We start from the raw sequence: 239,234 nt of genomic DNA on the forward strand, positions 1-239,234 counted from the left end.
ATTTCAATACTATCCTCAAATTAAACTTTCCAAGATTATTATTAAATTTAGTTTAAATTGTGAAAGTCTGCACCTGTCAGAATTTGTCTGAAGAGTGGTCACTCTGAACTTCTTAGCAAAAAGAAATATGTTATGCAGTTGGTTTGTCGTCTGCCTTCTGAGCCTAAGTCTGCGGGTTCGATCCCCGGCCCAGACACCGGATTTTGGGATGCAGAAAATCCTCAGCGGCCATGTCGTATAATTATGCGGCATGTAAAAGATCCCTGGAGTGCCTTATTGGCTCTTGGCATTTCCGCAAAATTAAATTCCTAGTGCACTTTAGCATCCAAATAGAGTCTCGGTGCTGCCATTTAGTGTGGCAGAAACTAGACGTCCAAATTAACATGACCAACGGTATCTTACCCATTGTGGTGGTCCTGAAAGAGTGGATACCACCTCTGGAGAACACACTAGGTCTGCTCATCAGCAAGACCGATTGTGCAGCTCATTGGAAATAAAAAAAAAAAAATGTCATGAATGAAAATCAGGCTCATTGTGGTGAAAATCTCACCCATTGTGGTGGTCCTGAAAGGGTGGATACCACCTCTGGAGAACACACTAGGTCTGCTCATCGGCAAGACCGATTGTGCAGCTCATTGGAAATAAAAAAAAAATGTCATGAATGAAAATCAGGCTAAGTGAGTTTTATAGCTTTATTTATATAAAATTTAAGCAGTGGAAAACAGTTTCTATTACAAAAATACGTATTAAACATTCAAAAGTTTTGTATAAAAGTATAAATTGGCAAGCATCATAATTCCAAAATGAATATTGCCATTGTTTAAATAAGTAAATACATACACACAAGTAAAATAAAGGCTACATATTGAAAAATGAACTGGGTACATTTCACCAATACAAATAAGAGTAATAATTTTTAAATTAAGTTTTATCTTGACTAGGAAATAAATTTTCATAGAAATTTATAAGTATCATAAATTAATATTTGAGAATTAAAATAAATAGGCATAAAAATGTGCAATCATCGCAGTTTCATACATTGAAACGTACATGCATGTGCAAACATGGTAATTGATTTTTTTAGTATTTGGTACTGATTAAAAACAAAATTTAATCTAATAAAAAGTGTTTTTTAAAAATCATTATTGAAGAAAAAAATATGCTATTCAAAATATCTGGAAATATCACATACAAAATATTTGTAATTTTTTAATCTTTTATAAATTTAAAATTTTTGAAAGAATCAAAGAAATACAAAATATAGCTAGTTCAAGAAATTTTACGAAAAGTTGTGAAATATAACCAAATTTGAAAAAATTTTGTATTAGGCTGAATAAAAAGCAAATCTTGAATAATATTAACACATAAAAAGACAAATTCAAAAAAAAAAATTAAAACCACAATGGAGAGGGGGCGAGATATTAATTAAAAGAGCAAGTTAAGCAAAATCTAGCTGCCTATAAAATTTAATAATAAAAATTGTCCTTTGAAACAATACTTTCCATAAACTGTGTGAAATTATGAGATTTCTAAACGTGGTCAGGGTGATGCAATTAAAATGAAATGAATTCAGCTGAACTATTACTTGAACTGCCTTTGCTTCTTATATCTTAATATATTCAATAAACGAATAATTCTAAATTGTAATGTTTTATTGAAGAAATAAAGTAACACTCATTATTTTTTTTAACAAACATTTCCAATCCTTAGTTTTATATTTTTAATAGTATAAAAAGATTATTACTGTATATAAAGTAATCTAATCAACAAATTTGGTGGTATCAGTGTTGAAATAAATAACACTTGAAGTAGTTAATAATTATCACTATAAATATCATACAAAAAAAAATAATTCAATATTAAAACGGCCTGACAAATAACATAAATAAATAAATGCATTTTATTTAATTCACACATTCCTTTTGATATAGAAACTATACTTCAAATAAAATGAAAACAAGATATGGGTCGTTCAAAAAGTATGTATACACAAAAATAGAGAAATTTTAACCCCTCCCCCTTTCGTACATAAGTTCTCCCCCCCACGTACATTTTATTAGTCTACCCCCTTTTTTCATAAAAATTAAAATAATCATGTTTTATATAAAATTAAATATTTATTTAAAATAATTTATTCATTTAAATTATTTAAACAATAACATCCAACGGGGAAATATCACCAATCTGGGAAAGTTTGGTGTTTGCAATTTTTTTATTTTGCGAGAAAACTTTTTTTGAGAACTGATTTACTCATTCTAACAAGTGGTTGCCGTGTGAAAAAAAATACAGGAACAAACGTATGTATAATACATGTGTAGGAAAAAGTCAAATTTAAATTTGGTGTACGCTTATAATGTACATACTTTGTATAATACCTCCCCCTCATCGTGCAAAATAGCAAATCCCCCCCTCCTTCGGGATGTACGTACTTTTTGAACGGCCCCATAGGATCATAGATATACTTTTGAGCTGTGAATACTTTACTTCTAGTCATAATCTCATTTAATAGATAGTTAAAATAAAATTAACAGTAAGTTAAAGTCAACTTAAGTAGCAGTTGTGTTATTGTTAAGTTATATTAACATTTTAATTCTCTAAACATAGAGTTAAATTATAAAATATTTTAAAATTGTAAAGGAGGGTAAAATTTTTAACCGTAGTAACTATTTAATTTTTCAATACATGTTGATAAATTTTATAATCTAGTTTATTTTTCATCCGTTTACTTTTTATTTCCAGGTAACTAATTACTTAATTAAAGAGTCAAAAATGTTGATAATTGCTATTAAAAGATAAATTAACAAATTAGATAGCACTTTATTCAGAAAATTTTAACATAAACTAGGAATTAAATTATAGTATTTTTATTTTAATATACATATATATTGAGACAATTTTTCATTATCTTTCATATATCTGCACGGCCAGCACTATTCTCCAATTATTAATAAGAGAAGTATATAAAATTTTAACACACGCTTAGATTTTAATTATAACTTTAATCACAGTTTTATAAATGAGGCAAAATTAAACTAAAGTTTAACTTATTTCACAGATTATAATCAAGTTCATATTGAAAGCAAATAAAATATAAAAAGGGGGATATTTTATTAAGCTCCATTGGATTATCAACATTAACAACATCACAAATATTCATACTGCTATGATAAATACTTTGACTTGAGACATTTTAGTGGCCAAATAGATTAAAATTCATCATGGCGGTTTAAAGCTCCGCCAAAATCTGTCGCTTGACTTCCGACAAACAGATCATAACTGTTCAGTATTTCTTCTTTTGATAACTTTCCATCCTAAAAGAATAATAGTAAAAGTAAGTTAATTGCAGTAGCACTTGGTGTTTTTATTGACTAAAGGCATTAGTGATGTTAACAAAAACCTAGGAATAAACTATAAAAATAATCAGGATTTAGTCTTTTAGGGATAAAGAGATAATTTTTTTTTTGCGCTGTCTGAATATATTTCTAAAGTTTGATAACACTGAAAACAAATGACTAAGCTTCTATACAAGCCCACAGTATTACTTTTAATACTTTAAGCATGCCCCCCCCCCCCAAATACAATTTCTAATCATATACCCCTAGTTTCTTACTTTTTTTTTTTATAAAAAGTTTGTTTTGGATGCAGTTATTTATAACTTCAACATAAAGTTGATTTTAATATCTCTCTTTGATTGTTCTAATTTAAAAAAAATAAGTTTTAAAATAGAGTGCAAAATTATCTCAAGTGAGTACTATAAAAATATTCTTGCAGGGAAAAGAAACATTTTACTTTTAGATGATGCATGCATCCAGGAAAGAACATTTAACTGCCAATTGTTTCATGAAAATGATAATGCTTCACACACTCTAAAATATCTATAAATAATGTATCCAATAAAAATAATATTTTCTTTAATAAATAATGGTTTTAACCATAAAAACATAAAATAAACCCATGGTGAGAAGACAGGAGGAGAAATTGTGGCATAAATAAAAGTAAGCAATGCATTAAAAGAGGTTTCTGGCAGTGAGAATATGAGAGCTAAGTGACAACCTTGCATTGAAGTGAACACTCCAAATGTCTTTTAAGGGTGGATGAACTATACACAACTGTAGGTCTCGTTAAAAAACATAATTTAATAAAACATTTCTCCCCCAGTTGATGGATGGGGAACTGCAGAATGAATTACATACTTTGTTTTCATCAGATTCATAAATCAAGTGTTTTGCTTCAGCTTCACTATCATTGTAATCACTTGGCAGTATCCATTCTTGAACCTCTTCTTTATCCATGACACCATCCTTGTTTTTATCCCTATAAGTGGAGAACTGTTCTCTCTCATTTTTAACCCAGTCTGGCTCATCTTCTTCACTTCCACTGTACATATCTCCTGAAATGGAAAAACAAACATTAAACTTTCAACCTTGACTACAACACACAGTTTATCTTATGATAAGTTTACAATACAAGCGAATTTGACAAAATAATAAAAAGAAACACAATTGACATACATAATGAAATTTAAGGCTTTGGTTCCAATTATGATATGAAATTTGTTCCAAAATCTAACAATAATTGATGCATCCTTGTAACAAACACCTTAGTTAATTTCTAAATAGCAGTGACATCATCTCTTGAAGTTGGCAAAATGTCTTATCGGGAGGAAGGCTAGAGGAGGATTTTTAGTATCAAAATTCTGAACAATTTCTAAATTTGGGGGTAGGAGATAACCCTCCTTCCTCTTAATAACACCTTTGATAGTTAGATCTTAGTCTGGTCTTACACTAAAATATTTCAGAAAACTCCATGAGCAAAAAAAAAGTTCATAAAAAAAACAGATAAGAGGACAGTAAACCTGAATGGAAACAAACTAGCTATACAAACCCTGTTAAGTACATATTTGCAACCATTCAATTAAATTAAAATGGATAAAAATAAACCTATGTATTCTTTCAAAGAAATTTTTCCATCATTATCTTTGTCAATGTCTTCCAGAGTTTCCACAATGACTACATCATGCATGTGAGCAGATTCTTCAGGATGGAGAAAATCAGTAAATTCTTCCTTGGACAACTGATTATCTTTATTTTTGTCAGCAGTTTCCCATCGACGCTTGTCACGCTGCATCATTTCTTTATATGTTTTCATGTCACTATCATCACCATCATCTTTGTCTTCTACAGAAGAAATTAAGAACAGAAATTATGCATGGACAAATAACATGAGCTTGAATTATTTTGCAATTTGCTTTTTGACAAAATAAATTTCAGAATTGAAAAAAAATATATAGAATACTTTTTGCTTATTTAAAAATCACTATGAATGCAGTAAAAAGCTTTGTAAAATGATATTTTGAATAATTAAAAAATGATTTGCTTTTTGGCTAAATAAATTTTAGAATTGAATTTTTTTTAATATAAAATACTTAACTTTTTGCTTATTTAATTAAAAATCATTATGTATGCAGTAAAAAGCTTTGCAAAATGATATTTAGAATAATAAAAAAATCTCTAAGAAACTAATATAATTTATTGTTAAAGAAATATGTCACAAAACACTAATAACTAATAAAGAGAAATTTACAGAATACAATTACAGGTTACTAGGTATGTATATATATAATAGCGTTAAAATGAGGAAATTCGAAGTTAATATTATGTACTACAACGTGGCCCTATATATTGACCCATAATATTCAAATTGGACCACATATTATATTACCGGTTCCAGAGGAAATAATTATAGGCTTATTACAGAAATAATGATACAGTGAGGCTACTTAGGCAGAGTGTTATTTGAATTTAAAAATACTTACCATCTATGAAACTGTAAGTAACCTTTTTATAAGTTTCCCAATTAAGGTTTTGGTTCTGATCTGAATTATATTGATCCCACTGCCTATCAACGTCTTCCATGATGTATTTCATTTGAGTATATTTGATCCATTCTTTCAATTCACTTTCTGACACAAAACTGTCCTAAAAGGAAATTTTTTTTTTACAATTAATAATAAAAGACAGAGAAAGTAATGATGTGACAAATCGCAAGTATTATAAAACATCCAAAAAGAAGAGAGAGAATCGCAAAAACATAAAATTTTTAATATTGCATTATTGAGTTGGATGTGAGCCCTAATGGCTGAGTGGTTAAGGTACAGGATTGTTGTAAGGAATAACTAAGGTTTGATCTCTGGTGGTGGCTTGAAGCCCATTCAACTTCAAAGATCAATAGTTAATAGCATGTCTGGGAAGTAAAGGCGGCTGGTGTGTAATGCTGACCACATTGTCACCATCATGCTGTTAGAATCTAAAATTAATTAGAAATGTAACTATATTTAAGATTATAATAAATAACATAAAATTTAATTTTCTTTCTCAATTAAACAATCCACTAGAAAACATTAGCTAAGACAGACACACAAGTTGTGTTAAACCCCAAATTTTAACTTCCTTCCTTAAAAGCTCCAACCCAGTCTCATTTCAATATATACTTTGAAGGTCAATAACATCTGAAAATTAAGAAATTGAAATTGGAGAGGAATTTTTGTTTCCACAAATTAGGAACATTAAAATTTTTAGTAGAGATGGGATTTAATGCACAGTTATAATATTCTATGTCAGTGAGGAAAATTAATATAACACAACAATATCACAAATTGAAGCTTGAAAAACTGTCATTGATTAAAAAAAAAAAAATAAATAAATACCGAATTTTTAAAATTTATGCACACATTTGAAAAAAAGAATTTTAAATTATTTAAAATAATTTTCAGTAAGATAAAAGAACATCCTTGTGCAAACAAGTTGTTATATTTTGTATGAGTAATATTTAAATAAAAAAAATCTTAAAATAATTATTGAGATAAAGTTTACAAACATATGTTTGCAAAATAAATTAAAATAGGACAAAAAATTCATTGACAGTTAATAGAAGAAAAAGTTTAAAAACAATTCCTAGCATAAAGTCTATCCTAAGAATTGATAATTTTATTTTTATTCTGTTCTTCTAGCTGAATTTGCAGTGCATAAAATATGCTTATAATTTTCTAAAATATTAGTTTACGTAATTACAGTACACCCTTCTTATTTCAAACTTGTCATGAGAAAATTCATATTTCCAATTAATTTTCTATTGTAGAAGTTAAGAAGTTTTACTAACTAAAAATTTTTCTTTTTTTTTAAATTTCCTATTTGAAGCTGATAATGACATGACATTTTGACATCTTAAGTCTCACTTTTTAAGAAATAACTCAAAAAAGCTAAATTATCAGTAAGAAAAGAATAAAAAGAAAGAAAAAGATAATATGAATTGAAGGAGTTGTGAGAGTGCTGTAAAGTAATCTGGCATTATTCACTCTTATCAACACCCAACAGGTTTAATATTATAACTGCTACTCTATTCCAAAGAAAAATAACTTTTCAAGTAAGAGTTTTTTTTTTTTTTCATTTCAGCTCATGGAACTTTAATAATAATAAAAAAATTCAACCCATATTAGAAAGGTTGAATTTTTTCTTCTTTAGTTTTCGGGGACAGCAATGTTAAAGAGTTATAAAAAGTAAAAGACAAAATTATAAATAATATTTACCAAGTAAAAGCATTATCTTTTTGAATTAATTATTTCTTTCAAATTTTGCACACATTGTCATTTTTAGAGAAATTAAATTATAGCAGAATTTAACTTTATTTGTTTAATTATCAATTTTATTGCTTTCTTTATTATATTTAATATTTAAACAAATATCTGAACTATATTTGTTTTAAGTATATCTCAGTTGAACGTTTTTTAAAAAAAAATTTTTTAAACAAAAATCAAAATTTAATTAGTTTCCCTATATTTCAGAATTTTAATGTTTAAAATTTTTTTTTTCTCACTTTGAATAGCAGCTATTACATTTCTCACAATAATTACGTTTTCAAGTGGAAGGTAATGGGCTATACATTTACCTTTTAAATGCCACTAATTACGCATCCCTAAATTATAAAAAATTATTCAATAAAAACATAGCACATACAAGTACTTTAAAATAACCCCCTGTATAAGACACAGATGAATGAAGTATATTATGAATTAATGCTGACAAACTAACTTTAATATAGTTAAGAAATAAAGCCTATGTAAAGGAATAAAAAAAAAAAGGAAAGAAATATCTTTTAGAAATATTTCTTAGACAATTTTACCACAAATATAAATACATTACTAATTATTTCATGCCTGCCAAGTGTTTTAATTTAATCAATATTTTTGCTGTTTCAAGCGTTAATTAAGAGCAATAAAGGTGAAAAAAAACAACAACTTTTTTTTCAATTTAACTAATATTTAATCCCTTTTAGCATATATACCAAGTCATCTTATAAGTTTTCAAGTATTTATATGTTGTGGCCACATGTTGTTTAATTCAGTTTAAAAAATACTAAGATAAATTATAGACTCTGTCAATTTCATTTAATTGAATTAGAGATACAGTTAATAAAGATATGACAGACTTAAACCCTTAATAAAATTTAGTCCTAAAGTGTATCAACTACTGTCTTGTAATTAAGAGATTCAGAGCAAGAAAAAATTTAATATTTAAAAATATTTCTAGCACAATTTTACTACAAGTGTGACGTCACTTAGTGAAGTGTCCTTTTTTGAAGTTTGTATTTTTCAAAACTTAAAAATCAAAAATACTTGTTACACAAATTTTTCACAGCAAAACTCACTTTGTCTTTGTCAATTTTATCAACTATTTTTCCAAGCCTTTCTTTACTTTCTTCAGGGGTGAGTTGCTCAAATTTTCTTGCTTCTTCTTCTCCAAGAAAAGCCTCGTGATCATATTCCTTATTGTGTACTTCATTATCACCATAATGCTCTTGATTACTCAATGGCTAAAATATATCAATAAATGCTAATTTTAAGGAATCATCAATTGAAATAAAATTATTTAACAGCAGTCTTCGTTCGTTTTATTTATATCAAATAATTTCTTAAAACACCAATACACAAGAACATATATGCAACTGGAAAACATAACATTTACTTCAATATGTTATACTTACTAATCTACTGGTTACAAAAATTCTTAACTCACAGGATCAACTCACAATGGAGGTTAGGTTAGCTTTTAATTTTATTACCCTTAATCAGAGAAATTTCAGTTTATAACATAATAGCAATGGAAATTTTCAGAATTTTCATCTATCTCAGTCAATTCACAAAGAGTTTAGAATAGCATTCAATAATATTTCTAGACAAATTCAACTTAAGTCAGTGGTCAACATATAAGAGAGACAGATGGTTAGATTATAACAGTTTCAATCTATTTTATTTTATCGGATAATTCTGATTCTTGATAATAGAGGTCATTTTACAAGAGTAGTCAACTTGACAGGTTTCACAGTACCACAAAATTAAACAAGATTAACTGATGAAAATAGATAATAGAGTAGGAAATCATATATATTATTGTCTATTCACAAAGAGTTTTAATTAAACAAATTCCTGAGAAAAAAATGCTTTATTAAAAAATACCATGATTATTGATAACTTATACATAATAATTAATTGGTAAACATGTAATATAATAAACAATTAATGGTTTAAAGAGTCAAGTACAAAGAATATATTTTACCTTGTCTACTACTCGTTTTCCACTTTCTGGATGAGGTACTGCAGTACAAAAACTTAAAACAACGGTAAAAATAAGGAAGAGCATCTTTCTAGCTTTCATTTCTTAAAACTGTATTATACAAAACAAATATATATTATTCACATGTTTTTAATTTACAAAAATTTGAACCAAATTTTTGATGAAGTTTTAAGTAGATATAAAAATTAAAATTTTTCATTAAATTAAAATAGAGTACAAAGGAATTTTTTCTCTCCATATTTAACTAAGCAAAAATAATTGTTTTTTAGTTCACAAAAATGTTAATATCATCAAAGTAGTAGAAAGGAAAGGCTACTGAAAAAATAAATTCAATCTTATTCAAATGCATAAAAAAGTAAAGAATTTGAATAATTCAATCCTTTTTTATCCAAATAGTTTGGCTTGATGTCATAAATGCTGAATTTTGTTTACTCTTTCGCTTGACTTTTCCCCTACTCTCCTTTTGCAATAGTGTAGGCAAGTGGTAAAACATGCCAAAATTTTGATGTAAGAGGAAAAACCTTTATGGCAAATTGAAATTTTTTTAAATTTAAACTATCATCAATATTATTAGCATTACAAATCTATATAGTAACATAAGAATAACATCTATTTAGTCATGATATGAGATTCTTCAGTTACATCACTGGATTAATGAGTTAAGGCTCTATAAGATTATGAAAAAGATTTTTTTTACTTAAAAGGTGACTTCATTATAACAATATAATACAAGTTTAATAATCAGAAAAAATATCCAAGTATTCAAATTTTACATTTTTGTTAAAACTCTTACAATCCCAGAAAACTTCAAAATCATTTTTCTCAAAAAAATATGCCATTTACCAGAGATAGTAGCTAAAATTGTTAAGTGAAGTCTTAAAATGAATAAAAGCAATAGCAACTATCTTCAAAAGTAATAAAAGAAACTATCTTTGAAAAATGCTAATATGGAGAGAAAATAGATCAAGAAAATAAAAAGTAGAACATGAAATGTTTTATCCATCCCATAATCTCAATTTTTTTTTCTCCTACAGAGCTACCAACCTCAGAAATTTAAAAAGTCTGAGACTTTTCTGACCACAACATAGCATAATAAACAAAACAATAATAAATATTTACTCCTTTATTTTGAATCATGATTTCATAAGATTTTGAGTTTAACAAGGAGATCTTTAATAAATAATTTGTTTAAAGATAAAAAGCCTATATAAACTCAGTCGTTAAGAGCAGAGCTCTAATTTTTTGAATTAATAATATTTAGTCATAAATAAAAAGCTGGGTGTGGGAGACATAACACAACAATATGTAATGTTTGTAATAGATCATTTTTAGTTTTTTTTTTAAACATTGGAGTCATTGTAAATTACACCATGCTTTATTTATTTTTCAACAAAATTTATCAGAAATATTTGTTACATGTTTTGAATGTCTGCAAATATGAAATTCATAAATGATTGCCTAGAAGCTAACAAAAAAATTATTGCAAAATTCAGAAAACAACTTTTAAAAATGAGAATAAGAATTAAGAAGCTTAAGTAAAATGGTTTCATACTTAAAACAGAGTTCACTATCAGTGAGCAAATTTTTAAAATTCAAGCAAAAAACGACAAGATATTCTACCTAGTCTAAGCTTATGAGTTTAAACATTTGCTATCTTGTTTTAAAAATAGACATTGCACCAATTTGAGCAAATTCAGAGTATTTGCAGTACATTCTTCAGCATAATGCCTAATTCATTAGAGTGTTATATTTCTATTAAATTTTTGAGTATGATTTTTGCAGACTCCGGATTTACAAACAAATTGTCTCAATCTCTAGGTTTTTGTATCAAAGGAGTTCAAGTGTATTTTATTTTAAATGTAGCGCTGCAATTCTTTTTCTGTTCTTTGCAAGTTTTTGAAATTTACATGTTATACTCTAAGTTGATACCCATCTGTGATGTTTTTTAAAAAATATTCCAATCCCCTCACTGCCCAGAAATCGTCAAAACTCGTTGATTACTTTGGTGTAGGTACCAACATTGAAATCTTCTCTGTTTTTACAAATTAAAACCTGATAACAACCGAGATCTGCTTACTCCAGGGATATTTTCAGATTACTACCTATTAGCACTCATTGAAATAGCCAAATTATTGTGATGGAATAAATATTTAAAAACATATAGTGACTTGACCAAGAAAGGGGACTTGAGTTTCTGACTTTATCCCACTCTATGTAGTTTTATTTAGCACTCATGCTTTCTGTTTCCAATACTTAGTGGTTAAAATAGAATCTTATGACCAGATTCGACAATTTCTTTCTAGTTTCTCACTTGTCTAGCTGTGGCCAAGACTTGAAGACCATTTGAAAAGATTTCTGTATCAGTGTCTACACATAAATAATTGCACATGAGAAACTTAAAAAAACTATAAAAAAATCATTGAACGGAGTAACTTAAAAGGTATAATTCATAGTCACATTGGGCATTGGGAATAAAACACATTTTTTTTTTCAACTTTAACATCATTCTATGAAATAGTATTTTGGTAATAATTAGTAATTAATTTTTCATGATTTAATAATTATTAAACAGTTACACGTACACATTTTGTCTTGTTTTTAATAACAACTTTGTAATTATTCTTTAACAATGTTTTTAATAACAACTTTGTAATTATTCTTTAACAAGATGTTTAGGTAAAAAGAAAATAATTAAATATGAATATTGTTTATAAAAGAAGATAATACTCAGAATAAATGCTAAATTTTACAAAATAACACTCAATTCAGATTTTAAGATCTAATAGTTGAAACACTTTTTATCATACAAAATAAAAATATTATATCAAACAGATATTTATTCATTAATAGATTATGTCAAGAAACCATCGTATGATCATAAAAGATAGATGATAAAGAATAAATAAATAAATATATAACAAGGAAAATATTCGTTTAAAAGATCGGTTTCTTTGGAGAGGTAAAAGCCGGTTTTACTATTAACCTTACTTGTAAGGATCAACTTGAGAGCTGTATTTGATCACTCATAAACTGATGGTCTGTCAAAATTTAAAACAAGAACAAAACAAAAAACACGCATGCAAAAGCCACGTAATTATAACCGCGGGGCGGAAAAAAAAATTATTTCTCCCCCTATTTATTAATGCATTTTTAAAAACAATTTAACAGTTCAGTTATATTTTCTTAATATTTTTCTTCTCCTTATAAAGTTTAATTTCCAAAAGTTATCAGGATTTCCCAATTATACAAAAGATAATTCTTGCTGCTTCACATTCGCCAATCGCATGGGTTCCGCGCTTGCGCATGTTTGTAAATTTTTACTTGTGAAATGAATAATGACATTGGATGCTAGAATAATGAATCAGATTGTTAGCAAAAAAATAAGTGACCAAATAAAAGGAACATAATTTTTCGTGCCATGGTATGTTTTCTTCGATGTCACCAGGGGCCCCCATCAGGGGGGGGGGGAAGGTGGGCGCACGATGCGCCCACTTAAGGCTTGGGGGGGGGGGATTTTTACACTAAGTAAAACGAATAGTTTGGGGGGGGATTTAGACGAGAGAATTTTTTTTTAAGTACATAAATAAAAGAAGCAACTGGCCATTTTCAGGCATACATAACTTTACTACAGGTGCAAAGCAAAATACATAAGGAAATTCTAGAAATCTACCTCACCCTATTTCCTGTCCACAGAGAATAGGGGTGCCACTAGTAATTGCTGACATTCTCACATTCTTCTCATCTAGCAAGAATTTCTACTTTCTTGGAAAAAGGGGTGTCATGATTGTCGTCACTCAAATGTTCGGTCAAGATCAATCGTGGTTCTTTCACAATCTTTGGAAATAGTGGTTTATTTCATAAAGAGCATAATTTATGGTATGGGACTGAGGCGCACGTAAGCAACAACAATACGATGACAGGCTTTAAGAAACAATCAATTTTAAGGAAAGGCATTTTTAGCGCTCCTCTTTTGATTTTTAAGATGTTCTTAAAAAATATCATCAATATCTCACTTCAAAGAGAAAGCTAAAGCTTCACAGGTGTTGACAGAAAACTAGGTTGGTTAGAATGGCCGGGGAAAGAACTAACTGTGAGAAAAATAAAAGTACACAATGAATATTTTTAAAGTTTTTCTTAGTTTCACAAAAGCGTTATGAATAATTTTGCCTTTGACTTTTTAGCGACGGCGGTTTGGAGTTCAGTCAAAAAGCATATCACTCAATGCAGCAGAAGAACCCAAACGGAAAGAATCGTCATCTTCAAAACCTTTAAAAAGAATATTTGCTCCTAGATCGCCTTGTTCAAACAGTGAAGACGAAAGTACGATTGGGACTGAAAATATCTGGGCAGAAAATGACCCAATACGCTTTTCTGGAAAGCGTTTGAACTCATATTCAATAGCGCATTTGTTGGAAATTGGTGCATGTCAACCAACAGAGTTACATTTAGACTCCGGAGTAAGTGGCTGACAATCTTCAACTACCTGGTATAGAGCAAAACTACCAGATGGAACCGAAAAATGCAGAAAGTGGCTATCCTATAGCCCCGCTACACATAAGACATACTGCATATATTGCATAATGTTTGGTGGCCCCAAAGCATCCAACGTATGGACTGAAAGAGGACTTTGCGATATGGAGCATGGGCTGCGAGATATCATGAGGCATGAAAAAAACATTGAACATGCTGATGCTGAAAAGGCAGTTATCCGCTGGTTACGAGGGGAGCGCATAGATAGAAGGAATGCAACAATTCAAAACGCTATAGTTGAGCAAAATCGCCGTGGTGTGAGTTTCATGATTGATTGCGCGAAATATCCTGCAACAGAAATGATGGCATTTCAAGGACACGATTCAAAATCAGGTAAATTTTTGAACTTGTTCAGAGTTACAGCGAAGCATAATCCTTATGCACAAAGTTATTTGGATAAACTAGACGCTGATCGCGAAAAAAAAAACGCATTGCGTCAAACCTCCTGAGTTGGCGCAATCAAAACAGACTTATCCAGGCAATGGAGTTATGCATCATCAATGAAATTGTTCCGAGTCTTAAACTACACAAGGTATGGTCACTCATTATTGATTGCACTCAAGACGTCAGCAAAAAAGATGGCTATCATTGTTCGCTACCTAGAGAATTCATCGAATCAAAATGAACCACCAAAAGTAGTTGAGCGTCTACTGAAAGTATTAACACTCAAATCGTCCACAGGAGCGGCTATGAAAGAAATAGTTCTTCAGACTCTCAAAGAATCCAAAATTCCGTTAGAAGCCCTCGTTGGGCAGAGCTACGATTGCTTCAATATGCGTGGCGATTTCAAAGGTTTGAAAACACTGATCCAGGAAGTTGCACCAAAGGCTGAATATATTTGGTGCAGTAATCACCGTTTTAATTTAGCGATAAACACAGTCGGTAAATCGCCGATTGAAATGAAAAGAGCCATTGATATGCTAGAAGACTTATACGTCTTTATGTCTGGCTTCAAACGGAATGCAGTTTTCGTGGAAGAGCAAGGAAATTGACAATATCGGTCGTTAAAGCGAGTCCAGACAACGAGATTTAGCAGACTAAAGACGCTGTAACTACTATTCTAAAGACTTTTACTACTGTAATTTCTATATTGAAGAGAATAATTGGAGATCCGCACATGGAACATGAAACCATCACTAAAGCGACTGGTTTGCTGCACAGAGTACAAGATATCAACTTTGTTGTGTCTCTCCATATACTGGATAAAATTTTTACCATTACATCCCCTGCGACAATATTAATGCAGGGAGTTGCAATCGACCTGGCCCAAGCAGCCCAGTTGCTTGAAATTTGCAAGATTGGCATCAGGAAATTAAGAGAAAATGTGGACACATCGTGGAAAAAAATATGGGAGTTGTCATGCACATTTTCCGAAACTCATGGCATTGATACCGAGCAGGGGCGGATCTACCTAAGGGCTTTTTGGGCTGCAGCCCAGGGCCCCGTGGATACAAAGGGCCCCGAGTCCCCACTGAAAACAATAGGTGATATTTTGAATTTTAAAAAAAATATCTAATATTAAAAAAATCTCTTATAAGGTTGGCAACCCCGAGATCAATCAACCCATGCATGTGCACGTCTATCGAACGGAACGGGAAATTCCCCATCGCTTGTTTTTGGCCAGTGTATTTTTTCGTGTCTATTACGGGGGACTTCCCGCCGAGCCGCTAAACGCCTACGTAATTTTTTTTCCGCACTTCTGTTCTCGTCGTCAAAGTGACAAACTTGTTTAGTTTACTAACTTGTTTAAAAAATCATGAAGATTCTAATGAACATAAGAAACCAATGTTAGTGTGGTTGGCACGAAAAGAAAATAGATCTGTTTTAGACAAGCAGCTTCAGAAACAATTAAGAAAAGAAACAGAATATTATCACAATGTCCTAAAACAGGTTATTGCTGTGGTCAAATTTTAAGTATAAGGGACTGTAAAGTTTAAAAATATTAAAGAATTTATAAAAGCAGACGATTGTAAAGTCTAAAAATATTAAAGAAATAATGGGTTTGCAAAATCATAATTAAAATAAAGTAAACGCATAAAGAGATAAACTTAAAATAAAAGCAGACGATTAAATTAGAAGTCAATATTTAGAACGACAGAGTTGTTGATTCTTTTTAGATTAGTTTTATTGTGGAATTTGAGTTTCCTTATATCCCGTTACGGGTTTTCTAGTTGTTTATGATGTTTTCACTATCCCGTTACGGGTATTGCATATTTCTTAATGTTTGTGTTTGTTAATAAAAGTTTTTATTTAAAAGAAAAACTGAATAGTTCTTGATATAGCTTATGATACGTTACAGCTATATTTAATTGGTGGCAGCGTCGGGATCGATTTACCATTTGATTTAAAGGAATTGTGTTCCAAATATTATTCCTTATGGCTTTCTTGGGACGAGCAAAAAAGTGTGATTTGGTAGAATTATGCAAGGAATTGGGCGAAACTATTATTGAAAATGTTACAGTATGTGAGTTGATAAATCTTATAAAAAAATCTGAAAATTACGAAGTGAATCTAGTTAAAGAAATATTAGAAGCAATTAAAGAAAATCGTATCGAAAAAGAAGAAAAAGAAGAAAGAAAACGCCAAGAAGAAGAGGAAGAAAAACTACGCCAAGAACGGCAAAAACAAGAAGAACGCCAATTTGAACTCGAGAAATTAAGGCTTAGTGCCCAATTAAGTGGCCCTTCAAATCAAAATATTGGCACTACTCTGCGGAATAAGTTAGATATTCATAAGTTAATGCAGAATTTTGATCCTAAGGAAGATGAAATCAGTCTTTATTTAGTAATTTTTGAGCGTCAAGCAAAACGAGCAGAAATACCAAAAGAAGAGTGGGTTACTCATTTATTATCTTTTCTTTCACCTGACATAACAAAATTAATAGCAAGAGAATCTGAAGAACAAACGTACAACTAAGATCATGTTAAGGAAATTTTAATGAAGAGGTTTAAGCTAAGTCCAGAAAAATTTAGGATCAAATTTATTCAGCACCAAAAGAAGTTCGATAATAGTTGGAAAGATTTCGTTTTTGAATTAAGGAACTATTTAAACGAATGGGTTCAAGGATTGGAAGTAAAAGATTTTGAAACCTTGCTGGATCTAATGGTTACTGATCAAACTAAACGAAGAGTTCCCAATGAAGTGCGTGATCATTTTATAGACACTTGGTCAAAAATAACTTCATCTACAAAGCTGGCAGAAATACTTGACGAGTACGAGAATGTACGTGGAAGTCGCAAACGAATTGACTTGCAGGTAAATTTTGAAAATCGGAGATTTAATTGGCGAGAAGAAAATGCCACACGGAAAAATTCACAGGGAGCTACTTCAAAGAATAGCCGAAATGAAGAAAATAAAAGAAAATATGAGTACAAGCAAGCAATTTATGATCAATTTGATAGACGTACGCCTTTAAAATGTTACGAATGTAGATCTACTAATCACTTACGACCTCAGTGCCCGAAGCTTAAGTGCCAAAAGCCACCCGCTCAAGTTAATCGAATCGGAGCAGGACACGAAGAAGACAAATTACTAACTCCGTACACTCTTATGGCGAAAGTAAATGGAATTAGGATGCCAGTTCTTCGAGATTCAGGTGCAACTATTGATATCATATGCAGAAAATATGTGACTCCAGATATGTTTACTGGCGAAACTGTGTGGGTACAACAACCATTAGATGAAGGCCCAACTTGTTTACCATTAGCAAAAGTTTCGTTATCTGGTCAGTTTGGCAACATTGTAACCAAAGCGGCTGTGGTTAGAAGTGAGTTGGATAAAGGTCGATATCTCCTTGGGAATAGAACAGCGGCTAGATTGCCAAATCTGCAAATGACGCCAATGCAAATTTCAGAGTTAAACGCAGTTAGTACCAGATCACAAGCTCGTTTAAAAGCAGAAAATGAAGAATATGAGCAACAAAATTCGAACGATACCGAAAACTCTTCCGAACAAGATAATAAGAATCAAGAAATTATTTTAGATGAAAAAGATGACGAACCAGTTTTAGAAACGGATGCCGTCAGTTCAGAAATGGAAGAGATATTACCAACTCTAAATGCCAACTCTGATGAACTTTCTTTAATACAGGTAGATCACGATGAATTCGTTAAAGCTCAACAGGAAAGTGCCGAGTTAAAATCAGTTTTTAAAACTGTGGAAGAAGTTATTCAGAATCAAAACAGTAAGCATCGCTATCTGGTTGAAAGAAAACTTCTTTTTAAATGCCAAGAAGGACGATTAGGAGAAGAAAAAAAACTTTTAGTTATACCTGAGAAATTTAGAAGCCGAATTTTAAAGTTATGTCATGAAAGTACTTCCGGACACCTTGGTGTAACCAAATCCAAAGATAGATTGGCGCGATATTATTTTTGGCCAAAATGCTATAAAGAGATGGAAGAATTCGTACGAACCTGCGATAGTTGTCAAAAAGCGGGGAAACCAAATGATAAAAAAAAGGCTCCTTTAAAAATTGTACCGGTCATACAGGAAATATTCTCAAAACTAAACTTTGAGGCAGTTGGTCCTCTTCCCACCACGCCAAGTGGAAAAAGATACTTGATTACGGCCATTTGTATGTCGTCAAAATATCCAGAAGCAATCCCAGTGAATGATATAGGATCTGTGTCGGTGACTGATGCCCTACTTAATATTTTTTGTAGAACTGGTTTCCCACGAGAAGTCCAATGTGATCAAGGAACTTCTTTTATGAGCATGCTAACAACTGAGTTTTTTGATCGATTTGGCATAAAGGTTCGGCATAGTTCCGTTCATCACCCACAGTCGAATCCCGTAGAAAGATTTCATAGAACTATCAAGCGGATTTTACGGGTACTTTGTTTGGAGTCTAGTTCTGACTGGGAGAAGTTTTTACCATTTGCCCTTTTGGCTTTGAGAACTATAACACATGAAAGTACAGGATTTTCGCCAGCAGAGTTAGTACACGGAAAAAATTTGCGTACTCCTGAAACTTTGTTGTATGAACAGTGGACCAAAAGAGAAATAGACGAATCTCCTGCGACGGAATACGTTTTTCACCTAATAAACCGTTTAAAAAGATGCCAAGAAATTGCAGTTAACAAGATGGAAGATGCAGCGTTAAAAAGGAAATCGTATTACGATAAAAATAGTATTAGGAGAGAGTTTAGTGCCGGAGATTTGGTTCTTGTTTTGGCTACATCTAGAGCTAATAAATTGCCTGCTCAATGGATTGGCCCGGGGAAGATAGAAAGCAAAATGTCTGAAACTAATTATTTAGTGAATATTCCAGGAAAAAGAGAGAGTTCACAGATTTATCACGTAAATATGCTTAAACCATATTATAAACGGCCTGCAATAATTAATTTTCTATCATGTGCAGAAAACGATTCTTCATCTTTAGAACAAGATATTGACTTTCCACAAGTGTATATTTCACCAGATGAATTTGATGTGTCTGAATTGATTAAAGACAGTCACCTAGATAATCGCCTTAACGGACATGAAATCAACCAATTGAGGAATATTTTAAGAAGATATTCGAAAAGTTTTTCAAATAACCCAGGAAAAACTACCTTAATTGAGCATGACATTCAACTTAGTACAAATAAGCCAATTATTTCCAAGCCTTACCGAACTTCACCCAGACAAACCGAAATTTTAAAAACTGAAGTACAGAAAATGTTGGACTTAAAAATTATTGATTTAGGTGAGAGTGATTATACTTCTCCTATGATCCTAGTAGAAGCACCAAATAAGGATCCAAGGCCCTGCATTGATTACCGTCGTCTCAACGAAATAACGGTAACACAATATTTCCCACTTCCAAACATAGAAGACCGAGTTGAAGAGGTAGCCAAGGCAAAATTTATCAGTCTTTTAGATTTCGCCAAGGGATATTGGCAAATTAAGCTTAGTCCAAACGCTCAAAGATTAGCTACTTTTGTTACCAGTTTCGGAACTTATAGCCCGTTACGACTTCCATTTGGGTTGAAGAATGCCCCTTATTTTTTTAGCAAATTAATGGCACGACTACTAAAGGATTTAGAAGAATTTGCAGTGCCATACCTTGATGATATAGCAATTTTCTCAGATACCTGGGATCTTCATTTAGAACATCTTAATTGTGTATTGCAGCGTATCAAAGAAGCAGAACTTACAATGAAACCTTCAAAATGCCGTTTTGCGCAAGATCATGTTCTTTATCTAGGACATATTGTAGGACAAGGCTATAGAAAACCCTCTGATATAAAAACACGAGCAGTTGCCGAATTTCCTGTACCTAAGACCAAAACTGAGATCAGAGCATTTTTGGGACTAGCGGGCTATTACAGTCGATATATACCAATGTTCTCTGTTCTGGTTGCACCATTAACAGACTCTTTAAAAGGCAAAACAAAAAAGGGAGAAATTACCTGGACGATCGAATGCGAAGAAGCCTTTAAGAAACTAAAACAAAAATTAACGAGCCAACCTATACTCTTCTCTCCCAACTATGAAAAGGAATTTATCTTGCAAACAGATGCTTCGGAAATTGGTATGGGTGTGGTATTAACACAACTAGATAATGAAGGCCATGAACACCCCATAATATATCTGAGTAAAAAGTTTAATGAGTCCGAAAAAAAATATTGTACTACGGAAAAATAATGCGCCAGTATAATTTTTGCCATCAAAAAATTACGACACTATTTAGATGGACAAAAGTTTACTATCCAGACTGATCATCACCCGCTAACCTGGCTTAAAACAAATGCTAGTTCAAATGCCAGACTTATGCGTTGGGCTTTAGCATTACAACCGTTTAATTTTAAAATTGTGCATAGAGCTGGTACTAAGAACAAGAATGCAGATTGTCTCAGTAGAGTATCTTTAAGTTCTTGATTTGAATTAGACAAAAGTTAATTGAGGGGGAGGAATATGTAAATAATGTTTGTTTTTCTTATTGATATTGATACAGATTAGTCTTATTTCCTTATTCATATGTATGATTTATTTATTTTAAAAAACTAACTCGTAAAGAAAGTAGTTGCTATTAAAGTTTGAATTAAAGCTCTAATTAAGGTGAAATTATAAAATAAAAATGCATTGATGTTTTTGAAATTGAACCAGTTAAATTTAATTTAAGAAAGTGTTTAAAAATGATTATATTGAAAATGAAACATAGGTGTTAAGCGAATTTGTTTGTAGAGAAAAGTGCTAGTGTTCTTAAATATGTTATTTTTTTATGCATATAAATATTAACAAGATTGAGTAGAATCTAATTATGTGAAGCTTAAAAATCTTAAGTATATTGTTTGGATTAAAAAAAATAAATAGTTATACCAAGATAAAAAAAAAATAAGCACTTTGAAAAAAAATCTGGTTAGCTTCAGTTTTTAGATATTGTTGTATATATGTAAATAGTTATGTTAATTTGTATTTATTTTGTGTGAAGTTAAATTATAATATTTATTTACAGTCTAATTTTATTTCGAATATTTTACTTTGATATCAAAATTGAGTTACAAGTGAATTGTCTATTAATGTTTACTGCAAGAGTCTAAAAATAATTTAGAAATTTTAAGTTTTAAAGTTAATTATTGTACATCACTTCTAATGTAAAAATTGTATCTTGCATTTAATTTGACAATTAGAAAATTTAAATTTAAAAGTGAAATGTTTTGATTATAACATAATGCATTGGTTTCAACCTAAAGTTTTAGAGGACACAAAAAAGTTCATAATAAACTTTTCCCCTGTTTTCTATGGAAAAGTTCTTCCAAGGGGAGAGGAGTTGTAAAGTTTAAAAATATTAAAGAATTTATAAAAGCAGACGATTGTAAAGTCTAAAAATATTAAAGAAATAATGGGTTTGCAAAATCATAATTAAAATAAAGTAAACGCATAAAGAGATAAACTTAAAATAAAAGCAGACGATTAAATTAGAAGTCAATATTTAGAACGACAGAGTTGTTGATTCTTTTTAGATTAGTTTTATTGTGGAATTTGAGTTTCCTTATATCCCGTTACGGGTTTTCTAGTTGTTTATGATGTTTTCACTATCCCGTTACGGGTATTGCATATTTCTTAATGTTTGTGTTTGTTAATAAAAGTTTTTATTTAAAAGAAAAACTGAATAGTTCTTGATATAGCTTATGATACGTTACAGGACTTAGCATTTAGAGGTTCCGAGGAAGTATTTGGCTCTCGATCCACATAATGGTAATTTTATGGGTGCTCTGGAGCTATTGGCAGAGTTCGATCCATTCATTCGTTAACACATTGAACAGCGAGAGCTGCGACCAAAATCGATAATATCGTACTTATCAAAAACAGTATATGAGGAATGAGTAATGAGGAATAATTGAGATTATGGGCCAACAGATAATTAAACAAATTATAACTCAAATAAATAACGACGACACAAAGTATTATTCTATTGTGGTGGATTTTACTCCAGATCTATCGCACAATGATCAACTTGCTATTGTATTACGATACTATTTTCGGGTAAAAGTGTATGAAAGATGTGTATCCTTCATTAAAATTTGTAGTCATACTGGCTTACATTTATTTAATATTCTACAAGACGTTTTAGAAACAAATGGACTACTACTGGATGATTGTAGGGGACAATCTTATGACAACGCTGCTAATATTGCGGGTCACTACAATGGTGTACAAGCACTACTAAAAGAAATAAATCCGCGGATTGTGTGCCATGTGATGCTCATTCCCTTAAGTTGGTGAAGAATCTGTTAAGGTTGCAACCAAAATTGTGAACTTTTTTGGAGTAGTGCAAAAAATATACTTTTTCTTTTCTTCTTCGACCCATAGGTGGGAACTGTTAAATCGTGAAACAAAACTCAAATTTACGTTAAAAAGTTTAAGACAGACTAGATGGTCTTGTCACTATGATGCTGTCAAAGCTTTGAAAAATAATTATGATGACATTATGAAAATTTTCGAAAGTTTCAGCGAAAATGAGGATGAGAAAGTTGATTTTCGGAAAGAGGCACGAAATTTATTCAATAAAATGGCGAAATTCTATACTGCAATTTTGATTATTTTTTTGGGAAGAAATTTTGGGGAGATTTAATTTAGTTAATAGAAAAATACAGAGCCCTGGATATATATATATGTAGATATTTGATATAATTGTGATATTTGTGAAGGCGACAAATTAATTGTGTCATTAAAAGATTTCGTGAACAACATAAGGCACCAATCAAATCAGAAGCTAAAGGAATACGAAGAGAAAGCTAAAAAATTAAGTACTAGTGTGGGAATTGACAACAATGACATAAATAAGAGACGCATTACTCCAAAATTTTCGGATAAGTCTACAGATAAATTCTCAGTATACGGCGCAGAAAAATTTAAAAGAGACACTCTAAACGTTGTGTTGGATAAGCTGATTATGGATTTAAATAAAAGGAGCCAAGTCTATGAGATATATAGCAAGAAATTCAAATTTTTAATGGATTTGTAAGACGAAAATATGGAAAACATAGATCGTGTACGTAATATTTTTTATTATTATCCAGAACACGTAGACGAGCATTTAATGAATGAGTGCATTCAGTTAAAATCTTATTTACTTCAGCCAAAGCCAGTCTTACACCTCTTGCAGTGAAATTTTTATGCTAATTTAAGAAAAGAAAGTTGTTGATGTTTTCCAAATTGCTATACTATCTTAAAGATTTTTTTAACTTTGCCAATCACTAGCTGTGAAGCGGAGCGCTCTTTCTCCAGGATGTCATATATAGAAAACAAATATAGGACAACAATGTCAAAACATCGACTAAATCATTTATCAACTCTTTCCATAAATTCTGATTTAACGAAGGACTTACAATGTGATGAGCAAATAAAGGAATTTGCAGCAGGAAAATGCAGAAAGGTTGCCTTACAATTTATACAACATAACTGCACATAACCTGTCAATTTCTTTTGCAATAATGTTGTACAGTTGCTGTTTGTATACACAAATAAATAAAAAAAATTATTTTATTGTCTTATTTTTTTCTATATGCTTATCTACATCAGTACAGAAAACAGTTTTTTTTGTTGACAAAATGGCTATTAGGGCCCCTAAGTAGTTTCAGCCCAGGGCCCCACAAATTCACGATCCGTCCATGATACCGAGATCAATCGGAGACAAAGGAGAGTTCCCCACATGCCTGGTGAAAATTGCCGGGATGAAAGACTTCATGGAGAAGAATAACTAAAATGGTTTGAGCATTCAACTTGAAGATCTTTTTCCGGAAAAAAATTTGACTTTGTATCGTCAAATGAGTCTTTTTAGCAAAAAAAAGTTTAAGATCTTCGACATTCAATGCTACAAAAGATGACATAGGCTTTCTATGCAATAAGTACGGTCTCGATGCTGACAAAGCCGTTAATGAACTAGAGAATTTTAGAGATCTTTATCTTGAATTGGGAGAAGATGACAGTGAAATTCATAAGGAATATCAAAATGCAGCATCACTAGACACAGAGGAAGAAAGCTCAGAGTCTGAAATTGACGAAGCAGATATGGCGGTTTCTTATAAGGATTGGAGGAAGTGTGGATTTTTTTCCCCACTGAAAGTAGCTTTCGAAATTTCCTACAATAACATGCATTTATAAGATCTTGGCCATTCTACCAGTCACAAGTTGTTCCGCCGAAAGAGCGTTCAGCAGGCTTAAAATCATCAAAGATAGATTGCGGTCCACCACTGGCACGAAGCTTCTTAACAGCTTGCTGATAATTGCTGCAGAAAAGAATATATTGCAGAAAGTGTCGACAGATCATATTGGTGATACTTTTGCCATGAGCTCGGAAGTTTTAAAGAAATTATTATTACCAGCCAGTTCTCTTGACTAAAGCATCAATAATATGATTTGCTGAGACTTTTTTTTAGATGTATCGTGTACGTTTTAACCCTTACAGTCACTATCTTTATTCAGCGATCAAAGACAAATAGTTTTGTGTGTTCTGTGCTACTTTTTACCAAATTAAGGGGAAAATGTAAAAAAAAAAATTATACTTATCTATATAATGAAACAATTTTGTAAAATATAATGTGCATGTTTATTTATTAATTAACAAATATTTGCAACAAATGCATTATTTGCTTTGGTTACTTTTGTACATTGTTTATGAATGAGACTTACATATGCCTAAAAATTTTTTTACAGTTTGAAAAAAAACAATTAATTTCAACTTTTTTGTTTATTAAAAATGTCGTTTGCAGTGAATCAATAAATCTTGAATTTTTTTATTCTTAAAAAATTTTTTTTTTTAACATGGGTAATGAAAATTTGTTTTAAAAAATATGTTTACATTCTTAACGGTATAAAGAACCATTTGCATAATTTTTTTGTTAGAAAACGGGGATTGACAGGGCTAAAAAAAATCTGGAAATCATGTCCATTATAATGGACATTTGCCTGAAAGGGTTAATTGTGCTAAAATTCCCAACTCTTGTGACGATTGCTGCTTGCCATTTGCTGCATTGTTTCGTAACTTCAATAGACTTATTTTTTTTTAATTATTAGTTTAAGACTTCTGAGCTCATTAGTCTACAGGTGCCATCAGTAACTTATCATTTATTGTAATAGTTTTAGTCAACCCATTTTCAATTATTTTTTGTGCCGTCTCTTTTAATTTATTTACTTTTGCTTTAAACATATTTTCAGCATTCACAATCAGGATCAAGGTCTGCATTTGTCATATTATGAGTAGAATGCAAGCAAAGTAGCACTATTTCGCAGTGGCCCTCATCCCCCCAAGCTCTTGGGCGCATTCACCCCCCCCCCCAAAAAAAATCTGCTAACTTCCCCATTCTATGTTAGCTTGTTCGAAATAGTGCTACTTTGCTTGCATTCTACTCATAATATGACAATGCTCCTTTTATTTATGTACTTAAAAAAATTCTCTCGTCTAAATTCACCCCCAAACTATTCGTTTTATTTAGTGTAAAAACTCCCCCCCAAACTTCAAGTGGGCGCATCGTGCGCCCACCTTCCCCCCTGATGGGGGCCCCTGCTATTTCGAACAAGCTAACATGGAAGGGGGAAGTTAGCAAATTTTTTTTGGGGGGGGGATGAATGCGGTCAAGAGCTTGTGGGGGATGGGGGCCACTGCCCCCCAAAAAAGGGGGGAAAAGACTAGGCTTGTTTGTGCCATAGAGTTGAAATACTGGGTAGAGAGAGTAGAATAACCCCCGACCCGTGGACAAGATAAAGTCACGTGACTGTAGCCCAAACTTGCCGTTCACTGAGACCGCTTCGATTCCCGTCCATTCGTTTAGCATTGCGATCGTCTGATGCAATTAACTGTCTATCTTTTTAATTCAGAAATAAGAATGGTACGAAAGTCCTGAGCATTTTGCTGCACGGAGAAGTTTTCTAGAGACTGTCCGATAACTTTTTACAAGAAAGGGCGACATTTTTTTTCACTTTTTTTATTTTAAAATTGATTTTAAAAATTTTCCGATACTCAGTCATGCTCTGATAATCATGTTTTATTTGCTTTAATAATCAATTACGCTCGATTTTGCTCACTTTTTTTGCATTTAACATAAGTTTTTATTGTTTCTTAAACTTTAAACTTATAATGTTTAAGTATATTTCAATTTATACTCTATTTTTAGCTGAAATAGCTGCAAAGCTTTGTCGGCTTCCTTGGCGAGATACTTTAGCGCCAAGGAACAGTTGAGTATACTTTCGGTTTTGTTTTAGTTCATTTTAAATGTCGATATCATTTCTGTATATTCTGAAGATTTTGTATATCTTTCCCTCTTGATTACTAAAACCCAATATTTATCTTGTTCTGAAATGTTTCCTTTAAATATATATTTAAATAAAAAATATGGTACATAAGAAGTTGTGTTTTTTAAATTACATAGAAATGCTTAAAAAACAAATTATTTGTATATTATTATATGTTTGATGAATAATTAAATTCTATGAAATATTTTTAGTATTTAAATATAAAATAGTGTATAGTAGTCTTAGTGTTAATTTTTAATAAAATTGTATAATTCTGCTACTATACATAAAATGAATACAAATTATGTACTATTTAGAAAATAAATTAAGGTATATTTAATACAATCATTAAGTACTTGTTTATCTTCTTTTTGTTTAAAAATAGTTGCTATATTGGAAATACTTCATTTTACTAGTATATTAAAGTGTAGAATTAGTTTGATTTAGTGCAACAAATTTAGAAAACATAACATAGAAGTGGCTAAGTTGTATAGGAGTAAATTAGTGCAATAAATTAGCGCATGTGATGGATTGGTATGGAATAAACTGTTCAGACGGCCAAGGCTAACAGCTAGCTGTGGTGAAAAGATTTAACATCGTGAACCTTTAAATTTCAACTGTTTTTACCTTTGTATAGATTGTATATATTTTATTTGCTAGCTGGCTAAAAGATATAGTTTTAAATGCGCCTACTATTTTTAAGAAAATTACATTTTTTATGGAGGGGCATTGTAATTTTCTTAAGGTCCATAAAATGATTATGGTTTTTTTATTTGTAAAATAAAATATTTTTAACTGTTACTTTTTAAGTTACTGGTTTTCTGCATAAAAATTATTAAATATATAATCCTCAATAAAAAAATTATTAAATATAAATTGACCCATAATAGTTGCATAAATTTACCTCATAAAAAGTTGCATAAATTGCAATTTCTATCACAATAAAAGTAAGGTATTTACTACTAGTCACTTTATGTGTACAATTCAATTTTCCTTGTAACTTATGGAATAAGATTGTACATGAAATACAAAGTAAAATTTCTAATTAAACTCTTTTATTATTTTCTTTTATTAGTTTAATGCTTTTAATCTTATATTTTTCTCTATTCGGCGCTGAAAACTTTTATATTAGAATAAATATTTTATTTCATATTTAGACAAATTGTTGAGTATTAAGTTAAAATCCAACAGTAGTTTAGTTTTGAAAATATCTATTTTAAGTGTCAGGAAAAAAAGAAGTCAAAATTCTAAATTAATAATGTAAATAATCTTTATTGTATAAATAATTTAATGTATTCAATATATAAATAAAATTCTAAGCGTAATTAAATTTAATCAAAAATATGTTTTCTAACTAATCTATTCTACTAAAAACGGGTTTTATTTTCCTTTGAAGCTATTTTTCCCGAAATTTAATATTACCTCTCGAGCAGTCTCTTGGTGAGCATAAATAAAAATGATAAAAGTGTTGCAACATTAACGTTATTTCTAAGCATCGAACTTTCTTCAGACAATCTGTTTAATTTTACAATTTGTTTTATCTAACAGTGATAAAATTTTTAAAACGTAAAGATTACATTTATTTTTTAAACGAACTTATGTTTTATTAAAAAAGAAAGGCATTATTTTCAAATTCACATTTTAAGCCCTGGTAGGTGTAAAAAAAAATCGTATTTTTTGTACCGAAGTCATTATTTTTTTTAAAAAAAAATAACAATAGCTAAATGTAATAATAGTTATTACAATATATATTGTTAACTTTATTTTTAAAATAGGTCTGTGCAAAAAAAACATTTAAAAATTTTTTTTTCTGAATATAGTAATAAATATAAGTGATGCAGAATATCGTTTTTTATTTTTATATAATGAATAAATTTTAAGGAATAGTGTTAGGGGAAAGACGAGAACTACTTATATTTTTTTAATTAAGGCAGCACTTTAATTAAAAATTATTTGTTAAGAAAAAAAAACACCTTATGTTTTAAGAATCCATTTAATAATATAAAGAAATGCGATTAACGAAATTTTTTTTTCTCTCTTTCAAATGCTGCGATTATTTGCGCATCGGTAATATCGAAATAAAGCTGTTTAAAAAAAATTTGTGCGCCAACATTTGTGATACTGCGCCAAGTATTGCACTCTTTTCATCACGTGATTGTAACTCTTTGCTTGCTATCTGCGGCGTGTCTTTTCGGAAGGAATAAAGCGAACTTGGTTCCTCTACCTACTATTTCAACTCTATGGTTTGTGCCCTTATATTTTAAACTTTGATAAAATTTACTGCCAATGCTTAGATAAATTTTTTTACGTAAATTTTCCAATCTAACTCCAAATTTTATAAATTGACGTTACTTTCTGCTGTATCAAAGGAATGCTATATTGTAATTAATACTACTTATGTTCGGGTCTGGTTAATTTCATCGACAATTACTTCATCGACAGGCCATTTCATCGACAAGGTTATTTCGTCGACAGACCGTTTCCTCGACAGGGTCGTTTCGTCGACAGGCCATTTCGTCGACAGGCCATTTCGTCGACAGGGTCATTTCATAGACAGGCCATTACGTCGACAGGGTCATTTCGTCGACAAGTTAATTCGTCGACAGGATCATTTCGTCGACAGGGTCATTTCGTCGACAGGGTCATTTCGTCGACAGGGTCATTTCGTCGACAGGGTCATTTCATCGACAAGTAATTTCGTTGACAGGGTCATTTTTTCGACAGGATCATTTCATCGTCAGGGCCATTTAGTCGACAGGGTCATTTCATCGACAAGTCATTTCGTCGACAGTCACTTCGTCGACGGAGTCACTTCGTCGACAGGGTCGTTTTGTCGACAGGCCTTTTCGTCGACAGGGTCATTTCATCGACAGGGTCATTTCGTCGACAGTTTCATTTCGTCGACAGGATCATTTAATCGAGAGGGTCATTTCGTCGACAGGGTCATTTCGTTGATAGTGTCATGCCTAATTCTGAAACTATTTTAGAGATTTAATCTATGTATTTTTATTATTAATCAGAAAAATGCTATTATTTAATTTTATACTTAACTAAAATTCTCTATTGCTGTGTATTGTTCCAATTGCACTAAAAGAAGTTCGCTTTTTAAATTAATTGATAGGTAGTTGAGAAGCGTTTAATCGAGAACGGTTGATGTATCAAAATCTACTTCTCTATATCTAAATCGTAATAGCTCGACGATTATCTTCAGGATAGGTAAGGATTGTCTTCAGAACATTACCAAGCATGATATCCGGACCGTGGTCAACAGTTAATATAGTGTGACGTTACCAATCAAATTATTTCTAATATCAAATTAATAAAATTAGATATTCTTAGAATTAAAAGTAATAAAAATATATTATAATGAAAATTTAGACATTATTTCAAGGAGGGAAAAGCTAAATTTATTGCTGTAAACATTTTCAACATTTTTACATACATTTTAACAAAAACATAGATTTCAGTCAAATTCTCACAGAAATGAAAATAATCATAGACCTAATAATTATATCTGCATAAGTATAAGACATTTTTTTTCTAGGTTTTTTTCATGGCGGAAAAGTAATTTCTTAATGTTCACTTTAATTGCAATTTTAAACTTTTTATTCAACATCTTTAACATTAGGACAGGATGAATGAGTATGCTTATTTGAACATTCGAACTAAATCGAAATCGAACTTAGTCTTAGTTTCGTTACCACTATTAGAGTTTTCGAAGAACTATAGGAACGCAAACATGTTTAGGTATTTACCGAGGCGGTTGTAGACTCCTACAATATTTAAAGTGCTACTCACCGGACCAAAAATGTTTAGAAACACAGGCGTAACGTTGCAAGCGTGTTAGTGTTTGCTCTTCACAAAATATATTTTTTCTATTGTTAGTGAATTTAATAATGGTATTATTTATTAAATTATAATCTAATCTTATTAAATTATACTATTATTAAATCATACTATTATTATTATAATTAAATAATAATAGTCTAATTTAATAAGAGTAATAATAGTAGTAAATAAATAGTGAATTAATTCCTTTTTATTTGCAGGATTTAAATTAGACACATTTTGCTTAAAAGAAAATGAACAAAAAATAAAACTTGGAATCTAAACGTAAGAATAAATAATTCTTACTCTACAAAAAAGAAAAGAAAAATCTTGCAATTAAATTTTGACCATTTTTTGACTAGCTTAATTGCTCAAATTTTTAACTGATTTTCTGTACAGGATGAAAACACAATTTTCAAACGCTTTCTGACCACAATTTAGCAGAACTTATCGCCAAACAAAATTTTGATTATCTTCGGCCTGAACAAGACAGGAGACTCAAAACTAAAATGTAGAAAAAAATGAAAATAAAAAATGCCTATATATTTAAAATATCAAGTTTCTTCAGTAGACTAAAAACATTTCTTTTTCTTTCTCAGTACACTTATCAAGCATGATGTTCAAAAACATTTCCATTTCCGAAAACACTTTTTAAAGGGCTTTCCTTAGTGCTCGCCTTTAAAATATATACTCTCATTGCAAATTTTATTAATTTAAATAAATTTTTATTCTCTGGCAAATCGAAAAGAAAAACATTTTAATATTTGATTAAAAAAATAAGTTAGCTAAACTTATTTTAATTAAACATTAATGAGAATAAAATCAGATGCATATGGAAGATTCTCCTTAATTATAAACTCAAAAGTCAATTTCTTTGTTATATCGTAATAAGTTGATTTTTTTGCAAATGTTTTAAATCATAAAAACCAATTAGACAGGTTTCCTCCCCTCCTCTGATTTGGAATCATTTTTTACACTATCATTTCGATTGCATCGCATACCGAGGATGTGGAGTCATTTCGAGTTTTTTCTTTTTACATTAACGAAGTTTATTTTATAAGGTAAAGGAACTTATAAATGTTTGGGGAACACATAGGATAAAATACATATTAAACTATTAAACATTGAAACGTTATAAATAAATAATTAATTAAGAAATAAAATAAACTGGAAAAGCGAGAACAAGATTTTTGTTGAAAATAACATTTCATTTAAATTTCACCCGAATTGTCAGAAACTTCCTTCTTCAGCAGTATAGCTGACAAAGACATGAGGAAGAGGGTTAGAACAAAATTTTTTATCAACAATATTTTCCAAGTTGGATTTTAATTTTATTTTTCTCCACGTGAAATTTTTAAGATTTTTATAATACTAGGACTGTATTAATGCGTCATTGTGGGGAGACATATGTAAGTATAATTTTCCTTTTATCGACAGAGAATTTTTGCAGCTGAAATGACCTGTTAACGAAAAGACCTTGTCATTGAAATTACCTATCGATCACGTGGTTTCATTATTTCACAGATTCATTGCATACTGTCTTTTTTTTTCTTGCTAATTTCACCCTTCATTCACTCCCTACATCAAGAATCATTCACAATAGTTGTTGCAATTGCTTTTGCGATAATAATCTATAATAATGTACACTAAAAATTAATTTTAAAAATAAATGTGTTAAATATGACTAGAAAAAAATTGTGTAATATACAACTTAAATGTGTAAAATACAAATAATGTTTCGTTTTTGAAACGTGATGTGAATAGAGGAGTAGGCTATTTTTAAATAAAATGGTTCTTTTCTGGCAACTTCAACATACTATTCAGATTTTGCATCAGGCTAGGTTCAAAAAATGTCATCACAAATATACTAAATTACAAAAAAGTGCAAGGGGCATAACGTTTAATGTAAAAAATCATAAAACTAGTTTCAAAATTACGCATGACTTCGCATATGAAATAACCTTTTCTACATATTGTTGACGAAATGACCTCGTCGACGAAATGACCCTGTCGACGAAATGACCCTGTCGACGAAATGACTTGTCGATGAAATGACCCTGTTGATCAAATGGCCTGTCGACGAATTGACCCTGTCGAGGAAACGGCTTGTCGTCGAAATGACCTAGTCGAGGAAATGACCTGTCGATGAAGTGGTGTCGATGAAATGGCTTGTCGATGAAGTGATTGTCGATGAAATGAATGCGGACCCATGTTCGCTGTCGATTTCTCAAAAGTATGTGATAAATTTCATATTCTCGTGTAGCATCTCCACGCTCTCGTACCTGTCATTATAATACTTATTTTGTGAAGTAAGTTTTATTATGAAGTTATAGAAAGTTCTAATGACTATTAATTTAACTTTGTAAGATTCTTATCTGAAATCCATAGAATTTTTCTAAAATACTATATTACGTTTGGAATGTTTAAACTGAAAGTGTAATGGTCGTTCTTCGAAGTTTTTCCTGTAGAGGAAAAAAGTTTGTGGATTGCCTCATACTATAAAAAAGTTATAAACTAAACTGGGTTTCAAAATTAAGAAACTGCTTATTTCTTAGATAGCATCCGTACTAGTTTGCCGATTTAAATGAAATTTGGTATGATAAGCAAGTTTACAGTCTAGTGCGCAACATTTATCGGAAGTGGAAAATTTGAAATATAAAATTCAACAGCTTATTGAGGTATTTGATTTTTTAGTTTGCTTTTAATGATACAGGTCTTGTATTGTTATGCAGGAAATAAAATTTTTAAACATTCTCCAAACAGTCGGTTCTACTTTTTCACAAGCAGTTTCCGGGCCCGCATTTGCCCTCAAATCATTCCAGACATGCTTTATAGCTTTGAGACCTAGCTGGTCATTCCGTGCGCCGATTTTCATTCCCTTCCGGAAAATTGCTGACTAAATAAGCACTTTGGCACGTGCTATTTTCAATTAAAATGAAATAGTATATGCACCCTTGAAGGTGAACAGCTCCTAGACATGATCTCTAAATCTTTTTTTCAGTATGTGATTTTCAGATATGAACTACCTAATCTATCCACCAGTTTCCAAAAATAGTGTCCTACAGCAGTGACTGTTTACTCAGTCTTTCCTTATAAAAATATTAGTTTTAATTACCGTAAAGGGCACTATATTCTGTAAGTTAAGAAAAAACAACTATCTCTACGCGGAGAGAGCCTGTTTGCATCAAGGTGAAATGGATGGATAGCTCCCAGCGCGAACTAAAATCAACATCGCCAACTCTTGAAATTACGTTGCGCAGCCTTTTAACTTGCTTTCTTAAATCTTGTGAAATGTTGAAATCAAAATTTATTGAACAATCAATTAACAAGTTATAAAAATGGATATCTGAAAATCTTATCATAAAAGCAGTTATTTGAAGAAACTGATGAAAGAATAATTTGTAACTTAGAAAGTAACAATTCTTTTTCCAGCATTTTTTGAAGGACTTATCAGCATAAGACGAGGCATTTTTAGTGGTTCAATCAAATTCAATAGTCTTGTAACGTCATATAGTTTCTTTTTCAAGAACGAATGTTTTTATTTATCGGAGAATGTCTCCAAGTTTAGGATTCCAGTAAGGCTGCAAAACTAAACTTTTTTATTAATATTTTTGATATATATCGTAAAGGATAGCAAGAATAAAAATTTTTCCTAACCGTGTTGAACTTTCAAAAGCTTTAATATTATTTCGAAGCATATTTGTATAATTTGATAACGAAATAAAACTAAACTATATGCAGTCGCGGAAATTGTATACCGCAATGGTCTTTTCTTTACTTGCAACAGAGTTATTTCACAAGACTAAAATTCCTTCTAAGAACGATCTTAAGATGATTGTTCAGCTTGCTTTGAAACTTAAGTTCAGTTCGATTCTTAATTTTAATTGTTACGAACTCTTAATTTTATTTAAAGAATAAATTATGTTTTTCCTTTTTAGAACCCCAAAAGACCATATTTATTAGCGATGAAAGCAGTTTCTACTGATCTGTAGAACGGCTCACAAACCTGCACTGAATGAAAAGACTCGGTTTCTGGTTGGAAACAAGTATTCAACGGATACTAATTAGTTTACCTGAATTAACTACTATAATTTAAATAGTATTGTGTAAAAGAAAAGCTGAAATTATGTTGCAAGTGTGAAGATTTTAGCTTTGGCATTTAGCCATTTTTTTATGAAAAGATTTCATAAGTCACAAAGCTAATTTAAAATGTGAAGTGCATCATAATAACATTATTTTATCGTATAAATCCCACATGTATTTAAATATTTCGAATGATTTGATAACTTGAGCGTTGAACTGCAAGATATGCCTAATTCTGTAGATTGTCAATTTTGTCATTAATTTTGTAGTTAGTAACTAGCTTGGATACAATTTTGGATTTAAAAAAATTTATAACAGCTGTATTTTCGACCAGCTTAGCCTCGTGGCAGTGAAACTACTTGGTTTATAGCCTTTTAGTACGAATTTAATTCTATAATTTATTAAAGTACTTAAAGTGGAACTGTAATAGACTGTTTAAACTCGTGATAGTAAATATGCATCTCTAAAGTTATGAGAAATTAAAAGGCATTAGATGGAGTTTAGTCTCACAAAAATTAAAATAAATATATTCTGTAGGAGGCCGAATGCTCTGAATATTTTTAAAATCAAAGTATAAAAGTCGTAACATTCTTTAAGCAAATTTTAAGCCTACAGCAAAGTGATTTTTTATAAAACTAACTTCCGATATTTATATAAATTTAGCGCAATGCTACTGAAATTTAATATTTTACAAAATCGAAATTTTCTTTTTTTCGCAAGCATAAAATCGTTTTCCGTGATATTTCCGATATATTTTTATTCTACTGATTTGACTTTGAAAATATCTCATGATAAAAACGTGACTTTAATTTTTTTTCTTCTTAAAGTGAATGAATAAGGAATCTTACTTTTGAAGTAGGTGAGGGTTTCTCTGTATGCGGTGCAATTCAGCAATTCATCGCATTACGCAATTGAAAAGTTGTCAACTAAGAGAAAGTCCTGCGTATTCGGTCCAAATTAAAGCTAATGCATAGATTATATACTAGACATTACATTTTGGACATTAGAACTCTAAATACAAACTAAATTTCATTTCAAGACTGTGAAAACCATTTTTATGAAACTATTGCCAAATGAAATAGGATGCACAATTCATATGAAACTAATCTGTATATATTACTATACTAGTATTGTTAATTTCGAAGTGCATTGTAAGTTTTAAGGTATATTGAATAATTATAGCTACGAACAATCGCCAGCTTAACATACTTATTACACTATTAGAGTATTTATTGAGTGAAATTAATATTGGAAATGTAAGCAGATTTGGACTATATATTCATCGCATCAAAGGAATTTTTAATTAAACTTAAATTCTTAGTTTTGAATTAGTATTTTATATGCTTAGGGCTAAAATGACTAGTGCAGCACAAAATAGGAGAAAATAACTAAAACAGTGCTTTACAATCACCCACCCCAGAAAATTTAAAATTAGCAGGTCTGTGTAAAATGTTTTTAGAGTAAACAAATATTGAGATGGACGGATATTATAGTAAAACTGTTTTTCCAATTCTGATAAGCGATACCTATTGCTCATCTGTTTTTTTCTACTTTAGAAATTATCTTTAAACGTATTTTTGATAAAGTAAACATAGTTCTGATTTACTGGTTAATTGAATATTTAAATTAAGAAATTTGAAACTTTATTACTTACAGGAAATACTAGTTTTGGGAATGACTAAGAAATTTTTTTTGAATAGCATGGAAATTTTACTTTACAGTTTTTACGAACTTCTTAACCTAAAGCCTGTCTCTAAATACCCAAAGCTTATGAACAAGTCCTTTTTTTGTTTGTTGCGCGGTAGGTTAATGTATCGTAAATATATTAGTTCAGTATTTAATTTGATGGTTAATGGCTTTCTCCTCGCACTTGGCCATAAACATTTTGTTACATCGTATGAGTTAATCGAGAATAAAAAAACTTTTGCAACATGCAGAATTTTAAAAGTATCTATTTTTTTAAATTTTCATAGGTACTACATTGTAGTTAACTGAGTCTGCTACTAAGATTTAATTCAAATGTTTTCTGGTAAAATTCAATATTTGACCATTTATTTTAAAAACAAATTAAAGATTAACTAAATATGCCCCGATTTTAATAAGGAGGAAATTTTATAATAAATATATATATTGTATTGACGTAAAGAAAAATGTTTAACTGTCTTATAAAATTTATAGTTTTCCAGAAAATTTCTATTTAGAATACGAGCTAGGATAGTAATTAGTCTAGTTATATGAAATATTGTTCGCTGTATAACTTTGAAAAATAGTAAAATCTCTAATTTCATGCAATTGAAGACTTAAACACTTATATTTCAGTTTGCTTATTTTGGAAATTCGTTACTAGGGCTAATAATTACTAATGAACTTCGAACAATGTAACACACTTTGACGCTAACATTCCAGAGTAATGAATTTTCAGTTTAAATAAAGTGTTACTAAGTCTCAATATTGATAAAAATGGGGAAAACTTTACAGTTATTGCATATTTTGTTTTTTAAAAATTTAACACACGTTTTAAGATATTATAATATTTAGCAATCGCTGGATAAACAATTTTAATTCTTGCGTTAGAATTCTTTTAAGTACAGCTCAGAGTTAAAATGAGAATTTAAATTTAGAGTTTAAATAGCTATTTCAAAGATTTCGACGCTTGAAAATTTTTAAATTTCTTTTAAAAAAATGTTTAAAAGTCTTCGGAAATTCTTAATCTAACACTATAAGAAATTATTTTTTCGTTAGATTTTATATTTAATTTGTAGTTAAATGGGAAGTTTTCTTGGTTATCGATAACTGATACAAAAGCTTTAATCTTTTTCGTACTTATGTTTACCGAAGTAAAATATTTAAGTCTATTTTTTTTCTTCATGCAAAACTGTTTAAAACGTAACATTCTAAAATTCTCCATCCATAATATAAAGTTTCGGCTATCAAGTTCGGTTTTATATTAATAAAGTTTAGAAATTGTCTTAATTCAGGAAGATTTTACCAGGTAGTTTTACCCTGAATTCCACCAGCTTAATTCAACAATTTTAATTTGATAAATAAATTTTTTTTTCTTTTCCTAATGGCAGGCGCTGAACTATTACGGTCTTATTCACGGAAGTGCTGCTCATTTTAAGTTTCCCAGGGGGGTATCTGTGAACCAGAGTCACAAAGGCTAGTAACATTACCCACACTCCACTGTCACAGAGATCCGTTCGTAGGGTGGGTCATATTCATAAATCTTACAACAGGGTACACATATTCATGTCCAGAGCGGGATTCGAAACCGTGACCATTGACTTTGCAACCAGGTAAACGCTCTGACACGAGTCAGAGGTAAAGAAAATTATAAAAACTTCTAAGGTGTGTGTAGAAAAAGGGTAAGTCATAATTTATATTATGAACAAGATTCACTTAAATACAAAAGATTATAAGAACACTTTAGTACTTCTCTCGATAGAAAAATTAGGTCTGCTAGTACAGGTTTATATTTCCTGTAAATGTTCACACCTCAAAGCCTTTGTTACATAAACTTAATTATGGACTTCTTTAAATTAAGTTCTAGAAATAAGGGATTCCCGTCAGCAAGTATTAGTGACACTTTTTTTTTAATTGAACTCTAAAATTTTAATTTTGAGTAAGTATCTAGAAGTTTATGCTACTTCAGGTTACTGCAGAACTTTGGCTCTTAAGAAATAAAGGTAAATGCGCTTATTTTAATTAAAAAACAAAGGTTTTAATTGTAGTCATTGTCCTTTGTTTCTCTAAAGGGAAAACAAAGCAGAGCTCAATGGTTTAAGAGAAGGACTATTTGTATCCCATCTATTTTTAAAAGGTGGAAGTTTCTGAAATCTATTCATCAGGTACAATATGACTTATACTAGAACATTTCCTCACAATTGAGAAGTTTGTATGTCTGAAAGGTGAAGTTCCGTAACTTCTGGGCAAATGTGTAGTGCGACGTGGTAGCGGTAGACGGCCGTTCTGCTGCTTCGTCGTGCGCACGTAGCACCTAATAGCGCTTTTCATTCGTCCAGCCGTTTCGAAACCTTTAATTGTATTCGCGCACTTTTATGGACAAGTGACCTCGCATAGAATATATTGCTGCGATTAATATAAGGATGAGCTAAATTTTTAGATTTAAAACAAACTACTCGTCGCTCCTGTAGTGATTTATTGTTTGAACTTTCTTTTAAGAACAATGCGTCAAGAGTATTCGCTTCAAATTCAGCGGCAGAATTTTAAACTTTCAAACTTTTAAACCGTGATACTCGACAGATACAAAATGTAGACACCTGGTGAAGACATTTAAAGCCTCCATTGGGTTGAGTTTCATTGAAAATTTTAACTTTTATGGCCCTATTTTTAGATTCGGGACTGTTCTTTTCTGGTTTGTTCTAAACTTCCTTTTTTATGGATTTTTTTTTAACTTAAGAGAGTAGTATTAAGATTTTCAATTGCTTAAACTTGTCTCAGTGAGTTGCATTTACATTAGTGTTGCGCTGTAAAATTTCAACTTCGTTCCAGGGATCAATTTTTCAAAATCTTAACTCGTCAAAATCGCAGGATTTGTTTAGGAAAGAATATCTTGGGATGGCAGTAATTCCAGGATCAGTTCTAGTGTTCCTCTTAGTATTGTCAAATCTCCCGTTTGCTTTTCCTCTTAAAATTCGTATCTATGACAATTCTAGTATTCATAGGTTACACTTGTTCGGGTAATTGTTGTAAAGTTTCAAAGAATGACCTTCGTGCGCAATTTTTTTTCTGAATAAGAATTTAAAACATACTCTCATTACATCGTTCCGACTCAGATTTCCAAGATTCGTATATTCTATATTAGGTCTTTTATAAATGGTAATCTTGCTGCTTTTTCGGGCGAGTACGGGACTGCAGAAATTCTGTTTTTGCTAAACTGACGGCGTTTTTATAATAAAATTTTATGTGACGAAATTGTGCCAAATTTTCTTTGTTAAATTTTAGCTACTATATTTTAAACTTGTAAAATTTCATTTTCAATCAAATAGAATACGCGTTAAGAGAAATATGTTTGCGAAGATGGATCTAAAATTTCTCCGAATTTGTATCCAAGTAGTTTCTTGCTAATTTATAGTTGCCAACTTTTACGCTTTTTTATTGAAGATAGAGAAATAAGAGTTCTGAACAGTATGTATAATTTAAGAAACTTTTACTACCATTGAAAAAAGTCTAAATGTGATAAGTCTTTCATACATTTTTTAAAATGTTATTGACTAAATTAAGATTTCTTAAATAAAATTGAATAGCACCCGACTATTACCAAGATTACGAAATTCGAATTCAAAGCATGAAAATTAAAATTTCTGCTAGTGTCAAAGGTTTTAATGCTATAGAACCAGATTGTATGTCAGCAGAAGGGGAAATTGTGAATCTTTTTTTTTTCTTTCCATTTCAAATGTAATGCTCTTCATTTAATTGGCTGTAAATGTTTCCGCAGTTTTAAATATATTTCATGTTATCTTTCAAGCATGACACATTTCACAACCCTCCTGGCGTCAAGGCCGGCATATCTCGGGCATAATTTCTATACTAAAAGCGGCTTGCCCGAGCATTTTCGGGTTCACGTTCTGCCCCTAGAGCGACAAGCCCGAGTTTTTCTCAAGCAGAATATTTCCTTCCCCTTCTACCTCCTACTGCTCACAAATTGAGAGGCGTATAAGCTGCCATCGTAAATCACTCACTGTGCTAGAGTACGGTGATACCTGATTGTGCTAATGGTTTTCTGAAACATGGTGGGCTGCGCTGCTAACATCTTATCCCCCTTTAATAAAGGCTGGTGGACTGCGCTTAAGGCAAACCCTTATGACCATCCCTCCTACTTCATTCATGCAGTAAAACAATTTCTGATAAAAGCCAATATTGTTCGCCAATATTGAGCGCCAGAAGCTAGTGTGCTGAGGGGGGGGATTTATCAATAAGTTTTTCTCCATTTTTTAGTAATTTTAATTTAAAAGGAATTTTTTGGTAGATTTGTAAATTTTAATACTTCTGTAATTTTAAAATACAAACTATATTTAAACTATGAAAAAAAATTTCTAGTTCATTTTAAGGTGACATATGGCTCTCAAAGTTTCGAAAATCGGTCAGAATTTTAATTAGACCTATGCAATTGTTTCAAGAATATTGGTTAAAAAGTTTAAAAAAAAATATGCATTTATTGCCCATTTGCCTTAAGTTGGTTAAAGAATAAAAATTCAGGGTGCAGTATCATGTTTTAATTAAGTTGAAAAAACCTTACTTTAATATTTAATAATTTGAATTTATTTAATATATTTAATAATTTAAAATTTAAATAATTTTTTGCATGCAATTTTTGAACATATTTAGTAATTTGAATTTTAAACCAGTTTTAACCAATCTATCGTAACCAAACTTCTGCATAACATTTAAAAAAAATATATGAACATAAAATGTTTGAATTTTTACAGTTCATGCACTAAAAAGTTTATGACTACAACTCTGACCAGAAGCCATGGACGGCAATCATTATTTTTTTTTACTCCAAAATCTTACATATTTGGTTTAAATTGGATTTTTTTATTTGAATAAAATTAATTGGATTTTTTCAAAATGTACCATCTAGAGCATCTGATACAATATTTTAATAATACTATTGTTTAAAAATAGAAGTAAAATATATATATATATATATATATATTTCGCTTACACGGTGACAAAAAAAAGCCTCATTAAAACTCCCCGAATGGCAACGCTAGAAAATCGACCAATGATTGCCGTAAAAATGTTACATGCCAAATCTAGCTGAGGTGGCTCAACACATAGCGCTTTTAAAAACGGAAACTGAAATAACAATTCAGCTGCGGCAATCTCATACTATTAAGCTAGGCAGAAGTGAGTAGTCTTTGTCGATAGATCTCTATTTTAGTATTTTGTCGAAAGCGCTTTTTTTCATGAATTTATTTGAAGATTTTTGATTTATATCACGAATTTATCTGTTTTATTATTGTTTATAGTTATTCATTGAAAAATGAGTCTCAGTCGTGCTCTTACGCTTTTGAAGTATAATCAAAAGAAGCATGCTAGCCAAAATTTTAACCTTTTTAAGGAGATATCAGTTTTAGAAATTTTATCTTAAGATTTTATACTATAGCACATTTCTAATAGGTTTAACGAATTACATGTCATTTATTTGAATTCAAATTTAGTTTAATGACTTAGTATTTACTAAAAAGATGTATTTTTTTCTAAAAAAAAAGTTGTTATATGGATTTGAATGATTGTTTTGAATTCTTAGAATTTTGTGCATTTGCAATGCACCTAAGTTAGCAGCGAGCGTTGCGAGCTTGGTTTACGAAGCAAACCATTCAAGATTGCGTAACAATTTTCGGGGGTTGGCGAGCGTTAGCAAACAGGGGGCACAGCCCACTAGTAGTTATTATTTTTTTACCAAAAATTAATAAAATTATTATTATATTATTACATACTAATCACTGCGTTAAGAAAAAAGAATCATAGTTATATTTCTTAGATTCAACTTGGTGATTGTTCGATACTAATTGATTTGATTTCTATGCTGGTTCGTTTGATAACAAATGAATAAAATAGATATGGACTGTATTTAAGATTTTATTATGATTGGTGCTACGAGCACGCTGATGCTATAATAGCAACAACTAATTTTCAACTAATTAGGGTTACAACAAACGGTGGCGAGGATGCTGAGACAAAGATGCCAAGTTGGCGCTATATTTCTGAGATATTGAACATCCACCCGCCGTTGAATTATATTCAATAAACATATAAATTAGCAGAAAAATAGTACATAAGCATATTCCAATATAAAATTTGCAAAGATTGAATAAATGCTGTAGGTACACATAATGAGAAAATCAACATAAATTTTTCTTAATTGTCCAATGGCAAAATACACAATTTACTAATGCTGCGTTTAACAATTCCCTTGCTCGTTTTAATTTCCGCTACTCTGACCTTTCCATCCGTTCCAAGAAATAGCTTTAAAATTCGTCCTAAGCTCCACTGATTTACAGGAATATTATCCTCCTTTATTAAAACCATTGCATTTAAATTTATGTTTGTTTTCTCTACCTTCCATTTTGTTCTTTGTTGCAAATTGTTCAAGTAGTCGCGAGACCATTTAGACCAAATGTATTGAACAATTTTTGTCAACCTTTGCCATCGAGAAAGTCGGGTTTCCAATTTATCCAACAAACTTGGTTCAGCTATGGCAGTTATAGATCTTCCAACCAAAAAATGCCCTGGTGTAAGAACATCCAGGTCATCAATATCATCTGACAAAGGTGTTAATGGCCGAGAATTTAGGATTCCTTCGACTTGTGTTGTTATTGTAAGGAATTCCTCAAATGTTAATTTCAGATTTCCTGTAGCACCTTTTAAGTAAAACTTAAAGGATTTGACCCCTGCCTCCCAGAGGCCCCCGAAATTTGGAGCTCTGGGAGGAATAAAATTCCAAACTATCCCTTCAGATGCCAAATACGATGCTAGTTTTTCGTCTGGAAATCTCGTTAAATTCTGCAATCGCGGCAATTCCCTACTAGCCCCAACAAAGTTTTTTGCATTATCCTGTGATATTGTAGCACATTTGCCACGCCTAGCCACAAAACGCTTTAAGGTAGCAAGAAAAGCATCGGTTGTTAAATCGGAAACAACTTCTAAATGAATCGCCTTCGAGGCTAAACACACAAATATTGTAACATAAATTCGTTGGAAATTCCCCTTTCTCTGGCGTTTATATTTAATTTGGAAAGGGCCGCAATAATCAACACCAGAGTGCAAAAAAGGATAATTAGGGTTTACTCTTTCTCGAGGCAAGGTTCCCATAAGTTGATTTGTAACAAGGGGTTTATGTTTAAAACAAACTATGCATTTATGAACAATTTTCCTAGCTATCGATCGACCACGAAGTGGCCAAAACCTTTCTCTAGTGCAATATAATAATGTTTGAGGTCCTAAATGGAGATTTTTTATATGCAAATGAGTCATTAACAATTCGGTGAAAGGATGGTCTGCAGGGTGCTTTTGAGAATAATCCAGAGCAGCATTATGCAAACGACCACCGACTCGGACAATTTGATGACCATCAAGAAAAGGTTTTAAAGAGTTAAGTTTACTCTTACCTGAAAAAGCCCTGCCCTTGGAAATAGACTCTATTTCTTCCTTAAAAGCGGATGCTTGTACATTTCTAACTAAAAAGGATTCCGTCTCCTTTAGTTCATTAGAGGATAACTTACCAATCTTTTGTTACTTGGATTTCTACAGTTGAATATGAATCTGAAAGCATAACTTAAAACATTCAAAATTTTAGTATAATTATTGCTACGATTTAAAATATTGTCAATTAAGTCAAGTTTTATAAGAAATTAGAAGTATTTTGGCAGGGGGTTTGAGTTCCTGTAAAAATTCACTGTCTGAGGAGATTTTTTTCAAAATCTATTGTAACAATATTCAGTTCTTGTTTCAAAAAATCTGGTCCGAACCACCAGAGTTCATGGGAGGAAATTTCCGAAGCATTCAGACCACGAGAGAGGACATCTGCAGGATTTTTATCAGATGCAACGTGATTCCAATGACAGTTCTTAGTTAGTTCTTGTATTACTTTAACTCGATTGCTGATAAAAGTCTTGAGTTGATCAGGTGACTGTTGAAGCCATGCCAACACAATTGTAGAATCTGTCCACAACATTATTTGTTGAATGGGCAAGGTTAGAGACTTCAGAACCTTGTTCAAATGCTGTGCCAATAAAACACTGGCACACAATTCTAAGCGAGGGATCGTGATAGGCTTTACTGGTGAAACGCGGGACCTGCTGCACAAAAGTCTCGTATATGATGTTTCTTCCGAAATTGATTGCATGTACAGAACTGCTCCATACGCAACGGCTGATGCATCGGAGAAGCCGTGAATCACGATTCCACTCTTCTCCCCCACATGACGAGGAATTTGCATGTCTTCAAAGGCAGGTAGAGTAGAAACAAAACACTGCCAGTCCTTAGCCATTGAATCTGGAAGCGATTCATCCCATTCCAATCTGAGTATCCAGAGTTTCTGGAGAAACAATTTAGCCTTGGTTAGAATGGGACCAAGAAATCCAAGGGGGTCGAACAAGCGTGAGATGGTGGATAAGACCTTTGGTCGTTTGGTGTATGAGTCATGTATATTTACACCAACCTTGAAAGTTAAATAATCTAAATTTGGATTCCAGGTAACCCCACGGGATTTAACGGTATTAGGGGGCTCACAAGAGAAATCATAGGCTTGGTCTTCTAATGGTATGGAATTAAGAAAATTTGGAGTTAGTGCATTACTTGTGTAAGCTCATACCCGCCTTTTTAAACAGGTCTACTAACTGTTCTTGTAGTAATTGAAATTCTTGAAAGTCTGAACTACCTGACAAAATGTCATCCATATAAGTGTCTCTAATTATTACAGCAGCGGCTAAGGGAAAACTATCACCCTCATCAATGGCTAGTTGTTTAATAGTTCTGGTTGCTAAGTAGGGTGCACAAGAAGTTCCGTATGTAACAGTGTTCAGTTTGAAGGTTTGCACTGGGTCATTCACGCTGTTCTTCCATAATATCAACTGTAAATTCCGATGATCAGGGTGAATCAAAATTTGCCTAAACATTTTAGAAATGTCAGTAGTGAACACATACACATGTTGCCTGAATCGCGAAAGTATTGAAAATAAATCTTGTTGTATAGTACCGCCCTTGTACAAAATATCATTTAAAGAAAGACCCGATGTCGTTTTGGAGGAAGCGTTAAATACTACTCTCAACTTAGTGGTTTTACTATCTGGGCGAAATACACCATGATGCGGTAAAAAATATGAAGCGGTTTTATCAGGTGGTTCTACAACTAATTGCATATGCTCCAAGTCAGCATATTCCATTAAGAATGATTTATAAAGTGATTGCAACTCCTCATCTTTCGAGAGTTTTTTCCATAACTGATTTAAACGCATTTCGGCAACGGCTTTAGAATCACCGAGCGAAGCGGGATCCTCTTTCAAAGGCAACTGTACTATGTAACGCCCTTCATGATTTCGATAATGAGTATTTTTATATTGAGTTTCGCATAACTCAAATTCGACACTATGTTCAACAGAGGGCTCCTCAACAGTTTCTATATTCCAAAATGCTTGTAGCTGTTTATCAAGGCTTTCCGAATTTATATCTGAACTAAGCGTTAATCGACAATATGCTCTATTTGTACTATTATCGGAGCTCCCTACGACTATGTAACCGAAAACAGTTTCTTGAAACAACCAATTACTACATGCCGATCGAAGCTGATTTGGCTTTAAAATTTCAAAAAAGAGCTCGCAACCTATAATTAATTCTACTTCTTTTTGTGTGTTAAACTCTGGATCAGCCAAATTAATGTCCGATGGAATCTTTATATTTGATATTTCAACCAGATTAATTATCGTTAAATTTGTGATCGAAGGAACAATTAAAAATTCTAAAGATGTTGAGAAACTCCCACTATTGTTTTTAATTACAGTGGTTATCTTTTGTTTGATATTAACCGAAATATCGCTCAATCCAGAAACAGAAGCATTTATTTTTTCCTTTTTCAACATTAAGTTGTTAGCTACTTTTTGTTTACAGAAAGAAAGGTGAGAAGCGGAATCCAGAATCGCTCTGCATGGATAATAGTCTCCCAATTCATTTCTAATATAAACAACTGCAGTAGGCAAGAGAATATTTTTTTTTTTTTTTGATACTAAATAATTTGAAAAAGTGTTCGAATGTTCTTGTGGGAATGAATCATGCACTTGCGAAACAGATGCTTGATCGGCGCGTGGCATCGTAGAAACTGAGGAGGTGGGAGGCGGGGAAGAAATCTCATAAATATGCAGTAAAGTGTTATGGCGTTTTTTACAAACGAAGCAAGAATTTTTCGATTTACAGTCTTTAACTTTGTGATTATTCTTTAAGCAATTAATACACAAATCTAAACGTTTTATTTCATTAAATCTATCCGAAACCTTCATATTTTGAAAGGTATTGCACTTATAAATCATGTGCGGTAATTTACAGATTACACAAGAGTTAGGATTATTATTCGAATTCAGGAAAGATTTACTCTTATTAACAGCTTGCTTATGTTTATAAATTGAAGAAGAAGCTGTTCGACTAATACTATCAAGAATTTGGCTTCTTTTTTCTAAAAATTCTAAAAAGTTATCCAGTTCTGGTATTTCATTTGATGCGATCGTTTGTTCATATTGTTTTCTAGTTTCTCGATCTACCTTTTTCAAAATGATGTTAAGCAAAAGTTTGTCAGATAAATTATTACGATCAAAATTTAGAAGCTTCAAAGCTCTGATATTTTTCTTTAAAATATCTACCATGTTTCTAATATCTCCAGCTGATTCATTTGTAAGTTTTTCAATTTCCAAAATTTGATTTATGTAAGTCTCAGTTAGGAGACGTTTATTCTCAAATCTATTTTCTAATGCTTTTAAAAGTGACTCAAAAGAATCGTCAACAGTTTCCAGACGTTTAGCGTCGCCCAACAATGACGCTTTCAAATAATGCAATTTTTGAGAGTCATTTAAATCATTGTTTTTAGTTATAATGTTATCAAATTGCAATTTAAAATTGGGCCATTCATCAAATTTACCGTGAAATACCGGTAGTGGTATCTCAGGTAGTTTAATTTCTAGTTTTGTTTTCGAATCAGCCTGAGATATTTCATTTTTACAAGTAGTTTTTGAAGGTTTAATTATCGAAGAGTTAAGAATATCTTTAATTCTTACCTCCAAAGCTTCGAGTCTGTCTACTGTTCCTTCCAAATCAGTTTCTATTTCAGTTATCTCAGAGTCACTGATATCTTTTAGACCATAATATTGATCCTTCAATTCATCTACTTTTTGATATAATTGTTCAACACGCTTAAGCTTGACTTCTAATTCAGTTGGATTATGTTCCTTCGTTTGATCAATGAAAGTTTCTAATTTCGTTATGGTACCTTTGACGGCAAGCTTCGATCTATTTAGTTTCTCTTTTTCCATCTCTGGCTCGACGGACCACTAATGTTCGATACTAATTGATTTGATTTCTATGCTGGTTCGTTTGATAACAAATGAATAAAATAGATATGGACTGTATTTAAGATTTTATTATGATTGGTGCTACGAGCACGCTGATGCTATAATAGCAACAACTAATTTTCAACTAATTAGGGTTACAACAAACGGTGGCGAGGATGCTGAGACAAAGATGCCAAGTTGGCGCTATATTTCTGAGATATTGAACAGTGATAATTGTTAAACATCGGGTGACAATTGGTGACTAATGGAAAGTACATTAGTTTAGACAAAAAAACATTACTGAAAAAAAAATTACGTCATTCTGGTTTGAAGAAGTCTTGATACACTCTAACTCCATATTCAATAAGATATAAAATCATTGCATTTTAATTAGCAAAAAACTTAATGGATATAATTGAAAAATGTTTTTTGAAAATTATTTTAAACATATTAAATGGAAAATTACTATTTAAAGGTTTCATATCACTCCTATTTAAGTGTAGTCTATTTTGAAACATAATAATTTGCATGAATATCCCTTTCGATATTTCTTAGTAAAAAAAATTTTCAATTCAAATCAAATTTCTTAGTAAAAAAATATTTAAATTATATTTTTTTCAATTAATATTTTTTAATCGTTTTGTTGAAATTATTGATTTATTTTTTCAAAAAAAAATAATAACTTTTGATTTACATCAATGCATTTTATAATGAAAGGGATAACATAGTGATTTCAATGCATATGCCTTTTATTATTCCGTAGTAAAAAAAATCGCGTCCTTAATAAACATACATTATCAATTAAATCAGACTTTTAAAAATTCACACATTTAAGAATGTATTTATTAATTATACTGTATGGAAATATTTAAAACTTAAATGAATAATTTCCTAAAAAATTAATTCATAATTAATGTTCTAAAAATTATGTTTGTTTAAGTTAATGTTTTTTAAAAAATTAAACAGATTTAAATTAGTGATTTCTTTTTAAAAAATTGAAATTATTTAATCAGGATTTAATTCATAACTAAAGTGAAGAGATTTATGCCAACCCTGACAGAAGCAATCAGAAACTTAGAAATCTAGTAGGGGAGAGTCGGGTAGCCCCGCCTAGCGGGTACCCCCGCCCACTGTCAATTTCATATGTATAGAATATCTTTTCAAGTCAATATCTTTTCAATCTTTTCAAGTCTTTACAAGTCAAGTCATTAATTGTTAAATTAAAAAAAAATATTATTTTCAAAGTTTCAAGTATTTATGTAGCTGGTAACATGGAAAACAATAGTTTTGAAAATATGTTGAATACAGTAGTCATGAAATTAAGAAAAATTGGTTGAATGTTTCGATTAAACTTCATTTTAATTCAAAAAAAATAATTTTTTCTATACATACAGCATTAAAGTATGTAGTCTTAAGTTTAATTTGCACGAAGAAAGAAGTTTGTATGTAAAAAATTGTTCGAGTAATTACAAATTTACAAAAAAGGATTTCGGGTAGCCCCGCTCACATGAATGTCGGGTATCACCGCCCAATTTTATTTCGTCGATAAATGTACGGTTGCAAAGATTATTATTTTATTGCTTCAAATTTGAATGTTATATGCATTTTTAGCAACAAATATATGTTTTAATATTATATGAAACATAAATTTATATATTTAAAAATGAAAAATTAAATATTTTTAAAATGTAATTGATGTATCCAAATTAAATTTAATATCAAGAAATCATAAATATTATGATAAGCTATTTGCTTACTTATTTATTTTCACTTATTTGTGAACGAATCAATCTACAAAATCATTTGAATGCAATCAAAATACAAAGTGAATTTGTAATTTTATAAGAAGTATTTTATATTAAGTTTATAAGAAGAGATCAACCAAATAAGTTTATATTGAAAAACAACTATTGTTATTAATTATTGTTACTTAAATTAAATTATTTTCGTTAAATATTTAATATAAATGTATATTAATATTATAATATATTAATATACATTAATAATGATAAAAAGTATGACATTTGTTGTTATTAAATGATAGAATTCACTAAAAGTATATAAATATGTAATAAATAAAATAATTTTGGGATAAAAATGATAAATGAGGTTTATCTATTGTCAATACATTGGTCATTCTCATTTACACCTGAAAAAATAGCCAAAAAACACAATTTTTGTAACTGGGCGGGGCTACCCGACACATTTTGAAAAGAGCTGAAAAACATGTTTTTTTAAATTTCTATTTTTTTAAGTTAAACTATTTTTTTTTGGTTTATTCTTTTTGTATTATTTAATTAGATGATAAAACAATAGAAACATACAAAAATGTTGATTATTACTCAGTATTATACAGAAATATAAGCAATACTCCTTAAGTGAGCGGGGATATATATATATATATATATATATATATATATATATATATATATATATATATATATATATATATATATATATATATATATATATATATATATATATATATATATATATATATATATATATATATATATATATATATATATATATATATATATATATATATATATATATATATATATATATATATATATATATATATATATATATATATATATATATATATATATATATATATATATATATATATATATATATATATATATATATATATATATATATATATATATATTGAAAATCAAATTCTTTTTATCTAAGTTGATAATTGAGTCAATCAGCAGATTAATATAAGCTTTATTTTTTATTTATTTATTTTTTTGAATATAACTTTTATAATAAAAGGCGTTGCAAGAATTTCTTATAAATTATTTTGAAAAAAATGAAAGTTGACTTATTTGATATTTTTTTTATATTATTCGACTTTTTATCTTTATTTTTAGAGTTAATAAGAACATCCTACAACAAATTTTAAGATAAAATTTAATAAAATGTCATAATATCAGAAAAATTAACTGAAACTATATCAACATGATTTTCCCAAAATTAGAAAGTTACACTCAATATGAAAATTAGTACTTCATCGAATAAAACTACAAAAGAGTTGTTATGCAAAATTTTTAAAAATTATTTCATTGTTACTCTTAAGATATCTCGTGACTGAAACTGTTTCTTAAATTTAACAACAAAACACTGAGTACTATATTTAAACAAAATAATGCGTTTAAATGTGTCCTAATCAAATTTTTTATTCACAATAAATCAAAAGTTGAAAAGGGAATAACTCAACGTTCTCAATTGCATAAGTTCACCCGTTCTATAATTACACTTGTAAATTCACTTACCCATAAAGATAATAAAATTGTAATGATAAATGCAATACTATCAGTAAATGCATTATATTCTAATTGTAAATCTAATCCTGTTTACAATATCTCAAAGTTAGCAACTTGGCCTAATATATTTTGATATATTTCTTGGCCAAGTAGAAGCTTATCGCCTAGTTAGTGCTTGATTTTTATAAATTGCACCCCTCACACCTCAATGAGGAGAGACATACGCAATCAACATACTGTTAGGGGTGGGGGTTATAACTGAGCGCAGTCCACCATTGTCAGCTATAGTATTTCTGTTTGAATAGATGTGAATAATTTGCGTTCTTTTTGATGTTTGAACCCCCACTCAAACCGAAAGTTTACCTTTAATAAACAGATTATTTTTATTTTCTCCACCATTTTCGATATATTGAATTTTTTCAAAATATTTATTGCTTAATTTATTATACTAAATCTTTCCATAATTTAAGTCGTTTCGTACTTTTAAATTTCAAATAATTTTCGAAAAAGCAATTTCATTTGAGTATAAATTGCTGCAAATTATTTCTCGCCCAAATGCTAATGTAATATTTAATGAACAAATTTACAAATTTTTAATATTACCAATTTTCGGTAATATTTAGCTAATTTATTAAATTAGTCAATTGTTTTTTTTTTAAATATTATTTGGCTTACAAGAAAATTTGAAATTTTTTTATCTGGCAATTGCAGTTATTTTTAAAAACACTCTCTCCTCTTTCTGTAATGTTATCGACTTTCTCGGCGTTTATCTAAAAATCCCATCACTCAAAACACTAGTTTTATTTGTACTTTAGTTTAATGATATTAAAACATTTTCACGGATTGATAGTGAATAACTAAGTGAGTTTTAGTAAACCAAAAATTTTTTTCCAACTAAGCAAATAATCAAATGAATTGTAAATTTTTTTATGTCATTCAAATTACGATATACATTTCAAAGAAAACGATTTATTTAAAGTATGATTATATTTAAAATAAATATTCGTTATAAAATAAATATTCGTAGTGAAAATTCCAGTTCTAACTCCAATAAAATGTTAAAAAGATTACACATTTTATGTTTTATATATTTTTTTCTTGGAACACTTGCAAACAAGATTTTTTGTGTACGAAAAAGTTTTATTTTGATTAAAATTCAACATTAATTTGTTTGTAAAATCTTCACTGCTATCACATCATTCGATGCCCTGATAGAAAACTATGTAAACTCGAGTTATATTTTAATTATAATGTCAGTAAATATTTAGTAAAACTCGAAAGTACCGACGTTTCGGTGCATTCAATACTCATTACCCTTAAAAACCAACTCTTTTTTTTCCCTTTTTTTTTGGCGACCCGGAATTGGAGGGTTGTTGATAACGAGGGAGAATACAGTTTTGATAAAAAAATAAAATCTTAGTTACAAATATCAAGTGCACCGAAATGTCATTACTTTCCGGCCCCCTAATATTCCATGAATTTAAAAATTGTTCTATCCAAATGAGCTGAAACAACTTAAGTACCATCATTTATACTAGAATATTCATCTATTGACGGTACTTCTGATTACGTGATGATCCTGTTAAGTTATTAAAATTGTTTTTAGAAGTTTCATGAGGATACGCCAAGAGCCATATTGTGATGTAAATGTAATCTAGACTCATCTTATAAGTGTCCGGATGTTTCGCCTAAGGGGAGGATTTTCTTTTCTATTTATGATCAAAAATACTATGAAAGATGATCAAAAAGAAGTGGGCGTGCAGTAGTAAACAAAACGTATTGCATAAGTTAGAAAAGTGCAGAAAAGATTTCTGCGATTCTTTTCGAGTAATTCTCGACTACAAAAAAATAATAAAACTTAAAATAAAAGCTTAAATAAAAAAAGCTGGTATTAAAAATGAAACATAAATGATCTTAAATGAAATGCACGATAGCTTCTCAAAATTAACTAGTAAAATAATCCAAGAATTGGATAAAATTTAAAATTAAAGGTCACGGAAAATACGATTCAATATCACTATGCAACCTGTCGATTCATTTTGTATGCAGAATTTACTTATAAAAATTAACCCGCTAGTCAAATAAAAAGTTCTAAAAATATTTGATAATAAATAGGAAAGACATGATGTTATTTTGATACTTTGGAATCATATATCTTTGAATTTATAAATGACGCTATATTTAAATTTATAAAACATAATCGAACATTTCATATGTTTAAAAAAAGTGATAACGTGTTTTTGCGCCTCACCATAATCTCAATTTTATCCAATTACAATAATTACAAGTTAACTTTGAACTTTTTTTGCTGTTTATTAATTGTTAGTTTGTTTTTATAGTTATTAATTGTTAGTTTGTTTTTACAATAATTGTTATTTGTTGTGATTTCTTGCTAACTTGTTTTTTTGGTAAATTATTAATTGTTAGCTTTTTTTGTTTACTTTGTTACTTACTTTGTTAATTTGTTTTTATAACTATTAATTGCAAAGCTCATTTTAATTGTTAGCTTTTTCCCCGTTTGTAAGGTAATATTTAGCTTGTTTTTTTGCTTGTTTGTTAATACATAAATTTATTAGTCATTTTTAAGATAAATTTATGCTCTGTTTTTAGATCTGAGCTAATTGCCATCGAAGAGGCACTCAACGCTATTGGGTCTATAACATCATCCGCTAATATCTAAATCTTATCCGATAGTCGTAGTGCCATACAGCACTTAAGTAACTGGAATAAGGCTGGCGACAAGACATCTGTGTCTATACTTAATTAAATTAAATAACTCTCTCATCGACGTAAAATCTTCATTCAGTGAATTCCCTTTCACATAGGCCTCTTTGGTAATGAAAATGCTGATCTTTTGGCCAAGCAGGGAGCTTCTGATAGCACAATTTCAAGTCGACCTTTGACCTTCCCTGAGATTTGCTCCAAGATCAGAACCACTAACCAACAACTATGGAGCATCCCTCCGGCCCACTCTTGGTATAACGGACAGACTCCTGGTGGGACACTTACCATAGGGGCTGACAGAGCCATACAGTCCACTATAAGTAGGCTCATAAGTGGACACATCAGGTGTCTCTCTTTTGAGCTTGGGCGGAAAGACCTATTCAACGTGCACGAGGTGTAAGGCTTCTCCCGATCACATTTTGCACTGTCCTGGTCTTTAAAAGAAAGATCTCTACTCTGGTCCCTTACTTGTATTTGATTTCCTGAAGACTTTCGAGCTCATTGACTTGGTCTAGCCTGCGGCTGACCAAGAGGAATAAGTCAACAACAACAACAGAAGATAAATTTATTAGTCATTTTAATAACATTTTAAGACTGTCAGAGACAAAGATGCCGTTAAAGCATCTAAAAATTATAAAAAGTATATATATAAACCATTTTTCTTCAATTTAAACTTTATTCGTAATGAAAAAAAACATTATAATTTTTACTATATCATTTCCAAATTTGACCAAAATTTAATCACGCAAAAGTGATTAAATTTAGCGGCACAGTGGTTGAGAATCACTGGCTTAGAGTTTTTCTCAACAGCGAAAAAATAATAAAACTTTAAAAAAGAACTTTAATAAACTTAAAATGGCAAATATTAATAATAAAAGTAAGCAAGAATTAGAAATGAAACAGAGATGAATTTCAATAAAGTACACGATAACTCTGCGATATTAACAAGAAAAGTAATGGATGAGACTTGCAATTAAAGGTCACGGAAAAAATGATTCATTGACACTGAACAACAAAATATCTCTTTTACCCCATCAGTAATCTTTCAATGTATTTTGTATGCAGAATTTACTTATGTAATTAAAATTAATCTGCTCGCACTTATCGAATAAAAAGTTCTGAAAATATTTGAGAACAAATATGCAAGACATGATGTTTTTTTCACTCTTTGGAATCGTATATCTTTGGATTCATAAATGACGGTATAATTTATTTTATAAGGCATAATGTAACCTCTCATTTTATTTATCTTTTTAAGCGATAACAAGCTTTTGCACCCTACCATAATCTCAAGTGTATCCATAACCCACAAGACCCTTAAATATATTGCTAATTATAATAAATATAATAATCTTAAAATGTTACTCTCATAAATGGTAAATATAGGGGACAGAGAGGCACGTTTTAATATTCTAAATATTTATTAGCAGATATAATTTGAAATCGCAGCGTAACATAATGCTTTTTTCTTTATAAAATGTATTTTTTTTGTAAAAGAAAGGCTGTTGCAGCTTTTAATTAGTTGATATGTGACGAAAGTAGTGAAATTTTTTTTATTTCCTTGCACATTTGAAGTTAAATATCCCGAAAACTGTATTCTTAAATTTGATTTAAACTTGATCTGCTTAGATGTAATAGTAATAATTTAAAAATAAGAATGAAAAAAACAGATAAAAAGATAAAATTATACTGATGACCGAGATAGAAATACAAAATATAGCAACTTCATTAAAATTGATTTATAAATAGCTTAGTTTATTCATTTAAATAGCATTTATAAAATACAAACAAAATTATGCAAGAAAATATTTATTTAAATGAGAAAATGTTAAACATGTGTAAAAATTAAAAATTTTCAACAGTATGGTATGTTTCAAAGCATGGAACAAAACACAAAGTGACATTGCACTGTTTGTATTGAAATCGAGATTCTTTCCTAACTCGCTGTCCTTTTGAGTCAAAATTTTTACTGCACATAAAGCACACCCTTGTCGGGTTTTTTGTCGACTCTAAGGCAGCTATCCAGGCAGTTGCCATAAACCATGATTCAGATACTCAGACTATTTCAGATATTAGAGATAATTTGATTTTTCTCGAGAATGCCAACAAAATTATTATGTTCCTGTGGATCCCTTCGCATGTGGGAATCAATGGCAATGAAAAGGCAGACCAACTAGCCAAGAAAGGGACACTCGAACCACAATGTAATAAACCGATTCCACCAGACTTCCTTAAAAAACAATTTTCCGAAAAACTTATGACCGACCTAAAGCTCAACCAAGCAGTAAAATCCACTGGAAAACCCTGGGCTAATATCCAAAACAGTTGGAAGAAATTTTGTCACAGTCCTCGTAAGAAGGCTGTGGCAAACTTCAGACTCTCAACAGGCCATGACTGCTTGGCAGAGCACCTCAACAGAATAGGTATCCTTCTATCTAGCGAGTGCCAAATCTGCAATTCGGGAACCATGAACTCAGACCACTTGCTTGTATGCCCTTTACTGGACAAACAATCCCAAGAGCGGGGTGATCTGTGTAAACTTTACTGGGATGCCAGAGATCACATGAACTCTCTGTAAAGACTACTCCTCATTCTTCACTGTATATATATATATATTTTTCTTCTTACTTTAATTTTTTTCTATGTGTTCTTTTTGTATTAATATGTGTTTGTCATGTGTTTTCTTTGTTTGTTATTGTAATTTTGTCCCTTTTTACTCCTTGTTTACGTCCATTTAAAGTTGAACATTGTATATGGATTAATATTTCCAATAAAGCCATATGTAACAACAGCTTCAAACTCTTGAGGTATTCCAATACGGTTTATCCTCATCGTTCCATATATATCAGTTTTCTTTGTCAGAAGGTACTCAGCAAGTTCAATAGAAGTGTAATAATTGTCTAGTGTTACGCAATATCCTTTATTTAAGAGATCTTGTATCAATATTAAAACAATATTAGTAGTTGACTCGAAGTTTGAGTTGAAATCGAGAGGGATATTCTTGCCGGTGTAATTAACACTATTGCAGATGTAGCCACTGCTCGACTGACATAACTGGTAGAATTTTATACCAAATCTAGCCCTTTTCTTTGGAAGATACATCTTAAAATAGAGTCTTCCTTTATACAACAGTAAGGATTCGTCAACTGAAATATCCCTTTCAGGCACATATACAGTTTTAAATTTCTCATTTATATAATTATAGACTTCGTATATTTTCCACAATCCCGGTTGTGGATGTTCGGCAGGATCATATGAAGAATTGTTCGCAAAATGCAGAAATTTCATCAGAAGAGAATATCTCTTTTCTGACATTACCTGTCCTATATATGGTGTTGATATCAGTAACTTTGTGGACCAGTACCATTTTTGCACTGACTTTTTATCACTCCCATCAAAAGAATTAGGGCAAACAAAACTCGAATTTCATTCGAGTTTGTGTCCTTCGAGTCCTTCACTCGAGAACTTGGTGTTAAATCATTAGTCGCAACGAAACTCTCCGCATATCGATTTGTTTCTGTAGCAATGTAACTCACTATGTCAGGGGTGGCGAACTTTTATACACCAACGTGCCATTTTTTTTAAAAAATTGTTTAATGAGGTCATAGACGTGCCGTCAAATAATTTTCACTTCGTGATTATTGGGAAAACAATAATACTAAATACTATCAATTCAAAACTCTTTATTTACATTGAAAAAAAATATATTGTATTTTGCCATGTCTTAAAACAATTTAAGGTAACATCAGTGTGACTTCTGTTGCTGCAGATTCTATGACAAATAACTTATATTAGGTTGTAAGATGTTAGTTTAAGCGGGACTGTTAATTTTTTTTGTTGCTAGTTATTTATTGTTAGCTTGCTTTTTATGGTTATTAATTTGTTTTTTTTAGCATTAATTGTTAATTTTTTATTAATAATTGTTTATTATTTTGTGTGTGTTTTTGTGAACTTTAATTTAATTGTTACATATGCTTCATAGTGTAATACCATTTGTGTAATAACAAATGTGATCGGTGGCGTGCCCGAAATATTGTGTCGGGTGCCATAAATGGCAAGCGTGCCATTGGTTCGCCATCATCCCTGCACTATGTCGTCATCGAAGAAAATACTGAAATACTCTAAAGGAGTATGAGTATAAATAGGCGTCATTACACCAGGTTTTCCAGTAAATTGATATCTCGAAGCTGGTGGCGTAGGATCGCTTTCATCTAGTTTACACCATATTCGTTCATCAAGTTTTGGTTGAGTATCATCGTCTTCTGAATCCGAAGAAAAGTCCGAACAACTTTTGATTTATTGCTTCTGTCAGTGTTGGCATAATTTAAATCACTTGATTTTAGTCATGAATTAAATCCTGATTAACTCCGCCACATGGATAGCTTCGGCTATTCCGTGCGCCAGTCCCAAGCCTGGATAAAGGAGGAGGGTTGGGCGTAGGGCTAGTTCCTACCCCGTAAAACATCCCTGACTACAGAAACCAAAAGCATATCGGACCAAATTCTCTTGGCGGAAGCAATGACTTGTGAAATTCCAAATGACAGTTATCTAACCTGGAATGAGGAAATCACGCCTATGAAGTGTCTAAGGGAAAGCCATTTGGAGCCTTCGATGCGGAAGAAGTCATTGATGAAACCTAAACACAAGTTACGAATTGGTGCTTGGAATGTAAGAACTATGTACCAATGTGGAAAAAGCAGACAGGTGTCAATGGAAATGGATAGATACCAATTGGATATCTTAGGAATATCAGAACTATGATGGACAGGTTTTGGCAAGCTTAAAACTGGAAATGAACAAATCATTTTGTACTCAGGAGCTGAAGAAAAGCACGAAAGAGGCGTGGCGCTAATCATTAATAAAGAAACAGCGAAGAGTCTTTTGGAATGGGAACCAATCAGTGAAAGAATTTTAGGAGCACGATTTTATTCAAAGTACATTAAACTAACAATTATTCAAGTGTATGCACCAAGAATGATGCTGATGAAGAGGAAAGGGAGACATTTTATGATCAACTACAATGTATTTTAAATCGAGTTCCAAAACATGACATAATAATTCTTATGGGAGACCTTAATACTAAGGTTGGAAAACGGATTAGTGATGATGAAACCTCCATGGGAAGCGAATCACCGGGCGAGAGGAACGAAAATGGAGAACTGTTTGTTTCCCTGTGCGAACTAAATAGTTTGAACATAGGTGGGAGTAGATTCAAGCATAGAGAGATACATAAATGCACATGGACCTCACCAGACGGAAGAAAAAAATCAAATTGATCATATTGCAATTAATAACAAGTTCAGGAGCTCACTAAGAGACGTAAGAGCGACGAGAGGTGCCGATGTTGGATCAGATCACTACTTGATTCTAGCAATATTAAAACTAAAATTAAGAAAATCACCAAAGAAGACGGGACATAAAGGAATAAGCTATGACATTGCTAAGTTAAAAGCCAAAGAGGGCAGACAAGAATTTTCAATCGAGTTGAAAAACAGATTTGAGCTCTTAAGGGAAGAAGAAAATCATAGCAACACTCAGCAATCAGAAAATGAGGTAAAAGAAAAAGTTGAAGAGACTTGGGAGCATATCAAAAACATTTATTGCGATGTAGCAGAAAAAGTGTTGGGTAAAAAGAAAGGAAAGATAAGCAAAGAATGGATAGCGGGAGAAACATTAATACTAATTGAAAACAGAAGGAAAAAGAAAATACAGATGGAAATTACAAAGTCTGAAAGATTATTTAATCGGTATAGACAGCAGTATAGTCAAATTGATAGAGAAGTAAAAAAGTCAGCCAGAAAAGACAAAAGGAAGTATTTCACAGACCTTGCCACTGAAGTTCAAGATGCAGCGCAAAAAGGACAAATAAGTACTTTCTATCAGAAAGTGATACAAATAAAAGGAAATAAACGAAATTCGCAATGTGCAATACGAGACAAAAACAGTACGTTACTTACTACGGATAAGAAGATCGAAGAGAGATGGAGAGAATATTTTGAAGATACGCTTAATGCACACCATGTTGAAAATTCTGAGCAACTCTCAAATGTTACATTAAATGTAGCATCTACTGTAGATTTTTCTTTGGAAGATATCTCGCTGGATGAGGTACAGAGTGCCCTGAGGGCCACAAAACCAAAGAAGGCTGCAGGGAGAGATGGAATCGTGGCAGAGATGCTTAAGGCAGATTTTGAAACCGCTACAAGACAGTTGCAAAAGCTCTTCAATGAAATCTGGAGAAATGAAAGAATACCAGAACAATGGAAAGAAGCAGTAATAGTGAAAATTCCCAAGAAAGGCGATCTAACAAAATGCGAAAATTGGAGGGGAATTAGCCTACTTTCCATACCGGGAAAAATATTTGGAAGGATAATTTTGAATAGACTAAAACATGAAATTTATGGAATTTTAAGAGAAGAACAAGCAGGTTTCCGCAGTGGAAATGGAACAATGCAGCAAATAGTCACACTTAGAAATATCATTGAGGAAAGCTTAGAATTTAACACCTCTTTATATTTAAACTTTATTGATTTCAGTAAAGCTTTTGATTCAGTTAAAGAGAGAGAAATTATAGGTAATTTTATCACTTTATAATATACCAGAGAAATATATTAACATAATCAAAGATATGTATGATAACAGCAAAGCATGTATAGAAGTAAATGGAGAATTAACTGAATTCTTTTGGTAAAAATTAGCGTGAGACAGGGATGTGTTTTATTAGGATTTTTATTTATACTGGTGATAGACTGGATTATGCGAAACAGCTTGAAAGATGAAAAAAGAGGAATAAGGTGGAATTTCACAACTACTTTAGAAGACCTTGATTTTGCTGATGACATCGTACTTATTTCATCCAAATGTACAGACCTTCAGCTTAAAACAGACAAGTTCAACAAATATTCAGATAGTGTAGGTTTATTCATAAACAAGAAGAAAACTAAAGCAATGAGAATAAATCAATAGAAAAATGACAAAATTAAAATCGAAAATCACGAAATAGATGACATAGAGTCATTTAGCTATTTAGGTTCTATTGTAGATAAAAAAGGTGGAAGTAGTGAAGATATTAGACAGAGAATAATCAAAGCAAGAACCTGTTTTAAGGGATTACATAGATTTTGGAGAGAGTCAAATATTGAAATAAAGACAAAAATAGTTGTTTACAAAGCTATTGTTAGAGCAGTACTATTACATGGCTCAGAAACCTGGAAACAGACTAATATCGAAATACAAAAATTAGAAACCCTTCAAAACAAATGTTTAAGATTTATTTTTAAAATTTTCTGGCCTTGCAAAGTATCAAATCAAAATCTATTAAAGAAAGCTAAAATAAAAACAACAGGAGATGAAATTAAAAAACGGAGATGGAGCTGACTCGGACATATCCTTAGAATGCCCATAAAAAAAATTACATCTGTTGCTCTTACATGGGCCCCTGATGGTAAGGGAACAAGAGGAAGACCCAGACTTACCATCCAGAGCATGTTTTTGGGCGAATTAAAAGAATGTGGAATATCTGGCTGGGAGGAAGCAGGATCTATTGCTAGAGACAGGAGGCGTTGGAGGGATATGCTAGAGGTCTTAAGTGCCCAACGGCACGTAGAGGATAAGTAAGTAAGTAAGTAAATCCTGATTAAATCATTTAAATTTTTTTACAGAAATCACTAATTTAAATCAGTTTAATTTAAAAAAAAACATTAACTTAAACAAACATAATTTTTATAACATTAATTATTAATTAATTTTTAAAAAAATTATTCATTTAAGTTTTAAATATTTTCATACAGTATAATTAATAAATACATTCTTAAATGTGTGAATTTTTAAAAGTCTGATTTAATTGATAATGTATGTTTATTAAGGAAGCAATTTTTTTTACTACGGAATAATAAAAGTCATATGCATTGAAATCACTATGTTATCCCTTTCATTATTTTATTATAAAATGCATTGATGTAAATCAATAGTGATTATTTTTTTAAAAAAAAATAAATCAATAATTTCAACAAAATGATTAAAAAATATTAATTGAAAAAAATATAATTAAAAATATCTTTTTACCAAGAAATTTGATTTGAATTGAAAGATTTTTTTACTAAGAAATATCGAAAGGAATATGCATATAAATTATTATGTTTCAAAATAAACTACACTTAAATAAGACTGATATGAAACGTTTATCGATCCTTGGGCCGGGCAAGGCCGACTCAGCCTTTCATCCCTTCAGTGGGTCGATAAAATGAGTACCAAGCATGCTTGGGAACTAACACTGGGGGTTCCGCGTTCGGCTGACCACCTGACCGGAACATATGCTCCTGCACCCCAGAGCCCAAGGTCAAGAAAACTGAGATGGGCACAGTCGGCCTTGGTCCTCTTAATGGGCTGTCGCGCCACTGAGTTAGTTTAGTTTATGAAACGTTTAAATAGTAATTTACAATTTAATATGTTTAAAATAATTTTCTGGCAAAAAACATATTTCAATTATATGTGTTTTGCTAATTAAAATGCAATGCTTTTATATCTTATTGAGTATAGAGTTAGAGTGTATCAAGCTTTCCTCAAACCAGAATGACGTAATTTTTTTTTCAGTAATGTTTTCTTGTCTAAACTAATACTGAAAGAAAACACAAATAATTAAGATCAAAAGGATAAAACTTCTTTGAAAAAAACGCGCTAAGAAGCAGCAGAAATTTCAGAAAAAAGTATCAATACAAGAAACAAATGAATCAAAACAAAAATATGACCACCGAAGCCGACGTTTTCAGGGGGTACCGGCCCCGGTAGCCATTAAAAACAAAACCATTTCTATTTGAGGGAGAAGCAATAGCTTAAAATATCTCCCTCAGTACCCCGATGGTTTTGTATAGAGGTCCAGGAGAAACAAGATACATTCAAAAGAATAAACAAATTACGAAAAGAAAATCAATAAAAATCATCAGAAAATTAAAAACTCACAGTCACAGGTCAAGAATCAACTTCAAAAGCAAGTGGAGGAAAAGAAAACACTAAAAACTGAAAAACAACGCCCCCTATAATAATGCGCAGTAGAAGTTTAAAAATGAAATGAAAAAGGTCAGGAGAAGGAGATACGTAGATAAATTAATAGAATGCTTAACTGGGGCTGCTCAGTTAAGACTAGAATTGCGCCCTGTTAAAAGAAAAAATATATAAAAACTTAAAAACCATCAATCATTTTTTTAATTAAAAAATTAACATTACAAAAATTAAAAGGAAAATCATTTTTACTCAAATTATTTAAAAAATTATCCACAGCTTCCCGAAAACTTTCAACATTATTACAAATTTTCTTGATCCTAACTAATTGCGAAAAAACAAGATTTTTGAATATTTTACTACACAAATTAGTTTTAAAGTTGCAGAAAAAAATAACATTAAAATTAAAGGCTTTTCTTTTATCAAACACACCAATTTTAATAAAATTGTTAACAATATCAATTTTAAAATCTAAATATTCAATATTAAAGCAATTTTCATTAGTTTTTTTCAGTACCAAATCACCAGGATAAATAGTATAAATAAAATTATAATCGTCACAATTAAACAAAATCAAATCATCAATGTATCGGAAAGCATTAAGTACTTTATGTTCAAGAAATTTAGCCTCGAAAAAGTGCAAAAAAATGTTGGCAAAAGCCCCAGAAAAGGAATTACCTTGTGGAATTCCAATAATTTGTTTATAAATATCTAAACCATTAAAAAGAACATTCTCAAAAAGATTAAACTTGCATAAATCTAACCAGTTAAACCTATCAATTTTTTCATCAAATAAATACTTATCATAAATACCTTCACAAATCTCAATAATTTTTTCATGTGGTATGCTGGTATACGAATTTTCAAAATCAAAAGTGTTAATGCTGGAAATATCATTACTTTTAATAAAATCCAAAACTTCAACATTACTTTCAATAATAATATTTTTGTCTTTTTTAATTTTAAGCAAAATAATTTTTAAAAAACAAAAAAACCTTTTACTAGTATCAGAATTATAACTATTAGTGCCACATGCTATAAACCTAAATTTAATCGGATTTTTATGAAATTTAACTATTGGAAATAAATATGGAAATGTAATCCTATTTAATTTAAATTTTAATTTTTTACTAAATGCAATAATTCTTTTTTCAATAACTTTTTTATCTTCTATTAATTTTAAATAAGTATTGTTTGCATTATATTCCCCAATAATCAATTTTTTAAAAAAATATTTACACATAATACAGAAATTATTTGAAGCTTTATCTACAACAGTAACAATGAATTTATCCTTAAGATTTTTAATTTTTCTAGATAAATCATAATCAATAAAAGTACCTTTAGGAAATGAACTAAAACTGGTATTAAATAAATTAAATTTAACCCTTTCAATAATTTTAGCTTTCCACTCAGAAAAACCTTCAACAGGCCAATGATATTTTCTGGAAATTTTTGCAATAAAAAAATCTGGATCTTTTTTAATGGATAAAATAAAATCTTCTTTTTTCATTTTAACTCTGGTTCTAAATTTTGAACCCTTACTTAAAATGCTAATTAGATCCTGATCACCCACAATTTCCAAATTTCCGGTAATAACATGTCCATAATCATTATCAATAAATTTTGAAAAACCCTCCTCATTACAATAACAATCAGATTTAGAAATACAATTAAGATTTCGACTTAAAAAATTATAATTACACACCTTTTTCCTAAGTGTAGAAGAATATTTAAAAGCAGCAGTAACCCTAATTTGTTCTAAAGGAAAGAAATCAGAAAGACCATGAATAATTTGTGGTAACTTAGCATATTCAAAATTCTTATCATGAAAATTAATCGTACAAAAAACCTTTTCGACTTTAGAAACATTATTAAAAAGCAAATCAGTTTTATTGACACCAATTTTTGATTTAATTAAATCCAAAACTATAAATTTAACAAGTTCAGTTTCAAATTTAATTTTAGAACCAAATTTAAAAAGGAAATTTTTTAAAACTTTATTTTTAAAACCAAAAATATATTTCCTAACAGTGAAAATATTATTCAAATTAACAGGTAAGTTACAAAAATTCGAAAACTCATCAAACTCAATAAATTTACCTTTACCTTTTCCACCTCCCCTTTTACTTCTAAATTTTGAATCACAAACACCAGGAAAATCAAAAACTTTTAATTTATTATAAATACAAAAATCTTCAGTATTAACAGTACCTTCCCCATTAAATTTACTATTTAATCCATAAGGAAAAAGAGTTTTAAGACTACCAATGTAAATATTTTCTAAATCAAGTCTATTATCTAAATTTTCCATAAAATCCAAAATAAAAAGAGTAACATTATTAAAATCATGAAATTGAAAATGTAAAATTTCATAATCCGTGGAACAATTACTATTATTAAAATTTTTTTTTTAGCTGATCTGTGGGAATTAATCCGCTTATGAAATTCAAGACCTGTCTGACCAACATAACACAAATTACAACAATTGCACTGAATTAAATAAATAATATTAATACTTTTACAAAAAAATACATTAGAATGACTGTCAATTTGAGAACTATCAGCCAAAGGACAAGTTTTACATTTATTATTACACCATTTCTTAAACTTTTTAAATTTTTTTATATTTTTAAATTTATTTAAACAAAATATTTGACTTAGTAACTTTTTGTCCGAAGTAATCCCTAAGTCAAGACTAACTTCAGTGCTCCTTGTTTGGGCGCGCGACGAGCCAGGCGCCATAAAATATTTATATATTGTACTTTGCATTATTTTAAAATTAACCTAAAAGGAAATACTAAATTAGACATATAAAACCTAGACATCCAACAAAACCCTTTGACGCTTTAAATTAATTAGAAAACACCTAAAGCAAGAAATAAAAACAAAATAATTTTTCAAATAAGAAAAGCGCAAATGCAGCATAAACCAAATTTGAAAATTACAATACTGAAAGAAAACACAAATAATTAAGATCAAAAGGATAAAACTTCTTTGAAAAAAAACGCGCTAAGAAGCAGCAGAAATTTCAGAAAAAAGTATCAATACAAGAAACAAATGAAACAAAACAAAAATATGACCACCGAAGCCGACGTCTTCAGGGGGTACCGGCCCCGGTAGCCATTAAAAACAAAACCATTTCTATTTGAGGGAGAAGCAATAGCTTAAAATATCTCCCTCAGTACCCCGATGGTTTTGTATAGAGGTCCAGGAGAAACAAGATACATTCAAAAGAATAAACAAATTACGAAAAGAAAATCAATAAAAATCATCAGAAAATTAAAAACTCACAGTCACAGGTCAAGAATCAACTTCAAAAGCAAGTGGAGGAAAAGAAAACACTAAAAACTGAAAAACAACGCCCCCTATAATAATGCGCAGTAGAAGTTTAAAAATGAAATGAAAAAGGTCAGGAGAAGGAGATACGTAGATAAATTAATAGAATGCTTAACTGGGGCTGTTCAGTTAAGACTAGAATTGCGCCCTGTTAAAAGAAAAAATATATAAAAACTTAAAAACCATCAATCATTTTTTTAATTAAAAAATTAACATTACAAAAATTAAAAGGAAAATCATTTTTACTCAAATTATTTAAAAAATTATCCACAGCTTCCCGAAAACTTTCAACATTATTACAAATTTTCTTGATCTTAACTAATTGCGAAAAAACAAGATTTTTGAATATTTTACTACACAAATTAGTTTTAAAGTTGCAGAAAAAAATAACATTAAAATTAAAGGCTTTTCTTTTATCAAACACACCAATTTTAATAAAATTGTTAACAATATCAATTTTAAAATCTAAATATTCAATATTAAAGCAATTTTCATTAGTTTTTTTCAGTACCAAATCACCAGGATAAATAGTATAAATAAAATTATAATCGTCACAATTAAACAAAATCAAATCATCAATGTATCGGAAAGCATTAAGTACTTTATGTTCAAGAAATTTAGCCTCGAAAAAGTGCAAAAAAATGTTGGCAAAAGTCCCAGAAAAGGAATTACCTTGTGGAATTCCAATAACTAATTTACTTTTCATTAGATGTCTAGTTGACAAATTGTTATCCGATTTTTAACAATTATCACCAAGTTGAACCTGAGAAATATAACTGTGATTTTTTTTAACTCAGTAATTAGTATGTAATAATATCTATATTTATATCCATGTAATTTATCCATTTTTAGTAAGAAATATTAACTATTTTACTTCTATTTTTAAACAATAGTATTATTGTAATATTGTATCAGATGCTTCGGATAGTAAATTTTGAAAAAATCCAATTAATTTTATTCAAATAAAAAAAATCCAATTTAAATCAAATATGTACCATTTTGGAGTAAAAAAAATAATGATTGCCGAACATGGCTTCTGGTCAGAGTTGTAGTCATAAACTTTTTAGTGCATGAACTGTAAAAATTCAAACATTTTATGCTCATATCTATCCATATTATATAAAACGCTAATACGTATGTATGCATCAATAAAACCGATGATATTTCTTTTCTCGCGTTGGCAACAGTTTTCATTTTTAATTGATATGCTTCGGCGCGCAAGAGCACGTAGTGAGCATCATATGGCTAATCTATATTATATAAAACGCTAATACGTTTTAATTGATAGGCTTCGGTGCGCAAGAGCACGTAGTGAGCATCATATGTCTAATCGGGTGAATTCTCACCGAATTATCAAAACAATTCTCACAAAATTATCTTCATCGAAGCCGATGCTTTACATCCGGCGTTCAGTACTATTTCATATTGTTTTACATCACATGGTTTTAGCCCTCTGGTGGGAAAGAGTTTAAAACAAAACTTACAACAGTTACTTTTCTCAACAACTGAAATTTAGAATAGTGTGATTAAGGAAAATATGCGAACTGTTTTCAATTTCAAATTAATATTGAAATGCACAGGTTTAGAATTTTCTACAGTGAGAAGTTTTCGGAACTTCAGTGTTCAAAAAAGTATACGAAAGCTAGACGTTAAGAGCGTATCCAAATGAGCGAGCAAAGCGAGCATCGGATTGCGAAGCAATCCGAAATGAACTGCGAAAGCAGTTCCGGGGGTTGGCGAGCGCCAGCGAGCCGGGGGCGGAGCCTCCTAGTATTTTTTTAAAATGTTATGCAGAAGTTTGGTTACGATAGATTGGTTAAAACTGGTTTAAAATTCAAATTATTAAATATATTAAAAAATTGCAAGTAAAAAAATCATTTAAATTATTAAATATATTAAATAAATTCAAATTATTAAATATTAAAGTAGGGTTTTTTCAATTTAATTAAAACTTGATACTACACCCTGAACTTTTACTTTTTAACCAACTTAAGACGACAAGTGGGCGACCAATGTATATTTTTTTAAACTTTTTAACCAATATTCTTGAAACAATTGCATCGGTCTAATTAAAATTTTGACCGATTTTCGAAACTTTGAAAGGCCTATGTCACCTTGAACTAGAATTTTTTTCTTTCATAGTTTAAATATAGTTTGTATTTTAAAATTACAGAACTATTAAAATTTAAAAACCTACAAAAAAATTCCTTTCAAATGAAAATTAGTAAAAGATGGAGGAAAACTTATTGACAAATCGCCCTCCAACCACAGCACACTAGCTTCTGGCGAACAATATTGGCGAGACGATGCTTTTATCAGAAATGGTTTTACTGCATGAAAGAAGTTGGAGGGATGGTCATAAGGGTTGCCTTAAGCGCAGTCCACCAACCTTTATTAAAGGGGGATAAGATGTTCGCAGCGCAGTCCACCATGTTTTAGAAAACCATGAGCGCAATCAGGTATCACCGGTCGCAACTATGAGTAGTCAAAGTTTTTTCTTTCTAAATGCACTCATTTAAGTTTTCTAATTTTTTATCCATCAAAAAATGGAAATATGTTACTTTAGCATAGTGAAGAGGAGATATAGAGATAAGCCCACATAACTTGATATTTTTTTTTATTATCAAACTATTACTTAGTATTTTTACGAATACTGGCAACAAAAGTTTCCAGAATTTACACTAGACAACAGCACAATACTAGATATCGTGACGTTCTTAAAAATAAAAAAAATCTCTCCCCGAAATTATTTGAAATGTGGACTATCACATTGCCTCAAGCTTAATTTAAAATTTTTGTATTTAAGCTGTTAAATACAAAATGAATGCATCCAGGAAAATACAGGTATGTTCAAATCATCGACTCTTTATTATAAATTTTGCCTTTTGAATAATAAATTTATATTCAATACATTGATACATCTGTTTTTATTAAGCTAGACTATGTTCAAGTAAAAATCTTTCCGGAAATTGATCTTTCCATAAGCTTGAACTCATCATGTGTTAGTTATGGAAACAAAAAGCAACATGTCTGTAGTATAGGTATTTACGCTGTAACATATATCGCTAAAATTATTTAAATCCTTATTTCTTTTTTCGTTTTGAGGAAATTTCGTTAAGGGCAACCGATAATATTAGCAGTACTTTAGAAGTTAATAACTAACCTTAATAGGGAGCACTTAGCCTTCGTACGCTCCCGTATGAAGAAACTGCGCTCGCGTTGTTTAGATGCTTACGTTATGCTGGCGTGGTGCACGTTACAAGCACACTATTAATAGCTGTTGAAGGTTTTCTATGCAAATTAAATACATGGATGGGGAGTGAGAATTTGGAGAAATGTATTGATAAAATTTAGAAATAAATCGTTACAACAATTGGTTGATTTTATTAAATAACTTTATGGGTTCTTATTTGATATTATGGTTGTCTAAGTGCGCCAGGTTGATAAGAAACTAGTTATATTCTCGTTATTTTACAATAATATTTATTTTGATTATGTTATTTTGTTGGAAGAAGTTCCTTAATACATTTTTCTTATTCCGTTATAAAACATAATTTTTTCTAATTTTATTTTGAAGATAAGATATGCTCTAATTTTTCCCTTTACATTGCTCAAAGCCTTAAATCTTACTCTGGTACAAAATTGTCAAATACCTGTAGCATTGGAATTATAATTAGAATAAATTTGGTATTTATTTTAACTTATAATAGTAATGGACAAGGTTGTGAACAGAAAATATAAATCATATTTGCAATATCGAACCACTGTTATTAAAATATAAGTGTGATTTATTTATGTCAAAAGAAGTATTACACTGAAATAATAGTTTAAAATCGTTCATAAGTATTCACAAAAAAAATGAAAGATAGTGTACTCTCTGTGTTTATTTCACCAGTTTAAATAATAATCTCGTTTATAACATATCGTTTGTAATTTATAACTCTTTAAACACAGCAACGTGAATATTTTTTTGCATATTTTGGGAGGTTTCAAAAATAGACGGTGAAATATGCTTAAAAAATAGTATATGCCCTTCAGTAGAAAAAATGCATCTTAAAGCGGCTTACCTTTAGAGCTACGGTTGGTTTTTTCACAGTCTTAGTCAAGTTATGAAACTTTTTGAAAACTTAATTATCCATACATTCATGATTATAGTCTTTAAACATTAATTTGCCATATATTTTTCTGCATCAAAACACATATGCAAAAGCCCTTACCAGCTTGTATTTGCTAACCACCATTACAATTCTTAGTGCGTTCTTCTAGAAATTAGATACTCCATCCGGTATAATTAGGGTGGTGGTTGCTGAACACTATTTTAAATTGTAAAATTACACTATTTTCCCAGTTATAGAATAACAGAAGACTTATTTTTTTTAAGAATTACGTGACTTTACATGACTTCCGATTTTTAAATTTCACATGCAAAAATACTCTGAATAAATACTAAATCGAAAAAAAAAATTCCCTTTAACTTCTGACTACAGTTTTATGATAATCAGTTGTCGATTTTAATATATCAGATTACACTCATAATGCTAACAAGTGCTTATTTGTATCAAAAAAAGATAGTTTGACAAATATGCATCGGCGGACGGGCATGGAAAAGTAAAGAGCTGTTTGATTTTTATGTATATCAGTTGGATAATAAAGTAACACATATTATATAAATATTCATTGGAGCTCCTTTATCATAAATGACATAAAGCTGAAATCTTTGTTTATTCAGAAATGGCAAATTTCCGGGTCCTTCTAATAAATTTAAAGAATAAGCACATTACTAAATTTCTGCCAAAAATATCTATGTTGAGTTAAAAATCAAGATATTTGTTACCACCCAATAACCCTTAAGTCATATCTTTTTTACTTTAATTAGTAGATTCTAATAAATTAGTTCATTATTTCGATCTTTGAGGATTTTGATTGAACAGTCATACTAGTTTTCTCAAAAGCGAAAGGATTGATAAACTTGTTAAACTAGAGAAGGTCGTAATTATGAAAATTAAAAGCTACTGAGGACAATAAAAGTACTTTTGTATTTTTAAAATCGGAGCTTTGTTTTTAAAGCCTAATCAAAACAAAGTCCCTCTTTTTGTTTATCTCGTGCAAATAACCCTTTCATTTGCATGTTATAAAATTCATGAGTTGATAAAATAAATACCTAAATGTTATACTTAATCAAAGAGCTCACCAGATACGTGATTCACAAAAAATTTTGAAGAAAATATACGTGAATCGTTATTGGAGTAAAACTAAAAATCACAATTTTTCCAAAACAAGAAAATGCGTACACCAAAAGAGCCACCAGTTGCCATAAAAATCCAAAATATAAAGAAAAAAGTAAATCACTGTAACAAAATTTCACACGTTCAACACTGTCAGTCATTGAAAATGGAAATCAAAATATAAGTTGTTTATTAAAATAATTTTGTCTTAGATATGAGCATTTGCTTTTTGAATGATAACATTTAAATTGGTGGAAAAAGAGTACTTCATGTAATCTTCTCAATTTACTTGGACTTTGTCAAACAAAATGGCTTTGTTGCAACATAAATCAACTCGTCTCGTACGATTTCCAAAAGTTACAGTTTTCAATAGTTTCTTTAAGTATTGATCTGCAATTCGGAAATACTTTCGAAACTAGCCTAAATATGGGTAGAACAATGTTTTCCATGTAAGCCACCTGGAAGTAAGGAATATTTTCAGCATTCATCCTCATCATTTGGGGGGGCGAGTCTATACCGTGAAGCATCTCTTTATCGCCCTGATAGAAGAACTCCTTGTAAAGACTCCAAACGGTGTTTTTATGTTCCGGCCAACGCTTCCACGCTGCGCACAAATCACAAGCCATCATCATGAGGGATATCACTGCATGCTTCACTTCCATATCATCGAAATCTAAATTCGAACTGAGAAGCTGGCGTATTGTTTGAACTTGCATTTTGTATCGATTCACTTCGGTTGATCTGATTGCGTGTCGGATACAACCAAGTACCATTTTGTAATCTTCAGCACTCATATCGCAAAACACATTACAATTTATATCTGCCAAAATCAAAAAGCATACTTGAATGTTGTGATGCTCCAGAATGGGATTGTGGTACATTCTTTCCAAACCATTCCCCACTTCTCTCAGATACCTTTCATTGACACCGAAATGTCCCACATCGTGAGCAATACTTGCGATCATGAGTCCCTTCATTTCATTTTCGGTAAACACACCTGGATTCTTCTTCAGCATCCAGAACATAGATTGAGCATGACTCAGGGCATGACTGTAATTGTGGTACTCCACATTGAAGTAATTGGCTTTCAAGCTCGATAAGAAATAGCACAATTCCGTCAGCGGAAAGCCATGTGGACCGAATAGCTGCATGGTCATGCTGATGAAAACTCTGTTTATGTCATCGTTGTAAATTTCTGTATAAGGAAATAAGTGGCTATTCATTTCTGGAAACTCGGCTTGGGTGCTTGGACGGGCAATCAAACTACTGAATTCTTCCATGCGAAATCGGAACGGGTAAAAAAGGTGGTTTCTCGTCAGAACTAGTGCTTTCGTTTGCCTAAAGCGCCGCTCAGCAATTTCAGTTGCAAATTCTTCGCTTTGATTTGAATTAACCTGTTTTAGTTTATCACTCAATCTTGGTTTGGTATTTGTCAGTTTTAACCAAGCTCTGATTCTGTCTTGTGATACATAAGTTTTTACAAAATCGTCAAGAAACTCAGGGTTGCTGATTATAAATTCCTTTATTGCCTTTTTAGTTACTCCTCTTCTATGGCCCTCTTTAAACGGTTCATCTATTTTTTGTGTTCTTTCAACACTGCTTCTTCTTTGAGGCGTGTCTCTGAAACGGATCTTTGTTTCTCTTCTTAGCTCACGAAGGTATCCTTTCGGTGGCAAATGAAAACCACTTTTAGTGTTTCCCATTGCAGTTCCCATTGATGGTTTAAATAAACAACTGAAAGAACACATATTGTTTTTCAACAAGTGCTGGTATTTTGCTACTCTCTTTTGCAAACCTAATAATGTGAGAGAAAACTTTAGTTTGAACAACTTGAGCCAACCAATTTAAAAGTACTTGAAAGTTATAAGGGCGACTATTATATAAACTGCTCTAGATTCAGGGCGAAATCTTGCTGAAATTGTAATGATCTTATTTACTATTTCGTTGCCAAGTTCGTGGAGCACTGAATAACTGTAACAATTAATGAAATAAACAATGTTTAATATTATATAAATTAATTTTTATATAATCATCAAAATTTGAGAACACTATCGCACTAAGAAGTGATTTTGAGAATTTCTCCAGAAAAAGTCATTTTCTTCAGAATTACTTCCGAAATTTTCAAATATTTTAAGATTTTAATTTTTATTTTAAATATCTGTATGTTGTTCGTAGACATTTCATAGTCATTTTGAAAGTTTTAATTTGCTTTTAAAATGTCTGCAGATTTTTCATAGTCATTTTGAAGATTTGGCTTTTCTTTTTAAATGTCTGCAGACATTTTTGAAGATATTTCACGAACATTATGGATTAGCATTATGGATAAGTGAAATATGTCTTCAAGTATTCTTCAGATTAAACAAGATAAAAAAAAAGTTTATTTCATTGCTTTATTTCATTAGTTTATTTTTTTCTTATTTAATTTCCCAAAACAAAAATGCAGATGTAATTAGTATGAATGAAAATATTAAACTTTCTATATTAGATTATAGCAAAACTGATGATATTGAAAATATTATTGGGTAATGAAAAATATACGTATATTTGGTGCATTAAACATAAACAACATGAAAACACAGCAAAAAAATGAACATAACTAAAAAATTAGATATTTTAATGTTAAATGCAATATATCTTTGAACTTATGCATACAAATAAGTTTCTAAAGAAAAAATTGAAAATTTGTATGTGTACTAACTTCTTAAATAAATTCTGAAGGCATTATTTGAATTCAAATTTATTTTAAAGACTTAGTATTTACTAAAAAGATGTAATATTCTTTGTTGAAAAAAGTTGTTATATGGATTTGAATGATTGTTTTGAATTCTTAGAATTTTTTGCTTTTGCAAGGTACCTAAGTTAGTAGCGAGCGAAGCGAGCTTGGTTTACGAAGCAAACCATATAAGATTGCGTAGCAATTTTTGGGGGTTGGCGAGCGTTAGAGATCAGGGGGCGCAGCCCACTAGTATGTCTATAATTTTCCTTTGTTTTATCTTCATTTTGAACTTATCTAATGAGTTCTGTTTACTTGCAGCTTATGCGCAATAAATGAAACGTATTGTTTTTCTTAACTTTTTTCGTGTTTTCTTGTATTTATATATATATATATATATATATATATATATATATATATATATATATATATATATATATATATATATATATATATATATATATATATATATATATATATATATATATATATATATATATATATATATATATATATATATAATAAAACAAAATGAAATCAAAATGAAGAAATGAAGAATAAAACAAAGAAAAATTATAGACATATAAAAAGAAAGGGGGGGGGAATAATAAGTAAAAAAAACAAACAAACAATAGTTTAAATAAATATATATAAATTAAAAAAAAAAAAGAAAAAAAAAGAATTAAATTTTATTCAAAAAACCGGAAAAAAAAGATATAATCTTTTCTTCAGCTCACACGATTATATCCGCAAAACAGAGTGCTTTCTGATATTGTATCAATAAAGCCAAAGCAAAATATATTAATACAATAGTGTGAGAACTTTCTTCGTGTTTTCTTGTATTTTTTTATGTATTATATATATATATATATATATATATATATATATATATATATATATATATATATATATATATATATATATATATATATATATATATATATATATATATATATATATATATATATATATATATATATATATATATATATATATATATATATATATATATATATATATATATTAATGTCAAATAATATTTCAAATCACCTTTAAAATATTATCTGGACTGAAACGCTCCTAGTCTGTTTCTGAAGAAAAAAAAAGTAAATTTTTCTGATGATTGATCTATAATTGCTTTTTGTTTCTCCCCTCCCCCTTGTGCATGTATTCTGTGTTCTGGTATAAAAAAATATATAGCACTACAACCTTGACTAAAACGCTACATACAGTTCAATCTTTTTTACAGATTTATTTCTCATTACCTAAAACATTTGCAGTCAACTTAAATCATACAAACCTACTACGAAGGCAGAGTTCACACTTCCGAAACCCTTTTCTTTATTTAAAAACGCCGTTTCAAAAAGAGGGAGCCAAACAGAGTGCCAATCCTCGAAACCACCACGCAAACATTATTTTATTTTGTTTTTGCTTATTTGCCCGATTTCCACTAGAAAAACTCTCTGGAGAGGGAGTTCTATTAATAACGACCACAATAGGTGCCAGAAAAAGTCGGATGGTAAAAGAGATCTTCTTTTCGTCGTGCACCAAAATACCACCTGGTTTACTTTTCCAGTATTCCTTGAGATCTGTTCGCGGTTAGATCTGTGTTGTGTGTATGTATTGTGCCTCCGCATGCTTTCTTGACTTCCGCCTTTTGGTGCCATGTCGTCCTACGGTGTAAGTATCAAATACCTTTTTTGTATTCAGCATGAAGAGACTTTCGTGAGAAAAATTTAAAAACTAATTACTCCCAGAGGTCTACAGCAATTCAAAATTTACAATACCAAAAACCAATTATTTGTGTACGCGCATGTTTTATAAAGCAAAGTAGCATGATCGCTTTTTACTTTATGAAATTACTTACTTTATGGTTCTTACTTTTTGAAATAGCTTTGAAGGAGAATTAATAAAGATACTCCCAGGGATTTACAAAGATAATAATTTCGCAAGAGTCTAGACAAAGTTTTTTTTAGGTGCCAGTATATTATGAAAGGAAAAGTAGCTTAACAGCTGTTTACTTTATGAAATTACTTCTTTTACGTTTTCTTACTTTATGAAGTTACATATTTATAAAGTATAGTAAGATAAAATTAAAATTTTGCAGTGGCTTACAAAACTTTGAAATTCGCAGAAGGTAGGATAATTTTTTTAGGCAAGTAGCGTAAGCGCTTTTTACTTTATAAAGTTTATGACTTTATAATTTTATTTTTTGAAATTACAATAAAATAAAATTCTTTTCAGAAAATCTATTATTCCCAGGGGTCTACAAAAACTCAAAATTTCTAAGAGCTAGGATTCACTTTTCGGTGCTAGCATATTGCGAAATAGATAGTAGCATGATCTTGTGTTTTTATTTAATTTAATATTTTCTGAAATGAGAGTGGTCAAATTTGTAGTATTTTGCCAAGAATATTTAAAGTCAGTAAACAGTTGTTATCTTCAGAATATGTTTTGAACTCTGTTACAAAGAATCAACTATTGTTAGCATTTATTTTACTATTGATCCACTTTCGGGATTTTCGCGTCAATCAAAAATGTGCACATTTTAGGATAGCTTAGTAAGTAATTTTTTAAATTTATTTTTTCATCCTCATAGTCATCATTCATCCCAATAAAATAAATTATGTGACATAAAATTGCCCATTTAGCTGATATTATAAGACTTTTTTGAGATTTCTGAAAACGAAATACATGATAACGTCATCAATTTTTATCCGATTTGCTTTAAAATTAAACAGCCTAACATTGAAGTAGTTTCAGTTGTACATGGAATTTTCTTTTAAAAACATTGAAGAATCATACTAGCATGTTGCCCAATAATCGGAGTTTGATTTTTAATTTATAAGCTTTTGTCTAGTACAAAATGTACCTGGAAGTATTACTAGCCAATTGGGCAGAATTTTTTCTTACAGATAATTTTTACCCATTCGGAAAATGGGTCTTCTAGGTTTTACATGTCTGCACACTTTTTGACTAGATGAACTTCATCGACTAAATCAACTGTAGCACCATAATCATAAGCAACGAGCTATAGGTCATAAAAAAATTAGGCTAATATAAGCATGAATAAAAAAGCAGCATAAGAAGATCAAATTTAGAAGGAAAACAGCAAACGAGAATTTCGGAACAGCTTAAAGTTGAATGTTTTTTAGACTGAGGTTTTTCTTTACCCCAGAGCACATATTTAATAATTTTATATAATATTAATTTAAAGTATTTCTATGTTTTTTTATGATTAACTTATTAATAAATATTGTTTTGGGGATCATATTAATGAAAATATGAATACTAGAGGAAGAAAAGAATTTTGTGATGTGTTTAAAAATGTATATAGTTTTGAAGGGATTTAATTATCGACTACGTCAACCTTCATCTATCTAAAGGTACCTCAAGATGGAATCAAGATAACCTGTCATATATACTAGAGAATTGATATTTAATATTTATAGTGGTAGTTACGCCACAGTTTGTAATTGAAAACTAATCCAGTTCATCATACTAGAGAACAAACATCAATTGATGCAACCCATGATTTGAAATATTGTGAGGTTTATAAAAGTCTATTCAGTAAAGAAAAAAAATTTTTAGTCTGTGGGTAATCAGTGATCACAATAATGTGATCATAATTCTCTCTCTCTTTTTTTGTGAATTTTCTCTCCTTTGTCTTTTTTTACGTTCTGAAATCATTATATTTATTTTTTCGAAGTCATTATATTAAGTGACAATTTCTTAAAGACTGTTTTTCGAAGGCTCTGTCGTTCTGTCGTCATATGTAATGACGTTTTTTTTTTTGCGAATAATATTCCATTTTCATAACAGCTGTGAGTTTGCTACTGTTACTCACGACTGTTATTAGCCTATCTAAAGCCAGCGTTGTCTGCGCTTATTCTGGAAATGGTGCAAAACGACATTATGGAAAAAAAGTCACAGTTTGGGGGGTTAGTGAGATAATTAAGAGATTGGTGGTCTGAATTTTTTAATATTTAGAAACTTAACTCTAATGTTGCATTATCAGGGCTCATAAAAATTTGCAAGAACTGAGAATAAGGCAGTGATTATGATGATTTTCATCAAAGTTAAAAGATGTCACCAAATTGGTGATTTTTAAAAACACTTAATAATTTTTAAAATATTTAAGTTATTTGTCCGTCCTAAAGCGCAGATAATTCTTCACTGCAAGATGGTATGTATAATTTAAAATAAACGCCTTGATTCTAGTGTAAGGCATTTTCAATGATGACTTTATAAGTGAATATTTTATATCACGTCTGGTGCCCAATAAATGAATTTCTTCTTTCACGTTCCATGAAAAATTTACCCTATCACGTATGATGGGCTATAAATCAGTTTCTAAGATCACGTCAAGTGTCTCATAAATGAGATTTTCATATCACATCTAGTGACCCATAATTACAAACCTTATACTACAAAATATGAAAATGTAAAGAAAGTGTGAGTGCTGTAATGAAGTTATTTAATCTTCAGACATTCCTAAGAATTAGTCAAATTATTTTGCTTCATTTAGAGGGAAGGTTTAAGAATTCTTGGAAGCAAGACGGTGATGATGCAAGAACAACAAAACTTTGAAATCGTTGACGTCATTTTAACCGAACGCTCATTAAAAGCATGGAGCAAGGGATAAACGTTTGGATTAAAATAGAATCGAAAACATCAAATCTGTTTGCATAGATTAGATATACAAGGTCTGGCTATTAATTTCCAGGACTCATGGAATAACTCAGAAGAAAAAAAAGTTAAACACATAGCCATTTAATATTATTCGAAGTAATCCCCATCAGCCGTAATGCACGTCTGTGCTCGGCTATACAAATTTCAGAAAGAAGTTTTAAAGTCCTCTTTTGGAATGCTCCTTATTAGTGACGTTACAGTTTTCGTGAAGGCTTCGACTTCCTGAAATCTTGTTCCTTTCAGTTAATTTTTCTGGTTAAGAAACAGGAAAAAGTGTGTGCTAGGTCTGGCGGGTATGGTGGATGCTGCGACTCAACGACACCACGCTGAGCTGAGAATCGCCTCACAGCAAACGCAATGTGTGGACGCTACCATTTTCAATTGCTTCCGGCTTGCGTACGAATTGTGAGCGGGTCATTTTCCACGCTTTCGCGTTCGAAAGCTTTTTAAACCATTTAAAAGTTCTTGAGCGATATAATGCTTCCTTGCCGTAAACTTGTTTTAACAATTTGTAGGTTTCTGCAGCTGTCTTGCACAATTTGAAGCAAAATTTAATGTTAATTCTCTGCTCCATTTCACTTCGACAACAGGAATTTAAGAGCTCCGTTTTAATACGCCTTTCCACCAGAACCACTCACTTCAGAATGGCGCCGATTGCACTGCACATGAGCAGGAAAACACTCTTCAATATTCGATCATTAGCACCATCTTCCGGCTTTTCTTTCTCCTACAGTTACGTCAGTCCTGGAAATTAATAGCCGGACCTTGTACTTTGCGGTCGGGAATAATCTGGAGAATTAAATTAAAAATTTGACAAAATGGAAATCTAAAAAAAATAAATATGGGTTATATAAAAAAACTCAATGAATTATGTAAATGTCACCTATTGTCACAAGAGTTATAAAAATACTAATCAGTGAATGTAAATTATCAAATGAATTCTATCGCAATGAATTTAATATTTATATCAATGGATTGCAATTTATTCCTTGATATAATACGAATATTAATTCGGTTTAAAAAGTAATAGACCATGTACATGTATAAATTCCTTGAGTCGAAAAGAATTATGAATTTTCGTTCACTTTGTTCTTTTACAAAAATAAACTATAACAATAATTAAAAAATTTATTTAGTACAATAAAAAAATTAAATTATTTCAATAATTATTAAACAAAACTAATTATGACCTAACAAAATGATACATTTTAAATTTTCGCATTTTTTAAAATAGTATAAAATATTTTTATAACTTGTTTCTTCATATTTTCATACTTTGATCATGAAACAAATTCTATAAGACCCAAATAAGATATTTCCATGTCATAAAACTGGAAAAAGCTACTTGCGTATACTAGATTATATAAACTTTGAGTTATTAAAAACATTTTTTACTTTTTTTAAAAATTTTCAATTGTAGTGTTAAGCAAAAACTTTACAGATTTCGAATTATGAAATTTACTTGCAAATTTAAACAAACAAGAAATAAAGGAAGCACTATAATAATGACTAAGAAATTCACAAACAACGGCTATACTAATGGTAATTACTCTATATGTTTTTATTCATTGTGTGATAGATAATTGCTTCGAAGCTTATAGTAGTGACATGGGAAGGGACAACAGAGAGGAACTCAAAATATTTGTGCGGTATCGTTTATTGGCCCGAATTTCAAGCTTATAAGTGGGATATCATTACAAATTTTGACTGCAATTAATGGGTTATACTATAGACATATTTTAATCCTTTTTTTTTTAACATCTATTCTGCTTTGATTGGAACGTGCCTATTCAAGATGGTTTTTGCAACTGCACTGAAAAATATAATTTCAAATAAAAGTGCAGAAATATGCAATTTTTTTTGCTCTTTTATAGAATTTTAAAATAAACCAATTTAAAAACAAATTAAGTGTACTTTAAGGAGGATTCATGCTCAGTTTTCATAGTTTCAATTTAAATTAGCATTTATAAGCTTAAAAAGATCTTTAATAAGCTTTAATAATCGTATCCCTTTGACAATCGGTCGTAAAAATAATATTAAAAATTAAGCTTATGTCTACTCTAATATTTTGCCCCGAAAAATGTGTTCTCTCTGTGCGCAGTTGGAAAGAATGCTGAAGCGATTCTTAAAGATTCATCAATTCAGAGTTTTTCCTAGAAAGCAAAGCGTGATGAAAATTCTCAGTAGGTGACTTTCCGTTGAAACTGTCTTTGTTTTTAATATTGTTTATTCTATCCACTAAAAAAACAGCACTTGGTTTGTTTTATTTAGTTTTTTTAAATTCTGATAGCATTTGTGCTTAAATTGCTACGACAATGAATAATACACAGGCGAATAAACGTTAAGTTTATTTAATCCAAAGCTATTCAATTTTATCATTTTTCGTAAACTAATTCAAAACGTGTGAAAAAAGCACCCCTGTGTTTGCCAGTGAAACTGTGTGAGTCTAAAAGCTTAAATGTCAAATTTTTATGTTTTTCACTCTATTTTCTGAGAATACATTCTTGTTATCATTGTCGCCATGTTTAAGAAAATATTGACATTTCGCATTGCATCAAAATATCAGTATTTGTTAACATCGTAAGCCCATCAACTAGGAAACTTGCTGCAAATTCCGCCGGTATTGAATCAAATCGTTTCATATTGTCAACAGTGGATATTTAATGGGATATAAAATAAAAATTTTATTTGTTATTGAAATTAATGAAATTATTGTTTTAGAACATTCGATTAAAAGATAAGATATAAAAAAAATAAATAAAAGTATAATATGTAATAAAGATGCATATAGAGAATAAATAATAAGATAAATAAAAATAATGATATATCAAAGTAATAACAATGTATTAGGTATACAGTTTTTCATTGCTGACGAACAATCATGTTGTTTGGCGCTATTTTTTGGTTTTGGAGAAAATGGTCGGCTGGATTTTATACAAGTACCGCAATAGGATAACGTTTCAAGCATAAAAACTTGAAATTATTTTGGAAAATTCCATATTCCATCACTCGATTTTTCTTTTACAGATACGAAAATTGAGCAGAAAATAACTATTCTAAGATAACAGGATAAGGAAAATAATCCTCGTCATAATCAATGGCATGGCTCGACAGGGTGGGCTTTGGCATTATCAAGAAGTTTTTTTCCAGGTCAACCTTTATCTTGCTAGCGTTTTCCAGTCTTTTGTTTTTAAGACCAAAAAGTCTTTCTCTAGGCCATCTATCCATCTCCAATTCGGCCTGCCCTTTTTTTCGTGTGCCAACTGGTCTGGCATTAAAAACTCTTTTTGTGTCTTCATCCATTCTGATAACGTGGCCTGCCCATTTTATTCCTTGTCGTTTAATGAAGTTAATAATGCCAGGCTTATTATATGAGTAATAAGGCTTTAAATTTCTTTTTCTAAGCCCATTTTTTTTCTTAAATTCCTTAAAAAAATACTTCTCAAGATCTTTCTCTCAAAGATACCCAACATAAAAGGATTTAATTAAAAAAAATAATTATACGAGTAGATAATAACAACCAACATGAATGAAAATAATAATACTGCATAATATTCTTAAACAAAAAAAGAAAAACATACAGAAATATTGTTTTGAGGGTCATTTGTTTATATGTTTTCAATGTTTCAAAAACTCGCCGAACTTAGGGCATCGTAAAACTCTCCTCTCTCAAAACAACGTATTTTGATATTCTGTAAACGCTCTTACATTAAGGCTCAAAAAACAAACACCCTTTCCTGAAAGATCTCATTCTTTGGGAAATTTTCACATCTGCAGCAAGGTCCGTTAAATATCGGCCTTTCCTGTTTAAAACTGTTGAACGGGAATAGTTTAGAAACATAAACTTTACTCCAGACAAGATTATTTGTTTTTATGATTTGTTCCTTTAATCATTTGCTTTAGGGCTAAATTATAACATTCTGAGACTATTTCATTTATGTCCATATTACATTAAATAGACTCAATATTATTAAAATCTATTTACAAACATAAAAAATAGTGTGAAAGTTAAATTGTATACAATAAACTGAAAAATATACAGGGTGCTCTGAAATTAACCCCCTTAATAATAATTAGACCAAAAATGAAGTTATTAAATATGCATAGTAGGGATCGTAATATTAGTATATAAGCGAGGAATCAACAAAAACAATATCGGAATCCGTTGAATCACTAGTGAGGAAGTCGAGATTAAAAACATCAAAACTAGTTTTAATTGTTTCTAACAAACTTCTCACTACTTCGCCTAAAAATAAACAGATTTTAGTGCCTTTTGGCTTGGTCTGGTCTTTCACAATAGTGATCCTTTTAGTTTCGATTATAGTGTGTTTTTTTCCACCCTAAATAATCATATGTAACCATAAATAAAATAATAATATGTAACAGCATATGTCATATTTTTGACAAGAATTTCAAAACTTTAAGGTGATCGTTTTAAAAAACCCTGGATAAGAGAGAATTTAAAGTAAACAAATTTGGCACATTTTAGAATATTTAAGCAAGATATTATTAGAATTCATATTGCATTGAGCACAGTACAAAAATACACGCATAGGTTTTGAATAAGACATAAAAATACGTACTCGTTTTACTAAATATAAACAAATCAGCTATTTAAATTGTCTTCCAAATATTTAATAATTATTAGCCAAAAATATTCTACTTTAGGGTTTCGAGTGTGAAACAAAAGTTTTTCTTTTTCCTACTAATGTTCAAGTCTCCATTGCAACAATTTTTTCGTAAATTATTATTAATTATTATCAATTATTATTAATTGTTAAAAAGGGAATCCTGTATTAAAGGAAAAATAATTGTCAAAACCGGAAGAAATGTAGAGAAACTAAGTGATAAATTATTACACGAGCTCAACCTTTTTCCTTCCTTAATATCACGAAAGAAAACAAAACATTTAAATACTACGTTTTAAGTAAATTGAAAAGGAGAAAAAATTATTTTCTCCCAGATATAAATAAAAAAACGTCAAGGCTCACCATTTTCGGGAGACATTGAGATAACATTAAGAGGGGCATTGAGATAATTGAAAAACAATTCCATTAGGGGATTTAATTTATTTTCTAATTTTATTAAAGCAGAATCGGTTTTAAACATTAGTTTCCGACTCTGCTGGTAAAAAATTAAATCAGATGAATTTCTCGGTTACCATTTGAACTTCATTCTAAAATTTTCATTAAAATTCTTACTAAATTTTCGGTTACTATAAAAACTCGTTAAATATATTTTGTCAAAGAGTTTTCTCAGGAAGAGGGCAAAATGCTAGTTCTTAATATTAGTTTCGAATAATAAATGGTTATATTCCAACCGTTGTTTTCATAGAATACGTTGACTAAACTGATTTTAAAAGTAACTGTAATTTATTTACCTCTTGAAAATTATAAAAAAGTGCATAAATTTCACAAAATGTTGCGTAAGTAAGTAATATTATGAGAATATTTTATAATAAATGAAAAATACTTTTAGTTCCACACTTTTAATTTTGAATAACAAGTTATATTGACAGAAAATAATGTTTAAAAGGAATAATGAATAAATAAAACTGGTAAATAAATAATTTATAAGAGATAAATTAATAATTTACAGCTAAATACTATTATAAATTTTGCTATTCTGATACCAACAGAACTATCTAGATCTTCTAAAAAAATTAAAAATCTTTTCATTTGATTTATCTGTTCAACGAGAAAGCGCGAAACGATCATGAAAAAATTGTATTTATGACTATGAGATTTTCTCAAAGGTAGAAATTAAAAGAAAGGACAAAAAACATTGAAACCTGATATTATTGAATTAAACTTTCGGATTTAAATATTTACAAGTAAGTAAACAGTGAACTAGGAAAAACTACGACCTTGAAAATAAGGAGTAAAGCCAACTTGAAGAAAATTATGCAACACGAATGATATACGAGTGAAGCATTTAGCGTAAACATTGGCTTTTTGTTTTATTTTTAAGAAAATTTATGGGCGTGTTGTGTATTTTTCCAGTTTTTTGAAAATTCCGCTTTCAAAAGCTCCTAAAATACAGATTATTTCTCAGGAAAAAAAAATTATAAAAAAAAACTTTTGTGTTGTTCAATAACTTATTCAGATTTATCGCTATCAATATGCAAATATTGATATTTGAGAAAATTTGGAGATTTAGTTTGAACACAATTTACAAATGTATAAAGATGTCAAAGTATGGTAAACAATTTTAACGCATAGACATAGATTATAGATCCATTGGCGTAAAGACACGGTGAAGAGTAGGTGATCACGAGTGAGATCCTGACTGCCGACTAATACAGCATGGTGCATACTAAATATGCTGTGGGTGAAAGTTTTCTCATTGGTTGTGGTGCAAAAGTTTAAAGAGAGGGATACCAGCACAGGCGCTATCCACTTCGTTTGACTGAGGTTTAAATTACGTGGCATTAATATAATGGCTGTTAAAAGTCTTGCTTGGTAGGTGTATATTTACATGCTAAAATCATATTAAATACCAGCAAAATATTCGAAAATGTCTTTCAATTTTTGAAGATAAACTATCGCTTTGACCGAATGTATTAATGTATGAAAAAATATACATTTTACGTTAATTTTAGGATTTGGTTACAAATTTTTAGCGCCTTGGTGACCGGGATTAGTAGATCATGTTCTAAAAATCACTCTTGTTGGAGAGCTCTCTCGCATGGATTAAAAAAAAATTTAGAGATTGAAATCAAATAATGCATACATTTTTCGTTTGAATTAGAATAATTTTTAGTACAGGTGCTGTTTAAAATTTTATTTAAAAGCATGTATTGAAGAAATTGGAATGACTTTTCATGGCTTACTCAAATATACTTGATCAATACGAAACAAATATTTAAGAAACATTCGAATTATTCATTTTGAAAATGTTTTCATTAAATTAATAGATAGAGTATACTTATTGATGGAAAAAATTTCAAATTTTAATACTTAATTATATTATCATGTATAATAATATATAATAAATATAACTTGAAATTAAGATCCTTAATTTCTATAAAATGTTCTTTAATTTTTTTTTTTTTGAGATTGCTGGAATCAAATTATATTTTCCCTGGTCTCTATCATGTTTAACTTTGAAAAGTTAGACATGCTTTCCCTATTAATTAAATCACTAATAGGTATTTTTTAATATTTCTTAATTTCTTCGGTCCATTTAAATACATCTTGAGGAAAGCAGTTACTGAGATTAAATTTTTAAGGTTTTGAATTTTTTTCAAAACAAATATATCACAATGTTTTAGAAGTTTTAAAAAAAATTGTATTTTTAAAATAACAGTTTTGTATCATTGCTCCATAAAATACAGGTAAATGAATAAAATGAAACGAAAAGTATTAAAAAATATTAACATATGACTTTATTCTCAATTGGTTTAACATGGGAAACTGGGTGATAATAATATAATTTGACTCCATAATACCACTAAAATGATCGATTTTTTTTTTAAAAAAAATTATTATCTTTAAAATAATTAGCATAACCTACAATTTGAATATTATATATATATTATATATATATATATATATATATATATATATATATATATATATATATATATATATATATATATATATATATATATATATATATATATATATATATATATATATATATATATATATATATATATATATATATATATATATATATATATATATATATATATATATATATATATATATATATATATATATATATATATATATATATATATATATATATATATATATATATATATATATATACTAGCTGTACCCTGCGTGCGTTGCAACGCTTTCAGTTTGAATTTAAATTTTGTATTTAAGTGTGTAAATGAGATTTGTGGATTTGTGATTATGATTTGAATAGAGAATTTTATTTAATGGTGAAAAAACCAGTGATAGTCTCAACAGTTAATTCTCCAGGATATCGTTAGTGCATTTTCAAACAGACATGTATGGTGATGCACACCGACCATGAAACATATTTTGGATGATGATCTGAAATAATTCTGGATCAATGGCGTCATGAATATTTCTGCTGATATGAGCTGACCAATTTGTCCTGGTGTGAGTTTTTCAATAAGCCAAATCATGTGGCAATTCTCTTTTTCTGCCGTTCAATAAAATGCATCAAACACCGTGTCTCTCTAAAAACATGACTTTTCGCAATAAAACCAAGTTTAGAGCTTAATATTTGTTTTAACTCACGTGTGATAATGTATCATGAAGATCCGATGATGTTTGCCTAAGTTACTAAAGCTCTTTAATTTTAGCTCAAGCAGGATTGTTTGTGAATGTAATAAATAACTCTAGCTGTCCATATGCGCACCGATACTTGTAGCAGCACCGAATGAAGTCATTTGGAAACACGAATGTACTGACCTATATTCGCCAAGAAAAGTTTCTATTGATTTGCTTGACCCGATAACAACGTTGATAATGGCTCGGCTGGCGACGTTAAATCTGGTAGTTACACTTTGCCTCCAGAACAGCAAATTCCAGCTGTTTCATTCTTAAATTTGAGAGCACTACAAAACATACATAATTGACCATTTTTCCGATGGTGAAAGACTATAGTTGGTTGTCGGATCATAGTGAAATGCACTCAGATTCAAATCAGAGTATTGGCAGCGTCTGAATAGCGAAGTGCGTTCTTGATTGATTTTTATTCTTGCATCCCGTTGCTCTGATGTTTCCGACGAACGGGCTTGATAAGTGCGTAGTTGATTTGTTAACAGTCTTCTTTCCCGTTGCTCTGATGTTTCCAAGGAACAGGCTTGAGTAGTGCGTAGTTGATTTGTTAACAGTCTTCTTTCCTGTTTCTCAGACGTTTCTAAGGAACGGGCTAAAGCATTGTGTTCTCGATTAGTTTCAAGTCTTTCTTCCCGTTGTTCCGATTTTTCTGAAACACGGTTAAGGCCTGGTTTCTTAGGACAGGACGCCGTCAGCTGGAAATCAGCGTTAACCTCTGATTGGTCCATTTGTGAGTTTGATAGTATACGTCATCGAACGCTCATCTTGAACTACAATTGCCGTCCAACTCAACTGCAGTTGGATTACAACGTGACGTTAACCACAGAAGCAATGGCGGACAACATCCAACAGCACATTGAAATCAGCCAAGATTTTGATTTTGACATTAAACATAGCTTCTTCATTAAACATAGCACTCTTCATTTAGCTCAGCTATAATGTGTTTTTTCTTGGACAAAGTCATTATTTGCTCTCTAAAACACTGGTCGACAATAACAAAATCAATACAAATTCAAAATAAATATTTGTTTACGTTATTAACGCATGCGCAATGAGAGATAATGTCTGCGTTGGACCAACTGCTCACGCTGAGCTAACAAAAAAGTATTTTTTTGGCGTCATCTCTACATCAACTTTCCGCTGACGCCCAGATAAGGCGCTAGTTCTAAGAAACCAGGCCTTGAGCTAACAAACCAGTATTTTGTTGGCGTCTGCGGGACGTTGACGTCACGCCGACGCCCAGATAAGGCGCTTGTCCTAAGAAACCAGACCTTTAGTTCTCTTCTTGCGTGCTTGAGATGTTGATCGACTAAGAGCGATTCGTTTAGGCGGCATATTTTTGCAAATATTCTCTTTCAAACAAAAAGAAATGTAGAAGTTGACAGTGGTCGCAAATTTGCTAATTCGAAAATTCACGTATTTATTTTAAATAATAAAAAAGCAATAAAAATGAAATAAATTAAATAAGAAATATAATAATGATAAAATTTAACACAAAAATCTATTTTTGGTAAAAATATACTTGCGGGTGCCCCTTGACGAAATTGGTAACTTATGTTTATCACCATTCCTGTTTGCGTGGAACACCGCGGTAACAGGAATGGCTGCCGAAACATAATGATATTTTAATAATACATTGGAAAATTTCAGCAAGACATCGGCCAAAACTTTATAAAATTGCAATGAACCCAATGTAAGCAAAATTAATAAACCCAATAAAATGCATTTTGAATCGAAATAAAAATTAATGGAGTAAGCACAGAAAGAAAAGGAAAAAAAAACATCTCACTTATTCATTAAGCTTGAATTTCCTCAGTTTTAGGTGCACAGAATTCTCTAATAGCAGTTAGATACTGTCTAAATTTATCATGAATAGAATCTGTGTTCCTCCATCGCCACATAAATTCGGCGAAATACGAATTGAAAATGGCGTCTGTGGTATCGGAATGGCGGTGACATTTTTTTCTGAAGTCCTTTTTTTATGACTGCCCACCTACCTTCGATCCTATTGATCAGAAGCAAAAGTAACCTAATCAGCCGGTATCCAACATAGAACTAACGGACTTCTGAAATTACATATACCGTTGAACATTTAAAAATAACGCTGAAATTTAAACGAATCAGAATCACGATTGGGATTCAACATCGGCCAGCTTGGAGATCAACCGCTATCACAACTTGGTGAGAGTCAAGGGGCACCGTCAAATATAGTCTACTCCTATTTTTTAAATGAAATAATTAAAATGAATGTGAATTCGCAAACTTTGTAATAATAAACAATCTAATAGTTTTCAAATGACAACTGTCAGCAATGAAAAATTGCATACTGAATTGAGCTAAAATTGCATACTAAATATAAATAATTATTAAAAGCGTGCAAGATGAATAAAATTTGCTTTTGCCTTGATTTTTATTAAACAGTTTTCACAATACTAAATCCGTGATACGACCAATAATTACGAAACTTATTCTCGTTGATTTTACGTGCTTGTGCTCACCTGAAATAAAGAACCGAATTATGATTAAATATTAAAGTATATGTAATTTACTTTTCTAAAAGAATGGAGTTATAAGATAGAAAATATCACTGTTGTTATCTTCAAGATATTTGAAAACTGATTCGTATACAGCAAAATTTAAAACAATGGCTAACTTTTAACCAATCAGAAAATTCCATTTAAATCAGTCCAGCCGTTTAGGAGGAGTTCAGTGACATACACACGAACAGTCGAAATATATATATAAAGATATATATATATATATATATATATATATATATATATATATATATATATATATATATATATATATATATATATATATATATATATATATATATATATATATATATATAAATTATGGTTTCAAAGTCATACAATTCTAAACAAAATACTGAGGTATTTAGTAAAGACGGAAGAATTTCTCTCAACTATGTATTTTACATAGTTAACATACTATCGTGAGTTTCAGTTCACTAAAGGCAGAACTGTAGTTATTAATTTAATATTAACTTTTCAGTAAGTTTTCTTTAACTTATTGTAGAAAATTTTCAAACTTGTTGGACTTATGTCACATTAATAGAAAAGAGTACTTTTCGATCAGCCAAGCACAAATTCCATCAACTGTTTTACTTATTTATTTACTTTTGTGAACTTTTTAAGACTGATCCAACATTAAGTAATCAAAATTAAATGGGACCTAATTTACGTTACATGGTGGATTTGGTGACATTGGCGATGTAGTTCGATTTACATGATTTTGTTTCTTGGTATGCTTATGTATTTGCCATTTCCAGGTATCTTTATTTGGGTAGACTATACTTACCCCCGCCAAGTTGTGATCGCGATTGATCGCCAAGCTGGGTGATGTTGAAAACCAATCGTGATTCTGATTGATTTAGATTTGAATCGTGATTCTGATTAGTTTAGAATTTAGCGTTGTTTTTAAATGAATTCTTAAATGTAATTTCAGAGATCCGTTAGTTCTACTTTGGATACCTGCTGGTAAGGTTATGTTTGCTTCTGGTACTAAAAATGAATTCTGTCAATAAGATAAATCTTAAGTTTCTGTACGATTTGAATAACAATGGGAAAAAAGCAGTGATTGACTGGTGTATGAATGAAGGTTTAATTAGTAACAGATATAAATGTCCTGTTTGTGGGTTAATGCGGAGTTCCGGGCAAACTAGTATGGCGCCAAACATAAGTCGCCAAGGGGCACCCTCAAGTATATTTTCCCCCTTTATTTTTGCTTACTTTAATTCTTGGTGACTAGCGTCAGCGCGCCGAGTTAGCGACATTTTCCAAAATAGCATATAACTGGGATTTCAGTCAAAACGAAACAAAGCGTGAAAACGCTCATCAATATACAGAAATTGTGGAAGTATTCCTAAAACGTCCCCAAAAAGTAAAAGGCGGAATTTACGCAAGACTTACCGAAAAAATACTGATCTTTGTATATCAACATATGCCTTGAGATTGTTGCAGTAGATTTTTTTACCATTTATTGATATTTGTAGTGATTCTTATTTCTCAGTGATAATTCATATAACTGTTCATATAACTGTTATATAAAAGATGGTAATTTTCGGTTAGCTGAGCGAAAGACCTTCTCTAACTTTTTATTTTTTAAACGTAAAAAATAAGTAAAAAGTTGAATTTTCAAGCGCTTGGCTAACCGAAAAGTACTGAAAAAATATTCTTAATTTTAAACTATTTTACAGTATTACAAGTACAAAAATCAAATTATCGAAATACTTTGAAGCTTAATGATTGTTTAATATCTTTAAAAGATTAAATTATAAATTGTCTTAAAATTTGCAATATGGCATAATGAAAACTTGATCTCTTTGAGTTTTAAAATTGATTTCTTTCATCTTGAAGAAAATTTGAAAGGTTTCTATAAACTACAAAAAATTTTACATTTAAAATACTTCTTCAAATTTGTATCTCTAGTGTTTGAATAGAACAATACGGTTTCGCAATTGGCGACAAATGGCTCCTTTTGGTGTGATTGCAACGGACTTAGTGTGGCTTCTTGATGCGAACTGCTGTGCCGTAGAATTTCGTAAAGCTTTAGTCTTAAATCTTGGCTCTTTTTTAATCTTTTTGCTTAAAGATTTGACTTCAGTCGGACGTATTACATTTTTCTTTCCATGTGTACTGTTTTTGTAGCCAAAAAGTGTGTACCTGTGGTCTTTCGTCTTTTTTAACATGCCGGTTTCACAAACAACTTTAAAAAACTGTCTCACATCTTGTTCCAACTTCGAATGAATTCGCATGATTTTATGCTGAGTTATGAACTTAAGAACTTGCGGAATGCTCACTTTATTATTACCGAGTTCTAGCATGGATTTCAATACAGCATTTGCAACTGTCTTGTTAACATTATCTAGTTTCTTAAGGGAACTGAAATCAGGGAAACTACAAGAAATATTTGTCATTGTATCATATGAACAACTCGGTGTAGTATCTGATACTTCCATGGGTGAGCACTGATTTTTCGAATTCATATTCCGATTGTCTGGCGAAATCGACATTTTTTCGTCTTGGATTGAATTCTCATTCCCGTTGATTGAAATATCCTCTAAATTGGTTGCAGGTAAACTTTTGAAATTATTTTCACGTAGTTCTGTCATGTCTGTGGAAGTTTCAATTCCACTATCGCCTAAATTAGCCGTACTAGGTGAGCATAATTTGATAATAATTGGTGGCGTTTTCTCGTTAGTCGAAGGTGGTGAGTTTTTTGATGAATCTGGTTGGATGTTATTTTTATATGCTTCTGCTTCAATCATCAAAGAGTTCATAATTTTCGTAACGTCTCTCTTCATTTCCTCATTTTTCATTTTAAAGTCATTATGAGCAAACGTCAAACCTTTTTCTGTACCAGTGGATGATAATTCTGTTACTTTACAAGTTGCGAAGTTACCAATTATAGAGGCCTTTTTTTCTGATGCAAATTTTTTATTATTTTCGTATATGAGTGATGTACTTGCGTCTGCCATTTTCATATAGTTTTCTCCAGCGACCTGTGAGCTATTTTCGCATGATAGTTCAGGAATTGGTGATAATATACGAAAAGGATTACGATCAAAATTCCTTAGAACGAAAACATCTTCATTAGATTTTTTCATAGGACTCACGCTTGAACTCGTAAACGTTCCGTCAGTTGCTTTTAGAGGAGTTTCGAACATTTGAGGACCATCGAATTCTAAATCTTCCATATCTTTTAAAAGTGCTTCGTTATCAGTGTCATATATAATTTCTAGAGACCTCTGATTGGTGTCGTCTAGGATAGTATAGCTTTGTGAAGTAGTGCTAGTTAAAGGAAGTGAAGAATAAGCTTCTCGGTCTATCAGTGGTAGTTCTGGCGAATCTTCGTTAATCTCACACATTACCGCAGGATTGTCTTTTTCTCTTTCAACTGATAACATGAGCTCTTCGGACAATACAGGTCTAAATATGGATGCACATCTATTTGTTACCTGGGAACTACTTTCACTTGATGATATAATTCCACTGTTGGTAGACGAATCTGGACTTGAAAAAAATAGGCAACTCTCTTTCGATTTTGTAAGAGTCGAATCTTCAACCGAAACATGACTCGTTTCATCATTGGATGAATAATCATCAGGATAATTATCTCCGTTCTCCAAGGCCTTAATTTCTCTAGTATAATTAGAAGGGCATACGTCACTATCAAAATTATTAACGAAATTTTCAGCAAAATTATTTTTACTTTGCTTTGCGCCATGAATTTCTTTATTTTTCATACTCTTAAACATCGACTTAAAGTTGAGTGTTTCATAAATATTAGCGCTCGATTTGTTGATGCAGCAACTGTCAACGCCTAGTGGATTCGTTAAAGTTTTACGAAAAAGCTGCTCATTTGAAGTTAGTGCTAATGACTCATCATGAGATGTTAACTGTTCAGCCTTGGTGTCTATTTTATTAGAAGTATCACATTTTTGTAATTGTTTTCCAACATAAATGATGTTTTCTGCATCCTCATTTTTATACAATTGAAGAGGAGAAATTTCACGATCAGCTGCTTTTATAGTTTCGCCAACACTTACATCGGTTGCACTAAGAATTAACTTCCAATCTGGTTCTGAAATGGGTGTTGAAAAGGCGAAAGCAGAGCAATCTCTGCTTTTATTTTTATCAGAGTTTTCTTCTTCCATCTTATTAACTTTAAATTACTTTTTATTTCGAGTGCCTAAAATCTAGTCAAAAGCAATTTCATTGTACATTTAAATTAAAAGTTTAGCTTTCCCGAGAAACGTGAAAGATCCGAGATTTGATAAAGTCGCGAGCGAAAAATGTATTTCCCTCACTTTTTAAAACCGATGTAAAAACTATTCCAAGCTTTATCGTGATTTCAGAATCAAATTCTATTAATTAAGATGCATCTTAAGCTTAAAACTTACAAATTAAATTTCTTAGTAAGGTGAGTTAAAAAAAAATTGTACTTGCACCAAAAAGACGTACTTTAAAATTGTTTTAATCTTAAGCTTGTTTAATAGATTTCTTTCTATTGTTTATTTTTGGTTTTGCAATTTGTATAATTGAAAATTTTTCGATAAATTATATAAAAATTATAATTTTCTTTTGTGCGAATGTTTTTGGTAAACAAGTAGTATAATTGCGTACTATAAGTGTTAGAATGTACTGCATTAAAAATTAAGACACAAGAATTAATAATAATGATGTAAAAATTGAGTTTTGGGCTTGTACCCCGGTCAAATTGTGAATAACGTAGTAAAAAAAATAAAACAATAAAATTGTTATTGACATTTAAATTTACTTTTTAAAAAAAAAATATCAGGTACATAAACAATATTTTATTTCTTCTTTAAGTATTTTTCAATGGTTGTTACTTTCAATTAGTAATAAATTTCAGCCTTCAGACAATTGCAAAGTAATATCCAAATATATGATTAGGAAATAACATCATAAATAAAAAAGTTCGTTTCTAATGCCTAACAACGTCTTCTTTCCTATGTCATTTAAAGTAAGTTTTCCAACTTCATTTTTAATGTCTTTTTATGCTTAAGTGTAGTGGGTCCTTTGTTTTCCTTATGCATTGTAGTGTAAGAAAATTGGATATTTGAGATTGGAGAGGGGAATTGGCTATCTAAAGCCGAAGAAACCTAAATCTTATTTTCTATGCAAATTGGGTACAGTATTTTATCGCTGATTCAAATGAAATTAAACCTGGGCCAATGGGATTCAGAAGTTATAAGAGTTTTATGAATAAAAAGTATAATTTTTGACTTGGACCTATTTACAACTCCAAGACAAATTGCTCTTTTTAGTTATAAAACTTAAGATTTTATTCCATGAGGTTATGGTTCATACATATTTTTTTACTCTGAGTCGAAAGGAACTATAAAGTAGATAAGACTAATAGTTTGGAAGTTATATAATTTTCTTTTGCAAGAAAATTATAATTTATGGCTTTACCTTTCTTACGCATGAAACCTTTACAATTTTAAAATTATATTTCTTATTGACACTTAATTTTACTTTAGTTGCATTTAGCGTAATAGAAATAATGCCTAATTTTCTAGATTAAGAAGTGTAAATAGGTAATTTTATGTGTAAAACCCTACTAATTTCAAAACAGTGAATCTTATCAACTTAGGTTTGATTTCATTCAATTTAACATAAAAAATACACTAAAAACTGTTTAAACTTATGTAAATAGAGAAATCTAAGTTCTTTTTTTTCTAACCCTCTCCATTCATAGATCTCAGATCTCCACCATCGTTTTTTCTTATTCGACAAAGCAAAATGAAAAGAATGAGACCACTTACAACAATTGAACCAAAATTTCAGACTTAGAATGTTGGTAGTTAAAAAACCAACCACCTATATATGGTGAACAGCGATCATAACGATAATCATAAGGAAGAACAAGACTCTGTCAAGAGCAGTTGCAAACATTTTCCATTCTTCCTTCGCGGATATGTTTTCCTTCATCATCGTCTCTTCCTTCAGTTGATCCAATGGCACTTTATCTTCAGGTAAGGAAGACTGAAGGAACATGTATTTCCCAACTGTTCCAGTCAATAGTGGAATAATCAGGGCAGGTGGTCGAGAGGGTCCGGTCAACGAAGCGATTTTGAGGACCACAAACACTTGAAGAAGCAAAGTGATTGTGACTATATACATTGCCGTCTGGATGAATGATACTAGAAAAGAAAGATCAATACAACGATCAAAAAATAAATTATTATGTCGCTTAATATTTAAAAAATAAAAAACATTTGTGTCGCTGTTTTGGGTGTTGAACTTTAGGTTACATTTTGTTTTCTTGCTCAAAAATAAAGAAACCTGAGCCAACTTAGAAATTTTGAAATTACCAGGATGCGTAAAAAAATTAACATTCGATAACTAAGTTGAGAAATGTTAACTGTTACGGTTTATACCATACGTTCATACCATAAGTTTTTAGAAAAATATCCTGTGAGTAGCTCTACAGTTCATAAACATGTAACTACAGAGTTGATGTGCTGACAGGACTATTTTTGTTTATGAACGCAATTTTTTTAAAAAACTTTCAATGTTTTGAAAGTTATTGCAATTTCAAGTGCTTTTTCTTCGAATATATTCACTTTTAAACCAGTCAGTATATTTTCTTCGTTGTAGTCTTCCTTTTATAAGTTTGTGCTTGACTTGATGTCAAAAGTAACAAAAACAATGTATAAATGAAATAAAAGGATGCTATAATATTTATATCAGCATTTTTAAAAAAACATTTTAAAGACTCAATAGAGATAAAATCGTTTCCGATTTGAATTACGTGATCTCATTTTCTCATTTATTGCTTCCTATTGTGTCGCGTATCCTATATTTCTGAGTTTAAATATTTTTTTTCTTCAAGTATTGTTGATTATTTTTAAAACCAAGGTAATCGTTCATTTTGTTATGATGTTCTTACGTCAGAAATGTTCTGACGTAAAATTATAATAATAAGCTAAACTAATACACATAGAGGGCCAAGGCCTACTGTGCCCATCTCAGTTTTCTTGACCTAGGGCTCTGCGGTGCTGGAGCAGATGTTCCGGTCAGGTGGTCAGCCGAACGTGGAATCCCTAGTGTTTAGTTCCCAAGCATGCTTGGTACTCATTTATCGATCCACTGAAGGGATGAAAGGCTGAGTCAACCTTGCCCGGCCCGAGGATAGAACCAGGGACCGGTGGCACGACATCGCGAAGCGCTACCGCTCAGCCACCGGGCGTCAAAATTATAATAATAAGATATTTAATTACCAATATGATCTTTTCAAGAAAATATTTCGACTTTAAAGAGGAAGAAAACGGATGAAAGAGCAGCCACGGGGGTCAGTGAACAAAGAGCTGAAGACGGTATTTTAAATGTTTATATCAAAATGTTCTTAAGGCCGTTTTTCGAAGGCTCTGTCGTATGATGAGAGAATGCATTTTAGCAATTCATATATTTTTATAACTGCAATCAGATTGTAACTGTATTCATTACTATTAGATTTGCCTTTTAGGTTTCAGATAGTTCTTTCTATGCTTATTCTGAAAATGGCTCAATATGTCAATGTCAAGAAAAGTCACAGTTTTGTGAAAACAGAAAGCTTTTGTGACCTAATATTATGAAATTGTAAAGTTACGAGAGCGCATTAATTTTTGTGCTCATAAAAATAGGCAAAAATTGAAAATTATTCCAAAGGGGAAGAAAGTCACTAAATTAGCAATTTTTTTTAAAAAAAAGAGTATAATTTCTTTTTTATTTATTTAAGCTATTTGTCCCTAAAGTCCTGACATATTTTTCAGCAAGATAGTACTTAAAAATTTACTATCATCCCTTTTGAATTATCATCCCAGATAGCATTAGAAGATCGATTTTAATGTAGCAGCAACCTTAATCACAAGACTCAAAAAATAATTAGCAACTAAACCATGTAAGCTTGAAATAATATTAAATTTAACTATACTAGTTAACGCGTCATAAGATTTACATTAAGCTCGAAACATTCATTTTATAGCACGTTTAAATCTAAAACACTACGCATCATCCTTAAAAAACTATTGCGTGTTTGTGAACCTTAACAAACAAAAGAAAGAAAAAGTTCAACAACAAGTTTTGAAATAAGAGCTAAAATATTATATGTATGTTTTGTAAGGATTGCCTTTATTCCATCTTTTAAAAAAATAACATTGTAACATTTCTGCTTTGTAGGAATAATGAGTCAACCTTATTGTGCCATTCAAAAGAAACCACAAATACAACGTAAGGTGACTTGCAATCTGGGATATGTGTTTCGTTTAAGTCAACACATTTTACAACACTCTTTAAGTATTGGGTTTGAGTACAATTACAACTAACTATTTAATGGAATGTTTAAAATATTTTAAATAAATGCTTTTGTTTTTATCAGAATTAAAAAGCTCGGAGGAAAATATGTTATCTAACATATTAAAGATCTTGAGACTTCTGAATCCGTAGAAGCAACTGCAAACTGTGTAAAAAAAGTTTTTCCCAATGAAATACGCTCTATTTAAAAACTTGGTGAAATAATAATATTCTATTATTTATCTCCAACTACAGGGTATTTTGTTATGAACGCCGTTAATATACATTTTTGGAATCCATGTCAGAAAGGAAATAAAAAATAGTATACGCATGAGCGTTTGCAAATGAATATTTAAACGAAGAAAAGCAAAAACGCTATAAAAAACTAGCGAACCACTAATGAGAAAGACATCTACTCTAAACATCAAAATTTGTTTGATTGCCGGAATAAATAGATTAAATGATGAAACCCATTATTAGAATCATTACCAAGCTTCAGCAGGCAATCAAGAAGGTTTTGATGTTTTCAGTTCTTCCTCACTTATTTTTGCAATTCTTAGTGACTGCAATAACTTTTGCTCTTCATTTTTGACAAGAATATCAAAAATATGCAACAGTAGTGATAATTACGGAACTCTTTACATGCAGATTAATTTAATACACCAGTTACAAACTGGGATAGAAGATAGGATACATCATAACGATTATGAATGAAATGCCATCCTACACCACTGAGAACGCCTCCCGTTATGAACTGGCTGTTCGTGCGCATTTTAAACAACTCATCTAAATCCTCTTAATTATGTTATTTTTACCCTTTCTAATAAACTTTGTCTAAAATTGTGAACAAATAGGCCCAGAAATTTATATTTAATCGTAATTTAATTATTTGGCTACCTACTTGGTAAGCTCGTCAAGTTAGCCGCCAAATCCATAAATTACACTAAATAGCTATTTTTGAGCCTATTGTAATTCAATTTTTGACATTAAATTCTGAAAAACTTAAAATTGACCAAAAAAATTAAGATAATTTAGATAAATACAATACACAAACAGATAGCTTATAACGGAGAGACATCCTTAGCGGCGAACGATATTTCTGAATGTGGGTTGTGTATGCAATTCTCAAACCTTGTGATACCTACCTCTCTCTCCCCCTAAAATGGTAACCGCTGCATTGAATGAGACTTTATAAATCTCCGTTTTTTAAATATGTTATATTTAGTGTTCTTTAAATATCGCACAATTCGAATTGTCTTACCGCCCAATAGAACCGCCATAGGATTTCTTGTTCTTCCTGCCACGCAAATAAGTAAGACATTTAGAGTAAGAAAGAGGATTCCCCCTAACAATATCTTCTTTGAAGAATCAACTGGTAGCCAGAAAATTGTCAAGGTTAATATCATGACCAGTATACAAGGTGCTCTCGTAGCTTCAACTTCTGGTACGGGTCGACGTTTCAAAGCGAGATGAATGTGAATGCTCAGATAAGGCTCATTACAACACTCGTAATAAGTTTCATTACGTACTGCAAAGGACTTAGAGCTGATAAGTTCCCACCTGAAATAAATAAGTCGATAAGAAAAAGAATACAGAAACATCATAGAAAGCACAAATAAAAAGAGATTTGGAAGACAGACTGCTGTTTTTGTATTATTTTATTTTATAACTGTCGTTGAACAGCTGATCCAATTACTTTTGGTTTACGGCTACTAATGTTCAACTCCGTACCCTCGTGGAGGACTGTTTGATGGCACTAACCCGCATTTGCGTTGCATGGAATGGAAAACCACGAAAACCTCCCACGGTTAGCCTGACGGCAAGGGGACTTTTTTACCCATGATACGTCTACCACTGAAGATATTTTACGTCCGCACTGTGGTCAGTGCAAGCCGGATGTAGAATTCGTATCGATCAGCCATTGCTGGGATTCGAACCCGGTTCATCTCAGTGGAAGGCGAATGCTCTATTCTCTGACGTTTCTACATTATTATCCCATCATAATCTGATGCATTTCATAAAAAAACAGGGTGATTCAAAATTGTCATCGGAACTTTGACACGCGTTAAAAAAGTTAGATAAGTTCTGTTGATTACTGCAACAAAGCTTTTAAGAAAATAAAAATATTCATAAACTTTTTTTTCGATTACTAATAGGGCACTTAGTAGTCGTTCAGATATTATGAAGGTATAATTGTAGATCTCCCCAATATGTAAACGTAATTGTAGATCACCTAGTATTTTAACATATTGTAGATATTCCCCATATATTTAACGTATTTTTGATGAATTTGGTTTAACATTACGTGTAAAAAAATCAAATTTTAGAGTGTAAATAAAACGCAAAGATGCGTAATAAGTAATGCATTTCTAAAATAAGTGTACCATTTATTAATTAAATTTATATTTTATTTGATCGTTTCCGTTTGGCTATAATTTCTTTTTAGTCTTTGCTGAAACCCCGTTTCTGGTAATCATGCTATTCTTTTGCTTTCCGTGACGTCATCTTTGGTGCAACTTCTCTTCCCTATTATGTGATTACTTCAAGAGTTATTTTCACATATATTGGTTTATTTTCAAATCACCAAATATAAGAGGGTCCGAATTGTAAACTATTACCATATATTCCTATCTTCGCATGTGAGTGAAAACCATCATTTTTATAAATAAATTAAATAGATGGCCTTTATTTAACTGCCTAACACATTTATATAAATATTCGAAACCGTTAAAAACAAAGTATAGATTATACTTCAAAAAATATTTGTAATACCCATTACGCTTATATTAAATTATATATATCTACATATACTTGGCTCTAATAACTATGCCAAATCATCAATTCCTTACTCATTCTTGACGAAGTACGTGATGCGTATACTTCCAAAGCCCATATTAAAGGAGATTTATAACCTTGACACTAATTAATAGATACGCCAAGTCATTGATTGCCTTCCATTTTTTGAAGTTGATTTCAAAAGATTATGCTAAATGACATTTATTACCTTGGCAATTCCAAAACATGCCAAATCATTGATTCCTTACTCATCCCAGGAAAACTATTTTATAACTTCAAAAGCTTATAATTAATGAGATTTATAATCTTGACAATAATTAATGGCCTTGCCAAATCATTGATTCTTTACTCATACTTGGTGAAGTATTTTATAACTTCTCATTACTGCTACTTAGTTTGATATTTTGCTGAAAGGACGAGCTCTGTCTAAATCAATTTTCTCAAAAACTTATTAGGTTTTCATTCATTTGAATGACTAAATGTGCAATAAATTGATGAGGGGGGGGGAGGAATCTCATAAAGTTTATCAACATTCGAGGGCGATATCATGATTATAAATGATTACCTGGGATGAATATTTTCGAATTCATACAAGTCTAATTCGTCTTCGTGAGCATAATTTATTTCCCATCCATCGTGTGCCCATGCACCCAAGATAATAACGCATTCCACTTCATCGTAGGGATAAGATGTCTGTTCAAGAGTTGAGCATGATGTTTGTGTGAGAATCGGAGGAAACCACGAAACGTATCCTTGGTTATGAACAACGAGCAAAACATCGTGAGTGGGATCCACTTGAGTGCTATGACTGTTAAAAAATATTGAATTAAATGAAATGTTAGTAATATTTTTAGCAAAATAACAGATAATAAATAATATCAAATTCTTTTTGTTTTTTATTATCTGTTTCTGAATTATATTTATCAACTGTTTCATAAGTATTAATTATCTGTATAATAAATAAATATTTATTGTTTAAAATAATTTGAAACTGGATTGATTACGGCTAGGATACTCTGAAAGAAAAAGTACCCTTGACGTAATCAAAATAATGCATGATTGATTATGAATGAAAAAAAAAAATACAAAGCTAAATATTTTCAGATAGAGTTTAATTATGAGTTAGTGAACCGATAATTCATCGAAGGAGTTTAAGAAAAAGAAATTGAGAATTGAAGTTTTGGAAAGAAAATGGATTATTTTGCCAGCAACATTAACTGCAACATCAACTGCAACTTTTTTAACCTTCAATTCTTTTCAACTTATATCTCAGTTTGTTCCAGCTGTAACGCGAGACATTTTCATTCAGAAATTTGTAAATATGTACGTTCACGCATTTCATGTTTAAGATGGCAATTTAGACGCATTGCATCTCAATTCTTTATATATATATATATATATATATATATATATATATATATATATATATATATATATATATATATATATATATATATATATATATATATATATATATATATATATATATATATATATATATATATATATATATATATATATATATATATATATATATATATATATATATATATATATATATATATATATGTATATATATATATATATAATTTATATATATGTATATATATATATATAATTTATATATATTTTATATATATATAAAATATTTTATATATAAATAAAAATTTATATATATATATATATATATATATATATATATATATATATATATATATATATATATATATATATATATATATATATATATATATATATATATATATATATATATATATATATATATATAAATTTTTTCTCTGTTAATTTTTCCATGTGCAAATCCATTTCGGGCAAATCCGTGTTAAAATTATCTATTAAAAATTTTTTTCTTTGATAATTTATATAATTTTTCCATGTGCTAATCCATTTCGTGCAAATCCGTGGCTACAATTATTCGCAAAACAGGCAATTTATGTTTCTCTTTTCTATTTTATATTTTTTCATAAATAAACATCTATTTTCTAAAACTATTTATGGTCAATTTTTAAAATTATCCAGTATAATATTACCTTGCGCACATCCATTTCGGGCCCATCCTTGATAACTAACAAATCAATGCACAGAATGACAAATCACTTCAGCAGTGCAGTAAGAACAGCAGTTTAAAACCCTCTATTTACACTCAATTTGCGCTTTTGTTTTCATGTTTTGTAATCTGGCAATCTTTCTGCGAAAACATTTTTAAATCATTCTTGAAAAATTTCCCGTCCATGTAAGTAGATCTGATTTCGCTACTCGCTTTATAGTCCATTTTTTATACTGTTTTTTCTTTTTCTTTTATTTTATTTTCTGTTTTTCACGTTATTTTTACTTATTTTTACCTTTTGTGTTCTATTTTATTTGTTGTAATTTTTGTAAAAAAAATGTCTTGAGTGCTCCTCACACTATTGTATTCATATATATTTTGCTTTGGCTTTATTGATACAATATCAGAAAGCACTCTGGGCTGATGAAAAGATTATATCTTTCTTTTTCGGTTTTTTAAATGAAATTTCATTTTTTTTTTCCTTTTAAAACTGTTGTTTGTTATTTTTTTTACTTTTTATTTCCCTTCTTTTTTCATATGTCTATAATTTTTCTTTGCTTATCTTCATTTTGAACTTATATATATATATATATCTATATCTATCTATCTAGCTATATATATATATATATATATATATATATATATATATATATATATATATATATATATATATATATATATATATATATATATATATATATATATATATATATATATATATATATATATATATATATATATATATATATACATATATATATATATAGAGAGAGAGAGAGAGAGAGAGAGAGAGAGAGGAGCCATTACATTATGACCACCCTGCTAATAACATGTAGGAGCACCTTTTGCCCTCAAGACTGCTAGCACCCGCCGTGGCATTGATTCCACAAGGTGCTGATAGGTAGTCTGAGGTATCTGGGACCAAGCGCCCACCAACTGGTCCTGCAATTCCCTCACATTGCGAGGGGGTAGCGTGGCAGCACGAATTTGGTTTTCCAAGTAGGACCACAAATGCTCTATTGAATTAAGGTCAGGTGAATTTAGAGGGTGGTCATAATGTAATGGCTCTTCGGTGTATATATATATATACGCATTAAAAGAAACTTAGTTCATGCATTATCTTTTAAAATAAGTTATGATAGTAGAGAAAAAAATCCCTCGTTTCAATTGAGGAGATTCTTGATAGTTGAAAGATGAATATATAAGTGAAAATAATTGTTGTAATAATGTTTTTTTAAATCTAAGATTCGTGGCGAATTTAGGTGTTACAAGCAGACTCATTTTATTTATTATACTTTGTAAAATAGAATCAGCGTTGGTGGACGGGAGGAGATGAATGAAAGGATATAGATGAAAAGTTAGAGAAGCTTATACACTGCTATCTAGACAAATGAAATATTGAAATAAGACTTAGGAAGATAGAACTGATTGTTCAGAAGTTATTAAATATTTTATGTTCTACAAAATGTAAGAGTTTAAAATTTTGCCTATTTATCTCTATCTAGTATCATACTAAATTGTTAATCATGTAGAAAAATGAAATCAATAATTCTCCAACCACCAGATGCCTCTGTAAGCACCTCTTCTAGCATCTTATGGTCATTTTATTGTATCTACCTATCTACTATATCTATTTCTTTCTCTCTGTCTCTCTCTATCGTAAATGAGTTATTCGAGTATATTTGCTCTTTAACTTGCATTTAGTGAATGCAACCAATATGGTTATCAAAATTTTATGGTGGTTATTTTTATTGTATATATCATTGCATTTTTATTAATTTATAATTATTGTAAATTGAATATATACCTATTGTAAACAGTAATATCAGGTAGCCATAACAATTCACTTTTAAGTTGCAAATAGCCATCGTAGTCAGTAGTGTTCCATTGCAACCTATTATCAAGCCAGTGCTGAAAATTGCAAAGAAATATTATTACCTATACTACTGATAATCAAGGGTTGCAGACAAGCTTATTTTCAAAATGTTGGTAATTTATATACACAAAAGAAAAATTTTTTATAAGAGAAAAATAGACTTAAAGTAATTATGCTTAAAGTTTTGAAACCCTTTTTCGAAAGTGGGATTTATTAATTATTTTGTGGCATTAAAAAAGTATTTTGAATGTTTTTTTTCTATTTTTTTTTATCTTTGCAAAATTATAATTTGATAATAAAATTACTTTTAAAGTTTCAATATACTATTTTCAATATACCAATTTCATTAATTCCGTTGAATCTTCTAACAATTATGAACCTTAAAAGTTTAGAAATTATATCAACAAAAGTTTATAAAATAGATTGTAATTTTTTAAATTTCCTGTATGGATTTTTTACTCCCAAATATTTTTGCTAATGATGTGGTTAATGATGTGATGCTAATGATGTGGTTTTGTTTCAAAATTGGTAAATTAAATCAAAATATTAAAATTTTTTAAACTAAAATTAAATTTTCAAGCCCCACTTAATCCCAAAATAACTGTTATAGAATTCAGCACAGATATTAAAAACAATTTCTTAGGTGTTTATTAAATCGCGATTTTTTAAGATCAACCACGATTTCTTACTTTTGCTAGTGTAGCGTGTTTTGATAGTGTTGCTAGTGTAGATTGAAAACTGAATTCAAGTGATGACGTCACGATATTACCACAAATATTTTTTACTTCGGAGATATTGATAACAGATATAAAAATACCTGATACCACGTCACATAAAGAAACTATTATTTCTTTATTTTTTGATTTTTAGTCTTTTTCTCCAAAATTATTTTGATAATTAATTACTTTTTGATTTTCCTTTCTTTTTATTACTTTTTTTCATTACTCTATGCTTACGCTTAGTGATTTTTCTAAACTAAGGGTTTTTATTTTTCTAAAGATTTTTTCTTTCATTTTTTTTGCTTAAAATTTTTGATTAAAAATATTTAATGATAAATTTTAAGCTTTATATATTTAATAGTTCTAACGCTGCGCAATATATCTAATACTCCTATTTACTCTAATTTTTACCTAATCCGAACCCAGAAAAATAATTAAGTTTATATTTATTTGAGTTGTTAGAGAATAAGAAAGATTCGTACTTACCATGTAGAAAAAGGAATCTAAAGTGAATATACCTTTTTCTTCGTCCTAAATTTGAAAAAAAAAAATCAATTTATATTTTAATATTTTTATTGTCGATTATTAAATGTGTATGTTTAACTGTCCGTCATATGTTTACTGAAAACAAAGAAATTATTACACTTTTAATTGCCTTTTTAGAAAGTAAGCGGAAGCTTTTCTTATTTTTCGCACAAAATGTGAAAAATAAATCAATAAAAATGCTATATATCATTCATTATTACAAATTTATAAGTAAATAAGTGTTGACATAAAAAACCTTATACGACGTTGTAAAAAAAGGTTTCTCAAAATTGAGCAAAAATTTGTCAAAATAGATGAATAAAAACGTCGAATTTAATTATCTGGATTTAAATAGTCCTTTGAACTTTTAAGAGAATGCTTGGAATGAAAGAGAAATTTTCCATAAATTTTAATTTGTATCATAAAACATTACTTAGTAACGAATGGGAATAGCAATCTTTCCTTCAACAAAATGTGATGGCATGAAAAAAGAAAATACAGTAATAGTGAATCATTAGGGCACCGAAATTTTGGTTCATTATAACCGGGAGTTTACTATATCTGCATACAATTTTAACTCATTTTTCCGAAACTGCACCCTTTTATGACACATTATTTAAATGAATGACCCATAAAAAGGAATACAAAAATGATTAAAAAACAATATGCAGTAATAAAAAATGTGTTCACTTTTATTTCTTATGACTCTTCGTCTTGCGTACAAAACACTTAGGGATGGGAAACTGAGGTAGAAGAAGCAAACAAGAGAAAGATGCTTATGGCTATATTCCACTCAATAGACGGTTTTAAAAATAAGTATGCATATTTTATGTAGAAATCTCAAAATTATGAAGGAAAAAAAAAATCATTCGAAGACAGAAAATAGTTCATAATATCCAACTTCGTCTTTTTTTCTTCTTACACTATATGCGGGAGTTCACTATAAATCATGTTCACTATAGCGGGGTTTCACTGTGTAGGAAAGAAAGCATACTTTAAAAATTAAAAAGAGCTGATGTATAATCGCATTCTATCAGAAACATGCTTTTATAAAACTCAATATTCGCTGAATGAAATGTTTATATTCAATAAAATGTTTTATTCAAATCTCTTTATTAAATTACGAATAAATTTTCAGACGACTAAAAAAGAAACATTGCATTTCATAGTTTAAAATTTTTTTTAAATGCGATTCGTTACAAAATGAAGAAAATTGTGATCACCACAAGGTGATCACTGGTTACCCATTGGCAAAATGTCTGTTGTCTAAATTGTTTTGGAAAAGAAACTTTATTGTGTTTTCCTCCTGGACATATTTAACTGTTAATCATGAACTGCTCGGTACACAATTTCACAATCATATTTAAATGCAGCTCAGACACATTCTGCGTAATTTCTTTTGATGACTGTTGTTAATTTACGTCGCACTAGAGCTGCACAATGGGCTATTGGTGACGGTCTGGGAAACATCCCGGAGGATGATCTGAAGACATGCCATCATAATTTTGATCCTCTGCAGAGAGGACGGCACCCCCGCTTCGGTAGCCCGACGACCTGCGTGCGAAGTCGAACACTTTAGGGTATCACAGTTTAACGAGGACCCATACCGCACACCCTCGGTCCCTACGCCGACTGATCCAAGTGGTCACCCACCCGCACACTGACCGCAGCCAGTGATGCTTGACTTCGGTGATCTGCTGGGAACCGTGTCTTAACGTTCAGTCCACTGCGGGACCTTTCGATGACTGAATAGACATTGAACAGTCAATCGAGACCAATATTAACATTTTCAGAATGGTACAATGGTGTTTGATGGAGATTGTAAGCTGCATCATACACCCGTTTCGGATTCACAAGTTCATACATGAAATATGATTTGAAAGCTAGTTTTTTTTCCTCAATTTTACGTGAATAGTGAATGATGCATTTATGTTGCGTGGAAGACAGTCTACGGTCTTGTGCAAGTTATTGGGTACGTTGACAATGGATCCTCTTATCCTGATCAACACCCAGTTGTCGTATTTGCATGAAAGGGGTTCGGAGAGTCACCATTCACTCTTCGGTCGGCTTCAATTCTCTCAACCACTTTGGTACTTTTGTGAGGGACTGGCTTCGTGCTTGCGTTTGCGAACGGAATCCTTTCGTTTTTCCGTTTGTGTGTAACGCTTAAGTTATTCCCTCCTACGTTCTTTGGCTTTGTTTTTTCCAGCTTCGCTAAGTTTAGGCCTTCGCATCGTTTTTTTTTCTTGCTTCAACTCTAACTTTTGGGACCGTGTCAATCAGTTTGGGACTTTCTTTATGTGTGATATTCACCTGAATTAGTATTGAAAATGATCCAGTTTGAACTGTAGGTTAGAATTTCTGATTCTTAATTAAAACAAAAATATCGTTCAAATGATGAAATTCTCTTTTATTCACAACTCAAGAAATATTTATGGGATCTGTCTGATCTCAAAGATAAACTCACCAACTTGAAAAAATAAGAATTACTCTTGATTATTGAAGTTGAAAAGTGCCATGAAATCCAAACCAAGACCCATTTTGCAAATGGGTAATAAATGTATTCAAATTTAAAAATCCCATGTGATCTATATTGAATATAGAGACAAATAAGAACAGTCTATATTTATTTTTGTGAAAAATGCATAGTCACGAAAATGATGCAGAGGGTGAAAGGCGCCAGTAGGATTCGAACCAAGGAACAACCTGCAGTAGGATGCAACATATAGTAGGGTGTACAGAGCGCCAAAGAAAAAAAAAGTAGACCACCCTGACCAACTTTTGATCTTATCGGATCTTCACGTTCTAGGACTCAAACTTAATGTCTCGAGAGGGTGACCTCAAATATACTAATTAATTAGTGCAGACGATATTTTAAGTGTTGAAATCATGCACAAAAATGTACCTTCTCTGAATAAACATGTCTTTTTTCTGACGGATTTCTTGTTCTTAAAATATGGAGGGCAATTTGGAAAATATGGTTCCCATTATTTGACCAAGTAAGCCATCTGAAATTTGGACCCCATAATGTTAGTTTTAGTTTTTGCGTATTTCGCCATGCCTCGAGAACTTTTTAAGAGAATTGAAAAATGTTTGCACACTATTGTAAAATTCGTTTTTCCAAAGATGCAAAAAATAAATTTTCGTAAGTATTTATTATTATTTCATTGAATAATAGTAGAAAAATTTTTGAATTGTAAGGTATAAAATTTTTTACATAATTTTAAAGCATGTAGGTTCTTATGACAAAATATGAAATTTGAGCGAAATCGGTTGACAAGTTTCTAAGAAATCGAATTTTAAAAAAGTCGTACATTTGAACTATTATTGTATTATTAGACGCATTATGACACACTAAGTACCAATTTCAATGGTACAAAGAGTTGCAATTCGGAAAATAGGGTCCCCAGTGGGTCCCAAAAAGATTACCAATCACCCAAAGTATGACCAGACGGGAGAACAATTATTTAATTTCACTTTTGGCTTCGCTCGCTATTTCTTAAAAACTTTTAAGCGAGTAAGAATTTTTTTTCCAGAATATTAATTCATGCAAAAAATAAACTTTTTTTAAAAATTACTTAATATTTTTTAAAATAAATAATCATTTTATTTAATTGAAAAAATTTGCAGTGTAAAGGAAAAAAAATACTATTTTAAATTATCTTATTTTAAATTACAAAATCCAAACTTTAAAAAAAATGGGTCGAATTAAGATATAAAATTTTTTAAAAAAAGTATTTTTAACTATTAATTTCTCAAATATTGTTCATCCGATTTCTTTCGAATAGTGAATTTTGTCATTTTAAATCACATAGTCCTTAGTAAATAATTTTCGGTCCTTAGTAAAAAAATAATTATTAAAATTTATTCTTATTTAAACAGTAAAAGACTAAAAAATGAGTATATATGACGTAGCATTGAGACCACGCCCATTCTCAAAAATTACTCAAAACGGCATAACATGATTACATGAAGCTTCCTAACTCTATCTGAACGGTGCTCAAAATTAAAAAAACGGACCACCTTAAATAACTTTTGATTTTTTAAGTTACGAAATTCGACACAAAGACTCTCTGAATGAACATATCTTTTTTTCAACGGATTTCTGACCTCCAAAATACGAGGGTTGTCCATAAAATAAGGTTCCCAAGGAGCTGCGGACGTTAGGAACGCTGTTAAGCGGGGTTTGGTGGGACTGTCGTATAACTTGGCTCCCTTTCCCCCAATTCCAGCCCCGGTGAGCTATCTACAACGTTAATTCTTGTCTTGGTAGCCGTGAAAGATGGAGCTTCCATTTGTTTCTCCCGCCAAGTGTGAATCACGCTCTGTGATTTGTTTTTGTGTGCGAAAAACGTTCCTCCAGTGAACATTCATTCCCAACTGTGTGAGGTACACGGGGAAAAGTGTATGAGTGTGCAAAATGTGCGCAAATGGTGCAGAGAATTCAAAGACGGACGTACAGACGCCCATGACGAACAACGTTTTCGGACGAAGTGTTTGCGAAAGTGGAAGAAGCAACGCTGAAAGATCGAAGGGTGGCGGTTCGGGACCCTAGCGAGATGATCCCTGATGTAAGTAAGTCCTGCATTCACAGCATTTTGAGAGACAGCTTAGGATATGCCAAGGTTTGTGCTAGGTGGGTCCCGATAATGCTGACGGATGACAACAAACGGCAACGTGTGGAAGCAGTCCGGAATTTTTGGACTCTGTTGTCACTGGGGATGAGACCTGGGTTCACTACATGACACCGGAAACAAAAGAACAATCCTGTCAGTGAAAACATCCAGGCTCGCCGAAGCCGAAGAAGTTTAAGCAAATTCAGTCTGTCAGCAAAGTGATGGCGAATGTCTTTTGGGGCAGGAAAGGGTTGCTGTTGTGCGAATTCCTGCCTACAGGCACAACAATTAATGCGGATCGCTACTGTTGGACGTTGAAGAACCTTCGGTGCGTGATTAAAAACAAGAGGAGAGGCATGCTCCACAAGAGGAGAGGCAAGTCCACCCGTGTCACAACTGATCTCATCAACAGATTTGGATAGAATACTGTCACACATCCTCCTTACAGCCCAGACTTGGCCCCAGTGATTACAATCTCTTCCCTGAATTAAAGAAACACTTGGGAGGGACGCATTTCACAACCGACGAAGAGCTGAAGAAAGAGGTTTCAAGCTATCTTCGCGGCTCGGTGGCAGATTTCTACGACTCAGGCATAAAGAAGATGGATTATGTCGAAAAAAAGAGGGAAGTCTAAGCTTTCCAAACATGTATTATTCAATGCCAATAAACATGTTTTTCATTGTGAAAATTCGTTGGGAACCTTATTTTATGGACAACCCTCGTATATTAGTCGCAATCTGGGAATTTAATAAATATTTATCATTTTTATTATTTTATTCAATAATAGTCGGAAAAGTTTTGAATTGTTAGGTATAAAATTTTTTACATTATTTTAAAAGGCTTAACTTTACATGGCAAAATGCAAAAACTGAGCAAAATCAGTCGAATAGTTCCTGAAAAATCGAAATTTAAAAATACAACTTCTTTGAAATTCGATTTTTCAAGAACTATTCGACCATTTTCGCACAAATTATGTATTTTGCAACTTAAAATTACATACTGAAAAATGAAGTAAAATATTTCATACCTTACAATTCAAACTTTTTTCGACTATTATTAAATAAAATAATAAATATATACTAAATTTAATTTTTGCATGGAATTATCTTTGGACTCTTACATTATCTTTTTACAAATGTGTGCAAAAAACTTTCAGTTCGCTCAAAAAATTCTCGAGCTATGGCGAAATACGCTAAAATTAAAATTAGCATTAGGGGGTTCAAACTTTGGACTGCTCCCCTGATCTAATGACTAGCCCAATTGCGGTTATATTTTGGAGGTCAGAAATCCGAAGCCGTTGAAAAAAATGTATGTGTTAATTCAGAAAAAAGTACGTTTTTGTGTCTGATTTCGTAACTTAAAATATTGTCTGCACTAATGAATTAGCATATTTGAGGTGACTCCCACGAACCATTAAGATTGACTTCTAGAACGTGAAGATCCGAACATTAGATCAAAAGTCATTCAGGGTGGTCTGCTTTATATACTGCGCACTGTGGTGGTTAGAGCATCCCAACCCTGATTCAGCCAACGAACATTTCTCTCATACATCATTTTATAACTTACTCAAAAGCATATATGGCAGTACTTTTACCTTCGTTACTTGTACCGCCGGTACAAGTAAAAAGTACGTACTTTTACTTGTACTTCGTTACTTTTTAACTTTAGTACTTTTACTTGTACTTTCGTTACTTTTTTAGGGAAAAAGTACAAGTATTTGTAATGGAAATAGCGAATGAAATCGTTACTTTTTTCTAAAACTCGGTAAGCTATCTAAGAAAAAAAGAAGAAAAATTAAATTTAAAAAAAAATGCTTATGTTTTTTAATTTATAAAAGTAATGTTCAATATATATGCATTTACAGCTAACTTCGTGTTTTAATACCTTCTGTTTCAACTTATACTGCACATTCAATTATTTTTTACTAGCTCAAAGATCACAAAGCTATCTGTAACCCCGTGTTTGCTTTGTTTATGTTTGTACTTTTAAAACGCGTTTCTAAAGAGTAAACCAATTTTAAATCAATGGTAATTTAAATAAATAAAAATAATAAGCTAAAAATTAAAATCAATAGATAAAATTTCTTTTTCGTGCAAATCCATAAAAAGTTTGATTTTAAAATTACATTATACTATAATATTATAAAATTATATTATAAAATTATATTATAATATTCCTCCGAATTTAAAAATAAATTAATATCCATAACTTTCAAAATTAAAATTAATTAAATAAATAACAGCAATTTTGCAAAAACATTAAAGAACATAAGAATATTATTCAATAAAATTTTAGGTTACTTTGAATTTTCGATTTCCTGGAAATGTACTTTTAAATCGTTACTTTTTTTGTTTAGTACTTGTACTTTTACTTGTACTTTTTACTCGTTACTTTTTAAAATAAGAACTTTTTACTTTTTACTCGTTACTTTTTTTAAAAATACTTGTACTTTTACTCGTTACTTTTTAAAAGTAACGTTGCCATATATGCTCAAAAGTGAGCTACTTCAATTTTGAGCATGTCACTGTACTTAATAATGAATGCATGGGGGGAGGGCTTCAAAATAGTCCATTGGAGCTATATTTTGACACATTTTTGCTCTGTTTTGAGAATTTTTTTTTTACAGTGATTACAATAAGCATTTTATTGATTGGAAGATAATTTTCTTTTACAAATAAATAAATTGCTTAATTACATTCACATTACATGTAAATAAATAAAGGATGTAAGTAAAATTTAATTATAATTATATCAATGAGATAAATTATAATAAAAACAGTTACAAAATAATTCTTTACTTTCTAATACATTTTGTAATTTTATTTATAAAGAATTTCATTTCGTAATTTTATGATCATGATGAGCTTCTTGTAAAAAAGCAAGTTCTTATGATTGTTTTCAAATTTAAAACAGTCTGATGTACAAACAAAGAGTACTTAAGTACTAAATAAGATATCGAACAAAATATGCTTACAAAATCGAGTATCTGACGAGGCAAAAAAGCACTGTAGATATCAGTTGAGTTAGTTCCATTCGTTGGTCTTATTGCTCTGTCATAGTTCTTAAAAATCTTATCTTTTACAACCTTCATTTTGTCCATTGTATCAGCTTGTTCCGAAAATTGTATACACCCTAGAAAAAATAACCACATTAAAAAAAAAACCCTTTTACGTTCTGATTTTTCGTCAGTTTTCTATATTCGTTCTTTAGTTGTTTTATATAATTCTTTGCATTTCTAAATTAGTTAAATTCATTACTTTTATTGACTTCCATAAAGTGACGATAAAAAACAATTTTAAACATAGATTTTAAAGTAAAGAAAATACAGTTTTAAAAAAATATCCCGTCAAAATATAAGTATTTCATCTTAAAGTAACATTTTGAAGTAAGAAGATCAGTTTTTAAAAAGTGAGAAATATATGTACATACAAGAAAATGTATAATTCAACTACAGAATTTTTTGACTTCAAAATTATAATTTGTTTTGAAAATAGCAATTGTACCAGAAAAATTCAATTTTATTTTAGAATTGTAATTTATTTTCAGATTTTTAATTTTGCTTTAGAATTTTAATTTGTTTTCAAAATTATAACTTGTGTGTGTGATTTCATAGTTATAATTCAAATTTAGAATTTTAATACAACTGTAAAACTATTTGACTTCGAAATTTTGATTTGACAGCAAATTTGTTTGACCTCAGATTTGTAACGTAGCTTTTAATACAGCGAAACATTAAAATTCCGAAATTGTCAGAGTTGTCATAGTTAAAAAAAAGTCAACAATAATCATTCAACTTTGAAAAAAAAATGCAACTACAGTCTTTTAATTTGCTTTCATTTTTAAAAATCTTTATTGAGTAATCGAAATCTAATGTTTTGATATAACAGTTACGATGCATTTTTTAAACATTTCTGTTTTGTTTATCATTATTTTTTATCAAGATTTTGTGATAATAATAATAGATTAACATATTAACATATACATATCATTAAAGAATATAAATACAATACTTCTGCTTTTAAAAAGAATCATTTAATATTTTATTATTTAATGAAAATAATTAGTTTTCTTTTTAAAACTTATTATAGAAATAGAAAAGAGACTGTTTACCTGTGAAAAAAATTATGCTAATAATATAAAAACATATTCGATATTTCGATACAATTCTCTCAATTTCCATGATTCTTTCCTTCCAGAATTTTCTCCTCCTTTCAGTTATGTTTTCACCTACTAATCACACTCATTAATGAATTAAAGAACCTGAGATGCACGATGTCTCACATTTCGTGAGAAAAAAAATCAAACACACCTCTTCACAAAAAAATGGAACAACCTAAAGTGTAACACATACGATTACTTTCAGAAATGGTTTCTTATAACCCTGCGATTTGAATTCACATCTACTTTTTGTTTCATTGTTGCACAGCAGAATGCTGATATAATAAAACCTTTTACACAGTTATTTTATCAGCATATTGCAATTTTCAAAAAAGAGATTGTCTTATTGCAAATCCCGAATCCTATGAAAATAGGCATTCTGCTTAGGACTGTGGTTTCAAACCTATGTCAAAAATAATTATAAATAATAAACAGAATAAAAATTAAAAACGTTTTTTCGTTGTGCTTAAATGAGTAAAATAATTCCATGGTTACTTATAGAAATGGTTTTTTATGACCTTGATTTGAATTAACTTCTCCACTTTACCTATCATTTCATTTACAATTATTTTACAATTTCATTCACAGTTGCAGTATATTGCAATTTTTAAATATATAGTCAGCCCTTTATTGAAAGTCCTGAATACTATGAAAATACAGATCCTGTTTAGGAATGTTGCTCTGAACCCATGGGCTACAGACCTAATGTTTAATGTAAATTCGATTCTATTAATGTTTAATTTTTCAGTCCCATAATTATTCAATTTATCAATCCCAAAGAATTATTCGGTTTGTTATTATTATTATCTTTTATCAATTCTATTATTATACTCGCTTCTAATTTTTATTTTTATTAAATGTATCATTATTATTACTGTTTAGTTTAATTATTTTATCTTTTCTAATATTTTAATTTCATAACTTTAGATGAGCGAGTTTCCAAATTTCATCCTTCATTTTCTAACAACGAGCACTAGTCAATGGGCAATAAAAATTTCTAGTTTTTCATTAAGTATTTTATTTAGAAAACTATAAAACTATTTCAAAATAAATTATAACAAACGGAAGTTGTAATTTAGCACAATTAAATTTTAAAACACTACAACAAAAACGTAAATTCTGTAAATTATGTTCACGATAAACTACTTTAAACTTCAATGTATCATTATTATGGTTCAATGTTGAAATTTTATGTGCCTTTTATTATGATTCAATGTTAAACCAAATTTCCTGTAAGTGTACGAAAGCCAGCTATGATTTCTCAATCGAGGAAAGATAAATGATATATCATTCAGGCTTATAGATTTTATTTTATAGGTGACATAAAAAGCTTTTGCTACCACAATGTAGATTTTTGTTTAGATAAATTAAAAACATGACTTTTTTTAAATCCTTATATGAAATTTTATAATATTATACTGATTTATAAGCAGCCTCTATGTGGATATTGATGATTACGCATTTATATATATATATATATATGTATATTTGTCGCACATAATTGTCTATGTTATCTGTCACACAGAATTTTATTACGCATTAAAGTTGACAAATTTCTTCCAAATGATTTTAAAACCGAAGACATTAACCCTTTGTCACATAATTTTTATTAAATATATTTTCATACCTTATTTATTATTTTGTATCAATTTAGGTCAAAACATTATAAGAGTTTGCTCTTTTTTGCAGTTATTTAGGTAAAAGAGAAAGAGTATTCATCATTGAAATTTCGTTAATTTGCAAAATCAATTATTGATAAATTTTTGAATATGAATGAAAAGAAAAAAATTCAAACTACGTTATTTGGGTTTTATATTTTGCACAAATATAATTCCGATAATCTGACAGGTTTTTTTAGTAACTGTTAGATTGTTTTTAATAATTAAAAAGTACCAACATTTATTTCTGCTTGTAATTAGAGTGTCAGGAAAAAAATACATAAAAGGGACACCCATGTCCTATCTGCGTCAAAAAAGTTAACCTTTACATCATTATTTATAGAAAATATTTTTCGGATGAATTACACGAAAAAATCTACTATGAGTTTCGTTCTAATTTATATTCCAACCACGTTTTTATTTCGCGCTATCACTCAATCTTACTTATGAAATTATTGTTTTACTTTTAAAGGGATTTTTCCAGGTTGTGCATTTATTGAAGGAATGTTATCGGAAAAAAATATTCACAATATTCTTAAATGCAAGTTATCATTTTTTTATGAACCTATGAGGCTGTCAAGCCTGATATATTCCGCTGCAGAACGTTTTTCAAAAAACGTTTTGGCTTAACGGTTTGTGAAACTATGGTACAATGGGATTTATAAATTCTGCTGGATCAATTTGTATTAAAAAATGCTATTATTTGCATCAATACTGATTTTAATGTCGAATTTTGTTTTTATTTAAATCAACGTTATAAAAGGTTAAAAGCAACAAAAAAAAATTTTGCTACAGTTTTTCTGCAGAGCTATAAAAAAGAATTTCTCGCTTTTTGTTTCTGAAGTTTTTTTTTAATTCTAATAACTCACTGTCAAATAAAAATTGGTTCAGACGGTTCAAATTCGAGACAAAAATAGATGTCAAGCTGACTGGTTTTTATTAGTCGGAGAATTTAGAGGACAGGAAATAGAAAGTTGTATTTGTCTCCGAATGTTGGCAGCAGTGGTGAGAAAGAAAAATTTGTCTTGTAAGCTGAAAAGGGGTTTCAACCTGCATCATAGAGTTGAAAGAACAGAGGTTCATTAACCGAATGGCTGAAGATGAGGATTTATTCCCTCAAACAAAAGTTTTTATACCGTTTCTGAACCTGTGTCGATGAAAAATATAAAAATATAACACTTTGTTTCTTTCTAATTTTAGTTCTCTCATCAATCTAGAAAAAGTACATGAACTGCATATGTAGTAAAGCAAGTATGCTTCACTACATATATATATATATATATATATATATATATATATATATATATATATATATATATATATATATATATATATATATATATATATATATATATATATATATATATATATATATATATATATATATATATACTTTTTTTTTAATAAGAATTTTGAAATACGCAATAACGGTGGTGATTACGGAATATTTTGTTTATTTATAGTTTATTTATCACTCCCTTCTTATCTTGTTTCAATTTGGTATAAACTGAAGATTAAATTTCGAATTCAGTGTTTTCTTTACCAACCTGTGTTCGGTTTCAGTAGAATAATTTCTATGTTGTATGGGAACAAGATTTATAAAAGTTAAGTAATCAAACATAAGAAGAGAGAATAAGAAGGGAGATAAGCAGAATACTCCTTTTCCTCTTAGTTATTTTTCTTATCTCCTTTAATATGTTTTATTATCTAGTTCAAGCTCATTTCTTTGTTGTAACTTGTTTATAATTTTCACATACATATACGTGTTTCATTCTTTTATTCAGTGTTTTGATACTAAGAAGGATTTTTGTTTTTAAACTGATCGAAAGCAAAATTTCAGACTTTCAACTTAAAAAAACAACAACATAAAACAAGATTTCAGAAATAAGGTAATCAAATAAAAGAAGGGAGTTAAGTACTCCACTTTTACTTGCAGTCATTTTTCCTATCTCCGTTCTTTTGTTTGATTATCTTTTTCAAGTCCATTTCCATACCCTATTAGAGTATTCCTTTTTTTTCTTCTCTATTTGTAACTTGTTTGCAATTTTCTCCCGCATGTCTATGTTTTTCTCCTTTAGCTGTATTATGAAAATGAAGTTTTTTTAGTACAGAGTCGAATTCTGTTTACATACTTTTCATGCCGTTTAGCTTTATTCCTATCTGTTTCAATATTAACACTTTCTTTACTTTCACATGATTTTAAAATAAGCATCTAATTTTGGACATATGAGTACATTGTTTAATTTTTCTCATTTACATAAAAACGCTAAAGAAAATTATCATATTTCATAAATGGTGTACAGAGAGAGTAACTATTGACATTATTGAAAAAAATATTCGATCCAATGCTGTTGCCAACAAAATCCATTCTTCTTTAATTGAAATCCTTTCCGTAGTTGTGAAATCTTCGTTAAGCTTCATTTGATCGAGGATCACTTTATCTTCCGAAAATGGAGATCTCAATAACAGATATTTTCCTAGTCGACCCGTTAAGATTTCAATAACAGTTATTGGTGGATTGGATGTTGTCGACCAAGTTGCAACTTTATGAACTACGAAAACTTGTAGAAGAACTGTTATGATTCCAATATACATCGTCGACTGCAGAAATGAAACTATAAAAATGAACATAATATTTAAGAAGTAAGAACAATAAAAAATGGTTCTTGTTCAAAGTTTTTTTTTAATCCAACAACAATAAGCTATTCATTTTTTAAAAAAAAAAAACCCCGACTCGTGTGTAAGATGCATCACAATTCACGCAAGAGGTTTTTTTAATGCAAAATATGCTGCCAAAGAAGAGGATTCAACAGGATATCTAACAGTTAAGGGCCTTTAAAAATGATGCTACGAAAGAATTATGCATTTTCATCGTTGAGCAATGTTGAATCTTTCTATGGTCATGTAATTTCTCATTTTGAGGATTAAAATTGCCCGACATATCACATGATTTAAAGACGCAGGCGTTTTTAAAGAACCTATTTTAGGTCTAAGGTTTATGCCAAGGGCCATGCATTGGGATCGGATTAGGATTCACCCATGCATTGAAGGAGGATATCAAAATCAGTGATTTCCATCTACATTTATACAAAATGGTCACTAGCGACTAAGAAGTGCGGAGACTAATGAGTGCATTAAAACACGGACGACATTTAACCTATATGTTATATGTTCATGCACAATCTTATAATGATTTAATTATGTAAGTAAAGCATTTTCACAGCTCAGGGGATAGAACTCTCGCTTCCCAATTAGGTGATTTGAGTTCGATTTCCAGCGCTGGCTGGTCGAAACAAATTCCTCACACTACTCGCACCGACCACAGTGCTGATGTAAAATATCTTCAATGGTAGACGGATCATGGGTTAGAGTCCCCTTGCTCTCAGGCTAACCGTATGAGGTCTTCGTGATTTTTCTCTCCGTGTGACGCAAGTGTTGATTAGTTCCATCAAAAAGCCGACGAAGGCAAATTTCCGAATGTTAATTTAGCGTTTTGTCAATTCAGAAGCGAATCAATCAGGTTTGATATACACGCTTGGTGCCGCTCACAGGCAACAATTAAAACTTATTCAAATCACATTGTTAGGCAGAATCACTTTACTTCTTCTCGAGTTACAAGCACCCAATTCTAAAAAACTGATAAATCCTTCTCCCGTTTTACACTCAATGACTTACGTTATGAATTTTTTTTGGTCACAAATCGTTTTTTTTAGTATATTTCTATACAAAATGGTTGTTAAGGTTACCTCCACGCAAGACTCCCAAAGGATTTCTAGTACTGCTGATGACGTACACCAAAAGAACACTCAGGACTGTAAACAGAAGAGGATTCAAAATATATTTCATATTGTGTTGATTTGGCAACCAGTATGTAGCTAGAGTAAGAATCATTATTAGAATGCACGGTATTCTGGTAGCTTCAATTTGTGGCAATGGTCGGCGCTTCAGGGGAAGGTGGTAGGTCAGGCTCACGTATGGTGAAATGCAACATTCATAATACCAAGTCTCGTTCGTCATTTCAATTTCTGAGACTAAAAGCTCCCATCTAAAATTAATAAGTAAGAGTACCTTAAAATAAAAATGCTAAAAGTACATAAAAGATAAATCATAATAGAGTTTTAGCAATAACCTCTCGAGACTTAGAGTTAAATATATAGTAAAAAACTATAACTGTAAAAATACTGACCAACTCCCGTCGTTGCTTTTTATTCTTCATCGTTTTTTTCTTCTTAAAAGTCGATAAAAAAAGACCATTTTGCTTATAAAATGTGTAATTATTGTAATTTTATGTAAGCACATATGTTAATCGTAACAAACTGAACGGATACCCATATTTAAAAAAATTATTTGAAAATAATCAATTAGAAAAGAAATATTTTAACTTAGGACACAGAATATGCAATACAATAAGAAGTAATTAATGAGGAGCGAAGTTTACTCTTTAACAGTATATAACGATTATCTTATAGAACATTTTTAAAGCAAAAAAAGGAAAAAGGAAGCACTTACAATTGGAATAACTTACGATCCAATTGGAATGTCCTTAAAAATCATGTTAAGCTCAAAAACAAAAATAGCCCTTTCAACACGTGAATTTTAACTCTACAGTTCCAATTCAGTAGGATGCAGACTGTTCCTCAGGTTATTATTTATTACAAGTTTTACAGATAATAATTTTCGAATATTATTTCTTATTCCACCACCTTCCCTTTTTATATTTCTATACATTATTGTAACTTCAAATATAGTCTTATAGCTTTTGTGCAACAGAGCAAAATGTAATGTTATGTTGAACACCCATGACAACAAAGGCGACAGCTACTCCTACGATTTTATAACAAAAAGAGAAACATTAGTAGACTGTTTTTTCAAAATTTTTATTATTATTAAGTAGAATGAAAAATCACAGGAACATTTTTACCCTTGATGAATATTCTCAAAATGCTCTAAATACATTTGATGTCCTTGGTTTAGCATGACAGTCCATCCATCTATGCTCCAAGATCCTAATTCTATTGTGCATATTAATATATCATTGGGGTATTCTGTTTGGGTTAATGAAGTGCATGAAGTGATTGTCTTCAATTTCGGTATCCAGTATACGTAGCCATAAGGGTAGACTTGAAGTGGGACATCATATGTGGCATCCACTGCGGAGCTCAGACTAGATTTAAAAAAAGAACACAGATCTTTTAAGGATAAAAAAAGTATAAAAAAGGGATAACATAGTTGTTAATATATTATTTATATTATTCAAAAAATGCATAATCAGTAAAAAATTGTTTTCAATACTTAAAATGCATACTTTTATTCCCTCAACAGCCCGCTGTAGGACAGGGGGGTCATGGAGGTTAAAGCTCTGCAATTTTGAGATCAACACGGCATAATTGTGAGAATGTGGTCAGTATTGCACTTTCCAGACAAGCTGGTATCCTGAAACTGGGTGGGTGGGGATCAAACCCCCGTCCTTTTCAATGACAGTTCAGTTCGATTGGGTGACCAGTTGTGAGGTCTTTTACAATGTAGGGATTTCGGATGCTGATATAAAATATTAAAAAAATTTATATTCAGCCGAAATTTAGGAAAAGTTTTACATACCTGTTTAGAACAGAGATATCAGGTACCCAAAGCATATCTTTTGGTATCTGTAGATGATCATTGTAAAAAGTATCATTCCATTGTAATCGTACGTCTAGCCAAGACTAAAATAAAATACATGTGCAGTAAAAAAAAAAAGAAAAAAAGAAATAGAACTCCATGAAAAACTTTTCGATCAATTTTTTTTAATGAAATTGAAATCAACAAAGCTTTTAAAATAGAGCTTGCTAACATGCCACAAATGAGATGTTGAACATCTCATTTCATCTCACCAATGACATGTTAGTTAACTCATTATAGGGCCATGTTATGTTATGCTAATGTTATGTTAATGTTATATTAAAATATTTTTGAATTTAAGATTGGTTCAAAAAATAAAAATTCAATTAGCTTGTTACCTGAAATGAATTTGATTTTAATGAAACTCTTTTTGGTGGGAAAGTGGGAGAATTTTCAAAATTTTATCTACTGTAAAAGAATTGACCCTAAACTTGAATTTCTGTACTTGTAAATAACCAAATTTATAAATTCTTTGTTTATGAATGAACGAACGTAAGAGTCGAATGAAGCATAAAACACAAGACTTGGCGTCTCTTTTTGATCGAATTCTAAACTTAACTGTTACCCATGTATATGTGAACCAATTCCAGAATCTTTTTTTTCCCTCTGAAGTTATTAGAAGATGTAGTAAAACGGCTTCCCATCGACATTTAATAATTAATGTAGTTGGTGGAAAGCATACTTCACACAGTCTTATAAATTATTTTTTTTAAAAAAATGCAGGATGTTCTGTATTGACTGCCCTTAATATATAATTTGGGAATTTTTTATTAAAAGAAATTTAGTAAAAAATACTAACTTTAAAAAATATGATTGAAATAATTAGCAAAAGCATTTTTGATTTGAAAGAGAATAAAAAATTAGTTTAAAAGATTTTAAGAAGTATAAAAATTTAATGAAATGGACTGCTTTAAATGTTTCTTTGAAATTGCTAAATCGATCCACGATGCGTCAGGTAAGTTGAAATTTCCGTGTATTTCTTTCCAAATCAAATAATAATCTCTTGAACTTTTCATTTCTATAAGTCAAATTAATATCTAGAAATTTTGATTAATTTTCACTAACATAAAAATGATTGAAGAAATGTTGTTGTTGTTAATTTACGTCGCACTAGAGCTGCACAATGGGCTATTGGCGACGGTCTGGGAAACATCCCGGAGGATGATCCGAAGACATGCCATCGCAATTTTGATCCTCTGCGGAGGGGATGGCACCCCCGCTTCGGTAGCCCGACGACCTGCGCGCGAAGTCGAGCACTTCACGGTAGCACAGTTTAACGAGGACCGACACCGCACACCCTCGGTCCCTACGCAGACTGATCCAAGTGGTCACCCACCCGCACACTGACCGCAGTCAGTGATGCTTGACTTCGGTGATCTGCTGGGAACCGTGACTTAACGATCAGTCCACTGCGGGACTGATTAAAGAAATATTTTTCTAATTGATTTTTTTTAAACAGCCTAATCAAATGGTACGAATAAATTTTAAAATGTTGAGGAATGATTTTTGGAATCTTTGTACAAACTGTTTATATAAAGAGTGGCAAATGGGACTTAATTATGCATTACGTAGTCTAATTAATACTTCAAAAATGTTTATATATAGTCTTGCAAATAAATATTTGACTAAAAGCGCTGTTAGATTCTGACCAATCAATAATGAAGAGCAAAAAATCAACCATCAAAAACCTGTTTATTTGCCAAGTTGGTATTGAAATGTTTTCTGCTTTGTTACGAACTCCCTTTCAGCTTCATCCTCAAATGAACTAATTTAAGATGATTTTAAACCCTCCGTTGATCTGATTAAACTACGTTTGATTATATTTTTATCTTTTTACTCATTTAAATATTAAATTCATACCTATAATTTAAATATTGCGTCTTCAATTTTTTAATGTTATGAACAGAGAATAAAAAAAAAGGCGTCCATGCTCAATAGATTTTGCGCTTTCAATTTAAAGGAATTAGTATTGAATAGCTCAAAAGAGAAAATTTCAGCACTTTTTTACTATTTCAGTACGCAAATATGTATTTATTTATAACATACAATGCTTGAATCACTATTTTTTTCCCTATCAATGACATTTGGTACTTTTTTTTAAAATTGAAACCATATGCACTGTTGCGCATGTACGACATCTTTGTTTTACATTTCGCCCAGTGTATTACCGATTATGGAACTCTAAACACCACAGGTTATTTTATGTGCAACAGATCAATACTTTTGGTAAATAAATACGCGTGCCAAGTTTAAGCGATTTCCTAACTCATCACCCTTTCCCACTCAGTTGCCATTGTTTCTCAAAATCTTGCTCTTTCCCCACGCAACTATGTTTCAACTTCTTACGGGAATGTACTTCCGTAGGAAAGAAAGCGAGATTTCCCGAAACCATTGCAAAAGAGTAAGGAAAAGTGTGGAGACTGGGAAAACCACGTGACTTTGAGACGTCTTTTCTATGTAAAAAGAGCATAAAGTCGGTCGATAAGAGCATCCTCTTGTATACAACTTACCATCCATACCATTGAATCAAAAACCAATAACCCTTTTTCTTCATCCTGTGAAAAAGTAAAATAAGCAATAAATTTTATTCAAATTTAGTTTATTTAACAAAATAAAACTGATTAAAAAATAGTTTCTGTAAAAAAAGGGGGAAAAAAACATTTTTAATTTGTCAGTATTTTTATTTATTTATTTATTTATTTATTTATTTGAAATCTCGAAAAAGTATGAATGGAATGCTATTGAAAAAAAGTATGACTGTTTATGCAATAAAATAAATTATACATTATCGTCTTTCTAAAAAAATGGAACGGCTGATTGATATTACTCTAAATATATATATTTTTTAATTTTACATTTAAAGGAGGATGATTCTAAGTGCAGATTAATAAATTGACGAGGAGAGGAAATGAAATTAAGAAGAAAAAAATAGGTTTATGATGTTTTTCACACTATTTACCACATAGGGGAGGATTACAATAATGCGTGTTCAGCTCTTAGACTTATCAAGAACAATTCTATTTTTCAAGTAAAGAATGCGTTAAAAACTTGTTTAGAAAATTTATAATCACTTGATAGGTGCACTTAAGCCCTTCAAGTTTTTTTGTGTTTATAATATTAAAACAAATCGTAACTTAGTTTAAGGAAAACAAAATATAAGTTAATGAATTATAAATTGAATTAAGGTTATTAAAAGAAGGATTATTTATTATAGTATCTCTAATTGTCAACCGGAGAGTGGATCACAAAGTATAGCAAGGAGAAAATAGCAAATTAACTGAATTTTGCTTGTTGGAACTTTAGCAGTTCCATGAATAAAGAATGTTGATTAGAACGTTCCAAACACACACAAAGGAAAAAATTCGTGCGCCCAAGATCGCCAAAGGAAATTTCTTGTTGTCATACCATCACTCATTCGATATTTTATTTAAGCAAATTTAAAAATTGTTTAATTTCTAAGCTTGCGTTAGTGATGACGAAATTGCAATAAAATCATATTATAAACCGCAGTGGTATGGTATAAAAGTAAAGTGGTCTCATAAAGGAAGCAGAACTGAGAACCTTACAAGATGGATGCGGAAAAAAAGCTCCGGATTCAGAGCTGAGAATCTCACAATAAAAGTCGGACGCGATAAAGATTTACCATCAGGTTAAAATCTAAATAACAGGATAAAATTTTGGAATCACCGGTAAGAATTTTTCAATGCATGCGATATAAAAGCTCCAGAATCTGGTAAGAATCTCATAAACAGATTCTTTCGGATTGTAAATTTAGAAGCACTTTATGTTATTTTATTCAGCAACTGTCGTTGAATAACCAATCCAATTTCTCGGGTTTACGATCAACATTGTTCAGCTCCATAGCTTTGTAATTTTGAACCCAATCCAGAAGACAAGGGAATTCCCGGATCAAGTATTTTCAGAAATTTGCTTTCGTGGAGGACTTTTTGATGGAACTAACCCGCATTTGCGTTACATGGAGAGGAAAACCACGAAAGCCTCCCATGGATAGCCTGATTGCAAGACTATTCTTACCCATAATCCGTTTACCACTGAGAATATTTTTTTCTCCTCATCGGAACGTAAACGTTCGATATAAAATGAATGCGAGTTACTTTATGTAAGTAAAGCCTTCTCTCAGACGTGGTGGCTCAGGGGATAGAGGGTTCTCCTTTCAATGAAGTGTACCGGGTCTGAATCTCAGGGATGACTGCTCGATACGAATTCCACACCGCAACGATCATAGTGCTGTAAAATATCCTCAGCTGCTGACGGATTATGGATTAGAGTCCCCCTGCTGTCAGGATAATCGTGGGTGGGTTTTGAGGTTTCCCTCACCATGTAACGCAAATGGGGGTTAGTTCCATCAAAAAGTCCTCCTCGAAGGCAAATTTCTGAAAATACTTGATCCAGGAGTTCCCTTGTCTTCTGGATTGGGTTCAAAATTACAAGGCTACAGAGCTGAACATTTGTAGTCGTAAACCCGAAATTGGGTCGGCTGTTCAACGATGGTTATCAAATCAAATGAGTACGAGAATAAATTCGAAATCAGTAATTGTGGAACTTGCAGGTCAAACTATTATTTTTACAAAATCACACAAGGTCAATAGGAAAAAGATTTAATCTTTCAGCATGCCCTATTTTGTCAGTTCGAGATCCGTTATTATTGCATTAATATGCATCATTATTTGATTATTATTCCATTATTATTCATAATTATTAAATTACTATTCATTGTTATCCCATTTCAATTTTTCACTCAAAATAAAAATTTTGTTTGTGAGTTGTTTTTGCGCATTTTTTTTCCTTCCTAAATTCTCGAATCATTTTTTTAAAAGTTCTGTAATTTACATATTATTTAATACTTACCACGTCGTTAACATATATAGGAATAAAAGTGATATACACTTGTGTAACGTTGAATTTTTCTTGGAATTCATCTATTGTTGGTCTGATCGATTTATCATAATCCTTAAATATTTTATCTTTCACTGCTTGCATTTTTTCTGTAGAATCCATCCGAAAACCTTCGTCTTCCGTTTGAGCTGCACAACATGCTGAAATAGATTCCTTTCATTTTTTTGTTTTTGTTATATGCATACATTTAAAAAGAAAAATATTTTGCTGATGCAGCTTTTACTTGTTAGTTATTATAAGATTATTCATGTGCTTTGCTTAGCTAATACTTTAAAAATAAAATCCTCTTTTTTTTGGTTTTAATTTTATCATAATTATTTTAATTATTTAAGTTTTTATAATTTATTTCTTAAATTTTTTTTAAGAATTAATTTTTTGAAGAATTAGTGTAAACCATGATGCTTCATATGCTGTTTTCAAAATATAAATTTTGGTGTGTAGTTGCCACCATTCTTGGTGTTGAGGTAAACTACAATTTTTATAGTGCATACATTATTTGCTTTTTCACTGTTATAGTTGTATTTATTTATTTCTTCCTTTTTTGTTTGTTTGTTTACAGACAAAACACATTTTCCTGCATATTAAGAATCAATTCATGGTAAATCAAATTTTGGCTTCATTGCAAAACCATTTTGTTTAAAAAACAATTGCACTCATTTTTATAAGCAATTGTTATTTTATAAATTTCGCACAATTGTTTGCACGATGACTACAGATCTGTGATTAATAATATTAATAAATAATAATAATAATATAACATAATTTATTAATATATTATAATTAATATTAATATAGATAATATTAATATAAATAATATTAATATAATTATTGTTAATATTAATAATAATATTAATTAATAACTATACACCAAACTTTCTTATTGTGTAAGTAAACCAGCCATAATTTGTTTGTCTGTTGAAGTTATGAATTTTTTTTAGCATTCAAAACTTTATAGTCTATTCTAATCTTACAAAAAATCACATTTTCTATAATTTAAATTTTAACGCTTTCGTTACGAGCGCCATATTTTTCCAGCATACCGACCATGCCCTAAAACGCCGGAATTAGAAGTACATGCAGGGCAGAAAATGGTCTGCCTTGATTTAAAATTTATCAAACTAAATTAAATTACAAAGAATATTTTTGAATTTTTCTAAATTGAATTTTATTAATATACTAAAAAAATCTCGAAATCTATTGTTATGTAACACTTAAATAAGAAAATCCTAACATCAGCTTATCGATGATTATAGTGTTATCGACGTACTCTCATTATAGTGTTCTCTTAAAGGAGAATGTGAATTCGACCTATTTTTCAGACAGTTATTTTATTGTGTGCGCATTGAATAATTGCATAACCGTATATGGAAATTACAAACATAGAACTAAAACATGAATAATTACAAGAGTTTTCAATAAGTGTTACTTTTTTTTGCTCGAGAAGTTAAAAGGAAATAATTTTTAAAAATTCTCAAAAGTCAGTAGAAGTCTTACAACATGTCTAAGGAAACTCTTCCTGCAAAAAAAGGAAATAATGAAAAGAAAATAATGAAAAAGAAAAAAAACGAAGAAAATATGAAATGTAATCCAAACAGGTAATTTTAACAACAATGTAATAGACTAAACACATTTTAAAATAGTTTTCAAATTGCGTCATTTATGCAATATTCAACTAATAGGATGATATATCTCCCCCCCCCCATATTTAAGTTTCATCAATTCTATTTATTTATTAATTTATATTTTATCACTTATATTTATCGAAATTTATAATTTACTGTTAAATACAAACAGTAATGATTAAAAAAGGGCTTAAATAGAAAATAATCACTTCCAAACTGCTATCCTCTAATTTTATAATAAATAACATGTCTTTGGAGACGAAAGTTAAGCGTATTATATCTCATAATTAAAAATAGAATTAAGAATGAAATAAAAAATTTTACTTACCAATAAAAATTATTAAAACGATTCGATGAAAGTACTTTATTTGATCAAATTTATCTATTTCCATGGTTAAACAGCAACAACAACAATAATAATAATAAATTGTATCTCCGAGCAGCTAGTTTCGTAACTTTACTTCGAGAAAATTTCTCTCCTACGAAAAAAAAAGAAAAAACATTACTTTTGCTGTTATTGTATCATGTTTCGTTTCAAACCTTGTTTTTTTATTGACGTATGTTTCTGTAAGAAACAGCCAACGGAACACTAAAAGTAGTCGCTTTACTTTTGAAAAACATTTCAAAGAAACAATTTTAAAACAGAGTTTTCTACGGAATTTTGTCCCATCTCTTTTTTTCTTTCTTTCTCCCATTTATCTACTCTTCCATAGAAAAAAATAGCAAACTGTAATAATTTTATTTTATTTTATAAACGGTGTTGAACAGCTGGCTAATTTTCGAGTTTATGACTATCAATGTTTGTAATTTCGAACTCAACCCAGAAGACAAGGGGCTTCAAACATTAGGGCAAATTAGCCTTCATGAAGGACTTATTGATGCAACTATCCGTTATATTAAGAGGTAGACGACGTCCCACGGAGAAGGGATTCGAATCCATTATCGGTCAACCACCACTTTCACGTCAGCACTGCAGCATCAAAGCAGAAACCCCCAGACATCGCTGAGATTCGAACCTTGGTTTCATCTCATTGTGCAGCGAGCGCTTCATACCGAAAAGTACACGTTCCTCAAACCCTTGCTAACGTTTCTGAATCCTATAATAGGATGCATTTACTGTAATCACTACCGTTCATGTACAGAGTTGATACATACAATGATCAAACGGATTTTATACATTCAAATAGTTAAAATTATTACATGAATTAAAGTAGATTAAATATGAAAATGGAATACAAACATCAATACCTGTTTGAAGCCAGTGATAAATAGAAAGGAGTTGAAAGACATTTTTTTGACACTCCGGAATGGTTCATCAAGAGGTTTTTGTACATTTCACCCTACTTTCTATGCTCAAAAGATTTCGCTAGTTTCTGTTGTTGTTGTTTTAAAACTTCTCTTGAATAATTATTTACGATCCGTGAGACTTCCTTTTTCAATAATCCCGCTTTGCTCTATAGCGATTCGCTAAACTAGAACTTTCTACACTTTTTTTTAACCTCTTGTGTAAGTATTGCTTTGTTGGACTTTTAAACTTTATTTTAAACGCAGTGATTACAGAGCACTTCGTAAACGGAACTCTTAGAAAAAAAGGTTAAAACAAATGAAAGCACTTCAAATATTCGTTATGTGTAATTTTATTTTCAAAATTTGCATCAAGTTTTTTAAAACTTTTTTGCTTCTGTTAAACATTTGACGTTTTTGCATTAAAATTTAACATACACTTCTAATTTCCCTTTTTCAAGCATTTAAAGATATATTTTACTGCTGTGGCAGATTTAAGCTTAACAATTAGAAGCCTCAAAACATTTTGTAGCTAAAGAAAATTGTTGACACTTAAAGAAAATTGACTCTTTATAGAAAATTGTTGACATTTCAGGAAGAAGTAAAGGAAAAAAAAAAAACACTTTTTGTTAAGTAACAACTGTTTCTTCGGAATATTCTTAAGACCTCACTGATTTCATTAGTGTTGTCGGCAAAATTATTATATGGTTTGGGAACAAAATGAGGTGAGAAAATAAATTTGAGTGAAAATTCTCAAAATAAACTTCTTTACAACTCTCAGCATATGCTTGAATATTACTTAACAGAACTTTTCTTCGAATGACTAAAATACTCATTTAACCTCGTACTTTTCTGTTATTGTTTAGTTTTAAAAAAATGTGTCAGTTGAGTCTTTAAAATTTCGAAACAAACTATGCATGTTTTATTTTCACTGAAAAATTATTTCCTTTTTCAGACCTTAATTTTTTTTAAAATTTATAACATTATTCATTTTTAACCGGTCTTTTAAATAATGCAACTATCAATTATTCCTTTTTTCAATTCAAGTTATTCCGCATATTTTCGTTGAGTCAATGACGAAAAATGTTTAAAGTTTTTGAGATTTAACTCATATTTTTTAGTAAGACAAATAATTCTCTTAATGGAGCAAAAATTATGCTTTGTGTTCTAAATTTAAACATGAGATAAGTTTTTATTTCACCTGGAACTTAAGGAGATGCGAATTTTTTTTTCTTTGTCATCATTCTGTCATGCTTTTTGTTTTCTAATTTTAAAACGATCTATCTCAAAATATTTTAACAATTAACTGCATAAAATTTGGAATATCTTCATTTTCTTTTTCACTTTGATTTGCTTTCGGGAAATAAATAAAACATTTTTAAGTTTTGTTTTATAATTTCATATAATATAAGAAAATATGTCATTCTTATTTTAGAAATGTTTATACTTAATAGAATAAAATTGTGAACACTGTTTTTATTTTATTTTATAACCGGCGTTAAACAGCCTACCCAATTTTGAGTTTACGAGTATCAATGACTGCATATGAAATTTTACATATTTTATATCAGTTTCCGAAATCTCTATAGTTGATGATTCCTCAACAGGCCTGTCAAACAATAGAAATTGTTTAGCGCGTGTTATTTAATAATACGAAAAATAAGAAAAAAGTGGGAACAATGCATATTATTTTCTTAGAACAGGCTAACTATTTTGGGTTTACGATGTTCAACTCAGTAGCCTTGTAATCTTAAACCCAATCAAGAAGACAAGGGAAGTCCTGGATCAAGTATTGGGACAAACAAGCATTCATGGCGATGGAACTAACCCCCATATGCACAATACATTTTCATGCATAATACTTTTTTTCTAAATAATACTACATTTTTTATGAATTAAAATGTAATATTATTCGCTCATTAATTTGAAGAAAAAAATTCGTTTTAATCTTCGTATTCAAAAATTAATACTAATGCCGAATAAAAAATAAAATATATGATGAGGATTTTAAATTGCATAACTCTACGTACGTTAATAGCAGTAAAATTCTAGGTGGACAGAGAGCTATTCAAAAGTATAATTTGTGCTCCTAGTTGGAATTCCAATCATAGGTAGAAGTTTTCTTCTGCTAAAATCATTCAATATTGCTATTCATTTACCGATCTTGATTTTTCGAGAATCATTTCATACTTTAAAAAATTCTAATGATTTAGTTAATGATTTTTCCCACTGCTTCCCATATTTGGAAATCTATTCTATTTTAATTTTCAGCACCCTGGTATCCCCGCCAAGCTCTCCCCTTTTTATTGCATTTTTCAAACTGGTACCTACTGTTATTTATCCCTATTGTTTGAACTACTTTATTCTTGTTTGTTTCCTTACTTCTCTACTAAATATTTAATATTTTTTATATATCATTTGGTTAATGAGGAAAGCTCTTGTTTATGGAACTTAAACTTCTCATACAACAAAATAAATAAATACAAGAAAACACGAAGAAAGTTAAGAAAAACAATAAGTTTCATTTATTGCGCATAAGCTGCAAGTAAACGGAACTCATTAGTTAAGTTCAAAATGAAGCTAAAACAAAGGAAAATTATTGGCATATGAGAAAGGGTGGGTGGGAAATAATAATGAAAAAAAAAAACAAACAAACAGCTGATTAAAAAGAAAAGATCTTTTTTTAAATATTTTTTTTTTAATCAGTTGTTTGTTATTTTTTTTCTCATTATTATTTCCCCCCCCCCTTTTTCATATGTCTATAATTTTCCTTTGTTTTATCTTCATTTTGAACTTACTAAGTTTGATTTCCTTTTACATTTTTCTTTTATTTCATGATTTTTTACTACATTAGGTTTTTGCGATATCGACACATATAAAGAATAATTTTTATCTTAGGATAATTATTCTTTATTCAGAAATATCGCATTATTTATGGCAATTAGATGTGTCTTGACAACGACTATTTGCCTTTACCATTCTTGTTTCTCTACCATTTAGTTTTTTATTTTTATTTTATTCATGTTTTTGATGTTAATTTGTGTTTATATATATATATATATATATATATATATATATATATATATATATATACAGTCAAACCCCGATATCTCGAACTTGGAGGAAGAAGAGAAAAAATTCGAGGTATCGAAAATTCGAATTATCGAAAATCGCATGTTATCGATGGTAGTATAAAGAAAAATGCTCTTTACATACCTTATTTACTATTCCATATTTATTTTAAAAACACTTTTTACATTTTCAATTAAAAAAAGATTCAATTGTTGTTTGCTTTAGAGATGCGTAAGAAAGTTTGTCTATAACACTTTCTAAGTGGACTATAGCTTTAAATGTCTCCTCTGACATATTCGGCTGCCTCTCAATAAATCTCCTTACAGTGTCCACTACAGAAAGCGCTTATTTGTTAGTAACATTGGGCAGTAAATCTTCGATTTCCTTATCCTCTTCTTCTGATAGTTTACAAGAAGCTTTCGTTTGAGCGATGATACTATTGTCGTTCCACTGACTGCATCACTGTTACTGCATCATCTACGTTTACTAAGTCATGAAATTCCATATCATCAAGCCTTCATGAGTCCAGTCAATATGTTCCAATCATTTTCGATGTAGTTTTCAGCAGAATTAACGATATTGATTGTTTGACTACTTTCGTGATCTTTAATGAATCCAGACTTCTTGAAGCCATTCGTTTAGAGGAAGACACATCCCATGCCATGTCAGCCATTCTTAAATTTTTTTATTTTTTTTGGAATATTTTTTTAATTTTAGAAAAAGAATCTACTATTTACGAAAAAAAAATTCAATTTATTGAGGGATTGGAAAGAAAAATTCGTGAAATCAAGTTTTTCTTAACTTTAAGTGTATAGGAAATTCGAAGGGAATTTTTATTTCTTCGAGATATCGAAAAGTTCGTGAAATCGAGGTTCGACTGCATATATATATATATATATATATATATATGCAGTATATATATATATATATATATATATATATATATATATATATATATATATATATATATATATATATATATATATATATATATAATATATATATATATATATATATATATATATATATATATATATATATATATATATATATATATATATATATATATATATATATATATATATATATATATCTATATATATATATATATATATATATATATATATATATATATATATATATATATATATATATATATATATATATATATATATATATTATGTGTAATTTTATTTTCAAAATTTGCATCAAGTTTTTTAAAACTTTTTTGCTTCTGTTAAACATTTGACGTTTTTGCATTAAAATTTAACATACACTTCTAATTTCCCTTTTTCAAGCATTTAAAGATATATTTTACTGCTGTGGCAGATTTAAGCTTAACAATTAGAAGCCTCAAAACATTTTGTAGCTAAAGAAAATTGTTGACACTTAAAGAAAATTGACTCTTTATAGAAAATTGTTGACATTTCAGGAAGAAGTAAAGGAAAAAAAAAAACACTTTTTGTTAAGTAACAACTGTTTCTTCGGAATATTCTTAAGACCTCACTGATTTCATTAGTGTTGTCGGCAAAATTATTATATGGTTTGGGAACAAAATGAGGTGAGAAAATAAATTTGAGTGAAAATTCTCAAAATAAACTTCTTTACAACTCTCAGCATATGCTTGAATATTACTTAACAGAACTTTTCTTCGAATGACTAAAATACTCATTTAACCTCGTACTTTTCTGTTATTGTTTAGTTTTAAAAAAATGTGTCAGTTGAGTCTTTAAAATTTCGAAACAAACTATGCATGTTTTATTTTCACTGAAAAATTATTTCCTTTTTCAGACCTTAATTTTTTTTAAAATTTATAACATTATTCATTTTTAACCGGTCTTTTAAATAATGCAACTATCAATTATTCCTTTTTTCAATTCAAGTTATTCCGCATATTTTCGTTGAGTCAATGACGAAAAATGTTTAAAGTTTTTGAGATTTAACTCATATTTTTTAGTAAGACAAATAATTCTCTTAATGGAGCAAAAATTATGCTTTGTGTTCTAAATTTAAACATGAGATAAGTTTTTATTTCACCTGGAACTTAAGGAGATGCGAATTTTTTTTTCTTTGTCATCATTCTGTCATGCTTTTTGTTTTCTAATTTTAAAACGATCTATCTCAAAATATTTTAACAATTAACTGCATAAAATTTGGAATATCTTCATTTTCTTTTTCACTTTGATTTGCTTTCGGGAAATAAATAAAACATTTTTAAGTTTTGTTTTATAATTTCATATAATATAAGAAAATATGTCATTCTTATTTTAGAAATGTTTATACTTAATAGAATAAAATTGTGAACACTGTTTTTATTTTATTTTATAACCGGCGTTAAACAGCCTACCCAATTTTGAGTTTACGAGTATCAATGACTGCATATGAAATTTTACATATTTTATATCAGTTTCCGAAATCTCTATAGTTGATGATTCCTCAACAGGCCTGTCAAACAATAGAAATTGTTTAGCGCGTGTTATTTAATAATACGAAAAATAAGAAAAAAGTGGGAACAATGCATATTATTTTCTTAGAACAGGCTAACTATTTTGGGTTTACGATGTTCAACTCAGTAGCCTTGTAATCTTAAACCCAATCAAGAAGACAAGGGAAGTCCTGGATCAAGTATTGGGACAAACAAGCATTCATGGCGATGGAACTAACCCCCATATGCACAATACATTTTCATGCATAATACTTTTTTTCTAAATAATACTACATTTTTTATGAATTAAAATGTAATATTATTCGCTCATTAATTTGAAGAAAAAAATTCGTTTTAATCTTCGTATTCAAAAATTAATACTAATGCCGAATAAAAAATAAAATATATGATGAGGATTTTAAATTGCATAACTCTACGTACGTTAATAGCAGTAAAATTCTAGGTGGACAGAGAGCTATTCAAAAGTATAATTTGTGCTCCTAGTTGGAATTCCAATCATAGGTAGAAGTTTTCTTCTGCTAAAATCATTCAATATTGCTATTCATTTACCGATCTTGATTTTTCGAGAATCATTTCATACTTTAAAAAATTCTAATGATTTAGTTAATGATTTTTCCCACTGCTTCCCATATTTGGAAATCTATTCTATTTTAATTTTCAGCACCCTGGTATCCCCGCCAAGCTCTCCCCTTTTTATTGCATTTTTCAAACTGGTACCTACTGTTATTTATCCCTATTGTTTGAACTACTTTATTCTTGTTTGTTTCCTTACTTCTCTACTAAATATTTAATATTTTTTATATATCATTTGGTTAATGAGGAAAGCTCTTGTTTATGGAACTTAAACTTCTCATACAACAAAATAAATAAATACAAGAAAACACGAAGAAAGTTAAGAAAAACAATAAGTTTCATTTATTGCGCATAAGCTGCAAGTAAACGGAACTCATTAGTTAAGTTCAAAATGAAGCTAAAACAAAGGAAAATTATTGGCATATGAGAAAGGGTGGGTGGGAAATAATAATGAAAAAAAAAAACAAACAAACAGCTGATTAAAAAGAAAAGATCTTTTTTTAAATATTTTTTTTTTAATCAGTTGTTTGTTATTTTTTTTCTCATTATTATTTCCCCCCCCCTTTTTCATATGTCTATAATTTTCCTTTGTTTTATCTTCATTTTGAACTTACTAAGTTTGATTTCCTTTTACATTTTTCTTTTATTTCATGATTTTTTACTACATTAGGTTTTTGCGATATCGACACATATAAAGAATAATTTTTATCTTAGGATAATTATTCTTTATTCAGAAATATCGCATTATTTATGGCAATTAGATGTGTCTTGACAACGACTATTTGCCTTTACCATTCTTGTTTCTCTACCATTTAGTTTTTTATTTTTATTTTATTCATGTTTTTGATGTTAATTTGTGTTTATATATATATATATATATATATATATATATATATATATATATATACAGTCAAACCCCGATATCTCGAACTTGGAGGAAGAAGAGAAAAAATTCGAGGTATCGAAAATTCGAATTATCGAAAATCGCATGTTATCGATGGTAGTATAAAGAAAAATGCTCTTTACATACCTTATTTACTATTCCATATTTATTTTAAAAACACTTTTTACATTTTCAATTAAAAAAAGATTCAATTGTTGTTTGCTTTAGAGATGCGTAAGAAAGTTTGTCTATAACACTTTCTAAGTGGACTATAGCTTTAAATGTCTCCTCTGACATATTCGGCTGCCTCTCAATAAATCTCCTTACAGTGTCCACTACAGAAAGCGCTTATTTGTTAGTAACATTGGGCAGTAAATCTTCGATTTCCTTATCCTCTTCTTCTGATAGTTTACAAGAAGCTTTCGTTTGAGCGATGATACTATTGTCGTTCCACTGACTGCATCACTGTTACTGCATCATCTACGTTTACTAAGTCATGAAATTCCATATCATCAAGCCTTCATGAGTCCAGTCAATATGTTCCAATCATTTTCGATGTAGTTTTCAGCAGAATTAACGATATTGATTGTTTGACTACTTTCGTGATCTTTAATGAATCCAGACTTCTTGAAGCCATTCGTTTAGAGGAAGACACATCCCATGCCATGTCAGCCATTCTTAAATTTTTTTATTTTTTTTGGAATATTTTTTTAATTTTAGAAAAAGAATCTACTATTTACGAAAAAAAAATTCAATTTATTGAGGGATTGGAAAGAAAAATTCGTGAAATCAAGTTTTTCTTAACTTTAAGTGTATAGGAAATTCGAAGGGAATTTTTTTTTCTTCGAGATATCGAAAAGTTCGTGAAATCGAGGTTCGACTGCATATATATATATATATATATATATATATGCAGTATATATATATATATATATATATATATATATATGCAGTATATATATATATATATATATATATATATATATGCAGTATATATATATATATATATATATATATATATATATATATATATATATATATATATATATATATATATATATATATATATAATATATATATATATATATATATATATATATATATATATATGCAGTATATATATATATATATATATATATATATATATGCAGTATATATATATATATATATATATATATATATATATATATATATATATATATATAATATATATATATATATATATATATATATATATATATATATATATATAATATAATATATATATATATATATATATATATATATATATATATATATATATATATATATATATATATATATATATATATATATATATATATATATATATATATATAATATATATATATATATATATATATATATATATATATATAATATATATATATATATATATATATATATATATATATATATATATATATATATATATATATATATATATATATATATATATATATATCTATATATCTATATATATATATATATATATATATATATATATATATATATATATATATATATATATATATATATATATATATATATATATATATATATATATATATATATATATATATATATATATATATATATATATATATATATATATATATATATATATATATATATATATATATATATATATATATATATATATATATATATATATATACATATATATGCTTAATTTGCTTTATTTTTTTAAGAAGGAGTTTCCCGACTAAAATACATTGAATAATTAGAAGTGAGCCTTCACTCAGATTTCGCAATAGAAAAAAAAAGTCTTTCTCATTAGTTACACCCTTACTTCTTTTTCTAACAGAATCATTGCTTTATCATAACTTTACCGATTGAAAGCACAGAGTAAGAATGTGCTTTACAAAAAAATTTAGGGCTGGGGAGAAAAATTGCGGCAAACAATTTTTAATATAACTGTATAAAAAATAAATAAATTAACAATATATAAGTGCTTAGAATATTTTTCAACACACATGTGCTTAGAACATTTATCTTAAAAATAATTAACGGCAAAGAAAACTGTATCCAGGAATAAACCAGGAAACTTGACCTGAAATTATTGGCCTTATTGGCATAGAGGCATACTGTACGGGTAGACAGACACAATGAAAGTAATCAGGTCATGGTACCGCTAATTCTCGTTTGCGCATACCTTTCACTTCTTAACGAAACTCATCCATTGTTCTAAATTGCTTAATCTTTCAAACGAATATCAGATTTGGCTTTTTGAAACAGATGATATGATAGAACTAAACATTCTATTTAATTTTCAATGCTTCTGCTGTTGTCAATTTTTAAGAGAAACCAGTAAACTACACATTTATTTATAGGAAATATTCTCCCATTAGTTCAGATGGGAGACTTTTTGCATACACTTTTTGCAATTACACTTTTTGCGTATTTGTCATATTTTTAAATTTTTAATAATTAAAAACTATTCAATCGATTCTTTTTAAACTTTGGATTTTGTCATTCGAAACTACATTCATTTAATTGGTACAAATTTTTGTTAACAATACAATTCAAAATATTTCGCCGTTATGAAAAATAATAAGTAAGATGAAGTGTAATTGCTTACATGGAATTATCTCTGAATAAAGAAATTTTATAATTGTGTTTAGAGACGTTTTGATCCGTTTCATTAGTTCCGAAGATATGGTGAGATACGCATATTGAGAAATTAGCATTGAGGGGACCAAACTTTCGACCACCCTCCTGTTTAAACTATTAAGATTATATTTTCCATATTTCGGAGAGGTTGTTTGTTCAGAGAAAGCGCGTTATTTTGTTTGCTTTGTGGCTTAAAGTATCGTCTACACTAAATAATTAGCATATTTTAGGTTTCTTTTACTTAGATTGACTTATAGTACGTAAAATTCAATCATTAGATAAAAATTTATTCAGGGTGTTCACCTTTTTATTTTTCTCACTATATACACTATACTTAATTTGTGTATATAGAGTGATCCACAATAACTACCCCCTTATATATATTTTCTCAATCCCAGTCTTTGCAATCTTTCAAGTATACTCATTATGGGTCAAAGATAAATATTTTTTGTAGGAGTCAATCATAGGTTCGCAGAAAATGAAACCAAATAAAGAAAAGAAGAAAAAAACTATCGAATACATGAAGTAAGAAAAATGGGACTTAAAGCATCAATACTTGTTTAATTACCAAAAATAGTTGAAATGAGATTATTACAATTACCTTCAAGTTTTATCAGACAATGAAACTGGTTTTTATGGTTTTCACTTAGTCTTTCTCACAATTAACAAAAAAAATTCCTTTCTATGCAGTATGGCCCAATTCAACACTTATCCATTCCGTCTAGTTTCTTGAGTAGATCTCTCATGCTGATCTCTCTTGTTTGCATATTTAGTTCACGAACCCCTTTCACTACGTAGAGTTAGTTGAAGTCTAGTCAAATAAGTGATTTTTGCGAATAATTGTACGAGTTCACAAGCTCTTTTTATTACAGAGAATCAGATGAAGTAAACTTATTGAAATTTAACGAAATAAGTGATTTTTACGAATAATAATATTGTAGATAATATTTAAATTGCTCTCCATAAATAACGGTCCCGTTTAAGTTATTTTTCTATTAATATGTCTTAATATTTCATGAATGTTTGCAAGGTGAAAACGCTAATTTAATAAGAATAAAGATACCTTTGTGTTAACACATTCGAAATGAGCTATATATAAAGCAATTACGCATCTCTTTGTAAATACGAATGCAGGTGTTTTGGGAACATTGCCACAATGAATCATTGAATCTATCTCATTGATGAAGAATTTTAGTAACTTATATTAAGTTTTAGTTACTCATTTTCGAATCCAGAAGATAGTTTTGCAGATAAAAATGTAAAATTATTCCTTTAAATTAAAATAAGACACTTTTAACTCTAAAATATTATTTTTTTTCTCTTGTCAGAAAGTACGAACCACAATTTATACTTAAATAATGGCGGAAAATGTGATTTTTTTTTCCACTTAGGAATATATATCTTGCAACTCATAAATGCGATGAATTACTTCTGCCTTGAAAAATATAATTAATTCAAATAAATTAATTTTTAGTTACGCTTATTTATTTCTAAATACAATCTATGTTAAATTTTCAGTATTTTTTTGTTAATTGAAGAATATTTATTTATTTTAGTTCTTTAGATTTCGGTTACAAAACAAAATGCACTAAGACTCCAGTAATAAGACATTTATATGCCTTAAAACTCTCCAAAAGCTTATTTGAATCGAACTTCGAACTTTTTTTACAAATTTTTATTGTAATTTAAAATTTCAATTTACAAGGGTAATTCCAATTACTTTACATAGACAATCGCATTGTAACGGCATGCAGATGCTTATTTGAATCAAATTCTTTATCCTTATAAATTCTTATTGTAATTTAAAATTCTAATCAACAAGGCTAATTCCAATTATTACTTCACATAAACAATCGCATTATTACGGCGTGTAGAAGCTTACTTGAATCGAATTTCCTTATCTTTCTTATCAACTTTTATTGTACTAAATATTAAGACAAGAGTCACAGGAATTAATTTTGAAGCAATTTAATATTTTGAGACTTAACTTGCCATGCTTTGCAGAAATTGTTTGACTTTTGTTTATTTGTAAATTAATATAAGGAAATTTCAGGCTTTGACTACTTTTTCTTCTAAATTTTCAGCTTTTAACTACATACATTTTGTAACTAAACAATTTGTTTATGAAGGATGATTAATTATGTACTGAATTATGTTTTTATAGAATAGTACTTAATCTAAGATAGTACACAATATTGTGTTTTTATTTATATGAAACTGCTTAAATTTCACTATTTTTGGCTCCAGTATAGCCAATACTCTCTGCGAAATTAACATCTTTTTGCGAATTTCAATTTTTTGTATTACTATATTTGCCAAAAATACAAATAATGAGAGTTAGTCAAATCATACTATAGAGTTTTATACACCATATTTGTCGTGAATTTTCATTTTATATTGAAAATTTGAATTACTATACTTGCAATAAATTTAATTTAATCAGTCATTCGAATTTCTATATTTTTCACAAATTAAAATCACACCAGTTTTTCAAATTATTATAGTTGTTACGATTTCAAATTATAATAATTTTCTAATAATAAAAAGTGTTTTAATGGTACTGTATTTTAGCAATAATTCACTCAATACCAGTAATCTTTTACGCAACTATATCAAGTTTTGCAAAATTTTCAAATGTTACATTTTTTGTACAGTCTGCTTTTCTAGTAATGAAGCGTGATAAGAGCAAAGAAAAGCTGCGATTGAGCCTTTGATAAAATCAAAAATTAAAAGAATGCAGCGAAGAATTGTTAAAAATGATCCAAATAAATAAACGTTTAGTTAATTTTAAAAACAAACAAATTAAATGGGAGTAAAAATATGAGAGTTTGTTTGGAAGAAAACGAAGGTACCAAGAACCGGCACATTTGAAGTAAGGATAAAAATAACTTTTTTCAACGATTTTTAAAACCAGTAGGCAGAACTTCTTGCTTGTGTGGATCTCCGATTTCATGCTGGCTGCCTAAAGAGGCATTTAAATTGATATACTAATGTCAACTATAATTAGATGACTGTAGGCTTCTAAAACTAACATGATATATTTTTAAATATATATCGAATTTCTAAATATAAGTATTTCGGAAGTGATTACCAGAAACACATTCAAGTTTATTGTGCAATCAAACTGGTTTTTATGTTTCTCATTCCACTTTACTTAGTAATGATTTGAGAGATTTCGATAATCTTTTTTTTTACTCGTCACTCGAGTATTAATTTTCGATCCCGATTGGTTTTAAATTCATTTTGCTGGGAATTCTAAAAATATACAATAAAAATTGTGATTGCGAAAAACCCTGTATATTATCTCATGAAACAAATATATCTCATAAAACATATCGTATTATCTCATAGAAACAAAATAGAAATCGTACTAAACATTTATGAGATCTCGCTTTTCTTGAAAATGCAGAAATAAAATGATTCGTGTTTATTGTAAGTAATACAACTCTGCATCGGTCACGTTAGCTGTCCAAAGGTACGAATTTTGGATAATTGTTTTCACATATTATTACCCAGATGTTTTATAAAATAAATGAATAAAAATATATTTTTTAATGTTCAATTTGTTTTTTTCCATAATGTAGTGAAAATAAAATATTTTAATATACCCTAAAAAAGTTTCCTATCGTTCATGAAAGATGAATAAGCAATAGATTCTCTTTGAATGAACATTTATTGAAATTTTAATGTAACCAGGCTAATTTTTTCAGAGACCGAGTGGAAGTTATTACAGTCCTTCCACCAGAAGTAGTTACGGCACGGTAAGCACTCATTTATTTCAGTATTTTTATTCATTATTTTATTTATTTTTATTCATTTATTTCAGAATGTTTGTAATATAAGTGATATTTAAGATGAATGAACAGTGCGCCAAAAAATAATAACTTTTGATCTAATCATCAGATATTCTTAGACTCAGAGGGGGAACCTCAAATATGATAATGAATTAGTACAAACGCTATTTTAAAGTACGAAATCAGACACAAAAATGTACAAATCTGCCGATACCGGAAGGACGAGAGTCAATCAGGTGGGAAAAGAAATGTTTACCCATTATCCGAGTTGTGTTTTAATAAAATGAAGAGTGCTGATCGTGATTTGCAAACATTTATTCAGGAAAACAGACACAAAAGCAACGGAAGCAATAAAGAATAAATCTATCGAGTAAAAATCTATCATTAAAACATTGTAATTTCTAATGTGCCTGTTGTCGGGCAGTAACCCCAGGATTCATGGCGAAACAGATGAAAGACTTCGCATTGTATCGCCCCATTGCTTATATACGTTGTTGGCTAATTAAGAAAAAAAAACTTTTTCATAAATGTCGGAATGCAACGGAAAAGTCTCCACTTTCAGCCTAGTATCTTTTCGGTTTATTATAATCAGTTCACATGCGGCCAGACCCATTTGAAAATATGCGTAGAATTATTCAATAAGTCTGGATCTCTTGCAGTATGCCTGGTCCTCTACTGATACTTTGAATAGAAAATAAGAGCTAGTTTTAATTTTGACTTATTCTTTTTGTTTGAATTCAATTTATAAAGCTTTTTCTCGCTGAAATAAGCCTTTTCTTATCTGGGTTCATTTCAAATGGCTTAAAGGCAATGGATTATATTTCCTCTAATTAGCTTAAATGGGAGTGACATTTCAATGGGCTTAAAAACTATCAGACTTAAAAACTATCCCCCCCCACTAGCCTATGCCGCTCATGAGTACGTTCAATTTTTGAAATAAAGGGAATTTTTTAAACACTTTCGTGGGAAATAATATTTTCACAAACTGAAAAACATTTTGTCTGGCAACTTTTACAAAAGAATTTTTCAGATGATTATGAAGAGTTAAAATGAAAAAAGTTATTAATTACTGTAGGCTTTATAACATTAAACAAACCATTTATTAAAAATTTCCTGGTTAAATTAAATCAGGGCTTGCCATACCCAAGTTCAACTGTATTGGATAAATTTTGTCCGTTGAACTAATTTATTGATATTTATTTTAAAAACGTTGCAAGTTGCTTTTAATTTTATGCTTTGTGCAGAAATAATTTAATGAAGTTATTTTTAAATATTTTTGCAGACTCCAAACTACGGAACAAACTCCAGCAGAACTTACTCAAAGCCTTCATACACACCAAGTTCTTCAAAATATGGTTCATCATCCTATATCACGCCTACCCGAGAAAAATCCGTTGGTAGAGATACTACTGGTGGATATACTTCAGACTATGGTAAATCTGGTTATACTTCAGACTATGGTAAATCAGGTTATACATCAGACCGCAACAGAGTCGGCTACACTTCGGACTACAACACAAAGCCCAGCTCTACGTATTCATCCTATAGCAAACCAATCTATGGTTACGGCAGCAACAGAAATGTTAGCAGACAGAACAGTATAACAGGTTCGGACAGACTGTCACGACAAAATAGCCTGACTGGCAATGATAATTTATCCAGGCAAAACAGTATGACTGGAGTTAATTTATCCAGGCAAAATAGTGTTACAGGAAAAGACAGTTTGTATAGAAGAGACAGTTATGGTGCTTTAAATAATAATTTCTCGAATTACGGAGGATATTCCAGATCTCAAAGTAAAGAGGATGCAACCAGTAATCTAAATGGTTTGAGTAATTCTGAATCAAAATCAAAGTAAATAATGTTTTTTTAATGCAAGATTTTTGTTTAACTTTACTAAACATTTGTTAGTAATTTTAGTGGCATATTCTGATTCCATATAGTTTTTGTAGAAAAATTTCTTTTCAAGATAAGTAGCTCAAAATTCAGGTTGTGAGTTATAACAGTATTTATAAATGTATATTATAGTTGTTTAGAGAAAAGTTTAAGTTTGTAAGTAGAAAAGTTTAAATCATATTTTATTAACCTAATTATAAAGGCCTTTTTACAAGAGACGTCCATTATAGACAAAGTCTTCCTGACGACAATACTGTAAAAATTAAGGATTAATTGTATAAATCGGCAATTTGGGTGCAACATTCGTAAAATTCATTTTACCATAACACATTCAACCGTAGGTTTTACAGTAATATTTATTTAATTTAGTGATTCTGGTAATTATCACTGCAAAAATTATGGTTTATCAGATTTTTTGTACAGAAAGATGTTCCGGTAAAAATTTATTTCACGGTAAAGCTGAATGCCGGTGCCTCGTTCCATAATTTCATCCGGAATTTTTACAGTGTACTAAATCAATACTATAAATTTTTTAAATTTTGATTTTCCTTTTTATTTAAAAAAGGAGTTAATGATAAAGGCTTTTTTGGCCTCTTTGTAAAGAATTCGAATCACCATCCATAAAAGAGCACACCCTTTATTTGGCCATTTATCAAAAATCAAGCCAAATGCAATGAAAACGGAAAATAAATTAAAAAAAAAACGTTTAATAAAATGGAGAAATGACATAAAAAAACTTTATCATTACAAGTATTTATATCAAAATTCAAGGAGATAAAAGGAAAAGATATATTGAATGCAATTATTGAGAAAAGGACTACAGTAAAAGATTACAAAATATGTTAATGGCAGGCTGTTAATAATAAAATAAATGTTTCTTTAAGTAATTTAAATTTAAAAAAAATTACCCTTATTTATTCAATATTGTATTTTTATCCGATATATTATCATAAGTAACAACTGTGATAACTTTAATAATTAAAAGAGAATTAATGTGTTTCGAACTAAGTATTGCACTTAAGCAGCACAATTTTTCTATCAATATTTTTTTTAAATTATTTTCCTAGAGTTAATTGTAAAGCTCCAGCTGATTTCACCACTGATGAATCAGAATCGGAAGAAGAAACTGAATCAGATGAAGAAGATTCCGATCTAGAATGTGATGAAATACTGATGGTTACTAGACCTACTTCTCCGAACAAAGACAATTCCAACGGAACAACAACCTCCTCCAACAAGATCGCTGTTACAAGGAAAGAAAAAGTGAAAATCAATGTAAGTTTCCTTTTAAAATGTGTACTCCTGAAATTCCTAAGCACTTCAAACTGAAGTTTTGCGAAGAATTTATTCCTTTTGAAAAAGCAAAATATTATAATAGTTAAAAAAAACAGAGTCAAAAGACAAATGTCTATTTTTGATTTAGCACTTAATATGATTATCTAAAATTAATATAATGACTTTTGAGTAAAAATATAAATATTGAAAAGTAACGATTAAAATGTACACGTGAAATTACGAGTGCATTCCAGAAGAAGTCACGATTTCAAAATATTGCCGAATATTGCATTGTTTTGCCGATATTTCTGCTGTACGATTTGATACTATGTTGCTCCTGTCGGACAATGGAATGTATTCCCAAGTTCAGCGGCTTCCAAATAATGTTCCGGGAGATCCTAGGGTTCCGTAGAAGAGTTAAAGTGATTCAGACAACCCATGCTTTTTTACACAGTTTTTTAAATATATTTTTGAAATTTGCTATCATCTTTAGATTTAATCAATAATTCATTATTTACTTACAAAGTTGATTTTGATTGCCTTCATGAAACATATTTAAAGTCTTTTGAGTCCTACATTTTTGCACAATGTTTCCGAAAATAAAGATAAAACAAAACAGACAAAGAAAAAACAAAAACGCTTCGACGCATTTATATTATTGTATTATACTTTTAAGTTTGTTATTTAATTAAAATTTTCACAGGGTTCTATGTTTTAAAATTAAAAATTGAAGCCCTAAAATTGCAATAGTACAAATAAGGAAACTGACTATCTCCCTCACGCGTTTGTCGGATTTGAGCTATGCTTATGGGGTACAAACATCCAAAAGTTCAAGAAATCCTATTCTAAATGAAAAAATATTCAAAATACAATCCGCCTTCCTGTGTTATGTAAATTTTTATGTAAACAAAACCATGCAATTATTATAATACAATCGTTAAAAGCGAGAAGGAGAGAGAAGCAGTAAAATGTTGGTTTAAAGAGTACTTATATGAAAGGTAGAACTTGAGTGAAGAAAAAAATTAAGTAAAATTTGCTGACAAATGTATGAAATTTTTTCTATTGAAATGGATTGCAATAAAGCTTTAGAATATGACAGAAGTCGAGATTTATTTTCAATATTTTCTCAAAAGATTATCAGTGCTAATAACGAAAGATCAAGTAAATATCCTAATTTTGAAAAGTAATGAGATTCAAGTATAAGTTTCCTGTGAAGAATGATACGTATTGCCCGTCTATTTACTTGGTGCCTAAAATAGCTAAAAGATGAAGTAAAAAAAATTTGATAATATATTTCTTTTATTATTAAAAATTTCTTTCATTACTTTCATAAAAAAGTAACGCTACTTTTTTATTTAAAATAATAACGAAAAAAATTAATTTTTAAAAGTAATGAGTTATTAATGAAAGTACTAATTTTCAAGAATAACAAGGTGTTAGTTAAGTACGTATTTTTATACTTGTACTTCAGATACTTTATGAAAAATACTACTACCCTGCACGCGCTTGATTGACTCTATACAAATATGATGTTTCTAATGTTGTTTGCGAAAGGATGTTGCCTTCTTTTGTTTATTTTTCTGATGTTGTTTTGTATCTATTTTTGCTTTTAGCTAAACAAGCCACGAGATACTACCGAGACATCATGCCAAGTGGTCCCGGAAGACATTCCCGCAAAGAGAGAACGTTTCATATCTTCACGTCCTACTAGTCTTTATCTTAACAAATATTATCCCAGCCCCAGATCTTATACCTCTACAACAAGAAGTTATGGAAGTAACGAAACATCTCCTAAGACTCCAGACTCTTCCAAAATACCTGTTATTAAACAACAGTTATCCGTGGATGAACCTGCGTCTGCTGGTGGGTTTTCAAGAGACGCATCTCCCAATGCCAGAACGCAAAATGAAGAGCCTAATAAAGTAAGATGTTGCAAATAAAAAGAAATTACAAAACTGGCAACAAAAAAATACAGAAATGTATTTAAAATTCTGAAAAATTTATTATTTTAAAAAAATTAATGGATAACAAGAAAAACCTATGCAGAAATACATATAAAATTTGAAAAATCTACTATTTTTAAAAAAAATTAAAAGATAATACATTTTTTCTTAATCCATTATGCATTATTATTTTAATCCACTATGCTTAAAAAATCAAAGATTATTCTAAACTATCTTATTATTAAACGATTATAATGTTATAACTATATAAACTGAAAATACTTGCATATTATTATACATTATCCTATTATTTAAGAGTAATCATATGTTTTCTACATAAATTGAAGGTATAATTTAAGATTATTATATACAATCTTATTATTTAAAGATTATTACATGATAACTAAGACTCTTGTCTTATTATTTAATGATAAAAAAAATCTAGTGACACATTTTTTGCAACAATGTGTGTATTCTATATTATTTTTCTTAATTTTCTTCGTTATATACATATATATATATATATATATATATATATATATATATATATATATATATATATATATATATATATATATATATATATATATATATATATATATATATATATATATATATATATATATATATATATATATATATATATATATATATATAACGAAGAAAATTAAGAAAAATAATTTTGTTTTCGGCTTTTTATTTATATTAATAATAAAGTTTTATTTTTCAATAAAAATTTTTTTTACAAATTATTATTTTAAATTATTTTTCCTCTTCTCTTTTTATAAATCTTTGGTAATTTTTTTCCCATTTTTTTCTCTACATTTTTCACTTATATATGTATATACATATAAAAAATTGAAATGCAATGCGTCTAAATTGCCATCTTAAACATGAAATGCGTGAACGTACATATTTACAAATTTCAGAATGAAATGTCTCGCGTTACAGCTGGAACAAACTGAGATATAAGTTTAAAAGAATTGAAGGTTAAAAAAGATTAATTCGCATCAACTTCTATATTATGATTTAATTTATATTCTATATTACGTTTTAATTTATATTCTATATTATGTTTTAATTTATGTCTTATATTATGTTTTAATTTATGTTCTATATTATGTTTTAATTATATTTAAGTGGGTTAAATATAATAATTTTATTGATAACAAAAATAATAATAACACTTATAGCTTAACAGGGACAGCTCAAAGTTTTAAAATTTATAACAGTGTTTTTAACAAAGTTGTGAGTCTTTAGAAGCAATTATTTTTAGATCATAATTATTGTTTTGTTTCTGCAAGCTTTATTATGTCATTTATTTAAACTTAATCATTCTCATTTTAATAATTTTTTACCCACTGAAAATTTAAATTTTTTGAAGTGAAATTTGTTTAAAGATTTTAGTAATTGATATAAATTATTAAGTGTTTACGCTAGAGCACATTTTAAGTGGATATAACTTAAGCGAGCAGGGTTTGCAAACCATATAAGATTGCATTCTTCGGGAGACTCGAGTTCCCCCAACACAATAGTTTCTAAAAGTGCAAATATTGTTTTAAAAATTTTTATACTGCTACACTAAAAAGTATATGAAAAATAGGCTTGCGAATTTTCTATGAATAATTTTTGAAAAAAAAAATTTATAAATTGATTTTTCTAATTCTTTTATAATTCTGAAACTATATAATTCAGTTCTATTCAATATAAACGATCTTTTTCAAAATCAAATATGAATACTTTACTTGGATTTTCAAACGTTTTGCTAAGAGTGTGCAAAAATTAAAAAAATTTCTGAACTAAAATGTCATAGTTTTACTTCTTAAAAAATTATTAAAAAAATATATATCTAAAAGGAGTTTTATGAATTTCCTGTTCACAAATTTAAGTAAACTAAAATAAATATATTCCAAATTGCATGTAGCTAACTTTAATTGGATTTGCGATGTTAAGTTTAAATATGTCAAAAATCTGAGTGGAGAAGACAGCCGTTAAAGTTGCAGTATTTTTTTATCGTTAAGTATGAAGGAAAAAATAAACTGAGTTTTGTTTTGTGCTTAAATTGAACTGCATAATTCTTTCACCATTTGAATAAAAAATTATTATATATTATAAATTCAAGTGATAAAAAGAACTCATGCCTCTAAAGATTTTTGTGAGTTAGACTCCCTTGACATCAGGAAAATGCTTTTTTCACTAAATTTGCGGTAAAAATACTTAATTTTTGAAAGTGAGTTACTTTAATCATCATTCGACATTTATGTATGGTAACTAGAAACAATTGGATTAAAAAATTATCCATTGCTTAAACAGCGCAATTTAAAGGAAGAAAAACGTTCTAGTGGTCATTTTTTAACTGTAAGAAATTGTGTTATTTTCAAGTGTAAATATATTTAAATATTTTCGATATTATAGTTGTAAAAAGTACATAAGTTACTTGATAAAAGAAACTTTATATAAAAATGTAAGCATTTACCTTTTCGAATATTTAAAAATAATACTATGTATCAGCATTTATTTACAACTTTCGGTACGCTCATACAAAATTATACTTATTTTTCAGACTGGTATTAGCATGTTATATGCTTTCATGAAACTAGTTACAATTTCCTTTCTTCTTTATAATTGCATTTCAGACTGAATTTCTAAAAAAGTAGTACCAAATTTATTCAGAAATCTCCAACTGGTTTCATTTTTCCTTATAATGTAATTTTTATGTTAAATATTATTTATATACCGTGAAATAAACAGTCTCATATAATTTCTTAAACATTTTCGTATAAATTAATACTATATTTTCTAAGATTTTTATGTTAAATTCTTTTTTAAAAATAAACCAAAAGTACCTTATTATTAAGAAAATACCGAGAAATAATTGGAACACATTTAACCGAGATGTGGGGAGAGGGGGGGGGGAGTTTTTATCGTCCATGTTAGACTATTACATGAACTATTCCTTTTCTATTCAGTAACTAATAAATAAGCTTGAATATTTGTTTCATTTTATTCATTTCTTCATATTTTATTGTATTTATTTTATTTATATTTTATTGTACCTAGTTTCCAAATTTTAATTTTCAAGGTTGTAAATATTTTTTATTTTTTTTATTTTGATTTTTTTTAAATATTTGAGTATTAAAAATACTTAAACCTTAAAGTTCAAAATCTGGAAACCAAGCTCAATAAAACATATCTCAAAGAATGAAATGAATAAGAAAAAAAATTCAAAAATTAATTAATTACTGAATAATTAAAGAAATTGTGTTCATGTAATTCTCCGTATGAAGAAGCCTCTTTTCCATTTAAAGGGGATCCTTCATCCTTTGACGCAGAATTTTTATGAAGCATAATTTTTCATGTTTTGTTTTAATATCTTATATTAATTTAGATCAAAGTAAGCAAAATATATTATATTTAGCATTTCAATGATTGATGGCTATAAAATACAGCATGAAACAGGGGCGTCTTTTTCTGCATCAAAGGTAAAATCTTCCAAAACATAATTTTTCAAATTTGCGCTCATTTTCACTTATTAAGATCTTAGAGAAATAGTTATTCATCATTGAAATTTCGTTAATTTACAAAATCAATTATTGATAAATTTTTAAAATGAATGAAAAAAAAATACAAACTACTTTTTTGAGATTCTATACTTTAGTACAAATACATTTCCGATTATCATACAGTTTTTTTTGGTAACTATTAAACTGTTTTTATAATTAAAAATATCAAAATATATTTTTGCTTGTAATTAGAGCGTCAGAAAAAAATATATATGAAAGTGACACCGATGTCCCATTTGTGTCAAAGGATTAAAAACGAAAAAAAAGAAAAAAAATTCATTTAAAATATGATTATTTATAGGATTTCCGTAAATCTGTTCTTAACATGAATGTGGATGAAAGTTTAAGGGATGAGTACGGCCGTCGTCAGGAAGAAATGAGACGTCACAGACGTCGACATGGGGGTGTGGAACAACAATCCTCCTCTGCAACTCCCAGTTCGACAGAGGATGAGAACCACCTGCCCGATCCAGATCAAGAGGTTCGAAAAAGAAAAGTACTCAAGAAATCTCCCTCCAGAAGTGGTATGTCAATGTTTCTTCTCATTTATTTTGAGATGGAATCAACAAACTGTAATTTAAGACATAAATTAACCATTGGTTTCATAATACAAAAGAAAAATTAATAAGAATAAACTTTGAAAAATATACTTATATTTAGTTATTGCAATTTGAGGTCAATGAAGATGATAAGAAAACATAAATTGAAAACAATTTTTTATGACTCATTTCATGGAATATGATTAATAAACATAAATTAAAATTTATTACATCCGGTGTAGTAAAAGGAGAAGTAATAATAAAGTCAAGGTTAACCACTTTATTATCACTTCTTTCTAAAAATAAAATTCCCAAGTTTTTTAAATGTTACATAGTGCTAAAACATAATATCGCTTAAATTTGCTTCAACTTTAATGTGGTGCCAAGTTACATTATATTATCGTTCTTCTTAAACCTCGATACTGTGATTCAACTGGGTTCTTAACATCTTATTAAGATTGCACTAAATGCTGCTCTAAATTATAGGTCACGATAACGGTACTATCGGAGTAACGATAGCACGGAATGGTTCAGGTTATCATCTTATTCAAGTTTCACTAAATTTAGATCGGAATTCTAACTCCAGGTAACAATACTTTAGGATTCACGATGGCACGCTACCCTGAACGCAAACATGAATCAAATTAAAATCTTATTCAGGCTTCACTACATTTTGATCTGAATTATAGCTCTAGGTAACTATATTATGGAAGTCACGATAGCACTTTACCTTGAACTGAAACTTGGTTCAGATTAACATCTTATTCAGGTTGCACTAAATTTTGATCTGAAATATAGTTCAAAGTATCGATATTATAAGATCCATAAGAACAGAATGTTAAAGCTGAAACGACTTTTATGCAAATAATTAAAGCCTACGGAAGAAAATCAATAATTAATTCAATATTTTATTTTATTTTAGTTCACAATCTTTCGTATGCCAAACCACATTCTAAGTCGATAAATAAAATCTAAAACATTGAAAAGGAATCAAACTAGATGTAGCAACATTCTATGTCACTAACAAAACAGCAATACCACATCCTAGCTCTTTTAACTCACAAGACTCCAGTTCATTTTAGATCTGAGGTCGTCATACAAGGCACTCATTTCTCATCGTGAAAAATTGAATTTCTATCCCAGATGGCACCTTGAAGGTTACCTAGCTTTTTCCAAACGAAGATAGAATAAATTTTATGTTACATACGAATGAGGCAAAACAATGTGAATATGTTTTATGAATTTTTTGTGTGCTTCATTCACGTCGATTTGCTTTATTCAGCAGTTTTAGTTTAGAAAGGAGCTTAAATGGGAAGTATTAAATACTATGACCGACATCATGTCGTAGGTCAGAAAAATTGTGTAGCCTTAACCTCCATGACAACCCGACTCACATTGAGTTGTTGTGGGAATTGTTTTTTAATAATACTATGGTTTAATGTTTAACCCGTGAGGGAATTAATCTGCAGATTAGTTTGTTAATGTACATATTATCAGGTTTCGAACTTTAGCGGTAACATATTCAATATTGCTATTCAACCGAGTCTTTAAATTGGACGAATTTCGATGGATGAAGATGACTTGTTAACAGCTTTTTAACGCACTTCTATCAAACCTAAAATCATTTTATAATAACTACATTCATATTCGTTTATTGCAACTCACCTCAGCAAGCTTTCTCCATTTTCAGGTATTTTGTCTAAATGTGGTTCTCGCTCTAAAGTGGAGAACTCCGTGAAAAAGAGCCCATCGCATGCAAGAGTTCAGAGAAGATTAAGAGAAGAAGGAACAGACTTAAAACAAGTTTCTTCATCATCATCTACATCCACATCATCTAGTTCTGAAGATGACACAAATAGGTAAAAACTCTGATATCATCATATTAATCATATCAGATATCATAATATCATCATTATAAGGATTATGCGATATATATATATATATATATATATATATATATATATATATATATATATATATATATATATATATATATATATATATATATATATATATATATATATATATATATATATATATATATATATATATATATATATATATATATATATATATACATACATATATATACATGTATATATATATATATATATATATATATATATATATATATATATATATATATATATATATATATATATATATATATATATACTAATGTTCAACTTCACAGCCTTGTAATTTTGAACCCAATGCATAAGACAAGGGAAGTCCTTGATCAAGTAATGAAAGAAATTTGCCTTCGAGGAGAACTTTTTGATGGAACTAACCCCCACATGCGTTATTTGGAGATGAAAACCACGAAATTCTCTCAAGGTTAGTCTGCCGACAAGGGGACTGTAACCCATGATCCGTCTATCACTGTGGTTGGTGTGAGCTGGTGCGGAATTCGTATCAACCAGCCATCGCTGGGATTCGAGCTCGGTTCACCTCACAGGAAGGAAAATGCTCTATTCCATAAGCCACCACGGCTCCAGAAACTCAAATTCCTCATCATTGGCATTAAATGAAATACTATTACAAATAATATTAACTGAGGGAAATAAATTTTATAAATTGAAGTTATGCATAAAGAAGCACGACAACATGTAACTCATTTTGATATAAAACTGTAAATCATATTTCAAATTTATATGCTCTATTCTTCATATCCGGAATTGGAATCCGGTCCATTAATTTGCTAAACTACAAGCAAAATACTCAAATAATTAATCTCAACTTGATTTCCAAAATATTTTTCAGGTAAGTAAATAAGAAAATGCTACATTATATGTAAGTTTAAAAAAATTTCTTTGAAATAATCAATCGTTGTAGTTAAGACTGATACATTCTGGTGATACCTAAAAGACTGTTCTTCTTCTTACATTTGATCAAACAATTATAGAATTTGACTTAAAATCTTTATAAAGGGGCAGACCATCTATTTCACATTGCAACAAAATGGTTCGAAATATAACTGTTATTTTCTGACAGTCCACTTATAAGTAAATTATTAAATCAGTATCGTGAAATAATTTGAGCCAGATTTTTGTTTAATTTGAACTACAGTGTTATGTTATTCGGTTTAAAAAGTGCAATAATGTTGCTCAACTGGGCACTTTACAATGCTTTAAAATTTCACACACTATGAGAAAGGTGGATTATAAGTTTGAATGATAATGTAGGTATTTTTCACCGTAAATTCGCATTCATTCATTTCAACTCTAATAAGAAGTTTAGTTCCCATTCATGCATAGTGCAATCAAGTGCAACTTGCATAGGGAATATTCTTCCCCCTTGCACAAAGTTGCAGAAACTTTGCACATCATTATGATTCAAAATGCAATGCTGTTTAACCTCTTTTAGCAACACCTGTGTCCCACTTTAAATTCTTTCAAAAGATTCTTTTACTCTATAGGAACCGCACTAGGCAAAGATGGAAAAGCACTCGCAGCTCAAAGGAGAATACAGATGATCAACTGAGCACCAAAGAAGAAGCCCCCTCATTGATCGTTCACCCACCGATAGAAAATGGAGAGAGTGAGGACAAGGAAGACGAGGAACCAGTACAGAAACTCATGAAAGTACCCAGTAGTGAGTCTTCAGACTTGACTTCTCCCGGAGAGGTTGTACACCTTTCGTTCCCCTGTCCCAAGACCCCACCCCCTCTAGAAAGAGTGGATTCTGGTAGAAATGTTGCCGTTTCTGTGAACATTGCGGATTTTTTGAAACCAAAATCCTCCCAGAAGAAAAAAAGTAGTAGCTCTGAAGAGTCCAGCAGCTCAGAGGAAGGTAAAACAATCATCTTGTAATATAGAGAAATACAGAATAAGCTTAGAATATCACAGCAATACGATAAATTAGGTATCGTCATTAAATAACAAATCAGAGGCTATTACGTATGTTGACGTTTGAAGCTCCATCTATGAATAAAAAAATGCTCAAAGTAAGTGTGCGTTCTGCAGTCGCAAAGAGGAGCAAATATTCTGGCTTTCAGGAATTAAATAATCTTCAGAGTTTGGGATTCTTGTGTAGTACTTTATTTAAAGTAAAGACTAACAAACTGAGCTATCGTCAGTACCAATTTATTTAAAGAAATTTAAACGCATTGTCTCAATCATTTAAATATTTGTTCCATTCTGAATCTAGTTGCATCTCGCTATGTTCGTTAAAAAGCCATTGGCTGCTGTTTGTGCCCTTTGCGCACGCATACCTTGAATTCATGATCCGTTTAAAATCAATGTTCCCGAGCTGCTTTTTAAGGGCATCGAAGAAGTGGAATCCATAAGAAGACAAATCTAGGCAATAGAGTGAGAGGTTTGGGACTTTCTATTTGAATTTTTGTGTTTTTTTTTTTTTTTTTTAGTAATGTGAGATCTATTGTCGTGAAAGTAGATAATCTCTTTAGAAAGTTCACAAAGGAACATTCGACTAAATCTTCCTTATTAGCTTTTCTGCCAAGCTTTATTCACATTTCTAAATGCTATTAGTCATTGACTTTATCGCCATAGCTCAGGAAAATCTGTTGGGGCACTTTGTGGTGGAGCGTTGCCTATTACGTGCGTCACTACTGCTCAGTTATATTTATTGCCACCTAGATAGTGAATAGCGTGCGAATCTGTTTAATTTATACACAAAAACTGCATTTCAGGCCAGCCAAAATTTTTCTAAGCATAGTCTCTTGCTTAAATATAATTTTATAACTTCTAATAATAATGCTATTTTATTTCCAATTTTTAAAGTTATTCTAATTTATTTCTTAGATTTTTAATTATTATAATTATTATAAAAGTAAATTATTATAATTATTATAAAGTTTCAGAAGATCCTCGCATAAAATGTACTCCATAACATAATGGGAAAAACAAATTATTTAAAAAACTCATTGAGTGATTTCTGAGATTCGATGCGCTAAAGTTGGTCATTAAAAATTGGTCTGAAATAAGACATGTTTAATTCTACATAAATAATTGTATAAAATAATTATTTGTTACTTTTTAATTCATCCATATCATTTCCTATGACCAAAAGTAGTTCCTTACATTTTCCATAACAGGGGGATAAAAAAAAATCTTAAATATTGCAGCGTATTAAAAATATATTTTCGAAAATTTCTGACCTCTCCCCTTATCAACGCTATTAAGAAAATCACAAATTAACTCCCGTTTCTTACATACATAGGAAAGTTGTAACTCTCCTTGTTTTAACATTGACGTTTACTTTAACTGTAGAAGTCTTATTTTAGGATTAAATTTAAATAAAAGGCGTAACTTTATATAAGAAAAACAAAAATTTTTGTTTTAAATTATTTAAAAGAATTGAATGTTCTTTTGAAATCTTCTCCTTTTGCACTTTTGACCTCCAAAACTTCTTGAAGAAAGTTTTGTTTTCCCCTCCAAAACTGCAAAAATTTAAAAGTAATAATAATATGAAAAACTGTACTTTATCTTGTTTGCGACTAATGAATCATTTTAATAAATTTAAGTAAGTATATTTAGAACGAATCTTTTGAAATTTTAATTCTGATGTGAACACTTAGGCTAGGTAGGTAATTTTCAGATGCTCTGTTAGAAAATGATCCCTGTTTTAGGTTTTTATCTAAGAGAACAAACTATAAAAATTAACTTTTATTTCAAAATGTTCTTTTTCTTCTTTAAATTTCTTGTTAAATTTTTTTAACAGTCGAAATGTTTTTGGGAAATGATGAAATTTTAGTGTTTTACATGAGCGTTGCTCAGATCACTCCTTCAGTCTTGTCTGGAGAAATAAGCAAATCTCAAATCCCATCCCCCCCTTAGGGGCTTTTATAATATTTAAACGGCCTCTTTTTTATAAAAAATAATAAAAATTTACTGAATTATCCTCAAAATAGCTTAATATCAGTTATAACATGAAATAAAGCGTGATTTGCTTTAGATATTGAACTTAAAATGATAATGAAATTTAGAAGGCTAATTTCCCCATAAGCATTTTTCATATTTCTGGCAATTTTAAAAAGAACTTGATATAAGGAATATTGGAATTTATGTCTCAAATTAATAAAAATAAGTAATTTTGGGAAATTTGGATGCATGTATTTTAGATGTTTCTATTTAATTTGACTTCAGGAAATTCGTGGATCATTTTAAGCATTATTTTAAATTTGTCAAAAAAAAAACATTTAAAAAATTTACAAATTTCAGAATTTCAGAAATTTTATAAACATTTCGAAAACTCCCGACCACAAATGAAAATCTAAACATTTTTATTCAAAATAAATCAAAAAATTGTAATGTTCAATCAAAGTTTTTCAATTAAATCAAATTTTAAACACATGAAATTTTTAAAAGTTTTGGTTTAAAAAGATAACTTTTGGACAATTTCTAAGCATTTTTGTATACCATATTTGCATGGTACATAAATAAGTAAAATTTTAAAAAAGTGCAAAATTTTTATAAAAAGTTTAAAAATATAACTTTTAAATAAACTAATTTAAAAGTACATATAGAAACAAGGGAATGATCACACTCAAAGCAGTGAGAGGGGTGAATCTGAAACTACCTTACAAAATTTGTAATTTATAGGCTGTTCCTTTTAGCTAAAAATATTCTAAAATAATCTGTAAAAAATTTAATTTTTTGACAGTCTCTTTTGACAGTCTAAATTTATTGTAAAAAGGCAATTTAGATATAATCCCTTTTAGCAAAAAATCTAAAATTGTCGTGAAAAATTTGCAATTTATAGACGGTCCCTTTTAACAAAAAATAATCTAAAATTATCGTATAAAATTTGTAAATTGTAGACATTCCCTTTTAGTAGATAAATAAAAAAAAAAGGATCTAAGGAACGAAATAAGAAAAAAACTGTGTCTCAACTCGAATAATGTCCGTCTCCTTTCTTCAACAGATGAGAGAGATCTTTTGACTCCTGTTGTTCCAATTAACGACCCATCCGAGACTGATAAATCTCCAGAGCCTGTGCAGAAGTTGAAATCAGAATCCTCCTCATCATCCAGCGAAGAAGAGGAGGAGGAGGAGGAGGAGGAAGAAGAAGAGGAGGAGGACGAGGAAAAAGATAAAGAAATTGACAAAAATCTACAGAGATCTGCAACCGTTATTCAAGTGAAAGAGCCCGACAAAGAGGAGAGTAGCGAAGAAGAATCCAGCGAAGAATCAAGTGAGGAAGAAAGTGAAGAAGAAAATGATAAGGTACGGCTATATCAAATAAAACAATAACTTTTCTGACAGTTCCAGAATGTTAAAAATGCCCCCCCACCCCAACTTCTAACTTTTGTACTGTTGATACTTACTATTTGTTGTTATAATTAACTAGCTGTACCCTGCGTGCGTTGCAACGCTTTCAGTTTGAGTTTTAATTTTGTATTGAAGTGTATAAATGAGATTTGCGAGGATGATTTGAAATGAGAATTTTATAGTCTCAACAGTTAATTCTCTAGGATATCGTTAGTGCATTTTCAAACAGACATGTATGGTGATGCACACGGACCATGGAACATATTTTGGATGATGTTCTGCAAAAAGTCTTGATCAATGGCGACATCACGTATTTCTGCTGATATGTCCTGATCAATTTGTCATGGTGTGATTTTCTCAGTAAGCCAAATCATGTGGCAATTCTCTTTTTTTTTGCATTCAATAGAATACATCAAACACCGTGTCTCTCCAAAAACATGACGCTTCGCAATAAAACCCCAAGTATAGAGCTTAATATTTGTTTTAACTCACGTGCGGTAATGCGTCATGAAGATCCGATGATGTTTGCCTAGGTTAGAAAAGCTCTTTAAATTTAGCTCAAGCAAGATTGCATGTGAATGTAAAAAATAACTCTGGCTGCCCATATGCGCACCGATACTTGTAGCACCGAATGAAGTCATTTGGAAACACGAATGTACCGACATATGTTCGCCAAAAAAAGTTTCTATTGATTTGATTGAGCCGATAACAACATTAATAATGGCTCGGCTGGCGACGTTAAATCTGGTAGTTTCACTTTGCCTCCAGAACAGCAAATTCCAGCTGTTTCATTCTTAAATTTGACAGCACTACAAAACATACATAATTGATCCATTTTTCCGATGATGACGCTTGGGTGAAAGAATATAGTTGGTTGTCAGATCATAGTGAAATGCACTGAGATTCAAAAGTATTGGCAGCGTCTGAATAGCGAAGTGCGTTCTTGATTGATTTTCATTCTTGCATCCCGTTGCTCTGATATTTCCGACGAACGGGCTTGAGTAGAGCGTTCTCGATCGGATTTTATTCTTGCTTCCCGTTGCTCTGATGTTTCCAACGAACGGGCTTGAGTAGTGCGTAGTTTATTCGTTAACAGTCTTCTTTCCTGTTGCTCAGGCGTTTCTAAGGAACGGGCTAAAGAACTGTGCTCTCGATTAGTCTTAAATCTCTTTTCCCGTTGCTCCGATGTTTTTAAAACGCGGGTAGTTCTCTTTTTGCTTGCTTGAGATGTTGATCGACTAAGAGCGATTCGTTTAGGCGGCATATGTTTGCAAATATTCTCTTTCAAACAAAAAGAAATGTAAAAGTTGACAGTGGTCGCAAATTTGCTAAATCGAAAATTCACATATTTATTTTAAATAATAAAAAAGCAATGAAAATGAAATAAATTAAATAAGAAATATAATAATGATAAAATCTAAAACAAAAATCTATTTTTTAAATGAAAGAAATAAAATGAATGCGAATTCAAAAATTTTGTAATAATAAACAATCTACTAATAGTTTTCAAATGACAACTGTCAGCAATGAAACCTTCAAAAACTATATTTAATTGTGCTAACCTAAAATTGCATACTAAATATAAATAATTAATAAAAGCGTGCAATTTGAATTCGCGATCGCAACGAACTATAGGGGGCGTTGTTGTATGAGACGGATACCTGCGATTTCCATATGAATTGTGATTCAGTTATTCTAGAGACGTCTTTAATGTAGCACGTAGCATTGCAACGTTCCTTCTTTATTGTGGCTAATTAAATTTAAAAAAGAAAACTATTTGGTATTCTTTCTCATGCAAACAAAAACAAAATGTTATCTCTTTTTATTAGAGAAGGAATATCCAAAACACATCGGAAAAATATTTGTACATTAACAGAAAAAAATATGCATATTCTTATAAGAGTTAAAACCTAATGCCCGAGAAATAGTTTTACTAAATTTAATGATATAACATGAAAGGCCCATTTAAACTTCACATTCTATAGTTTTAAGAATCATATTACTTCGAAAATTAAAATGAACAGAAAGTATACATAAACATAATTTTATGAAATTTAATTTTGTAAAAACAGGTTTTTGACAATAATTTTTATCGAAAAATTTCAAGTTTCAATAAAAAAACATTATTTAGAAACTAAGAAACGTAAAATAAAGAATGCTGACGAAACAAAAACAAAAAAACAATTCTTTTTTGTCGCCATTTTTAGTGCTACGAAAATTCGTCTTTGGGATTTGCCAAAAACAAAACAAGATGCAATTTTATTTTTTCAGGAGGGAAATATTTTACCGAAAAAACAAAAATGTACCAATTTCCACAACATGAAACTTTATCTTGGTAAACGTACATTTTGGAAATGTTATTTCATTTGGAATCTTATTTATCAGAGTTCATATGGCGATATGATTGTTTTGAATCTATGCTAAACTCTATATCGGCTCATTTTCCACCGAAATCCGACTGACTACTTTATTTAAAATAAAGTGTTTTATTTTATGATTTGTCGCAAAAAGTTTAAGTCTAGATTGGCGGCACTTAAAAACCGTCAAATCTGTATCAACCAAATCAACTCATTGTAGCGCATTTATTTGCCAGGATGACAGTTGCCGAAGTATGTGGCTCAAAGACGATGGAGTTACGGCACACATCACAAATTCAGTTGAATATTTCAAGACGTATCGTCATTTTGACAAGCCAGTAGAAATCGTAGTTGGTAACAAGCAGACAATACCAGCTTATGGCTGCGGAGAAATTGACATGTGCGCAACTGTTGGAACCCTTCAAAAGTCTATTAAGCTCAGTGATGTATTATATGCACCAGACATCAGCAAAAATTTACTATCAGCGTCAAAGGCGATGAAAAGAGGAATCTCAAACCTCGGAGATTCGGATGACATGGTTTGTCGTTTCTTTCGTAAAGAAAACCAGGAAAATATACTTTTAGAAGCTCCATGTTCATCAAGGGGACTTTTTGAATTACGTGCAAAACCGGTCAAGCCGGAAGGAGGTTCTGCTTCTTCAGCTTACCTAGTCGACGATGACGTAACAACACCTTTCCCAGATACAACAATGATGACAACGACAAAGATGCCACTATCAGTTTGGCACAGGAGACTCGGGCATCAGGGAGTGCAGCATGTGAAACAGTACCTACGTTGAAATGGTATAGACTTCACCGATGATGGACTCTTTTGTGAACCTTGCAGGTACGGTAAACAGTGCCGACGGACTCTCAAATCAAAACGACTTGAAACGAAGGAGTCAGGTGAAATCATACATGCAGATTTACTCGAATCACCAGTTTTGTCAAGAGGTGGAAAGAAGTACATGCTAGTGATCAGAGATGATTATTCCAAGTTTCGAAGTGTAGAATTTCTGAGACACAAAGATGAAACTGTAGATAAAGTTAAATCGTCTCTTGCTCGGGCTAATGAGGACGGCATAAATGTGAAATAATTGGTTACAGACGGCGGTCGTGAGTTCGACATGCTTAGATGACAAAACTGACTGATGATGAAGGCATCAAGTTAAGAATCACTATGCCGTACACGCCAGAACAAAATGGTGCAGTTGAAAGAGAAAACCGCACAATAATGGACTCAGTTCGTACTATGCTCAAGGATACAGGCCTACCACAGTTTTTATGGGCAGAAGCAGCATCGACGGCTGTCCACATTCTTAATCGAACTGGAGCAAGTAAAATCACAGGAAAATCTCCATTCGAAGTATGGTTCGGAAGCAAGCCGAAAGTCGACAAGTTTCGAATTTTCGGATCAACTGCTTTTGTACATGTACCGGATGTCAACAGAAGTAATCTGGACGACAAGGCTGTAAAGGGATATTTGGTTGGATATTGTGATTATGATGGCTATCGTGTTTTCATACCATCAAAGAATGACACAATCAAGAGCGCCAATGTGGTGTTCAACGAGCAGCAGATAGGTCCCACTTCCCTATCTTCAGAAACTACTTCTAGTGCCAGTACATCAACTGGTACGCAGTTTAAAATTTCGGGCAGTTCCGACGGTACTGACATGCAGGAGGAGGAGGAGGATCTGTGCAATGTAGAAGTCGAACCATCCCAGATGACGACGCATGGATTGCGTGGCCGATCAACTATTCGCCGCCCTCCCAGATTTAACGACTATGAAGTCTACAGCAGCATCCTGAACTTGACAGAACCCCAATCATATGCAGAAGCAATGAAGTCTTCGATGCATGTCAACTGGAAACGAGCCATGGACGAAGAGATGTCTTCGCAAAACAAGCACGGTACGTGGAAACTTGTTGAACCACCTGAAGGAAGAAAGATTCTTGCAAATCGCTGGGTTTACAAAGTGAAGACTAATCCAGATGGCTCTATCGAAAGATTTAAGGCTCGATTAGTCGCGAAAGGATATACGCAGACGAAAGATATCGACTACGGGGAGACTTTTAGTCCAGTGTGTCGCTACGACACTATTCGAGCTCTAATTGCAACAGCAGCTAAGGAGAAATTAAAATTATTTCAAATTGACGTGGAGACAGCTTTCCTTTATGGTGATTTGACTGAGGATATATACATGTATCAACCCGAAGGATATGATGACGGAAGTGGACGTATATGCAAGATGCTCCGACCTTTGTACGGTCTTAAACAAGCTGGTCGATGTTGGAATGCCAAGTTTACAGACGTGCTAAAGAAACATGGTATGACCCAAAGCAAATCTGACCACTGCCTCTTCACTCGTAAAGACTCGGGACACAAGATGCTGATGGCGATTTATGTTGATGATGGTATTGTCGCTGTACAAGACGAAGAATCATTCCTGACCTTTATGAACGAACTCAAGCAACATTTCAACCTTAAGGCGCTTTTTCATTACACGACACGATACCGACAAAATCGGACGACAAATGTGTGAACGACAATGTCGTTGCCGGATCGTTCAGGCAATTGTTTTTTCACTTGTCCGATATCGTTAGTCCGAGAAGTAGAAATTCTTGTTCATTCAATGTATTGAGTTTGAGTGTGTAGAGACATAAAATTTAAATAATTTATTTGAACGTATTTTGAAAAATTATAAGTTTTAGTTTTGAATTCGCTTTGGCAACGGAGTTAGATATATAATAAATGTTGTTGTGTTCTAAAATGTTTAAGAAATAAAATATGTTATTTTTTTGATAAAATTATTTGTAGTATCGTAAATTGGCATTCATTTAATTTAGTTGGCACAAAGACCCAACAAGTGAGCAGTTGCTTGTGTTCTGCTGTGATTTTTTTCTGCAAACTTTAAATATGCCGGATGATAATCGTCGTCTCAAACTTCTTACTTTATTTTAAAAGAGAAAAGCTAGCAGTGCAGAAACGTTTTTGGGTGCACGAAATGGTACTTACGTATTAACGCCACCACAGCTACAGATTTGGCAGTTTTTAAGTGCCGCTAATCTACAGCCTTTATTGGCGCAACTTCTGCAACAACGTAAGTACGAACGAAATAAATGAGGCAAGATATGTTGAAGAAGATTTTTATGTGCTTTTCCATAAGCTACAAAAAGTCCCAAATAAATTTTTTAATTACGTCCGAATGAGAGAAACCAAGAACAAGAATGATGTTAATGAGGAATAATTTTTATATGGCTTTTGAGTTGGCGTCTGTTCGCCAACTTACGTCTGTAATCACTTAACATTACTTAAATTCTGTAAATGTTTTAAAGTATTAACGTTTTTTTTAAAAATCGAATTAAAATATTAGTTTCATTTAGAATAATCCTTTTAGATGATTGTTTAAATGAGTTTGATCAAATTTATCTTATGAAGCCGCTCTACCATGTTTTAAAAAAATGTTTCACTTGAATCAGGGAGCAGACTTTTTATTATTCAATCAAGCAGAAACCAGTAGTTAGATCGAGTTCTGTTTGAAATACATAATGGTCTTTATTTGCCTTCTTATCAAACCATTACTATTATACAAAATACCATCTCTTCATTAAAGCATATAATGAATTTATAAAAATTTTCAATGAAACTTTCATGATTGTTTAAGTCTTTCAACCTCACTATTATGTAAAAAATGCAACTTCATGAATTTAAAAATTTATAACCAGACATGAGAATAAATTATATAAAACTTTTATTTTCAAATTTTACATTTGACATGATCTAATAAAAGATTAAAATTGATTAAAAGAATAAAATAATGATATCAAAAGAGGAGATAAAACAGGAAAGATACACAACAACTAATAAAATCGCCACGATTTGAGGAGAAATTTGCTTGCCTAACCGATATTCGATTCCGACAAAGGATATCGCCTTGTCGGATACGACATAATCGTTATCGTATCGGTGAGTGAAAAAGCGCTCCGTTGCTGACCATGTATTTTACTAGTACTTGACCCTCTGTCGTTCGCCGACAATCGGATCCGTTTTGTCGTTATCGTGTCGTGTAATGAAAAAGCGCCCTTAGAGTGACAACCTTAAATTGTCTCCTTGGTTTACAAGTTGAACAGTTGAAGGACGGCTCAATCTTTTTGCACCAAGAAGCATTCAGTAAAAAGATGTTAGAATCTGAATGTTTAAATCTGAAGGTTGAATATGAACTTCCGAATGCTGATGGGATGATAAAGATCAAGGAGGCAAATCCTCTTAGCAATCACATTCCATATAGATCAGCAGTTGGTAGCTTGCTTTATTTAGCGATGGGAAACCGACCTGACATTGCTTATGCAGTAAGTTTAGTGTCTCGTAAATTAGACAATCCCACAGAAACTGAATGGGAAATTGTGCAGACTACATTCAGGTACCTTCGTACTACCGTTGCACATGGCATCATATATAGCAATACAGATGATAGAAGCCTTATATTATTTAATGATGCAGATAACAACAGTTGTGCGGAAACTTGGAGATCTCGCACAGGTGGGATATCTTTCTACGGTGGAGGTGCAATTACTTGGAGAAGTAAATTGAAGGAGGCTATATCTAATTCAACAACAGAAGCAGAGTTCATGGCAGCAGATGATGCGACAAAAGACCTGATATGGTTTAAGCGCCTGTTTGCTGAGATAGCCAACGACATCTTATTACCAATCCTCCAGATTGATAATCAAAGTACCATCAAGTACATCAAAAATCCGATGCTTCACGCTCGCACTAAGCACATCGTTCAAAGATACAAGTTTGTCCAAGATGAATTTTCGAAAGGACATTTTGAATTAGGTTACGTCAGAAGTGATGAGCAACGAGCAGACATTCTGACGAAGGCACTTCCAGCACCTCAGTTTCATGATCAAAAGACGTTACTTGGTGTGAGAGCAGTTCTTTGAGTGACAATATTGACTACTGGCTGTTTTCATGCTCAAAGGAAGCTGTTATAAATCGAGCATGCTATCAGCGAGCCTCACGTTATATTTGTTTATCTTGTAGAGTTGCACTTTCGTAATCTGGTAACTTCTATTTCTTGTATATTTTGAGTTTATTTTTTTTCTAATCGTTCTTTTCTTTTTTATTTCCAAGTTCATATTAAATACTAATTTAAAATAGCTGTCACCTTTATTTTGTTAATATTTACAACACTTTTATTTCCTCTTACTTTTTCAGGGAAAGCTTAAAATGAGAAGGGTTTTCCACAAATTTCTGCACTACTAAACAAGATTAATTAAAAATGACACCGGCATTGTTGGGAATCATCCCCCATAGAAGAATATTTTCCTTCGCTTGTTTTATTTCCTAACACCATCATGCTTTATTGTCCGGACCAGCATCAGAAGGGTATTATCATTTGTAAATAAATCTAGTTTGATTGCACAAAATGAAATTTATGGAAAACCCTTTATTATTCTGCGCTTTCTCTTAAAAAGTAAGAAAACTAATTAGAAAATTGCTTGAAACTTTTTAAATTTTTAAGATATAATCGGACTTTACTTATTAGTTGCCAAATATGATTTCTAACAAAATTAAGAATTTTTTTTTCAAAATTCTTTTGCGCATGCGCAGTGTAAAAGAACTATTTTACTCATATCTTGCGCTGTTTATAACGAATTTTTCTCAAATTTTAAAGCAATAATTTTGTAATCAACTTTAAATTGTTGAAATTTTTTTTTTAATTTTAATGCATATTTTTAAAGTTATAACAGAACAAAAACGTGAGACGAAAAAATAAATTTTTTTGTAAAAATATCCATATTTCCGTAAATATATAAGCTAGATTTACACAATTTTTCAAATGTAATAATCAAAACAATTGTTACAAGTTACAGATTTATTTCTACATTTTTTGGCATAGAATGTTCAAAAACTCTATTTTCCGTTTGTAATTTATTGTCGGTCCCTCAAGCCTCTAAAAGCTTTGAACTTCATTGATGAGTATGAGAACTCGCATGATCTAAGCACTTCAAAATTTATAAACTGATTCTCTAACCATTTTTGAGAAATATAAAGAAAGTGAATCAATTAACCGTTTTTAATTTTTTGAAAATTGTTAATTTATATACGAATCAAATAATAACTTTAATACGCATCACTTCATTTACCATTACAAAAATTTTATCTACAATTACGTTAATACTTTTGGAAAGAGCAATTAAATCATACTCTGTTTTTAATTTTAAAAAAGTTATTCATTTGAATTAAGCAATAATGCTTAAACTTTTTTGGTAGCTCAAACGATGTCCGACTCAGGTTATTAAGCCAGTACAAGAAACAGCAACGAAAGACAAATCTGAATCGGAAGAAAGCGAAGAGGAATCGAGCAGCGATGAAAAAGCGAAAACAAGCGAAAGCGACAGAAAATCTTCGACAGATATCGACACTAAAAAGGTATTTCACCAAATTAAGTAATTTCCATGATCGATCCCCTACCATGTCCACAGCATGATAAGTAATAGATGTAAAATAATGAATTGGATAACTTCCGTATCAGTTACAACGTTAGATCCATCCATTTCAATTTTGTATATTTCATATGCATATTTCCTAATACGTCTAACCAATTTAACTGTTTACAATCAGCTGGTATAATTTGATGGTAAGAAAAAATATGATGCTGGTACTTGATTGATAAATATTTTTGTAACGTAAAAAGTTTAGATTTTTTTAAAAAAATATATATCTTTGCAGTTATTGTTGATTTAATTAAAAATAGTAATGTCCTGAATTTTTCTTACATGTCAAAATTTTTGGAGGGCATTGAACTATAATATCATGTGGCATTAACTACAAACTAATTGTGCGATTAAGTTGAACGCAAATTAATTTTTGATTATAAGTTAGAATGATTCATCTTGAAGGGAAACGGGATTCAGTTTAACTCGTTATTAAAGTACTGACATTATGATTCAACGTTGAATTAATTTTTCTGTTACGGCATCATAGTTTTATCAAGTTTCTCAAGTTATAACTATTTAAATTTATTTAGAGACATTGCATAACTAATTTTGGAACAGCTATACTAAATTTCAAAGTTTGAAATGATATGCTAGGAATGATAAGGTCCCATACCGTTTTCTAGATAATGTGAAAAATAGCTTTCTATAATAACAATCACCAATATAACTTTGATAGGTGTGCGTTTTAATCTGTTTCGTTGCTGAAAACTCTTTCATCGGTGTGTTAAACATATTTCTCACGCCATCGAATTTAAAATGATAATTATTGATAATAGGAACCATGCGTTGGGAACACATTTGTCTCTATAATTGATAAGTGCGAATTTAAGTATGGGATGCATTGTCAAAAGTATTGATATATACTCCCAATCACTTTTTGCAGCACTCACAACAATATCGTATTCAATAATTATCCTTTTCTATAATATACTCTAAATTATGATTACGATATATTATGTTATTGATAATGATCATGTTTTAAACATATTACTGATACCATAAATGAACATAGTATATTTGTATTCGATATGCATTTTTATTGTTATTGATCACAATATTAACGTATTTGATACACCTATGTTTACTGTCTGTATCCGGTTACCTATGTAATTTTTTTATTAAATTGATCTATTAATATATACTGAATTTATTATAGCATCATATGGATTACTTTATTATTCGTAATATACCATGGATGTAAATATATTGACCCTAATTTTACATGCTATGGTTTAGAGTGATACTGATGCACCTCAACTGAATGGAGAATCTTACTGGCCGAAATCTCAAAAGAAAGATAGTTTGCCAACACCCGACACTATGACTCTCTTCATAGGTCAATGCAAAGACATTGATGAAATGTTAGGCTCACCGAGTCCAGTCAGTCCGAATGCAGCTCCCAACGCTTCTCCTACTAGGCAGCAACCATTCAAATTCCAAGCAAGCATCACACCTGCTGCAAAGGCAAGTCATTTTTTTAAGATAACTTGATTAAAGAAAAGTGACTTAATACCATCTTTCTTGTTTTTTTGACGATATTGCTATTTTTATGAGAGAAAATACGAACTTTCCTAGGTGTATACATTCCTTACGGATGTTTTTGAAGCACTTCTGCCAAGACAGATAAAATTAGTCGCATTTTTTTGGGTTTGAAACTCGAAACGACATTTAAGTTTTGAAAAATATAGACTAAATTGAAGAAAAGATTTCATTGAAATTTTAAATTTTATTGTAACAATTAAATTTTTTTTAAAAATTGCCAGTATGGTGATTTTTTCCGCTTGAATGAAAATTATTAAAATCAATAAGCAATTCTCAACATTTTCATATTCTTAGAAGACGAAACACTGCAATGTTAAAATGATTTTACAAGTATTTAAAAAAAATTTCGCAAATAAATTTTCAAAAAAGCTGTGAATTTTCTGTCCATTCGCATACAGACATTTTTATTAACATCACAGGGGGCTACAGATGGAGTAAATTACTTCGAAAAGGTATGAGTTTAAAACAGTTATAAAAGTAGTATATTCCTGAAATTCGTTAAAAAAAAACATTATTTCACGTGACCGAAGAACTGTAAGGAGAAATCTATTGCTGACAACTTCCTTAGAAGTCTTCGTTTGAAGTTTTTTCTAGCAGTGGAGAAGCAGCATCTAAACGTGTTTTCTTTAAATATTTAAACGCATCCTTACTCGATAAACTTCTTCATGAGTGTGTTTAAATTAATTGCATACTGCGGTGGTCAAGATTGTTTGAAATTATATAAATTTAATCAAACATAAAATATTACGGACTGAAATAGGCTTCTTACAAGCAAAACTTTTCTACAAGAGTCACATCACCCAACCACTTAGCTCCATTTTAGGGCATATATTTAACTGCCACGGTAGGAATGCAAATTTCAACCCTGGTCAGACGACATAGGAGCTACGTACGACATATGACGTATGATACCCCCTTCTTCAAACTTCCACACGACAACCAACGAAAGATTTAACGTGCAGATTTTTCGTACATCTTACTAAGTAATCACCCCGTTTGTTACCTCAACTGCGGGATCGAACTCACTACCCTCAGCTCTCCAACCGGTGGTGTGAACGAAACCTTAACCGACTACGCCACCAAAGCGTGTTTGACAACAAAAAAAAGGCAGAAAAGTTGGCAAGCATGTCTTAACCCATCAACGTCAATTCACAAATTTCAAAATAGTTTCTTTTTCTTAAAATAAATATCATGTGTACAACTTCAAAAAAATGTTGCCTTTTTTTTTTATTGAGAGAAAAATGACAGATGTATTTATAAAATTTTGAAACCAAATGTATTAAATATAAAAAGGAAAAAAATTATTATTATAATTGAAATTACAAAAACAATAACTGTAAAAAATAAACAAATTAATAAGCAAAAAAAAAAAAAAAAAAAAAAACTTAACGTTTAATTCTATGGCATTGTGCAAAACTGCCGAGTCGAATTTAAAATGGAAAAGGCTACGCTATTAATCGAACATTTGTTATTAATAAAACTCTTATAAGAAAAAAATAGTACTAAAAAGTAATGAGAAAGAAATAGTACTTAAAAGTAGTAAGAAAAAATAGTTCTTGAAAGTAATAAAGAATAGTACTTAAAAGTAATAAGAAAAAAGGAGTACTTAAAAGTACTATGAAAAAAAGAGCACTTAAATATAATAAGAAAAAAATAGTACTTAAAAGTAATTTATGCCAAGTTAATGCTGAAGAAATAATGCATTATGCAAATTATGATGCATTTTTACAATAACCTCTAAAATGGGTCTATGGACATTAATTAGTTAGATGGATTTTTAACTAAGAAATAGCCATTAGTTTTGTTAGTAATTTAAGTAATTAAAGTTAATTTTGTAAATTAAGTTTATCGTGATTTTACCGTATTAGTAAACGCAAGAGAGCATGACAAGAGAAAAAAATAAATACTAATGTTGAAAAGTAGATTTTCACAAGTGTTCAAATTTTATTCATTGCTTCAATTAAACTAATACGTGATTTTATTTTTTACCAGTTAAAACATTTAAAATCAGATAAGATTTACAATAATTATTTTTACTTTTGGCGTCAAAAGCCACCGCAGCAAAATGAAATCTTTGTTCTTTCTCAATACAAATCTTATTTAGCACCAAATGTGAAGTATTTAGGAGCATTTTGTGGAGAAAGGAACTCGTGCCAAACTGGAAACAGTCCAAAATTCTTACAAACAAAATTATTCCATTCGTTTAAACTGAATGCATATTTGTTTTTATTTACACGTATATTGCTAAATTTGAGTTGAAAACGGGATTTTTCAAAAAATAGGTTTTACATGAGGATAAAACCATGCGTGTATCAAGATTTGGCTAATACTAACTATTTTCCTCTATAAAAGCTATTAGTCTTAACATTGCTGCAGGTTGTCATGAAAGTCACGCAACGCAGTTCTAACTATTTTCCACTATAAAAGCTAATATTAACTATTTTCAACTGTAAAAGCTATTAGTTTCAACATTGCTAGAGATTGTCATAAAAGTCACGCAACGCAGTACTAACTTTTCTCCACTATAAAAATTATTAGTTTTAAAGCTGCTGCAGATTGTCATAAAACAAAAGCAACGCAGTACTAACTATTTTCCACTATAAAAAATATTAGTTTTAACGTTGCTACAGATTATCTTGAACGTCATGCAACGCAGTACTAACTATTTTACACTTTAAAAGCTATTAGTTTCAACGTTGCTACAGGTTGTTATGAAAGCTATGCGGCTCAAGTGCGAAGTGGATTTTGAAAAAATACAAATCTTCTATAGGGAAAAATTCAATTAACTTTTCGAACGACCCAATAATTTCTTTTTACTATGAAAAATATAATATCTACATAAAATGGAGGCTTTCCACATTGTTATAAAACGGATTAACTCTGTATAAAATAGAATAATACAGATTATTTTCCCTTTGAAACGTAAAATTTCCTTTTTACCTATACTCTGACATTTAAGAAGTAGAATATAGGAAATAGCATGGTCCTTTTTTTTCCTTTTAAGTTTGAACACAACTCAATCAAATAACGAAATTCCTGTATTATATAAAGGAATAAAACCACCAAGATGGAAAACTTTTTAAGTTTAACTAACTGGATTATTCAAGGAAACTTGGGAAAAACTTTCAAGGTTAATCTGATAATTCAATTTGTAAGTACGACCTGGAAGCAGTATACAAATTAACTAACTCTCATCAGAATTTGAATACGAATCTATTAATCAATAGCGTTATATATTATCAGATGTATTGAATTGTGCCATGATATGTGAATCACCTTAGCGCCAAATTAAGATTGCAGTAAATTTGAACGACATTATGATTCAACATGATGAACAATCTCTATCAGCGTGAATATTTATTTAAAAAAATGTTTAAAACGTAAAACAGAACATGATTTACTGAGAAAGCAGTTTTGTGAACATCGTTATATCTGTAGCCTTTTTTTTTATGCTAGTTAGTTTTTTAGAATTTTAAATTATTTCATACATCTTTAAAAATACATGTGATTTCAAGGTTTCATTATACTTCAGTTGGGGTGACAACACCATTAACAGCCCAAGAAACCGAAGGAAAAAAACTTTATTTATCACTATTTATGTTGGTTTCTTTCATTTTCAGCGCTTTGGCAAGGAAAGATAATCAATTTCCCTCCAACACTTTAAATAAAACAAAATCTGGAAACCTGTAACTTTCAAGTGTTTTTAACGAAATTCTTTTTTTTTTTAAACAGAAAGAGACGTCATCGTCGTCTGAGGAGGAAGAAGAGAGCGACAGCAGCGACATTGAAGAAGTCGAGGCATCAGTTGTCAAATTCCATGAATCCAAACCTCAGAAGCCTGAGTTGGGGGCCTACACCGAAGAAATCGACTCGAGCGCGGTTCGAATCCGTGAGAATAGACCCTTGACTTCCGAATTGGCAGCTGAAGAAATAGATTCATCTTCAGTGAAAATACGTGAACCAACTATCATGCATGGGCACATTTCAAAGGCTCCCATTCAGAAGGTATGGTTCATAGTATTACTGAGGTACTATTAAGATTCTTTTACCATAAAGCTTCCTCAATGCAAAATTATAGTATGGTTGTTTCTATAGCATTATTTCTGCTCTTATTTCAGATCTTTTAACTTCGTCTATAATAAGTCACCATTTTATTTTATAACCACCGCAGAACAGCAGGACTATGTCAACTTCATAACCATCGTGCAAACTTTGGGAAGTTTTCGTGGTTTTCCTCCCCATGTAACACAAATGTGGGTTAGATTCATCAAAAATCCTTTACTAAGACTAGTTTGTTTCAATGCTTGATCTCGGAATTCTCACGGAGTCTGAATTGGGTTTCAAAATTACAAAGTTATGGAAATAAGCATTGATAGTTGCTAACTCAGAATTAGGTCGACTTTTTAGCACCTGTTTTAAAATGAACCTTCAAGATTCGTGTAGGATTTTTTCAACAAAATTTACTTGAATTACGTTATAGGGTGAAAAAAATGGCGAAGACTTCCTACAATAAACAGACCACAATGGAGTTTCTATTCCGCTATCCCTAACCTTAATACAAAATTTCAGAAACATCAAAAAAATGAAGTAAAAAGAAGTGTGCACGTAAAGTGCTATTTTAAAGTGGAGAAGGAACAAAAGCACTATCGAAACTTGTTAAATCACTAATGAAAAATGAAATGAAAAACATCAAAGCCAGTTTTAATGCCTTGTTAAACTTAGAAGTGCTTCGAATAATCTTCTATCAAAACAAGAAGAAAATGAAACTTGGCAAATTACAATAGAAAATACTTATAAAATAAATATAAAAAAAAGCTTAGTTGTGTGATGAAACTCGAAGGTGTTTCAAATAACCTTCCTCAACTCTATCGTATTCTTCAGGTAATCAAATAGGTTTGAATGTTTTCAAACCTGCCTTCCTTAAAAATCCTGAAAAGGTTTTTCGTTGGATTTAGATGGCGTTTTTTTCCCTTATTAAATATTATAATTAACTCCCAGTGGATATACTTCTTTGACTTCATTTTTGACAAAGATTCTAAAAAATATGTATTTATATATTAAGACTGTGATTGTGATGATGGGTAAAAGTTCTAAAATCACAAATTAACAAAGGAGAAATAAATTATTTGCTAAAACTTTAACGTTGAAAAAAAAAACATTATTTAAAGTTGACCCACTTAAATATCGTAAATTTATATTGTTAATTCTAATTAAATGTGATATAGTATTGCTAGACTCAATTAAATATTGCAAAATTATACCAATTATTGTTTTTTTCCCCTCCCTTTTCTTTTCTTTTTTTGTCTTATGACCGTTGTTGACACGATGTATAACTTGTTAGGGAATGACAATTACACAGTATGTTTGTTTACTGCGATAAGCGTCAGAGATTGTTAAGTTCTCCGAAAGTCAATCAAAACTATAGTGATTGTAGAAAGTGCTCATTCTTGGCCGTTTCTACAATTTAAAACTGAATTCATAAAAAAATGTTCTCAACGTTTCTAGTGGATTAAGCACATTAAACTTCGTCCATTTATCGAAATATGAAAAAATTCAAACGAAATGCTATGGTTTTCGAAAGTATGAAGAAGCTGATAAATGTTTGCAAGATAAATTTTGTAGTGGACGGCGAAAAAAATTGGGTAAAAGTGTCCATTATTCTACATTAGTTTTAAGAGTTTATATTAAGATTATTTTCTGATTTATTTATTAAATTATTTATACATAGAAAAAAAATAGAATTATCGAGATAATTTTTCACCACAATAACATTAGTTTTCTTTCGCATTTTTACCCTATAGATTAATAGCAGATACTTCGACAGGTGCTTTCATTAATTTTTGCAATCGGAAAATTTGCACTTTGCAGACTAACATGCTTGGCAGGGCCGAGTCCTGATAAATGTGTATTTAATACTCCTAAAATATTCACTTTTAAGACCTATTTTTATCCAATTGATTTTTTTTCTAATAATTTTCTTAATAATGATAAACATACCAATAAAAATGAACTATATTGTCTTTTAAAATTACTTTATTTGTATATTTTATTTAATAATAAATGTAAAAAAATGTATATTGTTACTGAAGAATGGCCTTATCAGTTTGTGATAGAATGAGAAGTCACAGGGGTGGTCTGTGTAATCATCAAACATTAATACAATATCATAATTTGTGTTAAATTGGCATAAATTATTAAAGTACAAATCGCAAACAGGTAAAAGTATCAATAAACCTATATCAGTTTGCGATAAAAAATGTTTTTGCCACAGAAAAGATCTGATGATGATGATTTATGAAATCACATAAACATATTTTATGTCTGAATGGCATATATTAAAACGCAAATATGACAAATCGGTAAGATTATTAAGGATTTAACACTATATGACGATAAAATATTATGGTGAAATAGTGTTGTGATCAAAAATATTATGTCACGGAGAAGGTCTGTTGATGATGATTTATGAGATCACATAATCATTCCTGGATGTCACAGATTATTAGAGTGGGAATATGACAAACCAGTAAGAGTATGAAGGAACTAACCCAATATCCAGTTGTTATAAAAATGTGAATTCAAAATGAAAATTACGCTTAAATCTCATAATAATTGCTCTGTAAATCAAAGAGTGGACGAGCAATTACGAGTTCTAAAAGTTAGCGATTGACAGCCAGCAGAATAACGTAATGAAATGAGAAAATAATTGATAGAAGAAAAAAAAATCTAAGCAAGTCATTTTTACTTTTGAAAATTAGCGCTAATATTTCATGACATATAATTCAATTATTTAGAAATTAAAGTTGTAGTGCCATTTACAAATTGTACACTTTTATATCCTTATAGACTTCAAACATTCGAAAACTTTGTTTCTAAATGTGTATAAATTATCTAATGTCTTTTAAAAAATCCTTTGACTCACGTCTTACAAAATATATGAAGAGTTTATTGCAAAACATAAACCGATTGATAAGCCGTTTTTTTTTAAATTCCCTCGACATTAAGAAATATCACTTATATCTATGGTAGGAGAGTAGTAGGCCCAGATAAAAAATCGTACTTTGCCTCGCTTTCTTTCAGTTTGTTTTAATGCTTATTAATGAATTTTTAGTCAAGTTAACGCTTTTCTACTGTAAACATTGGGGGAAGAAATACTTTTAAGTAAGTTTTAGAACATAAAAAGGCTACGATATTTAGTCTGCCAGCTTGTACTGGAATCTTTGAAGTATCCTTAAAAAGAGATTATAAAGAAGAAAAAAAAAGAAACTTATGAGTTTCCGAGTTTATTTGTTTAAATAGCATTTTAGGACACTATATTATTTATTATAGCATCATATTAACGTGATACTACATCCATCATATTAATTATCTAACATCATATTAACATATTAGATACGAAATAAAGTGTTCTAATAAAAGACAATGACACTATAAGAATAGGCAGATGATGATGTTATTGTGATTCATGTAAAAAGCAGATGTTGTGACCACAAATATCAGTAGTAAATACAACAGTTATTTCTTCATTCTTTTACGTTAGAAACACAAGCTAAAATCATTTGTTTTCACTATAATTCATTTCAACTATATTCTTTTACAGGCTGAAGAATGCGAAATTGTTAAAACTGGAAATTTAACAAATGGAACATATGTAGATAACAACAGGTATATTTTTATTATTTAATGGTGCTAATCGAACTTAAAAAAATATTAATGTTTTTTTATTCATCTTTTTCTTGAGAAAGAATTTTTTATTATATGTATAAATGGAGAAACAAATAAGGTAGGATCTCTACGTTATGGAGGGTAGTATGTTAAGAGCACTCTTAGTATGTATTTCACGAATCCTTGTTAAGAACCCAAAAGGCATATATATTCGGCATCGCATATTAATAATTAATAATACTATACTATATATTGTAATACAAACAAAAAATACTTTAGAAACTGGAATGTGGATTCAATCAACAAGACAGGTTTGATTGCGGAAGGACACAGAGAGGAGTTGAGGACGATTATTCTAAAAACCCTCAAGTTTCAATCTCCAATTAAAACTGTTTCGATATTTATTACATCTGCCTTCCTCTACTGTAATTGATCAGATTTCGATAACGTTTTAACTATTTCTTCAGTTAAATATTAATTATTTATACTTGTTTATACATTTTTGCATCCTTTTTGGATGAGGATTTTAAGAATGCATATTGAGTGCTGTCTATACGGAGCACCCTGCTCACACAGTGTTACATATTGAGCACTATTAATATAGATACTTAAAATGTATGCTGAAAATAAGTCAAACACGTTTATGCATAATTACAAAACACTAAAGAAAAAACAAAAATGCAATGGAAATCTAATGAATTGTTACTGAGGAAGGCAGAACTAAAAACACCAAAACTAGTTTGAATGCTAGAGAAAACAAAGAAAATCACATATGAATTTTTTTTTTAAAATTTTGAATTAAAAATACCATTAAATATCATCGAGCAATCTTCCATATTGGGATGTGACTCTTTAGATTTAATTTTTCCCTCATTTAAATATTATTTCGAGGACCCTAAGGTGTATTCTCGCTTTTCTTAACTTCTGACTTGGATTCTAAAACTCTATATTAGGGGTTATTATTATAGAACACTTTACACTAATGCTAGTGAAATATTATGCCCTATGACTTAGTTTTTTTATTGAGTTCCTAAATTATGAACTTATATTCAGGATGTTTCGTACCACACCTCTCTCAATATGCATTTTGAGATTCATGTTTAAAAGTGAAGTGAACTCACTTGTGACCTCAAACTAACAGCAAAAGCAAAAATCAACGAAGAAAATTAGACGAATCACTATCGAGCTCAATTAGAGTGAAAGTATAATAAAAAGCAAATTGGGGTGGATTGAAATAGAACGCAATGAAATGTGGTTAAAGACGATTCATAAAAAGACCTTTAATTTTCATAGGACAATCAAACTGGTTTTGAGGACTTTAATACAGCTGTCATTCTGCCTTATTTTTTTCCTTCATTGCATTCAAGAATTTTTAAAATATGATTCCCAATATATCAACGTACTATTCAATATGATTTATACTAGAAAATTACTCTATGGTGTAGAAAATCTTTTTTTTAGCATTTTTCCTTTCTATGTTTAATTTCAGACGGAGAAGTTCCTCGTCAAATCAACTTGTATCAAAAGCTACTGCACTAATTGGTATGATTTTATAATTTATGTTTATAAATTAATGCATACCTCATTGAAAGATATTTTTATTTGTAATTTGTTGTTGAATTAGCCTCAATTCGAAATTTTCTTCATTAATATTTTAATTATTAATATGAATACCGCGTATAAACTGGAAAGTTACTGGAAATAATTATAAACCACTATGATACACAAAGGATTAAACCGGGCATATCAAATAATCGCAGGGTGAACAGATTTATAAATGCTAAGTTGCCATCCAATGCAAAACTTTTTTAAACATTTTCATTTATTTATAACAAATTCACTTATCGTCTGATTCGCTCACTCTCTGTTACTTCAGTATTCTGATAGGAGCATTCACTTACTTCCTCCGTTCTTTTCTTCCTTCATTCACTCACTATATCAAGACTAATTTATCGAAACTGTGAATTCCTTTGCAATTCATGAAAAAAATATTGAATGTACTATAGCGCATGTTTTCGTTGCAGCGTGAAATAAGAAAATTGAGAGATAAGTTCAGTTCTTTTAGTAATATTTTCATCCGTAATATTTTTTTTTCATTAATGAGGAAATATAAATACGATGTCGAAATTTGTTTAACCCATCAGTTCTAAAGCGCAAACATGAAAAACACCTTTTGAAAAAAAAAATGGTATTACATATTTGTGTATACCAAGCTGCTATTCTTTTTCTCTTATCTTTAGCTTTCAAAAAGCACTTGAATTTAGATGCAAACAAAAATCTATATTAACAATATATCAGTAAATACAGAATTAGCTTTTTCGTAAAAAAATATTCCTAATAGTGAAATGAATACTGCGTATATCTAATACCATTTTTTTTTTCAAAAATAAACCATTTTTTTTAAAGTAACGCTAGGCAAAAGTGGGTTTTAAGTCGTTAGATATTGCAAAGAATCTAAAATATATAAAAAAAAATAATTTTAATTATTGAAAACAAAAACTTAATTTTTATTTCTCCCGTTTCAGAGAAGCTCAAAACGACGGAAAATAGAGATTTAAGGCGAACACTTTTTTCATTGAAACAAGTTTTCCAGGTATGATAATTTCTTACTATATATAAAAATCTAATGATGGTATCACAGTTTTCCATTGTTGTCCATAGAATTTTATTGGCCGGAAATTTTCCTCATTCATTTCCATATTGTTTCGGTTGTCATCGGCATAAAACTAAAAAAAGTCGTAATAAATATTTTTGTATCCCTAATTTAAAGTTATTTACGTTTTTAATTCAAGAGTTTAAAACTAAGAGAAGTGTTGCTGTTTTTTATTATTATTATAATGTAATTCTGCCCTACAATTTAAGATAAAGTTATTTAGGAAGGTGGTCTTATCTTATTAACCATTTTACAATTATTATTATTTTTCAAATAGCATTAATATACTGCTATAAATTACAGTTAAACTTAATGACTTAAAACTTAACGATCAGCTTAGTATTTAATATATCCGCCCGTTTGGTAAGTGAAAATATTAAATTACGGTTGTGAACTCATTAAATTTGTTTGAACAGTACGTAATGTTATAACAATGTCTTAACAATATAAATGTTATTTTACAAAAATTATTATTTAGAAAAATTACTTCTGTTCACCAATAGATCTAAATACTTGTAATACTGATGGATAATAATATTTACACTAGTGGGAAGAAGAGGTAACAAAATTTCTTTTAGTATTACATATTGTATGTTAAGTAAATAATTTCAACTTCAGTATAAAAACTGGTTTCTGCCAGGAATACACCAATCACCGGGTTTGGTGAGAGGCAGCGAACAGGGGGCTTAGTACTTTAAATAATTCATCATGTACTTAAAGATTTTAAAGCTAGTACTGAGAGATTTATTGTCAGTAAATCTCAATATATTACTATTTATAATATTTCCCTAACCCCAAATCATATTCAATAATTATCGCTATCAGTAATTACTCACTCGTGATGTTGACGATAATGACCACGATATCATCTTTATTGATAATACTCGCGACATTATCGTTTCCAATTTTTGAGATTATCGATAATATTCATGATATAATCGTTGGCGATATGACTGGCGACAATAAAGTGTTTTATATTTATCACTATCGATAATGGTCATGATGTTATCGCCATGGTTGAATTTTCAAGTAATTAAAGTCTGCACTCATCTAAAAGTATTCTCGGTGATTTGCAGGATGACAAAGATTTGGTTGGAGCCTTTATTGAATCCGATGGACTTTCGATTCTTGTCAAAGTCGGGAACGAATCTGACCACAGTTATCAGAATTATATTTTAAGAGGTAAGTGGGTTCATTGCTTTCAAAGGCTAAAAATGTTTATTTCTATGTTGGATGATCCGTAAAAACAGTCTTTTATGTTTATTTTTAGAATGCTTGTCAAGAAAAGTAAAAATAAATATACACATTGAGAATCACAAATTAATATTTAACTTTGGTTTGCTACAGTTGATCACGTTGCACTTGAGCTACACTAATAGACTATTGGCAACGGTTCATCCCTATTAATTATCCGAAGACATATGTGACGCATGCTTGCACTACACTACCACAGTTTAGATAATACTGCAGATGGTAGTCATAGACATCTGACCTCCTTACCACGTTCCCCAACCGCCCAACACCGTGTGCTTTTTCGAAAACACCCGAGCGCTACGCTAATTTTGATTTACAAACCAAGGCACGATCGGAGTAAATGTAATAATGAATCAGACGCTACACTACCACAATTTAATCGGAGGTGTGTCGGCCGGATTTTGTGTCTGCTGACTTGGAGCGAGATTTTTCTCACTCTACTTTTTTCATTGCGGGTGGTGCTCAGGACTCCTTGAGTGTGACTCAGGAACATCTATCGCTGAGTCCGCAATTTCTGGTGCAGTTGCTGTAGAGTCTTCTAATGTCTGGGAATGGGCCTTACGGTCTGGATTTCATAAAGATAATTATTATCTAATCAGACACTCGGCCCTTAGCATGGGTAATCGAACCCTTGCCCAAGCTTTGGTATTAGAATCCACCACAACGACTAAGCGATTAATCTTTAAGTAAAAAAAGCTTCATCAAAATCAAATGAATCCCTATAGTGGAAAATTGGATTAAAAGCATAAAACATGTTTATTAGTGGAGCCTAAGAGGAAAGGAAGCGAAAAAGGACGAAGGATAAAACATTTCAACTCGTTGATGTTCATAATCTTGTCTTTCTCCAGAGTCTGATTTTTATATATTTTTAGTTTTTTCCACACTTAAATATCAATTTTGCTTCTCCTAATACCTATACCTATTTTTGTTATTCTTCTTGATGCTTAGTGTTCTTTTTTTTTTCAATTTTCTTCGATTGGGATTTTTGTTTTAAAAAACTCATACTTAATTGCTATTTTAATTCCAATTTCAGCTCTCGGTCAAGTAATGCTATATGTAGATGGCATGAAAGGTATAATGGAACACACTGAAACTTTAATATGGCTGTATAATCTGACTGCATCTAAAGTAAGTTTTAAAAATTATTTAAAAGTTAGGTTTTTAAAATTTCTATTTATTACACAAAATAACTTTACAAATTTGATTTTGGAAAATTTCTTTCCCGATTAAAAAGTAATCTGCTTTCAAATTTACACAAAATATTTTCCACTATAATGATACACAAAAACTCTGAACTCAACAAAATTTTTGTAAAAGTAAGTTTTTTTTTCTTAAAATCAATTTTAAGTTCTATACAAATTAACAAAATATTGAAATATCAAATTAATTTTTATCAAAAAAGGATTCCTTTGTATAATTATATGTTAATTTTTATTTCAAACTCTTCAGCTGATTTACAGATAATAATGAAAAAAGACTTTAAATGCTTTGATTGCTGAAAAAAAAAACAATAAGAGTAAACATTCTAGTCTTAGAATTATTAGTATTAAAATACCTATTTTAAAGAAAGAGGAAAAACATTTTTCTTTCGTTATAAAATAACTGTAAAAAAAGATAGAATTTTCCTACAGGTTCAATTTTTGTTTCAATTGTAAACACCACTTTGTATGTTTTTGATGTCTTTTATAAAATTTGGTAAATGATTATTAAAATACTGTAAATTCAGAAATACTTGTTTCCGAATTGATGAAAATATCTCTATATTTTCATTCAAATATTTGCATTTCAATTTCAAATTTAGCATTGATATCATTAAATTATTAACATCTTTCAATCAATTTTAAAAGTAAAATATAAATTTTGAAACATTTCATGCGAAAGTAGAGATGTTCTTAAAAAAATGTATGTGAAAAGCATTGCTTTTTTTCAGTATCGAATGGTATCGAAACTGGCTGTCAAGTTGCAACTCATGTTTGTAGAATACGTACCGAGTAATGCGATACTACTGAGAGATGCTATCACGACTGTCGATAGATTGAAAGGTACGAGATTTTTCCAGTTAGAATAGTTCCCTTAAAAATAATAATCAACATATTAATACTGAGCAACGCTACGAAATCATGCACAAAATTAGAAGACATATAATAATTCATTTTTTATTTATCAATTTTTTCCCTTCCTTTCGTTATAAGTAAAATACGTTTTTAGCACATTCTATCAGGATAAAGTTTTACCGCATTCAATATCATTCGGCGTGATGCTGTTTTGCTTATTATTATTTGTTAATATATTATACTAGGGGGCTCCGCCCCCTGCTCGCTACGCTCGCCAACCCCCAGAACTGCTTCGCAGTTCCATTGCATATTGCTTCGCAATCTTATAAAAACATTTTAACAAATTTAAATTTTAAAATAAAAATGCCAGATATTGAGATCAATTACTTAATGAAATTTATACACTTCTCTGCCCCCTTCACAATTTGATTATCCTTTCTTCATGTAGCTGAAAAATTTGGAGCTGTAGCAGATAATATATCTCAATAAGAAATGCTTTCCCGTTTAGAATTCCGCCATTCATTTCTCTGACGTCTGCCAGAGATATTTCGACGCCTGATAGCAGGCATTTTATTTAGGCAGCAGGCACTAAATAAATAAAAATAGAACTAAATAACTAAGATATCGTTTTAAATCTCAAATCAAAATAATTGTTTGCAGAAAGTTTGTTTTGGTTTGAATATTCGCACGTTTGTTTTGGTTTGAATATTCGCATGATGCCATTGCCATTCTATTGTAACGAAACAAAAAATTTATCATGAAACTAAAAATTTATCAAAGGAACTAAAGATATTGAATTCTTTTTTTAAGAAATTCAGTTCCGTTTCTTTTTATCCACTCTTATTTTTGTTTATCAATATATTAATTCAGAAATGCTTTAAATCAAACGATGCTTACGGAAACAATGCTTATGCGAACCACCCGAAAAATGATTTGCTGAATTCTCATTGGTTGAAACTAAATTATTAATTTTATTAATTAATTATAGGGAATTTTTATAATTTAAGACCTTATTGCACATTTACATAACAATATCTTTAAAACGACGCCTTATTTGTTTAATTCTGTTGCGTAGTTTGGGAGTTTTTAGCGAGACAAAATATTGCTAGCCTATTAATATATAGATTTAATATTATTTAAATAAAATCTTATATAAGTAGGAATTAAAAGCTTCAAAAACAATCTGAATCTAGTATATAACAATAAATTTTTACGAAAGTAGTTTTAAATCCTTTATTTACTTTGAAAATATGACAGGAGAACAAGGCTTGTTTTAAATAAATATTATTTTAATTTTCAACTATCAAGGAAATATCACGTTCAATATGTTCATTACATCTGATGAACACAGAGATTTTAGTATTGCTAATTACAAAGATTAAAAGATTGTTCTCTAGTTGGAGTAAAGAGTAATACGCTTGTATAAAACTGTCATAATTTATCAACTACCTTGTAAAACCTGTAATAATTCAACTATCAAGAAGATATCAAGTTATATAATTTGTCAACTACTTTGTAAGAACTGTCATAATTCAACAAGATATCACATTAAAAATGTTTATGACACCTGTCAAATCCAAGGATTTTTGTACACATTTTTAGTATTGTAAATTACAAAAGTTTAAAAAATTGTTCCTCTAGTTAGAGTAATGAGCACTTGTAATATAACTGTCATAATTTGTATTGTCTTCAGGAAATCGTTTATGGAACAACGTGATGCAACATCTGAAAGAAAAAGACAATCTCGATATGGAATTACTAGTTTATTGCTTGACCCTTATTAACAAAGTAAGAATTTAAATATCGATTATCAATCAATTGTGATTTACAAAGTGAAAGAAGTTTTACTATGAATTTTGATTCCTTAAAACAGAAGAGCTTGTTTCTAATGGTTACAGTTAAAGTAATAAATCCGGTAATACTAAAGGATCAATATTAATAATAAACGCTTCTTTTGATCAAAGTTAGAAATATCGCAAATGATTCACTTTAACCGGTTAAATAACCAATGAAGTTTTGTCGATGTGATTAAACGGTTTATATAGCATTGGGACATGGCTCTTTGTATATGGTTAAAGTGATAAATCCGGTTATTATTAATTTTGACCGGTTAGTATTAAAAGTAACCGGATTTATCACAAATATCACAGAAAAAGACCCACTCGAAGGGTATTACTCGTAACCACCTCCGGGCATACATGGTTTTATTTTTCAAATTTTTCCAGTGTAAAATCAATTTGGTGATTGTAGTTGGGGGGGGGGGGGCAGATCACGATACGGAAATATCCCCGAACAAAAACGTAAAGGAATAACTTTGACTAAACTTCATTGGTTATTATTAATAATTAACGGTTAATGTGTTAAATTCCCTTTAACCGGCTTATTTGATTATTATTAATATTGACCGATTAGTATTAATAATAACCGACTATTCCCATTGACAGTAAGTTGCGTTTTTAAATTGTTTAAGAGAGCTTCATTTGTGTGAAAAAAAACAATAGCAAAAAACATTACTAGAAAATAAAATATTTCAATATATTATGCCGCCAACAGAAAATTTGTAAAGTGACAATACTATAGAAATAATACTAATCAAACAATTTGATTTAAAATTATCATTTCCGAAAAAGGGGTGATTTTTTACTAAATTTCCATAATTCCTTCAAATACGTATACTCAAATTTCACGCAATATTATGAAGAGAAAAAAACGATATTTTTTCAAAACATTTTTACTCCAACAAAGCAAAATACATAAAAAAAAGAGGAAATTAGAGAGCGGACCAACTAGAAGATGAATCAATGAATAGATGAATCACTTTACAATAGAAAATTGAAAAAGTTTCGTAACTTATTGTTTGCTAAAAGGTAATTGAAGACTAAGATTTATTTTTAAGTTCTGGTCAAAAAAAGTATTTAAAAAAATCTTTTTAGTTTGAATGTTTGACTCGTTTAGTACAACAGCTTATTGTAAAACTATTACAAATGTCTCAAATTTTATGTTAGGTTAAAAATTTGTTTTAACTGCACGAAAAAAACAAATTGCGCTTTAAATAATGTTACGGATTTTTTTCAAGGGTTATAGCTTTATTGTTTATTTAGAATTACGTTCAGTTTATTTATTTAAAAATGCACTTATTATTTTTATTGAAACACAACCCCTAAAATAACAGCGGAAACTCCCAATGCTTGATACAGGAGTTCCCTTATCCTCTAGATTAGATTAAAAAATTACAAAGCTACCGAGTTGAAAATTTGTTGACATAAACTCAAAATTGGGTCGGCTGTTCAACGACGGTTATAAAATTATTTTAAACATGAATACTTTTACATGAATTGTTGAAACATATATTTGTGACAACTTTAGTTACTTGTACAGTTAATTTATGTAGATATCGTATAATCAATTTCAAAATTTGACAAGTATTGTATAAATTGTCTCGATGTTATTGATTGTTGTATAAAAGATAGCGGACATTAATATTTTTACGAAATATATATATTTTTCAAATAGTTGGCAGATGGTTTTTCTGATCAAGATGATTACTTTGATTTCGTTGATTCATTGGAAGAGCAAGGGATGGAACAAGTGGTGCAATTCCATTTGTGTAGAGCCGGGACTGACAAGGAGCTCCTTAAGCAACTGCAAAGATATGAAGTAAGCTGCTGACTAGCTGCATCTATAAAGCTAAACTTTAACTTAAAAACAGCAAAATTTTGTTACTTTTGAATTAATTTGATAATTTCACATGATTTATAAATTAGGCATGTTATGTCCCCTTAATTTAAATAAGTATTAAATTCTACACATTAGAAAGGTTTTAGGTTTCAATGCATGCATCAGATGAGTTAAGTAATCATTTTTCATGAAAGTACTATTCATTCGGGGCCTAATGCCCGAGGACCCGCATTTTTTGATGCTCGGCTGCATTTTTTGTTGTTCGGACTAACGGCTGCTGTAGAGGCCGGTATCAGAACAACACTCATCTTCATACGGGCATCTTGACCTGAATTGAGTTAACCCTTTCCTTCTCGCTCCCGTGAAAATGACGGGATGAGTTTTCGCTCGCTATTTCTCGCTCCCGTGATATTGTCGGGCTGGAGTGTTCAGTAGTAATGCGCCAATAAGAATAAAACTAATTTATTTCTTTTGCCCCGGAAAACATTTTATTTCTCATTTTACACTCTATATAGCAGTACCAGGATATTTGTGAGGTAATCGTAAATAGTTAGTTTATTTTAAACTAGATACTAACACCAATCAAATACGTGTATTTGGCAAAATAGACACTTTTATGACCATTTTCTTGAAAATCAACCGATCGTTAAGGGGTTAACAAATTGCTTATGAAAGTATTAACCAACTTCGGTAACCTTCTTAATTTCCTTACAAACATTTCCTTAAAATCAACTTGATTTCCTTTCCCTGTTTTCATTGTTTTTCTTGATTTCCTTTCCTTAAATTTGTCTTTGTTTCTTTTCTTTGGTTTAATTTAGTTTCCTTTCATTGGTTTCCTTACCCAGGACTCCATTGGTTTTTTTACCTTATCGACATCGTTTTTTTTTTACCTTGGTTTACCTTAGTTTCTTCCCTTTAAAATCAACTTGGATTTCCTTCTTTGGTTTATTACATTTTGTGGTTTTTCTTTGGTTTTACTGATCTGTGAAAAACTGTTTAGCAGCTCTTTATTGATCAATCTAAAAACATGGATTAAAAAGAAATGCAAGATTATTCCGTTTATTTGTAAAAACTGCACAAAAAACTCAAAATAATTATGTGTGCAACGGTCTTCTGAATATGGAAAGGCACTAGTTAAGTTAGTAACAAAACTCTGAAATTGACGAATTCGAAAGATGTGTTCCAGAAGTCCGTTGGTTGGTGCCAAAAAGAAAAAATTAAGTCAAGCAAAACCTATTTTTTAAAAAATCACTTTATGCTACGTATGGAAGTATATAGGTTTAATAAGCATCTGGAATAATTCGGTTACTTATCAAACAAATTTTCTTTCTAAATTTTGGCAAAAATATAAAGTACTTTTTACATGCATCTGTATAGTAACACATGTTATTATACAGTAGCAAAGAAAACTACTGAGATTTTGTGGTGAAAAGGTAAATTCTTATACTTCAGACTATTTTTATAAATTGTTTTTAACAATTAAATGTATTATAGAAAATATATATTGAAATAAGCAAAATGAACATTAACATTCGAATTTCGTTTAAAAAAAAGAAAGAAAGAACACCAAATGTGTTCCAACTGATTGTTTTTAAGCTTTATAACCAAATTTATAAAAATTTTCCACTTCGGTCTCCTTTTCTTCTATAAGAGATAACTTATTATGTATTTATGAGGACAGTTTAAGGCTTGCTTCTTATTTCTAACAGCAATTAACAATGAACTTTCTAAAAACAATCAATCTTTCTATAAAACATTGTACTTTGTAGGCAGTGCTAAAACACGAAGATGGAGAAGGAGATAGCAAACCTCCAACGGCCCCTTTCATTCAAAGGTAAATTTTATATCTTCTTATGTCAATACAACAATAATTTCTTAAACCACGTATTTGAAGGACATCAAAGTAATTATGTAATGCCATGTCCTAAAGTTCAGGAACAAGCATAATTTTGCTGTCATCTCTAGAAATAGTGAAATTTTACTTGAAAATACTACATATTGCAAAAATAGTGATAGCAACATAAACTCCTTTATTAATGGGCTTCATATTCCAATAGTGATGGAGCAAAGTGAGGCTTCTGTGGGGTATGAATCTTCCTGATAATAATGTTGTCCACGACGTTTTCAATCGTTTTGGGACAATAAATTCCAGTTTTTTTATTAAAGCAGGTTTTTGCCCCAGTAGGTTGCTTTGAGAAAAGTGGTGAAATGCAATTGCTATACCAAGAGCATTCCAAACATGATCCGTGGGATTCAGGCCAGGAGATCTGGGAGGACACTCCACTCTATGTACATTTTCAGTCGTAAGGTAACCCTTGATAAGTCCTTCCGTGTGATGAGTCATACATAAAATGAACTGAGGACCAACGATAATCTTCATGAGGTTCTCAAATCACGGAGATCTTTACCTCAGAAATGTCAAGGAGCTTCCTTGAAAAATGTACAGATCTGTATAGCAGTTCAATATTATACCATCCAGCACCATAAAAAATCGGCATTCCTTGTGACTCTCTTCCATGGTGTTCTTTTTATGCCAACTTGCCATTAACCATTGTTCACACAGAATCGAGACACAACATAGGCAAACATAGGCACTGAAGAAAACATAGGCACTGTTGTGCCTGTGTCAAAGGTACATATTGCGTGAACGAGCGGTTAGCGTGCCTGACTGCACAGCCAATGACTGCTGGTTCGAATCCAGCTCTGGGAATGGATGTTCCTCTCTATGTGTTGCCCTCTATTGTGTGTGATGTGTGAATGTGGTCCTCCCTACGAACGAGTATCTGTGACAGTGTGGCGTGGTTAGTGTTACTCGCCTCCGTGACTTCGGTTCACAGGAGCCCACTGGGTAACATAAATGAGCAGCACTTCCGAAATCTTCCCAGGTGAAGGACGTAAAAGTTCAGTACCTGTCATTAGAAAAAAAAATTTAAAAAAAATATTATGCGAAGACCTGGACTGGACTTATCTGATCTGAAGTGTCAGGAATTTTCAGATCCCCACCCCTCCCAGAAAAAACAACACCACAGTGTTTGTGGCTGTTCAAGTAATACGTTAAGGTCGGAAATATTCAGAGAATGAAATGATCAGCTAAATATTGAAATCGGAATTCCACCGAGAATGTCTGTAATGAAATTTAATTTATTTCTTACTTTCCGGAAATCTCTCAGTGCTGAAAGTTACTTTAAAGGTCAATTGAGATTTATTGTCGTCCCCAGACCTGAGATTTACAATCCCATAGTATTTGACAACCTTTTAAACAGCATTAGAATTTATCGTGAGACCTGTATAACCATCAGAGAGGTATTAAGTTCATGCCAGTACCATTTTCTTGATATTGTTTCATACAAATTTTCAGTTGATTTGGATGACTTTGCTTGGGTTATCCGAAACATAAGTTTGCACCTTACGTTTTCGACATGAATGTATTAAAATTCAAACTACTTTAAGGCGATTAGTTTGTAATGTTCCTATTTATTCCATGAAAATACAATTTTAAAATTCGGACAACAGTTTCTGATCAATTATCTATACATAATTTGCGCTGATTCACTATCTTTACTTTAATTGAAATTATGATATAAAAAACTTTATAACAAGCTTCTTTACCATTGCTTAAAAATACGCAATTTCGAATACTGATTTAACTATTCTAATCAAACTTACAGAACGAAGAAAACTAGTTTATCAGGCAGGAGGACAAGCCAAGAGCGCAGAAAGAGTCGCCGACATTCCACGCCAGTGGTACCTACCTTTATGTCTCCCAAATCTCCTCCAGCTGTTTCACCTACAGTCAAAACTTCAGCTCCCCCATGGGTTAGAAGGTAAACAAGCTTACTTCGCCTTTTTTTAAAGATTTACTCTTTGTTCTAAATAATTCATTAATAACAGCAATTTTCCAATTGGTCCACTTATCACATTGTAGGAAACATAACAGAGGTGTCAGAAAAATCAGCCATTTTTCAGTGTAAAACTCAGTGCTATTTCAGCTTTATACATGGAAAATAGGAAATAGCAGCTTTGTTTCTTGATCTCAAGCTTCCAATTGGCAAAATATTTTACTCTCTGGCGGCACTCATTTGAACTTTCCCGGTCAAAGTGCTAACATTTTAATCAGCTGTCAAAGCTACTCAACCACAATTTGTATGAACCTTCGACCTTTTTTCCACTTCACAATCACTTAAAGACTCCATTCCTTCATCTTCTGAAATCTCCAAAATTTCGTGCATTTTCAAATTAAATAAGTGTTGTACAGTTAAATAAGTGAATTGGTGTATTACTGAATCAATATATCATCTCGTTGCTGTCTCGCCCTCATTGGATATGTGGAATAAGTAAATAAGCGTTTGAGCTTATTAGTGAGAGAGGTATTAGAATAGACTAATCAGTGAATCAACGAATCAGCTTGCTACAAAATAAAATAAAAAGTTATATAGTTATAATTTGTGGTACGGTAGTCGATTACCACAATATTTGTTTATTGTTTAGGGGCAATTTTCACTTGAACATGCTTTCTTTTCATAGACTCTTTGATTTTCTTTTACTACTGATGCAGTCGCTGTTGTTCGTGGCTATGTCCTTCTTATGCGTGAGGTAGGTTTAGCAAGTTCCACGAAACATTTTCTTCGTTCATTCCCCCAAATGGTGTGATTCCTCCTCACCAACGAGAAAACACAAAGCATGTGGAAAATATTAATGGTATTGTAGAGAATAACAAGTGTCCAAATAAAAATCTTCTTTTGCATGTTGAAGAGACTTGAGTTTTCTGTCTTACAGAACACTTTTGTTAGAAGTTGCCCAATGAAGATGCAAAGATATCTGAAGGAGCTTCAGCTCCATGTATATTTTACAAATAGTTTAATTTCTTTAATCTTTTTCTTAATAAATGTTCAGTAAAAATGGTAATGGAATCTTCATTCTACAGAAAGTGTATTAAAATTGACTTCAGTAAAAATTTGATACGTAAAAATTAAATTTGAACACCTTTCCTAACTAATGTAATTCGAATCCACGACTGTGAATATAATAGAATCAACACGGGCCTTTACAAAAGCGTGTAGTTTATTGAAAAATGCATAAAGTTTCATCATTATATTTAGAGCTATTTTCTTCTTAGCAAGAGATGTAGTTAACTATTATAATCATGGACACTGGGACCCTAATTTTGTATTGATCAGAGCAAATTATTTTAAAACAAAATCAGTTTATGTGATCAAAAAACTGTTTAAACGGTGGCAAGCGTCTTATTTTTAAAATATTAGCGTTTAATTGTCATTAGAGGGATAAAAACTTTTTGCCCAGCTTAATTTTTGATATGAATTTTTATATGCTTTCTTTGAACTTTCTAAAACAATATTAGCTAATTTTTTGCATGCCGTGTGCCAAATTTTTTCGATGGTTTCAGATGAGTCTAATAACCCGACCATTTTTTATATCGTTTTCCGTTCAAGCAGCTAAAGAGTGGATGCATGGATGAATAAGAATAAATATACACGCGGTAAAGTTAATTTATTTATGCCAGCATGATGAAGCAGTAAACGACATAAGTCGAGAAGGGTCTTCAGAAAGACAAGGTGATAACAAGTGAAAGAGAAGAATATTCTTAACGTCAATTCGAATACCGGAACAAAATTTGAAACTGAATGATCAGGAAAGGGATGTTTGATAGCAGAGCATAATTTTGATTAATGATGAGCTTGCCCTCTAGTTGTAAAATTAGGAGTAAGCAATGATCTGAAAGTAATTAAATAAAAATTAATAAACAATGGGAGAGTGGCTACCCGTAATATCAGAACTGACTAATACGTCACTTGCAATTAACTGATGGATCTCAGTTTGGCTACTATGTGATAAGAGATTAATTGGCTACTTGCAGCTTGAGAAGAAGTGAAGTGATTATGTCTAACCATGTGGTTTAAATCAGATTTGATTGGATACCTCTAAGCAACGTCCCGTGTATGTGTTGAATGTGATTGGCTTTCTGAATCGACAAATGCCCCGGTTTCCCCAAAGATGACGTCTCTTGTAGATATCCAATAATAATTATTTTATGCATGATTATAAATAAGGTTCTTTTAAATGGTGTCAACTTGGGGGTCTCTGAAGCACACCATTTTATGAGTTTGCGATAGATATTAAACATTTCATCTGCCATTTGTTATTTCTTGTAAAACTGATAACTATTTAAAATAAAAAACGAAACTAGTCCCATTAAAACTCAGAAATTATAGAGTTTCGGGTTTTGCACTTATTTACGTTTATTAAATGAGCAAAACATTTCGCTTCATGTTTTTCTTTTTAGAAAGAATTGTTAAAAATACAGTAGTCATTAGAAATTCAATTTCAGTATATATCAGTAGCCAAATCAGTCTTGGTAAATCTACCATCGACTATTGTCTGATTCCTTTTATTTTAAATGATTATCACTGACATTTAAATCACTTATTTGTATTTATAAATCTGACAAAAAAAAATTTTTTTTGAAAATATTTAGAAGTTTTAGGTTGAAAATTGAGAAAAACGTTAAAACAAATTTTATAATTTCTTTTTCAAGCCAACTTTCATTTAACATTTTATAATACGTGTATCTTTTAGAGATAGCCGAGATGCTCTTAAACCAACAGAGACTTCCTCTACTATTAAAGAGCCTGAATTGGACATCGATGGTATGTTTAGACTTATGTAAATACTTTCTAGCATTATATTTTCTTTCAACTTTCTTGATATAGTTTAAAACCTTTTTCTGTGTTTCTCTTTTGTTTTACTGATAGGAAAATAGTAATATTTTCTTGGGTTACAAGCTATTTCCTTTACAATTGTTTAGAAAAAAACATTTTTTTTAAATAAAAAATGATAATACTTATATATTTAAATATATAGAAACTGTGAACCCAAAATAAAGATTAAATAAGCACATTTACATTCTCAATTTATCTTAAAAAAATTCTCAATTTATCTTAAAAATTTAGCCTGAACATACAGGTGCAGACTTTAATGCAACAAAAATCTGTTCTACTTGTGTTATTCAATGGAAAAGTAGTGAGAAAGAGAGAAATTGTAAAACAATTTTACACAAGGTTTCACACATAGAGGGTTAAACAAATAAGCTTTCAAAATAAATTTTTCAAGAGTCAAATTTAATATTTTTTTAAATTTAAGTATTTCGTAATAAATTTTTAGAAAAATAATATGCCATACTTCCAGAAAATTTAAGCTGTTAACGCAAGTGTGTATAACTTAAAAGTTACTCTTAAAGTCGTATAGTATAGGGAATACTAGAAATTAACCTAATAAAGATACCATGCATAGTATACCTTTTAGTACTCTACAGAATCTATTTTAAATTTATAATTCAAGTATTTTTTGAATAACGTTTTACGTCTTCTAAATTCGCTCACCTCCTTGACAATGGAGATTTCTTTAGGACAATTATCTATTTTTAAGAATTTGAATACAAATAGGTATTTGTAACAAAATTCGCATTTTCCCTAAATAATAATATCGACGACACAAGTACTGGGACGATAAATTTAAAAATTAGTTTCCCTTGCACTCCCTTAAAAACAAAATATATGCTTTAAGTTAAAAACATTTAAAAAGTTAATTATGTTTATATTAATGACAGCCTTTTGTATTATTCAGATGACACTGGCATTACACCTGCTTTAAGACGAAGACGAGATGCCAGAAACCGGACGCTCACAGGGCAAAGTGATCCCAATTATCCAGCTCCACAACAGACATTACCTTCTCCAGAGGTGAAAGAAAAACCTACATTCCACAGTGACAGAGCTAGTAAGTACTCTAGTCCATAACATTAAATGGAGCATAATTCCATATTTTTTTGTCAACTAGAAAAGTGATTTCTAGCTCTGATAAAATTTGTTGATGTCCTGCCCCACTAAATTCAACAAAGCTTTAGTAGAAGAAACTAAACTCTTCGGATATACAAATATATACAGTCAGTGTCCAACTCTATAAACTTTATACAACTCAGAAAACAAAAGAAATTTCCTGTCCTGTATCAAGCTTTATGATAAACTCGTCCTTGTGGTTTGAGTGACTTACATTTGCCTTACATTAAGGCGAAGACCGTCAAGGGTTATCGCGGTGGCAATTGTCTGTGATTCATCAACCCGAATTGTTTCGATGAAGAATCGGGGTTCGATCCCCAGTGACGGCTTGGAACCCACTTAGCTTCAGATCGATGGGTAGCAGCTTGACTGGGAATGAAAGGTGACCTGATCACATTGGCACAATCTTGCCGTTGTTCAAAAAATTCTGGAACCTTCTGGGCCCTAACGGACTCTTGCGAGAATGTTCTACTTTATTAGAAATCATAATCTACGATAAAAATATTAATCATAATGATGAAAAATGATGGTTTACGATTATTAGTAATTATGATTACATCTGATCTTGATTGCAAGTAATCATGAATATATCCGATCTTGTTGAGTTAGTATTGTAATCAACTACATTACTCGCAGCTCTTCCATCAACCATGCAGATGATTTCTATAAACAAAGATTCATGACAGCCGACAGCAGTGTAGAAATTTAACAGCTACTGCGGGGATTTGACCTGTATTACGTGGTTGTGGCTCGAAACAATATCTGAAATTCTAATGGTGCAATAGCATTTAGGGTGTCTAATTTACCCATTAATGCCTGTCCCCATAATGTGGTCCGTAGGAAAAATACCCACATGAAAAAAGTGGTAGTACGTATTTGTTTATACCCAAGATATTAAACTACTAATTTAGCTTTAAAAAATCACTGTGCTTTGATTTCAAACAAAACACAGTAAATATACGCTAGTTACATGCCATTCATTTGTGGTAATTGACAACTAGTGAACTTTTCATTTTGCGACGTACTATCTTTGCTCTGAATACAAGCAAATAACTATTCTGAAGTGTGCTAAGGGGCTTTTTCTTTCTCAAAAATACACAAAGTAACGTAAATAACGTGACGTCAAAAATACACAAAGTGTGTAACACAAAAAATACACAAAGTATTATAAGCTCTTATGATTTACGCCGAAAATAGCCAAATAATTGATATTGTAATAAGGTTGTAAAATTTACAACTTTTTTATTTATGTATATGCTTGTTTAATACACTGTATAATACAAATACGCATAATAATACGGCTACGCATTTTTCTCTGTGCGGTTGTGACTGATACTACATTTTCTCTGTAGCGTGATTTGTAACTGACTTTACAAATAATTCAGAATAATTACTCCTTCTATATTGGCTGACAATAACCATTTATACCACAATGTTCTTTCGAAATATATACCAAAGGGAAAAGTTAATTTTGATCATTATTTTTTTTTAGCCAGACCTTCCTTGGTGAGTAAGCAAAGATCGTTATTTGAGAATCAGAAGGAAGAGGAACCACCACCCAAGGAATCACTCATTCGGAGACCTAGCAGGGGTGAAACTTCTCTAGTCAAGCAGCAGGTGCAACAGGAAATTAAGCCTGTACCTCCTCCATCTCCCACTAAACTCCCATTTGTTCGACAGAATAGTTTATCAGGTACGTATGACACATAATTTCCTACTAATTTTGTTCGAGCTACTCGAAATTTTTCTTTAATATGTTCTACGTTTTTAATACTAAATAGAGACGTTTTTATAAATAAATAGACTACGTTTTTAATACATAATAGATGGAGCTTCCATATAATTTCGTTTTTAATGCAAGCGTTTGTCTTAATCTTCAGATTCAGAAACGAAGTTGTAACGAGTTCTGCTAGTTCCTGCCTCCTGTATAATAAACTCAGTTTTTTTCTAAGAGGGAAAAGCAGTGTCTTCTGTTGCTGAACAAATTGAACTGAGGCAAATTTTTGCTTTTTGTCTAAAAGTTCAGTTTACAACTAGCTTTGGCATGTCTTAAAAAAAAAGAAAGTCAGAAGTATATTGTGAAAGTAAATAAAAAAATTAATGAAGGTGTTTCAGACATCTTCACAGTTATAGATTGCTGATCTAATTGATTAACCTAAGCCCAATAATCTTACTTGTCCTTTAAACCCACTTTTGATTTCAACAAAGCTGACCTAATAGTTTAATTAATTATCACAGGCCTGCGATGAAAAAAATACAAGGGATCTGATAGCTGAACTTAATGTATTTTTTGGTGCTGAAATGGAAAATAATAATGAAAAATTTCTATCATGTCACGTTTTTTTTTAAAAATTCAATTTTACTGGAATTTTTATGAACATTTACCATAAAAATTGTTTTCGTTTTTCAATTTCCTCCCTTCTTGACAGACCAGCATTCTACTTTAGTTAAATCTACAAAAGTACCCCTCTATGACTACTTCCTGTCACCATCCCTCTCTCTGTCACAATCTCTCTTTACCAATAGCGTCGCAAGAATTCTTATCTAGATTTCTGACCTCTCAGAAACACTAGCAAGCGTAATAGGGAGTCATTTTAACGTCTGCTTTTTTCTCTACTTTTCGTGAAACATAGCTTCGAGTTCGAGACATTGTGAAAATTTCCCAGATGACTTTTATTATAAATGCGGGGAATGTAGTGTTATTAAAAATCGCATGAGGAGCATTACAGACTATGTAAGACAACTTTATTTCACTGCTTTACGATTTGGAATTCCTATGAGGTGGAGGGAGCCCAAAAAGCACTTTGATGACTGTTATTTTTGTTCCTGCCATGTTCGTGGGTATAACCGGAAAAATCGAAGGCTAATATATTATCCTGATAGCATTCCATCAGCCATGCCCCGTTCCTCATGGACCTGATGTGCCTGTGCCTTTGCCCCCAACTGAATTGCCAATCATCTCTTCAGAGTCTTCAAACTCGGAACATCCAGAAGTTCAAGGCTCCGATATCGATTATAAGTCATCTGTAGCTGGTTCACCTCATCCCTTCTCTCAGGTTGAACTTAATGATCTGACTAGAGATCTTGACCTTGCTAAAGAGGCAGCTGAATTGTTAGACTCCAGACTGAAAGAAAAAATTTATTGGCCAAAGGAACATCTTTTTATTGGTACAGAAATCGTGAAAAGGAATTTATTAAGTACTTTGATGAAGAGAAGAAGTTGGTCTATTGTTTTGATGTTCCTGGATTGATGAGCAAATTTAATTTCATCTGCGATAAAGATGAGTAGAGACTGATAGATTCATCTAAAAGAAGTCTCAAATCTGTTCTTCTTCATCATGGGAGCCAGTATGTATCTGTACCAGTTGGACACTAAGTATATTTAAAAGAATTCTATGAAAACCTGGCTCTCGTACTGGTCAAAATAAAATATATCGACCACAGTTGGACCATTTGCGATGATTTGAAAGTTATCTCCATGCTTCTTGGTCAACAAGGTGGATTTACAAAGTTGCCATGTTTCATTAGTGAGTGGGACAGCCGCGACAAGACTCAACATTGGGTCGAAAAAGAATGGCCGAAAAGACAAAATCTTGACCCAGGCGCAAAAAACGTTATTCGAAACAGCTTAGTTTATCTGAAAAAGTATTGTTACCTCCGCTACTTATAAAATTAGGTGTAATGAAGCAGTTTGTCAAGGCTGTTCCAAAAGATGACGATTGCTTCAAATACCTGTGCAAAAAGTTCCCAAGCCAAGTTGAAAGAAGGAATCTTTGTCGGTCCAGATATCCACAAACTCATGAAGGATGAAGAATTTGAGACTAACATGACATCGACGGAAAAAGAAGATTGGGTTGCTTTCAAAGATGTCCTCAGTGAATTTCTGGGTAATTACAAGGATCCTGATTATAAGAAAATTGTAATGAAAATGCTGGACAAATTTAAAACATTGGGTTGCTCCATGAGTGTAGAAATGCATTTCCTTCACTCACATGTAGACTTCTTCCCGAAAATGTAGGAGCAGTCAACGAAGAACAAGGGGAAAGGTTCCATCAAGATATCAAAGATATGGAGCGTATATATCAAGGAAGATGGAACAAGAACATGCTCACTGACTACTGTTGGATGATAGCTCGGAATAGACCTGAGATTAAGCATAAAAAAAGATGATCAAAAATAAGTTTCAGAGGAAAACGAGTATGTGCTTAAATAGAAACTTTTCTCTTTTGTTTTTTGTTTGTTTTGTTTTTTTGTTTCAAACTTTCATATACACATGCACAATATTTGCTATTTTTGGTCAATAGTCAATTTTACGTAAGTTATCTTAATAAATAAATTAAAATGGTATGTTAGTGATTTTCTTCTAGAAACTGATGTAAAAAGTGTGAACGCAAGGAGCTTATTGTGTTTCTCTCGGTCAGAAGTGACTTGTGCGGTTTGTAATAGTATTTTGTATTCATTTTAACCTATAAAAAGTTAGCTGATAGCTCAAAAATCAATTTTCTTCCACAAGATTCAACTTTACATAGATCAAAATTAATGAAGAGAGTAGTTACCGGATAGTACATGCAAAATTGCTTGAGAGAATTCCTTTCCAAATAGCATTTTAGTAAAAACATTAATATCGATTTTACAAAAAATCCTGATGTGATTGGGAAAAATGAAGGTCATTTTCGAAATCATCGCATAAAATAACATATAAATCAACAATAACTTCTCTTGCATTTTTCAAAAACTTCAATTTCGCAGGCTTGTGTTATTAAAGATTCCTATTTGTCCATTTTTATTAAAAATAAATCTATGTTTGTTAATCAGAAGATTAAAAGAGTCGATTATTGAATCAATCGAAGTTAAATTTGCATACTGTAACAAATATTTTATTAATTTAAAACTTATTTTACTAATTTTAATGTATTTCATTATTTTAATATTTTTAACAATGTATCTTAACGCGTAATACATTAGAAAATCTTGGCTAATAATAATTATTTGTAATATTTTCATTCCATTTTCTTACATGTTACTCCATGCATTATAAAATAAATGCAAGATTTTAAGAAACACAGTAAAATCTTTTTCCAAAGCCAAATATTTCATTTTTAAAATTTATTTCTTACTTTTTAGGGTCTGTACCACCTATTCCAAGTGTCCCAACAACTCCACCAACAAATATACCTAAGCCTTTTTATGGGCAACCAAACAGAAGTCCAGTACCATACACTTCACCCGTGGAACCACCTAAATTTCCAACCAATAAATCTTGGGATGCAAACCAAAATATCATTGCACAATCCGAAGAAACTTCTCAGCCGAAATTCCCTCTGAAAAAAGATGGAAGTAGAAAAGATATTCAGAATAAATTTTTGTCTCAAGAAAAACCAGTGGCACCTGAACCTTCCAGAACGAGGTTTGGTACGACTCCTGGAGTTGTCAGTCGAGCCAAAGAAGGGCTTGCTGGATATGGTACAACCACAAGAACGGAGCCTAAATCTCCTCAAGTAAGTTAATGCTACGATTAATCAAAGTTATCGAGAAGTTAAAAGATCGTAGAGAAAATAGGACCTTTATGCGAACATTGATCACGATCTCGTTAAGTACATCGAAGTTTCTGTTCGATCGTAAAACTGTTCAAATAATGCTCAAAATTATTTTTCATAAATTATGAAGTTAGTTAACATCAACACATCACCAAATATAAATAAATAACTCACTATACTTTTATCTATTGTGAATAAAGTGCAATCCTTTCTAATTAGATGAAAAAAAGTTTTACAAGATCGTAAAAAAACACCGGTAAACGTTATGGGAAAATAGGTCTACACAGTACACAGCTTTAAAATTTAGTTCACGTAAATTTATAGCTTTGTAATTTAACTCCAAGTCATGTTGAAACATTACACATAACTAATAAGATAGATTTTTTTCTTTTTGCTTTATGCCAGTCGACAGTAAAATTTCGAGACAAATTGAAAAGCTAATTTTTATTTCCAGTTTCTCTGTTGTTTCTTTACTTAACACTCTATAGCGCACTGTCGTAAAATTTGTTTTACAGATAGTAAATTTGTCTCAATAGATGTAGAAATATTGCCTGAAGCTGAAGTTGATGAAGTTGACAGCTTTAAGACTTGGGTTTATAAGCACGCTTTATCAATTTTCAGATCAGATTCAGTCAGACACTTGGAAGTGACGTCACGAGCGTACGTCTAACCTGATTGGTTGACCCTCACGTGATGTCATTAAAGTTGAAACTGACTTTTTAGTTCGAACTTTCGATGTAAAATTTATAGCTTTACACCATATATCACGAAGCGTTAAAATAAAATTAAATGCTTTATATAAAAATATCTCTCCCATAGGGTCACGATTTAAGGAGATCAGCCAGTGGTGTCAAGGAATTGCATTGGGATCAACTTTTGCAAACAATGCGGCGACCACTTCGTATAAACGATCTTGATTTCTCAGATCTCTGTGATGATGACGATGTCAACATTCTAATGAGACCGGTGAATGCAGCGCCCTTCCCTGGAGCACCACCACCACCCCCTCCACCCGGAATGGGTGGTCCACCACCACCTCCTCCACCCCCAGGTTTAGGAGGACCTCCAGGACCACCCCCACCTCCTGGAAGTTTCGGACCACCGCCGCCACCTCCTGGAGGATTTGGTGCACCGCCAGCTTTAGGCATGAATAGAGGTGTACCTTCCCCACCGCCATGGCTGAGGAAAAATTCACCGAATCCTGCAGACCAAAATCAGGCTAATTTCAACAAAAGAGTAAAGACTGTCAAACTATTTTGGAAGGAGGTGAAAGTCAATTTTTGTTTTTGCATGACAAATTGAAAACTAAAAGCAATGATCTTTCGGTGCATTTAGTCGGAATAATGTAAAAGTATTAATATTCATCAATACTTGGTTGATACGAGAAGTCATCAATTTATTGCACATTGTTGGAATCTTGGGCATAAATTTAAATTCGATAATGCCGAAATTATTTCCACACCAGTTACATCAGCTCATCTTGATGTCCTGGAATCTTGTTTTATTCATATGAATGCTTATCCCCTTGTCAACGACATTAGTTCCTCACCACCTCTCTATTGCGCTTGGAAATGCATTCTACCCTGATTTGCCTCTCTCATCTTTATTTTTATTCACTTTCGACTGCTGAGGTTTTTCTAGTTCTTTTTTCTCACTTATTTCTATTTTTAGTTGGCGACTTTAAGTTTTAAATTTTAAATCACTTATGTTTCCTCTCATTCCCGTCTGGCAAGTCTTGAAAATAGGCATCTAATTTTGAACCCTTGAAACATGTCGATTGTTATACCCAATCTGAATATTTTTTGAAGTGAAGGAAGTTTTTTAATCAAATAATATCTTATCGTTCAAGTTTTTTGGCCTTACTTATTTAATATTTATCATTGTCACATTCACTTAAGGATTTTGATTTAAAAGAATCGTGTATGTGGACACATTCTTTAAATGCACGGTTTCAGAGCAATCAGTTTTATACTCTGCTGCAAGTTAAGAAGAAACCATTATCCCTATGGAGAGAGCATACTTGCATCTAATTGTACTTCAAATTCACGATTTTCTTCTACAGTGAAACAAAAGTCGAAATTCCTTACCTCGCATTTGATTTGTTAAGAGCATGTCAGCTTAAGACGCGCCATTTTGAGTTGTCCAATCAAATCCAATGCTCTTGCAACGACAGATGTTTTTTTTTTTTTTTTTTTTTCAAGAACAAATATTCTTATTTATCGAAATGCGTCGCCAGGTCTAGGATTCCATTAATACTTAAAAACTATAACCTTTTTTTTAATAACTCTGTGATATATATCGTAAGAAATAGAGCGAATTAAATATTTGTTCGGTTTGTTAAACTTTTAAAAGCTTTATATTGTTTTGAAAGCATATTTGTTTAATCTGATACCTAAATAAAGCAGAACTATCTATGCAGCCTCTGATGATTACTTAAATTCTATACCGCAAATGGTCTTTTCTTAACTTACAACAGCACGTTTGTTGTGGTCAGAAGAAATCTAGAACGAAAATGCCTGCTTACGGTTTTTGTGGAATAATAGTGCTTGCTCAAGAATATGATAACCAGACACTGTAAGTGATTGCTTTCATTTGAATAAATGAGAAAACAAATATTTCGACCACACGACTTCCGACATTTGCCAGATGTGACTTATTTATACAGTCCCTGGCCGAATTATTAGACGCATTATAAGATTCTATGTAACATTTAAATTATCAGGTGATACTATACAGCCTTATTATTGTTTTTATGTGACTGAACCCGGTTTGTACTTATTTACGTTAGTGTATCAATTGGTTAAATTGGACGATATATTATATAAATATTTATTATATCAAGCATTATATTAGTATATTATAATAATTAGATCAAATTATTAGACGCAGTATTAGATGTTTTAATAATAACATGATTTGCACGAGTTTATAGGCAATACTTTTATATTTAAACACACATGTAATGGATTTTTATTCAGGAGACTTTTTATATGTACCTATTTGTATTTATTTCTAACGTATTGTTAACCAACTGATAACAGGAGCGTAAACAAATGCAAATCCCTTTCATCCGAGTAAAAAACAATACAGCCTGATAATTATAATTTTACACAGAATCTTTATAGTGCGTCCAATAATATGGCCAGTATATTTAGTTTCATTTAGTAAGGAGCAAATATTGAATTGATTTCATTTTTTTTATTAACGATAATATTACATAGATTCTTTAATTAATATTTTAATCCAGTTTTACACACCTTTTTAGGACGGCTCTAATCATAATACACACAGGAAATGTTTTTTCCACATTTCAGTTTGAAACACATTTTTTAAATTTCTGTAAAAATGAGAATGATCATTTGAAAGTTATTGATGCTACCTTATGAGAATGTTACAAGTATTTACAAATCTATTGTGACTCATTTAAAACTAAAATCAGTAAAAATTGATGTTTTAATTTTCTGATGTAACTGAAACTAATTAGACTTTAAAAGACGTCTATTTTAATTTATGTTCCATTGAAACAACCATACTTTTTAAGTTGAGCATTTTTGATTCACATTTTTCAAAAATTGAGTTTTTTCTACTACATAATTTTTTCAAAAATTCATATAAAAATCAAATTTAAACAAGTTATTCTGTTTTCTTGAAGACAAATTTCATTATGTGAAAAATATATAAATCAAATTTTAATACAATTACTTTCAGTAGTTTTTTTTTAAGATATATCAATTTTTAAACTGTTAAAAAATGACCCTGGTGGAAATGTTAGTTAAATTTCATTATCAGTTCTTTTAATAAGAAAGGGGTAATGGAACCCTATTTTGCGTTCTAATTAAGAAAAGAACTAAAAATTTTGAAAAGAAGTAATAACTCTTTAAAGAATAAAAATAAATATTCAAAATTTGAAGACTTTTTGTTTCCGATTTTTGCTGTTGTTTGGTTCGAATTTTGCTGAATCATTTTTTTTTCTTATATTAATCTAGAGCACGCATCAAGTGTTCTGTAGATTACATTCTATAGAATTCCTAGGCTTTGCATGTCATGTCTGACGTTTTTAGGCAAAGTATGAAACATTATAATTTCTACATACTTTCCCTAGGCCTTGTATATAATACCTAAGAATTCTACAGAATGATAAATGGTGAATGATAAAAAATTTTTTATTTAAAATACGTAAAGAAAAATGAAAGTTTTACGAAATAAAATTGATGTGTTCCCTTATAAGGGAAGGAACAATATAAGAATAAGAAGTTTTAATATAAGAAATAAGAAATTAAAATTTACCTACTTGTTGCAACATATAAGGCTTGAACGACTTCTTGAATTATATTTCATTGCATTCGATTTTTCATTACCCTTCGTTTTTTTGGCATTTTTGGTAGACTTTACTTTACAAAACTGTACAGATTTGTAAATTTTTTCAAATGATTCAAAAAGTTTTTAGATAAAATTGTTCTTTTCTTGCAACTTTTGGTTGATTTCCTGATATTTTGTATTAATAAACGAAATATTTCATAAAAATTTGTTCATCAACGGGTTAACTACTTTCTCCAAAAAGGAGTTTCTTTTATTCTTATTAGAAGCTTATTGGAATATAAAATTACGACTTTAAATTTAGAATGTTCTCTCATAACCATTCTTAAAATATGTTTTTAGAATCTCTAAAAAAATGAGGACTAAAAATTTTTTTAACGTGTTTGTCATAAATATACATTTAAAGAAGAAAATAACAAATGTGTCGTCAATCTTTTGCGAATCATATTTGAGGTAAATCGGAGCAAGGGAGGGAATAAAATAATTAAAACCCAGTTTATTTGTAAATGTACTTGACGAAACATAGTGATTTTCAATCCTAACGGACAAATACACTAGTTTTTACTATACTTCATTATTACTTTGTAGATCCTTATTTTGAAAATATAAAAATTTTCGTCCGTAAAGATTATATATTTAAGGGCAGTGATTACAAAACACCTTGTATGACTCCCATGTTAGGTGAAAGAAGAACCCATGTTGATGGACAGGTCAGGAAAGAAGAGAACGATCTGGGACGAACTTAAACCAGTTCCACTTGACATACAGCGGCTGGAGAATCTTTTTGAAAATAAATCAAAAGACATCATGAGCAAGGTACGCTTTCATATTTTCGATTCTATTTCTATTTTATACAGAGTTTGTTTACATTTGCAACTATAAACATATTTTATCAAGAGTTGCAAATTTTGTCAGGGGAGCCATCCCCTCTGTAGAGGATCGAAATTGCGATGGCATGTTTCCGGATCATCCTCAGGGATGTTTCCCAGACAGTCGCCAATAGCCCATTGTGTGGCTCTAGAGCGACGTAAATAAAGTACCTACCTACATATTAATTATAAGTGTATTTATTACGTTCCCTTTCATCCTCATTATACAAATGTTTTTGATTGTATGTTAAATATATGCTTGCATATATAAGGCAGGTCCAGATTAGATTTATATATACATGTATATATATATATATATATATATATATATATATATATATATATATATATATATATATATATATATATATATATATATATATATATATATATATATATATATATATATATATATATATATATATATATATATATATATGGATATATATATATATATATATATATATATATATATATGGATATAATCGTGTGGGCTGATGAAAAGATTATATCTTTTATTTTCCGGCCTTTTTAAAAAATTGTCATCCTTTTTTTTTTAATTAATTGTTTGCTATTTCTTTTTTCATTATTATTTCCCCCCCCCCCCATTTTTTTTTCATATGTCTATAATTTTCCTTTGTTTTATCTTAATTTTGAACTTATCTAACGAGTTCTGTTTACTTGTATACGTATATATATATATATATATATATATATATATATATATATATATATATATATATATATATATATATATATATATATATATATATATATATATATATATATATATATATATATATATATATATATATATATATATATACACGATATTAAGACCGTTAATGCTCCCATTACCTAAGTAAATTGCAGAAAACTTGCGATTCATCACTTTAATGAATCACCTTAGTTTAGTTAAGTGATATACATGCTCGAGCTTAGGCGGTAACATTTATATTTTATCAAGAGTTTTTGTATATTCTTAATTATTTATATTTATTATGTCATGAGAACTAATTTTGTTACTATCATTTAGAAAGCACAAGACGGAAATAAAAAATCAGAGCTAATTGTCTTGGACGCCAAACGTTCGAACGCAATAAATATAGGAATGACGAAACTACCACCAAAAGGTGCCATTAAAGCCGCCATCTTAAAAATGGATACGACTATTATGAATAGAGAAGGCATTGAGGTATATTATTATTATATACTCAACATTATTGTGTGTAAATTAAACTTATCTAACTTAAGAACAATATCATGTATTTAGAAAATTTTAACCACTATGATGCCAACTGAAGAAGAAAAAAAGAAAATTGTCGAAGCTCAGTTGGAAAACCCTGACATTCCTTTAGGCTCAGCGGAACAATTCCTTCTAACTTTAGCTTCGATAAGTGAGCTGGAAGCTAGACTCAAGCTGTGGGCTTTCAGGTTGGATTACGAAACTATGGAGAAGGTAGGCTTCAATTGAATCTTAAATTAATTTCTAACTAAATAATATATTGCAACTTAAATGTTATTCTTATTTAAGTTAGTTATTTTTTCAAATGAAGGAAAAAGTTTCCGTATCATGATCTGTGGCAGAATAATTGCCAAGTCTTAGCAACTTCCGAGCAGTGACCAGCGAGAGACTAAAAGAAACATTATAGGAAGGGACCAACAAACACCTCCTAGAAAAAAGGAGGCCTCCGTTCGGATAAATTTAGTACTCCGACATAACGAGTATAAACTGCGTAGTAGGGAAAATTAAAAAGATGTCACAACGACCGAACTACTAAACTGCGCCATGGGGGAAAGATAAAAAAAGGAGTTCGGACTACTAAACAATCGAAATTCTAATTTATGGTAACCCGTGAGAAAACTTCCTCTTCTATGAGGTATTGGACTAACTTGTAGTCACCACCGAGAAAAAGCTTGCTTTTGCTTTTTTTTAAAGCAATTTGACGCCTTGGTGATTGTAGTTGGCGTGACAGAATACCCAAATTAAGAGATAAAAAAAGTAACAAATAAATCATATATATGTCTAAAATTTTTATTACTTAAAAAATTTTTTAAATAATTAATTTTTAAATGTTAAAATAGCTTTGTTTTTATTTCAAATAGAGTGAGAAATTATACTTATTGTTATTATTTGAGATATTGCAATTGAGTATTCTGAGTTGTGCACCTCGAATTTGTTTTAACATTTTGCTCAATGTATATTCAATGCACATGATACTGGGCTCTTAAACACGTCTTAATATTTTATGTACACCCTGCCTTTATAAGTCATTTCTATCTGTAAAAGTTTTGTTTGTTACCAATAAATGCAGCTTTTATAATGTCTGTCAACACTATGTACAAATGGAATATTCAGATAGCAACAGAGTACTTGTAAAGAGGGAAAAATTGTACTCAAGGGAGGGATTCTGCTCAATTATAATTCAATTTAAATTAACTTATCTGATCTCTGTCATTAGGAAGTTGCTGAGCCTTTGATGGATCTCAAACAAGCCATCGTTGAGATAGAAAGCAGTGTGACATTTAGAGCAGTTCTCAGTACACTACTATGTGTAGGAAACTTCCTAAACAACACAAATGCAAGTATCTCATTCAATTCAAATACTTCTTAGTATTTCTTATTTTAGCACCTTTATTAATGTTATCTCTTGTATCAATTGAAATTACCACGATTTACTTAACGCAGGACGCAATTCTCTATTGGAATGATTTCTATGTTGCTTTTTTGTTCATTCATGTTCAGGATCTCGTTTTTGTTCACAATTTGATCTTCTTTCTATAGTGTTTTGACCTTAGGATTAAACTGTTTTGATGTAATTCGTTTCCATGTTGCTCCAACTTTTGATTTAATCCGGGACCAATTCTATTTTAGCATAGGGATAACACTCTTGTCAGTAGAATTATTCATAGCGAACTACATTATACTCTTTTGCAAGTTAAGAAAAAAACCATTATCACTGTGGAGAGAGCCTGTTTGCATCTAAGTGTATGCCAAAGGGAGGCCAAGCTCTCACCTCGAGACTATAGCAACATCGCCAATTCTCGAAACGACGTTGCACAGCCTTCTTTTCCCTCACTTTCTTAAATCGTGTGAAATGTGGAATTGAATAATCAATTAACAAGTAAGAAGAATTAATGAAAATGATATTCTAAAAATCATAACAAATTTTCGGCTTTCTGAAAAAATAATAAATATTGCTTCTCTCATACGATTTTCTTTTACAGCGAAACAAAAGTAAAAATAACTTTTTATCTCGCATTTGGTCTTTTAAAAGCACGTCAGTTTAGCTATTTTTAGTGGTCCCATATAAATTTAATGCTCTTGCAACATCCTATAGTTGTTTCTATTTCAAGATGTCAAACTGGTAACCATTTGTGTTTACAGGCAAAAGGTTTTAGTTTAGATTATTTAAGTAAAGTTCCTGAAGTGAAGGACACCGTCCACAAGCATTCACTGCTACACCACATCTGTACTATGGTGATGGAAAAATTTCCCGATTCTACCAATCTCTACTCGGAGTTCGGTGCTACTACCAGGGTCTCCAAAGTAAATACACATTCTTTCCTTTTTATAACTTACTGTCCTAATTATTTCCGTCCGCAAGACACCATTGCGCAGTCAATAGCCAGTAGACAAACCGTCATTTCATAGTCAATAACCAAATTTCACCCAAGTCCATTTTTGTATTATATCGCTGTTAATCACCAGTAGTTAAATGACGAAATCGTCATTTCACAATCAGTCACCAGTAGCCAAATGAAGTCAATCTACCCTCAATAACAAGTAAAGACTCGGCATGACGAAAGTCTATCATTTGTAAATATTGCAACAAATAATAAGCCCTTGAACGTGAAAATTCGTTCATTAGAACAAAAGTTATTCAAGATGGACCCTTTTTTTGCGCACTGTACATATTATATGTTTACTCTAGGTTTAACTGAATTCACTTTTTCTTCATTTCAAATTATTTTGATGGGCGAAACAGAATTTACCATGAAGAGCTTTTCTCGCGTTATGACGTCGTCTTAATTCTGTAACACTGATTATTATAATTTTTTATTTAAATAACAGAAATTAAAGGACGGAAGGGATGAAAGTAAGCACTGTATGCAAAGAACTGGATAAATTCATCTATAAGTGTCTTTTTATTATTTTATTTTGCACCAAATAAGTTGCGTAAGTGATATTGCTTCTATAGAGTTCTTGATAAGTCTTTGCATCCAATAAGTTGCATAAGTTTGAGCAAAATTTCAAAACAATTCTGGTCAAATAGTTTCTAACAAATTAATATAATTAAAAAGTTACTAATTTTAATAAAGAGTTCTCTCAATTCTCTTCTCCTTTAACATTGAATTTAGATTCATTATAATTTTATGTACAACGTTCGTTTTCATTGCAGGTAGATTTTGACGAATTAGCAAAAAATTTAGTGAAAATGGAGACGGAGTGCAAAGCATCATGGGAATATTTGAAAGCAGTGCTAAAGCACGATTGTATTCACATCAGTAAATCTAGGTAAGAAAAACATATCTTTTACACAATTTTATAACAATATAATTAAATAAATATGCAGATTTTATTATTTTATACTTAACAGTGACATAAAACAATTTTTATATCTGATAATTAAAATTCAGGATGATCAAAGATTCCTTTTTAAAATAAACCATTTTTTAATCAGATTATCTGAATTCCTGAATGATTGTGCAGAAAGGATTATTATTCTAGGAATAATTCACAGACGTGTTGTTAATAGGTGAGAAACTATTGCTTTTATAAAATCGCATATTTTATGTGTTTATCTTAATTCATATATTCTTTTTTTAAGATTTAAGAAACGTAAGAGGTATAATATGGCTGTTTATTTTAATTGTTATAAATCGTTTATATTCAAAATTAGATGGCTTTACTAATTAGAAAAAGTTCTTTATAAGTCTTCGCGAAACAAACCAAAGTGTCAAAATTTTGATTAAAGTAACGCAAAAAACAATGTAGCGAGAACAAATACAAAAAAAGTTGAAAGATATATTTCGGATGAATCATGTTCAATGACAAAATGATTCTGTGCTATTAAATGTAAGAATGATTAATGAACATATGTTCATCAATAAACATGTCATAAAGCAGATAACTGTTTTGATGTTGTGGACCGATGATTCCAAAATAAATCGAAGCATTTGCATCGATGGAAGATAATTCATGGAGTGCTATATTCTTTATAAACAGCTATTTTCAATGAACGCTGCTTAGTTCATTAAATAAATAATTCCAAGAAACTGAGGCGGTATTACTTGATTAAAAACTTCATTTGCTTCAAAAATATACAAATTAGAAATAACATGTTTCGAGCACTCAACAGGCCAGACGTGAATAAGAAGTAATAAAGTACTTTAAAATATAAAATGTGAAGTTGCCAGTGAAAAATAAAGATGAGAAACAAAACTTAAAAAAACCATAAAAGCCTTAAGAGAAGAAACAGAACAAGAAAAAACCACTGTGGTTAGAAAGAGAGGCAGAGGGTAAAATATATTTTCACGCGCTATGGAGAGGTTGTGAGGGACTAATGTCGTTAACAAGAGAATCAGCATTCATATGAATAAAACAAGATTCCAGGACATCAAGATGAGCTGATGTGACTGGGGATTTTGGCATTGTCGAAATAGAATTTATGTTCAAGAATCCACCAAAGTGCAGCAATAATTGATTCTTCTAATTCTTAATAACAGACATATCTATCGTGTTCTTTAAGTCAAAAATCGCGTCTAGTTTGTCCGGCATAACCAAGGTTCTAAATGCCCCCAACAACTATCAAAACTAATAGGACACATTAGACTAACTCTAGACGCAGAAATTTATTTTACTTTACCCTTTTTGATGCTAATTCTAATCACCCTAATCGTACTGTCGTTTTCCAAGAATTAAACCTTTGCTCTGACTTTTCTTCTTTATACTCTGAACTTAACTTCCTCTTCTGAACCCACTATACCCAAACATTCTCATTTTTCAAATCCCTAACATAAAACTCGTTTGTTTCTCCCGATTGTCACAAAATTGCGAATATCCTCTCCCGTTTTTGATTTAAAGTCATTTTGAGGCCTGATTAACAAGTCTCTTAACGATCCTATTAGTTATGATCATCGCATTTAACACATTCCTTGTCATGCTACTACATTGGACAAACAAACAAGACGCACTTTAAAATTTAGACTTGAGGTACACGTTAGATACGTCCACTATCAAGAATACAAAAAAAAAAATTTATAATATAGTGTTACAATATAATATTACATTGCACAATATCGACAATACCAAAATTATTTCCATCCCAGTCAAATCAGTTCATCTTGATGCTTTGGAATCTTGTTTTATTCATGTGAATGCTGCCCTTGTTCCTCAACACCTGCATTTTACCCTGATTAGTCTCTCTCGGATACTGTGATTCTTCTTGTTCTGTTTTACATATTTTTTCTTTCAGGGATACTGTGGTTTTTCTAGTTTTTCTCACATTTAGATTTCGATTTTTCATTGACAACTTTACGTTTTCTATCCCAAATCACTTTTGCTTCTTCTGATTCATCTGTGGCAAGATTTGAAAATGGGCGCCTGTTTTTGAGAGCTTGAAACATGTTGACTGCTATTTTCATTTTGTATATTTTTGAAGCAAATAAAGTTTTTAATCAAGTAATGGTGCTTTTTTCAGTTCGAATTCCTTTTCTTTATATTTTTTACTAATACATGATATAACATCCGATTAGATCTTAAAAACGTCGAAAAACAATACGTTGTTCATAAATCCTGTTTACAATTTTAAAATTACCTATTTTATGAGAAATAACTAATGTTTATGCGACTTTTTCTTTCTTTAAAAAAAAGAAGAAAAAAACTACTTAAGATTTTATATCTACTAAGTTAAACTACTAAGATTTTGCAACGCAAATATTATTGAATAAATTTATTTCAAGTTTCAGATTTCGATTTATAAGACCACTTTGTTTAACAACGGGGCAAAAAATGATTGTGCAGTATAATTTAACGTTTTTGACCGTTATCAAATTGAATTATAAACAATTAAAATCAGCAAGTTTCAGCACGAAACTAATTTTGGATAAACCAGTTATAATACCTAGATACATAATGTTAAATGTTTGTTATAGTATGAAAAAAAGGCATTAAGTAATATTTGAAGCAAATCGGATATGTTCATTGGATTTAAGACACCTCCAGTGAGTCATTTGAAAATTCTATAGAATTCACAAGCAATTTGTTAAGTATTTAATCGTTTCATACTTTGCCGGACAATTTTCGGCTCTTTTTAAAATCTTAGTAAATTAAATAAATTTCAAAATTTGCGAACTTTGAAATCCAAAAATGCTTAGTATTTGAGCTAAGTAGTCCGCTCCTCATTCCATATTCTTAATTTGAAATTTGAACAATTATCACTTATTTTCTTTATTTCGACAGGTTTATAAAATTACTCGTGTTCCTTGGTTTCCCCTCTCATTCCATTCGGGAAGCAAAGGTCCACACAGTATGCAAAGTAATCAGTGAGTTTTCCCTTGAGTACAGAACATGCAGAGAGAGAGTTCTGCAACAAATTGAAAAGGCTGCAGCTCTCAAAGAAAGAAACAAAACAAAAGGGAAAATTGTGGCACAGGTAAGAATACATATGTGTATTTATTGGTATAGTACAGTGCATCTTAGAAAATAAGTCGCTACGAACCGAATGGAGTCACAAGAAATGTGTATTTAAATCTTTCTTTTTTTTTTTTTTTTTACATTGTGAAATAATATATTGAAAATCGCACACTGGTTCAGGTGGCTCAGTTGACGCAATGTTTCTGTTTCTTTAAGAAATATATTTTTAAAATTGTCCGTCTTCAACGAATGATTTGTCTGTCTTCAGCGAAGAATTATAGACTCTACACCGAATGATCGCTTTATTTAATCTAGAATACAATTCATGAAAAGTACAATGAGCCAGGCAGTTAAGAGGCCGAAATGTTCTGATTCTTTTAATATATATATTTATTTATATATACAGGGTTATTCATAATTCCCTCCGCCTGTAAACGCCATTTTTCTTTACTACAACTGGCTTCAGTGTTACATGTTACTGCCATCTACCGGCAACTGCTTAAATTGAAACTTGAGTACTTTCGAAATAATTTCATACGTTCTTTTTTGCCATATTCATCTTCGTTTTTTTACTATAACGCTTCGAAGCCACGGAGGGAATTTGAAATGTTTATTTTTATATATATATCTATATATATAAAAATCTCTTGTCACAGTTTTAGTGGTTAAACTCCTCCTAAACGGCTTGACCGATTTTGATGAAATTTTATATGTATATTCAGTAGGTCTGAGAATAGGTTTATAACTAATTTTTTTTCATTTTTTGGACAGATTTAACGTATATTTTAAATATATCTTTATTTAATCGTATTCGGATCCAAACTAGACGTGGAAACATAACAATTAAAAAACAATATTCAAGCACGTTGCAACAAATCATATTAAACTCTAATACTTATGCACGCCCTTAAAGGAAGAGCATCAAATATATTTGCAAGTATGTGTATAAAGGCAGTGATATAGCAGTATTTCGAGTTGAAAATACCAATGTGACAGCTCTTCCAGTGAATTGGGTATAATATAAAAAAAAACACAACTACTTCCACTTAGTAGGAATAACATTTACCATGACGCAATGCTAAATTCTATGCCATTATCCACATAAATGCCACTATCCACATAAATCAATTATTAATCAAAAATCGAATATCAATTACTTTTCTTTATAATGCAATAAAATCTGGCGAGCAGCTATTTAAACGATCAAACTCTTCGTTTGTTTATTTGTGGCTTGAAGTTAGGCTCGCAGAAAATGCCGTTCATGGGTTAAATTTAGTAGGAATAACACAGCCTGTGACGTAGGCTATAGTATACCCAATAACAACGGCGAAATAACGCTGTACCAAATAGGCCGGTTCATCAGCTCCAATGAAGCTGTTTGGCGTATCTTTGGATTCCCAATTCATGAACGGGATCCAACCGTTAGTCATTTTAGCCGTTCATCTTGAAAACGGTCAGAGCGTATATTTCACGAACGAGACAGCGATTGACCGAGCTGCAAATCCACCGAAAACTACACTCGCCAAATTTTTTGAATTGGGTAATCGTACGGATGCTTTTGGTGCCGTTGCACAGACATTACTCTACTCAGAAGTACCACCCTATTTCACACGGGTTCAAAAAAATGGATAATACGCAAGCACGGCACACCGGTTGATGTATGTCCCGGTTTATTCAAATCAAACGCCTTGGGGAGAATATTTACAGTCAATTCAAGGCATACTGAGTGCTTTTATTTTCGACTGTTGTTGGTTAATGTCACCGGCTCATTGTCAATTCAAGATATACGTAAAGTCGATGGACATCAGCATCCAACGTATAAAGATGCATGCCTTGCACTCATCTTGCTGGAAGACGACAACCAGTGGGAATGTATGCTTGCTGAAGCAGCATTGAACTGTACTACAAAGCAAATTCGTCTACTATTCGCTATAGTATTAACTACATGTTTCCCGGCCTGTATAGAAACGTTATGGGATAATCACAAAGATTCTATGACTGATGATATACGGTATCAACATCGCACACGTTGCAACGATCTAACGATAACATTCAGAGATGCCATGTACAATGAAGCACTGATTGTTATTGGGGATCTTTGCATTATTATTGCCAAATTGCCACTCAGTCATTTCGGTATGCCTTCGCCAAATCGAAGTGCATCTGATTTATTAAACACTGACATGAATCGTGAACTTCAATGCAATACGATAGAAATAGCAGCGATCGTTACTCGCAATGTTCCACTAATGAATGAGGAGCAAAGGAACATTTATGACCGCATTATGCTCGCAGTTTCGGCAGGACAAGGTGGATTTTTTTTCCTGATGCACCAGATGGAACTGGCAAAACATTAATTATTTCGCTAATTCTCGGTGAAATGCGATCAAATAATGGCATCGCGTTGGCCGTTGCATCATCTGGCATTGCTGCAACTTTATTGAACGAACCAACGAATTGAATCTGTAGATGCAACAGTTATTGCCAGGTAACTTGGTGATATATAAATCCGTTGATGCAGTTTGCGATCCCATTGAAGCTGCAAATTTTCCAACAGAGCTTTTAAACTCATTGGATTTACTTGCCATATCACCGCATAATTTAGTACTCAAAGTTGGATCTCCAGTTATTTTGCTTCGTAATTTGAACCCACCACGGCTGTGCAACGGCACGCGATTTGCCGTTAAAAAATTTATGAACAACGTCATCGAAGTCATTATTTTAAATGACAAATTCCGGGATGAAAGTATATTACTTCCACGAATCCCTATGATACCCACAGATGTGCCAATTCAATTTAAACGCATTCACTTCCATATAAGACTGACATTTGCAATGACAAGGCCAAACAATGTCAGTTTGTGTCTTAGATTTGAGCACACCATGTTTTTCACACAGACAATTATACGTGGCATGCTCTCGAGAGGGCAAACCACTCAGTTTAATTGTGTTAGCTAAAGATGGAATGACAAAAAATATTGTATACTCCATTGCACTAAGAGATTAATATTGTTGACTAATATTTTCAGAATTCGTTGTATATATAATTTATAAAAAAAAGTTACAATAAATTAAAAAAAATATTATTTGGTGTGTTGTTATTTTCACATTCCGTCATCGTTCATAGCGCTCCATGCCTCTTCCACTCATATACCACATACGCACACACTTACAATAAATAAGATATATTTTCATACTATAGAAATAATTCATGTGGCAAAACAACGTTTGCCGGGTCAGCTAGTATATATATATATATATATATATATATATACCGAAGAGCCATTACATTATGACCACCCTGCTAATAACATGTAGGACCACTTTTAGCCCTCAAAACTGCTAGCAGCCGCAGTGACATTGATTCCACAAGGTGCTGATAGGTAGTCTGAGGTATCTGGTGCCAAGCGCTCACCAACTGGTCCTGCAATTCCCTCACATTGCGAGAGGGTTGCGTGACAGCACGAATTTGGTTTTTCAAGTAGAACCACAAATTCTCTGTTGGATTAAGGTCAGGTGAATTTGGGGGCCAAGACATGACTTGAAAGTCACTCGAACCAATACGTGACGATTCGACCCTTATGACATGGTGCATTATCCTGTTGGTAAACACCATCACCCGCAGGAAAAACTGTTGCAATGAATGGGTGAACTATGTTCAAGTAGCTTACAGACATCACGGATTGTTCCATGAGGATTATGATGGGTCCTTAGTGCCCCATGAAAACATTGTTCCTGAGCGAGAAACCATGAAAACCTGGGCAAACCCATTGTTATAGATGGAGGGTGGTCATAATGTAATGGCTCTTCGGTGTATATCTATATATATATTTCTCTTACACGGCACCAAAAAAAAGCCTCATTACAACTCCCCGAATGGCAACGTTAGATAATCGACTAATGATTGCTGCTAAAAATGTCACATGGCAAATGTCACATGAGGTGGCTCAACATATAGCGCTTTTTAAAAAATGGAAACAATAATCAGAGTGAGCATTATCAGGTTGTTCAATTCAGATTCATGCCCTAAAAACATGATAATATTTAATTTAAACTCAATTAGGAATTAATTAGGCTGGCCTTCTCCATGACTATAAATAAGTCACAAGGTCAGACTTCTGAGAAAAATCAGTTTAGTATTGACTACAACAAGACAAGTTTTTAGTCATGGACAACTTTAAGTTGGCCTGTCAAGAGTTAAGTCATTTGACAGCCTTTCAGTAATTGCTCCAAGATGCCAAATCTATAATTGAGTTTTCAAAGAAATTCTAAATGCTTAGTGTTAATTTCTTAGAGCTTTGCAGAAAAAAATGTTTTTTGGAAAAACTTTAATTGAAACTTCTATTGGCAGTAGGCAAGGGGCACTGCCAAAATCAAAACTCCCCGATTAGAAATGCAGCATGGCGACCTCCACGTGGTATTTCTCTGGTCTAAAAGCCATGCATTCTTCTAAAAGCCATGCATTTAATTTATTGTATGTAAAACATCCTTATTTTGTTCTAAAATGTTATGTACTTTATCACAAATGTTAATTAATATAGAAATTGATTTCAATAATGCTGATCACCAAAAAATATTTCATTTGGCGATAAAACAAATTTTTGCGTTCTTGAAAATGAAGGACTTTTTGAGGGTTATTATCTCACAAGGAAAAGTTAGGTTAGGGTTTAAAGTTTATATTTTTAAATAATAAAATTTTTTTCTAAAATTTTCAGAATTTCTCTCTCTCTCTCTCTTTATATATATATATATATATATATATATATATATATATATATATATATATATATATATATATATATATATATATATATATATATATATATATATATATATATATATATATATATATATATATATATATATATATATATATTTTATTTTTTTTTTTTTAAACAGAATATTTGCAGAAATATATGCTTCTGTAAATGAAAGTCAGTTTCCTTACAACACTAGCAAATTTTTCATGATATATCTGAGAAAAATTCAACGATTATAGCAGCTGAGATGGCAAAACTTTTAAAAGAAATTAAGGTTCGAAATCTTCCTTCCGCAAACTAAGTTTTTTCAAATTTTATTTTTTTCGGAGCAAAAATGAAATTTTTCTAGTAAGACCACTAGTAGGGTCAAAATGCCATATAATGCTTAAAATAATACAAGATAACAATTAAAATTATCTTAATGTCTTTAATGAATCTATTCCTCGACTCACGAGTCTCATATATTTCCTTAAATTGATTACTTTTAGCTGTAATCAAATTTTAGTGTAAATTAAATTAAAGCTATTAAATCGAAAGGTAAGTTGTAAATCACAAAATTTACTATCACTTTAAGTATTAAAAGAAAATCTGCCGTTAAAATGAGACAAGTTCGCGTGTATAATAATAGGACAGACTGCTAGTTTTACTAACAATTTTTAAATGGACTTTTCTCATTTGTTCATTTAATTTGTCGGAGAAAATGAAACAAAATATTTTTGAATAAAATAAGTGTTATTTTACTAATTAAATATTAATTTAGCCTCAGAAGTGTCGCCCTCAAACAAAAGAACAAAAAGAAGATCAGCAATTGAGACAGATTCTTGGAGAATCTGATGCAGAGGAAGCCAAAATGACTCAATGGGGATCAATGATAAACCTCAGAGGTCGAAAACCAAGCACACCAGGTATTAAATTCTGTTTTCAAACAATGCAATTCTGCACTACCTTGGAAACAACTTCTCTGTCCGGGAGTTGACTTCTAAACAAGGTCAAACTACTAAATCACTTTTTTTTAAAATTAAGCTTCTTTTCTTTCAGTTCATCGGAAGCTTACAACGTGTGGAGTGTGTTAAATCTATTATTCCGAAATTTGAACTTTGGGGACATTTCTTACGATCAATATACAAAGTTCTGCCAATATTACAACGTAGGCGAATCTTCAAGCGTTTGTCAGATTACCACATTTTTCATCCTCGTCCCATCGAATTCTCAGATAGTAGTAATAGTAATCTGACGATCAGTTTTGGAGCTGTATGCTTCATTAATAAGCTTGAAGATCTCATAAATTAAGGGAGATGAAATTGGAGTTCCTTCGAAGCGATTGAATTCTCAGATACCATTCATCTGATTCCTATTTTATGTCTTGCTTCGATCTGCCGAAAGTAGTAGAAACGATGCTTGATCTTAACTAGGAGGTTACATGTGATGATTCCCGACCTTTTTCTATTGATCGCAGTAACTCGTCCCGCACTGATAGTAAAGATCCCAGTCGCATCACTGGTTGATTAACCACTTTGATCAGCCTGCGTTGGAACCGATGTTATTGGTCCTCTTTAAACTGTTCGCATGCAGTTCGTCGGCTTGCTAAAGTGGGAGAGTCATCCCCTCAGCAGAGGATCAAAATTGTGTCTTCGGATCATCCTCAGGGATCCATTAATTCAGCTCTTGTGCGACCTATCTGACGATCTATCAACATTGTATCGATAGTACGATCTATCAACTCCTTCAAAAATGCTAATTTCGGTTTTATATTGTTTTACACTCTTTGGACTTCAGTAAAAGCAACAACAAAAATTGGTGTATAGAAAAATTTATGATGGTAATATCCTTGCTTCATGCTATTATAACATCACAAAACAGTAAATAGTTTTTCAATACATTAGTGTTCCTTGCCAGACCAAGTGTTCTCTCTGTTCTGTAATGTAAAGACAGTGGATTCGAATCCTACCGAAACCGTGAATGTATCTTAGTGATGTCCTTCTCAAACCTGTATCATCTGTTTTTAAATATGACAAAGGCTTACAAACCTGCATATGTATGTGTATCAAATAATAAACAAATATAAGCCAAATACAAAACATTTCAAAAGTTCTCACTCAAACTGAATTGCGTAAAAAAAGGTTATGCGTGTTCGATGATATTACTCATAAATGCTACCAGCAAATAATTCTGAAGACAGAGATGGGAGCAGTTTACTTAACTTAATTGAAATGCAAGCTAAAGTTCCCCGTTTGGTAGATGGAAAATCTTTCTTTTTTTTTCGTGTGTCACTTAAAAAATAATCATTAAAATCTTTCTAAAATTATGATTTCGGCAAAAAACTTAAATAGCAAATATGTTCATTTCAAAATGATAACGGACATTTTTTATTACTTATTTACTTTTAAAAAAATACTCACAAAACTATTAATAAAAAATCATAATGCATGGCCTCAAGTTATTTTTATTTATAAGAGCAAGATTCTGATTAGGGCTGGATTTGAGCTTTAGCGTTTGGCGGTAATTATTCTTATGCGTTTCAAAACAGTTATAATAATGCCAACAATCACAATATCGTGAAATCGTATTATTTGCTTAAGTCTAAATCCGTTCCATAAATCTTTCTAGTGAAATTAAAGTTAGAACTTAGAATTAAAAAAAAAAGAACCAATTAAAATTATGATGCTTATTTTAGGTGGAACATTAAGCAGACCTAATTCCGTAATGATGTTAGACCGAGGATATTCGACACCTTACGAGAGTACGACCGACATTGATGACGAAATTCTAGAGAGCCTGGTAAAAACAGCAACTGCACAACCAAACAGAACAGAACCCAGAACACGGAAGAAAGCAAGATATGCCGATAGAAAATCATGTAAGTCCTATTTTAATATAACTTTTCGATGTAAATCGACGGAACACATCTCTTAAACTTCATCCAAGCATCTTACACACTAATCGTTATACAATACGCATCTTTGAATATTCGAGCGACGATGAAAGTTATTGAAATATATCAAAAGCTCTAGAAAAGAGGACTGTATAAAAACACCATAACCAATTTGATGGGTTGAGGAAATTTAAAGGTATTTCTAGTAATTGCCTTTTTTTCCCTGGCATTCAAACAGGTTTTGTTGTTTTCAGTCATAAGTTTCATTGTAGGGATTTGTTAGATTTCGATAGTGTTTTGTTTTCACGCTTAACCATCATCTTACAATCCTTAATGTGTGTACTTTTAACTCAATTTTAACAAAAATTCTACAAATATATATTAAGCGTGCGCAATACAAAACACCCTGTATACTATCCACTGCTACTTATCTCTATGAAAACGGAATTTCCCAACCATACAACTTCTGAGGAAATATTTATGTGCCGAAACTGCTAGTACACTTTGAAATTTCATCATAGATATATGTTGTTACGTAGTTATATTTATAACAATATGTGATTTGTTTCAACTGTGGAAAGTAGAAAAACATTCAAGCTTGGACTCGCTAGCATTAACTTTGAGAAACGCTAGCTTACGTTACTTTAATTAAAGAGTAAAGCATCTCCGCAATAGCCCATTGTAGGCCACGGTCCTAGCAACACCTCCTAGAAGAAAGAAGGTCTAAGCGCGGATCAATTTAGTAGCTTAACGTAACGAACATAAACTGCCCAGAGTGGATGGTATATGAGAAAGATGTCACTACGTTCAGGCTACTAAGCTGCGCAGTGGTGGAAAGTACGAAATATGTCATCACGTTTGAACTACTAAAGGATCATATTTCGTGTTTATGGTAACTCGTGCTGAGTCCTTCTCTTTTCTTGGAAGTGTTGGGTTAAGGCTTTACAATTTCATCACCAACATCATGATGGTAGCAATGTGGTCAGCATTGCCCACCAGTAACTTCCCAGAGACGCTCGGATGATGGAGTCTGTTAAGGCGTCCCTTGCACCGATGGTTGGAGAGCTGCGGGTAGAGAGTTGAAAGCCGACAAAAAGACTGAAGTGTATACGCAGCAAGTTGTCGTCGATGAAAGTACTCTCTATTGTTATGGTGTGGAAGTTTGGAGAGAGGGGTACGAGCTCTGGTGCTGTCCACGTCCAATGTCATAATTAAGTAGCATTTCTACCATGGCCGCTAAAAGATAGAGCCCTGAAAATGAGCTAGGTGCCTGACCCTTGTTGAGTGATGTTTACTTCCCGGTACTTATCAATATTCAACGGCTTCAAACCATGATAAAACTCTAGTTTTAGTATTATTACCTGTATAGCACTCCCGCAGCTGTCGGTTTCACAATTTCAAGAGCATTATGGTTCCAGCCGAGACTGGATATGAAGCTGCATGGGGGCTTCAAGCCGTTACCGGGAACAGAACCAAAATCCATCACGATGATAGCTTATTGTCTTAATTAATGTTCTATCTTATTACGTTCCAAATTTTATTGTCCTGGCCTATAGGGCATGTAACATCTGTAAATGTAATCAGTTGCAACTTGGAGCTCTGTAAACAGCACAGCTGTACTCTTACACCCATGCAACCCAGGGTCACTCTCTGGGTTGTTTCATTTGAAAGTCTCCTTTGTTCATCACAATCTATTCGTTTTCTTGCAATGATTAGACACAGACGTGCATTTTGGTACATCACTATTCCTCGGATGCCTCCTATAGGAGCCGGGTAAAATTAAATTGAATTAATGTTCTATCTATTGCAGATATTTTTTCAATATTATTGCCTATATATAAACTTACTGAATGGTTTCGAATTGTTATAGTTAAATAATAAGTTTCTATTTTTATACAATCCTACTTTTTTTCTTACAGTGAGAAGAACACTGAAAGGTGGTCTAGATATCGGTGATGCTTTGGTCACGTGAGAAGAGAGAAATATTTATTTATATTCAGAAATGATAATTCGAAACTGCTGTTATTCATCACTGAGAGTGATATTTTGTTAGATATATGGAGATGTATATTGTAAAGCCACAAGTGTTTTGTTATATAATGTTACGAATATTTTTAATGAATAGTTTACGTGTCTATAACCAGGGCAATCGCATTTCTAATCAAGAGAATAAAACAAAAATGTATTTACCCGTGAAAAATCGGGAAAATTCACTAGCAAACCTGAAATTAATGACGAAATGAAACAAACCTGAATGACGAAGCGTAAACTAGTTATAAAAATATTATTTTGATGTTTTTTTTTTTGTTAATAAGTATTCCTATTAGAAACATTTTTATGAAGATTCCTATTAAACAAACATTCATCGCTAAATAAATTGTTTATATGTTTAAAAAAAAAAGAATTAGCATGATTTAGGGTTATGAAGCCCTGTCTATGAACAAAATTCGAAAATCTACTGAAAATGGAAAAACAATAAACTGAAGATAACCTATGGGTGCAATTTTCTGCATTGAAAAGCAATTTGTCAGTGTATATTTACTGGAGGCGAATAAAACTTATACCGTCAAAAATATAATATCCAGGCAAAAAATTTCGCTTGGACACTACCGGGATGGGGATAAAATATCGCAGCGATTCAATTATTATTTATCGTTGTATTTTGTACTCGTGACATTTTATGAAAGCAATATATTTTGTTATGAAACTGTCGAAATAGATACTAAATGATGGTATTTGACAAAACAAACTTATAATAAAGCGGTCGTGACCGTTGGGAACTAACATTTCTCGATTTCATAAAAATGTCTTTCAGCTTGTTTTTTCACTAAAATCGGCACTTGATACTGAAATATAACATTTTTAACGAATTCAAGTTTTATCGCTTTTAGTTTATCAATTTATTCCATGACAAGTGATTACTTTTAAATTGAATTAAGAAGAAAAAAAAAGTTTACATTTACATCCACACAAATAAGACAATACTGAAATTAAAATACTTTTGCCATAAAGTTATCTTTTAGTCAAGCATTTTAATGAAAAGTATGTTTTAGACATGAAAACATTAAAAATTCTTAACCAATATGAATGATGTACTGTAGTGAACATTCAACGGATTTTGTTTGTACTATCTCTATAATATTGTTAAGAAATATTTTGCTCAATAAACGGGATATTTGCAACTTTGTTTAGTTGCCTTATGCAATCTTTCTCATTTTTTTCATGCAAAAAATAAATATAGGCACTCCGTAAAAGCTGCTTATATTTGTGGAATTATTGTCAGAAGTGATGACAAAAAAATATATGGAAGGCGGGCCGCTAATAATAATGTAAGCCAAGAAAGCAACAAAAATATTTCTATATTTGACAAATCACTATTGAGGAAGGAAGGTGAGCAGAGTATCAAAACTAGTTTGATTGCCAATTGAATCTTTAAAGTGTTCCGAACAGTCGTCTTTCAACCTCTCTCTTTTTTCGACAGTCAAACATATTTTCACTCAGACGTTTCTTAGTAGCTATTTGTCTGATTTTGATATCATTGTTATTTTTTCCTCACTTCCAATCAATTATACAGACACTAAATGGTATTCTTTTTAGGCTGTACTTTTGAAAAGAATTACGAAAAGATACATAAAGGGGCTGCCTTTATGGAAGACCTCGCGATTAACAAATTAACGGAAATATTTTCATAGTAAGATAAAAATCTCAAGAAATCAAAATTCTCGTTTAAAAAAAAACAAATTTTTATAAGGAAAAGCCAGCATTAAATATTCCGAAATTTTAAGACTTGATTTCTCAGGAAGTATTCCATAGATTTTGTATTTTGCAACATAAAATTACATTCTTCTCAAATGATGTAAAAAATTGCATACTTTGCAATTCAAATCCTTTTTCGACTATTATTAATTAAAACACTGAAAAAGAATAAATGTGTGCAAAAATTTATTTTTTGCATGGAATCATCTTTGGATAAACGAATTTTATAGTTGTGTGCAAAAGTTTTTCAATTCGCTTTAAGAGTTCTCGAGATATGGCGAAGTACGCAAAATTGAAATTGGGGTCTCAACTTTGGATCGCTCTTCTGACTGAACTGTGGGGACCGTGTTTCCCACATTACAAGTACCCCCCCCCCCATTTTGGGGATCATAAATCCGAATCTGTTGAAAAGGGGGTACATTTATTCATTGAAAGTACGTTTTTGTGTCTGATTTAGTAACTCAGTGCCTGAAATTATATCAAATTATATATAATCAATTAGAATGTTTGAAGTTACCCCTTTAGAACCATTAAGATCGTGTGCTAGAACGTGAAGATCCGATCATTAGATCAAAAGTTAACTAGCGCAAAGTTAATTAGGGTAATATCTGTTTTTTTCCCGCTCTGTACTTAGGCTCCTCGACAGCGAACAGCGAAGATTGCAAGTCCGCACCCTTAAGACATTAAATGACGTTGTTAGCACTGATAAGAAAATACCACGAAAAGTGTTAGTTAGGATTAATTATTGCTTTATTGAAATAACATACATTTGCCTGCCTGTGTGCTCAATTTAGGCTTATAAACCATTGTCAAATAGATGGACAGATAGAGCAATTCAGAGAAGGACATCACGAAGAATACATCCAGGACTACGACGGGATTCGAACTCGCCCCCTCTTATTTTAGCTCTGAGTTGTGAAGAAATAGGAAGTCGAAGGCCTTTCAAACTAATCGAATCAAACAACTTTTGTCAGTATATTTTGATATTACAAGACGTTTCGCCATATACTCTCTTACCAAGATATGTCGCTGGTTCAAAGTTAAAACGACACTTCTGCATTGACTTCTCATTCAAATGACATGAGAAGTGAGTGCAGAAGTGTCGTTTTAACTTTGAACCAGCGATGTGTTCTTGTTTTATTATATTATCGCAATGATAAATAAAGAGTAAGTGAAAGTATAAAATTTTACTTTTGAAAAAGTTGTATGGCCGTAAAAAGTGTGTTTATGTGGATGATTAGCAAAAAACAGAGGTGTATGCTATCCGTCTTGCAAGTTTTAACATCTTGTTTGGAATCCAAGGAAGAAGGGAAAAACCGAAGTTTAAGAAAACAACCTTATTTCAATTATGAAGTTTTGCCGAATATCCATTAGCTGTTTAATTATAAATCAAATCATATTTTAATCGCATTTTTAAATTATGTGAAGAAAAAAAATTTGAATCTTTTTTGATTGATATGTATTTAAAAAAGAGGCTCATACATTTTAAATAGTATAAAAAGTTTCATTTGATGAAATTTCTGGGATTATTATAGTCAATAAAATACAAAAACTGTATTTCATTAACCATCATTAATTTTAACTGATTGCGATATTTAACATTTATGATTGATAATGGACTCAGATATAAGAAGTTTTTATTATGTGTCTTAAATATTTGAGTTTATAATTTTGAGTAATGATGGATGTTAAATTCATTTTAGATATGAAATATTTTTTAGTAATTTAAGAATAAATAGCTTTAAATAAAACAAAACTGAAATTATTTACATATTTTTAAAAGAATAGATTCAAAATGATTACTATGAACCCTTTCATATTACTTACATATCATAATTATTTAAGCTATAAAGCTGGTACAAAAAAAGTCTGTGATAGTGTTTTACATGAGGAACTTTCCCAATTTAAGGGAATTTACTGAAATATACAAAAACAACAAGATAATTTTTTATCAATTAAGATCAGGAGGTTTTTGAAAAACCCAGTAGGATTGGCAGCTATGTATAAACAAATTTTATAAATGGACGAAAAAATATTTATTTGCGTCATAAATTCAAGAAATATGGCAAGAAAATGGAAAAAGAACGTTAAGAGGACCAAACTTTTGACCGTTCTCTTTTTTAAATTATAAGGGAATTATACATTCTAAATTGCAGATTGTATCTAATTAGGTACAATCGATACAATTTTTAAAGTGACAAATCGAAAATTCTTCGAAAAAGAAAATTCGTTAAAAAGACTTCTTTTGTCACTTAATTCATCAACAGCGCTCATTGATTTGCATATTTAAAAAGTTACTTTCTATTAATTATTCTTTTCTTTCTTCACCTCTTTTTGAAAACAAGGGACAAATATTTCAAAATTACAGAAGCTAAAAAATAAATAGATTTTTCTTGTAGCATATTTTGTTTCAAAAATGACCTCATTTCATTCGAGGATTTTATAAAATTTATCATTGAGTGATATTGAAGTTGAATTAACGTGTAAAGGTATGTACGTAAAAATGTGTTGAAATCGTTCTCAAAGACATCTAAAGGTTTATAGATTTAATTATAGACAAGATATTTAAAGATATTTCTAAAAGTATGTACTCTCGTTAATATCCTGAATACCATTTCTTAAATAAATGTCGAATGAAAGATAATTATCGGAAACGATTAATATCAAATTTATGCTTAGTATCAACGGTAATCATCAAATACGATAACTATCGTATAATCCTATGACCGGAACAGCCTGGGTGGAACGGCCAGACTAGAAGGGTGGAATTAGGCCCAAGTCCAAGGGCGTGAGTTCGATCCCAGCCGGCCGAAGATTCCCCGTGTAGTAAATGGTGACTGGTGCACGTTTAAATTTGTCGGTTCACAAAGTCTTCCAAGTTCCCATAACAAATAAATACCTCTTTGGGTACTGAATTGGAGATTGATTAATCTTTGGATGAAGGAATGAAACGATCTGTGGATAATTACGATCTCTGGATGAATGAATAGATGTATGAATGAGTCCACCCTTTAAATGGGCGTGACGAATGGTGTGGCAGAAGTTGAATTCTTGGCCATAGATGGCTCCATTGGAAAACAAGAACCATCACACCACCTCTGCCTTAATGGCAGACGACGACGACAACAACAACATCGTATAACCCAGGAAACATAAGGATTCCATCTTAGAATGTAATATTCTTTCCTTGAGGTCAAAAGTTATTAAACTTTTATATCGCGTTATTCTGTTCTAGGCACATTATTCCGTTCTGATCAAAGCTTAAATTTACATGCAATTCAAATGCCATGATGTGAACTTTTTACTCAGTTATACGCAGTTCACGGTGCTCTCTCTCTCTCTCTCAACTTCCTTTTACTGATATCATTACTGTGTATCTGACGCTTACATTCATGTCTATTTTTAATTTGGACAACCTTTATATGAAAATAATCAAAATAAGAGGATTGAATTTTAAGTGCCAGCGTTATAATTCAGAAATGACTTAGGTTTTCTATTTTTGTGTATGCTTTAAATTGAAATAAATACTTTTTCTCTATTTAGTGGGCTGGCAAAAGTGAATATTATTGAGAGCAAAATATCAACACTTATTTTTCTTGTATACATTTCATTTCAAAACAAAAACTAAGCAAAGTTGTTCTTTTGCTTACACTTAAGCGATTGATATTAAACTCGTTATTTAAATGGGAAATTCAGAAAGTGGTTTTCGTGAGCCTCCGAAAGAATACCTTCGTGAGATAAGAAGAGAAACGAACATACGCCTCAGGGAATTCGTCACCTCTAAAAGAAGACACAGTTCAATAAGAATCCTGAAAAGAGATGAACCGTCAACAGAGGTAAGAGGATTGACTAAAGAGACAGTTAAAAAATTTATCATCAGCCACCCCGATTTTCTTGATGATTTCGTAAATTCTCATGTATCACAAAACAGAATTAGAGCTTGGCTCAAATTATCTGTAAGCACCATAACAAAACCAGGTGATGAGCCAGTTGATTCTAACAGTAACGAAGAATTTGCAACTGAAATCGTGGAGCGAAACTTTAGGCAAAGGAAAGTCTTGATCTTGACACGAAACCACCTCTCATACCCCTTCCGATTTCGCTTGGAAGAATTAAGAAGCTTGATTGACCGTCCTATCACCCAGGAAATAAACAGCTACCCCGAAATAAATAGCTACCTCTTCCCCTATACAGAAATCAGCACCGATGACATAAATCGTGTGTTTATTAACATGGCTATCCAGCTATTCGGACCGCATGGCTTTCCATTGACAGAATTGTGCTATTTCCTATCAACCCTGAAAGTCAATTACTTCGATGTGGAGTACCACAATTATAGTCATGCCTTGAGTCATGCTCAATCTATGTTCTGGATGCTGAAGAGGAACCCGGGTGTGTTCACCGAGGTTGAAATGAAGGGACTCATGATCGCAAGTATTGCTCACGATGTGGGACATTTTGGTGTAAACGAAAGGTATATAAAAGAAGTGGGGAATGGTTTAGAAAGAATGTACCACAGTCCGATTCTGGAACATCACCACACACAAGTATGCTTTCTAATTCTTGCCGATATCAACTGCAATGTGTTCTCTGATTTAAATGCTCAAGATTACAAATTGGTCCTCCGATGTATCCGGCATGCCATCAGATCAACTGAAGTGAGTAGGTATAAGATGCAAATGCACACGTTGCACCAACTTCTTAATCCGAATTTCGATTTTGAGAATCAGGAAGTGAAGAGTGCAGTGATATCCCTCATGATGATGGCTTGTGATTTATGTGCATCGTGGAAGCGTTGGCCAGAACACAAAAATATAGTTTGGAGTCTTTACAGAGAGTTTTTCAGACAGGGGGATAAAGAGATGCTTCTAGATGTAGACTCGCCACCAGAGATCGTGCGAATGAATGCTGAAAGCATTCCGCAATTCCAGCTTGCTTTCATGAAAAATATAGTTCTACCCGTCTTTAAACTAGTTGAAGAAGTATTTCCGAATTGTAGATCAATACTTAAAGAAACTATCAAAAACTATAATCTTTGGAAAACATATCATACCAGTCGATCTATTATGTAACAATGGCGTTCTAACGAAATCCAAACTATATAAGGGTTAACCAAATGCAGTGAACACCCAAATGAAAGGTGAACACTCTTGATTCCATCAGAAACACAACGGCAAGCCCAACACAACCTCCATTATTATAAATTAAGGATAAAGAAATGCCCCCGGCATTTCCAAATAACTGATTAAACGATTCGCGGGTGAGCATTTAAAGAGAATGCAAAATTGTGCATAAATAGATGCCCCCACAACTGAAAAGCGCGATTTTTGAAGGTGATCATAATGTAGACATTTGTCGTCAAATGTTTGCTGTTTATGGCAAAAGCATTGTCTAGAATAAATGGTTCTGAACAAATTTTGTAAAAAAGTTTTCATAAAGTAGTTAATCAATGTCGGATCTGACAAGATTCAAGGACAGCAAACATCGTGATCTCCAATGAATCAATTGTTGCTCTTGTTGATAAATGATATGGGGTAATAGAAAGGAAATAAAACTATTTTATCTGTTGTGCTTACTACTTCTCGTTGTATTGTTTTTTTGGACGCATTCTCTTTAGCACGATTTTATGTTCACTTCAAATGCTCTCATGGGAACTGGTTAATCAGTTACACGCTGTCTGTGGTATAATTCTTTGACTTTCTTAACGATGTTCTGTAAAGACCACTATTAATATGCATTTTTAAATTCATTATCAAAAATGAAAACAAAAATGCATTCGCATTGAGTGTCGCAAATTAATATTTAAGTGAGAGGGGAAAAAAGGCTATAAAAACCTGACAAATTGCAGTTCGGGATGTGGATGTAATAAACAACAAAACAGATTTGATTGTGAAAGGAAGCTGATAAGAATTGGAACAAGATTACTACAAACACTTTCAAAATTTAATTTCCAATCGAGTCTCTTTTAATGTTTAATTTCTCTCGCTTTCCTGAACCTTGATTTGTCAGATTTTGGAAATGGTTTTGTTTTTTCCTCGCTTAAATAATAATTTGCGACCCCCAATGTATATTCTTTTTTACTCACTTTTTGATAAGGAATATAAAAATATAGATTAAGGACGGTTTATACGGAACAATCTGTATTATGATCGGGAATGACTTCGCTGCTACGATTACTGTATTTCTTCGAATACACTTTCCTTTTAGCAACCCTTACATATGCTGTCACCAGAGTGTAAAATAAATATCCTCATCTAATGCAGAATTAATTTAATAAATAAAAGTAGTTTTATATATATATTTTTTAGTATCAGTAGATGTAAGTGAAGACATTCTATCTCAAAAATTTTTAGTCATTTTTCTTTCCTTATTTTTGTATTTTTGGAATTTTTATACTTTTGAGCTTGCTTTATAAAAATAGTTATGAAATACTGAAACTTATACGAAAAGTAATTTCATTTTTTTTTCCAACAGAGGACTTAATTGTATTTTTTTGCAGCCAACTTCACACTTAAGTCGTATATTCATTATATGTTTTGACGGCTGATATGTGACAAGACTTGCTCGCGAAAACGTTCGATGAATTCTACGAAGTAGTTTTTGATTGATGCCCTTTCGAATATGAAAAAGCTGTATTTTTGCAATATTTTACTTTTTCACTACCGAAAAGGTAAAAATGCTGCTCAAGCCAGAAAAAAGAATTATCCTACGTTTATAGAAAAGATGAAGTAACAGAAAGGCAGTGCCAAAACAGGTTTTCCAAATTTCGATTCCACAATTTTGAAGTTGAGAATGTACTATGACATTAATTGATGCAAATTGGAGAATAACAACTCGTGAGGCCCCTGAGACATTAAATTTATTGAATGATCATTTAAAAAGCCTAATATTTGTATTTTTTTTTTTTAAAATGGCGGACATTTGGGCCTTTTTTCCATCTTCCTCAGAATTGCTCTTCACCCAGTGGGCATCTGAGGCTAAACAACGGCGGTGGAATAGTATCTGGCGTACCAAAGGTCGGGTTTACGTTTAATAGCATCGGGTTCATCAAACCCGTTTATAGGGCGGGTTTATAAGGAATCATGTTACTATACTGCCAGATAGATAGCAAAAAGGATTGGACAATGCATGATTTAATAAAATGTTTTTATTAACTATAATGAAATCACCATTCATTTCACACAGAAGAAAGGACATAGAACAGAGAGAGAGAGAAAGTTACATCCATGCCCACGGATGGATTCGAACACAATACTTGGCCCCGTAGTCCAGTACTCCACTGGAAGACTAGTGATCGGCATATTTGATTTCAAAGCTCAAGATTAGGATTTCCCGCTGTTCTTACGGGGGGGGGGGAATGTGTGCCGTCGCATTGATGGCCGTCTCTGATTTGTTTCTCAAACGTCAAGAAAATAACCCATTTTCTGAAGCGCGTCATCACTAGATATGGGTTGTCTACAACAATTTTTAGACAGTTGAACTTTTACTTTAAATAAGGAGTTCAAAAATCACCTAGATCAGTTTTTTGCCAGCCAAGAAAAAAATTTTTATGTACGTGGAATCATGATACCAGACAAGATGGATAATATATGATTCAATAAAATGTTTATTAACTATAATTAAATCGCCTTTCATTTTCTTAATGAAAAAAAAACGAAATTACATTCCGAATCCAATAAAAACATTTTTAAGAAAATTTAGTGTTTTTTCATAGGCTTTTTAATTCAATCACATTTTTCGTGAACTGACATGTTTTAAGCTGACAGAATAGTTTGTCATCAGATATTAATACCACTTTTTAATATTAATCGTCTCTTATTAGGCTTACCCTTCTCCAATCAATAATTTTTCAGCCATAATTTGAAGGGCTTGATAAAGTTATTCAGTAAGTATTATTTACGAATCTTTTGTTCAGAATAAAAACAAAACCTAATCGTATGATTAAAGAGTTCACTAAGTACACAATTTGAAAAGACGGATGGCACAATATTAAAAAAGTCTCTAATACTCACTACAAATGTTCAAAGTGTTTAACCGTGGGTCACCCGATTTACATTCCAACAGTCATCGAGTTATATATTTGTTCCAGTAAAATGCTTGTGTTAGTTCTGTTTCAGATGCTAATATTACTGAAACTAGCATGAAACCGGTTTGTAAAGCACCGTTTCATACCAGTTTCACTGATACTGGCTAGTACCGGTTGTCCCGGTATAGCGATAGATCCGATATGATTCCAGCTTATGTAAAAGTAGTTCTAGTATCATACTGAAGCTAGTATTATACCAGCTTATAAAACACTGGTTTTGATTTATCATATCCAGTTTCGTACTGGAACCTGAATGACACCGGCTTATTAAACACCGGTTCCGGTATGACAATCAGATCCGATATCAAACCAGAGCCTGTATAAAACACTGGTTCTGATATGATAATTAGATCCAGTATCATACCAGAACTGGTATGATACCGGCTTATAAAACACCGCTTTAAGATACTGGTGATTTATATTCAAGAGAGAAAGAAAAAAAAACTCAGTCAAAACCGAACAAAACACAACTGAGGCAGACGGGATTGAAAACATAAAAACTTGTTTAATATCTGGAAAAAAACAGTGAGGCGACATTTATAAATACCTTCAAATTTCATCAGATAGTTTGGTTTCAATCATTTTCACCCCACTTTCCTCGCTAGAGATTCAACATACTTCGATAGCACTTCCTTCACATCTTACTCGCTTGAATATGATCTCGTAATGCATAAACTTTCTTAATTTCATATTTGACAAAGGTTCTAAAAATAAATATTAAGGGCGGTGATTACGTTACATCCTGTACACTGAAAAACCAATTCTCCAATTTACTCACTCACTTCATTCATTAACCCTTTGTTGTCGTACTAAGTTTATATATAGTTGTTATACTGGTCGAACATAATATACAGGATAATGATAAATTCTTTTTACTAGGAAAAATCGCCAATACTCTAAAACACAACTTAAATTATTTTGAGTTTTATATATTCTGAAAGCCTATTGATTTATGTGAACAATATTGTTCAATACAATGGGATTAGTATAATTTTTTTCTGTGAGCAGACATAGAACTAAAGCAGTAAAAATTATTGATGGCTGATAGCAGACAGAAGAGAAACGATTTTAATTTTAAAAAAATGGCTGAAAGCGGATTATACAGTACAGAACCAAATAAAAATTGTGACTTTTGAAGTTTCTCATTTTCAATGTCACCATTTTATTTTGTATATAAAAGATGTTATTAGGGAACTCTAAACTACTGAACTCATTACAAATCAACATTTTTTTTTAAATATATTTAATTTTAAAAAATTTGACTCAAGTGAAAAATTACGTCCACATAAGAAATAGATAGAAAAGGAAATTACTGGAAAGAACAGCGATACAATTTTTCGTATAAAATAACGAATGGGGATAAAGAAGATCAAAATCTATAGGACCTTTTTTTTTCTCAGAAAATGCTAACCATAGAATATCATGCTTAGCACACAAAAAGTGGCCTGTTTCATCCCCTGATCTTAGTCTCACAGAGAGTTTGTGGAAAATGGTAAAATAAATTTGAAAAAGCAGGAAAGAAGGCAGTTAAGGAATAAATGGAAGATTTGGTAAAAATATGGGAGGAAAGAACTTTTGTCATTCTAAAGTCTCTCGTTGAATCTGTGCCAAGACTGCTTCAATTGGTTATTAATGCTAAAGGAGAACTTATTTACAACTGATTTCTATGTATTATATTACATAAAAATAGCACATATTCAAATGCATTTTGTACACTGGTGTACAAAAATTAAGGACGGAGTGGTTTTTCTTCGAACAGCAATGTTAAAAATCATGCCATAGGATCCACAAAATGTAAGAATATGGGAGATTAAACAACTTAATCCACAGGAACTTTAATGAAATAGTAGAGGCTTAAAACACACAAATATCCGAAACGTCATTGTTTAACGGGATTAGCAAGGAAATTCCAGCCGTTTGTATGGGATATGATCACCTCTGAATGCTATGCAGGATCGACATCGTCTGCCCATGCCAGGTTGTTTAGAAACTCTTGAGGAAATGCTGCCCATTCCTGCTGCAGTGGTAATCGCAGCTGCGGAATTGTTGCTGATGACGTGCTGCCAAGCGTCTCCCGATAGTGTCCCACACATATTCAATCGAATCAAAATAAGGGGACCTCACTGGTCACTTCATGCGTGCAATATCTTCACTCTCCAACAGTTCTGTGACAGCCACTGCACGACGAGGTGTAACATGATCGTCCATGAAGAGATGAACTCAGAACCCACAGCACCTCTAAAAAGACGCACACGAGGAAGAAGAACCTCTGTACAATAGCAGGAACCAGTGACTGAAACACCTTGAAAGATGTGTTGATCAGTACGGGTACCAAGCATGATGCCGCCTCATACAGGAACTCTACCTCCTTCAAATCGGTCTCTTTCGATGATGTTACAGAAGTTATTGCGTGTTTCTTGCTCTCTCCAAAAATGTATGGCCAGACTAAATCTGCTCTCATTCGAAAAGAGTACTCGACCTCATTGCGCATGTGTCCAGCTGTTGTGTTTCCAGCTATCCCGGCACCACAAATAGACCACCCTTGTTCAGTCTGCTGGCCACGGTAAAACACGCGATATCGGCTGTGTACTTCTATGCTATAGAACTATATACCCGTCGTCCGCTGTCGTGGTTGTGCGAGAACGATCTCCACTAAACCTCTGGACAGTTGTTCCTGTCCTTAGAAATGCGTTCCATGCTACTGAAACGACTCTGAGTGATCCAGAACTGGTCACACTTCGACCTTCCTAATGATTCGCCCAAGCGTATACTCGTCCAGATGTCGTCTGCAGACCATATCACACCGGGACAACAAATTCATTTCGTTTAAACTGGTGTATACCGTGCAATTCCATTCACATAAATACTGAGTTTCCACCGCCAGGTCGTTTTATTTCCTTACGATATGCCTTCCGGTATGTCGTAATGCAATCTTTTTCTTTAACTTTACCTTACCGTTATTGATCTTCTCAATGACCTTTCCTTCCATTGTAACTGCCTGTTTTGTTGTTATGCTAGGTTTTCCATTTCGTCATTAATTTTTACTCACCAGTGTAAAAGAAGAGTGAGAGCCAAACATCCGGCAGTATTTAACCTACTACCTATTTTGTGCAACACCGACGCAAATAACCAATGCATTGAACGGCAAAAAAAGACATAGCTAACAGAGGATACACAACCGGAACGATTAAAAAACTTGGGTAGCTGAGAGCAAACTGGAATGATGAAAATGGTTTGATGACTGAAAACAGACATACGACCGAAACGTTAAGAAAGCTTTGGTGGTAGAGAGTGGATGAGTGACTGGAAATGCAAAAGAGCGCTTTGATGGTTGAGAGTGAATGTGCGACTGGAAAGGTAAAAGAGCGCCTTGGTGAGTGAGAGTAAACAGGCGACAAAAAAAGGTCGATTGATTCATTATTACACGTATTCCACTTATATGCTGATTCATAATTTCGTTCTTATCCAACAATCGTTTTTAGATTTTTATTCACTCACTTAGTATAAAGTAGTAAATGTCATTAAATAGTAGTGTTAACCCCTACTGTGTCAATTTTTTATTCTTTCGAATATCCTACCCAAAAAAAAGCTTTTTTTTATTGCTGAAATTTAATATATGTTCGATCCTACATTCGAAAATGCAAAATATTTTTGTCAGCAAGCAGTTTTTTGCTCGACCTATTGGTGGTGAAATATGTGATGTCCCGTTCACTGATCTCCAGTTTTCGCTGCAATGCACCCAAGTTTTATCTTTAAAGATATACATCGTGATAACATATTAACTTTATTGCTTTAAGATGTTAGGTAAAAGTCTACATAAAATAACTATCAAAATTGGGTAAAAAATATTTTGCAAAATAATTTTCACTAAATAACTCAGATCTTCCGACTGAGAGATCATTAATCCACTGCCCTCGGATTCACTTTCTGAATACATCATAACTATTTTGACAGGCAACGGTAACACTAATGAAAGCGAAATTACAAAATGATTTTGATTTCAAGGAGGGAAATCTCACAGCAAAAATTGAGAAGAAAGTGGGACTGGTTGCGTCATCTCTTAGTAATATTCAGAAATACAAAAATAATCGTGGGATTTAAAGAGACGTCTAAGTAGCGACGAACTCAATTTCAATTTTTCTTCGTCGCATCTCCGCCAGATCTTCCAAAAATTTTCATGACTTGAGAAAATAAATAAAAGAAAAACGAAAGAAGATAGAAATGCACTTTTGCTGTGCTTTGCTTATGAATTTATTCTTACTTAAAATCAAAATGAGCAACTAACGTCGACAGTAGATGGCACTATTGACTGCAAAATGTTTTATGCTGCATATCAAAATATTCTGCATAGCCGCCAGTTAAATTTTGCCAACAGACTGTGCTGCGTTGTTTTCATGAGTAGTAATTTGCAAACATAGCCGGCGACATATATTTCGCGGAAAATTTTAGTTCCCTATGCAAGAATCCGTACATTTCAACCCCTTTAATTAGCAATACAGAACTGAGACAGAGCCACTAGTTTTAGATATAAAAAAATATAAATTTTTAAATTTTTTTTTGCAATCTACAAATGACAGAAATCAAACCAATAAAAAATTTTAAACATGTTTTTGTTAAATTGAAAGAAAAAAAACAAAAACACAGTGAAAAGTTGAAAAAAATTTTTTTTTTATATTTCATACAATTAATAATAAAAAATAAGTATACACAGCTCATAAACTGCAAAGTAATCACATACAATAAACTTACTTATAAGTATGTATAAAACAATAGAATTGTAAATTTCATAAATAATGATTTATTTTGTAAGTAGGAAACAATAATTAAAAGCTACAATTAAAATATCATCACTAAGTCAAACAAAATAAGAGGCCTCAAATGATAAACTAATAAATATACATAATAAAACAAATTAAACAATTTTAGGTAGTTTTCAATGCTAGGAAACAAAAGTAAATTAGATTAAAAACCAGTATTCTGGTTCTTAAACTTATTAATTTACGTGATGAACAAACTTGCCACTCAGAAATAGGTAAAAAGTGCACAGCAGTCAAATTTTTTATTTAAGCCAGAGGATTTTTTCTAGTATTAACAAAATGATAATTTTAATATTTATTTAATTTATTTAATAAATGTAATTTAAAAAGAATGCCACAATATGTATAAGTAATTCTGAGAAAAACACTGTGATCAAAAATTTAAAAAAAGTATGTAGTAAAATACGCACCGAATCAAAAATCTGAAAACAGTTTAAAATATTTTTGAAACATAAAGTCAGGATTCGAAATAAAACGCTGCCCGAACCTATTAAAATTTAACTCGAACCACAATAAATAATTATCAGTGATTCCTTAGACAAGCAATCAAAGGCTATTTTGGTTCGCGCTTTTGTCACAAAACAGCATAGTATTTCATCCTAATTCGCGCTAGCAACACTCCAATAAGCCACCTGCGGAGAAGCCCTTTCTGCTCAGTTCTATGGAAATGTATTATAAATTTTTCCCTTCCATAACAATTTTCGCATGCAACTGTCAAAAACACTTTCTAAACTTTCTTCTTCGTCAAGAACTACGTTTAATGCAGTTTTGAGTTGCATATAGTATGATAACTCAAACATTTTAATCTGTTTGAAGATCAAGACAGAAACTAACGTACTTCCTTCTCCTAAGACTATCCACACGCTAATGGTTAAATCATGAGAAGTGTTGCCATAGGTAGAGAGTTCTGCTCTGGATCCTCAGCAGCCTCAGGACAATTGTCTCTCTTTCCCCTCCTTGGCCCTAACTGCATCAACTTTACATGTAAATTACATGAATAATTATCTTAAATTGTCATGTAAAACAGAAATGTCAGCAACTTTTTCGTTGAAATTCTAAAACTTCTAAATTTCCCATAAATTTAACATCTGAACCCAGTTTTACCTCATTAGTAGGACTTGACTTTTTCTAGAAAAAAAATCACACATAAATGACTTTTCAGAAATAATATATTATATACAACAAAACAATGAATCTTGATTAAATCGGATAGTTTCTTGGTCGAACAGTTCAGCTTCAACAGGTTTTTGAACTAATACCCCATGGTATTACCCAACTTTCCCTTATGTATCCCATTTTCATGAACCAAAAACCCATAATTCAAACTGGAATACTTTTTTATGAGAAT

At 30.7% G+C, this 239,234-nt stretch overlaps 9 protein-coding genes across 10 annotated transcripts; 3 read left to right on the forward strand and 6 right to left on the reverse strand.

Annotated features, from left to right (window-relative positions):
- Positions 1 to 3,084: 3,084 nt before the first annotated feature.
- Positions 3,085 to 13,044, reverse strand: LOC107455788 (calumenin-A). 2 transcript variants are annotated; one of them, XM_016073493.5, is made up of 7 exons: positions 12,618 to 13,044; positions 9,612 to 9,719; positions 8,704 to 8,868; positions 5,816 to 5,978; positions 4,941 to 5,177; positions 4,194 to 4,390; positions 3,085 to 3,311 (listed from the first exon to the last, which is right to left on the reverse strand). In XM_016073493.5, exons 2-7 carry the CDS (start codon positions 9,708 to 9,710, stop codon positions 3,207 to 3,209), a joined length of 966 nt encoding a protein of 321 aa, XP_015928979.1. In that variant the 5' UTR covers positions 9,711 to 9,719; positions 12,618 to 13,044; the 3' UTR covers positions 3,085 to 3,206. The 2 variants fall into 2 exon arrangements, with proteins under 2 accessions (XP_015928979.1, XP_015928981.1); XM_016073495.4 differs by having other exon boundaries at positions 12,613 to 12,728.
- A 29,630-nt stretch (positions 13,045 to 42,674) lies between these two features.
- On the reverse strand, positions 42,675 to 43,628 carry LOC147814254 (uncharacterized). The gene has a single exon (XM_087160292.1). It carries the CDS (start codon positions 43,626 to 43,628, stop codon positions 42,675 to 42,677), a length of 954 nt encoding a protein of 317 aa, XP_087016418.1.
- Positions 43,629 to 44,208: 580 nt separating this feature from the next.
- Positions 44,209 to 47,830, reverse strand: LOC139426746 (uncharacterized). The gene is made up of 3 exons (XM_087160293.1): positions 47,576 to 47,830; positions 45,130 to 46,108; positions 44,209 to 45,071 (listed from the first exon to the last, which is right to left on the reverse strand). Exons 1-3 carry the CDS (start codon positions 47,828 to 47,830, stop codon positions 44,209 to 44,211), a joined length of 2,097 nt encoding a protein of 698 aa, XP_087016419.1.
- An 8,133-nt stretch (positions 47,831 to 55,963) lies between these two features.
- Positions 55,964 to 56,425, forward strand: LOC122271281 (uncharacterized). The gene has a single exon (XM_043052059.2). It carries the CDS (start codon positions 55,964 to 55,966, stop codon positions 56,423 to 56,425), a length of 462 nt encoding a protein of 153 aa, XP_042907993.2.
- A 15,188-nt stretch (positions 56,426 to 71,613) lies between these two features.
- Positions 71,614 to 73,318, reverse strand: LOC107455780 (cAMP and cAMP-inhibited cGMP 3',5'-cyclic phosphodiesterase 10A). The gene has a single exon (XM_016073479.4). The coding sequence runs from the start codon at positions 73,154 to 73,156 to the stop codon at positions 71,738 to 71,740; it is 1,419 nt and encodes a 472-aa protein (XP_015928965.3). The 5' UTR covers positions 73,157 to 73,318; the 3' UTR covers positions 71,614 to 71,737.
- A 2,376-nt stretch (positions 73,319 to 75,694) lies between these two features.
- LOC107455789 (FH1/FH2 domain-containing protein 3) lies at positions 75,695 to 224,427 on the forward strand. Its single transcript, XM_043052061.3, has 38 exons — positions 75,695 to 75,801; positions 143,137 to 143,187; positions 144,503 to 145,074; positions 146,184 to 146,391; positions 148,005 to 148,313; positions 152,199 to 152,421; positions 154,127 to 154,295; positions 155,855 to 156,228; positions 159,322 to 159,623; positions 168,308 to 168,466; positions 169,771 to 169,998; positions 173,809 to 174,081; positions 177,677 to 177,741; positions 179,231 to 179,283; positions 180,267 to 180,334; positions 181,471 to 181,576; positions 182,682 to 182,776; positions 183,579 to 183,690; positions 185,396 to 185,490; positions 187,216 to 187,359; positions 189,150 to 189,214; positions 191,049 to 191,204; positions 193,975 to 194,045; positions 195,022 to 195,174; positions 196,726 to 196,926; positions 200,358 to 200,731; positions 201,590 to 202,036; positions 205,769 to 205,903; positions 206,993 to 207,151; positions 207,230 to 207,415; positions 208,419 to 208,538; positions 209,345 to 209,506; positions 210,360 to 210,475; positions 210,642 to 210,716; positions 213,422 to 213,614; positions 219,116 to 219,260; positions 221,030 to 221,212; positions 223,147 to 224,427. Exons 1-38 carry the CDS (start codon positions 75,787 to 75,789, stop codon positions 223,197 to 223,199), a joined length of 6,615 nt encoding a protein of 2,204 aa, XP_042907995.2. The 5' UTR covers positions 75,695 to 75,786; the 3' UTR covers positions 223,200 to 224,427.
- LOC107455795 (neuronal acetylcholine receptor subunit alpha-7) lies at positions 94,360 to 114,768 on the reverse strand. Its single transcript, XM_043052062.3, has 7 exons — positions 114,614 to 114,768; positions 113,478 to 113,635; positions 105,849 to 105,893; positions 104,575 to 104,678; positions 101,265 to 101,507; positions 99,165 to 99,463; positions 94,360 to 95,772 (listed from the first exon to the last, which is right to left on the reverse strand). Exons 1-7 carry the CDS (start codon positions 114,681 to 114,683, stop codon positions 95,450 to 95,452), a joined length of 1,242 nt encoding a protein of 413 aa, XP_042907996.2. The 5' UTR covers positions 114,684 to 114,768; the 3' UTR covers positions 94,360 to 95,449.
- LOC107455794 (acetylcholine receptor subunit alpha-1-A-like) lies at positions 118,536 to 129,083 on the reverse strand. Its single transcript, XM_016073504.5, has 7 exons — positions 128,845 to 129,083; positions 126,847 to 127,034; positions 124,488 to 124,532; positions 121,918 to 122,021; positions 121,241 to 121,483; positions 120,066 to 120,364; positions 118,536 to 118,934 (listed from the first exon to the last, which is right to left on the reverse strand). The coding sequence occupies exons 1-7, from the start codon at positions 128,906 to 128,908 to the stop codon at positions 118,606 to 118,608; spliced, it is 1,272 nt and encodes a 423-aa protein (XP_015928990.2). The 5' UTR covers positions 128,909 to 129,083; the 3' UTR covers positions 118,536 to 118,605.
- A 4,239-nt stretch (positions 224,428 to 228,666) lies between the features above and the next one.
- On the forward strand, positions 228,667 to 230,055 carry LOC107449240 (cAMP and cAMP-inhibited cGMP 3',5'-cyclic phosphodiesterase 10A-like). The gene has a single exon (XM_043052063.3). It carries the CDS (start codon positions 228,667 to 228,669, stop codon positions 230,053 to 230,055), a length of 1,389 nt encoding a protein of 462 aa, XP_042907997.1.
- The last annotated feature ends 9,179 nt before the right edge of the window (positions 230,056 to 239,234 follow it).

This window comes from Parasteatoda tepidariorum, chromosome 3, assembly GCF_982258835.1.
Source record: "Parasteatoda tepidariorum strain Cologne lab strain chromosome 3, Ptep-v5.0, whole genome shotgun sequence".
Taxonomy (NCBI): Eukaryota; Metazoa; Arthropoda; class Arachnida; order Araneae; family Theridiidae; genus Parasteatoda; species Parasteatoda tepidariorum.

Bases quoted from the DNA above. Each gene is read 5' to 3' on its own strand.
- LOC107455788 (XM_016073493.5), bottom strand. From the start codon at position 9,710: ATGAAAGCTAGAAAGATGCTCTTCCTTATTTTTACCGTTGTTTTAAGT. The intron at 5,979-8,703 runs GTGAGTTTTGCT...ATTTCCTTTTAG, and splicing joins ATAAAATTGACAAAGACAAA to GACAGTTTTGTGTCAGAAAG. The intron at 4,391-4,940 runs GTTTATTTTTAT...TTTCCATTTCAG, and splicing joins TTCTTTGAAAGAATACATAG to GAGATATGTACAGTGGAAGT.
- LOC147814254 (XM_087160292.1), bottom strand. From the start codon at position 43,628: ATGGGAACCTTGCCTCGAGAAAGAGTAAACCCTAATTATCCTTTTTTG.
- LOC139426746 (XM_087160293.1), bottom strand. From the start codon at position 47,830: ATGGAAAAAGAGAAACTAAATAGATCGAAGCTTGCCGTCAAAGGTACC. The intron at 46,109-47,575 runs GTAAGAATTAAA...GAAATTTTAAAG, and splicing joins ACAGACTCGAAGCTTTGGAG to CCAAATCAGCTTCGATCGGC. The intron at 45,072-45,129 runs GTATGAGCTTAC...CCATACCATTAG, and splicing joins AGACCTGTTTAAAAAGGCGG to AAGACCAAGCCTATGATTTC.
- LOC122271281 (XM_043052059.2), top strand. From the start codon at position 55,964: ATGTTCCTGTGGATCCCTTCGCATGTGGGAATCAATGGCAATGAAAAG.
- LOC107455780 (XM_016073479.4), bottom strand. From the start codon at position 73,156: ATGTGTTCTTTCAGTTGTTTATTTAAACCATCAATGGGAACTGCAATG.
- LOC107455789 (XM_043052061.3), top strand. The intron at 143,188-144,502 runs GTAAGCACTCAT...ATATTTTTGCAG, and splicing joins CCAGAAGTAGTTACGGCACG to ACTCCAAACTACGGAACAAA. The intron at 177,742-179,230 runs GTATATTTTTAT...GTTTAATTTCAG, and splicing joins ACATATGTAGATAACAACAG to ACGGAGAAGTTCCTCGTCAA.
- LOC107455795 (XM_043052062.3), bottom strand. From the start codon at position 114,683: ATGGAAATTGAGAGAATTGTATCGAAATATCGAATATGTTTTTATATT. The intron at 101,508-104,574 runs GTATATATTCAA...ATTTTTTAACAG, and splicing joins GATATTACTGTTTACAATAG to TCATAGCACTCAAGTGGATC. The intron at 95,773-99,164 runs GTAAGACAATTC...TTTCTTTTCTAG, and splicing joins TATGGCGGTTCTATTGGGCG to TATCATTCATCCAGACGGCA.
- LOC107455794 (XM_016073504.5), bottom strand. From the start codon at position 128,908: ATGGAAATAGATAAATTTGATCAAATAAAGTACTTTCATCGAATCGTT. The intron at 122,022-124,487 runs GTAAGTTGTATA...ATTTTATTTTAG, and splicing joins TTGATTCAATGGTATGGATG to TCTTGGCTAGACGTACGATT. The intron at 121,484-121,917 runs GTATGTAAAACT...TTTTAAATCTAG, and splicing joins GATATCTCTGTTCTAAACAG to TCTGAGCTCCGCAGTGGATG.
- LOC107449240 (XM_043052063.3), top strand. From the start codon at position 228,667: ATGGGAAATTCAGAAAGTGGTTTTCGTGAGCCTCCGAAAGAATACCTT.